We start from the raw sequence: 243,793 nt of genomic DNA on the forward strand, positions 1-243,793 counted from the left end.
GCCATTTCAGTCCAGTATGGAGGAGCTAGCATGGAACACTGGAATCAGCCTGGCCTAGTGGAGCTCAGTGGAACTCTGGGATCAGCCTGGCACAGAGGAGCTCCAGTGGAACACTGGGATTGAATTATCAAAATATGAGTATTGGTCTAATACCGATACTCAACTGTGATGGACAAAAGACTCTCTAACAATTTAAAGTTAGAAAGTGCATGTTTATTCAGTGCTGGGCAGCAGCGTCAGGTAATCCTCTAATACGCACTGCAAAATCACAGGTGATCACAAAGTCTATTTATTAGCAGAGGAATCAAACAAATACATATTCATAATAACAGCCACTCCCATTCCTCGCTTCCTATGGTAATTAGCTTGAATAGTTATTAAGCATGCGTGATTGACTTATTAAATTAAGTCCGGGGTCGTTTTTGTGGGGAGGGGTCTTAAAAGGAGGCGAGTCTTCCTCACCCTAAACTCTTGACCTTTTCTATCACTGACAATACAAATGATTTCTGGGGATAGTCCAGTTTTCCAAAGAATGAGTTTCTAGTTGCATTGTCTATGTTCCTTTGATTCTGCTCCCTAGTTTTGTCTTTTCCCATTGTAAGTGCAGCTGAGCAAATATGAAATGACAGACAATTAATTATTTAAGTTTCAGATAACTACTCCCTTCTAATTTTTTAATTGTTTTCAGCAAGGTCACTAAAATCCTAATTTTCTAAGATTAGTGTTTCAGGATCAGACTGGCACAGAGGAGCTCAGTGGAACTCCGGGATCAGACTGGCACAGAGGAGCTCCAGTGGAACACTAGGAACAGCCTGGCATACAAAAGCTCAGTGGAACACTGGGATCAGCCTGGCATAGAGGAGTCCAGAGCAACACAGGGATCAGCCTGGCACAGCGCAACTCCAGTGGAACTCTGGGATCTCATGCTTGGCAAGGCCATGTGTCCCACTCCAGTGTCCCTCATGTGAGCCTTGGGCACAGGAGGCATTTTGCAACTGTCTGGGTACAACACAGAAGTTGGGGGAAGCACAGGAGTGAGACAGCTTGGTATTTTATTTTGTCTGCAATATTTTCAACGCCTGGATTCTAACTGGCCCAGCCTCATCCACCAGCCTTCTGTAGGATGTGTATCTATATACAACAGAGAAGAAACTGTTTCAATTCTTGGAGATGCCACTTTAAGGAATATCTTAAGCTCTTCTTCCATGTAACAGGTGTCTTAAGAAACATATGCCAAAGTAATTAAAACCAAAACTAAAGTCATCTCCTTTCTTGCAGCAATTGAATAAAACAATACAAATTAATATTGTTGTCTGTGTGCTGCTGGAAGAATGATTTTTAAAGTTCATGACTGGAGACAAAACAAAACAAAAATAGTAATTTACTTTGCCACAGTTTAGATGCAATGCAACAATCATGACCCAGCTGAACCAAAAGCAGCAAGGCAATTGAAGCAACATGGACAGCACTTTCTATTATATTTGCACACTTCATGTACGGGTGTCCTTGAATCAAAATGCTACCGTGAAAACAAGGTATCAACACTACAAGAAGGTAATGCAGAAGTGTTGCTCACAGCAGCAGCTTTGCAGGAAAGTAATTTGGGATATATGGATTCAGAATACTGAGAGGAAAACCCTGCTCAGAATTGGAAAGAGAAGGTAGCCTGAATAAACATTGCTGGGTCTTGCCTCCAGCTTTCAAAGGACAAGGTATAAAGTGGAAAGTTGTTGTAAATACACTGGTATGGTTAGTGAAAGAGAGTGATGTCTTACACCAGGCCTTTCCAAAGCACCAATTCCTGTGGCCTGGGCAAAAAGAAAACTCCTTGACACAATACCCATCAAATCAGAGCACCCTGCTGGTTACCCATTACTGCTAACTCTTGGGAGAAACCTTGTGAGGACCTGGAGTGATGCTCTGCAGCACCCCTCTGCCAGGACCCTACACACACCCAGCCCTTAGGGTTTATCTTAATCCCATGCCCTGTCAGGGAATTATGGGGTGAAACTGTGCCAGAGTTGGGCACTGGAGAAGAGATTAGGCTGTCAAGCACATGCAGCAGGGACACAATTGGGCAAAACAATAGGGGAATAACAGGGAGGGCAGGTATCTGCCAATCCATCTTTCCAGGCATTGATGTGGGACATCTGAATCTTCAAACCAAAGTTCATCCCATTCCTGGCTGCTCTAACATGCTCCAGGATCCCCAGACATGTCTAAACTGAGGCAGGACAGTTAGAAAGTCCACAGCAATGAAAAGGGCACAGACAGGGTCTCTTTCTTTGAAGGAGGCCACTGAGAAGGATTTTCAGATTTTGCAAAGACAGGAATACTTAAATCTAAATAGAGAGAGCACAGCATAGGTCAAAGCTCATTTGGAAAAGCATCTGGTAGAGATGTGCAACCCAGTCCTTCAGAGAGCTCAGAGTTAGATTTTTAATTCAATTCTAGAGTTCTCCTCTGTTTGAAAAGAATGGCTTTCACAGCATGAAAAACCAGGCTGTGCTGCACAATAGCTTGACATAGTAATGTGACATTGTAGGAGGGCTGCGGGACAGCACAGGACAGGAAGCAGAGGACAGCCACTAGGTCCCAGGGGAGCATCAGAGCACAGCTCAGGCATGCCAAGAGCAATCAGTGCCATGGGAAACAGGCCAGCAGCCACCTCTGCACTGCAGCCACCCCTGCACTGCAGCCACAGGGCATCTGCACTGCAGCCATCCCTGCACTGCAGCTTGGCACAGTGCCACGATAGGGCACCTCCAAATACACAGTGTTACTTCATGTTCTGGAATTCTGCATCAGAGAACAAAAAAAAACACCACCAGCACACGTCCAGCAACTTCTCACAGCAGTCAGTTGTGGTTTCTGTATCTTGCTTGTGAAGTGCAGATCAGATGCTTAACTCCCCTTAAGTTACAGTTCAGTGAGAAGTTAAAAAAGGTTTTAAGCCTATACTTAAAAATAAGCATGAGCCTAGTCTTTTTGTGAACATGCTTGGTTTTTGGGATTGAGCCCACATGACAAAGCAAGTGAAGTTGATCAATGCCTTGCTAAACCTCATAATATACTTCACACCATCCTGAAAGCTGCCCACTGAGCAGCTTACACTGAGCTCAGACACCACGTGCAAACATTAAATAGGGATTTTAAACAGAATACTGTAACAAATTTGCTAGTTTCTTTTATGTGTTAATTAGCTAAGCATTTGAAGATACATTTTTATTATGTTATGTCTCAATTCTGCTGATCTTTAACATTTGGATCAGAAGAAATCTTAAATAACACTTTATAGCTCTACACAACTTACTCTGAAGTCACTGCCCTCAAAATCACTGTCCTATTTACATTTTTACTGAACAAAACTCAAAAGTAAACAGTTTGTCATTTCCAAAGTAGTTAAGACTTAGCAGTGCTGGGGTGCAAACCACAGGCCTGGCATGAACTACCCAGTCTGAGAACAGTTTCAGTAAAATGCTATTGCAACAGAGCATGAGAAAGCTGCAGTAGTCAGAAAGACAAATTGGTAAGGAGAGAAAATCTTTACTTCACACAACTAGAATGATACTAGGACATTAACATGTTTAACATGTTTCTCTAGCGGATTTTTAAGCAAAGCTGCTACAAGTACAAAAAAGCGTAAGAGGCTGGGTGGAGTAAAGGGAAACCTGTGTGAAGGAACATTTAAACATTATTAGCTTTCCTTTGTTACCAGATAAAACATCTTTCCTTTCAGGAAAGGGAATGAAATCTTGAAATCAGAGGACAAAGTCTAACAAACCCTCTGGAAAGGAGATACAATGAAATAAAATGAAAAAAAAAAAAAAACCCTGGAAATTTGGAAATGGGGTGACTATGATGAAATAGATTGAGATGACAAGAGGGGCAATGAAATGGACCAAAATTTGATAAAATTACTTCAAATAAAATCCTGAAGTAAGGGAAAAAAAGGCCTGTTGAGAAGATACTAAAGAAATGAAATGCTAAATAAATTAAATGGAAAATTCAGAAACCAAGTGAAAACACTAAAAGTGAATGGAATGACAAGAAGTGCAGGGAAATGGACAGAAGCTTGCTCAAATAATGCTCATTGAAAGTTCAAGATTTCATTCCCTTTCCTTGACAAGGAATGAACACTCATGTTGACTCAACACAGAAAACCAGCTTTTCAGCTGATTCTTAGACTTCCATGACAACGTTAGAAGTTCGTTTTGCTCAACTTCCACACAGTTTCCATTTCTTCTGAGAAGAAGAAATATATTCTGAAGAACTACAGCTACTTTAGTTCTTCTGCCTTAAACTAAGGAAGTTGCACATTTTGCTTCCCAAGTAGATTTTTATTGATTTTATTAATTAATTTATTAATATATTCTTATTTTTCTGAATTACTGCATATCACCTTGCAGGTTAAGGTTTAATTACTTTCAAAGCAGACTGAGATAGATACTGGTACTAACCAAAGCCAAGAGAAAAAACATTTCAGCTACCTCTTAATACTACACAATGGTTTAATTGAACTCCCTAACAAATTTTGGGTTTTTTTTTAAATTTTGTCAACCTTTTAAATGTTATCAGCCTTAAATTTAGGTGCAGAGATTCAAAAGGGAAAACACCTTTCAGAACCATGCTCAGGTCCTGGCATAGGTGTAATGTAACAAGTATTGTCATGTGATTGAACCAGAGCCATCTGTGCTGCTCACAAGCAGTGGACAGAAATGGAATCAGACTGATTGAGCCATTTAGGGGCATGTGTTCTATCAGCAGGAAAGGCCCACTGAGCTCATTTGATGCTCAAGTAGTAGACATGAACAAAGATACTGGAATAGCTGTTTTGAAAGGTGCCTTTTGGTCTCACAAAACACATTTTCTTGAGGAAAATGTGTTTGCTGCAGTCTTAGAAGACAGATTTTCACTGACTCTTCCACTAGGGTGCAGAAACAAATCGAATTCTTGTCACAGGTATTCTCTGGGTGCAGAGTCAGAAACACAGGCACAGCATGTGGGGACTGCTTGACAAATCTCCTTTAAGCTTCAGTCACCTTTCCAGAGCCCAAAGGGTTCCCTCCTTCAGGCCTTGCCCCGGGGGACTGGGAATCCCAATTCCTGTCAGTGCCATTTGGAGTGCCAAGAGTTTTGTCACTCAGGGTGTTGCCTCAGGCTACGTTTTGCAGAAGTAAGGACAGAAGGAGATGTTGCATCCACCACAGCCTCAGAAGAATGTTTATCTGCCACTTGCAGATAAATAACAACTTGCAGATAAGCAGTATCTTGTCAGTACCTTAAACAACTTGTACACTGGATATCTATTAAGAGGGAAAGAAGGTGTCTCCCTAATAGCCACCACTCAAAAAAAGAGCATCAGGCTGCTTCAGCTATGTGCAATGGATCACTTACCGGAGACACACAGAGCAGCTCCTGAACAGCTAGCAGCAACTCCCAAAATTCAGCCCTCTGATTTTTCAGCATGTTTTCTGAGAAGCTCTAATGTTCACAAAAATGCTAGCAAGGACAGGTCAGTCCTCTTCCTTGCTAAAATTCACCTGCTGGACTGATGATCTGTGTCTCCCAAATTAACACTGTTCTGCCAGAACTTTGCAAATTTCCTGCAGATCATGTAGTTTGTTAAAGATCATGTGTCCCCTTTTATATGAGCAGTAATAGCAGCAACAAAGGGAGAGACAGACACTTGAGATCACAGTAGGTCATAAATATTTTAATTAATTTCAATTACAGAAATTGCTCAAGGCTGAGGCATGCCAACTGCTAATGCAGGTTTTGTCATGAGGAGCCTGTGCCAAAAGGCATTGAAAGTCATGTCCCAAACTTGCAGGCAGCATTGCCATTTTTATCACATTCAGGTATTGTTTTGCTTTTATCTGGGTTTAAGTCAGCAGAAGAGATTTTTATTACCCTCCTTGTTAATAAGAATTTTCCAGCAGCAGATAGGTTCAGTGGTGTGACATGCTGCTTGCTCTGCCTTTAACACTGGACATAAATTACTTGCACAGGTAGTTCTAAAGACACAGGGGCTTGCTGTGGCATCCTGTGGTGAAACAGCCTCTATTTCCCCACAGGGCTTTTTGGCCCATGTAACTGTAACCTGAACTTAGCAAAAATGAAACCCATCTGAACACTCCATTAAGTTTTAAACAGAATAAATGTTCATCATCATCAACAGCAAAAAAATTCTCAGTCCCATTTCCAACAGCCTATTGATTTTCAAAACAAACAGAATGAACATCTGGAATTCTTCCAGTGATTTTTCAAATAAATAAACAGTGCTCCTTGAAATGAACAATCTGACTGAAAGTACAGTTTGGGGTGAACAGAACAAGGCAAGAAATGTGCATAAAAAGACTGTAAGAAAGAACCCACAGACTCTTGGAAACACACTCCCTTGTTCGGCAATTTAGAGAGGTGCACTAGCACATTTATCTTCATTCTGCTCCCTAGAGATTTTGTTCAGAGGCCTTTCCCTTCTAGGTATTTTTGCAGAAGATCACTGCTGCTTCTGCAGTGATGGAAACCCAACTGCCCCTGTCCCATCTGCCCAAACCATACTTTACTAAGTAGAATATATGCACTGAACTTACATTTTCTGCCTTGGCACTTGTGATGCAAAAAGCAAACATTTTATTTTCATGAAAACTGCATCAGTTTTTTGCACAGTATTTTATGCAAAGTGAAAGCTGGCAGACTTTCCTTATGAACATATGGATCTCACTGATAAGGCTGTCTCAAGCACTTAGTCTGTGCTATGATATGCAGTCTGTGCCACCATGGGTGCATCCCACCCATGTTTGGCAGGCTCTAAGAACTCTTACACTTTGATATGTGCTAATGTTCAAAACCCTTGGTGCAACTCTACGATTATTACTCAGCATATCCAACAAACTGCCTGCCCTCTGAAGTGCATTCAATCCTTACAAAAAAGACACTGAAGAGCAGGGACCTACTACACCAGGTTAAACTAAACAGCTGCAGGTTTAGTTCCCCCACCACTGAAAAAAAAATTTAAAAGTTTTTTCAAGTGCTTTCAGTATCTCATCACAGCCCTTGAATCATTCCTTACATAACAGAAAAACATTTCCATAATTATTAACGTGCCCTACATAACTCACAGAATAAAAAATGCATACCTTTTCAAGGCTCCTTTCCTTCAGTGCTGTACTGGACCATGGGAGAGTGGCTACCTCTGGAGGCAGCCCTGAACTGGCACCTGGAAGCAGGAACCATGCTCCCCCTGTGGGGAAGGCCAAACCCTAACCCAGCACAACCACCAGAGGTACTGCAGCCTCTCTCGGGCTTGCTCTCGGCACCTGGAGGCTGCTCAGAGTACAGGCAGTGAGCATCAGTCATGCCCCAATGTTAGGGGTGGTGAGACCCCTCTGTAGCCACAAAGGCACACAAGGACCAGTTTTGTATTTTAGCTCAAATGCCTCAAGCACAGCCATTGCAGACTAAATGGGCTCAGCCTTCAAAGCAAAACAAGGAGACACCCATGGGCTCTGAGCATTGAGACCCAGGAAATCATTCTGGAATGGAGCTGCTATAGCTAACTACAAAGACAACTACGGGAAAGGAAAATCAGCTTCTGCTCCAGACACCAGAGCTTTTGAAGGCCAGAAGTGGTTCAACCTCACTGTGTGCAACTCTGAGACATCTCTGTGTGCAGAAAACCCAGCTGTCCCCTCCTGTCAGCAGCACTACCCAGGTCCCCCTAGCTGCAGTCAAAAAAAATCTTTATTTACCAACTGCAAAAGCTGAGGTCCTTGCAGCTCCACTTAAATGACTATTTTTACCTCCCCATCAGAAACACCAGGATACATGTCTCAAGAAAATCACCAACTGCCTTACATGTTCTAGAAAGCCCAAAACTAGAAATCTAAACTTTACACAGTTTGCTCTGCTAACTGATCAGTCATTTCATTTACCATGGTTCCATTTACAATGGCATTATAGTGACTCTGCATTAATAATTTGGGAGATCATATATTCTCCCGTACATTGCATTTTTTCCAACATTATGCACGCCAAATGGAATAGCTCTCAGACTTTAGGATTAAAGAAAGACCCAAAACATCCAAATGTAGGTCATTATTTGCGTAACAGCACAACCTTGGGCCACAAGTCACAATTCTGTTAGCCAGCAGGGTCAAATTCTGACCCCTGGCATGACACACTGTGTTTGGTAACTGATCTGCCTCCACCAACCTGCTTTGGATCTGCTTCAACAACACAGCTGCCTCCTTTATGCCATTCCAGATGTGCTACACACTCCTGCAGAACTTCTTCCTGGCAGAATAACCAAACTCCAGGAAAGGATCTGGAATCTCTAATCTGTTGATTTGCTCATAGGAGTACAAACCCAGGCACAGACACACACTGTGCAGGGAGCACCGCACAATTAAGAGCTGACTCCCACTATCACTGCAGAGCCTATAGAGTGCTCCTGTGCCAGGCTCAAAAAAGCCTTTCTTCCAGGAGCAGCTGCAGGGACATGGAGCACTCCAGACAACAGAGCAGCATTACATATTCCCAACTTTTCATGATCATTCATTTGAGTCATTCGCATTTCAAAATCAAACTTCCCTTGTTGCAGACTTCTGAGGACTTAACTTCATAAGCTGCAGCATTTAAAAGCCCAGCATGAACTAAGGCAAGCTTAAAGGCTAAAGACCAAAACCCCATCTTTATATTGTTTTCTCTTGAATTGCATGACTAGGACTAAACCAAAGTTAGCATGCCCCATCCTTTGCTAACCGAATGAGAGCCTCTATGCTAAAAAGTGGGAAGGCTTTTCCACACTTCAAAGCAGTAAATCTAATTAAATTCAAATTCCATACCAGTACATTACAGCATATGTTATATATATAGAGAGAAAGTAAAAAGATTTAAAAGGTAACTGAATTACCTATGAGCTTTTTTTTACCAAATCATTGTTACATTAAGACAATTCAGATGCACACAAGATCCTTCAAACAATTATTTTTAACAAAACTATTGTATATAGCTCACAGGGTTCATCATTGGGAATAACATATTTTAGGAAATACTGATGTGGAACTATTTTTCTTAGGTTTTCTGTTGAGCAGATACATCCCACCCTAAAAAGTCTGTGACTGAGCACAGTTCCAAGTAGAAGAGGAAAATGTTACACCTCAGAGATGGATGCTCACAAGTTGTAGAAAACTGCTATAAAAAGCTAATGCTCAGTGACAGTCTCTTCACCTACCCCTCAAAAATAACAGCAAGCTACAGCAGCAGTGGCACTGTGAGGAGACACTCAAGCAGGCTGTGGCACAAGGATCTGCAGGCAGAGCCAGAAGGCCATGCTTAGGCTCCTGGATCACCCGTGTTTCTGATGAGGGGTACCCTGTGCACAGGGCATGGTCACAGACACACACCACACCCAGTCCATAGCCAGCTCAGCCATTCCTTCCCATCTTCTCACTCAGCCAAAGCCATCCTCCACTCCATCAGGGCTCCCTCAATGCACCCTTCCCCCAGCAAACTTACCCGCCATGACAAACACCACGACTTCTTGCCCATTTGAATCCTCCACGTCCTCAGCTCATCAGGAGCTCTGCTCAGAGTCTGTCCCTGAGCCCCAGCAGCAGTGCTGGTCACTGGAGCTGGGTTCAGGCCTGGCCGTGGCCCGCAGGTGTCCTGCCCTTTGTGCCCCAGCGGGATGAGGTGTGCAGTCATCCCCACATCAGGCTCAGGAGCGCTCGGGCTGATGGCTCCCTGCCAGCCCTGCCCTGGACCAAGGTGCATCTGACCCGCTTTAACTCCTCTCACTCAAACACATGCTGAAAACTACTTATTACCTACTGTCTGAGCACTGAATTGTTAAACTTTGAAGTTTATGTGAAGACAGAGTAGACATGTGTGCAATACTGAATGTCAGCCAGTCACAGTGACCATATAGAAAAATGAGAGAGGGAAATGTCTCCACGTTCTTTGATTCTCAACTGGACATGGTTAAATATATACCTCCTTTCGCCCGCACATACAAATTCCTTGGTTTGCATACAAATGTAATAGGAACAATATCTCTAATTAAAATGAAAAAGCAGAGAGCAGAGGTGAGGGCAGCGGCAGCAGAGCGGCTGGGGCCGGCAGGCCGGGTTTACCTCGCTGCGGGGCCCTCGCTCCTGAGGGCCCATCCAGCACTCTCAGGCTCCGCCACAGCCCCAGAGCGGCCCCTTGAGCCCCAGCAGAACAGCTGCAGGGCAGGGCCGGCACAGACCCGGGGCAGGGCCGGCACAGACCGAGCCAGAGCCAGACCCAGAGCCGGACCCAGAGCCCGGCCTGCTTCCCTGAGGCGCCGCTGTTTCCCGCCCTCGGGGCTCCACAGCCGCGGCCTCGCGGGAGGCCCTGGGAGCCTCAGGCCCGCTCCCAGCCTGGGCAAACACACAGAGACACACACACACCGTCTGGCTTTCCAATGCTTTATTAGCAAATCACAGCAACAAATGTCTCTGCTGGTCTTGACAGTTTGTGCTATTTCCAGGCACAAAACAGCAACCAAAAAAAAAAATTAAAAAATTAAAAATCAGTGTTTCTCTTAATAAAAATATATGTAGATTAAAAATCATCACCACTAAAATAACAATAAAAATAGCCAAATAACCATCCTTTAATAAAAATATTTGAGGGCTTTTCTGGGGTCTTTTATTGTGCTTTTCCTTTTTTTGCCCCAGACGCACTTCATTTCTGTCCATGTTCCCTATTGCAAAACAGAATAATACATAGAAAATTGACTCGGTAGCACAAATTCTTTTAATGTAAAGTCTTCTTCCATGTTCTCCATTGCTTTTGGCTGCTGGCTGAAAGGAAGCTGTAGGTGGTTGTTGAGAACGCGGTGTTGGTGAGCAGCAAACTGAGCCCTGCAGGTGTCCTGTCCTGTCCTGCCAGGGCTGGGAGCAGCACAGCTGCACCAAACAGAACTGCCCGGGCAGGAGCAGTTCCTTCTCAATAGTTGCTGGGATTTTACATGGGCATGGCCCATGTCTCCACCAGAGCACAATCCTGATCCAACAACCTAACACCTATTTCAACCAGGGCTTAATTTTCAGAAGTGTAATTTACATACACATCCCACAACCTCAAATTTGGAAACCAGAGTGGTTTTTTAAAGTCCAGAAATTCAGAAAAATACCACTGGCTTGGAGTCTGTTTAGTTTTCCACATCATTGGGAAAGCAGGAAGCAAAATTTGGTAGGTAAGCTGGGCAGCTTTTTATCCAAATATATCTTTTTAGCATTCTATTTATGAAAGATTCCCTCCAAATACTGCCATGGTTAAACTCCAGCTGGAAGCTAGACCCCACACAGCCCCTCCCTCACCTTCCCCTGGTGGGGAGGAGAATGGGAAAGCAAACCTCGAGTGTTACTTTGAGATATGAACAGTTTTGTAACTGAACTAAAGCAAAATGTAATAATTAATAATAAAGGCAAGGGAAAGAGAGGCATAAAACCCAGGGAAGATAAGTGATGCACAACACAATTTCTCAGCACCCCCTGCCCAATGCCCAGCCCACCCCCAGCAGTGACCTGTGGCTCCCAGCCAGTTCACATACTGAGCATGACATCCCATGGGCTGGAATATCCCTTTGAACCTTTTGGGCCAACTTCCCTGGCTTTTTGTGCACCTCTTCACCAGCAGAGGTGGGAAACCAAAAAGTCCTGACTTAGCAACAACTAAAACAGCAGCCTATCAACAACATTATTGTCAGAGTGAATCTAAATCACAGCACTGTAACAGCTACTGAGAAAATTAACTCTATTCCAGCTAAAACTAGGATACACTGAAATCTCAAGTTTGCCTGTTACTGCTCCCTCTTAATACATACCTTACTGCAACACTTCTTGAGGTTTCTGTCTCAAGAATTCCACAGAAAGTTCAGAAATACACCTTTTAATTGAATATTAAGCGAAGCCTATGCCCTGCACCTTATCCCTTGACCAGCACACGTCACAGGCTGTGGCAGCACAAGATATGAAACAGAAAGGAGTAAAATAAGTGGTATAAAAATGCAGTGTCATATTTGCAGAAACATTTACTCTCTGGCTTCCAAAATTCATATATCCACATTCTCTTTCCTTTCCTCCAACTTTCCCAGTCCAGGATCACTTCTATGTCCCTCTCATACTCATTCCTCTCCACTGCCTTTTTTCCTCCCACCCTCTCCTTCATTTTATGTTTCTTCCATCAAATCCTATGTTCTGCCTCTCTCCTGCAAAGCTTCTCAAACGTTTCCTTCCTTTCATAGAAGCAATTCCTTATCAACTGCATTTTAGTCTCCAACTAACCAAGGATACAAAGTTAGAAATTTTCATTTCCTTCCTAGAAACTGAAAGACACCAAAATTAAGTTGATACTAGTTTTCAACACATTCTGCTCTAAAACCTCAGCCTAGAGGTGACAAGTATAAAGCCAAACAAAATCAGTTTCCTCATCCATCTATAATTGTTTCTAATAGACCTGCTTTCTGATTTTTAATTCATTAATGGCAAAATAAATAGGAACTTTTAACACAAATACATTCAATGAAAAAATACCCTAGTCTATGCATATTTTTTGGTACCAATTGAACAATACTGGCTTAGAAACTAATATAGTTAAAATAATGCAACTTCTCTGTGTAAAGATGTTACATCAATATCAAAGTGCTTATTTCCTCAATTTTGGATACAGCTCCCTGAAAAAAACACAGATGTCTGCAGTCTGGGTTACATGTAAACAGCACCTATACAAATAGGTGTTAATGAGTCTCCAGTTTGCTGGCAATAAATAATATTGACAGCAATAACAAAGTCTAATAAAGATTACTTCTTCACATGCCTTAGGTTTCTAAATGCCTTTTTTTTGGTGAGGCATCCTGTCATCATTCTGTGAAAATGTTGTGTTTGGGTGCATGTCAATCACTACAGAATTTTTTTCTCTTTTTCATCCAGAAAATTGCCTTGGCCTACCTCAGTGCCACAATCAGTTGTACTCACACGGACATTGGGAGCCAGAGACAATGGCCAGAGCACAGTCTTGTTGCATTTCAGAACTACTTACTGCCAGGTTCACAAAATCAAGGTTATGATACGCAATGGCATTGTGATTTTTCTCTTTAGTGACAGTAATAACAGAGTACTGCACAAAGCTAACAAAGCCTGCCAGATACCTGCCATCAAATATTTATGCTATTAACAAATATAAAAATTGCATTTAAGAAATCCTTAAGACTCACTAGCAATTTTCCTGACTGAAATAATAATGCACACAGAATTAAACACTGTGAGGAATGTGAATTATTCTGCAGTAAAAGATTATCAGTAGAAACCCTACACCCTGAGAGCAGCTGACATCAGAAATAGACTGAAGTGTCACTGAAACACTCTAAATACAAAAGCACTCCAACTGGTGCTGTAGCATTTCCCTGGGAATGCTCAGTAAGCATTTAAGGCCATCATCTGGTTGTTGGTGTCGTTTGAGAAGCAAGAAGCATCATACCAAGGTCTCAGACAAGAAGTCCAAGTGTGCTGCCAGAGCTGCTTGCTTCAGCAAGGGTGAAAGTTTCCTGTTTCCTGCCCATAGGATTCTCATCCCATTAGGATATACTGCTTCTCCTCTGAACAGGGGCTTTTCTTTGTGAAAGATCCTCACTGTCACTTTCACAGTTTCTCTGAAATAGAAAGGTCACAAAGTCTCTGTCATGTAAATGAGATACCATGCTCATAAACAATATAATCTGTTGAGAAGAGCAGAGCTAACAGAGCTCTCACAGTTTCACTCCAGGTCACAGGCAGTGCTGGGGTCCCCCACCCTCCATCACTGGGCACAAGAGCAGGGAGCTCCCCACGACTGCTGGGATCTCAGTCACACCCCAGGGTCACTGCCTGGGATCCAGGCATCATCTTAAGACTCCTGGCTGCTCCTTTACACAATAACTGTGCTTTGCCTCTAGAAGGTCTGCCAAGGCAATCCCTGCACAGGATTCCTGTCACAGTAACACAACATTCAGCAGCAGTAAAGACACAAATGGTGCCATGGCCCCATCTGGCTTCCCACTCCAAGCATCTGCTGTCCTGTTGGGATGTGCATCCCTCTAAGGACAGCAGAAAGGACTGCACAGTAAGACAGGTTCTTCTCTTCTCCCCTTGAGAGGAATTCACGTACCGAGCTCTCATCCTGAGCCAGCACCCTCCTCACCAGTGATCGCGATAAGTGGTTGCACAGTGAAACGATCCGGTATGTCAGCTGTGCAGAGAGGAGCAAAACCAAGTGACCACATAGACCCAGTGCTGCCATACCCAAACACATTTCATTCATTCACTGTCCATCACAATCCTACATTCAAGCTCTAGCTTGCCCTCTGATCCCATCAGGCTAGGGAAGCCACATATGAGAAGGATTACAGCTCATTGTCATACCTTCCATCGCCGCCTAGCATATTGCCTTTTGAAGTTCTCCATGTTAACAACAGATGATTTCCGAACCAAAGCCTGTTGCTTGTCCATGGGCTGGAAGATAAAAGAGCAATTTTATTGTTCATCTCTGCTTTGGTGCATAAAATATGCAAGATACCTCATGTACTCTGGATGAAAGAAAGCTGGGAAAGCTGTGGATTCATACAGGTAAAAGCAGAAGAGTAAGAATTAAATCTAGCCCATTCTGGGCCTAGACAGGACCCCTTTGACCACAAATAAAATCCTAAAACTAGCAGATGCTAAAGCTATGCTTTCACGTTGTAAAGTTGCTAAAGGTGATTCTGGTGCACACCTGCCCCATCTCCCTTTTCTCTGGACGACATCACTGTAATAAAATGGGACACAGGTAGCTGACGTGGTACTGGTGACAAGGATACATGCTAGCTGAAAAAACTCCAGCTTTGTCCTGTAACCATAGCCAGAGTATGAGAGCACAAGGCATGGACACCCTGGCAATAAAATAATGGCAATGTCTGACTATGGAAAAATAGGAACAAAAAAGAATATAGATCAGAATTTTGGATGTCAACCTGGTGTTAAGGAATAGATGTTCCACAATTCCCGGCACAGTTCTTCTGAAAATTAAACACACTTCAATTCCAAAAGCACTTCAAAATTTGCATAAACCATAAAACCAGATCTGACAGATTGAGAGAAAAAATGGTTCAAACCAGATCAGGCAAGAGTGAAAAGAGAAAGGCCAGGAATCAGCCCTTCAAAGAGTACAGAGTGACAATCATTCCAGCTGTTCTGATCTGCATATGTAGGAGGTAGATAACATAGAAATATTTGTGCTGAACTGGAATGTAACCAAGCCATGTACCTGAAATACCAAGAGTGCCAAAGGAGAATGGAAAACACACCAATGAGGATTTAAACATCTTTTTCAGCAAAATAATTTAAAATGTTTGAGACAACAAATTCACTTTTCTCATCAAATGCTGCATTTAGCATTTTTGCAGGTATCTCAGCACCACTTCAAGCAGCCAAGCTATCAGCTGGCCCCCCCTTCTCATTTAGAGGTACAAATCATTTGCATTCAACAGAAGTGGGACAGTTCAGCATGAAATACAATTTCCTCATGCTGCAAACAGCCAGCATGGTGCAACAAGCAAGCAGAAATCAATTTGAAGTGGAAAAAATGTCACTGGCTAAATGTCACCTGTACAAGCATTATGAAAAATTTCCCAGTGCCCTTTCAGCAGCAGAACCATCTCTGACTCTCAATAACTCACTTGACTGCAGACTGCTAATAACCACCTTTCCATTTTAAGTTCCCTGCAGCCCAGTGACCTTATCCTTCTCTCAATCATCAGCATCTCTTCCCAAAAGCAGTGTGTGATGGGCCTCAAGGACCAAGACACAACATTACCCTCAACCAAACACGTTCAGGAACAAGGTGGCCTCATTTAATGCTCCTTCCCATCGTGCCAGTGCATCTGTTCATAAACAAAAATCGATATGAACAAAGAATATGAGATTGTGGCTGAGAGGAGGCAAACTCTCTTTCTTGAAAGTGTTTGCTGCAAATTCTAACTCTCACTAGGTTTAGTCACATTTTAGGAATCAAAGCTTTCTCCCCCAACAATAAAAGACTGTGTTCCAGTTCCCCATGGCAGTTCTTAACAAGTCTTCCAGCTCAAAGGAATCTGCAGAAGCATTCTGAAACAAAAAAATGGACACATGCAAAATCCTCAATAACGTTTGTCACAGTAGAGCTCAATTCTCCTTAGCTTGCCAGGGTCACATCCTGGCTATCTACACTACTTTGAAAACTTCACATACTGAGCCAAGAACAATGCCACAGAGAGCACATCCAGTTTTCAGCCTCCTTCACGTACAATGACAGGAGCAACAACATCCCAAGTGAACAACTGTTTTCATATCTCTGAATTTGCATCAGCCTCTGCACATCTTTGTGAGCACATGGTAGTAATGGGTCCACTGTACTCTGCACAAATTGGATGAGAGGATGCTTTTATCTTTTTATCTCGAAGTAGGAAACATTATTCTTAATCATATTAGGAACAACAACAACAACAACAATTCCGTTTATTTAGGTCATTAACTACTCTGCAAAAGGAGGAGAGAGGAGGGGCACTGAAAGAAATACTCTCATACCTGGACATGAGCTATTATCTTCCTGGCTCTTATAGTTGCACAGTCACCTTGCAGCAAATGCCCAGAGAAACTTGGCATCTTTTTCAGTCACTAATCATCAGGGAACAATTGCATCCTGCATAAATAACTATTTATTGTGTTCAAAAACAAGACTGGTGCACATGAATACAGTATAACCAAACAGCTTCTTTGAAATACAAGACAGCAGGGCATGATTCAAGGTTAGGTCAACTTTACTTTTACTTTTTAAAACCTAAGAAAAAAAAAAACCTTATAGCAAGAACACTAGTCTCAAATGCCACACCACAGATTAAGTTAATTGTAGCTTTGTAATCTTCTTCACAGTAGAAAATAAACCAGAGGACTATGCTACCACTTAGTACAAGTTGACATTTGCACTGCAGAATTGCAGTGTCATTTGATCATTACAAATTCCCAATGATGTCTTTTAAACAGCATATCCTTGGTATAGGACAGGAAACTCTGCTGTCTATTAACGCTTTAATTTAAAATTCACCTTATTTTTGATGGTAAAAGAGTTCATCCTGCACAACTGGAATAAACACTAATCCTAACATTCTTCATTGGCAGCCATTTCACAGAGAATTTTCACAGCACTAGCTAAATGTTAAATCACTGCACTCTTGCTTTATTTTACCAAACAGATTTAACCTTTGCAAATATTTTGTCTCATAAGGTGTATGGAACTACCTGCAGCAGGGCTACCCAGCTGTTGCCTTCAGCCAACCAAAATGCCATAAGGGGATTTTTAATAGTTTCCAGGCACCCAGTTTCTAGTAAGTACAGACTGACTTATTCTTTATTCCACATTAATTACCTAGTAATTATTAGGAACTGTAGTACACAATGCAGAGTAAAACATAGGCAATACCAAAGGCTTTGGTGCTGAATGTGTCCATACCACTGTGATAATCTTATTCCTGCAAGTTCAGACACTGAACACAGAAAAAGAAACAACTTCAAAACTAGAAACCACTGGGAGATTATGGCTTTGGTCAGCAGCTTGTACAATACATCAGAACTTCTACTTTAATTCTAGGTCATGTTTTTGTGTAGAAACTATGCACTGGAACCTTTTTAAACTGATGTACATTGAAACAAGCAACAAACACTGCACTTAGCCTGATCTCAGTGTTTCTGATGGGATTCTGTCACATCAAGATTCAACCCTGCAAGGAATTCTTCACAGCAAGATCTATTTAACAGCTCCATTAGTGATTCATTGATATCTTTGTTGAAAACAAAGTTCTCATTCACACAGGCCTCGTTTTCCAGCTGAAAACTGCTCATCAAGTCCTGTATCCAGGAGAGTTCCCCAGCGAGCTCCTGCCTGAGGGACTCGTAGTGGCCCTGCAGCTCAGAGTATTTCCCACCCACGCCTGCCAGGCTGGTGCCCACGGCCACGATCTCAGCATGCAGGTGCCTTTTCAGAGACTCCACCTTGCGGCACTCGTACTTCAGCTGGGACAGCTCGTGCCTCACGCTCTCGCTTTCCTCTTTATACCAAGCTTCCTTCTCATTGTAAATGGAAAGCAGCGTGTCCATGTCCTCCTGCAGGGAGCCATGGGATGCGGCCAGGGCGCCAAAGCCGCGCTCCACTTGGGAAATGTCCTCCACGACGCGGGCAAAGCGCTCAAAGTTGATGTAGGTGTTGTTGGGGGGCATGCTGGAGTGGCACTTGATGGTGTACTCCCTCAGGCGCTTGGTCTTCAGCTGCGTGCTCTCCACCTTCCTGGGTTCCTGCACTTTGCTTTCATCTTCCAGCTGGCAAGCCGTCAGACAGAGGAACCAACGTTACTGAACATTTACAGGACTGCACCAATTCAGCAGCTCTACCCAAAGGATGCAGCCTGGCTTCCATAATGCTGGGACATCCTCAGCCCACAAAGGTTTTCCTTCATGCATTTGATCAAAAGAAACAAACGCCAAATGCACAAGCCCAGAACTGAATGTGACAAGTGATGTGCATTCATTCCAATGTGAAAGGTGCAAAAACAACATGCCTGCAACTTATTCTCATGCTAATTTTTAGCAATTAACGATGTCAAAGCTATCAATATTTGTACAAGGAAAACTAACAACTGTAAAACCACTCCAATTAATGTTTTGTGCAATGCAAAGTGAAAACTGAATTTCAAAAATCCTCATTAGTCATGCTGAGACTAGCTAAATGCATTTTCAATAAGAGACTTATCCATGTAAGCAAGCAATGGTTATGATGAAAAAATACATACAGACACACAATGTAAGTAGACCAGAACATGGGGTGCAGCAGTTCTCTCTTCAGAGAAACTATATTTTCCACATTGATTGCAGTCAACTCTCAATTCAAGAAAGCACTAAAGCCAACACAATGTGTATGCCCATGTAAACAGAGAAGAATGGAAAAATGCAAAACCCAGTCCAATATGGGATACTGGAATGTGCAATAAACATCAGAGCTTTGTTACTCTCTTTGTGAAAGTTATGATAACAAAGGAAGTCATTTGCAGAAATCCAAGGATTTGGTCAGACCAAACCAATTTCCTCCCAGTACATCTGTTTGAGTCACCCAGCATCACAAAGTACTTAGGGGCAGTTTTCCATTTAACACACCAGTAAGAGTAAGAGCGTGATCTCTACTTTGCTCACAGAAAAAAAAACCAGATCTTTTTCTTTATTCAGTCTTACCGTTATCCAAGGATGAGACAGAGCTTCCTGAATCGTGAGCCGCTTCCTAAAAAACAGCAACACCAAAAAAAAAAATCCCCAATGCTTGAATGGAAAACATCTGGTACACAAGTCCATTGACCCACACACCTCCCAGACTTCCCATGAAGGACTTAGCAGAATGATTTCAGGGCATACCCCCAAATTTCAGGGTTATATTTTCTCCCTGAGGCACATCACTTGTGTGCCCTTTAGTTACTGTTCTAAACTTCAGTAGGTAACTGTCCCTACTCCACACAACTTTAATTCTTATTTCATCAAAACCTACCTGTACTTCTGTGTACCCTTCCATAATACAAGATTCCTTTGCTTTGTTTGTCCAACATGCTTAGAAAATACATTCTTGCTATACACCTTTGATACGACTTTGTCTGAATCAACAGTAATAATACAAAAGCTGTCCTTTGGAACACGGTATTACAGCTCTGCAGGAGCTGCTGTTTCCTGACAGCAACGTTCTGAGAGGAACATTGCCAACCTAATCAAAGTGGATCAAACCTAACTTTCTTGTGCATTGTAGCAGTTTGGTGAACAGCACCAAAGAGCACTCAGAATCAAAGACACAAACACAGCACTGCACATGGGACAAACACCAACAGCACTGACTTCTCCTTGGAGCTGCTAGACCTGTGCAAAACTTTCATCCAACACCTGCTCTATCCCACACTGAGGCCTAATGATTTGCAGAAATCTTCACTAAACAGCTCCTCCTTTCTCATAGCTATTTCCTCCCCTAATGAAGACATTAGAAAGAACCACAATGGTCTGACTTTCCTCCAGGAAAAAGAATGTTACAGGGATGGAGATGCTACTTCTGTGAGCCCTTTATTAAAAGCAAGAAAAACAAAAAAAACCAGACTGTGGTTCCTGTAACCTGGGAGCAAAGATCTGCATAGCTATCGCATAAACCCAAGGTGACTGCCACAGAGACTCAGAACAACTCCATAGCAGCACATGCAGTGATTTTTCTGGCATTTGCACCACTGGAGGCATATTCTGGGATGGTTTCACCTCATTGGAAGTAGTTCACAAGAGAATGAAATAGTGGAGTGTTTGTTACCCTAAACTCAAGATGATGCACACCATTTTCAGCCCTTCAGCTACACCCTCTTGTGCCACTTGACTCAAGTGAGAATTTAGCTGAGGAGATTTGGTTCCTCTCCTGGGGCTTTCTGGGTGCAGTGATTAAATGGGGGCACAGCAGCATCTTCCTGTCCTGCTCTTGACTATCAATACACACTGCAAGAAAAGCTTTTTCACTTGTCAAGCCACATTTCACCAGGTTTATTTTAGAGACAAATGGGTCCTTCTGAATATTTGCTTACCGGGTATCTTTCACCAGCAGTTTTTGAATAAAGTCTTTTGCCAGGTCACTAGTATTGCTGAAAAATTCTTCATCAAAATCATAATTCACAGCTGTGATGTTGGCAAGTGTTTCTTGTTTAGTTTCTCCAAGGAAAGGCGATGCACCACTAAGCCTAGATAAGCCAGAAAGAGGAATCAATTAGAAAAACAAACAGCAAAAGACCCCTAAGGAAATTACAGTGACTGTGGAATATACTCTTAGGACATTTGTGGCTCCTGTGTTGTAGCAGCTCTGCCATGTAGGAAAAACCAGGGCCAGCTCTGGTTCACTACAGCTGTGGTTATGAGCCAGACTTGCAGTGGAAGTCTCTAGTGCAGCCCTAATGCATGCACACAGAGAGAAATGCACAGTTTCTCCTCTCATTTAAGTCACTGCTAATCAAACTAGAAGAAGTTCCAGCTGAGGAGAGTCTCCATCCCTGTGAACCCACAAAGACTACCAGGGCTGAAGCTTCTATAACCTTCAAGCAGATAGCATAGTGTTTCTGTGTTTTTTCTTCAAGAAGGAAAAGCTCTGCCCCTACTTCTTTTCTCTCTGCAAAACTGCTGTTGAGTTCCCTGCACAGCGTGTTCAACCAGGAGACCTTTCTCACTGGAAGCAAAATCCATTGTGTGAACAGAAGTCAGCTCCACTGGACAGGCAGGGCCACGCTGCTGAGTAAAAGGAATCCACAGGCAAAACCGTTTTGGCTGCAATCAAATCCAACTGTTTCTGAACAACATAAAATTTCATTCTGTCAGCACTCTACTCCAGCTGCAAGAATGCAATGGAGAGAGCATCATAATAAAATGTCATTTAGCAATCTTAAGTAAAAGCTTTCCTCCTGCTTGCCTCTCAGCTGTGACTGTCAACCTTCATCTCTGCTGATTCTGTACCTCTGGTCAATAAAACTCCTGTCAGAACAGAGTCATCCCATACCCCTCCAGCCCTGCCTTTCCTCCAGGCTCCTCCTCCCCCAACACAAAGGGATGCTGACTTGCAAAAGTCTGGTTTACAGGAAATGTTATTTATACCAAGGAAATCGATCTCACCCTTTTTATATAATCTTCTGGGCTATTATTGTGCTTATCTATAAGCACAATTTTATAACATAGATACATCTACAATTCGATAATACCATTTCAGGGTGCAGCAGGCTCAAAACAGCACTGCAGCAAACTCCAGGAGACTAAAGTGATGTTTTGAATACTAAACCATTTGCTTACATGATCCCACTCTCAACTTTTTACCTTGTCTGTATTGCCACCACCAGGTTGGCTGGGAATAATGGGGGATAAGCAGAAAGTTACAAGGGACTGCCTGAGCCTTTTGGCCCAATCCCCAGCTGTAACATGTAGTTTTACCCACAGAATAAACACTCAAGTGCATAAATTCCCCCGTCTACAATCATACAACACCACCAAAGCATCTGACACAGTAAGAGAGCATGAGTGAGGTCCTCCAGCTGTCTTTGATGCAGTAAATTTCATCCCATAAACCACAGTCAGCCTCAACTTTTAAGAGGTTTTACATACTTCCTCTTAAGCCTTGGTTCCATTTTTGCTGGCTACAAGCAGGCACCTCTCCACAGACCATGGGCTTTGCTCCAAAACTGAAGCTTGGAAACCTGCCCTAGGGCCTTGGTTTCTTTTCCCTTTCCCCAAATTATATCATGAAGCAGCTGTAATTCCACCTTCTGGCCCTTTGTTGGACGCCAAATTCAACAGCATTCTATTCTCTGATTTTTTCTTTTTTTCTCTTGGGACTCAGTTTTCAAATTTGTGAAATGGGAGGATTCTCAAATCCTGATATCCAATGCAAATGGCTTTTGTCATATCCTGACTCAGTGCCTGTAAACATGTACCAGCAGAGCTCAGTAGTAAAGGCTTTGCCCTTACAGCCCACTGAATCACTCCTGAGTTACTGAACTGAGGACTTGGTTGCATTTTGATCTCTACATCCGATGACAGCATCCATGTGACTGCTGCCACGTTTGCTAAAGCAGGTGGTATCACAGACACACCCCACTTATTGAGAACATCTCTGAGCAAAATGCTCTACAATTAGGAGGCAATATGAGTTGAAGGCATGCAAATTTCCAGTCCATATCGTATCACACAAGCTGATCCCTCCCACCATAAAAAGCTCTTTTCTTCTCATCATTTTCAGTGAGACATTTTTCTACTTTAATGAGCATGGCAGTTATCAGTAGGCAAGCAGGTAGAACAGATCTCCTGTGCTGGGTACAGTATAGGATCTTCTCACTTGCTCTGGCCCAGCACAAACCCCTCAGTGTAACAGAAGAGCTGAGGAGCAGCTGGCTCTGTGCATCACTAATCACATGCTAAGTATTCTCATCTGCTTAACAAAGTTTAATGTCCTGGCAAGTACAGATGTGTCAGTGCAGACCAGAGTTCTGATAAAAAACATGGGTCTGGACAGTATTTAAATCCCTTTACCTGAGCTTGGGCTCAACCAATACCCCAAACTGTTCTTTGCACTGCAGAAAAGAGTGCATTTTTTGTACTGAATCTGATTCCTCAGACCCTACCTCTATTTTACAGCTTTTAGGGTCTAACCCTTGTGCATTGGCTGAGATTTCTTTTTCACATTGAGATGACAATCCCTCCCCTTTAAGCCTCTGTACTTGTCCTGACCCCTGAGCGGCATAGTGCAAATCCATCTAATGAAAGAATCCACCTTCTTCAAGTCTAGCAGCAGGTTATTGCTCTGAGGATCACAAGGAACAGCCAAACAAACATTCCCAGCAGCAGTGTCCACTCCCTGTTCCCCATGACTCACAGGATTTCAATGGAAGCACTTAGGATCAAGGATCACTGTCCACTCCTGCAATTCTCATGACAAATGAGAGGAAAAGCAAGGAGTGCTGTTCCTCTGGTGCACGTATCCACTGTCACACAAGCAGTTTCTAAAATTGCCAAGCTCCATCTTAAAACTCTCAACTGCTTGTCCCCAGATGCCCACAGAAACTCATTTGAGAGCCTGAGCATAATTCCCTCAGTTTATTTATTCATCACCAGTTGACACACTTTTCTTCTAAAGAGAGTCGGTATCTAAAAAGTGTTCTGTGATCTATTTTCCCTTTATGTTCCTGACTATAATGCTATCCCAAATCAACCTTTGCCTTACTAGCTTTAACAAACTCTTCTTTTGTAAGTTGAATTCTCAGTTGCCAGGGTCAACTTCTCTGCTCCTCTTTCAGCTTAAATTCACCTTTTTGAAATGGGTGACCTTACTTATGCATAATAATCTAGACTGCTGTCTTTACAAGCAAATAAAAGCTTCCCTGTTTCCACCTGAAATAACCCAACTTGTAAATGGGACTGTTACACCTTCTGTTTCTATGCTCTCATGTTGGTAGCTCACAGTCATTCCAGGAGCAATTAATCCTCTTGGCTTTTCCATCCTCTTCCATTTGGAACTGATGAGATCCCATAAAATGCAGAAATGCCCAGTGGTGCTGGGAACAATTGTTCTGCTCAGAATGCCCTTCATCTTTTACTCCTTATTTTGAATTGAAAAGGCTGTGGGATAATCCCTGTCCTTTAGACAAACCCCTTCCCACCTCACATGTGCAGGTCCCTAAAGGATAGAAGGGAATATCTCTCCTGTACTGGTGCTACAGAGCTTTGGGAACATTTCCACGGGGGTGAATCTCTTGTACTCACAGTATGTAGGTGATGACTCCTATGCTCCTAAAAAACAAAAGACATTAATTGCAGGGGTTCTGCATCACCAGTACTCTTCCTTATGTGCAGAATACACAAAAGTCAGTAGTAGCTGCAACAGAGGGAGGAGAGCCAACTGTGGCTTTAGGTAACTGCTAACATCTTTTACAGAATGGGGGTTCAGGGGAAAAGATGATTTTACAGATAACATCAAGTAATGTGGATATTTGAAGTCTCTGTATTCCTACTCAGTGGGTACCTACTACAGTGCACACATGAAACACAGAGGAGCAGGATGTTTGATTTGGGGTGACCTCTTTTGCCTGCCTTCCACGTAGGTGACATTAGTGTGCAGGTCTCCTCTGCATGAAGGACTCATAAATAAAGTTGTCACAAGCTCTGCAAGAACATGTTTCCTTCTCAGAGTGTTCCTTTGTGTGGACAGTGGCAAACAGTTAACTCTGGAACTGCCATCACTCCAGTTTTTTAATGGAATTTTGCAGAAACTAAATGTTTATCTTTTAATTTAAAAGAATGTCTAAAAATAGAATCACAGAACTCATTAACTGTATTTAAGTTTGTTTTGTTTTTAATTTGTTGAAGTGAAATGGATTCTATTAAGAGCAAAATAGGAAGACATAATTGTAGAGTAACCAGGAAAAAAAAGTACCAACACATTATGGAACTCACCACATGTCTGCAGCTAGTCCAAGTGGTTCATAGTTTACGATTTCTGGAGCTGTAAGAAACATTTAATCAAACAGCAGCAACTGGGTTAAGAAATTTTTACCAGGCTGGAGTGGCAGGCCAAGAATTACCAGGAGGGAGAAAGGGGGAGAGGGAAAAGTTAGTTACAGAATACATTGTTTATAATTTTACAGCCCAAACAGGAGTTCAAGTTCAGAGCTGGTCAGAAAAGATTATGTAGAGTAACTTGGAGCATAATGCAACTCAAGAATAAAACAGACATAATATAGTAATTATACTGCAAATAATAACAAATAACAAATTATTTCCTCTCCCAAGAATGCTGCTGCCCCCATGTATGAGCTTTTGTTTTGTTTTTTAACTGGTGTCATTACACCATTTACATTTGTAAATGCCAGTCAGAAAAAGCCCTTGAGCAATAGATTGAAATTACTTGCTAGACTACATTGCTATCCATGTCAAACTCTATTATCTTTAAAAGAAACATTTCCTCATTGGAAAACCTCCCCATATAAGACTGCATGCAAGAGAAAAGAGCAAGGGTGAAACAAGTTGAAAAAAAATATCTGTGACAACTGTTTTTACTGGAATATTAATTACAATTCTCTAGCCAGCCCCAAAACAAACACCAAAATAGAAACTAGTAGAAAGGAGTAGAATTAACCTAAAATCCAAGTGATATCAGAATTTTGATTAGTGAGGAACAAAAAGAGAACCACACAAAAAAAAAATGTGAGGAGATGAGGATGCTCAGCAGGTGTACAGTGTGAGGTAGTTTTATTTACAAAGCAATGACGAGACAGCCATGTAATTGTGTACTCATGTACCAAAATGTTGCCTTTACACCAGGCAACAAGTAAAAAGATTATCATTTGTATGTGCAGAGTTTCACAATCTCAATCCTGAATTTACATCTCTAAATATATATTTGGCAGCAGCCTACTCTCACAGGAGTAGTACATCTGGTTTACAGAAAGTACCTTTGCCTGTTCCAGAAAAATAATGTAAACCTCTAGATTTAAGTGGCCTTGAGAGAAATAAAATTGAAACTACTTCTATCCCTCAGTTTTTAACTTTGACAAGATGTGTTGATGTCCTCTGGAATTTGCAATAAAACACAAAGGAACATGCCACTCACCTACGAATTCTGGAGTTCCAAATATGTTCTTAAATTCTACTCCATCTTCTATTTTGTGAGCTAGGCCAAAGTCAATGAGCTTGATGTGTGGAATAGGGATATTCTTGTCTAGAAGCATTATGTTTTCAGGCTAAAATTAACAAAAGATAGATCTACGTTATTGAAATAGTAATATCTTGGAAAGTAACAGTGTTTTCAAGTGCTTTTTTATTTTTCTTTGCATATACATCAGCATAGAACACGAAACCCATACCTGTGCTTAACCATTTACAGTTCTTTTGACAGAGGCAGCAGGCAGCTGAAGCAGTCCAGTTGTTGGCAGACAAAATGCTACTGCTCAGCCCTGAGTGACAGCTATACAGCACAGTATTTTTGCTACCAGCAACTTTACTGATCTGTTCTTGGAATTTACACCTCACAATATTTGCCCACTTGACTCTATACTGTGCTGTAAGCCAATGGAAGATGTTTTGTTAAATGCTGAACCTATCTGAGGAAGGAAAAACTAACTTCTCAATGAGACTAAATTCACAGCTGCAACAAGGCCAGGAAAGATGTAGTATTTACCAGCTGAACAGTCCAGAAAATGCAAAGAGTTGGGATCAGAGGTCCTAGATCATATTGATAGCCAGCTATTAAAAGAACATGTGGTATTCCTCGCAGCACTGTAAGAAAAAGCTGAAGCTTCAGCTGTGAAATCAAAACTAACATATTTAACCACAGACTTTACTTTTCTACCAGATACAACATATTAGAAGTTCCTTCTAACCCCTACCATTCTCAGGTTTCAGAGTAAACTATGGGTTCAGTTTATCTCCCATGATGAGCTTCAATGCATTAATCTGTCACAATTTAATCATAAGTTCAAGAGCAGCAGTGAGAGAATCTGGTTCCCTGCTGGCAGCTGCCTGGACTTTCCACAGCAGAATCTGATGTAGAAACTTCTGCTAACACACACTCTCAGTCAGAGCTGCACTGGGAAACAGAGCACATGAATAATTTATTCTCACAGTCATTGGACCAAGCATGTTTTAGCCTCAGGGCAACAAGCCTGGTTTTCTTCCATGGATCTAGGGCATACATGCTCACCACAGACACAGAATGTAAGCTTCTTTAGAACAAAGAGAACAGACTGAAGTGGCAAAAAGTCACCTCTCACTACCCCTTGGAGGACTGTTTTATTCCTTAGGTGGTATAAACCACTGCAGCCAATGGACCCCTGTCAAGTGATGAGATAATGATGAACTATCCTCCATTTAATCAGATCATTGCTTAAAAATACATTTTTAATTTAACACTTGCTAAATTCCACAGCCAGGCCTTTAAAACCCAGGAGAATTATTAAGTGAATATATCATTTGATCATTTAATAGTCACTATCAGTTAAATTATTCTTTACTTATGCTTTCTGATTTCTATCTTGCAATTATTGCAACATCTTCATTGACCACCTAACATTACCAGTTTTAAATATCAAAATTAGCAGCTCCAGATCAGCAAAGCCTAAATCAAAATCTTTACCTTTAGATCAAAGTGAGCAATTTTCTTAGAGTGAAGATAATTCACACCATCCAAAATCTGTTTGATGAACCTGGTTGCTTCCTCTTCACTCAAAGACTCCTTCTGTGCCAGGAAGTCAAAAAGTTCTCCTCCAGAAACCCTGCAAAACACCAAAAACCATCCTGTTATCTCCTGCACTGTAATCCATAAAGTGAGTGTAAGCACAGAAAACTGAAGCAGCAAAGAACCTCAATACAGTCAGACAAAGTCTAGTTGAGCAGACAATCCCGAATTTTGTATTCTGGTCCCAGGTGTGCCCGAACTTCTGGATTCAGCTCTCCTCCCTGTCAGTTAAGGACTGGCTTTTTCATTGATGCTGCAAGGATCACAAGGGACCAGAACCAAAATTACATTGTTTGTTGAATCCCAAGACATGTACCTATTTCAAAAGGTCAATTTAATCACTTCAACTGCTACTTTTCAACATTTTTGTTTTGTATAAATAAGTTTTAAGAGTGAGCAACTGCTGAAGAATTGCTTTCCTTAGTGGTTGCCTTCAGAAAATGAAGTAGTAAAATGTGCCAACAGAGTCTCTTTTCTTTCCAGAGCAGTCATTACCCTCTTCTACTACAGATTCTTGCCTGACATAACTAACAGGAAAGGATTTCTTTGATGCTGAATTTTTTTAAGAAGAAAGCAGATTGTAGCAGACTGGAAGGTATCAAAACCAGTTTTCCCAAATCAAGGAAGTGCTCTTAGTTACTATGAGTTTTCACATCAAAACTGAAATCCATTCCACCCTTATTAGTATAAAAGACTTATTTTCATTTGTGTGCCTTCTACTGAGAGTTTCAGTGCTATTTTTCTGTTTATTTGAAACAAAATGACCTAAATATTGTATTTGGCATTGTTTGCTGCTATTATTCATGATCATGTTTACATTTATTGTTGCCATTTCATGCTGTCATTAAAATTGTTGTTTTATTCTCATTCAGATTCACTGCCGGGGGCACCAACAAAACAGTTGTGACTCTTGGGGGCTGGAGCACCACCACCTGCACTCAGACTACAGTGACAGATCAGCACAGAAATCTGTAAGGAAAACCTGGTAGTCCCTTGGTGAAATCTGTGTACAGTGAGCAGGTCAGCCCCATTTATTGACTGATTTCTATTCAGCGTGCACTTGAGCAAACACCTCTGGCAGACACTCCATCCGGCCATCAGGAGGCCAGCTGGGCTTTTCTGGAATGTAACCATGCAGGCACACTGCTCTCTCTTTCTCTTTCACTCGGCACAATTCCGTAGTGATGGTTCCTTAAGCTGGACTTTGATCTCCCCAAGGCCAGACTACAGCCCTGGTCCTGTAGCAGCAGCTTCCACTTCAGGAGAGCTCCCAGACTGAGCTGCTCTGCTCTGCTCAGGGTGCTCAAGGATTCTTTCCTGCTTGGAGGAGACTGGAAACTCCCTCCAGAGCAACATCCTCTGCTACACAGGCAGTGTCAGAAAGTAGTTCAGCTCTCCAGACTGCAGCTACTTAATTCTCATTCTCTCTTGCTGCCTCCAACAGTGGGCACTTAAACCAGCTGGGCCAGCAGCTCAGGACACACCAGGGAGTTTGCCCCAATGGCAACCAGCTGTGCCCCAGGCATGACTGAAGAAACTGCAGCCTGCAAGAATGAGGGTCACAGGATATTTACTTGAGAGCTCCTTGATGTGTTTTCCCATTTCTCTTTAGTTCACACTAACCTTGAATGAGGTTAGCGAGGGGACTTTCTAAGCTACAGAATACAATATAAAATATAAGATAAAAATAAAGGAAGCAAAAAAAAAAAAAAAAGATTCAGAGAGCTCAAAGTCTCTTTGCTACTTTATCAACAAAAGACTCCCTTCTACAATAAGCACATGAGCATTTCATTTTCTGAAGAGCAGAGATGGGCATACATGAAAAACACTATAATAATCTCTTCAGGTATAACCTAATGCATTAGCCTAAATCGTAGAGATCTTAAGAGTAATCTAAAGGAAAATTCATAGAAGAGATGTGATGATTTCTCATTGACAAAGACTCAGTCTTTAAAACCAGGCTTCAATAAACTCTCCCTAGAGAGTAGTAAGCAGCTTATTGCAAGGTCATTCTAGTCCAAGTTCTACACCTGAATTCAGAGAAACCCTCAAGCAGAAGAGATTTTAGCAATCCCAAAAGCCAACCATTGTGGAATCCCAGAAAAAACCCACACTTCAAGCATTAATTCCTTTGCAGCAAAACACTCATAACTGCATCAAGTTGCATTTGAACACCCAGGGAGGTTTGTTTTCTAAATCATCATGTGCAAATGCTTGTTTCTCAACTGTTACAGTATTCCTTCCTCATGGTTTACCATGCCACCTAATACCATGGTGAAGAAGCAAACAAATGATACTTTTCCTTTGAAGTCCAATAAAAGACAAACAACAATGCTGCCTTACTTCTTGGGCAGAGCTGTTTGGTGTGCACAACCCTGACACTCACCTGCAGAGAGACATCTGCCTATCAATCCAGCCTGCCTCTAGGCAGCCTCTGCTGGGCAAAGCAGGCTGCAGGCAGGGTCCAGGACACAGGAACAACAGGGAGTAAGACCCTGGACAATGTGCAGAAGGAAAGAGAAGCTGCTGCCAGGTGCTGTAACACTTACTATAATAAAAAGCAGGGAATATGAGACTGAGAGCAGGCTGTCAGAGGGAAGAGATTACCTATTTACAGAGAGAATTTAATTATCTTTATTAGCAATTATCATCATCCTCAATTTGTATACAGCAGCTGAATGCAGAGGCCTTAATCAGGTCAAAATTCTGTTGGATGCAGACGTTTACAAACTGCAATATGTTACAGCCTGCCAAAGGAACACACAAAATGTGTCAGGCCACATGATGACAGCAAAAAGCAAAAGGTAATGAAACAAGAGGTTGCTTTAGCTCAAAGTAGTCACAAGTGAGAAAGAGCAAGCTTCTTCCCCATCTTCCAGAGCCTGGCTTCGGAGACCAAGATTTGGCCATAGAAATACCCTTCAAAGTTAACAGATGCCCATCATGACTCACATGCCATCTTCCAGCAGTCACACTAATCTCCAGGAATGCTCCCTGGCCTAAATGCTGGTTCCCCTAGAGAGCTCCCTCAGGGATAAAATACATATAAAATACAAATACACAAGGTCCAGGCTGTTCTCCTAGGGAAAGTATGGTCTACCTAACTTCAACCACAGTGACTGTATTTCCTGCTCCATACACACTGAAAAACTGCATCATTTTGCATGGAGGGGTCAGGAGGTTCACTTGTCAGCAGGACCTAAATGGCAGTGGTTTGTCCCCCTCACATGTTTGCAGAAGAGTAAAGAGCTTTTCTTCATTCCCATCCTGCTGCTATTCATCCTCAGCAGTCAATGTTTAGGGATTAAAAAACCCTCTTCCCTTGCCCTCCTTCCCTTTTCACCTCTAACTGATCTAAATGAGGAAAATATGGGATTAGTGAGAAGGATTGCAAATTTTGGAAAAGGCTTGATTGCCCTCACACATACTGAGAGATGAAAGAAGGAAGAAAATGAAATGAGTATTCGGTGGCCACTTGTACTTCCTCCAGAGTTCATGTCAGGGCAGCCCTAGGCAGACATGAGGTAATCCCTCCCTTAGCAAACTGTTTTCAAATTGACAAGACTGCCTGGCTCAGTATCAAATGACCTCAGCTGATGTTCAGGTGCACCTGTATCCCCAGGATGAGGACCACCAACCTCCCTCAGTGCTCCTGCCAAGGTTTGTGAAGCCTGAGAACACAGCAGTAGCTCCATTTATCAGTGCCCTGCCACACTCTCTGGCTCCTGCTCACCCAGGCAGCCCTGCAGGGAAGGAAGGCCTTACTCACAGCTCCAGGATGAGCACCACATCAGTCTTGTTCTCGTAGATGTCGTGCAGCTGGACGATGTTGCTGTGCAGGACCTGCTGCAGGATGCTGACCTCGCGCTCGATTTCGTCACGGCTCACCCCGCGCCGGCTGGCCCTGCTCTGCCGCTTCTTGATGAACTTGGCAGCATACTCCACCCCTGTGCTCTTCTCCCGACACTTCTTCACTATAGCAAACTGGCCACTGCGAGGACAGGAAGGCAACATAAATGCTCTTCAAGCTTTTGTATGACAGCTTCCCAAATGAGCCGGCCCTGATCCTCAAGGCCTGAGCAGCACTGCTGATCACCGCTAAGCTCGTTCTTGGTACAAGAGTGAGCACTACCAGCACTCTGCACTCAAAGGCAGGACAAGGTAACCTCCTACTGTGTCTGAAATTTAGCAAAAACGAACTGACAAAACGAGTTAAAACCTCTAAAAACAGTTAATGTTCAAATGAGTAAAAATCTGCCTCAAAAGGTCCAAGTTACCACTACTTCACTTGGTAATGCTTAAGGCATTCAAGTCTGCAACACACCGCTGTTTTCTGAAAGAACACACACACACACTAAAATATTTGTCTTAAGAACAGTTCCTAGAGAAGAACTCAAAGGAATGATAACTCTTTGGAAATGCAAAACTGGCTTCCAGTAACCAATTTTCAAATTTAAAAAAAAATGTTCATCCATATTTATGCATTGACTTGATATCTTGGCTGTAAATATAACTAGAGTAAGTGCAGGTTTCTCACTGCACCTCAAGGACAAAGAATTTCCCACTGTACCAAACAGTACAGTGGTTGCATTAAGGTTAAAAGGCATGTACTTGCAATTTGCTAGCAAAATTTTCCTCACTGTGGTGCCAAATGTAGTCCAATTGCAAAATTCCTGCCTTATCTCCTAGGAATTGGCAGATCTCCAGCCCCAGAATACACACTCATTGTCAGATACTTCCTTATTCAGGACATGACATCCTTGAAAGGAAAAGACTCATCTTACAGGTAACCATAACCTTTAGCTACTGTGATTTTAGCAGACAGGATCTCTTTATAAGAATCACAAACAAACTCATTAAATTCACTCCCCATGACTACACTGTGTAAGCACTGAGCTGTTGTTGTTTTCAATATTATTATACCATTCACTGGCTTGGCAAATGAGAAATGCAAGTACAGTTGGTATTTAAATTATGCAGCACACACAGCAATTATAGTAAGCACCTCATTAGATGCCGTCTGATTGGAGCCTATCTTAAACATACAAAGGCAAAGAAATTAAAAATTAAGGCTGCCACTTTGGTGCTCAATTGCTCCCAAAGGCTCCCACCTTATGGCAGAGGCAGCCTCTCATTTCAAAGTTCAAACAAATGCCAGCCAGCCTGACATGCTTCTTTTAGGCTTTCATTTTCATACATATCTTAAAGCCTTCTCAGGAGAGAGGCAGGAACAGATGGGGCAAGTGTGCTTATCCCTTTAGGAATAAAAAAATGGAATAGAGACTGTGGCCATTTGTCACATGCTTTAAGTGATTAATATTTCTCCTGCTTTTATCATTACCTGCAAACCCTAGAGAAATCCCCACTACAAAATCCCCAAATTTGCCTTCTACTAAAAGAGTTTGTTTTGTAGTGCTGAGAGCTGCTTGTGTAAAATATCATGGGTTTCATGTTTCTCTTGTCTGTTTGGTCACATTTTGCAAGACATGCATCTTGCTTGGTTCAGACTTTCTGAAGAAACATGGTATTAATGTTCCTGTGCTTGTTTCCTTGAATCCTCTCTAGGGACAAATTTTGTCAAAGTTCAGGAGAAAATATTTTTTTTATGAGTGCTGATTATGGGAACGAACACAGTCACTTTTGCATTCAGAAATTCCAGTGATACTGTGGATTCTGTACATTCTGTTTATGCAAAAGCTTTCAAGAGTAATAATGACACAGTATAGGAATTCCTGTCTCCTCCTTTGACATAAATAGTCCCAGACCATAACAATAACAGTACCAATTCCCTTGTAATCTGCTATTGCCCCCCTTCATGTGTGGCCACCAATACACACAGTTGCTGCTCCTGTCCCAACCTTCATGCCATTTCCCATCTCCCTCGAAAACAGATTTTTGCACACAAGTCTTTATTGGGGCAGTTTGGGACTGTGGAAAAGGGGCTACAAACCCCAGGGAAGGAGACAAATGCTCCATTTCTTAGCCTGCACATTTAAGGCAGTCCTTTGCAATTACCAATGAATAGCTCCTGGAGGCCCATCCAGCTATGGAACAAGAGGATCCTCACAGGCATTTTATAATCACACTCAGACACTTTGGATTTCTTGTCAGCTAGAGACTGCAAGGTCAGGAGTAAGACAACAGTGGCTTTATGCCTTCTCATGCATCTGCAGACCATAAGAAACAAACTCTGACAGCTTCTTTTGGCCTAGGCTAGGAAAAAAGCAGAAAGAAAGAAAGCGTGACTCTCTGACACCTAAGTTGACAGCACTGAGAAATTAAACCATTTAGATAATTTCCTATGGGGCATTTGTACCTGATCTTACACCTGAAACTAAATTTCACAGCTCAGGTATCCAGATTTCAGTCAAAAGACCTTGCCAGAATTCATGGGTTTTAGTACAGCACTGAAATGACAGTGACCTGGGTCATGAACAGAAGCATTTACAACACATACAGGACAGGCTCAGAGGCTGACACTTCTGTGTGGAGCCTACCTGGCCCACAGTAAAGCCTTTGGCACTGTCCCCCACAGCATTCTCCTGGAGAAACTGCCTCTGTATTGCTTGAACTTTGGGCTTGGAAGTATTTTCCAAACTTAATGACACTACGATTCCTAATTTCTAAAATGTTTTTTTCCAAGAAGTTGCTTTTTTTTTCCCTTCCAGAAATATTTTGGACAGCTGTGCAACAGCCTTGTCACACTGAGAATTCTCAGTTGTGGAAACAGCTCACAAGTATGAACAACAGCAGCTGAATTCTGTCAGCTATAATATAACTAGGTACAACATCAAATCTGTCCATCAGTAATAATGGGTTTTATCCCAGCGATGGAGACAACCCATCATTTGCATTGCTATGTAGGAGGTTTGTCACTGAATAAGAACACAAGATAATATTACTGAGTGGTTTTGGAGTCTATTTTCAGAAGCATGCTTTAGAAGAGCACAAGTTTAGCTCATTCAATCATCGTGCTCTTCAGGAGAGGATGTGAAAAAGCTGTGGGAAGAGAGAAGCTGGACAATCCAGAATAACAGGACAACTTCTTGCTCTTTGTCCAAGTTCCCTTTTAATACTTGCTCTGGATGGTAATGCTCTGGGGCAGAATGCCACCTGAGAGCAAGAGTAGTGCAGCTGTCAGTGTGGAATGCCCCAGGGCCCAGCAGTGCTGCTGCTCCACAGCTTTAGAATAAAGACTCTCAAAACACTGAAAATATGTACTCAAAGTGCTGAGGTGACAACACAGGTTACCTGACTCCAGTCAGGCTTCCTGAGGCCCAAGGGGGGAGAAGTCAGGAAGCTGATTCGGTCATCTGAGAAGGGCAAACCCTTTCTTCCCCAAATACAAACATATGTTCCCTTTCTGCATGTTGACTCTATTTCTTCATGTCCTGCTCATATTTAACTTCATTTAATTCATTAAAGAATTCTAAAATATATGATGATTATGATTCAGTTGTTAAAAGTTGAAATTCCCATAAAATACAAGATATATATAAACATGGTGACAGATACATTTTAGACTGAAATATGTTTTCAACAAGTTCTTTGAGAACCTGGCACAGGACAGTGCTCTGGCATTCTGCCAGTCAAGAGATGACACAACTCCCCATGAGAGCCAGGACAATTTACTCAGGAACAGATTTGCAAGGGATTTTAGGCAGCCTCCCACTGGCTTTAACAGTAATTAGGTTCCTACACACTTGGTGAAAAGTAACACCTTGCTCCTTCTGTACCTAATTCCCTAAGTCTGTAAAACACAGGTAATGCTACTAGAAAATGAAATAATATTATATGGGGTAAGGATACAAATTAATTTCATGTCTCTAGAAGTGCAACTATAATAATTCATATTTTATCCACTAGGTGCTCCTGTACAAGAACACATGACCTGAAAGGAGGCTAAAATAAAACCTAAAGAGCACCAGTTTTAAACGGCTTATATTCACAGGCAGTATGGTGAATGCATGTTAGTTTAAAAATACTAAAAATATATTAGGAAATCATGGTGTGTGTATGCCTGAGTGAATAGACATAAACATAACCACAATAACAGTGTTTAGCCAACACTAGCACAGGTTCTCTACATTCCAGGTTGGTGTGTTTAGTTCAGCAGAGAGGGTAATTCATTCTCAGTTACATCCATTGTTATTATACCAACAGCTTTGTTCACAGTGCCTTTTTGCCACTATTTAATTTTGATTAGTTTTAACTGGTCATCTCAAACTTAGGAAGTCTGCATTTTACTACTTCTCCATTGCTTTCACTCCTATTTCTTTTTCTTGGAAAAAATATACTAATAATTTTATCCATTTATGGTTATATTTTTTGCTAACTTCCAAAGCAAAGCCCTGGAGAATTCTTGCTGAATTAGAGGAAAACATATTTTTCAGCCTTATTTTTTTCTTGTGATTAGAGCAATTGCTCAACCATAGATTTATTAAGCTAAATCCCCTCCTCCCTCTTTGCTTATACTTCTGAGATGATTTCTGATATTTGTAACTGTGCTGAGTGTTCTTCCCAGCAGAGAGGACAGGACTCTGCTTGGACCAACACCGAGAATCCATTTCTATGCTTTCAGCTCATTTATGAAACACAGATCAACCAAAGGCCATGCAAGGTTCACAAAATAGATGCATAAAAGCACTTTGCCAGAGGGCTTTTGCAGGAATTCTATAGTCACAGCTATAAAGATGCAAAAGCCTTCTGTAAATGACAATAACTTGCAGTACATTTTATTTTTACAGACTTTTTGTTTTAAACTAAACCAGGATTTTGGTAGAGCAGAAATTTAACCTAAGCAGTAAATAAATAGGAAGTCAAATAACACAGCATTTCTAAAGAAATTAGAGTAGGACAGTTGAAACAGCAAATCAGGAATTCTATGGCAAGGTCACTGAAGGGAAAGTATCTCACTGCTTCGGTAAGACTTTATGGAATAAAACTAAAAATACAAACCCAAAATCATCTTCTGTTAAATACTCTGATGGCACCTGTTGTAACTTTATAAAGAGTTTTAAAAATAAACTGTCACAAATGTCACTGTACTTCTGTTTAAGCTTCCGATAAAACTGAATTTTACTTGTTTGCTTTTCTTTTCCCCCCCCACAAAATGTAAAGGAAGTGGTTACCTCTCCTAAAGCACCTACACAGAATCTAAACTACCAGATGCCAGATTATAACAGAATGATCCAAAACTTTTTAAAATAGGGAATTTAACAGGAATTTTGCTTGACTACTAAAAGGTATTAGAAAGGAAAAAAAAAAAATCAGCTGCAACTTTTAAACATGCTGGCATTTTCACTCACAGCTCATACCTCACTGATCGTGCAGTGCTCTAGAGCACAGTGACTCTGAGGGATAAGTTCCAATATTCCTGAAAGGAAGTGCTGAGCACCTTTGGACATACCCTGTCTCTGATAAAGTCACTGTCTGGCACCTTTCATCCACATCTCACTAAACCCACACAAAGGTAATAACACACCCTGACCCAAAGGTGATGTCTGTGTCCAGTGCCAGAAAAGAGGCACAAGAGGAGAAGAATAATGACTAACTAAAGGATCTGGTTTACTGGAATAAGTAGAGAGCAGCTCACTTGAAATTCAAAGGAAGTTTGATAAATCTAATGTTTCTGAACACTGCTATGAATTATTACAAGCTATCAGTACAGTAACACAATTAATACCTTAAACACCTTGTGGGGTCCTTAGCCACGAGTCACAAGAAATTGTGCCACCTACTGAACCCTCAACAGCATCTCCTGGAACTGTTCAATGTGTTTGGGAACTTCCCAACCTGCTGTGGCCATCAATGTGGCCCTTATCAGCTCCTCCTGAAACCGGAGCTGCAGAGTCAGCAGTGAGAGAGCTGGAGCCCAGCAGTTCTGGCTAGTTCCCAACAGCCTGGCAAACTTTTGGTGCAAGCTGAAGCTCAAGAATAAAATGCACACGATGACAAATCTTCCCTGCTTATCAGAGCTGGCTTTCAGTATTGGGTATCAGTGCTCAGAGAGGCAGTGAGCAGAGTGCAGAGCCAGGGAAGGTCACAGCTGACTCATGCTCAGCAGGAGTGGCTGATCTGATAAGCTGTTCCTCTGCATGTGGAGCCTCAGCAGGGCAGTGTCCTGGGCATGGAGAAGGTGAGCAAAGGTGTGCAAAGGTGCAAATCCACCCAGACACAGCCTGAGAGCCACAGACCTGGGAACACACAAATTGTAAGAACGGAGCATTATTATGGTCAAATAGTTACAGGATTTTTCTCCTTCACCACATACCACATGGATGGAAACTATGCTGGCATTTCATTCAAGACTTTGGGAAATTATCTGTAAGGCCAAAACTGCAAAGAGTTGCTGAAACTCCCATTTCACTGCTCAGCTATTACAGCAGGTCTTCACTCTGGCTCAAACTGCTGATGTGGAGTGTTAAAGATTCACAGATGTCACCTGAAATAAATCAAGCTTGATCATCAGACAATTACCTGTGAGCTTTGTTCTGCATCCATGTTAACAATTTGTCCAGTGCTTTGTCATTGTTAGAATTTGAGCTGTACTACGTTCATTTCATATGTATTTTTACTTGTAAGTAGTATTTTTCAAGTATTTTTCAAGTATGGAATTAATACTATATAGAGTATATTCTCTCAGCTATTGAAATTTCCATCTGCTTTCTACTGCAATGCAAAATGGAAAAAGTAGTTTTGTTTTTACAGAAATGGCAAAACAAAGATTAGAATTAATATTCAATGTCTTTTCCCTGGAATTAATATTCTGCTTAATATTCAGTGGTTAAATACATTACGAAATTTGAGCTTTGTGAGCACTATCACAGAAGTTACTAATCTGTAATTATTCTCTCAGAGCCAGATATGGACTGAGGAGATACACAGAGATCATTCCATCATCCAGGTGGATGCTGATGATAGGAAATGTGTGATTTTGTTATGAAATGAGGCTGAAGCCAGCTCTTCTCTGTCACTGTACAGAGAGCAACTCTGTTACTAGGAAAAAGCCAAACAACAAAATCTTCCACTTTCTCTGCACTTTCTGTAACAAATACTTTATTTTCGAAAGAGCTAACATTGAAAACTTATAGGGAAACCTGTTAGAAGGACTAAAAGAAAAAATTCAAGACAGTGACTGTATCAGACAGCTGGTAACAATCACTGTGATTGTGACCAAGATGCCAAAACTTGGTCTGTACCAGATGCCAAAACTGTTTCAGCAGAAGATTCACATACATGAAACATGACTTAGATTTGTAACAAGAAACACTAGCAGAAGTGCTGGATAGTCCTCAGGAATTAAGTTAATATTTTGTATCAAACAAAAAGACCTGCTTTGTGTGTGTGTTGTAAAATAAAATAAAGTTATTCCTCAAAATTTAAAGAACTAATTCAAAGTGCAAATTAATCAAAGAACAGAGTTAAAGCTCATGTCTGAGAAAGCACAGTTAGAAAAAAATCATTCCTGGTATGAAGACACTGTGTGGTGTGAGTTAAGGGTAACTCTCTCAGCTGCAATTCCAGCTCTCTGTTTAGCAGGGAGAGTCCAAGTAGCTGAGGGCCATGACTTTTTTATCCTAGATCTCCAGGTTCCTACCATACAAAGAACACCTGGGTTATCTCCGCTTTTTGTTTTCCCTACCTAAATAAATACTTAGTTACACTGTCAGAACAGAGACTTGTGCCAGGCTCCAAGGTCCCATCATCACAGGTAAAATGCTGCATTTGCCGTTCTTTAAAGCTTCACCCAGAAAATGGGGCTTCTCTTCTCTCAGAAAGCAGAGCTGATCCTCCACACACAAGCACAGAGGGAGCAGGAGTTCCTAGCTGGAGATGGGGAACTACAGGAGGCATAACAAGTCACTGATGAAAGATGGAGCTTGGCTTTAACCAAGAAACCACAGCCCATGTCAGCAGGGGCTGAGAAATTGGAGGCTCAGTTATGCCCAAACTAACCAACAGAAATCACAGTGATTATTTTCTGCATGAAGGCATTGCCTGGCCCAGGAGTTAAGGGATGAGCACAGCTTTTAGTTACTGAGACAGACAAGAAACTGGAGTGGCAGACATGAAGGCAGAGCCCCTTCCTACAGCGAAAGGACACCAGTGAAGGAAAGGGAGACTTCCATGCCCAGGAATAGCACTCTGAGGTCTGCCTGTTGTTCTCTGTTAAGTGTGAGTCCTTGCACATTGCAGAGCTGAGACAGGAGCAGGACACTGGCCCAGAACAGTAGTGTCAGCCCACACCAACTAGCAGGAACACACTTTCTCAATGGCACTGTCACAAAATGCTTTGGGAAAAGCTCCATGACACTTCACTCCCTACCCTCAGGCCCAAGTTGACACGTAGCTGTGACACTGCCCAGAAGGCACAGATGTCAACAGCTCTCACAGCCTGGCTGGCACCACATTTAGGAACAGATTAATGGCTCTACATCCTTTTAATAAATCACATTGCACATTTCCAATTCTAGTACCTACCACCACCATCAGTGTTTGCTAGTACAGCTGGAAAGGGCTCCTGCACGTTTGCACAACATTCTTTTTTCAGCGAGCCACATCTACCCATCCAAAATACAGCAGCTGAAACATTATATTAAATGCTTTGCAGTGAGCTTTATTGCTGCCACTTTCCTGGAAACTATATCCCTAGCTCAGCAGAGCAGTTTTTCTTTCTCTGGGCCTACTCTGCCCTTGATTTAAGACTTTCCATTCTTGGTTGTCTCCAGCTGTCACATCTCTTGCCACAAGATTCAGCAGTTATTTGACCTGCTGCATATTCCCAAGAAGACAAGTTAGTCCTCACTTGTTCACATTTTTCAAGGAGTATTTCTGCTGATTTGACATGCCATTAATGTCCCTGCAGATGTCTTAGGACAGGACCCTCCTTAAAATAGGCCAAATTGTTAAAGCTGTATTACTTCTTTATAATGTTGGAATTTGCTAAATTCACTTTAGAGAATCCTCTTTTTAAGCTTCCTTTCAGCTATGGCTAGAGAATCTCAGTCCCCACGGACTTGAAAGTGAGTGATACTTTGTTGGGGGAAGTAACACAATTATATATGTGTATTTGAAATATTGCACACATTCAAGCATAGGCCATGCTAAGCTTCCCAAACAGAGCTGCTCTAATGAACAAGCCATCACCACATTGTCTCTAATGCCACATGCCTGACAGATTGTTCCCTGTGTGTATGCTGTGGAGCAGTTGAGCAACACAGGTTGGAGTAAGATTAATATTTGAATGACTGGGGGAATTTTGGAGCTGAGCAGCAGGTCAAAGCACGCAGCTGCAACCAGGGAAATCCTGCTCCCCTCTCTGCAGAATGGCTTCTCTGTGTCACAGCCCTGCCTTGGCACACTGACAGCTGCACTGGCAGCCCCAGGATGGTCTGGCTGTGCAGAGTGTGCTGCACTCTGTGTGCAGGGCTCTACTGGAGCTGGGTAGCTCTGCTGTGGTCACCCTCAATGATGCACTGGGACAGGAAGTGCCTCCTTTCATCACCAGAGCAGAGTTCAGCCTTTGCCTCTGTGGAGGGAGCATCCTTTCCTGAGAGCTGTGCAAAGACTTGCACATCAACACGTGCTGCCTCTGTCAGTGAGATCCTCTGTTTTACCTCACGGCTGAATCCCAGCTAGAGCAAACACTAGACCCATGTTAACAACTAGTTTTGCTCTCAGGAAGTGACAAACTCGGCGAGGAAGACAAGAACAGGACAGACTCTTCACAGATGTTGTTTAAAAATATCTGTTTTGTGACTTCTGCTGTGAGAATGATAATAAATTAATCCTTTAACCTACCTCTACCTGTTAGTAACAAGCAGCTTGTTGCAAACAAAACTAATAAAAGACATCCACAGATTCTAAGGGCATCAGCCAGCATTGGAAAAGATCAGTTACTGCAATCTGTCCAGCATGTCCACTTCCTTCCAGAAAAGCAAAACACCATTTGTAACTGGCCCTTAGGAGCAGTTACTGCTCAGAGATACAGAGCTATGATGACCCAGTTGACCCTGCTCATTTAACCACAAAACCTGAAAGTGAAAATACCCTGGCAAAGACAGTGTGACCCTATGCATGCAGCCTGAAGAGGAGGGCTGCTGTGGCCACACAAACCTTGAGCAGCCTCTCAGGCTGATTCAAGCAGCAGTGGCCAACCTTTGCCAAATTGTTTCAACCACACATCCCCATTCAAAATCCCCACTATCCATCAGCTTAGAGAGTGATGTTTATCATCTCAAAGGATTCCCAAAACCAATTCAGAAACCAAAGTAAAAATAAACTGCTCAGTCTCCAGTTTCTCCTTTTAGTACTTTGACTGTTTAACCTAGGGCTAAAAACCACACTTCTTACATCCTGCATACACACACACTCAATTTCTTTACTGCTCACTGTTGTCAGGTTCTCACTGTCAGGCTGAGACTCTCAGTACTAGGCAGAACTTAAAAGTAAGCAGTTATAGGAAATTTAGCAGTAATGGCCTTCCTGAGAGGGAAGGAACAACACGGAGAGGGAAGGAATAAACAACCAAATCTAATCCCTCTCCCCTTAAAAGAAGTCTTCTTAAAACTCTAAAAATTAAATAGCTAAGAGTGAAAAAATAATTCAGCAGGGAAGCAGCTCAGCTGGTGTTTTAACGGAACTCAATTACTGGCCCTTAAAAAAGGGTGATGGCACATACAGAGTCATTTATCAAAATCAGCTGCCAGACATTGGGAAAGAAACCAACCTGTGTATAGCCCTAATTTTGCTATTTGCATATTAAATGAAAAACATTAGAGGGTTGTACACAGACTGGAAACCAACCATCCTCACCCAGAGCACTGTGTGTTTTTCAGAGACTCAGGGAGCCAGTGCACAAATCCAGCAGTGTTTCAGCAGGTGCTCATGGTTAAGCATGGTAACAGTTGGTAATTACACCTAGAATCAATACCCAGATAAGCCCTTATACATTAAAAGCTATATATATATAAATTAATACCTGTGGGTAAGCCTTTATACATTAAAAGCTATTATACAAGCATTAACCAGTCCAGATGAAAGTCTAAGAGGTAAAGCCTTTTGGGAATACAGGCATATTTTTGCAGGCACATATGAACATGTGATGTCAGTCCTTGGAGCCAATTGGAAAGTGCAGTGCTGTGGAGTCCTGCTAAAACAGCACCAAGTGAAAGTTCTGTGTCTGTGGTGACAGCAGCATGGGCTCCTGGCTCCCATCAGCACACCTGAACTCCAGTCTAAAGCACGGATACAGGGGACACCTAACTACAAAATACAATACAAACATACCTTTTGTTGTCCTAGTTGCAAGAAAAGAAACAGGAAAAACAGTTAGCACATTTAATCTAAAGAAAAAAGCCCCCAAAACTACCAAAAAATCCCATCTAAAGTGCAGGGTCAGTGTCTGTGGAGGTACTGTATTGCAGTACACTGTAACTGATTTAGGCTGTCAGGCAGAAGGAAGTACCAAACAGCCCAAGTGTCATCTTTTGGAATCATGTGGTGTCACCAGTGTGACCTGACCTTACCTTCCCAGCTCCTCCCCGATCTCATAAACGTCCTCCACCTTCTGTTGCTTGAAGAAAGCCATTCTTGGTCTTTCATTGATGCTCAAGGATGATGCAACTAGAATATTAATGAGGAATGACATGCGTTATATCTTGCAAGAGGCTATGTCTCAGTAACACACATTTGTGGAATAGGCACTTTGGATCCATTGCAGCTCATTCATGGCCAGAGTTATCACTGATCAATCAAAATAACTAATTCAGCAGCCTCAGCCAAATAGCAAGGGTTCAAGTCTGGAAAGAGATGAGCACCTTGAAGTGAAGGGGATTCTTGGGCCCCACTGAGGTACCCAAGAACACACCTAACTAGGAGCACAGGACACATCAAGAAACACTAATGTGATGAAAGGAAAGTTAAATAATAATTTGACAAAGTTCTGGACAACAAAGGCTTCATACTATACTGATTAGCATTGTAGACTCCCTCAGACAGATCCTGAGCCAAGAAGGCCAAGAGGCACAGCTTCCTTTTTCTCAGGTCAGGTACTGGTCCATAAAGCACACAAGACACACGCAGAACTGCTGCTGGAAAAACATGCTGTGATTGCCTCTCCAGAGCTTCCAGCACATCTTCCATCATGCACAGTAGATGTTTCAAATGAGAACACCAGCAGCATCTGCTGCAGGTGTTACTCTGTGCAACTGTGCAGTTTGTTTTCTGAACACAATCTTTTAAGCTGATAATCTCTGGGAGCTCTGAAAAGACAAGCCTCACACTGGTGCCCTGTAGCATCTGTGCATGATGCTGGGCTGCTTCTGGGTGAGGAGGAGAACTCATATTATTCCTTGGGTTATACCTCCACAGCTGTGTTATGGTAACAGAGTAGATTTGAGCAGAATAATTGGCCAGTCAGGTCATGACCTATTCATTGTTTCCTGTGGGAACGAACACTGGCACTGTGCCCAATGGCCCAAATACCCACTGTTCAAATCAGAACAAGTATCAAAGGGCAATTGCAGTTTTCCTGTCAAACTGAAAGGCACACAGATTGAAGATTTCCCTCCCACAAAAGCAGGTATTGTAAGCAGAAAATACATTGTAAAAATCTAACAATTCCTCAATACACACCCAAGCTGCCATCATTCAGTCACCTCAGAAAAAAAAATCTGGTTGCTTTGTTTGCCCCATCCCCTTTTACAAACCACTGGCTTCTAATACATGAGTGGCATGTTGAGTATCAATTCCTTTCCAGATATGCTCCTTCTATTACTTCAAAGGAACAGAAAGTCTCCTGGTGCTTTTATAGAAATATATTTTTAGCTGATATTAGGAAAACCTACATATCAGGAGAAAAATGCTTTGATTGCTTTATGTCAAGCAGAAGGGCTAGGACATCAACACTTACAGCCCTAGCTTCAGCAGTGCCAGAGAAGGAGTGCCAGCTATGGGGCTGCTGCATTCCTACCAACAAACCTGCTCAAAACCCGGGTTCAAAGCTCTGGAACAGAGACAAATGTGCCTCCCTTGCCCTCCTGTGTGCTTCAGCAACGATGTCTCTTGTTGGGCTACCCAAGGCAAAGGACAGAAACCCCACAGCTCGTGATGCTGAAGCCCAGGCTAAACACCACACAAATAAAATACATTGTAGAAACCACCACTACCACTGTGGGTTCCTATTTTTCCACTTTGTATCCTGGCATTGTTCACATTTTCATAGGTGAAGAAAGGTGAACTGATCTGTTAACTGTTGCTCAATAATTTTCTCTTCAAAACCATGTCCATGCCTGGGACGAAAGTGTCTATTTTACTTCTCAATGAAAATAAGCAACTCAAATTTCACATTGTAAGCAAATTACAAAATGATTTATACAAAGCAAAGAACACTTAAAGTATTCTTCAAGTAACCTTTCATAATCTCACCTAAAGATCACAGACAACTATTGCTCAGAGCTTGAAACTACACTCAATAAATGCTTTAGTTATGTTTACAAGAATGAGTACATCTCTGAGCTATCTGCTCCTTACTAAGTTTATTACTGAAAGCAGAATTTTCTGAAGTGTTGGTTGTGTTCAGCCTTCACAGACTTCAAAAAGGCAAGCAAAGGATAAAGCCAAGCCTTGCTGAAAACCCCAAACCTGTCGCTCACCCTGAATTGCAAAATTACATTCTGAGCACATGCAAAAGTCAACTACAGGAAAATGCCCAAGAAATAAGAGATGCTGATGAGATTTGCCCAAATATTGTAAAGCCCTCAAGCTGACTAGTCTCTTCATCAGAATTCAAGGCACATGGTTATAAACAACATGAATGCAAACACACCTAAAAAGCCATTGTTTTAAGAAAGAGTTCACTGTCATTCAGAAAAGCAAGTTAAAAAGACTGCTCTGGGAGTGGGGAACCCAGCAGAAATGTCCCTGTGAGCACAGTGACAATGTTTGATTTTCAAGTTCATTCATTTCCCAGCAACCTCCCAAGAACACAGCTGATTCTGCACATGCACAGAATCCATGCTAAAATAACAGGAAATTCTCATCCCTTCTGCCCATCTCTTAACTTGCACCCATTTCTGCAGAGTCAAGCAGTCAGTCAGATCTCCCAGAAAGGAGCCCTTCAAGCTCAGAACCTTGCTCCTGAAGGCTGAGCTGCACAGTGCTCAGACCCAGTGGTACCTCTGGTGCCTTGGTGTTTCCCATGTCTGTCACTTCATGTTATCCTGTCCTTCCACACATCTCTCTCTCTGGCTTTCACCCAACAGTCACACCTAGCAATGCCCAAAATAGATTATATCCTTGATGACCAAAACAATTGTCACTGGCACAGCACAACAGGGGAAGCCAACAGAAGATGACCTTCACATGATTAAAATTCATCTGAAATAGAAGTGCCATTCCCAAGCACGAATGTTACCTTTCTCAGACAAGATGCCTTCACCTTAGGAAACGAAGGTGATTTCACTTTCAAAGATTTCTTACACTACAAGGTTTTTGTTGGACATCATTTACAAGTACAGAGCACAAGTACATCGAAGCAGGAATGAGAGCCTTAATCTTTTTTCCTAGTCAGGTGCTGATTTTTCTTATGGTGGCCAGTGAAGGCAGGCAGAATTAGAGATGGACAGACACTCATCCAGGACTTAGGCAAAAAAGTTGTTCAGGATCTGAGGAAAAAGCAACAACCACCTTTTTTTTCCCTGACACACACCTTATGCTAACACTTCAGGGGCATGTGCCTAAACAATACCACAGTCCAGTGAGTCAGGACCATTCCCATCACTTAGGATCTGCACCAGGACTCATTAAACCCAAGGTGATGAAGGTTCCTGCTTCAGTGAGTTCTGAATCAGGAAAAGGAAAGCTCAGCAAAGAAGATGAGCTGCTGTGTCCTTTCACAGAACATGCCATGTCCATTCCTCAACCAGGACCACCTCTCCTTAACTCTTTGCTCTGGGATTCCTCACAGTGAGCACTGTCATGTGAAGGCCAGCTTCTACTCACCATTTACACTGCTGTGTTTCTATAATGATACTCCATAGTATAGCATATGTTTAGTATAAGAACATAACATTTCACCTTTTACTGCTGTATCCAGCTCTCCTTAACACAGGCCAAATACCACAAGCCAGCAAAGCATTGCTTATCCCGTGTGAATGATTTATTGCAGACGTGGAGCAAAGCTGTAGCAAACCCAGAAATAGGATAGAGGCCCTGAGATGGCAGTTTCAGGCACCAGAAACATGTCTTGTCTCTTGACATTCCCCCTAAACTCTGCCCTACCCTAAAACAAGATCATATTTACCCTAAGAAATCACAGCTTCCCATTGTGATCTAAGGCACATATTTACACACACACACTTTACACCAATACAATCGCTGGATAAAGACATTTGTATTGCAGTACAGAAGGACCTTTTTAGTGCAGTTTGTGCTGCATGTAAAGAACATCAACCTGCAGAAACCCACTCTTCTGCAGAGAGTGACAGAATCCCTCTCAAGAGGAACAGAAGAAAGTAAGCTCTACTCCTCTCCTCTAATGAGGTTTTCCCCACACAGGTAAGTTATTAGCTTCTCATTATCAAATTATGTGACAATCAGTGGCTGGTTTATACATATCAAACCCATGATAAATGTCCACCCACCACTGAATGAGAGCAGAATAAAGAAATCAGAGGTGAGAACAAAACTGTTGGAGAACTTCCTTTGCCAACAGCCTTACTTTTTTTTTTTTCCACTTAGGGCTTCTTCTATCCTAAGGAAACCAGTTTCAAGTGACTGAGGTAACAGCTGAATGATCTGACTTTCTCAAGTACACCTGACATGAGCTGAATCATTAAACCCTTTGTCAAACTCAGAAGCATTCCCCGTGGCATGCTTTCATATTACAAAACACTAGTTACACTACAGCAAAATCCCAAACCCATTAGAACAGACCAACGCAAAAACTTCCCATATAAACTATTTTGCAATACTGAAAAATGACCAAAACAAATTTAGAATCAAACCCAGACTGTTTCAAATTAATGATCTGGAAAAAAAAACCCAAAAAACCCAAATGCATTAAACAAATTAAAGTTGTATTGTCTTCTAGTTTTGGTAAAACTAAATAGATTTTTAAAAGCATTAAAGTATTTTCATCTTTAATTTTCATTACTTTTTTTCACCTTTCTTTATTTCTCTTTTCTTTTATCACACAAGACTAAGCAATCCCAACAGAAAAAAAAAAACCCAGAAAACAAAAAACAAAAACCCAAACAAAAAAAACAACCAACCGACCAACCAAAAAAACAACAAAAAAATCCAACCAAACAAAAAAAAAAAATTCTAACAACCCAAGTGGATTTTACCCTCTGCTTTCAAATAAGGGTAGCAGAGTTAAAAGTTCTGTTAATTTCAGAAAACCCTTATTTTCACTGAAACATTTTCTTGTCACAAAACAAAAGTAGCCTATATTTTTTTTTCTGCCAGGAAATTGAGGCAACTGTTACTATCTGTTTGTGTGTCTATAAAAAACACATAACACACCCAGCATCTAAGCAATTCAGCCCCATTATAGAATCACTGCTCCTGCCACCAACTCTCCAGGGCTGCCTTCCTGACCTCCCAAACGTACCCTGCAGGAATTACATGCGTGGCGGATGACCCGACGCTGTATTTGCAAGCACGCGTAGCGAGCACATTGGCTCTGCAGCTAATCCAGCTCGCAGCCGAGGCCAGCGCTGGCAGAGCCCGGCGTGCCTGAGCGATGAGAGGTGGGAGCCCAGCCGGGGCACTCGGGGGAAGCCCGCAATGCCAGGCTCGCTGGCACGGCACGGGCAGAGCCCTGTCCCCGTCCCCGCGGCGCCTGCAGGGATTAGTGCCGCACATGGCTCACAGCTGTGCCTAGAGGCAAGGCACCGCTCGCCCCTGCGATCTGTGCTTCTTGCTGATGCTTCAGAAAAGGATCAGAGTTGAGCTCTTCCCTCACGCGTTAAGCAAGTGAGCACCGCGATTTTGGTCCTTTTGCAGATCGGCCACAGCAGGAGCAACTGCCACTCATTTTCACCCTCTAACTCACATCTTCCTTGTTAACTGTCCTCTACAAGGATGCCGGCCAGGCCAAACCAGTCCCCTCCATCGCGCCGTGCTGCTCCGGGCCCCGGCTCACCGGCCAGGGAGGAACAGGTGTAAAGAAAGCCAAGTGAAGCTGTTTGAGGGAAAAGGCAGGAAGAAACTTGCGGATAAACGATGAAGTTGCACAGCACTCGCTGAATGCTATCAGCGAGCTGAGCCTGAACCCCACACTAGCCGTCCCCGATGGCCTGGGACAGGAGCAGCGCCGGACCGAGCAGAGTGTGACAAACACCCTTCTGGGAGTGCAACAAACACCCTCAGGTGAGCGTAACACCCTCAGCGCGCTTGCGGCCCCGCGGCACTGCCCGGCCGTGTGGGAACCTGCCCGGAGATAAAGGACAGCTGCTGGCGGCGGGGCTGCTGCGGGGAGCTGCGTTCCCCCGGCTGCAGGCACACACAGAGCCACGCAGGCACCGTGAAGAGGCCGAGGGTCCGCACCCCTCCAGCCCCGGGCACAGGGGCTACACAGCCGCACCTCAGCCCCTAAGCCGCGGCACAGGCGGGACACGGAGCGGGAGCGTCGTGAGGGCGGCTCGGCATAAGAGACGGAACCGGAGGAGCACAGAGAGGGGAAGCGAGATGGGGAACCTGCTGAGGGGGTAGCGCTCACTTACCGCGTCCGCTGGGCTGTCTGAGGGCGCAGGGCTGGGCCAGGCCGGGCCGGGCGGAGGCTGAGGGGGCGGGCGGCCGCGGCGGGCGGAGGAGCCGCAGGGCCCTGCCTGACGCGGGCCCGGAGGGAGCAATGAGGGAGGGCTGAGGGAGCGCCCGGCTCCACCCCGGGAGGAGAGCTCGGGCCGGCCGCAGGGACAGTGGGATGATCGGCCCGGAAGCAGCAGCGCTGTGGGGATAAAGTGTGGGGCCGATCAGGGCACCGGCACCAGCCCGACCATGCCTGCCCTGCCCTGCTCCTGCTGGGATGCGGACACCACCAGCTGGGCCAGTCCAGAGCCTTCCAGACCAACAGCTCACACAGGCTGACTGGAGAGCATCGCAGATGTAGAATCCCCTTTCCTTGCTTTAGTAGATAGAGCACATGTGAAAGCAACACCAAGAAAATAATGCCGAGGAGGCAAATCCAATGGAGAGGCACTGAAGTGGTACAAGCCGTGTTCACGAGCCTGGATTGGGCAGTGTGTGGTCTGACCCTCACTGTCACCCAGTGACAGTGCCCCTTGTTTGCGGCACCGCTGTGACACAGAGCGGCACAGGTTCCTGCTGTACCAAACCTCTGCCATCCTGCTTCCCAATGTTGGCTTTATCTTCATCGACGACAGTCTTCATTTGTTTACTCTCCTAAAGACATCCTCAAAACTTGAAAAACTAGATTTGCTCTGGCTTTGTTTGGCACACAGTAAGTGCAGCAAACACTTAGGTCTCCTTACATTTCTTCAGGGCAAATTAATATCCATCATTTGCTAATGAGCAATGATGTGGGATTGTTCACACCTTCAAAATAAATGACAAGTGCCAGGTTGCCTTCACTTCCAATCCTCGATGCAATTAAGGTAACACAATGGTAATGACAAATTATCACACATAAATAAGCAGGACATTTTCCTTTGCAGTAAGGTGGGAAGATAGATAATTTTTAGAATGATTTTATTCTAGGCAAGTACCTAAAGGCAGTGATTTTTATTATCACAGTTAAAAAGAAACCTGGCTTGTCCTAAGCCAAAAGGACTGAACTGTGCCCCTGATTGCCTGCCCTGGGAGTGGTGCTCACAGCCCGAGAGTTCCACCCAGCTCTTCCAACTCCAAAAGGAAAGTGGCTGCAGCTGATATTACACAGCATGGAGAACAGGAAACAGGAGCAATAATAAATGTTTCAAAGGGTAGTAGAAGCATTCAAAACTCTCTCAAAGGGAAATAAAGCTATTTAATTTCTCACCTTTAGCTCTATAACGGGATATGATCACGTGGAAGCCACAGCACTCATACCACAAAATTCTCAGAGCAAAGGGCACAGGAGCAAGGCCACTGCTTTTATTTGCTCCTAGCTGCAAAGTAGGGAACAAAACACCCTGAGAGGCTGTAACTGCTTTTCAAACTAGGACAAGCTCTCTCTAGACCCAAATAACCTCATTTGGAATAAGGGTTTCCAAGAGCAGCAAAGGGAGATTGAATCCCACCCCTGCTGCCATGTCCATAGGGCTTGTAAGCCCAAATACAGGCACTGCCTATGTAGGATGTTGCTCTTTCATGGTTGTGCAGTTATTCACCCCCAAAACACTAACTCAAGACTTCTTTGTAATATCTTTGGATTTAGGTAAGAGACTTTATGTGCATACAGGGCAAGAACAGAAAACTCAAACCTAAGCAGTATTTCAGGTAGGCAGCACCAGCTAACAGTGCAGCCATGTGTTTTCAGTAATAGTCCAGAGTTTTGCTTTCTAGTCCTGTGTCCTGAAAAGGTGACACTACAGGTGGGCAGCCTTGAACTGTACACAAATACAGCTTTTACAGCAGATCATCACCCTGAAAATACCACTCTGCTAAGTTCTGACTGAACCTTTTACCTTATTTTCCAGGGGGGAAGTTTCCAAGGCAGAGCACACCCTTCCTTTGCATTATCTGAGGGAACATACTTCATGCGTGGGAATTCTTAAAGCTTCAGCACTACATGGCTTCTGCTTTCTGTTGAGGTCAAGGAGCTGCAGATAAGGAAGCTATGTTTAGCACTTGTGAAAATCCCAAAGAGGAGCACCTGATACCTTGTAATACCAGCAGATTGAGTGTGTTCTCTGCATCTGAGTCACCCAGAGCACAGAGACTCTGCATGTATTTGGTCTCTGTTCAGAGCAGTCCAGCTGTGTTTATCCTAAGTTATGCATTTCTTAGGAACCAGGTTTTTAACATACACCAGCCACACTCAAGCCCTTATTGCAGTCCCACTGAGAGCAGATGCTTCAAGCTCAGTCCTAAGGACCAAATGGGAGTCTCAGCTGTTCTTTGTAGGCCCCAGCAGCTGCTTAGGGCAACATAACCTGCTCAAGCTGAACATGTCAAGTATCCAAGTGAGGACATTACTCCCCATACACTCTCTTCCCAGAATTTTGTTTATTTCTCTGACTTAAAATTTTCAGTATACAGGACACAAGGTCCTTAGGCCATAGTTATGTTCTGCCTCAACTGCTGATCTCTATCCTGTTTTGCAACCCCTTTGAACAGATTTCCAGCTGTGCCAATACCTACTCCTGTAATAGCTTGCCATTCTGTAGCAGAGCCAGAGGACAAGAACTGTGCACTATTCACCTCTGTTATGAAAGATATGCTTAGATATGCAGTTACTGTCAGGTGCTAACTCTTATTTTTTCCTCCCTTACATTTAGTTATTAAGTTACATATCTGAAATACCTGAGGTATTCAAACCTCTTTAAGGGAATCAAGCAATTCCAAAATGCAAAATTCATATCTGAAAGACATTGAGACTTAATTTCCAAATTATTGGAGCACTTGGTTAAATTTTGAGAACAGCTGAAATTACTTATTTTACTACAAAAGACTGTGTCAGACAATTGGTACCAAGCCTCCTAAAGAAGCTTCTGGAGTGTAAGGAGATACCATACCAATGTGTTTCCCAGGAAATGTATGAACGCAGAAAACTCCTGTGAACCCTCATGCAAATTTTGTCTCCTCTCTCCTTCTCCCCAGAAATGAAGGACACCAATGATGATTTACCCAGTCAGCATCACCAGCTGACATGCAACATGCCTATGGCTTATATCTTCATGCTCCAAAGCCAAATTTACATCTGTATGTTCCTTTACAGAGATTCTCTCAGACCTCATTACCAGACAAAAATATGAGCTCTACCACTGGCTTGTTCTGATGACTCCTACAGATATTTCCATCTGTTATGGGGAAAAAAAAAAAAGAACCAGAGCAATTCATAAAGTGAATAATAAACAATTTATTTTTTCATTAAACGATCTTTAAGAAGATAACATCACTTATGTTTGTGATTCAAATTTCTTGTACCGCATATTGCTGATTTTTAACATGGCATTTGAGGGAACAGTCACTACACAATTTCATTAAATTAAACAACTTGCCATTTCTCAGTTATGTGTCTGAACATACAACTTGTCAAATTTAAGACCATTCATTCATCTGTTTTATAAGGAAGAAAAAAAAAATCTTTCCCTTTCTGCTGAAATATCTTACCATGTTTACAAACACTGAGGGGAAGAGAAGAATCTCACAGAAGACACCAAAAGGGCAGCAGAAAAATCCTTTTTATTGATTACATATCTAGTAAAAAGAACACCACCAAACAATGTGATAACACTGGATGATAACACTGCCTGTACATGTGTACAGGTCAAGCTGAAACACTGTGCAGTTCTAATAGCTAGAGGTGTAGTGCACCAATTGTTTCCCTGTTTAACAGAAGATAATAGATCCTTTTAAAGAACTAGTGAAAAGTTTCACCAGGAAGCCATGCACACATGAATAGAGATGGAGGAATATCCTGCACGATGCAACATGGTGGTCTGGGTTACATCACATCTTCTAGGAACCACACATGAGCAACTCTGCACGTTATGAGTAAGGCTTGAAGTTAGAATCATCCTGGCAGCTGTTATGTGCATGAACAGGTCAGCTGCCAGTCTGGCTGGCATGGATGGTCAACCTCAAGCACCACTGCAGCAGTTCCCACACAAACAAATTCCTGGGCTCCATGCAGGTCAGCTTTGGCAGGCCACTGGGGCACACTCTGTTTTGGTCTGGCTTCACCAGGATTGAATACTGCCTGTGCATCCTGCTTGTCCCTAAGGAGTCACTGCTCCCCAAGGGAACCAGATTTAAGCACCACTAGAAAACTAAGTCACACAAGGACATTTGCAACAGCAAGCAAGGCAAGCTCCCGACGTTACTTCCTGCTATAGGAATCTTATTTTTGTTCCACAGAGACTTCTAGTGGCCAGAGGTGAGAAGACTCTGCCATTTTTTGACCTTTTAGCTCATCACTAAATCGGTAACAAAGCTTAACAAAATGAAACCAATAGCTTGCAGAGAACTTGAGCATAACAGCATCAACTCATTGTATATCTGCAAGTTGACAAAATACCCAGAGACAGCACAGCTTGCACAGGGTTCCTAACATTCATGGGTAAACAGTCATACCATGGCAGAACAAACAGAGCTACTTAGTTTTACTGTACAACGGGCAACAACTTCATGGAAAGAAACACAGCAACACATGCACACATGAACTGAACCATCAGCACAACTCCAACAAAAACACTTGTATTTTATCTTCACAACCCAAACACTTCAATGGAATCGGTCTGAAAACATCTCCTGAAGTCACAGGATTAGTTCATGGTGAAGACTCAAAGCCAAAGAAAAATGGATTGTAGGAATAGGGTAGGTACAAGTATATGAACTCTTCACCTTACTATTCCACTCACGGTCACAAAGGAAGATCTTCACCTTAAAAAAAAATCATTTAACACTTGACAACGACATTAAAACAAACATACAAACAAAAAGCCTACATTACATATTGATTTAGAGACCAGCTCTTTCAAAACCAAGACAGCATAACTAGAAAAGTAGAAAACTTGGTCCCATTTTTTGTATTCAAATACTGATTGCAAGTAGAAAAAGAATACAGTACATGCAATAATATCAAAACCCTGCCCTCCAGTACACAACCAAAAGTAACTAGGGAATTGGAAAAAATCCCCAGCTACTGCCTACCACAGACAAGGTAGGGGACATTTTAGAAGACTAGTAACGTATAAATCAAGATGATCACATCATCAGTCCCTCATTGGCAAGGATTTGCTGGCTAGGTAAAAACTATGTGTCATACAGGAAGCCCAAATTTTATATCAAAAGTAATCCTCAAAGTTACAACTTCACCTCTGATTAAATAGTTCCCTTCCATATACACTAACTTATAACATGCTTACTCAGAGAAGGCTACAACTACATCACCTAAAATAAAATGTTTTAAAAAGTGCTGTGAAACAGAAGCAGGATTTCTCTCTGCATACACTTAAGTTGACAAAAACAGTTACATGATTATGCTCGAAGTACTACTACTTCTAGAAAACCAAAACAAAACACATAAAATACAAGCTTGATGCACTTGACTCTTCCCAATTATTAGTTTTGGTTTTTGTCAATTCACCACTTCCCCAGAGCCCAATGATTTGCTACCTAGAATTTGAATCTTGGTTTTATCATGACACAGTAGAGTCAATCCAACATTCTGAAGATCCAGCAGCTCAAGAATAAACATTACAAAAGTCCAGAGAACAGCCAGTAAGAAAGAAACCCTCCTCCTCCTCAGAACCATTTCTGATAATTGCTAGCCACCAAATGAGAGAAGATGGTCCCCAGTCCCACTTCCACAGCAGGAACACGACAGCCCAAATGTTGCTCTTACAGCTGTCCTGCAGAAAGTGCATTCAACTCTCACAGTAAAGCTGAGCACATTAGGAGAATATTACATTTTTCTGTTGGAAAAGGATCTTCAGCTCACATGTGCACGTTGTGACATTTAGCTTCCTTTGATTGATTGGCAAATATTTGTTTTATGAACCCAGTCACTACTACTATTGTACAATAGTTCTACAATGCAGTAAGAATGCTGTGTTTCTTCTTAAAGAGCAAGACTTCACCTTAGGTCCTAAAGAGGAAGAAGCATTAAAAGAAAAAAAAAAATATCCCAAAATAACCAACCCAAAATCAAAAACAAATAAAAACCCTCACAGAAACAAAAAAAAAAAAAAAAAAAAAATACAAACTTCCAACAGATACACAAGAAATTGGCTCCTAAAGCATGGCACTCCTGTGACAAGCTCTATTCTTCCATAATATCTGGAGTTTGGTTGTGGCCTTTTTGAACCATTGCAATCAAAAAAGTGAATACAAATAAAATTGATTAAAGAGAGTTTGATCTATAAACCCCTTTGCATTTATGAGACTATCAACACAGCTGCCCTGAAAAGTAGAAATGTCTGCTTATCACTGTTTCATACACACTCAACAGTCAGTGACAAAACCAGGTACTTATTTTACCTTTACTTTAGAATACATATGTTCAAGTGTTCTGTTTGGTGACCCATTGCATGACACTCCAGGAAAAGACAAAGGAATCTACATCCCATACTTTTCTGGTTAGTGACCTCAAGAACGGCTTAATTGAGCCAACCTGAATCCAAGAAATACGATGTCCTCTCACATTGGGCCTGCTCTACAAAAAACATTATTACATTACAAAACCCCTAAACTCAGAATGGCAATGATTGTAACAGAGCATGGACTTTCACTGTTGTTCCACATCCAGGCATTAATGGTGCACTTTGGGAAAACAATGGTCAATTCAGCTGACTGACTGAACTGAGACAGATATTAAGTGCTCTACAAACGATTCCATGAACATAAATGTAAACAGAAGTGTTTGGCCTCCATACAAAGTGGTATTTCTAAAAGTGCTGGGACTTGGAAATCTGTCCTGCATATTTCCAAAAGCAAGGAGTTTACATTCCATTTGACAGGATTAGGAAGGTGTTTTGGAGGTGAACTCACTTTGGTCAGGATCCCAGAGAACAGTTTCTATGAGGCAGTTTCAGCTGTCCTCCTCATCATCACTGATCAGGTCCCTTTTCTCCTGAGTCACACAGGTGTCCCTCTCGCGCAGGAAGTCCTCGCGGATGGCCTCCAGCTCCGTCAGCTCCAGTCGCACCTTCTCCAGGTGGCAGGCCCTGCGGTTCCGGATCTGCCGTAAGGGAAAAGGGTTCAGGTCTCCAAAAGCAATAGCAGTCAGTTTCCTGCAGGATTACACAATGGTAGAGAAAATCATTCATATTTGGCAGGCTTTTCAATCAGTGTTAAACTTCATCCACTTTTATCATATGTCACACATCTCTGGTCTCTTTTACACTTGATAGGTCTCAGATGTTACCAGCATTTCAAGAAATTTCTATAAAGCATTTAGGCTTAAGATTATCTCATGTGATCAGCTCAAGAGTTCCCCAAGCCACCTGCAGCCTCTGTTACAGAGATCATGGCCTTGAAAGACTGAGCACATGGCATAAGCTGGGTCATCAGAGGCTCCACTGAACACCGGGCACATTTAGCTACCCATTCCAGATGGGATAACCAGTCCCATGGAACCCCATTCCAGATGGGATAACCTCCTCCATGCTATCTCCTCCAGCTCCTTCAATCCCCAACATCCTGCTCTCCAGTTAACCATCACATTCTGACAATGAAGAGACCAGATTAAGCCAGGGATAACACATAACATGGCCAAGCCAAAGTTTCCAACACAGCTCTGGGGTTTTGCTGGCTGGAGCACAGAGATCTCTGGGCCAGTGTCAAGCCAAATTTGCCACCACAGAGCATCCAGCCCCCTTCCAGAGTCACACTGCATCATTCCAACCTGCAGACTCAGCAAATCAAGCAGCTGGTCAGTCTAACCAGGCCAAAAAGACTGCTTACAACCACATCATTATTGCTGATCTACAGCCAAAATCATCTCATTGTTTACTAAGGAAAAAAGGGAAACTGGAATATTTAATTTATTCTATTTGAATTATCAGAAATAAATATTAAGAAAACTTCTTTGGACAGTTTATTTCATGGTAGGTTTGCATTTTTGAGTGATCAAGAAATGATTTCCTGCCATTTCTACACAGGACATATTCCAGCAGCTTCTCCTCCTGTGTACAACATGCCACGGCTCTGCCCAAAAATCTAGCCATGACATCTTGTAACTAGAATATAACTATAACTATGCACCCACCTGTAGAGACCTCTCTTACTACAGTGTTTGAACTTAGATTCATATGATTTTTAACCCATTCAGAAAATCTATGAATTCTACACAAATAAATACTTCTGAATTTTTCTTCTACAACAGATTCATTTTTTGTCCATATCAAGAAAGACCTCATTCTGTGTGCTTTTGTGCTGCTCAAATGTTGATGATGTGCAAACATGGCAGAATGAGAAACCAGGCAGCTTGAAACCTGCCCTGTCAGTCCTAGCAGGCAAATCCATATTCCCTAAGTGGCACTGCACTGCTTCCATTCTTAAAACTCCAAGAGGCAGAGATTTACATATCAGCAGAGAGCATATCTGTATTGCAAAAATCTTTGATGTACTGAATTCTGTCCTCACTTGAACTCCCCATCTCCCAGTGATCCCTAATTAGTACATCTTGTTAACACCAAATTCAGTAATTTTAGAAGTCTTTAAACTAGGTTATTTCAGCACCAGAAAGATTAGACAGCACAATCAAGACATCATTTCCATAAGTGGAAAAGGAATGGAAACCCAAATCTTCACCTGTGATTAAATAACAAAATGTTGTTGGAATCAGGTAAGAAAAAAAAAAAAAATTCTCTCTCTCTGCATCAATCCCAGCAATCCCTTTCAAGCACAAGATTATTCAGCTTTAACTTCTTTCCAGTCAAAACTGAAACACAAGAAGTAAAAATAAAGCTCTTGCAGCGGAAGTCAAAGTATAAGCTTAAATTTATGTGGAGTTTATTATGCTAAAAACAAACCTCCCAGATCTCAATAAACAATTTTGCTCTAAATTGAAAATTAGCGAGCTTCAACAGATGTGCAAAACATTTTCAGACATACATGAAACTTCTTTTTCAAGATTAATCTGCTGCTCTATAGTCTTGAAATCAGGGATCTAATAACCCTAATTTCCAAATTCTAAGTGCTAGGCAAGGACTGAAGACCAGAAGAGGATCTAATTTATATTTATTCTTGTATTTATTCTCTGCTGCTAAGCAGATCTTAAAGCCAGCTGGAACGACGTGGCAGGAGCCTGTGCATTAACCATGCATAAGAATCTAAGCAGCAGGGGACATGACTCACATCTTTAATGCCTGAACCAGGATGTATTTTTATTTATCAGAAAACATTTTACTAACAATTACATCTGAAATGCAGAGGGGAACTTCACCTGTGGTTGAAGTTCTGCTGTGCTGCGACCACAATACAGCACCTATACAAGGCAATCTCCTTCACACACAAGAATTACCATTTAAGCCTTCATCACTTCTGACTTGTCTCAGCTAATTACATCTCTAGTTGCTTTACATCTGACTTAGGATCTAGATGGAAACACCATCAAAGCCACAAGACAGATGTCCCATGGCCCACTGCAAGCCCTTCAGTGGCACCCCAGTGTGGGTCACCCACCTGGCATCGAGGATGGTGCGTGTGAAATAGCGAAGGTACTTGAAAATAGACATGGAATCCTGCAGCTTTAGGATTTCCTCTTCTTTGTATTTGAACAGTGCCAGGGCAAACCGGAATATTACCTGACAAAAACACATCCAACATTTGGTACTTTGTAAATACAGAACACACTGAGCCATCATCATCCTTATAAACTCCAACAAGAGCTCCTCATGCACAGGCTGCACTTGAGCACTCTGATCACATCTCCCTCTATCTCTCTTCCCTGCCCCAGCCACTATTTTCAAAAGCTGGGAAATGTTTTCAGTGGTTATTTATGCACAGTTCCTCCCTTGTTTTTTTCCTACCAGTCATTTTAACTGACAGGAGTTTTGCAAAACACCCTTCCTTTAACCACACACTCAGTAATACCACAGTACTTTGATAAGGTAACAAATGAACAAACTCAGCCCATTCACCTCACCTTTGGTCCCTCATAGAGGAAGGAGTCCCAGATTTTGAAAAGGATGTCACTAACCACGCTGTCCACAAAAACCACAAGAAACCAGTTGAAAGTGATGAGAGTATAATCAACTTTATATTGTTCAAAATGAGCATGCAGTCGTGGAAGCTTCTCACTCATTAAATCCTTAAACACTCGCTGATCAACCTAAAGAGATGACAAACAGGGTGTTATTGTTCCAAATTTCCAGCACATCTCAGAGCAAGGCAGTTACCCATCTCTAAGCACAAGTGTTCCCAGAAGTAACCAGGAACTCTGTCTAGCTCACACTTCGAAGTGGATCCACCCAAAGCACATGGCCCTTGTCTGCTTCTGAACCCAGCCCTGGTTTCACAGTGCTCCTCACACAGGTGGAGTGTTCCTAGCACTGTTCACCAGAGCTGCCTGAGAGTAGAGAATATGCTGAGCAAACACCTGGCTGGAGCAGGCAGCCTGGAGCAGAGCACCACCTGGCAGAAGGAATGCTGCAGTGGTTACTGGCCATGCACTGCCACCCTTCCCTCACCCAGAGCCCAGCACCACCATGCCCCAAATGTGAGGAAAGAACAGTAACACAGCTCAGGGCTCTGAAACTGTCAATGAGAAGGGAGTTAAGGATTGCAGCTCCAAGCAGGAGCCTAAACACTTATCTCACTGTTAGAGTCCTTTTCCAAAGGAGGGCCCTGGTGCCTGAACCCACCCCTGCCAGCTCCACTCCCAGCCCCATCCAAAGAGGCATTGACAGGACCAAGTTTTATCCCAGCAGAGCACATACCTGGGATCCCAGCAGTGTCTTAGTATAATAGTCACGAGGCATGAAAACTTCCACTATTGCTACTAGACACCAAAAAGCATCTTCCTGTTCCAAGTATAAAAGTGCAATTGCTACCAACCTAAAAACAGGGTTTGTTTGGAGGAGAAGATTATTATAGTAACATAAACTATATTAAGAACCATTACAGTAAAGTGTTTCTGTTCAGCAGAGATAAATGAATTAACAGCAGAGCACTGAACAGCAAAACTTAATGAAGTTTAAGATGGGGCACGGCCATACCAAGTGTTTGTATTCAGCTAAATAGGAACATGGAAAAAGGTAAAAACTTGCCCTAAGAATTTTTCAAAGTGTTGGTGTTGAGATTTTAAGAGCTCTCTAAACAGAATCTAGTTTAGAAAGGAGATGTTTATTTTAAAGGTTAGGTGGGGGTTTCCACATCACCACTACTGCTGTCAGCACCATCTCACCACCTCTACTGCATCACTCACTGCTTCTATTCTACTGCTTCTGTGTGCTACTCAAATGTCAAAGCAGCTCTAAGCTCAAAAGCCTGCTCTAGTACATGAAATAGGGCACAAGTGGACATCCACAGCATTATATCACAGGGGTGAGACAGGGTGTTAGAACAACACACCTGCTTCAAGCAGCCCCTTCTTTTATTACACATCTCCAAGTAGCAAAGCTACTCTGGCAAAGGCCAACTGCAATGAATCAGAATTTTTCTCCGCATTGAAACACAATAATCCCCTTTAAATTCAGCAATTCTGACTGAAGACAGTGGAAGATACTGAAAATTGTTGCCTTAACAATACAAAAAAAGCTTTCAATAATTTTTTTCTGCTTGTTTTAAAACAAGAAAAAACCCAACAAATTCTTGCACTAAAAAGGAACACAATCCCCTAAAACTGACATGAAGTCAATGTAAAACTACATTCAAGTAGCTAATTTCTTATGAGTTAAATCCAGTTCCAGATGCCAAGTTGATTTTACAAAATGTATTATCCAGGCTTGTTTTATTGGTTTAAAAAATGTCACAGTTATTTATTATAAATTATGAGCATACAGCCCATGTTGGAAACCATGCCGTTGTACATGTGATTTGAAAGGCTCACTAAGTATTTAGTCATAATAACTGTATAGTTATTACCCAAGATTAGCAGAAATTTTACCTGTTGAGCCCTTGGCAATATCCTATATCAGGATTTCTCCAGGAAAATGCCAGCAGCACATTTCGCAGCTTCTGGATCCCTTCGGACGTTGGGGACGAGTAATGTTTGTTGTTTGGCAAAGTCCTCAAGAGATCCAGCTCGATCTGCTTGGATGCAGGATTCGGTTTTTCTAGAGCTTTCTGAAGCAAAGTTTGGAAGTAGCCAGGAACGGCACTGTCCTTGAACTTTTTCACATGGAGATTGACACACCATCTCCACACCTTGGAGCGGTGCTCATGTGGAATTCCAGAGCGAATGAGGTTCTTCAGCTCCACACAGCGCATCATCTCTCGGTTCATTGTGCTTGCAAGGTAGTTCTCCCACTTCACCCCTGTGGAGATCTCTCGATTCTCACTGAGTGAAAGTGACCTCAAGTCCAAAGCTCGCGATTTTGCTACAAGTTTCTCCTCATCATCATCCTCTGGGACGGTCTGAAAGCCATAGATATCATATTCACTGAAATGGAAAGGAAGAAAAGAAGTGTTAAAAATATGTCGAGTAGCCCTGAAACTCTCAAGTTCCCACCATAAAGTTACTTCAAAGTCACTCTCCATAACTCTCAATTTTTCCTCATTAAACATTTTTCTGAAGTATACTCTCTATTTAACAATTGCTTGTACAATTCCATACACAAAAGACTTGGTGCCCATGTTCCTGTATATTACTCCACAAATTAAGCAATTTATTTAACAATGTGGTTGAGTTGGGATGCACCCATCTCCTCAGCATCTCACCTTCAGCAGCTGTATGGCAACAGCTTGGTCTAAGTTTGATATTGTATCTCAATGAATGAATGAATTCCCCATGACCAGCCACACTCCCACCAGAGACTGTCAGGTTTCTCCTGGCAGAGTTTCAGGCTCCATAAAACATTCATTCAAGGCACAGAAACACAGACACCACCCCTCAACACAGCAATCCCGGGGCTTTTACCCCCTCTCAGGCCAAGCCTGGCAAGTCTGGCTCCTCTCCCAGTCCCTCAGCTGGCTGGTATCACCAGGCCTGGTGCCCTTTATTGTATAAACAATGGGCAGTTCACTGCCCTTATCTTCCAGATCAGACCACACAGAGCTCAAATCTGCATCTCCATCTGCATCAGATGTATTCCCCAACACAACTGTATTTATTTATACAGCCAAAGGGATTTCATGGCCATTCCCTCATTAATAAGTGAAATACAGTATGTAACCCAAACCTGCAAATATATTCCCACTGTCTGTTTTCTAGTGCTGTAACAGAGCCTGATGGCCAGGACACACACACACACATTTAATTCAATAGAACCAAACTACCTGACCAGGTGGGGTTTGAAAAATGCTTGTTCTGGTTGTTCACTGGGTTCCACTTTCAAGGCATCTTCCAGTAACTGTGTGATGACCTCACGAGCAGGACTCTGGTCCTCAGAACAAACAGGAGTTTTCATTTCTTGAAGCAAGATCAAGTATTTACTTTCAATCTGGCAGAGTTTGGCTTCTAAGCTGGTATACTGCAGAAAACAATATACAATATAAACCTTCAGAAACTTACTTTGTACCACACTTCTTTTAAAACCTGGCTAAATGCAGTTCTATTGGTTTATGCTGCTCAGAAACACCTAAGTCAAGACCAGCCATTTGTGTAACACTAGGGAACAGAAGGCAGCATAGCAGACCAGACGTTTTCTACCACGTTTATTTTCTCATACGGAAAATCTGAGCAAACTTTAATTATCACTGCATTGTATGAAATACCCTAAAAGAACAAAATGGTTGCATTGTAGTAACTTTAGTCTGTGAATGTTTGAACAAGATCAACTTAAGTGGCACATGAGCTACGTAATAGCATGGAAGAACTGTAAACACACACCACTGTGCCAAAAATACAGCTCTGAAGCCCAGCCACTGAGTGCACGGCTTCCAAAAAATCAAAAGCAAAGCCCACCAAACACAAATCCCAACCACAGCTACAGGTATCTAACCTTAGTTATAGATGAGTGCATTTCCCCTAACCCAAAGCAATGGAAATCTTTATTATTTACCTGCAAAACCTCTGCACACAAATTCACCCAGACAGAAATTACATTCTCCATACCACAGTCATTCTTCGTGCTCAGGAACAAAGCTCTACTCAGTCCTATCAAATCCTTACACATCCCTGCCACTGACCTTAAAACAAATTAACTGCAGCCTTCATTCTGAGGAAAAAATATTTGCATACATGAACATTGCTTTGTTCAGAAGTTATCAAATATTCCACCAGGTCACACAATTTTAAAAGCACTTACTTCTTTCAAGAATCCATTCAGAAAGATTGGTCTGTAAGGACTGAGAGGGCTTTTTTAAAATCATATTTAATACATTTCATATTTGATACTCTTAAATTGTTCCATTTCCTGGGTAGATTTACAGCTAAAGTATGGAAAACTGCTTTAGACATTGCCAAGTGAGAACATGCTGACCTTTGCCTGCCATTCTCTCTCTCTTGCTTCTGCATTTCTTCGTAGAGCAGAAAGTTCCAAAATCTCCTTATTTAAAAATTTATTCTGGGTCTTATAACCCTGAAGATTGTCCTATTGATAAAAAAAAAACCAAAAAAAAAAAAAAAAAAAAACAAACAAAACAAAACAAAGTGGATTATGCCTGTCAGACAAAGATCACCTTAGACCAGAGAAACAGCAGCTACTAATAGGACTTAAAATTAAAAATCTCTTTCTCAAATCAAATATCATTTTTGGACTTCATGTAAATGAAACACATATGCTAAATATGAGCACAGGGTGGTGCTGTGTCTCACCTGCATCCCTCCCATTCTTCACTGCTGAGGCCAGGAAGGGGGAACAGGCACGTCCCAGAGGCCACAGCAACACAAAAAAGGGGGGATGAATTCCCCTTGATTTTCTCCACCCTCACCAGCCATCATTAGAAGTACAAGTTTCATGTCAGCCTCCACACAGAAAGAGAAATCCCTAGCACTGAGCTGCCCTGCCTAATCCACTCAGATCCTGGCTACAAGCAGTGCCTCAAAGCTAATCCTGTGGAGGAGGCTGGGACCCTCCCAGCCCAAGGACTTACACACTCCCTACCATCTACAACCTCTGTTTTCTGCCAAGATCAGAATTCTGGTTTAAACATTGTTTGTTAAAACTTACCTAAACTCACATGTAAGAAAGAAAATTATGTGTGCTTATGCATATTTTAAGCAACTTATTTATGTTCCAAATTCTTTGGAAAGTTATCAACTTGAAATACAACATCTACCCAAAGGTGAGAAAGCCTGTTTAGAGCAAAGAGAATAACTTCAGTATCTCTATTAAGAACTTGTGACACGTTCAGAGAGGAATGTTAAAGTATAAAAATAAAGTATCAGTGGGAGCTGAAGCAGCTTTAGTAAAACAGGTTCTTATACTCCTCCCTCCTTTTGTCTCCTCAGAGCTTCCCTTTGCTTTTCCACATGCTCTTTGTTGCCTCATTTTTGATATTTAAAAAATATTAAAAAAACCAACAAAGCAAGCTTTCTATTTGTTTTCCTCCATGCTTATATTTTTGTCTCACCCCTAATCCTTCCTGTTCCTTTGATTATTTTTCACATCCCATCTGCTCCACACCAATGATTAATTAATTCACTGACAGTAGAGGACGCTGCATAGAGATGCCCCAAAGGAAGGAAGTTCTGAGTAGATTGTCACACAACAGCTCAAAGTGGAGTTCCAAGCTGAGAAAGCCTCTGCTGATGAGTGTCCTGTACAAACAGTATAGCAGACTAAAAGGTACTCTTACAAGGAGGAGAGATTCCCTGTGCACTGAGACAGTGCTCTTACTTTTAGTCTGTCCAGTTCCTGTAGCTCCTTGTTAGTACAGGTGGCTGAGGGGGAGTTCACTGCCCCACTTTGAGAGGATGTGCTGTCCTCACACTCACTGAGCTGACGGGAGAGTTTCATGATGACTTCATCTTTAGCTTGAATAGTTTCCATCAGCATTCCCAGCCGTTCATTGAGCTCTCCAACTTTACACTTTAGGTTCCTGACTTCCTGCTGGAGACTGTCTTTTTCCACATTCAGCTTTTCAAGCTGATTGTTGAGGCCCAAAATCTGGTCATCTTTTTGGTGCAACAGCTCTAGTGTGTCTTTGGGAACCCCCTCACAAAGGTGGCTTGTGAAGTATTTATCATATTGGGAAGATCGCACTGTTTGCTGCAGAAGTCGAACCAGCTCCTGAGAATTAAAAAACAACAGCAAAAAAAACCCCAATGAAACTTTTACATTTCTAAATTTTACTGCTTAGAAATCTAACATCAAGCAAAATAAAGCTTGTGGAATGGGTTGAGACCTCATGCTGCTGTTTCAAAGAAAAAAAGGCAACACTTTATGACATGATTTCTAGCAGGCTAAACTTTCAAGGACTGGCCTGTGTGGATGGCTTCAGTGTCCTTAAGGATCCTGCCTGAAATGGCTACAACAGCTTCAGAAAAGGAGTGGAACTGAGGCCCAGCTGGAAGCTGGAAACAGCCTTGCTTGCAAGCAGCCCTGCTGTAGGATGAATAGGAAGAGGCTTAAGCCCAAAAAGTTACCAGGAAAACATTACAGAATGGAAAAAGCAAAGGTAACTAAGAGCTCTCTTCTCTAACAGATACAGAGAAAATAAAATGAGGTAAAAAGCAAATGTTGATTTGCCAAAAAGGAAGTCCTTGAAAGGCTGTTTAGAAAATCCTGCCACAGAAATGACTACCTAAGACACTGTTTTTCTTTTTCTTCTTAATAAAACAAATGCAGCTGTGAGTGCAGTGGTGCACTAGACCAATGAGATTTGTCACAGCAGGCTCGGAAGCTCAGATGTACTGCTAGGAAAGATAACATCTAAAGTAAGTATAAATATGGGGCTCAGACTCCTCCTTTGGTTTCCTTTTGACCTCCTCACACAAAAGAAAATACAAACAGCAGAAGTAGCAGCTCCAAATACAACCTAAAATATTTTTCTTTTTAAAATGAGTAGAAGCTCTTTTAGATAAAACCAAGGCATTGAATAAATTTGAGCTATGAGGGCACACAAGCATGACCACCTCATGAGTGCAGTCTCGATACACACGTTATAGTCAGGCCTATCCTACAAGATCCCTTAGGAGAGGAAGAAGCCAGGTCTATTTCCAAGCCACAGCACTAGTACTGAAAGAATCAAAACACAAACAGAGACAATCTGAAAGGAGAAGCTGCTCAGATATTGTATGCACACTTGGAAAAAGAATATCTGGGTATGAGCCAGGATCCTGGCAGACACCAAACAAGTTAACTTCAGAGTTAAGGGAGATAGATAAACCAATTCAATGAACAGTGTGCAAATGGAAGCTTTATTCAGGGATCTTATCTTTCACAGATGTAAAAGATGGCCCTTCTTTTTTTCAAGGCTCTTTGTACACAGAGGTTTGTTTAGAACCATCATTTTGGAACAACCAACCAGGTCTTAACACAGTGAGGTGGCCAGAAAGGTTAAACTCATGATGTGCCAGCCCCATTTACTTCTGTGCACATTGCCTGAAGGTTTCATTACCTTTTGGCTCAAAAGGTCTTTCTTTAGCTTCTCCAGCTCTTCCTGCTGGCTTTGATACTTGAGCTGCAGCTCAGAGACCAGCCTGCTGCCACTGCCAGAGCACCACTCTGTCGGGGAGGAGTCACTGCTGGTGCGGTTCTTGCTCGATCCAATCATCTCCCTCAAGGGGCGCTTTGCTTTGTGTGGGATGCGGCCAAAATCAAATGGAAAAGCTGAACTAGTCAGTCCTGCATGAAACAATTCCTTCTGGTTCGGTTCACTTAGTCAAAAGGCATTTCAAAGCATTCACATTTTCTTAAAAAATATACTCATTAACATCAGACTGAGTTCTCAAACCACTCAATACAATAATGCTAAACATGCCTCATTTTCCACGTTGCTTCCTTTGGTGGGGAAAAAAAAAGCTCAAAGACTTGGCTCATAAATTAGCACTTTTCATATAAGACATGAAGAGAATTTTACAATTCATTACAGAAAATAAAAGGCATCCCTAACTATGGCAAAGTAAACTTTGCTTCAAATAATCAGAGCAAAACCAGCTCTATTATCACAGTCTGCTGCCTCTTTGAGAAAATTCAATGCAAGGTTTCACCTCCACGTACAGGATGTTTTATAATAGATTAAATCACCTGGATGTCATCTTAAGTGCTCTTAAAGAGATGCAAAAACATCTTGACAAGGTTATTTCAGCCACTAGTAAAATCTGAGGACCAGTTACAATACACAGATGAGCTATTGCTTCATTCCATCCCTGCTGCTTCAGTGGGTGACATTGAAGTAATTACAAGTGAGTAATCACAAACATCAGCATTTCCCTTTGCCTTTGCAACTCCTGTGCCAAAACGAACCAGCAGCATGCTCAGGAAGCCCCAAACACTGGGTAACAAGGCTTTGTCTTTATTCTCTTGTATGGAATGGCAGGAGACACCAAACACATCATAAAGAACTGATTTTTTAAAAAAATAGTTCACAGGACTGTAGATGTGGTTTGTGAAGAAAAAGAAAAGCTTCCACTTATTTCCTAGAGCACTCTGTGCTAAACAAGGCAAGGCATGTGATCCCCTTCCTTCCTCCACTTCTACCTTTATTTCCTTCTGGCAGGTGTTTCCTCTTCTCTTCCAGAGCCATTGAGTCCTCCAAGTCTTTTGGGGTTGGATCCAGCAGCTCCCACTCCTCAGTGGTATAAAACACACTCTTGCGATTTTCGTTACTTCCTTTTCTCAAGGAGGACATGGAGTTTCTGTGAAAAAGGCAGCAGGAAAAAGTGACAAATATTTCTCCATTTTGCATTCTTTCTATAAGGGGCTTTTCACAGTTCAAATAATGCAAACTAAAAATAAGTTAAAAACACACAGACAAAACCAATACCAAATAAAAGCTCAAAAAAAGTAAGGCATATGCTACCAAACAGCACTTGCAATCAACAGTGCTAAAATCCAAGAACAGAAGAATTGTTTTGCTTTAATGCCATGGTCTTTTGCAGCCCCCTGTTTTAGCATTATTTTTGCAGCAGGCAAGTACAAAACAAAGTTAGGATTCACACACAGCATTTCTTTATTTATCAGTTGTAGTTTAGAATTTTAGGGTAACTGCCAAGCATTACACAAGCATGCAGTCCAAACACATGGATGTTATAGTTCCATACTGGGGATTCATGGAAAAAATTGGGATCATCCAAGAGACCTGCTGCAGCTGAAATGCTGATGACAAGAGTCCTTTGCAGTTTTTCTTTTCTACGGTGCAACATGGCCAACTATCTGCAAAAACGTTTCAGGGGCATCCTCTGAATTCCAGCCAGATAATTTTATAGAGAACAATGCATTTCCCAGCAGGATGAGATTACCTCACCCAGCTCCCCCCAGCTGCCATGCACTCAGGAACGTCCACTCTTAAATCTGTGAGAATTAACACAGCTCAGTATTGCAAAGCCTTTGTTCAGCTACACATGGATATTCCAAATCAACTCATATGAACCAGTTTGATATTTCAGGTGCAAAACTGGAAATACACTTAGTATCTCAGCATTTTCCACAGTCTGTGCAAGCTCACAAAAATACTTCCACTCAATCATCCACATTGTCTCTTCAAAGCTTAAGCAGAAAATAACCCATATTACACTTCCAGCATAATTTGATGATCCCAGCCAGTCTTTCAGCTTCACAAGAGATTTTACATCTTCTCAACATGAACTCTAAGCCAATCATTAAGCAATGCACAACTTTTAAAATATGATGAACTGGTAAATATTTACAATTTAAAAACAATCATAATGGTTATTAATAAAACTATTTCAGCAATCAATTTACAAGTTTGTCAAAGACTTATTTATGCTACAGCATATAGCCTAATTTCTTTGTTCAGATGTTCCACACAAATTGAGTAGATCAGACAGAGATGATGGATGTATTTCCTGAGGACGGATTGGGCACCCAGCATCACTGAGTGTCTCAGGAAGTGGCACCTCTACTACATCTCTTCTCCAAAATGGGGCTGATCTCTTATTCCAAACTGCCTGTTCTGCACTCACTCAGCCTCAACATTTAAATTCCACCTTCTAAAACTGGAAAAAACCACAAAGAACAAGCCAAGGGACTTCAAGAAAAGCTTCTTGAAAAAACTACTTTTAGGCATATAAAAAAAATCACAGCTGATGCTGAGTTTTGTAAGGCTTTTGCACAGGTTTGTTCAGAGCACTCAAGCAGCACTCCTTCATTGCTTTCTATTAGATCAAGTAAGATGAAAGATTAAATAGATAAATTTGAAAACAGTATTTATTTTCCTAAGTACAATCAGACAACCTACACAAGAGCCAATCATATGATCTAATGAGTGTCTATTTTTAAATGTTTAAGTCTTACTTTATGGTTATATAACTGGAGGTTACTATTATTCAGTATGTTTCCAAATCTACATTCTGCATAAGTAAGTAGCTGACAACATGAAAATGAAAATAAAAAAATCAAGTCTAAAGACCACTTGAAGTGGTCTGTATATATCAAATAGTAATTGAATGTGTAATTTTAAAAGTAGAGAAGAATATTTCAACTCCAATTATTGCAAATATGTACACTGCTTAACTCCAAGACATATTTTTCCTTTTTCGCCCCATTATTACATCACAACTGCTGCCTAGGATGCCAATACAGCTATTACAGCAGTATCTTCTGTCAGACCAATGTAAATGTGCTCAGGAAGAAGGACAAGGCCTTCACTGTGACATCTGCACACCTTAATGCAAATTAAGGAATATAAAACAAAAACAACTCTCAGCAAGAGAGGAAACTCTCTTCAGTTTTAGACACACTTGGATCCAGCCTCTAACACTGGGGCTGTACCTAATCACAACCCAGTAAGACACTAGATAAGGCACACATATTCCAAAGGCTGTCAGATCATCCCCTGCTCCAAAACAGCATAGAACGCATGGAGAAGAGAGAAAAACAATCAACCACAACACTAGGGGAAAAACATAGCCAGAAAGAGTCAAAACCAACACATCTGGTAACCTCTCAGATCTCTGTGCTAAACCAGGAAGCTTTAAAAGGGATCTGTTGAATGTGGCACTGCTGATGAAAATGAACATTTTTCTCCTTTCCATTTTCTCAAGAAGGACGTGGTCTAGTCTGGTTAACCAAAGCCACAGCTCTGCTTTGGGAGCTGCTCTGTACTAGCACTCTAACATGCTTTGAGCAGAAGTGGAAAATCTACCTATGTGGGCAAAGCAAAGCACAAAATTTTTCAGACAGAAACCCAGCAGGAGAACTGAAAACCAATGGGACTGCTTTACTTAAAGCAATTAATACTAAAGAGTAAATTCATTATGAGTGAGAGGTTTTGATGTTGTTCAGAAGGGGTCTGCCACATTTTTGCTCAGGAACTTAAACTACATCCACTTCAATTATGTGCCCTGTGCTTTCATTTCTTTTAAGAAGGAAACAAAAAAATAAGGATTTATATTGGTATGATTTTCATCACTAAAAATAATTCCTATGCATTGAGTTCTGTGACTACTACCATACTGGGAATTGGCAGCTCCATGAAAAGCAGCAGTGGTTGAAAATACAACTCAGCCCCAACAACTCAACAGCTGCTGGGTTCTCAGAGAGCAAAGCCATCACTGGAAGGGCTGTACAAGACTGGAGTGTTCCTTCCAGTGATGCTACACAATGTTCCCTCACACCTTCAAACAGGAGCTGGAGTAAAGCAACAGTTCATTGGAAGAGATGCAACACAGCAAACAAATCCATCCCACCACCTGCTATCATTCCAAGGAGCTCCACCGACCACAGAGGGATGTAGGAGAAACTCTGGGCAGGAACTGCCAATCTCATGGTAACTCTTTATCCCAGGCTCCCAACTTACTTGATTTCAGTACTCCATTGCTTAAGGGAGAAATTGATGGCACTTGCTTGGACTGGTGCAGGCTGGGAGGCTGCTTGTTCCCCCACCAGGTCTGTAGGAGAAGTTTCCACAGCTAGAATATTTCTAGCTGTCTCTGCTGAAGCATTTTGACTTGGGATACTCAAATCTATATTAAATTAAAAAAAAAAAAAAAAAAAAAAAAAAAAGAGAAAGAGAAAAAGAAAAAGAGTATAGCCTTTAATAAATAAAATAATAGTGGCTATGTAAAGTCATATACTGCTCAGTCTGCCAGTGACATTGTTCAGGTTTGACTTTAAATTGCAACATAACATTATAAAACATTCAGTTCAAATGAACCTTAAAAATAGCAAACTTCTGAGATCTCACTGCAGTCACATACTTTTGATAACAAACAGGACCCGAGTGATGCTCCCACATACTTTTGATAACAGCCAGGATCTGTGTGATGCTCACAAGCATTATTTCAGGAGTGATTTACAAATCAGAACTAAGGCCAGAACAGGGTCACAAAAACACTGACCCAGCTCCCAGGGTGTGCCCCATCCTGTAAGTTATTCATCCTACAAGTGACACTGCTGGTCAGGTCAGTGAACGTTGCTTGATTCAACATTTATATTAGAAAGCAACATATAGGATGGGTTCTGACTTCAATAAAACCCTAGGAAATGATGATGCCCTCTTTTATCACTGGACACTCTTTCAGACCTTGCTCTGACAATTGCTTGGCACCATCTTTATGCAAACTGTACCCTGCACTTACTCAGCAGAGTGTTACTTTTATCAGGTATCAAAAATTAGATGTAGAAAGAACATCCTGTGAAAAAGAATATGAAGTATTAAAGATCACTGACACTGGGAAGCTCTCAAACCCTTGAATAAATGCTATGTGACACAGAAATGTGTCATGTCATGTTTCAAATAGGGGTACAAGTTACCCTGCCTTGATTTTTATGAACAGATGCTTCAGGTCCTTATCAGCCAAAGGGAATTCCAAGTTCTTTTGCACTGTGGCTGCTTGAACAGAGCACAGCTCAGCTAAAATAGCTTAGATAAAACTAAACACATATTTCTCATCTAATGAAGAAGAAAGATAATCAGTAGGTTTTAACTACAAAATAATAATTAAAAACAAAACCAAACCAAACTCCCTCCTCTGCCTCAGAAAACCCAAGCATCCCAGAAGAAAAAAAAAACCCCAACCCACAACACCCAGACCAAAAACTGGTAAATACTCAAAGCCAGTGTGGAACACTGACATTCTGCCTTTACACTTCCAGCTGGTTTCATCTTCCACATGTCTGACTCTGCAACATCCCTTTAAAGGATGGCCCAGGTAAAGGAATTGCACAAGAGCTGAATTCCCAACAAATGTATTTACCCTCCCAGACATGCCAGCTGTGTGGATGTGGAACCCTGAGGACGCTCACTGCCCACACCAGCCAGGAGTTTGGTTACAGACATGGGCTGCACAGCACATACAGCACAACAAGTGAGTGTGGCTGCCCATGCAACCTCCAAGAAAAGAAAAGAAAAAAAAATAAAAATCTGGTTTTGGAATATATTTCAAGACAATCTTATAAATGAATGGGATTGCATGTTTTATTAATGCAAATTAAGAACTGAAATTATGGAAAATACACTAACATTCAAGTGATTTCAATAAAAAACTAATAATCCCAAATCCTATAAAGAATAAATAATTTATTTGACTTCTATGGTACTAAGGCACCTCCAAGACAAATCCTACAGTGCAAGTTTTGTTAATATTAACTTTTCCACCTACCACTCTGAAAAATACTTTCATGTATTTCTCACTACACATTGAGTGTTCCTAAAAGCTTTTCAAGGCTGATCCACAAAGCAGTATCTAGCTCCATGTGTGCCCCAGTTAGTCCAGATTTCTGAACTGGGAGGGAAGGACAGACAAGCAAGGCTGCAGTGAGCAGTTCTGGGTTTGAACTGAAAACAGACTTCTTCCCCATTTAAGATCTTAGTGATCGCATCTGTACTCAAGCACTAGCAAAATAAGCCAATTTCTGTGCTCCACTATAAAGCACATCAATGCATGCACATTCACTTCTTCAAAAATAGGAAAAAAGCTCTCAAGACATAGCTTAGTCATCAACATGAAACCAGAGCCTTACAGAATCCCATAATTCCAGAAGAAACCCTTGGGGTACTTGATTAAAAAGAAGAAACAAGCATCAATCATTCTGGCTATTTCCATTTTCCCCAAAAGGAATCCTCACTTACATACTTCTGTTGATGGTAAGAGTCATCACTGTGATTTGTCCTAGAAAATGAGACACTGTAGATGCAGCCCCAAATCCTACATAATGCAGTTTAACTGCAGGTGTTGCTGAAAGGGATGGGCCTGCTGAGCCCATGCAAGTTATGTTGACATTCCGTGTCCTGAATACAACAACAGTAATTTAAATTTAAACCAAAATATCACATGAAGAGCTTCAGCTGGCACATCCAGAAAGCCCCCAGTGCCTTACAGAAAATACCAGATCAGTGCTGAAACAACTGGAGGTGTGAGGGAGCAGCACCTGCACAGGCTGCAGTGACCAAGGCTGTTTCACATTGTGCCCCAGCTCTGAGGGAAGCAGCACAAACAAGAGCAGATTCTGTGCCCAAGTTTCTGATTAGAGTTGATGTGATCCAACACTCTGCTGCCAAGAGGGCAGGCCTGTATGCTGCTCTGCTCTGCCTTCCTGTTTTTAGTCACTGTGCCTCACTCCCTCCTCTGCAGCTCTGCAATCACCTGACTGCACACTGAACATATTCCACTCATCAATCTAGGAGAAATGAAAAAAAGCTCTCTGGCTAGCATTTGAACTCAAACTGCTCTGCACAGTTAAATACGACAAAAAAAAAAAAAAAAAAAAAAAAAAAAAAAAAGGGAGCCTGTGCAGCACAGAACAAGAGGCTGAAGGCAGAGAGACAAAGGACTGGAAGAGCCAAAGCCTGCTCCCTTTTGCAACACTTAGATCTTTGCCCACCAGTGCACATGCCCTCGAGCACATTGTTTGACAAGCTGCTACCAAAAAAGGATTCTCAAATGATTCCCAACAATTCTCTTGGGCTAATCCTCCACTCACCTGTCCCTACAGCAAATCACTTCTGGAACCTCCACTGGCCAAAAAACTAATCTAGACAAGAGGCCAACAGCTGCTGCCTACAGACCCTGAGCCTGGCTCCAGCCAAGGCAGGAGCTGGGCTCTGCTTCCAGCAGGGGCTGCCTGCAGTGGCTGCAAGGCCCAGCTCAGCCCCCAGCAAACATGAGTGAGGCCAGCTGTGCTCAGCAGGCACATCTGCATTCTCTGAAAGGAGAGCAGCAAACTGAGTTAGAGGACAACACTGCAATAGGACCTGAACCTCAGGGGGACAAGGTGTGACAACAACAGCTCAGCACTGCTGGGTTTACAGTGGGAGCAATGCAACACTCACCAAATGTGACGTGCTGATGAAACATGTCTGACTGTGCTTAAACCCAGGAGAGCCTCACTAATGCCTAACCTGGCACAGAAGTGGATTTTACTAAGTCTTATTTATGGATAACAGAAATCAAAGAATCCATTTTTGTAGGGACTGAGGAATAAAACAATTCACAAGTACCTGTACAATGTAGTAAAAATTTCAGAATAACTATGTATAATGCACAGAGATTTTTCTAACTCTGACACTAGTGTAGAATTATGTTTTCTTTGCCTAAAGGTATTTCAGAGACTGAATTTCACTTTATGTAATATCAGTGCAGACTGTCTTCCAGTTTCAAAAGGCAGGACATTTTTATCACAGTCAGACAGATCCACCACACCACACCCTGTCAGGAACAAAGCATGGTCATTCAGAATGCAAAATATACCTGTTGCCATTAAAAACTGGAGTCTGCATCTCAGGATATTTACCATTCTAACTTTTTAAGATATTGCAACCACTAAAAAACAACTTAGCTAATCTAAGCTTAATGAAAACTAATCATAAGACTTTGCTTCATTTCTAAAAATCTGGTTTTCAAGAAACCAACAGATTTTGCAAAGGATACAAAATCACATGTAAAATTACATTTATGTTAAATAATTGTAGGATACATAAGGTTTACATAGAGTTACTTGATAAGCAGATGTGAAAAGCTCTGCTAAGACTGTTCTGTACCCAGTGCAACACCGTGAAGAGACAAACTGGCACTGAGGAGAGCTGTGCCTCCTGTTCTCACCCACATTCCCAACGTACCAGGGCTGTCTTTGGCAACAAGACCTTTGGAGAAGTCGCTGGGCGTGGGGGAGGTCCGGCTGTCCCGCTTGGCTGCATCCAGGTTGTTGCAGTACTCCCACCTCTTCTGCTGCAGCTCCTGTAGCCAGTAGGTCATGTCCTGCCGAGTAGCAGCCTGCAACACAGGGGCAGAGCAGAGGAGGGTGAGATACCTGCATGCCCAGGAACTCCCATGATCATCCCAACACACACAATCAGCACATCGCCAAGGTACCATCACCTGAAATAACCACAGCGTGCATCCGTGATTCTCATTCAGAATTTTCCAAGTAGTCTAACGCATTCTTTCTTCAGTTTTACACTCAAACTTTAGAAAATGCAGCAGCATCGTCTATTTTACACACAAAGCACTGTTTGAACATAGAGCTATAAAACTATATTATGGGAAAAAATCCCATACATGTTCAGGAAGATTCCCATTTTCTTTTAACTTGCTTTCTTACAAGCAGAAACCAACAAATGAATAATGTATTGCAATGCCTCTTGCTTTAACGACTATATCTACATAGCATATTTCCTGATGATCCCACGAGCTAACTAGCTTCTATAGAAAAATAATATTTTTAAAAAAGCAACAAATCCAACATTAATGCCTAACCCACAAGACTACAGCAAAAATGTGAATGGGCAACAAGTGAAGATGAACTCCAACATACCTTGAATCAGAGCTCTAAGTCATTTCAAAGCATGTCAGACGACAAAATACAAATACCAAGAAGAGACAAGTGAAGGTACCTGATACTGCAGGTGTTCTCATGGAAAAGTTATCTTTATTTCAACAAACATCCTCAGCTGCCAGCCTAGGACAAGCACCTGATCTGGTGATATGGACTGCTCAGGAACAAAAAATTAACACTGATCCTCCCCTAACACCTGATCTTGTTAGCACAGAGAATGCTTATCTTTTAGCCAGCCTTTCTCCTGCCTCCTCCCAAACAGTATGATGGCATTATCAGTGGAAAAGATGACTGTTTATTCTTTAAACACAACCTAATTTCAAACAGCTTTCTGTTCTGTTCCTCACAACTTAAGAGGGCACTTACAAAAGGCACAGCTGCAAAAGAAGGGAAAGCAACAAACACCATACATTTCCTTACAAAAGCATACAATAAGTGCTGCATAAAGCATAGCAATGACACAGAACTGTCTTCATTTTTCACATGAGAACACTTCTGGTCTAGCAAAACTGAAGATTCATCGGCCATTGTACTTTGGCCCCTACAGCAGCTAATGACAAGACAAAGCACAAACAGCACAGCAGACAAAAACTGATGCTTCCCCAGAGTGCTCTCTCTGGCTCAGCAACTTGCAATCTCCGTTTAGCAATGAGAGATACAGATTTTAATTTTACCTTTTGGCTCTTTATACCCCTATGAGCTTTAACACCCACAACATCCACTCCAAAGCACCATTCAAGGAGATGAAGCAGAAAACCTCAGTTATTCCTGGAGCTACTGCTCCAGCTTCTGCAAGTACATTATGTACATGGTAGGACACAAGATATATAAATAAAATAAACATTCATAAATCAAGCAGTGAAACAAACAAATGATACTTGAGGACACTGCAGAGTCAGTCAGTAAGAAAGATAAGTAATCAAGATACTTCTAATCTGAAATGGAAATCAGCTTCATATATTCTTTCTTGCTTACTCACAGGAAACCAGAGAAAACCATTTCCCTCATAAAAAAACCACATAGGGTAAAGAATAGTTTAGAAGGTTGTGCTGGTTCTACGTGGAAGGGTGGGAGGCAGAGCTGCCTGGGGAACGGAGAGGCTGTCCCCTCTCTGGAGCTTCCCCTGTGGGATGCAGGGACTGGCAGAGGGCCGGTTTGGGGGTTGGCATCCCAGGTGGCCAGTGAGAGTCGTTTCATTTTCATAAATCACATTGGTGGGGGGTGGGCTGCTTTTACAGCCTCCAGCCTCCCTGGAGGTGCGGTGGCCTCTGGCTGGGGCCCTGGCTCCAGGCCCGGCCTCGGCCCTGGCTCTGCCCTGCTCCCCTCTCCACGTGGCACGGCCGGCAAGGGATGGGGAGCCACCTAAGGCTCTCCCTTCCCCCCTGTTCTGAGAAGAGAGGCCCCAGATGATCTGCATGGCTCAGAGTCTTTCCAGCAATGGCCTGGCCCAGCTCCTTCATCCAGCTTCTTCTGTCCTGGATGAAACTTTAACTCTTTTAATGCCTGGATAAGATTCCCGATCTCCTGAGCTCCCCTGAATGAGAAGAAATAAAGCATGGAGTTTACAGAAGTCAGCAGAATGAAGATAAAGTTCCTGATGGGAAGAGATAGAAAAGATGCAACTGATGAGTAGCTGAAAACCTGTTTTGTGAGCTATGAGGGGATGGTGACTACACTAAAATTTCTTTAAACTGTGAAATATACTTGGGGAGGTTTAAGTGCTTGAAAAGAAGACCTTTTTGCTTTGAGGAAATGGGGCTCCCTGTTTTGGGACTGGAAATATGGACAGAGACATTTAATAGAAAAAGAGATGAAGAGAATTTTGTCTTTCAGCAGCTTGCCTTTAAGAGTGGTACCCCAAGTGTGTAACAGAACCCACAGCACAGCTCTGGAAGGACTGCGGAAATGGAAGGAGAGTCATAATCTACAATATTTCCCGGGCGGATTGTAGATTGTGAAAGTGAGACACCCCCTAAACCTAAACCCAAAATAAGGGACTTTTTCTGTCTAGAGTGAACTGAAATGATTATTTAAGTAGATAACTGACTGAAGTGTTTTCTGTATGTTGTTGTTAAGAAATGTGGAATGAACAGAGGGGGAGGAGGGAATAATGTAGAAATCTTATTCTGAATTCTTTGTGCTATTAATAAATTTCTTCTTATACCCTTTTAAGTTTTAAGCCTGCCTTATCTCTGCTCCTAAATCCTATCACTAAAAGAAATTAAATATATTAAAATTGGCAAAACCCAAGTCACACCGTGATAAAGGTCAAAGAACTGGACTCTGGGAAACGCCAATGCCCACAGGCACCTCTGGCAGATTGGGAATGATCACGCCACAGGAGCAGGTTTTGAAGTCTACAGTCACTTCTTGCCAGGAGTGAACACCTCCCCTTCTATTCTAGCACTGAAATATTTCCCTTGGAGCTTTAGCCATTGGCAAGTTTTGCTCCTGGTAAATTGGAGAGTTTATACTTACTTTAGAGACACTTGCATACAGCCATGTAAAGCAGTGTTTTACTGTGCTCCAGCAAAAAACTACCAAGAATTCCCAGAGTTTCCACTACACAGAATGCAGTACTTACATGGTTCTCTTTGCTACCACAACACAGCTAATGAGGCAATCCACCTGCAGCAATCTAAGTTATACTTGCAATTAACTTCTGCCCATGACTTCTTGAACTTAATGACCCACTCTCACAATTTGTCCATCACCATCTCACCAATCTCCTTTGGACAGTCGTGAACTGAGTTCTCATTTTTTACAGAGTTGCTCCTTGCTGCCTTCTAGTTCCCAGCTGCACTTTTTTCTGCTGAGCTGCACAAACTGTAACACCTTCAGCTCCCAGGCAATGTTGTTGTTACACTCAGGGCCAGCAGCAGGGCCCATCCTTCAACACAAAGTGCCAAGGCAAAGCAGCACAAGGTTCTCATGCCCCTGCTTTAAGCAATTTCCCCAAGAATCACTGTGTCATCCTGCTCCTCCCTCCTGTAACCTTGCTTTCCTTTCCTCCCATATACACGCCTCTTCGGGAGTCTTCCTCGCACTCTAAACAGTTTTGGCTGAGTTTATTACAGGCATCTCATTTATTTACAACTAAAAGAGTATCCTAAAAATCTCTGTTAAAATTAGTTTTGTTTTAAAAAAAATAATCGCTGTTTGAAACAGACTGTTTGAAAAAACCAAAACAAAATAAAACCAAGAATCACACAAAGAATATTTAAGTCCTCCTCTTCCCCTAATCATAAAGGGCACAAATTTGGAAACACATTCTTAAATTAACTTTATCTGACAAAAAAGGAACACTTTCATGCTTGCCCCATTTCTCAGGACTTTTCCAAGTACCTTGACTACTGCTTACCATGAGAGCCAAAGCATTTAATTAGGCAGAGCAGCAATCAATCTCACAAAAAATCCTTATAGCTACTAAAGCATTGCTAAGGTGCTTCCTGCTGCAGAGCCATGCAGTCAATTTTTAAGAGATGCATTTTTGTGAGAAGAAAAACGCCCATGAATGTCACCCAAACTGGTGTGAAATAAGGAATTACTTTAAGTGTACTGCTGCAAACTTACAGGCAACACTGGGAGTAAAAGACACTCTTAAGTGAGGAGCCATACAGTACTATGCAGTTTTCAACTTAAACAATAGAAAATTACTATAATTTCACTGAAAATAGTCCTCGATATTCTCCAACTAAGAATGATGTAGAACTGCTGCCTTCTGATGCAGACATGACACAAACAGAAGAATTATTTGAGAAAACCTCCATGCACTGCCATCCTCTATCTGGATCCATGGTGGAACACATATGCCAACATTAAACACTTTCAAATAAGAGTTCAAAGAAATGCAATGAGCACACCTCACATTCTGAGAAATCTCATGAAAATTCTTGCTATATTTCTGAACACAGACAAATTCTCCCTCAAGCTACTTTGCAAAAAGGGAACATCATCAGAAAGTTTCCATTTCTTAAGATTTACTACTCCTTCTATGCTCAAACAGCAAATCTGGAGCCAGATGGCTTCTTCTGGAGGGCAGCCCAATTTTTAATTAAAGCACTGCAACCACTAACCAGCAAAGTTTAGAGCAAAAAGCATCAGCCCAGATAAGAAACCTCAGTCCTGAGCTCCCTCCTGTGCTGTGTCAGGCCCTGCAGCAAAACTGTCCAAGCTCAGCATCACTGATCCTGCTGCATCCTTCAGGATTCCTGGCAATTCCAGCATCCCCTAAGCCCCTCTCAGTTCAGCAGGTTTGGTGTCCAACACTTCCAAGCATCAGGGCCCTAAAATCTGCAGTGTCTGGAATGCTTACACTTGGCCAATAGCCCAAAAGATTTTTTTTCTCTCACAACTCTGCAATTTCTGTTCCCTCCCAATTCAACACTGTTCACAGAGAAGTTCCCCACACACAAGTGATCAGACACACAGCCCAGCATCACTGGCCAGAGCTCCTCTGTTTCTGAAGCAAGCAAAATGTATCACTGCAAAACACTGCATTGAAAATAAATGAGAAATGCTGCCTTTGTTCATTTATGTATATTCATAATGTTAATTATTTCCCCCCCTAATGCAAGGCCTTGCTGTGCAAACATGGCCAAATGATCATTTGATTGTGTTAGCAGCATTCTGTGTTACAGCACATATTTGCAGGATTACTATTTGCATGCCTTACCATGAAAACATTTTCAAACATAATTCACCCATAATTCATAAAGTACACAACTTTCTGTGCTCCTTTACCTAAAGAGATGGTATCTGATAACATATTTAAATGGAAAAGATTTTTAGACACACTTAGCTTCTGCTGCTGTATTGTACCTGTTGGAAATGTACAGAAAAACCACAGTCTCACAAGTGGCAGGTTGGTTATCTACAGTTCTAAAATATGAACATTTTGCTTTGTTTGCTGTAAAGGCTGCAGATTATTTTTTCCAAAAATCTTATCTGGGAAACAAAGCTGGAGTACATCATAGAGTTCTCAGTTCCCATTATCTGACAAAAGGCTGAGCAATCCAGATGATGGAATCATTACACTAACCAGAAATTGAGGCTTTACAAGAAATTATGCATTCCTCAATAGCATCATCATTTCAATCTGGAAATTCAGTAGCAGATTTTTTATTGCTCTTCTCAGCCTATAACACCAAATGGGAAAGGCCAGATCACAAGATGTGGAAATTTTGAACAAGCAGCAATTTGAGGAAAACAAAACACGTGAGTTACAGGCTGAAAAATGCATTTGGCTTGACTTTATTCCTCGTGCTCTGTGTCTAATGTTTTTTTGATAGATTAAATCACATTTGTTTTTACCACAGCTGGATTGGAGGGGGAGGGAGAGGGATTGGGTTGTTTGGGTTTTTTTCATTTACCATCTTGAATTCATTTGCAATTCTACATGTACCTAAGTTAGCTGAAGGATGCTTTTAAACGCCTTAAAAAACTATCATGTTGGACAGACGAAAATCAATTTCAGCTGCAAAATTATTCCTTGGTGAATGACAGCCACAAAATGCCAGTTGGTGCTGCAATATCCCTTAAGGTTTTCATTAACTCCTTCCTTACTGTATAAACTCCTACAACACAACAGCACTTTCACGGACATCCCTTGACCTCTTCAGGGCATCACAAAATTACTTTTTTTCTGGTAATTGCAGAAATTAGTTTCACTTTCTTAATTGGCACCATTTCTCAATCCCCATAACACGAGGAAAGTTCCAAACTATGCAGGTTCTTTCCTAGACAGCATGGGAAAAAAAATAACACATAAAACATGGCTAGAGTAGCAACATCACAGACCAAAAGATACCAATAAAAATATGAAAAAGAAACCTCCCCACGTCCTACATCTGTGTATCAGTTGAGTATATTTGTGTCCTCATGACTGCAGAAGACACTCAAAGTACAGTCTAGCAAACTATTCATTACACTTTACTAAGTGGGAGATAGCATTTCACAAGCAATTCTAATCACAAATCCTGTAGTTCTCAATAAAAGCCCTCCTATTCAAAAAGCACCCTCAACACAAAAATTTTTGAGGATTTCAGCATAAAAATCACAAATCACTGGATGCTAATTAAAACAAAGCCCTCAAACTATTGAAAGCATGCTTAAACCAAGTCTGCAGTTTTAATGCCCACACCACAAACACTTGGGCTATAAAGGCAGATTCACTGAAAGCAGTAAAATCTTTTACAGCTATACAAAGGCAGTTTTTACATGTGACTGCATGCAACTGATTACACTGCTTTTACCTGAGCAAATATAATTAAAATTATTACTGTATTAGTTTTCTAGGTAAGTAAAATTATCTAGTAAAGCACGTTAATGAGTCTGTATTTTCATCTATATTTCATCAAAACAGAATGCTGAAGAGCTTGAAACAATCACACTCCACAGTCCCAGCTGGTATTATGACAGCTCAAATCTCCACCGTTAGGTGTGTAAGAGGTATTTAACAGTATACAATAGGAAGTTTAACTGTTTAACACTTAACGGATTATGTGCTAACACTAAGAACGTTGCTCAGAAAGTACACAGCTCACGTGAAAAGTTACATTCTGTGCAGAAGAACGCTCCTTGAAGGAAACTAATCTGCCTTAACAGAATTTTAAAAATAACAGATATTCAGAATAATTTATTTCTTCATTACTGAGTCCAAGCGGTTTCCCCGTTTGTTTTGTTTTTTTTTTTTTTCCCTAGGAATGACAGTAATGGAAAGATATGTTAAATAATCCAGTCATTTACCTCTCCTCCTAAGAAAATCGGAGTCCTTGAACAGACAATGCATGATAAGCAGCCCCTGCTACTATGAGGAAACAATTCTCCCTCCTCTTCCTTCCTCCCAAAGCAGCCTAGACGCAGAGTCCTGCCACGCATCATCTTTTCAAAATAAACACCCCAAAACTGAAACCCGACCACTCCCTCCAAACCTCCAAAACCCCAAGCCAGCAGATTTCTTCGGAAATCTCTTTTCTGCCCAGACGATTCCAGAGAATCGGCTCAGCCCATGCCCTGTAGAAGCAGTTCCTCCCCAGAGGAGCACTGGAAACACAAAATCGTCGAGGAGAGAGCCGGGGCTAGCCCGGTACTGCCGATCTCCGCTGTTTGCCAAACAGCAAAAACCTTCCTTTTTTTCTTCCTTCTTTCCTGCAGAGCCCGCGGGGCCGGGCGGCGCAGCCCGGGGCGGTATCGGGACCGAGAGCAGGAGCGGCACCGGAGACGGGGATGGGAACGGGCCCGAGCAGAAGCGGGGACGGGGATGGGGACGGGGCTGGGTGCGGGCGCCGCTCGGCCGGGCCTACCTTGAGCACGGTGACGGCGCCGCCGGGGCTGTGCACCTCGAAGGCGGCGGGCTCGTCCCCCGGGGCGGCCGCGCCGGCCTCGGGCTGGTGGTAGCTGAAGCTGGCGGAGGCGATATCCAGGTGCCCGAGGGGCAGCGGCTCCTGCGGCCCCTTAAAGTAGTAGAGGTAGCAGCGGCGGGGGTCGAACACGAACCAGCGGCTGCGGAAGCCGCGCAAGGGCCCCTTGCCCGACAGCTTCTGCAGGTACCCGCAGAGCTTTGCGGGGCCGGGGCCGGGGCCGGGGCCGGGGCCGGGACCGGGCTGCTCCCCGGTCGGACCCTCCTCCCCCTCCTCGCCCGCCGCCGACATCACCGAGCCCGCAGCTCCGGGGCCGCGCAGGCAGCGGGAATGGCTCAGCCCGCGCCCGCCGCCTCTCGGGACTTGTAGTGCGGACCCGCCCCGCCCCGCCCGGGCCCGGGCCCCGGCAGCGCCGGCACCGCCCCGCCCCGCCCCGGCCCGGACGAGCGCGGCCCCCGCCCCGATCGGGCGCTGCTGCCGGGAAGGCGGTGCCGCGCTCCCTGCCGCGCTCTCTGTGCTCCTGTTGCTCTCGGGCTCCAGCACTTTTCTGACCGAATCAAATACCGTGCTCCAAATCATGCCTTGGCCTATGGGCAGATTAAAACCCTTCTCTTGCAGTCTGCTATTCTGAACCCTATCTCTGCCCAGCGTCGCAGCAGCGGCCAAAAGAGTTGGAAATACGTAAAGGAAATGAAGGCGTGAAAAGCGCTGTATTTTACAGGGGTTAGGCTTGTGAGTGACTACAGACCAAACTCTGTTTTTCTTTCAGTGAGATGTCTAACACGTTTTGGACTCTAGGGAACTTCTGGTGTTAATAATAAGTAATTTCTAAAATAGGAGACTTGACTTTGAAGATACCAGGCTACCACAGGAATGTACTCACAACTTCATTTCTTCATGTGGAGCAATTGGAACACAGTAGATGCATGTTTCATGCCTAATGGTCTGGTACTATTACAGAAAGCAGTCTGATGTGGCATGTTCATGCAAAAACGGGAGGAGACTTTTCCCTGTTTAATGACATACAGTTTTTCATTCTCACCCTTCAATAGAGCAAAGGTTTGCTGATAACATAGTTGTTGAAGCTGATATGTGCTATGGGGTTTCTGTTAGTATAATGCTATTTATGAAACAGCATCTGACTCAATTTTGATAGTTTGGAAGTTCCAGAAATCCTAAAGTATCCAGAAATCCTAAATTCTCCAGAGTTTCTTACTCTGTCCTCATTTCTAAATGCCTTGATGAATTTCTCATTAAAAAGTAACTGTCTTATCAGCCAGAAAATATTTTAACTGTATGGTAAAGCGTATAAAGGATATAAAGCACTTGAATATTTGCTATGGTTGTCCACGGGTTCTACTTGGATGTTGGTACAAAGAACTGCAGCATTCCTCAAGCCCTCTCCTGTGGCTGTCACCTCCTGACAAGAAATGTGTCAAGTGAGAAGACAGCCAGTGTTCTGCTAGCAGGAAAATGTGAGTGATTTGTTACAGAAAATGAGGCATGGAATTTACTTCCCCAGTCAGCTCACATGACATGAGTGGGATCCACTAGAAGATTATACATTGCAAATTAAGGCTAGATATTTTTCTTTTAGAATTCTCTTAGTAAGTGTGGACAGTAAGAAGGGTTGATCCTGCTTTAATAACAGGTCGATAATGTTTCTTCCGTGAATCTTGCTCAGTCTTTTCTTCCCCAAATCCAAAGTACTTATCGCTCTCTATAGGCAAGTGTCATTTCCCAGAGCACGAGTTACACAGGAAACACTGATTCTCTTCAGAAGCCTCCACTTTCTTATCTCAGTCATTTGGACAGGCTGAAGTGCCCCAGCACTTATCCCTGAGATCTGTTACATTATCTCATCAGTGCAGTGAAGTGTGGCCTTGTTCTCTGCTCAGCACCCGAGACTCCTGCTGGCTATCAGTGATTATGTCCTGCAGCAAATCAAAGAATCACCCAAATCCTCAAAACTTTTGCTGTCAGTACTTCCCTTTTAAAATTTTCTGTTTAGCTTCCTTACTATACTCGTATCAGGAGAATCCCCTAATTTCACAGCTGATTCATGTAAGCATACAGTTCCCCTTGTTGGGAAATAAGTTCCTTATTTCATGTACGCCCTTTTTTTCACAAACAGATCCAGATGTGGATGGGCAAATAACAGCAACTTATCTCTAAGTTGTTGTGGTGAATATAAATGAAAACAATACTTTTACCTGCTTTTTCCTTTCATGTTTTCATGTCCAGGATGCCAGATGACATTCTGTTGCTAACAAATGTCTAGAAAACAAATAAAAATAACATATCACAAGACAAGATTTCCCTCCTGGCCACAGGCCAGGGTCAATGAAGCTTTTGGTATGCCTGTAATTCTTAAGCATAATGCAACAGGAAAGCCAGTGTTACAGTGGGACAGTCCCAAAAGGACCACAAAGCTTGTCAAACATGAAAATACTTGAAATTCCCTTTATTCTGGTGTGGTTTTCTCTCTGAAAGGTTAACTACTCTTCTAGTTATAGCACACAAGGCAAATAACTCTACACAAAAGATAAAAACTCATTTACTCTCAAGAAGTTGAGACTGGTCTAATTTGTTATAATTGTAGTGGCTTTATCTTATAATTAATATGAGCATTCGTGGTTCTTAAATAAGTCCACATTTATTCTGAAAAAGAAAGGTAAATAAGCAAGAAAAAGTAAGTGTATCATCAATATGGAGGTTCCAGACTCATGCTGCCATGTTTACAGAAGTGCAGTAAACATTGATACCAGATCTGCACTGTGCTTTTGATTAAAGTGAGATAATAGCTCCAAAATTAGAGTGGCTGAGAGCATACACTGCTTCTTTTCACAAAACAGATGATATAACTTAGATCAAGGTTACAAGGTGGTAATATAGCTTGAGTTATAATATACCAATATAACCTGATATATTTACATAACCTGATGTAACCTAAATCATGACTTTTTGTATATCTGTATTACTTGATCCCTATATAACCTGAATCATAACTTTTATATCTATATAAGCTGGTATAAATAACTTTCTATACAATGTAAAGACTAGTATATGGCTAACTTGTTGCTTAATGCTGAATAGACAGAAAAAGAAGTAAAAACTCATCAGGTGGATAGCTTTAGACATTGATCACTATAGTACTAATGAGAAACTGGCAAATGTAAAGCCAATTAGCCACAAAAGAAAGACTTTAGGCTATCAAGACCAGACAGACCAAGGAACACTGTAACTGCCCATGTTCTGAAGACAAAGTTGAAAAGTTCAAATGTGAAGACAACTTTCCCCAAAGACACCCGAGACCCCTGAATTAGGGAGATGCAAGCACAGAGCAGAACTGTCTGATAACCATGAGGTCATATTGTGTAAATTACTTCTGGCATGGATATGATGATGTTACAGTGACACAGCAGCACTAAGCAGTACTCACTGTACAATTGCCCTTCTCCACTTCTCCTCCACAGGGTCAGCCCAAACCTGCATACTAAGATGTGGGCTAAACTGCTACTTTTACTCCATCTTAACTAACATTTTGCATATTCCTGCAAAATGTTATCTATGACTGTCATTGGCAAGACAAGTACTGCCACCCTGCTATAGCCTATGTACAGTACTTGCATATTACATCACACACTATTTCAAAGGCTGAGTGGTTTTGGCCTACTGTTATTTAAATTATTTGGAGGTGGAGAATGAAAAAAACTTTCCTAAGCTTTTTCTTTAACCAACAAACAGGCAAAGTATTTTACAAATGACTGTTTCTGATGCAGCCTGACATGTCATTCTCCATCCCCCTGCCTCTCAGTCACCACAAGGTCCATGAAGAACATCACAATATTACATTTCCAGAATATACTCCTTTCTTCTATGCAAACAAGTCAGCCAAAGAATGACATGTGCTGTTTTAAGTGCTACCAACGTTTCATTCTCCAGCATTATTCTTTAAGCACTAGATGGTGCTCCATTCCTCTTGCACACTCACCATTTGTGTTCCCTTCTCAAACTGGAAAAGAGATAAAAGCTGTGCATAAGCAGGGAAGCTTAGCTGCAGTTTCTGATTCAGTAGAAAGATCTTATTTAACTTCAGTCTCATCTAACATCAGTTGAGAATATGGCTACATTACAACAGCTATACAATTTAATGAATGGCAGCACGGATTTCTAGCTGCACCTCTGTAATCTGATTTATGAAGATATCCAGGCAAGCTCAGAGTCATGTAGAAGAGTAAAACTAGACCATTTGTGAATAGAAAAGCAGAAATTACTTAACTGTGGTGAGGATCTGAGCAATCCATATGCACACTTGGCCTGACAGCATTCATGTGGATCCCCACTGGCTGGAGAGCTGCTACAGGGCATGGCAGGTTTGCTGAAGAGGAAAAGCAGAATTCTGAGTACTGTTGTAGGGATTAAATGATTAATGGGTAAGAGATATAAACAAAGACAATGACACAATTAACAAAACACAATTATTTCAGCTGCATACAGTGTAGCTTACGTCCACTTATATATATATATATTTATTTATTTATTACATAAATGGATATGCTTCCATGCCAGACTTCATTCCTTTGGAGAGCCAAATATATACATACAATAGGGACTTACAGAAGTGTCCAGTAAAAAGAAAGATTCTGTGATTACCTAGATTTACATCTGATTACAACTGCTAAATAGCAGTTATACAGCCCTTTAGTATCTTAAGTTGTGCTTACTTTCAAAATTTCAGAGGCCCAGCCAGTTTTCTCACCTGTCAATCACAATGTGCCCTTTTTTCTGATTAACTCAGTTCTTGGTACATTGTTTACACCTTTCCATTGTATTAACTGCAACCATGGAACTGCATTTCTTCAGTAGCTCCCAAACTTCCTTCTTCCCATGTGCAGTAGTTGTGGACCACTTCCCTCCCCTCCGTTTACACTGGAATAGAAACCTCATCAAAGACAGAACAGCTCACAGCTGAGCCTAAATGCTGATGTCAGATAATTGCAGTCATGGGAATATTGAGAAACCTTCACTGTCTTGTTGCAGTTGTTTTTCCCAGGAATTGCAGTAGGAACAAGCCCAGACAATGTGTGGCTGGTTCTGTACTTACAGCTACATTTTACACACAACCCCCAGTGCCACCATCACCCACTGCTGTAATTCTTACCCAGACATGCTCCTCTTATTTCTCACCATTTCACTTTGAGTGTCCACCTCACTGAGAGCTGGTTCCTCTCACCAGTCTCTAGATATTCAGCTGAGGCTTAAAGCTGCAGGGGCAAATTCAGTATAATCCACAGATGGGAGGTATGCTATGAGTGAGAAATCCATTCCATCCAGCTTCCATCTGGCATCAGTGGGAAATTGATAACTATGGAGAGCAAATCATTGCAGTGTTTGAACTTCAGCAGGATTAATTCCAGCCTAAATGCTTTGGACAGGAACTTTTCTTTTGGTGTAGACCATGAACTGCTTAACATACAGGTATTAGCTAAAAGTTACATCAGGAAGTCACACCAGCTCTTTGCAAATAAGCTTTCTCCAAATCTTTTTAATTTTTGAGTTCTTAACTGTATAACAGGTCTATTCATTGCTTTTCAAGAAATGAATCAAGTATTCTAGTAAAGGGTAATTGTATTTGTCAAAGATGAATGGGACCAAAAAACCCTACAGATGGTTAACTGAAAGACACTTATGTATTTTTAAAAAAAGAAAAAGCTATAACAGGTATAATCTGAACTAAAAATAGAGAGATTTAGCCAGACTGTTTGGTCTAGAATCCAGCTACATTTGTCACTTGAAAATTATTTTGCAGGAAATCTCTATTGCTATTTGTTTCCGCTCAAGACAAACATTACCAGAGCAGCTTTTCCTGTGGTTTTTCTGTTTTGGAACTGATGGTTTTGGCTTTGTAGAAAGGCAGGAAGCACATGGACAACTGAGGAAATACAGATTCAAGAGTAAGTCACAATATTTAAATCTGGAGCCAAACTAACCCCAAGTCCTGTTACCCAAGAAAAGGTGAGGAGAAAATTATCCCCTCGTATCTAGACAACTTTGTCCCTGTATCCAATGTTACCAGAATTATATATGCCACATTTGCAGTTGTACTTGTCAGAAAACACTGTCCATGTGCCAGTTAACACCACCAGCACTGCATTCTATTGCCTTTTGGGGTCCTGAGGAAGCCTTCACAAAAGAGAGGGAAGAGATGCCCTACTCAAAGCAATTAACAGCTCTAGCAATCCCTTTTGTTTGGAATTTTCTGAGAGCTTCACCGAGTTAACCTCCAGCATTTACCAGAACAGCTCTCCAGTCACAAGACTGCTCTGTACTGACATAACCCAGTTATTTCCTGCATGCAACATCTACATACAGAGGCAGGGCCTTTGGTGAGAAAAGGAGTATCTCAAGAATTGTATTCTGCAAAGGAAGCAGATAGGAGAGAGGGCTGGCAGGAGGGTGTTGGGAGAAGGCTGATGGAAGAACTGAAAGTCAGGAGTAATGGGGAAAACTAGGGTGGCTCATTGTCAGTGCACTGAGTGTTAGTCCAGACTCTTCAGTCCCAGTGAGGAAGCAACAAATTTACCTGAGGAAGGAGGGCAGGACATGGGCAGTTCTTGTGGAGAGCTCTACCACCACATGGATCAAGAGACAAGAAATATGTGTTCAGAGTAAAACTAAGGTATCCACTGAACAGTACAGCCTGACTGAAGCAGAACCAGCTCAGGCCAATGTTTTGGCAGGGTAATTGTGCACCCAAGTACAGGCTTGTGCTGCTGTGACTGCACTGAGGCTTTCTGGTAGCATTTTACACCAAGGTATGGTTTGATAGTTGTTATTTCTGTTATGTTCAGACATCCTCAAGGTACTGTTAGACATTTGCAGTTACAGCTGAATAAACAAGCTTAAGCAAAAGAAGAACAGAAATAACCCCCCAAAAAGACAATTTTTGGGACAAACTTAATTACACTTAATTGCACTTAATTACACTAATCTTAAAGCAGACAAAATGATGGTACTTAAAGTGGAATAACTTTTTAACCAAGAAAAGACCCTTTCTCCTGTGCTTTTAAGCAGACTCTTGATGAAAATTATACATCTTGTTCCCAGTTCAGTGATGGACAAAATACAACTCTTCTGAAAAAAAACCTCTGCAACCACACACCCATGAAAAAAAAAATAGTTGGTGGCAGAGCAGCTTGGACTCGTCTTTATAATCTATCTAAAATTTTGACCAAAGTATTTTGCATCTTCTTGTGAACTTTGTCACTAGTGTTCTGCACTTTTGCATTTCAACTGGATTGAAGACAGAAATACAATGAAGAGGAATTTCTATCCTCCAGATCCCAAAGTAGTGGGAATATTCCAGGAGCACATTTAGCTATTTCCATTCCTATCATTTGTTTTCACTGACCACATGCATTTGAAGAAGCATCAGTCCAAAATTCCATTCTCAGTGCTACTAGCCTCTGAATACACTTATTTTTGGTTTAAACAGATTCTTTTTAGCAGCTCATTATGCTCATAGATAAAAGATGCAAATCAGACAAATCATAAATCCCTGGCATGCACCACAGACAATTATAAATCACAGCTGACAACAAACCCCCAAACTTCTATTGTGAGCTAACAAAAAATCATTAGAGAAAGGATATAAATTGTTTCAGGAGTTCAAAAAAAGAAAAAAAAAAAGAAGATAATACAGGCAGCCAGCAACACTACTCCAGTGTCACCATTGGTAGAAACATAAAAGAAGGATGGTCTGAAATAGAAAGGAAGTCCCATTCACAAAAATAAAATCACCTATGAATCTTGATTTAAAATTATTGCTGGGATTGTCTTTTCCTCCTGCCCCTATAATGACCTTCTAAGACAAAAAAAGTTTAGAAATTGGCTGCTTCAGCAGTTATGGAGGTAATTGAAGATCCTGCTTGGGGGCACAATAAATTGTGAGATTTATTCTATTTATCAGCAACATGCCCTTGACTCTCTTTCCCTTGGCACATCCTTCAGTTCCCTCCTTTTTAGTGAAATAAAAAAGAATTAAAGGCCATGAAGAATCACATTTGTAGATTATTGGATCAGTCATTAATTAAATAATTCCACCTGCTTTATATGTTAGATAAATAGGATAAGGAAAGGTAGAAAGTTTTGTAGGGTTCCCAATTCAGGTCACTGAATCAAGCTTCCTGTGTTTCAACCGCATCCATAACCCACTCAGCCTCATTTTACCAAGTCAAGGTTTTTGCTAGGCTCTTCTCAGATAACAGTCTCAATTTTCCCTGGATTGTTATTCTCCAGAGAACAGCAGAGCAACTGCAGGAACACTGAGTGTTCTACCCTATCTCTGCTGAAGATATGAGTAAGAATGAACCTTCAAAGGACACACTAATGTTTTCAAATGGATATAACAAATCTCAGGTTTCTTCCCATGAGTTTAGTCAAAATATGAAAATACTGTGTAAAATGCGGTATTTCCTCTGGCTTTACCAGAACTTGTTCTGTCAAATGCTTACTCATAATGCCAAGGGCAGTGGCAATAGTGGGAAGTCTGCAGCCTCTCTGTGAATAAAATGTCCTCATTTCATGCAAGTAAATGAGAGGGAATGTTAGCTGAGTTCTGTACAGTCTTACAGGAAATAAAAACTCTGATGCCTCTGTTCTTTATGAGAACTCCAATGTTCTTTGTTTAGTTTAGTGAGGCATAGACTTTCAAACAAAATGTGTCAGTTACAAATGAAATTGCTAAGGAAAAACTTTTTTTTCATTTTTGAGTACTCTCAGATTAGCTATTGATGTTTTAATAAGCTCTTCAAAATCAAAGGGACATACTAGACATAATTACAATTCCTCTTCACTTATCTGTCGTACAAAGTTTTCATGTTTTCTTCCATTTTACATACTGTCTCATAAAGATTGAGACATTGAATTAGTTGCAGTAAATCTGTTTTCCATCTCTGCCTTTGTATTAGCATTTCTTCAGAAACAGAATAATTTATTATCTGCAGGTTTTGATTTTCTGTTTATGCATTCCATGCCAGAATAAAGCAAAATATTATTGTAATTATTTAATATTATTTTAATTATTTAAAATATTATACAAGGACCTGATCTGAAGCCTGCCTACTGAAGTGAGGAGTCCTGTGGAGAGCTGGACTCTGTGATCCTGAGGGATCAACTCAGCATTTTCTGTCATTCTCTGATTCTATAAGCAGATGTCTCAGTAGGAGATCATTTCCTTGCAGCTGGGATGGGGAAAAATCTGGTGAATATCAATTTATTTCTAAGTGCCATTGAAATAACCCTGAATATACTAATAAAAGGTCACTAATGATCAGCATGAACTCACTACCTGTGAAGTGCTGCCTCCAGGGTAATGTGAGAAACAGCCCATGACTATAACACTCATAACCAAGGGTATGAGAGGCTTATGAAAAAGCTGGATCAGGCTTCTGGACACATGAATACCTTCCCAGATTAAACTATAAACCATTTCCATCAAGTAAACAGAGCCACCTTGAACCTGCTTGCTCAGAGCTCTACATGAGGGACCAGAACGAAGTGTTCAATTACCACCCCTCCAACCAGCAGCTACCAATTGCCAGAACTTGCCAGTGTGCAGAGCACAGGCCAAGCTTGCTCCCTATTGAATTGCCCAAGTTGTGATTAAGCCCACAGCCAGGAGTTGCCTTGCTGCTGGCAGGCTGCCACATCCCCTCCTTTCATTGGAGAAAATTTACAGTCAGACAAGGCGGATTGGCCTGGTGCCCAATCCCTCTTGAGCAGAGTTAAAACACTCTGCCCTTCATTTGAAGGCACATCCGGCCCCAAGTTGCCTACGAGGAGCTAGAGAGCAGGACATGGAGAGCAGGGGATGGAGAGCAGGGACTGGAGAGCAGGATATGGAGAGCAGGGGATGGAGAACATGGGATGGACAGCAGGAAATGGTGAGTAGGGGGTGGAGAGCAGGGGCTGGAGAGCAGGAGATGGAGAACATGGGATGGAATGCAGGAGCTGGAGAGCAGGAGTTGGAGAGCAGGAGTTGGAGAGCAGGGGCTGGAGAGCAGGGGCTGGAGAGCTGGGGTTGGAGAGCAGGAGTTGGAGAACATGGGATGGAATGCAGGAGCTGGAGAGCAGGGGATGGAGAGCAGGGGATGGAGAGTAGGAGCTGGAGAGCAGGAGATGGAGAGCAGGAGATGGAGAGCAGGGGATGGAGAGCAGGGGATGGAGAGTAGAAGCTGGAGAGCAGGAGCTGGAAAGCACGGGATGGAGAGCAGGGGATGGAGAGTAGGAGCTGGAGAGCAGGAGATGGAGAGCAGGGGATGGAGAGCAGGGGATGGAGAGTAGGAGTTGGAGAGCAGAAGATGGAGAGCAGGAGCTGGAGAGCAGGGGATTGAGAGCAGGGGATGGAGAGCTGGCTACAGACAGTGCCTTGTGGTGCAGGACTCTGAGCACACAGCCACAGCCAGTTCTGTACCTGCAGAGTGGGAGCAGCAATGGGCACTCAAGGCTTTGTGCATGGGAATGCCTGGCTCTGAACTGCCCCTAGCTGGGAAGGAGCAGAGGGAAGGACTCAGCTGCACTGCAGCTGCAGAGCACCCAGGGCTGCCACCCCTGGGCTCTCCCTGCTCGTGCAAATGGGAGGCACTCAGAGGGAAAGGGCACTGGGGAATTTCAGACTGGAAAATGCCTTACAGACAAGAATGGCACAACTTACAGTTAAATAACAGCATTGCTATCTGAAATGCTGATGCTCTTTGAATTCTACCAAAATCAGTATCCTCTTTTTCCCCACCAAAGAGAACGTGATAGTTACTCAGCATCACTAACATCTCTACAAGACACCCAAAACTGCAAAACGATACAGACAAAAGAGAACATCTGTTCACTTGTCCTGTACTTCTGTCTCAGACACACATCTTCCTAAGGACATGAACAATTATAATTTCATTATCTTTAATGCATTCCTCATCAAATTTCACTCCATTGTCTGTCCCAGATGAGGTGTATTGGGAAATAACATTATAAACTCTTCTTAGTCCTCCTGCTATTTCAGCCCAAATTGATTTACTGGGAATTCTGAGACAAGCGTAATATTTCCCATCCACAAAAAAACCCTCTACTTTATATTTGGTTTTTTTAGAATATAGTCTTAACCTATTCAAGTGTCTAGAATATGAGTTTCTACAGTTTCACCAGAAAAATCCCTTTTTAATTTGTAACGTACATTTCAATTTTCAGGGACTTTATTAAAACATGTTTTTATTGATATGCTGTTGAGAAACACAAAACTTTATCTGTAATTATGTACAGTTTTAAAATCAGTAATTAACTACAGTTTCATATTTTTGTTTGTGGCATCACAGATTCTGTAGAGAATCCTGTGTTTCAGGGACATTTGAACTGTTAAATTAACAGTTAACATTTAACTGTTAAATGAAGTTATGGTTTGCTATGGTGATGTGGTGCCACCTTGTGAGGTTTCAACGTACATGCACGAGGAGATAAAAGCCCTGGGGAGAAAAGGAAAGGAGACCGTTCCTCTGTGACCACAAGAAATGGCAAGAGATTCCAACACTGAGCCTGTTGACAAAGAGGAGCATGTCAAAAAAGAGCATTCAGCATTTTCAGATTACATTAAAAGGGCATGAGAGGGCACAAAGAACTGCAGCAAAACCTCAAGTGCTTTCCCCAACACAGATCCAATTACAGACATGAGTTAATTCCACTGAAGTCAGCAGTTACTGGAGATTAATGTGGAAGTAATGGAAATCAGATTTTGCCTGCAGGCTGTTGCAAGTCTTGGCTTACAGTATTTCCTTAAAACAATGATCAACTAAATATAACCAAGTTATTCTTACTCTTTGATACTGTTTTATTTACTTTCACGACTCTTTTTTTGTCCCCAAGATGCTTTAACTGTATATAAATTAGAGATCATATGCACAGCTATTTTGATAGAGCTTTTAGGTAATGGTTTCCATTATTTTTTGTCCATTTTTGAAGAAATATAGTAATGTCTGTTTATATTTAACACTTTTCTTCAATTCAAAATGTACATTCTCTTGCTTTTGGGCCAAATCCAAAACTGGTTTAAATTCAAACCTCTTTTACTATTTCAGTTTCTTTCCACATGGCCTGGTAGTTCTTTTAGAGTGAAGCTGGTTGAAGAAACACTTGCTGGAGAATCTATCAGCTTGTGCCAGTAACACAAGTGCCAAAGGCCAGCAGGTTTGGTACCCTGTGACAGGTTAAATTTGCATCACACTTAGCTACTCATTCAACAGTCTTGCTCTAAGAAAACTGCCAGTCCCAAGACATCCAGCTCCAGACAACGGTGAAAGCACAAACACAAGGGATTCCCCAGCAATCCATCCCTCACCTTTGCCAGCAGGGGCTGGGAAGCCTCACTCACCACTAGGCAGTGCTGAAGGGCTGGATCAGTGCTGAGTGCAGGATCTCTCTCAAACGCCAGGGACTCACAGCATCGCTCAGGTTTTGTTACAGGCCATGAACGTAAGTCACAAAAATAAAGGCAGTTAGGCCAGCTGCACACATTTGTATCTGCAGTATTTTGCAAGAACTCATCTCTATGGACTCTTTCTCTAATTCCTTTTTCTCTTTGTTTCTCAGCTCAGGTGGATAACTCCAAGGTCAAACACCTGGCTGCAAGCTCAAGTGTGTCCTAAGGGCTTTGTGACCCAGGGAAGCAACATGCTGAGCACCACCAAGGCCACTCTCCTTTGGGAGGGGAGTGTGACATAACCCAGGAATGACACAGTGTCAGGAAAACAGGAATTTTAGCTGAGAACAACCTTAACACACAGAAGAATGTTGATGCTAAAAGGAACTGACCTATATCATCAGCACTAAATCCTTTTTGTCTGGATAAACTGATCCTGAATCTTGTCACCTGGTATTTTACAATATATATACATCCTAATCCTGGTGGTTTACAATACACCCTAATCATATCCTCCTACACACCTGACAAGGCTTCTAAGATTAAATGTCTCTCTTTAAATAAATTTTTTAAAAAATAGGCTGATACTTCAATTCATAGGAAGTAATTTTAACATACTCTCTCAATGCCAGTGCATTGCAAATAGTTTGAATCAGCTGATGCATCTAACTTAATCTGCTCAAAATGAAAAACAGGCTTGAATCTCTTTTTACTCAGTCAGAACTGAACATGAGGATTGATTTCTGTTAATTTTGAGTAAGGGAATTCAGGTTTTAATTCCTTTATCTAAACAGAAATCAGTAGAAGGAAGCATTAAAATGCTATAAATATCACTGAACATGATAGGTCTAAGATATGTATTACAAATAAATGTTATTTCTAACATAGTGTCATTTTCACTGTGCAATCTTAGACATCTCTGTCCTGTGTACCTTGAATGTTCACAATTTTCACTGAGGCTTTTAATGTACACACATACTGCTTGAGAAAGATTTCTTCTTTATTCAAGTGTGAAAATCTGAACAGCAAGCTACCCTGCAAGCTCCCCACACAGCAGAGTTTCTGAGGTAGATAAGCATCAGCATTCCTGCAGAAACAATAAACAGGTTAGATTCTCTACTTTAACAGTGTTTTATGTAACACATTTCATCCTATGAAAGACTTAACTTTGTAGTAATTGGTATAATGATCAGAAAGGAAATTACTATGTGGCCTAAAAATTCTCAAAGCATGACAGAATGCTTCAAAAGTTTTAATTGTGATGACTTTGATACAGAAGCCATGTAAGTGACAGAGCCCTTATATTGACTGTTAGAACAGTAATTAATATACATCTGATTGTCTTCAGGCCCCAGTACCTAAACAATACTGGAAGTAAAAAAAAACCAACCAAACAAAACAACAAAAATATCTAGCTGATTTCCAGCTGGAGGGGAAAGAGAAACATAGAACTGCATTCATGCATTTTATGGGAGAGATTGCATAGCTTGTTTAGAAAGAAAATATCTTTTCATGTCCTTAACAGTAGTTCTGTGCTTCTTCAACTTCTTCATGTGTTATAGATGACCATTCCTCCATTCAACATTATCAGCCCATAGAATGAGTAAAATGCAGGAGCCCCTTGGAGAATAAGGACACAGTTTTAACATTTATGTTGGGAAGAAGTGAATCACATACGCAGATGTAATATACAAAAGGCAAATACTTCAAGTTTTATGAGGACACAACAATCCATAAAATATTGGTTGAAGGTAAGCACCAAACCCAGCAGTTGCCGTTTCAGTGGCTGAAGGGCAAACCTGGGCTGTGGTTGTCTTCAACACTGGGAGCTTGATCTTGGCTGCAGTTCTTTCACCTCTGATATTTTCCATGCAAGATCCCAGCTGTACAACACAGTGATAGAGGCATCTCATTATTTAAGGCCCATGCTTTCTTTCAAATACTCTTGGAAAACACACCAAAGCTAATATTTCTCTCTTTTTTTTTTTTTTTGCATTTTTAAGAGCAGTATTAAATATTCATAAATATAAAAACTCTGTGGAAATACCTTTAATAATATTCTGATTCTGACTGTTTAAAAAAGGGGGAAAAGAAACGAAAAACCACAATCCAACAACCAACCATCTTTCAAATGTCCTGTAGATCACACAATGCTTCTGTCTCTTTGTGGACCAGAATTATTTCAGTACTTTCTGCAGAGTTTTAAGAAGCCCTCATTAGAGGACAAAAGCCCCTGGAGTGCCTGAGATTCAGAAAGGCTGGACTGGCAGAAACATCTTCAGATTCTTATGTGGAAAGTACTGCAAAAGAAAGGAAAAGATTAAGACATACAAACACATTTGTTACTATGCAAAAAAAAAAAAAAAAAATCCTCAAAGTACAAAAAGGAATGTGTGGGGGAAAAAAAAAAAAAACCACGAACAACTTACTTTCTTCTTTTATGCTTTGAGAAGATTTAAATCTCATGGGAGAAAATTCCATCTTCTGAAAATGGTAGCTCAAGGGCCAAGCTCAATATTGGTTTAAATCAAGTGTAAATTGATGAATTTGTGGGATCTAGGGCAGATCTAAGTGTTTCCAAATGGTACTTTTGCTTTGGCACAGCATTTGGGTCTTAACTGAGAGAAATCGGGCAGGTAAAGTTGTTTCTCTTGCTGGGACAAAGAGGTCCTGGCTGTTCTCCTCTATTTGCTCTTTAATACAGGCAAGCAGCAGGGTTTACAATGCCACAGGCTTCAGGAGAGCTCCTGAGCATCTCAGCAGGACAGGGAAAGATAATTTAAAGAGGGTGTGCTGAAGCCCCACTGCCTATAGGCAGCAACCTGCTCAGTGTCACGACAGCATCAACTGTTGCTTTCTTGACTGACTGAAATGAGAAGAGATTATAATGTATTTTTGTTTGTCAATTCTGTATTTTTGTTGCCTACACTGAAGGAAAACCTTTTTGGAACATTTGGGAGGCTGCAGACTTTCTGGATGCACACTCTTTGGATTTTGTTCTACCAAAAGAGTTCTCCAAGTTATTTACAGCTATTAGATTTGAATCAGAAATGCACTGAAGGAAGCTTGTGGTATGTATTTGGAGAAAAAATTTCATATTCACCATGGTCCCTAGGAACTTTGTCTCTAGGAGTTTATTCAATCTGGCTGAGAGTAAAAGATATGCTGAACAGCACCCTGGCACAGCAGCCTAAGCACTGGGAGAGGAAGCAGAGAGGGATGCAAATAGCACTAAGGTTTTCTAAATAAAATAATTATAAATATCTTGGTCACAATTAAAGAAATGTCTAGAGACTATATAAATCCAAGTTCTTAAAATTTAACTCCCGCGCAGGTAATATCCAGACACTAAAAATCCACCACATTGTATGTGAAAATGTACATGATTCCCCAAAAAAATCCACCCCAATGGAAACGTGTTTATTAGAAAAAAAGTCCTACTATTATCAGAGTGTCATTTTGGCCTTTGGAGATTCAGCTTTTTACTAAGAAGCAGCTGAAATACTCTGAAAAAAAAAAAAAACCTGACAAAAATTATTCCCTTCCATTGTTTCTTTGCTAAGCATCCCTTGCCAATTAGTCACTAGCTCTAATATTAGTCCTTAAGAATTAATTAATCTGCATGTTGGGACAGTCTTAGGAGATGCACATTCCCTACATTAAAGCTTCCTTTACTTCAGCATGTGGTGGTATTAGGGTCACAACACCAGCTGGTGGCTGGGTTTCAGAAATACTGCATTTCCAGTGTTTAATGTGCTGTTTCTCTGCCTGGTTCTGGCAGCTCCCAGGTACTACTAATGCCATATTCCTCTCAAACCCCATTACATATTGTTACAGAATGCTTCACCCTCAGACATTCAAATAAGCTGAAACCTCCAGGATGATTTATAAAACAATTTCCTGTGGAAAGTGTAACCAGTCTTGTAGAACAGAACACTTCGCTAGTGCCAGCTCAATCTGCCAATGCTTCCATTAAACTACAAGCAGCTTCTTAGTGATAATATTTTTGAGTGAAATAAAACTACTGGAATCAAATTTTCTGAACTAGTAAGTGTCATGATCATTTACAGTTTAGTTCAGCTCTGGGGTAACAACCAACTCTATAGATCTTCCCTGGTTAATGATCAACAGTGTATTCTTCTAGTCTGGAAAAAATTCTTCAACGACAGCAGTGCAAATCAAGCAACAGACTTTACTGCATCTTCATTTGCCTGACAGCAGCACAGAGCTGGCAAAGGTCTGTAGGAGATTAAACCTACAGGGTCATTAAGTAAAGGTTGGAGAAAGGAGGGATGAGATAAGGAAAATCAGACAGCGTAGAGTGGATGAACTTCAGTTCACAGTTGGATCATGGTACAAAGTTAATGCTGGCTATGTATGTTAAGTAGGTGTAATAATGTGACAGTTTAAAAAAACCCAACACGTGTAAAAAACAAGCTTCAAAACCTCAGTGCATGCTGCTGTAACAATCTGGCTCTCAAAGGTTTTCCACAGAGAAAAGAAGATATTCCTCCTCAGTAACTTCAAATCTCATGTTGATGATGATAGTACCTTACAGCTGCAGGAAGGTTGTCAATGTTTGCCACAAGTCAGGTGAACTGGTCCCACATAAGAGAGCAGAGAGAAAAAAGTGTCCTATGGCTTCCTACAGATCGCCTGCCCAAGCAATGGCAGAGCCAGAGATCAAACTTAACTGCCTGAATCCTACATTTCCTCCTTTTATTATATGAACAGGTGGCTTTGGTAGGGAGAAAAGGAAATGAACAGAGTTTAAACTCCTTTATTAGAGATAAAAATCATCTAGGGCCTTACAAGTTATTCAGCATTTTCAGAAGGTTCTCATACCAGGTGCCAGGATGGTATTCTGGGGTCAGATATTCAGAAATATTGACTGCCCATGGCTCCACAGCAAAATTCCTGCAAATTGCATTTTTCCAGCATCTCCAATTGCTCACTGGCAATCACTTTCAATGTGGCTACTGCTTTGGTTCCTGGGTGTTCCACTTTCACAGTGGCTGAGCAGCTGGAAGTGTAAATCATTAGACTCCTGGGCTCCCTTGAATTTAAATTCTGGAATGCATTCAACTGGGCACAAAAAGTGGAGATATGCAAAAACAAATGAAATTGTGACTATCTTGGAACATTGACGGGTTGGTATTTCTTCCACGTCTGTTCAAGATTTCAAATGGACAGTTTATATTAGATGAAAGCATGTTTTCTACCTTTTTGCAATAGTCAGAAGCTAGTTCAGTTCACCACTGGCATAGAGGGTTGGTGATCGGCTATTAAGACACTTCCTGTGCTTTGCACGCTCTGTATTAGATTACCCAGTGAAGCTGCACAGCCCTGCCTGCCCTTTGGCTGCACACAGCCCAAGGCTATCATTTAAGACAACCATTACAGCTGAAGCCTCAGAAGAGAAGAAAATCAAGGGCCAGGAATAGAGCAGGAGATGAATTCACAAAGATATAAGAAAGTACTATTTCAGTAGACTAATAGGTAATGTGTCCAAGACTGTAATGGCACCATTGAGCTTAATGAACAGGAACTGGGGGTTTTGTGGTGAGAGATCAGCTACAGGAATTGCATTCCTGTCCCATGTCACAGTGCTTGTTAAGGTTCAGTCCCAGTCAGGCTTTGGTGAACCTATTGTGGCATTAAACTTCAATGAATCTCATTCCAAAAGTCAAATCTCGCTTTAGAATGCACATTTACATAGTATTTTAAAAACTAGAATGAGTTCTTCAGAACAGGAAATTGAGTATTGACAAGTATGTCAGTCTGTGATGCAGTGCATACAGGAAAAATAGAACTAACAATGTCCTAAAAAACAAACCTTTACAGACAAAATGAACAGTAAACCACAGTAAGGCAGAGGTATCAAATTTTTCATGCAAAAATTGGTTTGGAAAAAAGTAACCTCATGACCCTGTCACTTTCTTTTCCTGCAGCTATTAACTCAGATTAAAACAGAAACCAAACTAGAGAACCTACACAATTCTCAACTCGGAGACTTTTTTCCATTACACTCTGATTTTCCACTATAGCTTCAAAGACACATGTTGCTGAACCATGAGAAATATCCGATTCTTCAGAGGATTCTAATATTTTCTTTGCATATATTTCCAGCCAAGAAATTGTTTTCTTTGTACTGTTATCTCCTCAGAAGCTGCTGTTATATAGAAATGCCTGGTCAGAGGCTCTAACCTGGTGTTTTGGTTAGGAGGTGGAAGAAGACCTTTCTCTGTATCATCAGGAGATCTTAGGCTGGAGGACTTCAGAGATTAATCTCATGACCCAGCCAAACTCCTGAACCTGAAAGGAGGGGAAGTCACAATTCCTTTTGAAGCCAGGGATGCCAAACATGTACCTTAAATATGCAGACTGCCATCCTAAACATGAAGGAGATACCTTGTCCCAGACAGGGATCCAAGTACCTGTGTTTAACCTGAGCCACTGGATGATGCTCAGTCTTCCAGTGCTTGCTAGCCTTGTCCTTGGATTTTACTGATGCTCTCCACTTTCTCTTACCTAATCTGTAATACACATCTCACTTCTTCCCACTTTTTATTCATCATCTTGCCCTGCTGAATAACCAGGACCTGGTGATTTTCACTCATTTCCTCATCTTCCCAAAACATCACCAAACTGGAAAAGAAAAATAACTGTGACAGTCATTCCAAGGCTACACTGGCAAACATTCTTGTCTGCATTTTTATCGGGAAATGACTGGACTGCACAGCATCCTCAGCTGGAATTCTCAGTCAGCAGTTTGCAAACCTCTACAACACAGCAGTAAAGTCAGTCATGACACAGGAAACTTCTGAAACTGCAGCTTTTGCTGAATCTTCAGATCTACCTTCAATTCTTCACATTTGATCACTGTTCTCTACCAGATTCGTAGGAGCAGCACGGCCTTTTGATTGATTAAAGGAAATTCTACCTGACCCCAGCAGCTTCTGCTGGGTAGCAGTAAAAAGAAAAAGTTTTCTTAGCTGGAAATAGCTGTAAACAAAATATTAGAATACCTACTGAGCTGAGCCTCACTGTAATGATGATATATGTCTTGTTCTAAAACGGTTTCTGTTGATACACTTGATTAGCCAAGGAATACCTGAGATGTATAAAAGGCATTCACATTGAGTGTGTTCTCTCCAGAAGCTGATGTTTCTCAGGGTTCACAGGAATCATGTGCTCCTGCTTTATTGTTGAATTGCTCTAATGTCTTTCATCAGATGTTTCATTTTTGAAAGAAATCATATTCTGTGTTTTGCAGAACAGTTTATCGTTCTTCAAAAACCCCTCACTTTCTCAGCAAAAAGATCTGTGTGTTTTTGTGTATATTAGTAACATGCATACATTATTTACACACATTCCTGCGCAGGCAGTTGGGTTCCTTGCTGTAGGCTTAAGAAAAACATGAATTTGAGCTGATAGTGGATCAAAATATTTTCCTGAACAGCACCAAGAGGGGTGGAGGGTCAGGAAGGGTGATAATTAAAAGTCATTGAGCTGTTAGTCTTAAGTTAGGAGAGAAATGGAATATGCCCCAGAAAAGCAAAGTTAGGAAAGAAGTCATCCCATACCAGTTCTCAACTAAAATACTTATGTCTGACACTTCTTGTATTAGACTGCATAGTGATATCCTAACAAAATACATGCAAGTATGCAAGAGACTCTCTTTTTCTTAAAATAATACCTGAGGAAGTCTGGTGCCTTGGAAATCATGTTTTCAAAATCTGCAAATCCTAATTTCCCATCACCATCCATGTCAGCCTCTTCTATGACTTTCTCACAAACCAGAGTTATTTCCTCTTCTGTCAGCTCTTCCCGGGTCAGCTTATTGAGGGTTTTTTCCAAGTCTGCTTTACAAATGAAGTTATCTGTGTTAAAATCTAAACAACAGAAAAACCAAAGATCACCAAGTGTCCCTCTCACGGACTCCAAACACAAGAAGCCCACCAAGCCTCCCCCAGTACCATAGATCTTAAAGGCATAGATTGCTTTGAGCTCCCGGGGAGCCATTTCACTGAGCACGGAGAACATGTCCACAAAGTCATTGAAGCTCAGGCTCCCCTCTCCATCTTCTGAGAAGGATGCCACAATCCTCTCTTTGAAGGGATTCTCCTGTGAAAGACACATATAGATTGGTATTTGGGACATGAAAAAACCTGCAGACTCCCAGATAATGAATATTTAATTGCATGCTTGGCTCTTTAAATAATTTTTTTTTCTTCCTTTTTGTTTTTAGTTTTTGTTTGGTTGTTTTTTCCCCCCCCCCCCAAAAAATGCATCCAAAAACTTATATTTAGCAGGAAGTTTCAGCAGTCCTTGCTACTGCATAATACCACTTCTGGCCTTTAAGTTTCACTGATACATGTCAATGTCCAACCTGTGATTGGACCAACTAAAAATTCCAGAGATTTAAATGAAATTTAATCTTCACAGGAAATAATTTTTAGCACTTTAGAATAGGACAATATTCCAAAAGCATAAACACATAAGCAAGCATGAGAAAACCTGCTTTATGACTATGAAATCCAAAACAAATGTTTTTGCAGTAAAAACCAATTATCTTTCTCAGAGCTGTACAAAACCCCAACACTAATTTGTAGCAGCATGGATAAAACTTGGAAAACCAATTCAATTCAGCTGAATATGAACAGAACACAAACATCACTTGAGCTGGGAGCAGCATCTCATTAAAGCTGTGCTACAGATCTTATCTGAAGCCAAGACACTGATTAACATACTTGTGGTGATGGTATATCAGATTCACTATTTTTAATATGCAGGCATCATTTTGTTTGGCTTTTAAAGAAGCAGTACTGCAAAAGCTCAGAAGTTCAATCATATAACCGTTTAATTTCTTTTTTGTTTCTGTAAATTTAATCTAATAATACCTAAAAGGTATTCATAAACTATCCGAATAGTTTAAATAAAATTTAAAAGACCAGCCATATTTGAGAGACAAGTGACCAGAAAATGTTATTTTTCAGTTTACTTGAATTCTTTTTTGATAATTCACACATAGAACAAAAGCATCCATAGAATACAACTTAGGCATAACTGGGGAGATTAAAAAAAGCAATGACCAGGAAGAAGGCTGTTTTAATGGACAGGTGAAGTAGGAACCACAGAGCCTGAGGCTCAAATGACAGCCCATTAAAGTAGCCAATACTAAATACAAACTCTTCTGCAGGGTTTGAAGACTGAAGGAATATCCAAGAGGGAACAGGCCTACAGGTTTCAAAGCATAGGAGATTAACAAGCTCACTGTTCCAATGAAGACAAAAACAGGCCAGATCAAACCAAATTACATAGAAAAGAGGGACTCCTGAAAATAAAAAGCAGCCTCAAAAAGCAGCAGGGTCACATCTCTCCAGAGTCTGAGAATGAAAAACAACACCCCAGAGCCAGCAGGTGGCTGAGAGAACCTCACTGTAAAAGGATAGGTAGTTATTACTCATGTCTTGTGAATGATGTGCAGGTACAGCAGGTGAGCATCTGTGCTACTGCTCAGGGTAAAGCACCTCACTGAAATGCCTGTAAATGAGCCTGGAAATGTTTGTTTGTGGGTTTACCTGTGGTTCTGCACATACACCTATTTGTGGGATATGCATATACAGACAGGCAGGGAAGAATAATTGATTCTATTGTTCCAAACTGCCAGTTTATAAATAAGCAAAAGTAAGATTCATTTGGGCTGAAATACATGAAAAGGCCCACTTTCTTCCTAAAAGCACACCAAAAAATGGTGTGTTACATGTTTAATGTTTGAGAATACCAAACATCAGAATGGACATCAGAACATATTAGAAATTTATTTTGCATTTCTAAAATGCTGTATAGCTTTCCCTGGAACAAACCTGATCAGAAGTGTCATGGTTACAGTAGTAAGCTGACATCTTAGAGGCAGCATTGGGTAACAAACCAGGAGCACACAGATGCAAATATCCCTATCAGCTGTGAATATCAAGCCCAGGACTTTGTGCTTTAGAAAGGCTGGGGCAGGATCTCACTGACCCAATAAACATATTGCAATTGCATAAGATGAGTTATTTATTTGGCATGTCAGAAATCTTGAAAACATGGATGAATTAAGAAAGAATTAAATGAACCTAAGGATACTTCTTAAGTAACTCTTTGCCAAATGGATCTCTAAAACCAAAATGAAAAATAAAATCTTTCCTCATATTGATTTCTTTCCTTTAACTTTCTCATATTATGTGTCTTCAGGCAGTATATCTGTGGCTTACACAATGGAAAGTATTAGCTTACCTTCACAGATACTTTTCACATCCTTTCTGTAATTTCATTACCTCTACTCTAAAGAGCAAAGATTAGGGTTCCATCATATTTAAAGGAAGAGCATGGGGGAAGGGAGCAAAGGGGAAAATGATAATGTTCTTTCCTAGATTGCTTTCCCATAAGCACTAATTGTTGAAAAAAGATTCCTTTTAAAACTAGGAACTTACATTTGTCTTAAAAAGCTTTTTCTGTACTCTCATGATAAAAATAAGAGGGGAGACAGAAACAATAAGGAATTGCTACAACTGAAAAACAATTCTGCTGTTTTGCAGATCGATGTTGCTGTAGTGGCCTGAGAGAACCCTTAATGTGGGATCCATCTTTGTAAGGAACACTTCTTTTACTCAGATTATTGTGTTTCCATGCTTTTTAAAACCTCATACAGCATCCATCTCAACCTACAGACCTATAACAGCTTACAGTAAAACACAGCCATTAGTTCTCTAACCAACAGTTAGAGGGTTCATTCCTGGCATTGCAGCCAAACCCACTGTCCTCTAGTTCCCATGCCAGACTAGGAAAGCACTCTGGTGGCCTTTTGCCTTATCTGTTTTGCAGCTGGAGAAACTAATTTCAAGCATCTAATCATATTCCCACAAGCTGACTGCATTTTGGAAATAAGGGGTTGCAAGTGAAGTTCAAAGACAGGTGAAGGTAATTAACTTGGAGATACTGGAGAGTCATTACAAAATGCTACTTAATTTCCACATCCACAGAAACACAATGATGATTTTCCCTTTTATATTTGAACATAAGTTCCCATTGACTTTAGACAATAAATATAAAAGCACAAAGCAGGCTGTTTTGCAGACTATTGCAAATCAGAATCCTTTTGGATGCTTTAATCAGGACTTTTTCAGCAAAAACTAACCTTCCTCAAATTTCAGGCATTACTAATAAAAGAATAAAACAATTGCTATTAAATAAACATTAATATAAAAGTGGCTAAATTGTTCATTACCAAAGCTCCATAGAAAAGACTGGTGCTTCAGAAGGGAAGCATAAGTGCAACAGCAAATTGTCCCTGGAGCAGAAAAAAGAGAGTTTCTTTGCATGGATTTTTTCTTAATCTTCTTCTTCCTCAAAATCAGTAACTTGGGGTTTATGTGTCCATGATTATATTAATGTCATCAAACTTCTCTGTGGTGCCTGCAGGGTACTGCTTAAGAAATTCCTGCAGAAACCAAGGCTAGATTGATAAGTTTATGTCTTAATAGAAAAGAGGATTTTGTTCTGTCAGAGAGCAGAAGCACATGTTCAACAATGGCTCTTTACTGAAGCCACATCAGCCAAAACCCCAAAGGCTCAGGCTGTATACAGAACTGTTTAAACATTCCCAGAACCTACCCACAGTGCCTAGCAGTATCTCAAGGGCAGGTAAGGCCCTGGGACAAGAACTGGTGCCCAGCTGAGCCAGGGGGCACTGACAGTGCTGCAGGTCTGGGCTCCATGCAGAGAAAACAGCACTTGGAGCACACACAGCAGACATGCTCAGATTAACAGACTTCAGAGAAGGGAGGAAAGTGCTCTGAAGGGAGGAAAACATCCCACCATAATGAGAAACAGCTAACAGAATGCAGCAAGGCTGTTGAGGTGAGCTGGAGGCAAAGATCAGTCAGAGCAGAGCTGGGGCTTGGGAAGATTACCCTGCTCTTACACCCCCACCTGCAGCTCAGGGGCAATGGCAGGGATAAAGTGACTGAAGTGAGCCTTAATTTGAAAAAATAACACACTTACTTTCTCCCTGCTCCCACACTGAGCAGTCCATATCATGGCTACACTTTTGCAATATTAATTACTGCAATCTCACAGGTGTCCAGATGCCCCAAAGTTAATTTATTAGACTGGTGCCTGTGTAACCAAGATTGTGAAAATTAGAGAACAGAGACTGCAATGAAACTGATGGAGTAAAGTAGCTCTGTTAACTTCAGTGTAATGGTAGACCTAATCAGCTTAAAGTACCTTCCCCTTCTTTACTTATTTATTTCTTGTCCCGACTTTCAACTTTTAAGAATCAGGAGTTAGTGAATAATTCATTACCAATTGAAGTGAACAACCATCACCGTTATTTTTTCCTTAAAGCACAAAAAAGCTGTCTCAGAACTTTAATGCATGAAGTAAAGATCTTTCTTTATATTAGCAGAATCTAATTTAGAAAAGTGCATTATTGATTCTATCCGTTTGTCAGAACCTGCAGTGGTATTGAGCTCAACATTGCCAGTAACTAGAAATGTAATGTGTATATGAAAAAAGCCAGGTGCTTTGAAATTAGCACTAATTTTATTAGAATTCAATAGACATTTATTTCTATTTTAAGATGTAAATGTTGCCTTTGTCTTCACCTTGCTGAAAATTCACTGAAGAAAGAAAACACCATAATGATTTGTTGGGCAGTCTGGTCAAGTTGCAAAGGTTAAAGATTTATTTTTTTTCTCAGTGTATGAGCTGAAGTTAGTACCTAGGTTGCTGCAAAAACAAACTCTTGAGGAAAGCCTCTGTCCCCCCACCCTGTCTGCACAGGTGCCCTCATGAGCAACATGGACCCCAGTTTATAACAAAGATCCCAGGTGTTTTCACATCTTTTAGCGTCAATGCTCTGAAAGAGTTATGGAATAAGACCTAGTCTCCTCTCACTGGGGTTTTACTGGAGACAAGCTCAGCAGCTTTTCTCTGTGAGCTCGTAGAATTCCTGAAATAAAACAAGTGGTTTGACACCAATACTTCTAAAGTTCTTCCACAGACTTATGAGACCTGAGAGAGAATTTGTAGAAAATTCAACACTGAGTTTGTCCTGTTCCTTTCATAAAATCAAGTTCCATGACCTGAAGACATCTTCTAAAACAGGGTCAGAGACTTGTGGTGCCAGAAAATTGATTATGATCCATTCATACATGGAAGCCTCTTAGGAAATCTATTATTACCACCTAAGTTTGCTAAGCTAGCAAGATATGCTCCTGTATCTCAATCTAAATGTGATTCTGTATAAAATTTCTGGTTTGTACCTCAGCTTCAGTACCAGGCCGCCCATATCAAAAGTTCTCATGGAATGAGCTGTTCTTTAGGGGTTCAATCTATTACTGAAGCCAAAAAGACTCAGTGTGATCACAATTTCTCACTTTCCTTTCTAAGCTTAGACTTGATTTGTTACAAAGCAACTCTCAGCTGTTTGGCAGTTAAACTCCAAGGAGTCAAAGAATTGTGCTAAAGGATTTCATGTTGTGCTATCAAGATCCCAGAGATAATAACACAAACCCTAAAGAATACTGATACCATTAGAAAAAGCATAAACAGATTTTGCTGAAGAAGCCCATGCTTACTGTAAAAAAGAATTCTAAATTATTTCTCAGCTTCTTCAGAAACCCAAGATGTCCAAAAGCTAAATCAGAGCCTGAAGAATAACTGAAGGATAAAATTTTTCAAGGTTTTCTGTTGAATTAAGTGCTTATATGTGTTTAATATTTCCATTTCCATGAAATGGTGGTGAAATACGTTTTAACACACGTACTTTAACAAAACGTACCTCTTGTTCAAGAAATTATATTATCCCAGAATCAAACTTACAGCAGGTGAGGTATTAAAGGAACAAAGAGTTCTGTGAACTTCAACTTGAAATCTAATTCAAATGTTTGTCACTTCATGTTGACTTTGCATAATCCACAACTGAATTTCTAAATCATGGCTTCTGCTTGAAAAATATCAGATATTTGAAAAAAAAAAAAAATACATCACTAAGGAAAAATTTCTAGATCATTAAAATTAAGTGGAAAGCCATCAATTACAAGGTTTTTATAACATTGTTCTTAAAAAGCTTAATAATGTTTCACATAGCTATCAGATTGAACACATAATTGTTTTCACATTATAGTAATTTACGGACATGAATTGACTAGCATACATAAAAAATAGACTGTGACAAAACACAACATAATTCAATGAACTGTTTAAAAAAGGAATGCTAAAAGTCCACATTTGTCCTGTTAAAACCATAAATTATTAAACTGTTGAACTGAGAATAAAAACAAATTGTGTCAGGTTTTTTTGCACTGATTGCCTTACACCTACTGCTTCTCTCATTTGCAGTTGCATGGACAATTTCTCCACTTCCTATTATGCAATGCCCCCATGAAAATGAAAGCTCCTGATAATTAAGAAAAATAATACTTATTGTGCTCAGGTAGCTGAGAAAAAAGGGAAAAACCTTTATTTTTTATTAGCAATATTCTGCACACAGCTGGCAAATTTCCTATGAACAGGCTGAGATAAGAACTTCAGATTTCTAACCAGCTCTTCATACAGAGATCCCTGTGGGGTATCTGCACAAAGGGCAAAGATTGTTATACTTCATTTCATTTCCTATTAATTTCCTTTGACATCTACCCCAAGTATCTCTGCAAGAAAGACATTCACCTAAATATTTTCCAGTTTCTGGGGCTGGTTTTGCCCTTGAACAATAACAGGAAGGGGAAGACCTCAGCATGCCACAGCGCTTCTGGTTATCAGTCTTGGCAAAAAAATCTGGCAGAGGAGCTACAGAATTAAGAGAGAGTTTGCAAGCAGTCAGAAGTGATACCTTTAGCTCAGGCATGTTTATTATAAGCTGCATAGGTAGTTTAACATCTGGGTCCTTTGTATAGTCCATGGGCACAACGTTTGGTGCCATTTCATGATATCGGCCGTGCAACCTGTAAACAAGCAGAAACAAATAGCCAATAACCAATTTGAAATAACCAATTACATTCAATCAGTAATCAGGTACAAATTTGTCCTGCAGCTCTAATCATTGGTTTTAGTGCACAAGTCTGAGCCCATCAAATTGCCATCTTTCTGAAAAAAGAGGGCTTTGATGCAGTATCCAGCACAACTGCTACCAGCAGCCACTTGTTTCTCAAGGTCTGTAACTGAGCTGAGGTTCACACTCTGTACATGGAACATTAAGGCACTGCCTGTGTACACAAGGCCTGAACTAAGGCATGCACTGTGAAATGCAATTCTTCTCATATGTGCAAGTTCAGTTGCACACCTGATTCATAAACTGCTTAGGAGAAAAAGTTGTCCCTTTGTCATATACTAACACTGTCTTCTGATCTCTCAGGAGGGAACATGTATTACTTGTAAAATTATAAAGCTCTATCTTGTGACTTATTTTCCTTTTAATAAAAAATCTTGCCTACTCACTAGGCATACTAACAATTACACATAGATATTGCCATGTTTTAACAGCAAGGCATAAAGCAGTAATACAGGAAGCAATGCCTCAGCAGCCACTTCATTTCCCAGCTTTAGCTGCAGCAGCCCCACACCCAAATGAACTACTGCAGACTCCTGTGTGTAAATAAACTCAAAAACTAGGGCAAAATCATCTACAGGCATCTTTTTTCTTATGATGATGATGTGCCACAAAGAACACATGAAATGAAACACAGAAACATATTTTTTCTGCATTGTAGGAAACTGATGCCTTCCTCCTGCCCAGCAATATGTTGTGCCATACCAGAAACTGGATATCCATTGATCTCAGCACATTTCAGATGCTCACCCTGACATTTTATAAATACTGTGCAATTCAAGATGCAATAGCCATTTCCCTCTCTAGCAACTGATTTCTCCGTTGTAAATAGCAGTTAAAAAGATGCTCCTAAATACAACAGAAAAAGCAGCTTAAAGCACTTAAAAAAAAAAACTTAAAAGAAAGCAAAACTTGCAAGTCAGTATCCATCTATGGGCTACCTCCTTTTTTAAAAGCTAGAATACTGAAATGGTGTTCTAGTCTTCAAGAAAATGAAGCACTCATTATTGGCAAAACTTGACCACTGTGGACAACACCAGAAAATTCAGGAGCTGACAATCCTGGCTTTTTTTAACTGCCAAGATTTCCTTCTGTACTTTATCTAATATTGGACTTGTTTCTCTATAACATGCAACATCAGTGCACTGATAAACCTGCCACTTCCTGCTGACAGAATTTCCTATCTTGCCCACAGAAATTGCAATCTATTTATACCGAAGCTCAGCCCTGCCCCTCAGCAGCTGAAAGAAGGATGTGCCTCCCAGCTCCAGACCAGACTGCCAGAACTGCCTGGAAGGCAGGTGCTGGGCACAGAAACCTGCAGGTAGCTAACTGCAGATTTGAGGGCAGCTCTCACATCCTGTTTTCCTCCCAGCTGACTCTGCTGTTAATACCCCAAATTGGTCAAAGCTCTGTGGAGGTGAGAACTTTCTGCCTGAGTGCATTTCACACAACAGCATCCAAATGAGTCTGGAGGAAGTGGCTCTGATCTAACTCCTCCAAACTAAATTACAGCAATAAAATACATCTTCCACATGCTTTTATCTGCAAGGATCCAGCAACTCTTATTTGTAATAGCTTTATCATATGGCATAATGAGCATTTATGACAATGAAAAGGCCCATAATATTTCCCTATACCCAACATATAGTATCTTGCACTTACTCCCTTATCCTTCAAAATAAAAACCAAAACCCCCAACCAACTGAACAACCACATGAGACAGTAAAACCTTTTCCTTCTGTAAGGTCTTGATGCTGGCAAGTTCTTCAGGGACACTCTGTACTGTTTTATAATACACTGGATTGCCAGTATCAAATGCTGGATTTTGTAGAAAAAAATAACAGGCCTGCTCCAGCCTCTTAACAGGGTGCCAAGAAAACCAGCTGTCACAAGGAACATAGTCCTTTTTGCAGGGGTTCCACCACAAGGAATATAGTCCTTTTTGCAGGAGTTCCACTACAACTCCCATTGATTCGAGTAACTTATGCTACAGTGGGAGAGTACTTCCTTTTTGGTAAGGAAACAATCAACACATGTTTGATCAAGCACTTTGTAACACGAGGTAAAGCTCAGCAGGCATTGGGGTTATTCACACCCATAATCCAACTGCCTGCATGCAATTCCTCACTACACCTTGTAGTGCTGTGCACTACGATAAATCCTGTGAGTCAGTCTCAGTAATCACTTCCCAAATGCTGCTCCCATTACTGACTGTTCTCTCACATCTTTCAATAACATTAATTCCCAACTGCAAATAGAGAGGAAACAAAGCTCTGATAAAGGCTCTAATATTTCCCCTTTTTTGGAGAAGCAGGAGACTCTTCAGGTAACCTGAACACATCAGAGTAGTTGGGACCTAGAGGAAAGGCTTTCTGTCCTTTTACTGAGCATGCCCTTCACAAGAAGCATGTCTGAAAACACCGTAAACCTCTTTATTTGTCCTTGACACAGGAACATTAATGCCTTGTCGGGGAGGCAATGCAGGGTTTTGCAGTGCTGTCTGAACACACAGAGATTTGGAAAAGCTGCCATTATCATACAGAGACCATGATGTATATTCAGAAACCCAAGACCACCTCACTGTCTTTGCAGCAGTAACTACTACAGCTATGTACAGCTACTACTATTGCAGCTGTATTTCCTTGAAAAGATTCTTCTGGATGCATGCAGAAGCATTTTCCTATTCCTAGATGTGCTCTCTTTGTCAGTAAATTCCTCATTTACTTTTCATGGAAGTAGGAAATGAAAAACAGGCAATCTCTTCCCTGCCACAAATTAGAGTGGAAAGGAATGTGGTGATAAATTGAATGGCAAATGTCATTAAATGATGATGTCCCCATAGGTACTGATATATGTTTAAGCTTCGTGTACAACCTTCAAGGATTAAGGCTGTGATTCTGTATCATTTTAATCCAGTCTAAACCCAGATTGCTGATCTGCCCTTACAGAAATTTGAAGCCCACCAGCTACTCATATGCCTTGTATAAGTACTAACACTTAAAAATGTGCAGTGAGATTCTGGGAACTGATATGTCTGAAAAAAAAAAAGTTTTCACAGTCAGCTCCTTCAGGTTACTGAAGCAGTTGCGACAGCAGTGGAAGAAAATGGAGGTGTAATATTTCTGTTAAATTAATCAATAAAGTAAAGGCAGAACAAGATTTACTTAGACAGCAGTTTTAAAATCAACTCAACTGCCCATCAACCAGTGAAAACCAAAAATGCTGTGTTCAGAAAAAACCCCACAACACAGTTTTGTCCTGACAGCCTACTTTTGATTGATAACTTTCATTCTACATGGCAGAAAAGTAGGTCAGAGTCTGTTCCCACTTGTCAAGGGTGAGGCATTCTAGAGTCAGTCAGGAAGGGTAATATTGTGGGTATTTGCTGGACAGTGTAGGATGTCTCCAAACTTACAACACAGCCTCCAGCTCTACCTGGATAGATCTGAAAAGAAAAAAAAAAAAAAAAAAAAAAAAAAAAAAAAAAAAAAAAAAAAACCAAAAAAGAAGAAAAAGAAAGATTTCTAAGTTTACACTCTGCAGTGACCATTTCAATTCACTATTGAGATTTGGGAGGCAGTCAGACTGTACCCAAGGTCACCAGTGGTGTGTTAAAACACAGAGCAGCTCTTCCTTGGCCTGGGGTACATTCATCTCCACCATTAAATGTAGTGACAATACATTACAGATACCTGAGCTGCCTTTTAACAGCAACTCTGCACTGAAGGAGTCTGAAAACAAAAGATAAAAGCTTGCAAGGGCTCATTGATTAGAAATAAGTAGAGGCTTTAAAGTGGCCTTTAGAAATAAATAAACACATCCCCAGTTCAGGTCCCACAGCAAGTCATTTGATTTATGCTTTAAACATTTTTATTCAGGAATATATCTCTTAATTTTTCGTAAGTAAAAGGGATGCATTCAAAGACTTGTACATTACACTCAAGACCATCTCAAAGAGTAAATTCTAGATTACTCTGCATGCATTGTTCTGCATGTTAGCAAATGGCTTAACTAGAGCACTGAAAGCAGGCAGTGAGTGCTGAGGGACAGCTCCTGCAGGGGGTCACAGGAGCTGTGCCATGACCTGATCACACATGGGCTGTACAGGATGGAACAACATGTGCCAGCAGTGGGACCAGAAGTGCACAGCTGCTGTTCAGCTCCACTTTTGCTTATTCACCACAATCAGAACCACAAGCTCCTGCCCAGATGCCAGAGCTGAACTGAACAGCTGGAGAAGGACTTTGTGTGACAACACAGAGAAAAATTCACCACTCCAGAGACCAGCAGGAGAACTGACAAATCCACAGAAAGCCCTGGAAAGAGCCAGGTCTCAGCAATCAGCCCTTCCAAGCACCCTGGTAGTAAAAGCAGCAGCACAGCACTGAAGATGGGATTGCAGAGTGCAGGACAGAATGCACTGATGGGAACTGGTTTACAGCCCTTGTACAGAGGCTGCAGCCCTGTAAATGCTGATGCAAATTGGTGAACTGCAAGTGCTCTCTTTTCCTGCAGTCCTTTAATGGACAGCTGGGGAACAGGGCCAGGCACACCAACATCTGCAAGTCTGCCACACATGGAGAAAAGGCTGTAGAGCTCAAAGAGAGGGAGGTTCTTTAATCTGGGACTAGGAAACTGAGCAAGGAGGGGCCTTCTGGGCTGTCAGCAACTGAAAAAGAAAGTACTTGCAGGGTCTCAGATTTATGTCATACTTGCACAAACTGTTTTTGCAACAATAAATGTTAAATGTTACACATGGTAAGGGAGGCATAAATCTCTATGCTGTACCAATTTCTTGCTAAATTATTGCTTCCAAGAATTTCAAGAGGTAAGAACAGTCTGTTAGAGAAGAGGGTCTACCACGTGAAGCTGAAACTAAAAGGACAGGAAACATGATACAAGGAAATTCAGCCAGAAACTGAAACCACCACTCACTAAATTGCCACAGTTGGACAAACAGATAAAGAACAAAGAACAGTGAGAAACACAAGCAGGAAGTTGAAAATTGAAGGAATTCTGTTACTGATATGCCTTGTTCCTTTAATGCTTTCCAGTTGAAACTATTTTCATTGTATCAATAAACACAAAAACTGGGCACAGAAATCAGATTTATAAAAAGGCAGCATAATAAGAAAGGTGGATAGATGACTCTTCTGCTAGTTTTTAGTTAGCATGTAAAGTATTTATTCACCTTTGCAATGCAAAATGAAGTAGCACAAATTAATTTAAGATAATATTAGATAAATATCCTCCCAAATAATCTGCAGTAAAATCAAAAAGAAATTGCAAGAAATGCTCTTGGTAGACAATTTATAATACATTTATTCTAAATCTAGTCATAGTTAAGAAAGCTCTGACTTTCAATACATGTACCCCCTGTGTTTCTGTCTGTATCAACTGCCCTTTTCCTGTCAGGGGCCTCTGTCTCCTCTGTACCCTCCAGACCTCAGCTCTCCCAGCCCTTCCTCACATCAGAGAGTCCTCAGTTCCTTGTACATCTCACAGTGCTTAGCCAGAGCCTGGAGCAGCTCCTTATCTCTCCTGGACACAGCACAGCAGCACTCCAGACTCCACACAGATCAACACTGCCAGGGATCCCCTCCTCTCACAAGCTGTAGCAAAACAGGTACAACCTGACTAAAATATAACACAGGAAAAGTTAACGGTACAGAAGTGCAGGAACTGCCTAAAACCCTTCTTTTTTATTTGTCATTCATAGAGGATACAGGAACATTTTTCACAAGAATAGTAACATAATTAATCAGAAGATCAACAGTAGCTTCAAGATGTATACTGTAGTTTCTTGCCTAAAACTCAGGAACATTCCCAAGAGTATAGAGTTCCCCTCAATTTCATCTTTTGGCTGGTATTTTTCCTCACAAAGCTGACAATAGGGCAATTCCCCTTTCTCCATACAAAGGTTCAAACTCTTTAAAAGAAAAGCAGGAGCTGTGTTCCAGCTCCTCCCTCCATTTGTGCAGCAGCTTGCTCAGCAGAGTGCTGCCTTGCCTCCCAAGCACTTTGTGCATCTGCTCCCTTATAAGGAAGCTTTCCAGAGACTTGAAGGAAATCACTGCTTAATTCTCTGGCAGATTTCAGATTTAAAATGCAACATTCAGCTGCATTGTCTAGAAGGACTCCTGTCACCTCACCTTTCACTCATCAAGAACAAGCCATGAAACAGGCAGAGAAGCAACAGCAAAATTATTTTTCTTCTACAACAAGGTTCAAATGTTTGTTGAAGTCCCAAATGGTGCCCATCTTGGTCATTTAGTGCCATATTTCCCTGCAGTTGTCTTACTAGATTAAGACAGTCTTAAGTAACATTTGAGTTTACACTCTGTGCTTTTTGGCTAGAACAGACATCCAAGAACACCTCTGAGTGCTTGTTTGGGTGCCCAGTTGTACAGTCTTCAGGGAGAAGCACAAACAGATGGGTTCATGAGCAGATAAGCATTACTGCTGGAATGAAAGCTTGTCTGTCAGAAAATCAGATTTGTAAAGTAGAGTAAGAAAAATAATGCCTTGTAAGAGACAGCTCAACCATTTGTTCCCAATCACAAGAGAGGCACATCATACAAATGGATTCATTGCTGTAACTAAAGTGGTTTTCCAACTTTTCTTCATGCATTTTTTTCTTTACATTCCCGTTTCTCTCTACAGAACATTTTCTAGGATAACAAATCTTTTTCAAATGGTGATGCCCAAAACTGGATAATCTATTCCTACTGAGCTGGCAGTATTGCTGACTGGAATTCTCCCATTTTATAAATACTGCTGAGGCTAATGCATTGTAGAAATGCACTTCTCTTTTTTGCAAGAGCATTATGGGGGTGCTGTTGTTAAAATTATGCTCAGATCATGCAGTAAGCTGTAACTCCTTCCTAGCTATTTACTGTGTTAGTCTCTAAGAAGGAGCTAGGCACTGCATAGGATAAACAAAGATTCAAAAGAGGCTCCTTGGTTTTCTCAAAGTTCGTAGTTTATTTCATGGTGGTCCCAGGGTGAAAGAGGAGGAGGATCTCAGATAATGGTCTTTTCCAGGAAAGGGTCAGGGAGGGGAATTTGGCTCTCTGCCAACAGGATAGGGACAGGAGGGAAGGGTTAAAGTATTCCTTATACCTCTGGTATTGGGTTACAACAAGATCACTAACAGCCCAGCCCATTTTTTGATACACTGCATTCTGCACTTGCAAATTTTTTCTTAGTTCTTAGGACTTGAGTGTGTGAATTTCCTTTTGCTCACTTTGATTCTAGTAATTTCTCTAGCATAAAAAGCTAATCCTGATCTTCATAGCATCTGCAGTACTCTTCACCCAATGTTTCTTACCATTCTCACCAATTTTCTATGTTCAGGGGTACTTTGACCAAGAGTTCAGTGCCCTTACACAAGTAGAAAAGGACTAACACAAACTGGAATATGTAAAACCTGGTGATAAACAGCTATCAAACACCAGTAGAGAGCCATGGTTTCTATTTTTCTCTTTCACCAAGCACATTTGCCTCTACTGCTGTCTTACTTTTTTTTTTTCCTGGATCCATTTTCAGCATTTTGTGTCAATTTTTTCTTCACTTTAAATTTATAAGATATACTATGTTCTAATAATTTGCAAATTATCCACACTCAGATTACTAATGAAAAATGTGCCTTCAACCCCTCTGACCACAGTCTGCATTAAGCCAGACTTAAGCTCATGCTGGCACCAAAGCTGTTCCCACTAAGGTCTGTGTAAGTCAATCTAACACCTTACTGGTAGGGAAATGCTCTCCTCATTTTCAGCTGCATTTGCTGCTCTGGCTCTTATGCCAGCTTTGGCACTCATCTGATCCCTCAGAGAGCTGATTCAGCTTATTAAACCAGCAGAAAATAGATTTACTGTTGTTTGGGGTTTTGATGGGCTACTTTCCCTGCAGGGACACATAAAAACACTTAGACCATTTCACCTAATTGCAATCTCATGCTGGTTTACATCATTTTACTGCAATCTAAATTGAAGCTGCCATATTAATCCCTTCATCCCCATATACACAACAATCATTAACAGCCATGCAAATGGATGGAGAGCCAGACAGGATTTGCTTTGGGGTTTTGTTTAGTTTTGTTTTTGTAAGTTTGTTCCTTGCTGGATCATCTCCCTGAAGTCAGCAACTGCACAAGAAGTTCAGTTCAGTTACTGGACCTGCACTTCCTCCATACCACCCCTGTGAGCATCCTGCAGTGTAAATGAGTGCCCAGCAGTACCTGGCTGCCCTTCACTGAGACAGGGAGATGATAAATAAGTAAGTGCTAATTAACCAGGGGGTCAGAACCCATTTCCTTCCTGCTCACTGAAACTTCACCTCAGACATGGATTCTACACTGACTGCAGGATGTGCCCTCACTGGTATCACTGAGCACAAAAGCAGCAAATCCCTTTCATGCAAGCCACTGGCTCAATCCTAAAATAGTTTGTAACATTCGCCTTAAGCTAATCACCACCTTATGACAATTATTAGTGCATAATATAGTGTGAATATAAGTCTATCTTAAATCCAATCCTAGTCTTATTAATTCCTGCAGAATAATTACCTTTATCTGGTTTCCTCACAAGTCAGATAAATAGATTTAGCCCATTCCACGTGGATCACGAAGGAGAAATTCAAAACAATTTACTTACCGAAGAATTTCCTTCCGAGTGAAGAATGTGCAATCCTGTTAAAGAAACAAAATATGTCATTGTACTATAGAAAACACTGTTGAAAACAACTGAAAAGAATTACTTCTCAACCTTTTGGAAAGAAACACAGATCTTACAGAGAAACATTACAGATGCCTTTTGGGTGCATCTACTTTTGACTCAGAAAGCAATATACACTATAAAATAAAGGAATATTCCAAGGACTGGCCTATCAGCAAAAAGAAAGGTATTAGTAATGGGATAGTTCAGGAAGGAAAAAAAACAGGTTGCTGAGATACTTGTCCAATGTGGAATGATCAGACCAGAAAAAAATTAAAACCAAAAGAGAAGGTATATGCCAAAAGTATTTAATAAATTAATATGGAAAACCATAAACAATAAACTGATGACAAAAACTGTCTTCTAACTTGAAGTATACCCCTGCTGGAGACAACTAGCTTAATAATAAAATGATGTAGTCATTTATTAGTTATTAACCCTTTTTGCTAACAATCAGTTCACATTGTGGTCACTTTGCTGAAGGCTGCAAACTCCTCTATTTTAGGAGCATGGATAAATGGATAGCCCATGCCCTGAACAGCAGCAAACCATCCAGCCCTCCCTGTGCTATCACAGAACTAGAAATAACACACTGAAATCCAAAAACAGAGCTTGCTGAATGTGAGAGAGGAGCACACAAGTATTCACTTGCACTCTAAATGGCTCTGTGATGTGACTGAGTTGACATGGGTTTTATTCACTTCATGAACACCTGTGTTATACTAGAATTCAAACACTTCAGCAAAGAACCAGAATACGATCAGTGGAAGAGTTTGGATTTCACACATTTCTACGTCAGTCACAAAAATGGTTATAATTTCAGGTGCTGTGAGGAAACAATAGTCAGTCCCATCCCATTCAAAAACAATCCCCTCATCTCCACTCTTACCTAGTATGGATTTAATGGGAATTCTGCCCTGCATCCAAGACTAGGAACACTAGTGGTAATGAAATATTTGCTAATCAGTGGAGAATTTCGTTCATCAACTGAGAATATGCACCTTGATCTTAGAGCCAGCTCCTGATTGTGCATAGACAGGGGACAACACCAACACAAAATTCTTCCTGATTACCCACTTTTCTCATAGGTGCCTGGAGCAGCAGCTCTTCCTTCAGGGGATTGTGCAGTACCAGGCCCAGGAGGAATGACCTGGGAGCTGCTGACACTGATGTGTCACTGACACTGATGTCACATTGTCTGCAACTGCACAAAGTGACATCCGAGCCAACTGCTCAAGACTTCCTTAATCCCACACAATCAACACAGGCAAACTGGTACTTAAGGATGCTTCATTTACTAAGAAAGGGCAGGTGTCATCTCACAAATAATTGCAATGCCCTCAGCAGCAATCAGCTGTGATTATACAGGCTGGGGAAAACAGCAGCCACTTAACTGCAAAGCTGACAGGGAAGTTATATACCAACAGAGACAAAGATTAAAAGGAAAAGTTACTCTTTACCTGGCAGAAAGTTCTGCAAAAATGCTACTGGAAGACAAATCAGGAGGTCAGATAAGAAACAATTTTTAATCACAGTCTACACTTTTTTATATTTTATTCTGAGTTGCTTCATGACTTTGACAACAAACACTTCTGCCTGCCTGTTTTTTAATCAATAAAATTTTTACTAATGCAATCTAAACCCCCCTAACACTGAAAACCTCTATGGCAGAAGTAGTTGCAGCTATCTGCCTGACCACTGTTACTGACAGCTCTATTTCAATTACACCTGCCAATTGTACAGAATTGTCAGGGGTGAAGAGTGTAAAAAAAAATAAATTTAAGAATGGTCTCACTCTTCAGAGAGAGCTTAAAGCTACTCAGGGTCGAAGCACCACAGACTCATTGTGACCTGGCCTATGCTTTTGATCCAGCCACATGGTACCACTTATGAAACAACTGAGCATTAAAAATCCTGTCTGGTGTCAAATGGCAAATGCAAAACCACAGCTCCACATCACCTCTGACAGGGAAGTCCAACCATCCCTCTTGCTTCTCCCACCTTATTTCTGCCTGTTCCTTTATGCAGACTTCACCTTGATGAGCAGAATAACAGATCAGAGAATTCTGAAGAAAGGAACTTGTGTTTGTAAAGAAACCTAGCAATAATGGATGCATTTCCAGCTCGGGTAACTTCCTTTTAGTGACTTAGAATACAGCATTAGCAACGCTGGTACAAGAGATGAAGGTGAAACAAGTGTCTCTTGACAGCAGGAAAGGGGTGCAGGACCGATTTCTTTTGCCTTTTTTTTTTTTTTTTTTTTTTTTTGAAAGCACAGCCTTCAGTTGGATTACAATAATGATGGAAAAAAGGTCTGAATAACATGATTGCATTTTATAGTTGCTGGAACTTCAGCAATTTAATTCCAATTTAATTGAAGACTTTTGGCCAAAGAACCACAGAGGTCAATCATCCAGTTTTCTTCTGGCTACTTTGTTCATACAGAAAAATACACAATGAAGGATAATAAATCGTAAATTAACTTGTTAAATTCATTCTCTCATAAGGAAAGGTGAAGTGGGCTCTGGAAAGCATTTGTCATTTATGCACATGATAACTTTGATTTTCCTGCAAGCCAGAGGCATAATGGAAAACATTTGCTATATTGTGGACTGTATTTGAGTTTATTAAGAGCAAAAAAAGCAACCTGTCTGTTCTGTCCGGACACTAAAATAAGTGGGAGTCCTGCTAGAAAAGCAGAAACTGAATACTGAACAAATAAACATTACCAGAGTTTTCATATTTCTTATCAGTTCAACATCACTGGCTAGAATTGATCCTGGGAATTACTGCCTTTATTTCTAATGCTATAAAATGGCCTGGAAGACTTCTGCTACCACAGGCCCTTGGGGGTTTTACCTTCTTCAGAACAGAGGCTTGGCCTTGGCAGGTCACCTACTTCAGCCCTGAGAACAAACATACACCTTTCCAGGGTCATCTCTCCCACTGTCTGTCCTTCTGCCCTTAAAAACCAAGTTAAGTAGAAGTCCAGCATGGGAACACCCACGGTTGTTCGGAGGCAAAATACCACTCAACAAAATCTGCAATCATCTACTTAATATTTTGTAACAAATTGAATATAATCAAGCAAACAGAAAATAAATTTCTCATTGATTTCCATGAGATCAAGACCTTGCCTAATGGGACTTAATTCTCAAATTTTAACACTTAGATGGCTTGACTGCTTCTTAAAATACTTTGCAGAGAGAAGAAGCAGACAGCTGGTGCATTTAGGTCCTACAGGTAGCTTGGCTCACGGCTGGTAATCAGACTTTCTGCAAGTCACTCAGCATTGCTTGTAGAGCACAGACAACCGTCCCTGCTCTTAAAGCTTATTTCTGCAGCAGAGCAGCATGCACACACTGTTAGTTTTATTCTCTTATTTCCTATGTCAGATGAATGCAGACTTAATACAGAACAGACTGAAATATGGTGGTGCAACACCCTGTGCACTCATCTGCAGGATTTGACTGCAAACTCCTTGGTTGGTCCTGCTTTGTATTGAGTTCTGGAGAGATTTGAACTAAACAAAAAAGGAGGGAGAGATGCTGTGCCATTGCTGGTACCCAGCCGTCTGTGAGTGTCCATCCAGCACAGCACATCAACACCGGAGGTGTTGCCCCAGCAGCTGCTCTGGGATGGATTGGCAGCTCCCGACGGCAGCGCAGCTTTATGAATGGCAGCCGAGCCCCGTGAATGGGAGTCACCAATCACTGCTCCCGGAGACAAGCACTGGGCAGAAAGCACAGCTCTGAAACAAAGCTAACTGCATGGCAGCATGCAACACTCCTCTGCAGAACAAAACTGCAGAAATGAACAAAATGAAAGAATAGAAATACTCACATATGCTGTGAAACAGTATTTCTGAAAGCCATTACACTCATAGATCTCTTCTAAGACAATGCATACATATTCTACTTTGTATATGTATAGTTTCATAAGGTCAAGTTTACTTTGACTCTGCAACAGCTTCATTGGAAACCTCTATAAATAAAATTATATAAATCAGTCTTACAAAATCACTACAAATTAAAAAAGAAACTCAAAACAACAGCCTCAAACAAAAGCTAGGAAACTACAGATAATGCAGATACTGTGAACCATATAGCTATCTGAGAGAGCAGCTCTTAAAAATGCTAACTATTGGGTGCTGCAGCACTTTAAAAGGTAATATTTCAAGCAAATTACTTCAGAGGCTTCATTTTTAAAATCACAAATGACATTTTGTACTGTGCTAAAGTATAAAATGTGTGTAAAAGCATTCAATCAAATACCATCAAAACAGCATCCTGCGAAGCAATCAAGAATCTGGTACCAGACAGAAACAATTGAACTTTTATATAAGATCCATTATTAACTCTGTTCTGGCAATATTTTACAAATGCAATACTTTTCTACACTCCACTCAATCTCTAGCACAGAGCTGTGCAAGACTGAGTCAGCAAGATCTTGATGTATTTTCATCATGGTTAGTGTATAAAGAGTTAACAGAGTCAATGATTTAGAAACGCTGTTTGCATCAAAATACCAATGAAAATTTTACCTCATCCTTACTTGTCATCATACATACTTTACAATTACACCCAAACAAATCAAAACAGCCACTGAGTCTCAGAAGGAAAACATCTGCATCTCTAAAAACCTGTTTATGTATTCACATGGCAACAGAGGACTAAACACAAGCCAGACCTTGGCAAGTACTGAAAAGAAGTAAACTGCCAACAAAAGTAATTTTGCTCAATCTACAAATGCACCAAATGGTAATGTGAAATCTGACCAAAGGATATTTTCACTAAAAACTTGCTTCATTATTATGCTACTTTTACTTGCACAATAACAGCAATACTGGATCAAATTGAAAGTACTTTTTAAAGAAGATCCTGGGGAGCAATGAATGCACTTTTTGCGTTCCTGCAAAGGGTTAATTTCCCAAGACCCTGGATGAAGTCAAGCATGGCTTTTTAAAAGACAGCTTGATTAACCTGTTTTACTTTACAAATAGCGTTTCTTGACAGATCGTAACATAACTTGTTTAATCTGGTTTTACATATTTCTCATGAAATAGAGTTAAATTGCACTTTGACTTTAATTTTGATAAAAGAAAAAAGTGAGCACTGTAACAGCCATTACTTTATCATACTTCATTGCATTGCAATATTGCCTGTAAGATTGCCAGGGTAAATATCAGTTTGTTTTGAGACTGCATTAAATAAAGTAGAGAAAATAGTACCACTAACGAACACATGCAAATGGCTTTCAGTAAAACCAGTAATATGCCCTATAATCTCTAGGTTCTAGAAGGGAAATATTTTTTAAAGAAAAAAAAAAAAAATCACTCGATTTGTATTGAATTCAGAACTCTTAATTCAAGTAATCCCATAAAAGGGAATGAGATTGACTGAAAAGTGCAGGAGTTTGTCTACAGCCCAAGTGCAGATTCTCTGCATTTCCTACTCAGTACAATTCCTTTATTGTTGGAAATGCTGTGCACTGAGGTGAATAAATGGCTCTGATGTTGCTTTACTGCATACCAGTATTTTCCATTGCTTCAAGCACCTGCTGTACACAGCATCACCCAAAACACCCTAAAATTTCACTTCATTTTATTTTCTCAGTATGAGACTTGACCTCCAAAATCTGTAGGCAGCTTTTAAAACCTAGATTTTAAAATGTTCTGTCATTGCAATGAAAGTCATCTTTCTTGCCTATCAATACTTACCTTTTCCTTCATCAGGCCTTGGTTAGGTTTCACATTTTCTGTAGAAAAAATCCCTCAACAAACAAAACAACCATTCACAAAAAAAAAAAAACCTAAAAAAAAAAAAAAAAAAAAAAAACCAACAACCAAAAAAAAAAAACAAAACAAAAAAAAAAAAAAAAAAAAAAAAAAAAAACAAAAAACAAAAAAAAAAAAAAAAACCCACCTAAAACAAGAAAAAAAAAAAAAAAAAAAAACCACAAAAAAACACAACCAGAACTCTAAGGGCACAGGAATCATAAATGCCCAGTGAAATTCCTTTTCTTAGGGGGCCAGTATTATAAGTTATGTGAATCTCTACAAGCCACCCAGGCTAGCAAAAGCCTCATCTGCAAAACATGTCACTGACCTTATGAAAATGTGAAGAGCTACCAACAAGAACATTATCACAATAACAGGTGATGTGATTTAACAGCAGGTGTTAGGACAAGGTGTTAGACTGAAAAACTGCAAATCTCTTTCCTTTAGTTTGCCTGTATCTACTTAAAAAAAAAAAAAAAAAGCTGAATGGTTTAGTATTATCAAGTTATATTACAGGTGTCTTGTACAAACAGTTCCAACTGGCTACCCATCACCAGTCTTAATGAAATGCATTTTAAAAACTTGTCCATTGAAAACACTGAGGTCATCCCATGGGTGACCACATTTACAATTCTTTCAATCAAAGTCAAAAGTTCTGCTCAAAATTGGCTCTTCAATATGACAACTTATATGCAAAAAGGTACATATATAGGTTTTTTTCCAAAAGTTTTAGATAAATGAAACAATTTGATTTATTTTATTTCATTAATATCACACTAATGATTTGAGATTTATGAATGCTAGCTCTTCAAGCAAGTGATTTTTCTGCAGGTAAATCTTCACTCTCTAAAGCCAAAGCCACTTGCATAGGTTTTACCATACTTTAAGTACATGATTGTCTCACTTTTTCATGTCATAGTCTTTTTTATGGAACAAGCATGTAAAACACAATGAATTTTTAAAAATTATAAAAATATTCCTCCTGAAACAATATTAGGTGCTATAAGCTCAAAGCAATTTGTACAAAAACAGAAACAATAGAAGTTACAACCAGATAATACAATGTCCAGAAATATATTTCAATAAGGAAATGATAGGTCTAACCATGAGGTGAGTGAGATTTTGAACAGTCTTCGAATAGGAACTGGGAGGAAGTAAAAAAAACACCTCAAAAACAAGACAACCAAGATACATTTTACAAAACAGATTGACTTTTGCTTCTGAACACTGATACTATGCATACTGTACCCTGGACTGCTGTTGTAAGGAGTACAGTACTAACTCACAGAAATGCACAAGAAACTGCTTTAGAAAGAAAAAAAAGGACTCAATGATGGATGTATAAAAGCAATTTATATGTAAATGCCCTCCTGGGGTACAGATGGGCACAACAGACTGCTGCAAAATGGACTGTGGTACCCAGTGTGTTACTTTGGCCCACGGTTTAGAGGCCTTGGTAACTCAGCTGCTGGCTAAAGAAATGAAAAACCTGCACTAAAAAAACTATGGAAACATTGCCCCATTCTTCTCTTTTCTATTCTGAAGAAATCCCACAAATGAGAAGCAGGAGGGCAAGACAGCAAACTCCAAGTCAAACAGCCCCACTAGTATTACACACAGTGCCTTCTCCCCCAGGATGCTGTGGAGAGGCAAGAGCTCTGTTTGTGGGTGGGACAGCAGCCCAAAGGCAGGATCTTTGTGTTTAAAGGACTCAAGAGGATGCAAAACTAATGGATAAGAAGCAAATCACCATCAAAATTACATCTTTATCTTATTCTTCACGGCACAAGGCTAATGCTCCTTCCTGACAAATTCTGCAGGTTAGTTATTGTCCTGAATCTTGTTATTTTATGGTACTTGCAAACATAAGTGCTACTAGTCAAAAACTATCCAGCTCTGCAATAATGAACTGCAAGTTTGCATGTAACAGAGAAATCCCAAAGGCAACTCAATGCACTGGGCCCAACCCTGGCAGGCTTCGAGATCAATTACCCAGCATTATGAAAGGCAGGGGCTGCAAAAGCCATTAGAGAGAGGCCATTTCTGCATGAAGAGCACTGAATTAGGGATGACATTTCAGCTCTTGCATTTGCCAGTTATGTCAAGAAGATAACATTAATTACATTTGGATTTTGTTTTGTTTCGCTGCAGTTGTGCTCTGTTCTGTGTTCACTTTTATTGTTAGTAGGAAGACAGACACTGGTGCTTTACAGATCTTTGATTTCTCTCTTGCCTATCCAGCAGGGATGTGAAAAAGCTTTTTTGGATCTCAGACTGCTAAGTCTAACATCATTAACTTAGATTGATACATTACACACAGCTGGTGAGAAGTGTGACAAAGTGGAAATTAAGAAGGTTCATTGCCACATTTCCTACAATAACAAAGAAACCCACTAGGTATTTATAAAAGCATTTCATTTATGCACTATTTCAGCATGTGATAATGGTTGAAATAATTTTAGCATATAGACCTGGCCTCACTCTGGGGCTCAATATTTACACTGTGACAAGTCCCTGTTAGCAGTGACTTAAAATTAGTAACCAAAACAATAGTTTCTACTTCAATATGTTTAATCAAAGATCACAAAGGTAAAATGCTATTAAGTTACCCAGACATTTAACAGCCTGTATCTGTCCCTTGGTTATCACAAAAACGAAATCTTGATTTCCTATGCTGCCAATTCAATGTTTGTCACTTCATGTAGGAGAACAGAGCAATGCAGCCAGCCCTGGCTGCCTCTCAATAAGCAGTCAGCTGCCTCCCTCTTTAGCACACTTCTACTCAATGCTTTGCCTCACTGTATTTTCAGCAACTTGTTCAAGATGCCCACTGTGCAGACAGCTTCCTGCCATCCATTACAGTGAGATTTGCAGTGTGCTGAAACATGACTAAAAACTGGGATTTTTCTTTTGCCCTATTTAAAAGCAGTTGATGCAATGTTAAGTAAAGAAGTACCAAGTTCTGCCTGACATAAAATGCACACTTACTTATGATAAGGTGAGAAACTGCTTTCCAGGAGTGGATGCAAGCATAATGACACCTATTCAGGAATTACATTAAGCATATTTCTCTGACTTATCCTTAGGAGAAGTGAATTTAGACAGGATCTGTTTTTTCCCTTTCTGTTCTATTGTCAGCAAAGGCATCAAGGAGAGAAAGTGCTACACTTTTGTCAAGCTAATCACAATCTTTATTCTGACACTGAGGATGTGACTCTTCTCCCTCTATACAGAGAAGGAATTAAATGAGTATATTCAACAACCCAGCCTTAGAATATTATTACAGGTGCTGGAAGGAACAGTAGAATATATAGATGCAGGTTACAAAGAAAGTTTTCAATCATATTGTAAAAAAATCTCATTCCTCAAACCAAACAAACATCCAAATCACAAACATGTAGATTAATCCCTTCCACCCCCTAATGCAAACCAAGATATCTTACCTGGTAGGCATCTAGCTGTTCATCAGTAAATATTGTTTGCTTATTACCCATCTTAAATGAGAAATTCTTCCTCTCTGCAAATGCATCCCATTAGAAGTAGCTGGATTCCTCTGTATTGTAGGCATTTAGAGCACGTATACTCCGTGAGTGTGCCGGAAAAATCCCAAAGCCCGCATCGAACTGGTTTGGATTGCACCTGCCCACTGAGGAAAGACACAGTTCGGAAAACCTTTGCAAAGGCTTCGCTGGAGTGTGCTAGGAAGGAAAGTGTTAAAATCACAGGCAGGTGTCGTGCAGAAGCAGGGATATCGATGTGCCCCTTTTCAGAAGGTTTTCTAAGAGGCAGGCGGAGTTTTTAGAACCCAAACCCGGAACAGGCGCTCCGCGCACACCTCAGCTCTCCTCGCCTCGGGGTCTCTCTCAGGGCGCTCCTCACAGCACCTGCAGCTTTAGGAGCAGCTCTGCGTCAGGCGGCGGCGCTGGGCAGCGCAGCCATATTCCAGACATCCCGCGAGCGGGGAGAGCACGGGCACCAAGCACAGAGCCCAGCCGTATTCCAGACATCCCGCGAGCGGGGAGAGCACGGGCACCAAGCACAGAGCCCAGCCGTATTCCCTACATCCCAGGCAGGCTGGAACGGGGGGAGCAGGGGCACCAAGCACAGAGCTCAGCCGTATTCCAGACATCCCGCGAGCGGGGAGAGCACGGGCACCAAGCACAGAGCCCGGCTGTATTCCAGACATCCCGCGAGCGGGGAGAGCACGGGCACCAAGCACAGAGCCCAGCCGTATTCCAGACATCCCGCGAGCGGGGAGAGCACGGGCACCAAGCACAGAGCCCAGCCGTATTCCCTACATCCCAGGCAGGCTGGAACGGGGGGAGCAGGGGCACCAAGCACAGAGCCCAGCCGTATTCCAGACATCCCGCGAGCGGGGAGAGCACGGGCACCAAGCACAGAGCCCGGCTGTATTCCAGACATCCCGCGAGCGGGGAGAGCACGGGCACCAAGCACAGAGCCCGGCTGTATTCCAGACATCCCGCGAGCGGGGAGAGCACGGGCACCAAGCGCGGAGCGCGGCCGGCTCTTGCCCCGGGCTGCCCTGCCTTGCTCTGCCCCGCACGGCCCCGCTCCAGCACCAGGAGCTCCGCGGGAATTGCTCGTTTCTCCACCGTGTCTGCACCGTGCCGAGCGAGGGTGCGAGTTCACCACCAAGCTGCCGGGTCGAGCAGTGAGCACAAGGACTCCTTCGCACATTAACCCAATTTTCAAAAGTCAGCAAGGTGAAAGCACTTTGACAGACGCTAACCTAACCTGCCTCCTTAGGCTCGAGCAAGCACAGCTGGGAATTAAAAGCCACTTCCGCAGCCCAAAGCAAAAGCACGAAGTGCCAGTAGAGGGCTCACGGGGCGCTTTGGCACACCACAGCCCTACTGACGGGAAAATAAAACGAAAGAGCATTCACGAGAAGCAGACAAACAAAATCGTATTATCCAACATTTGCAGAAGGGTCAGCTCTTACAACAACAGCAGGAAGGAGTCTGAGTGAAAAAGGATGGCAAAGGGGAAGAAGGACCCTTTATAAGCTCACTTTCCATTCAGGCACATGGCAACAGAGGAATATAAAATTCCCAACTTCCTCATTTGCAGTCTGCCAATAATCATTATTTCCTCATCAAGATAGCAAGTTTAATAAAAACACTTGGAGAATTATCTTGTGCTTTTGCCTATAGCTTCTAATGATCCTGGCCTGATAGCAGGATTGGTTAATAGGAGTTCACTTTACCTTGGCCTGCAACAACAAAGATCAAACATTTAAAATTAATAGTGAAAGCAAATATAGTGTAGACATAGTAAAAATATCCTATGAAGAGTGTTGGATATGCAGTAAAAACATTCCACAAAGTGCTGAACCACAGAGTGTTGTAAGAGATGGCTTATACAAATTATTACATTTAGACATGCAGATTTGATTAGCTGCAACTAGCACTGCCGTGAGCTACAAAAATTACAAAGTATATTCCATACACAAAATAATTGCCTTGGGATAAGAATGTAGGCAGCAAGGCTTATTAACAATAAGCAAACATCAGAATTGTAACATCAAAGAAATGCATTCTAGCAATAGAGCATATTGCAGCACAGTTTCAGAATAAGAGGGAAGAAGCTACAGTAGTAAGGAAAATACAAAAGGAATTATTTCCCATAAAACCAAGAGTGCAGCAAGCATCTTACATGTGTGCATCAAACATCATACACAAGAGTGCATCAAACATCATACAGCTGTGCTGACTGTTACATGGCCAAACCAATCTGTTTTCCCAGTCACTAGTGTTTTGGGGTTTTTTTGCTCTTTGGTGTGTAGTGGCATTGGATTCCTATTACATTCCAAAAAGTTCTTCACAGGTAAGTCAGAACATTAAAAATCATTTTAATTTTTTTTTTGTCTGCAAAATACAGTACTTAATTTTTTTTTTAAATTAAAAAACAACAACCTATAAGGGACCCTTAAGACTAAGAACTTGCACTGTTATGACAGTTCTTACCTGTCCTCAACTCTGAATGAGCTCCATCGTTGGCTTTAGTGGTTATATGTATAATTAAGCATGGTTAATATCTCTGATCTGGTGCTACTAAAATGCAAGAGACAACATCTGCTCTCAGTCAGATCAGGCCAATACTTAGGAAGGTGATTTGCATGAAATGGCATTCCATTCCCAACCACCTACTTCAAGCTGCCCATCTATGCAAATCAGATTAAATACAAATGGCCAAATTACCTCTAACATCATTATACAGAGTTAATTGACAGCAGGGGTGGATTTGGCTCCCTATCTTTTAATCTTGTGATTCTGTAAGCTTAACTGCACTCCTACAGTGAAAAGCTGACATCCCCTCTTCATTTTCCACTTGCTTTTGTACCCCTGGCTACTTGCCCTGTATCCTGGATAACACACACATCAGGAAGTCTCCATCTTTTGGATCCAAAGAACAGCAGTGAAGCAGCAGCAGAGCTCAATGGAAAGCAGTAACCAGGTAAGGTTACTTGCATTGCAGTGTAGGCCAGAGCTCTGTTAATTTGGTACAATTTAAAGTCACTATAATGCACAAAATCTTTTTCATTCCTATTTGTTCATGTCAAAGATCAGCTGATCTTCTAGTTTACCCTCCTGGACTTCTATCTGTTCATATTTATCAAAGATTAGCTTATATGCCAATTGTGTGTTAAGCAAACTTACTGCCAGCATGTTGCTGCAACAAATCAATACTTTTTAACACGCACAGCAAAACCTGACCTTAAATACTATAATTACCACCACATTTCACTGCATTTCAGTTTCTGAAAACTGTTTTCCATATCATGAATGCAAAGGTGATTTAGGTACAAACTCTCAGCCCTCACCAAAAGAGGATCAAGCCACTCTGAACACACCACTTCAACACAAGAAGATCCACACAGAGCTTCAACAAACACAGTGCACATCTGCTGCTTTGCACATCTGCTTTGGTTTGCTACAGCTTTTAGTAGGGGAAAAAAAACCTGAGAAATGTCATGCACATGACACCAAGTATTCCAACGACTTCCCTCTCACACAGATGTTTCCTTGCAAAATAACTGTTCATGAAGAGTTACTCTGTTAGCAAAAAAAACAGCTCTGTTTCAGAAGGACTGCCTGTATGTTTATACTTTTGTCACTTGCTTGAGTCCTTAGGGCCCAGTGCTACTGCAGGAGTAATTGTGATCACTGTGTGCAATGGAATTATTCTATTCTCCACTGTTGCTGGAAAAATCCCCCCTAAGATTTTGGGACTTGTTTCATTTACTGGAAAGCTATTCAAAATTCTGTTTGCATACAGATAAAGAAGAAATAATAACATCCACCTAATACAGCTACTGTGGAGCTAAAAAAAAAAAAAAAAAAAAAAAAAAAAAAAAAAGTTCCTTAAAGATGCTACAGAGCTACAAAACATTACAATTGCACAAACTATAAATAAAAATGAACTGTACACACACAGTATGAAAACCTAAAATATGTGAAAAATATCAGGATTTGCTACTTTATCACTTTAAAATGTTTTTTTCCAACACATGGTGGATAGAAGGACGCTCAAACCCCACTAAATTTGCCTGGAAGTGATATCCTGTGAGAGAAGGCTTTATGGGCCTGAGCCCCACCTGAGAGATGAATAAACAACTTGAGAAACATGCAGGACTCATGCCTGTCAAGCCAGGTAAAGCTGTCTGCTTTGATATGAGGAGCAGCAACTTTCTATGGGAGTTTTAATGCTAAAGAAAATAAACAGAAAGGAAATCCTTGTGTGGAAACGTGTTGGCTTTATGATCTTATCTCTCTAGCTTAAAAACCACACTATGTTAGAAAAGGTAGGCTCCTGAGGGCATTTTGTTAAATCAAATTTATCCATAATAAACAGAAAATACTTCTTTTTTTTTTTTTTTTTTTTTAAGGGTGTTTTGCAAAAGATAATGTCTTGCCTTAGGGACAAAATAATAATAATAATAAAAATAATAAAAATAAAAATAAAAGAGTAATGGTTGCCTTAGCAGGTTAAATGAAATATAATGAATTTCCCCATAGGGAGTCTCGATACACTGATCACTAGGGGAAAGACAGTATTGCTTTCTCCACACAGACATCATTTTCTTAGGCAAAATAACTACTCATGAGTTTATTAGTGCTTTCTACAGCCCTTTTCAGAACCGATCCAAACCAGCCACTGTTAACATCTTATAACTGAAGCATTATTATGGTAACACCCCCAAGACAAAGACAAATGGGTGTTGAAAACGTGTAAAAGTAATTCTCCACAACATCTCCCCTCCTCCCGATGTACAATCCAAGTGCGACCTAACAATGTAGATGCAGATACAGGCTCAAATACAAGCAACATAAGAAAGCAACATAAATACATCTGTTAACTATGTACATAGTTACCAGAAGAAAGTCAGTATCAAGAGTTATTCACACCCGCCATTACAGGCATCTGAATGGCAATTCTCAATTCAAAGCAACATCAAAACCAACATAAAACATCAATAGAGGAAATGTGAGGACCTCTTGTGTCCTGCCATAAAAAAACCCCAAGTGATTCTCAGAAAATGCAGACTACTAGTGCTGTATATTGTCAAATATCACTTCTAAGTGATATTTTCTCTTTCTACTCACACATTTAAGAGAAGAGGAAAATAAACACAGTCTTAGTCCTCAGCTTTCAAGCACAGACTTTGCTAAGTAACTGGAAAGGCTGCCAGTAGTCTGCTAACTCTATCACCAAAAACTGGCACGAAATTGCTCTGAGACAAAACCCAAATGTTAATGTTGCCAAGTGTAAGGAAGGCAGAAGTTTATAAAGGTAGGCATTCCCAGACCTGCCTCAATTCCAGCAGGGTTGTTTTTCTGCAGAAGAGGAGCTGTCCCGTTCCGACTTGCAAAATAATGACACGAGCACCTCAGAAATTAGGGCAAAACGAACTTTTAGATTGTCCCGATTTCAACAGTTTTGTTTTTAACACTTGAAAGCACATGGGCTTAAGAGACTTCTTACCTACCTCAACAAAAATCTGGAGTCTTTCTTAACAATTTTTTTCGCCATAAACGACCCAATTCTAGAGGCTGGTATTTTATACAGCCATCAAACGCTTCATAACTGAGGCCTCAATGAAAACTGGTTGTTTGTCTCCACAGAGATGCCGCAACAGTCCCTCCTCAGACGCTACACCTGGGGCAAAGCATCCTCCGGCGGCACCGGGCACCGCCCCACCGGCAGGGACAGCGGCAGCGCCCCGGCAGCACCTCCGCGGGCCGGGCTGAGGCCGGGGAAGGAGGCTCGGACCGCCTGAGGGAGCTGAGGGCTGGGGAAGGGGGCTCGGACCGCCTCAGAGAGCGGCGAACGGGAGCTGAGGGCCGGGGAGGGGGGCTCGGACCGCCTGAGGGAGCTGAGGGCTGGGGAAGGGGGCTCGGACCGCCTCAGGGAACAGCAGGCGGGAGCTGAGGCGCCGCGGGCGCCGCCGCAGCGGCGGTGGCGGGGCGGAGCCTCGCGGGCGGGGCGGGGCCGCCGCTCCCCGCGCGCCGGTTCCGGTTTAGCGGCGGGCGCGGAGCTCTCAGGCCTCGGCAGCCGCGGTGCCCGGGCGCGTCATGGCCGCGACCGCGTGGATGCCCACGGTAGGCAGCGGGACGGGCCGGGCCCTGCCCCGCGGCGCCCGGAACGCACCCCCGAGCGTGGTGGTACCTGAGGCGCGGCCGCCTGCCCGCAAGGTCGCGGTGCCGCCGGGCCCTGGCAGCGCTCCGAGGGGCGAAGGGCCGCGGGGCTCGGGACCGAACGGCGGCCCCGGGCGCTCGGGGTTTTTGTCCTTGCTCCTCCCCGGGACGGCGGCGGGAAGGGGCCCTGGGGACCGGCGAGGCCGGGCCGGGGGGAGGCCGCGCCATCCCTGGGAGCGGCCTGCGGAGAGGTCGCGCCGTAGAGGTCACGGCAGCGGCGGGAGCACCGCGGCCGCGGGCAGCTGCCGGTGAGGGGCGGCACACAGCACAGTCTGGGAGCATCGTGCCCGCAAAGAGCCCGCGGTGCCCGGCACTGCAGAGCTGGCTGCGGAGAGATGCAACCGGGCTCCTGCTGCTTTCTGCACCACCCCCCCCCCCACCTGTCTATAGGATTTACAGCTCTGAACCATTCCGAAATGCAGGCCTTTTCCCGAGGCTGTCACGGAGATGCTGCGTTTTGCCTTGAGTAAATGAAATTCCTTTTGTACCTTTGAATAACAGCCTGCTAGAGGCAAAGTCATTGAGGCTGCTCCATTTAACCTATCTGCTAAAATAAGGAAGAACTGTGAAGGGCTAATCAGGACACATGACTTTAAGGTCAGAATGGATCAGTTTTCCTTGGGTAGATTCTTTGTTGGTGTTTCTAAGGTTGAACTTCAGTATAATGCACTAGGTCCATGATTTCTGACAAGACAGACTGTGCCCTTTCCAGGCCTACTGTGGAATGTGAATCCTGATTCTATATGAAGGATCTGTATCATGAGAACACTTACACTGCACAGTCAACTGCACATTTTCATTTAATTGCTCTGCCTTCATCCTCAACCATGTGGCCTGCTTTGGTAAGCACTGCTTGCCTGTTGCAGTGACCTTGTACATCTCATGTGGGGCTACAAGTAAAAATAGATCTAGCTTAGATTACTTCTCCCCCAGTGTTCATTACAATATGCAAGAGAATTATATTGTTTCTGGTTGTTGCTGTTGGTGCCAACGTAGGTTGTTCCTTTTGCCATACACCATTCTGTCAGTAAAGAAATAACAAATACAAGTGGAACAGGAGTGGAATATGAATTGTCAAAGTAATTTCTAGCCTGATAGCTGCAGACAGCCTGCATATGTGAGTATGGCAGAATTAAAACAGTGTAAGTCTCTGCAGTTAGGAGTCTTCTGGCTTTTAAGTCCCAGAGGCATCAGTAGTCTTAGAGAGGAGGTTAAGACTGGGAGGCTGTGATTTTTCTGCATATTAGAGATTTTGTCCATAGTGCTCAGCTGGGCAAGAGTCCAAGCTTAGATACCATCCCAGTTTTTAAGCTTAATGTCAGTTCAGAATACTGAGAAAATGCAATTCTTTGACTGTGATGTGTAGACTTGTTGCTATGGTGAATTTTGTCTTTAATGTGCATTTCAGTTCCACTTTTTAAAAACTGTCAGGCTTGCAGAAGGCAACAGTACAACACCTACACATATAAAATTCACCACACTTTGAATGGAAGAAGTGGCACTAATGTAAAGTAGATTGGAAAACATCACCTGAAGTGTGTAAAGATACTGTCCCACCCAACTGCTACCAATGAAGTGGTTGATTTTTCACTTTGCTTTCCACATGTCTTCATCCTTGGCACATGATGTATTTCCTTAGAGTTCCTGCAGCCTTGCTTCCAGCACGGTGTGTGTGTGAGGACTGCAGGCAGTGGCCCCCAGGCAGGACGGGAGCGTGTCCTGGGCTCACCTCGTGCTAAGAATACGCACGAGGCGTGGCTGCTCCGAGGGTTAGCCTGCAGCTTGGCAAAGCACCGGCTACTCTGGTTTCATTTGGATTTTTACACCAGTTTGAGATAGGAGATTTAAAGCAATATGACTTGAAAAAGCAGATTTGGTGAAATATTGTTAAACTTGTAAAGTCCCATTTGTACAGTAAAAGAGCATCTTTTTGGTTTGGATTTTTGCAGGTTTCTCGGTTGCTAGGTGCTTTCAAAAGCCAAAAAAAGGTGACCAGAAGTTTTGGTAATGCTGTGAGTATAATAGTCCCATTCTTTTATTTTAAGAAGTTTCTCAATGAGGGGGTTTGGAAATGTATAAGATCACTTGTTATTCTTACGTTCCCAAAAAATAAGGGCCAGACAAGTGAACATGCTTGCCCTTAATGCCATCCTGGATTTACATCACTTAATCACTGTCATTGGCAATTGCTTATCAAGGTGAGACTACAAAAGGCTCTAACAAAAAAATAGAAGTGGCGTGAAAAATTTTCACAAAACACGGGCATAAGCCACTCTTCTGGAATTCATCTGGGAACGGGCAAATAAATATTGCACAAAGTAGAAAGATTGTTGAGAAGCTTCTCCTTTTCTTTCTTCTGCAGACTTCCCGCTAAGCACTAGATTTACTTTACTGCTGCTTTTAGAATTCCTTGCATCTAAATTTCTTCCTTTTCAAGGTCCTCTTTAAACCATCTTAGACATTGTATTTTTCTGTAGATATTTTACCTTCTTTATGTCCATGTGTTTGAAGTGCCCATGGGCCTTCTTTTGAATGAAGGCAGGAGCAGGGCTCAGCACCCCTAAGCAGGACTTCATCCTAAAGGGGAACTGTGGCTTTTCATGAGAAGTTTTGTAGAACAGCAGGTACAACAGTCAGAAAAGAAATGGAAGGGTCACTTATAGAGTATAAAAATCAGGAGGTGAGGCGCCGTGGTTCTATTGAAACCCAACAGTTTCAGGCTCAGGTTCAGTCAGGCCCTGCAGTGCAGTCAACAGCACAACAACACTCTCAAGGCATTTAATCAGTGGCAGCTTGCTTAGCAGCAGGTTTCTTTTATCTGAAACTCTGTTTTTTCTGTTGTACGTGGTGAATTTCTTTGGCTCAAAAGTTAAAAAATCAGTCAATATATATTGAAACTCTGACTTGAGAGTGGATTCTGTTGGGGTTTTCTCAAATAATGTACATGTGCTGCCTTTTTTGGAGGTAATAATGAGCCCATTAAAGCTGTTGGCTCTCTTTAAATAAAACAAAATGAGCTGGAGCATGTACCCTTAGAACAGTGACCATAATACATTTTTTTCTTCAACGCAGAATACATTCTTCCTCTGTTATTTGTTGACTCTGGGCTGTGCCTTTTTTTTCTTGTTTGATTATTATAAAAGAAGCAAGACTGAGGACATTATGATATAAAAGTAAGTTGGTATTGCTAAAAAAGAGTCTGAGACTTTTAGGAGGTCACTTGAGAAGTTTAGCTTGGCATGACCTTTTTTTTAAGGTGAATGTGGCTTTTCATACACATAAACATTTCTAGCACATGTCAGTATTATGCAGCATATTGGTAATATTGAAGATACATGTGGAACAGAGCCATAACTAGGTGATATAACTTGCTCTCCACATTTCCAGAGGAAAGAGTGCTACGTTCATTAATTTCAAGGAGTGCTAAGCAGGAATCTGCCTTTCACATTCAGCCTCTGTTTTGAAATAGAAATAGGTAGTATGTGAATTTTTAAACAATTCTCTCAAAACATCTGCACGCTCCCTTAGAAAGCAAGCCAGTCCTTCTCACTTCTGTCCAGAACTGCTGTTCTTCATAGTGAATATTTGGTAGGGGAAAATTTATTTTGTTTTCTAGTAGCTATTTGGTTCCTACAACACATGAAGATGTTTTCTATGTAGAAAACAAACATTCATTTGTTGTACTACTGATATTTTTTTACCTAGGTACAAACAGTAACTTTAATCCCAGGAGATGGCATTGGACCTGAGATTTCTGCTGCTGTCATGAAGATCTTTGATGCTGCCAAAGTAAGTCAACAACAAATATGAATTGGGCATATAAAAACAAACTTAAAATCCCTTTTAAGAGATTAAGTCATATTTAAGCTATTAAAACTTCTTTCCAGTATAAAGACTTTGAAGCTTCAACTAATAGAAGACAGGAATGGGATACCAAGGCATGGCTTGAAACTGTTAGCTGACAGATTGAGAGCAAATGCTGTGTTTAAGTTTTGGAAATACGAACTCAATGTCATGTGGAATCACCTTGTTGATGTAGTAATCCTGAGCAACTGACACAGGATCTTCTTTCATTTATTATGACTTCAAGTGCAGGTCAAAAGCATGTGTGAAAGGACTGGCTCATTTCAGCAATCCACCTGCCGTGCTGCCAAACACATTAACTGCAGTGATCTGAAAACTGACTGTGTCCAAGAACTGTTCTCTTACCTCTCTGAGAAACTTCACCAGAACTTGTCAAGTTCCCTTGAAAGAAAATACTGCTCTTCAGGCAAGATGCCTGTTAAATTGTTCCACATTAGTAACAGCACCCAGGCATATTCCCTTTTTGTTACAACTATCCAACATGGATTTGAAAACATGAAGTTTCTTTAATTCTGTTGTATCTTTTCCTTTGTGGAATCATCCTGATGAAATGAATGGGTGGCAGGCTGTCTCCAATTACAGTCCTGTGGTGAATGCAAATTCAGACAGCATTGTGGAGCATGTGCAGATTGTCAGAGTGCAGAGATAACAGATACACATCTATGTCACACACAGTCTTCCAGTCAGTGGGGATGACAAGTTCCCAATGAATTCAGCTTTAAAATGTTGTCTCTTGTATACAAAGAACCCAACAGCTCTAAAACCTTTAAAGAAATCGCACTTGCATGCATGACATCTAGGGCAGCATTGTGGTATTCACATGTATGATGATTTGCTGCTCCCACTATTTCAGTTGCACTTACTTAATTACGTTTTTCAAAGAGTACTGTAGTTCAAACATCTCATGCTTATCCTCACTCACCAGAGAAAATACTATTCAGAAAGGCCTGGACAAAATTCCTTACACACTTTCTTGTGAAAGCTAGAACTTGAAGCAAAGTCATGACATTAAAGTTAACACAGAGTGTGTGTGTTTAGGCACCTATTCAGTGGGAAGAGAGGAATGTTTCGGCTATCCAAGGACCAGGAGGGAAGTGGATGATACCCCCAGAAGCCAAAGAATCCATGGATAAAAACAAAATGGGATTAAAAGGTATTTTAGGGGTTAATACACAGATATTAAGTACTTGAGTTTGATGTAAAGCCGAAGTTGTTCTTCTGTGGCACAATAAAATGGGTCATTACAGGGTAGTTGTCTGTACTTGGAACAGTCCTTCATTCCCAAGACATAAGTTTGATAGTTGTTGATACCAGCCATTGGATTCTCTGCAGAAGGCATTTCTAAGATATACAATAGCATTCAATAACCACATTCCTAATGAGAAGTCTCTTTATATGTTTTAATGAACACATTTTGTAAAATCTGTTCCATGTAAGGCTTTCAATTTGGCCTTTACCCATCTGATTAATGTGCCTGTGCAGTAATTGATAGAACAGAGAATTCCCATAGCATAGCAGCATGAGGATTAGATAGGAATATGGAGATCCTCTGTAGGAGTCCCACTTGAGCTGGAGTTTGTGCTCTCAGATCCATGGAGAGGTTTATCTCCTCGTTCATCCTTGTGTATCTGGTTTTCTGCAGGGCCCCTGAAGACCCCGATTGCTGCAGGGCACCCATCCATGAATCTGCTGCTGCGTAAAACCTTTGACCTGTACGCCAACGTGCGTCCCTGCGTGTCCATTGAGGGCTACAAGACTCCCTACACAGACGTGAACATCGTCACCATCCGCGAGAACACTGAGGGCGAGTACAGCGGCATCGAGCACGTGGTGGGTGCCAGAGGGGTTCCTCTTCCCTCTGCTCTGCACTGCTCACTTGGCTGGCTTTTACCTTTGCACCCATGAGATGCTGCCCCTGCTCAGCACTGCTCACCTTGTGTCTCACTGGGGTTCAGGGGATCTTTTACCTTTGCACCCATGAAATGTGCCAGTGCTGCCCTTGCTCAGCACTGCTCACCTTGTGTCTCACTGGGGTTCAGGGGATCTTTTACCTTTGCACCCATGAAATGTTCCTCTTGTGAAATGCTTTCTGCCTCACTCACAATTCTGTTTTGGTTCCCAGTGGGAGGAATGAACTTGCCCTGCTGATGATTCCTGTCTTTCAGATTGTTGATGGGGTTGTGCAGAGCATCAAGCTGATCACAGAAGAAGCCAGCAAGCGCATTGCAGAGTTTGCTTTTGAATACGCCAGAAACAATCAGAGAAGCCACGTGACTGCAGTGCACAAGGCAAATATTATGTATGTTGACACTTATTTTGAGACAAGCAAAACAGAAAAATCCCCAAACATTTACTTACAAATAACTGCTTAAGTCTTATTCAAGTGTAAAACTTCTCTTGATGGCACTGGGAGTCAGTAAAATAGGAAAAAATGTCAAGTAAATGCCTCCTAAGTAAAATAGGCAATACCCACCCAGTATTGACAAGGCTGAGATAATTGTTCTTGTACCAATATTCTTATTAGCAAGTGTGTAGTAATCCTTCCTTCCAAAGCTCCTGTTTTAGAAACTTTTAAACAAGGAAAATAATATAAAAACTGAGGATGAAAGTGGCTGGTGTCTTTTGCAGTTTCCACACCACTTTATTCTGAACTGAGTTGTAACGTGTGATATTATGTGGCATCACCTTCATAAATTCACTAAGCCTTTCATAAATTAATAGAAGTCATTCTGAGAATTAATATGCTGATTAAACTATTGATACAGAAATATTTTATGAGGAATAAATAGTCAGAAATTAAGTTTCTGAATTCTAATTAAACACCCCTGTTGCATGCAGTTTTCATTATCTGCAGCACTGCTTCCTTACAACAACTGCAATATTCTCTTGCTTATCTAATTGCAGGAGAATGTCTGATGGACTCTTCTTGAGAAAATGCAGGGAGGCAGCAGAAAACTGTAAAGATATCAAATTCAATGAAATGTATCTGGATACTGTATGTCTGAATGTGAGTATTTATGTTTTAGTCATGGCTATTTTTTTTTTTTTTAAGTTTAAATTCTTGACCCTAATGAAAATATACTTGCTTCTAGATGGTTCAAGATCCATCTCAATTTGATGTGCTTGTTATGCCAAACTTGTACGGTGACATCCTCAGGTATGGAGATTTTCATTTCAACTCCCACCATGTAAAATGCTGATACTTTCCCCAGAGTCACTGAGGTCACATGCAAGCCTGATGGGGGATTGTCTTATGCACTCAGACTTCTTAACACACATTCACTGCTTCAATTATTCATATGCTGATGGCAGGGCTATATGATGAGAATGTACTTTTTTATTTTAAAAAATCTCATTCTGCTTATGAAGGCTATGAATATTGTTCAGATGAGATGGAGAAATTTCTCCAAATGTGTGAAGAATATAATGGCTTACCTTGTAATAGAGAATGAATGCCTGGTTAGATATTAAAGAAAAACTTTCTCATCCTCAGCACTAAAACAGGTTGTGTAGGGTGACTGTGGGACAGAGGGAGCTTATCACAGTTCAATCAGTCTGCACAGTCACTGAAGAACTACATACGGGGCCTCTTCATATTCTGCCAGCTCTTGGTTTATGTATTACTTTTCCTTACCTTCAAAGTAAATTTTTTATTTGAATAACATTAATACTAGAGATTCTTTGTGTCTTGAAGGCACAATCCATCAGCACACATTTTTCATTCTGAATAATTATTAGATAGAGTGTAAATTCCATTAAACACCTGTAAAATGAAGTGTTTTAATTTGAACTATTAAGTGTATTATATAACACAGTTTCTTCTCACACCTCTAAGGAGAGATTGAGAAAAGAGCCTGAAATGGAATTTTTACTTGCATGTCTACTCACATCTTAGAATCCATCCCCTTTTTTTGTACAGATAATAAATGTAAAGGTAGCTTATGAATAAGAAGACTTGGTTCTTAAGCTTATCACTCTGTGATGAGGCTGTGCACACAAAAAATCAGATTGGAAGTAAAGCTTCCTGCTTTAAGAATTAGTGAAGGTGTGCATAGGGCACTCATAGTAGCTCTTAGACTGTTAACTAAGAGAGATCAAATCAGAGGAGTCTTATCATCAGTACCATTTCACAGTGTTCACTATCACCCACTTTAAAGTCCTCATAGAAATTCCATAAAAAATTTCACAATACTAAAACTTTTCCATAAATTTGAGTCTGTTCTTGAAGAGGGCACTGTCATCACTGGGTGAGGTCTCACCTGCAGCTCTCAAAGTATGAACTGAATTCTAAGCAGGTTCCTTAGACTGAATAGGTCTGAACAGAATAGGCAGAATACAATCTCTTCTCTTTAAGCATTAAGTATTTAGAATGGCAAATACAGACTGTATTCAGTTTTTCCCAGGCTCTATGCAATGTAAGATAGGTGGTTTATTTTAGCTTAAAATATTGTTCTGCAAAGTCATCCAAACTTTCCTTTTTTGAGTCCTAAGCTGAGGACTAACTTAGCTTAGTATGAGCCAAGTTGTAGCCAATAATTACGTATGGATGTGAAAAGAACAGTTTCAAGACTTTGTTCATCAGTGTGTTCAGCTCGAGGGTACAGATGATGACAATAGGCACAGCTGATTTGTCCTTTCCCATGCTAATTTTGGTGGAAACCAAATGCAAATTGCTTATATTCGATGATCTGCTAATGTCAGACTTGAGACCTGCAGGCTGCTGAGTAAAGAGAGGGGGGGAAAGCTAGTCTGTTGTCACTTGGAAAATGTTCTTTAATCTGCACACAATACACTACAAAACCACCAGTAACTCACCTATCTGAGTAGAATTCTTCCAAATGTTTTAGAAGGAATTTACATATAAAAAGTAGTTCTGGGTCCCTTCAGAGGAAGTAAGATTTTTGGATAGTTACAGGGAACTGTACATACATTCTAGTACTTCTCATTGTGCCTGTGTCTTACCAGCTTTATTTTAGTATTTGGAATTTCCTTTTAATTTTTTGTTATTACATTGTCTTCTGCTAGTAGTTCTAAGAATTTTACAATGTTCTGATGGGGTACATGTGGCTTACCAGCATCTGTTCTTTCTCCACATTATTCTCAGACTGTGCAGGTGTATAAATTAAGTTATAGTTACAGTTGATTGATAAACAAAAATATTAATACCTTGCAGAGAGGCAAGTGTATATGGAAAAACTCGTGGATTGTTTAATTTGGTGGTTGGGTTTTTTTCAGTGACTTGTGTGCTGGACTCATCGGAGGTCTTGGAGTAACACCCAGTGGGAACATTGGTGCCAACGGCGTGGCCATTTTTGAATCTGTAAGTTTCCTTGCACAAGGCAGAGCAGTAATACCTTTGTCTCAGCTTGACAAGCTAAACTTTTCCATGCCATACAACGTGGCTGATACTTACCTAAGTAAGTTCTTCCTAGAACTCTTTTTTACTGTGAAGATGCTGGAGCTTTACCCTGAGAAGAAATGTACTTTACCCTGAGAGGTTAAAGTTAATATTCCATGTAGGTTTTTCACACATTCTTTTTGTGACTGATACTTTTTTTCCCACTATTTCATATGATAAATACCCCCTATGAAATAGAACTCGATGGGCACAATTTAAAGATACTAGGTGACCTAGTTTTCCCTTTCTGAACGGAATTGTTTTGGTCCTTGGCTTGTCCTTTCCACTGTCTGTATCCCAGCAGAGCAAGGAAGGCCTATGGCTCAGGCTGCTCGCACAACCACCTAGGACATTTTAATCAGCCTAATGCCATGGTAACAGATAGGTTTACTCTCAATTCTAGGTTCATGGAACAGCACCAGACATTGCAGGAAAAGACATGGCCAATCCCACTGCCCTCCTGCTGAGCGCTGTGATGATGCTGCGCCACATGGGAATGCACAAACACGCCTCCAAGATTGAGTCAGCCTGCTTCGATACCATTAAAGACGGAAAGGTAACACCAGGGTGTGCAAATTGATGCAGTCAATTAAAATCGTGTCGTGTCAAAACAAGAATTAACTTGGAACATCCATACCAGAGGCGAGGATGGCCTGCTGAGCTGGCCTGTTGCATGAGCAGTGCCACTGTCCTTCTCTGACAGGAATTGCATTATTATATATTATTGGTAATATTAAATCTGCCCAGCACAGCAACAAGGGGACAGGCTGTAGCATTTCTTTTGTCTCAGCAATGCTCATCTTACGGCTTTCTGAACTCCAGAATAGGGAACTGGATGTCTGGTGTTTAGGAAGGAAATCAGAGTTTTAAGTAGCTCTTAGCACTTCAAGTAAGAAGTTTATGAAATGTACAAAGTGTGTATATTGAAATCTGGATCCTGAAGGGATCTTTCACAGGCTTCACTGTCCACTTTGTTAATAGCATTTTAGTCCCGACTGTAATACTTGTGTTTGTTTTTTCATCTCAATTATTTTCTTCTTTCATTCTTACTGTTTTCACTCTTTTTTGACTACAAAAGAACAGTTTTTATCCAGTATTAACTTATTTTCTCTGAGGGTTATATATGTTTCTCTTTGGAAGTGAGTGTCTTCAGATTCATTACTCAAATGGGATACTGGGGGGAGAGGGGGCTTATGCTCTGAAACTCAACAAATTTGTGGTCTTACCATTGTTGGTTCACTCCTCTACATTGATGTCCATCTCTTAAAAACATAGTTGGAAAGATCTTGAAGATTGCAGTTAAAGGGGATTAGCAGCTACTCATGCTGCTTCATTTATCTTAGGCAGGACCATGAGAAGCTGTTTTGTAATCAAAAGTAACAAGAATGCTGAAACCAAAATTTGTCATCATTTTGTAAGTTTGCATCTATCTTGCTATGTGTAGGAGTCAATTAAAAAAAAAATCTAAGCTTACAACTGAATAGAGGTGCTTCTGTAAAGTTCCCATTTACTGCTCTGGAAATTAAATCCTCCATCTGCAGGTCAGTAATTCCACAGGAGATAACAGTGCAAGTTTCCTGGCATGGCCATTTGTTCACTAGTTATTTATAATGTTATGATTATATGTTACAATGGAGAGAATCTTTTAAATTGAAAAACCCCATAATGCAATTTAAATTACAAGATCCTAAAATAGTAACCATGAATGCTTCTCTGGCTTGTTATTCCTCCCTTCCCCTCAATCAGTTAATTAAGATATGTGTGTGTGCACCATGGAGGGGGAACCTAAAAATTGTAATTATCTCCTAGAGTGCTTTAATCTAGCTAGATTGGACAAGCAATATTGCCCACTTTTTTATTTTTCTGTCTTCATGATGCCAGACAGGAGTTGTACTTGATGAAAGAGGATTTTAACTATATTTCCTCTCTCAAATAAATTAAGTAAACTTTGAGAATTGTTAACATGCAGTATTAAGAGTTATATGTGCTTGTTCTGCATGGGTTTCCTTAAAAAAAAGACTCAATCTTTCTGAATCACTCTCAATTAGTTGTCTTTGTGCTGAGCCTTCATATATGAATTTTACTTCCAAAGGACTAAATTCATACTGAAGATGTAAATACTTAGCCATTAATTACACCATTAAAGGACTTTGTAGAGCTTTAACCACACACACTTTCTTCCTGTAGTGGGGATAAAATCATATTTAAATCACGTTCAAATCTGATAACATTTTAAGTACTTCGTGTATGCTCAGGTTTTCTCTCCTGCACAGTCCTTATTGATGAAGTCTCTATGGGATGCAGAACTCAAACCAGACGTGTTCCTGCTCACTTCGTTTACGATCCATAAACAACAGATCATGAGAACATCCAAAACTGTTCTGAGACATCACTGGCCCCATAATACATTTCAGTAACATTTTTCTCTTTCTTTCAGGTCTTGACAAAGGACTTGGGAGGCAATGCCAAGTGCTCGGAATTCACAGAGGAGATCTGCCGCCGAGTACGGGACAAAGACTAAACCTCCTGCTGCTGCTGCTGGTGACTGGAAGGACACATCACAGAGTACAATATATGTAACCTGATATCCACATGCATAGTTTGCTTCTCTCTTGAGGGCAGACTTTTTAGCTGAGGCCTCTCCATTAATAAACCTAGTCCAAATGGCTACAAACAGTGCTTGTGCCTGCTTTTGGTGGACTTTTCCAAGTGCTTTGTCTTATTTATTTTTTTCTATCTGGTGAACATTTTTTTGTAAGTGAATTCTTTTATTGGCAGTGTAACTGTCTAATATTTTCCATTTCAATTAGAGGGTTTCACTTTCCACATAGAAAAATTATGCAAACAAACCAGTAACAGAATTAGTGAAATATAAAAGCACCTTAATGTTTAAAACCTACTTTATTGATCTTGTTGAAATTAAAAAGATAGGTGTTCAGCCTAAGAGTAGCACAAGATGATCCTCATACGCAGAAACGGATATAAAATAACTTAAAATAGCAATTTTGTGTTATAAACAATGAGAAAACCACTTTAGTACTCTGGTGATTTGTGAAATACAGCCCTGCTCACCAAAGGCAAGAATTAAGTAATGCAAAATTCTAGAGATTTAATCTATGTCTGTATTTTAAAAAAACCTACAACCATTAACAAGGGGTGAAAATAAATGCTGAAGCAAAGTTTTTTTTGGGTTTTTTTTGGTTTTTTTAAATCTATATACCAAAATAATTCTTACAAATTTTTCTCTCTGAAATACACTTTACAATAGAGTTCTAATGTGGGCTATACAAATTTACCATACAAAATTACTTCTGCCATATATTGTGAGAGGAAAGTATTAACTTCGCAAATTTACACTCAATATTTCATTACTTCGGCTAGAATGCTGTTTGTATTGTAGTTTCTGCACAGTCTGCTCAGTGTGTCTTCCTGTGTATTGACTAGTAATTTTATTCTAGAAACTCTGAATGTAAGAGACTAGTCTAGTCCTAAATGGATTAAGACAGATCAGCGGTTTGGCTCTGGTGCCTATGTTCCAGAAATACATTTCATCCCTATTCAAGGGGATCTGAATCTATTTTTTCCTTGCTTACTAAGCTTAATGAGTGCAAAAGCAACTGGTTGCCCTCCCCATCAGGTGCAGATCATCACTTGAGTCCTTCTGATCTGGAGCTATCAAGGTATTGCTTCCATTCCCGTGCCTGACAAGGAAATAGGTATTGTCAAACTCCTTAGTGTGGCACAGGATTATCCCTCCTGCCAGAAGCAGGCTTCTTACAGCCTCCTTCTATTCCTAGAAAGTAACTAAGTGCAGTAATATCTATTGCCACTGTTTTGGTCTGGTTGTTTCAGAAGTAAAACAACTTTTGGAGTAACAACTTCTGGTATCACTCTCTAAAGTAAGCATCCAGCTTTTTTATACAGTCTAACAATGTGCTGGAGGAGCTTTAGTCCTCCCACACTCTGCTTTTCGTGAATGGGGCAACATTTATTTGTGTTTTACAAGCTGCTGCTTCTTTGTTTCCTTCAGATTAATATTGTTAAAAAATTCTGAATTACCATTGCGCACAAAATGGGGAAGAATAAACTTTTCAAAGTCCTATTGCTTGTTTTGTTTTTATAATCCTTGGCTGCTGTTTTGTCTTATGTTTTGAGCTGATTATTGGTCCTTGCAACAAATCTGAGGTCTGTAAGATGTGTGAGACTGGTGATGGAACTTTTATGGAAACCTTATCCTGTTTGCATCATTTTTTGGTCTCAATAATGGGCTGTGGCCTGTCTGCCTGTGTGAGCTGCTAGAGCTGTCTGCCTGAGATCACTTACAGCACACCCTTTAGACAACTTTTTGCCAAGCATTTCCTTCTCATAATATGATTTATTTTGCATACAGGTAAAAAGAAATGTAGCCCACATTAGTCAGAATTAGTGCAATGTGAATGTGAAATATGCAGATACATGCTGACAAGCACTGCTCAAAGAAAAGCATTGTAAGCAATTTTAAAGAAGTTTCTGTAATAGCATTTTAATGTGAAGGCTCCTGTAGTTACTCCTTTGTATCTTTCAGTCTTAGGGAGGTATTGCCCTGCTTTTTCTCATTATTTGTTTTTGTGAGAAATAGTAATGCTTATTCCAATGTGGAATTAAGAAGCAAACTGCTGTGTTCACAGAAGTCTGAATTCCAGAATTCACAGAAACAGGAGTGTCTTCAGGTTCTGAAATGTATTAGTGAACAAGAAGGTGTTCTCTGGGAGGGGAAAAAAATCCCAGCTCTTCTGATTTTTTTTTTTTTTTTTAATAATTATCACTGGAGTGGTATGACAGTTTCATTAAGGTGTACTGCTATCTAGCAAAATGTATCATAAGCTACAGGAAACATCCTGTAGAACAAAAGAAAAGGAAGAAAAATGGAAGATTGTATAAAAAACTTCTTTGTTTCAATCTAGAGGAATTAGTTATATCTGCTTTATACAACACAGAAGGATGTTTTAATCATTTAGGTCATAAAGTAAAAGCTGTATTAGAGAATGGATGCACTGTAGATGCTTCTGTAAAAAGAGGACAAATGATCAGGTGAGTATCAGGAACAACTAAATTCACAGCAGCTTTCTAGGGGTTTGGTTCAATAGACTACAAACTCAAAGCATAAATCTTTGTTAATGCTTTTGATGAGAAAATACTTCCTTTTGCTCACAGATCTTTCTTAATGCTTGGAGGAAACACTTTTTATTCTTTATAGAAGGAGTCTACTTCATTTCGATATTTCTCAAGCACAGCAAGCCGCTTCAGCTTCATTGTGGGACCTTGAAAGAGGAAGAATCAATTCCAGAAATAGGAACAGAAATTCCTACTCAGTCTCAACTTTGCCTAAGTTTTTTATTGAAGAGCCTGTTGGGAAGAACATGCCCCCCCTCTAAGCACAGTAAATGCTAAAAGTGATAAGCAAGTGTGATGTGTGAGATTGCCTCCACATAAGCTTAAGGACTTCCAAGAGAGCTGCAAGTAAGAGGGTGGTGAGTGGCTACTGCTTTTTCCATAAAACCATGTTTTTTGAAAGTTTTAAACAATTCCCAGTTTGTTCAAAAAGCCTGGTAATGTGCTTTGGGCTCCATTATCAGGCTTTCACACTCTTGATGGTTTTGTTTTCTTCTAAAGAGAAACTTTGGATGCCTTAAGTTTTAGCTTTTATATTTTCCAGATAAGTACTGCTTTCGTGCATAACACAAACTCCATTGCCTGTCAGCTACTGTTCTCCCATTTTATTCAGAAAAAACTAATTCTCTCTAGGCTGGAAACCCAAGGTCACCTTATTTTCACAAGTGTGACATCCTGCTTGGGTGTAGGCTGTGTGAGACTCCTGCTTAAGTTACACCTTATGACACCTTTCAATAAATACCTGCCCTTTCTCCTTTAACTGTCTGGCCTTTGTTCTAGGTTGCCATTCCAGGCATCACTTTCAGTATTATTACTGGAAGTTTAATAGTTTAATGCACAAGGAATTAACCAAAATTGCTTAATTACCCAAAGCAATCTGAAATTTTAGAACTCTACTTGCAAACGAGTACAGATTCATCCATGTGTAGCAACAACTCCAATTTTTGTATTTCTTACCACACACTGCATAACCATTTTTCCTTTCCCTGTACTGAATATTCTTAGATCAGCAGCCTCCTAATTTTGTGTACCTGAAGATAAATCAGTAAGTCTTACCTAGTTCCCCGCCAGCAATGGAGAAGTCCCTTGGCAGGACGATCCATTTGTGAATGCAGTGAACCCTGTTGGTAGCAGTGCTGTTGACTCTGTCGATGCCCTCCTGGATGGCCCTGTAGATCGCCTGGTCTCTCGTGGCTACAATCTCAGACACTCTAGTGGCTTTACTGCCACTCCTCTGGCAGAAGTCTCTGGCTTGCTCTGTGAGAATGTCAGTGGGATCAGATGTATCTGGGTCCAGCACACTCTAAAATACCAAATGAAGTGAATCATCAAACATTCACTCTCCGGAGGCATTAACAGCTTCTCTGACCAGGCTGTCTTTCTTGGGAAGAAGGCTCAGTGTAAACACAGAAACATGCTGTAAGCCTTAAAAAGCAGAAACACCTACAGATCATAAAGGGCTTTTCTTTCCACTTGGCCACCAAATGCAAATATTTTCAGCTTATATGCAGATGTCTTGAACAGACTTAAAATGTGTGAATAAATTAGGCCATAGATTCCATCTCTGACCTTGAATTTCTGCCATATTTTCCACATGACTCCATTGTTACAGGGAAACATTTAGCTCATCGTTCAGTGGAATTACTATGGTATAATGTAAACAGCTTGATTTAGAAGTGTTCCTAGACTTCTTAAATTAGTATTTCTATTGTACCTGAAGATAGGGAGTATCAGTCACAAAGGCACACAGCATGAGAACTCCTAAGTGGCATTCACTAGGTATGGCCACAGAACTGAAGTGCAAATGTTTTAGGAAAACAGTGATTTCTCAACTGGAGCTTATACCACAGCAAGACTGTTAATAATTTTGTTCCATGGCCATCATTCTTCTGTTATAAAAGTAACAAATTGTAGAGAAATGTTTCTGTTGGAAAGTTTCCGGGTTTACCTATAACAGAAACATTTCTTGGTTTTGCCCATCTGTAAACATAAAAGGTATAGTTGTGTTCTGTTACAGAGACTTCTCAATCTTCCAGCATTTCTTATATAAAACTTTGCATTTAAATAGAAAATAGCTCTTACTGTATATGTAGGAGAAATAGCATTAAATATTTGGATGTTTAGCAGATCAGGTAACCCTAAGCTTAAACACAGCAGGATTTGTCCGTAGTTGCTTCATCTTTTTCCCTCACTAACATCCTCCTATCTAATTTTAGGTATTTTTGCAAATAGTTCAAAATTATTCTTTTGTTAGGTGCAGATGCATAACTTCACTGAAGGCAATATTAAAACTGGTTTACCTTTAGTGTCAGGAACATTGACAAAAATTTCTTCTTATCTCCAATCACCATAGCATTGCTAACAATTGGGAGTTCCTTTTTAACAGCATCTTCAATTGGAATTGGAGGTACATTTTCACCTCCAGCTGTAATAATCAAATCTAGGCAAAAAAAGAAAGGCAATTAGTTGAATTCAAATAAATTCCAAGGATCAGGTTAATGTCTGGCTCAACCTGCTTTTCTTATTTTGACATTAAAAATAAGAGATTTTTTCCCAAGATAATATTTTCCAAATACCACAATCCCATTAATTATCTTCAAAACAAAAATGCTACTATTTTTCAAACACATGCTCGAGTTCTCAGATCTCCCTCAGTATATTTGCTCCAGATATTTTTTACATAATCCAGCAACAGTTTATTCTCAAAGGACCATTACATAACTGGAATTTTTCTGTGACAGGTCATCTCTTCCAAATTACCATAGGATTCACCCTCTATTCTATTGTTGCTATCTCACCAAAAAGCAAATTCTTGTTAACATCATGATTAAAACCGATTCTGGAATCCACCGAGAGGGGTCAGACAAAAATAAGTTACTACTGGAGGAAGGCTTGATAAAAGCAACATTTGTTCTGAAGCGTAATACATATATTCCATGAAGTTATTACAAACTTGAGCATTCTCTAAGTAAATTCCAATTCTGTGCTTTTGTTATATTGGTGACTTCTCATCGTCCTCAAAGAACTGTCTTTACAGCAGTTCAGAACATGCTTCAACAAATAACACAGTCACACTCTTCTAGGTCTAACTTTTCCTTTCATTCCACCCTCCTTTAGCAATAGTCCTGTTTTTGTCTCAGATCCTCTACCAATCTCTCTGGCCCTTAATTTTTCATTGGCCTGATTTGGACTTGAATTTAAAACTTCATTGAAACTGGACATATGGTTATTTTATCCCAGATTGTCTACCTGTCCTGTAATTTAGAGTAACTGCTATTAGTTCAGGAATCAAGACAGATATTAGAGAAACACAAATGTTACGGATTGAGACAAGGGGTTGTTACTGCTGTGCTGAAGGAAAATGAATCAGACAAGAAAACAAGTTAAAATCAAGACAGCGGCATTTGGTGCAGGCTATTAATAGTACCAACTTCAGACCTGACTGCTAGCAGGACATGATGCTACCTGTGACAAATTCACTCATCTGTGTTATCCCCTAGTGATTCATCTTATGTTCTAAGACTATACTAACTGAATTCTTCAATCTTCCTCAGTTACTTTTGCTTGTGACCAGACCCACAGCCTGAATACATCTCGTGAAGAAAATCTCCATGTCAGTCAGTGAGCAGTGTGAGTCTGGTGAGCCTTCAGCCAGTGTCTCTAATGATACCCAAGTGCTTCAGCTTTCCCTGTTGCTCTCTGCAAACACTTCACCTAAGGCACCAGAGGAACCGAACTCTGACCCAAAACAGCACCTGCAGTGTAACAGAGGGTGCCTCTCCTTCTGCCTGAACATTCTCTTTTGCAGTTAAGACACTTTGGCAAGACTCAAAGGGAGACTGGACAGCTTAATGGTATCATTCAGATCTAAGACAACACATTAAACTGTGTTAGCAGTTTATATTGCTAATTGTAATTAATACTGAGTAAAGGTCTGGGAGATGAAAAGTCTCGTTGTAGGAACTGAATAATCTCCACCTACTAGAGACTAGAGGGAAACCTTCCCTAACACAGAGCACACTGTGGTTTTCTCAAAGGAAAGTTTATTTTACCTTCCCGTTAGGGCAGTGCTGCCAGCATTAGAGGAAAGACACTTCATTAGATACACCATATCTGAGAGATGACTGAATAGTGCTGAACATTTATCAGGACAGAAAGCAAAATTTTGCCTATTACCTTTAATTCTTCCAGTGACATAGAGGAAGCCATCCTTGTCTAGCTTTCCTAAATCTCCAGAATGCAGCCACCCCTCCTCATCAAAGGTTTCTTTTGTTCTGTCTTCCATATTTAAATAACCCATGAAAACAGTCCTTCCCCAGAAACAGATTTCTCCATTGCCTTCTGCATCTTTGTCCACCAGTTTCACTCTGCATCCAGGTGGTGGTTTACCACAGCTACCAGAGAAGAGCAGAAAAACCCCACAAGCATCACAGAAATATCAAACACAATATTGATAAGCTGGCCAATGTGCCAAATCACTGAAACTGTCAAAGTATCCATGACTGCAAATCCCACCGTGCTGTAACTGTCTGGCAGCCATGGAATACTCCTTCAGTAGGGCAGATTTGTTAGGGTGGCTGAGCACTTCCTGGCAGTCTGTCTTGGCCTGTGCTTGCTGCTTTTCCCCCCTGTATCTTCAGGCATAAAATACCATGCTTGGTTTTGAGGTCTTGCATTCCTCCCCTGGGCCAGGGCTAGGGTATATGTCAGATGTAGTCACTGTGTTTGGCTATAATGCTGTAGCTCCGTTTCTGTGCTCTTGGCACAGTGTTCTATGGAGTCAGCATGTTCAAATTCTGACCTGGAAATTACTCTGACTCCCAAAGTCACAGCAGCATGGCAATGCACTCAGGGAAAATAAAATAAGGTGTAATATATTTTCTGACTTTAGTAAATACTCTTTTCATAGATAAAATGAAACAGATATTTAAAAAATAGTAATAAAAGCAAAAATACCTGTGCTGCCTGTAAACACAAGGCCCAGACAGGCAATGTGGGCCTGTGGTCTCACTCATCCCATAGGCCTCATACAGGGTGATGTTCAGACCCAAGAAGAAATCCAGTGTTTCTCTATTGAGGGGAGCAGCACCACAAAAGTGCTTCTGACAGGAAGAGAGCCCCAGAGCATTGCGGATTTTTGCCAGCACTAAGTAGTCTGCTAATCTTGTCCAGAGCTGCTGGAGTCCACTGCTGGGTACAAATACACAAGTCAGAGCAACCTACGAATTTTTCAAAACAAAATCAGGAACAGATTTTGTTTGGAGATGTATCTGTCATATGGTTTTGGGTGTTGACAGATGTTAGAACATAAGTAAGGTGACATATTCTTCCTTCTTTCATTTATTATGTCTTTAATTTCTCCTTCTCTTGCAGCTTTCCTGCCTCCAATTCTTGAGGTATCAGAGTTCAACAAATACATAAAGAATCTATAAAAATATATTGTATACAACACAGCTCTTGTATTCCTGATTTTTTTATCAGTTAAATGTGTCTCTGAGAACCTACACCATTGAAATCTGAAATTTGCAAGGTATCTGAGAAGCTGAATGATAAGACGAGCAAAGGAATATCATGGAATGATCTTTTGGAATACCATTTTGCACAAGAAATTTCACACTTCATTGTGAAATAATTGACATCAATAATAATTGATAACTACACCCTCCCTCTTGCACTATATTTGCTGTGCTGCCCAGCCAAATTTTACCCACTTTTTTATAGAGTTTCACCGAGGCTTCATGGTTTAAAAATTGCCGGTTCCAGGTTTCTAGAAATCTCACTCACAGTACTACATACATACCTGTTTGAGCCCATCAGGTGCCTCTCTAAGCTAAGTGACATAGCCCAGGACAGCATTTTCTTCTTCATAAATCCTGACTGAGCAGAAGCATCCTGCAACTTCTCCATGATTTTCTCCCATACTCGGGGAACTCCCATGTGAGATGTTGGCTGCACTTCTTTTAGTGTGTTGATCAAGCTGCCCTGTTACAATAATTAAATAATTTCAACAAAAGGCACACAGCAGAGATGAAGAGGTTGGATGAAGTAAAACCTGAATGTTTAGCTCTGTGGAACATCACTAAATATGTAGGGCATAAAGAAGGGCTGCTGAACCCACTTCAGTCAGCCATATCCACTAACATGTCAGGTCTGACACACTGGGGGAGGTTTCTACACAGGGAAGAAAAACACACAGGATTCAGTTCCTCCTGCCTCCATTTTCTCCAAAAACTGTTTGTACTTTTTTTTCCTTATAAGAACCTTAAAGATATGAATTATATATTTTAATTAGAATCTAGAGCACAAACATAATGAGCTTTATTTTTCTATAACTCTTACAATAATGGATTCTCAATCTTTATCCTCTACAACTTTTCAAACATCATATTCTCTCTTTGAGATGTTTCCTAAGAGAAAGAAGTGCAATCTTAACTAGATGTAATGCAAGACAAAATACCTTCAGAGCGTCTGGCTCAGCAAAGTAAACTTGCTCTCCCCATTTGATTCCAGTCCACAGGTCATACATCTGTGCAGCTACATGGCTGAGGGGGAGATAACTGACTATAGACTCCTGCTGGACCTCTGCAGGTTGCATACCTCCTGCTCTGCTGCAATGGGCTGATGTCCAAGTTATCTGTTTAAATAAACAGTAAAACACATTAGGTATGGTGGGGATTTTAGTTTGGTTTTTTTTCCTTTTTTCCTCTTAACACAAACTAAGGATCCTCTTGCTATGCTGATGAAACTGAAAAATCTGTGCTCACAGCAAGACATTGCAATATTGACCACACACCAGACTGTCAGCTCCCTGGGGACACTGCCAAAAGCCTGATGACCTTTGCAGCAATATAGATGAGCAGATAAGTAAATACAGCATTTGTGCTGCCTGGCTGGGCTGTGAACACTAGCAGCTCACCATGCTCTAGTGACACACTGAGCCAGGCAGCCATGGGCTGGACGGATGGAAAAAAAATAGATCTGTCCCTTCCTTTGCAATTCTCCAGATCTGCAGGCTTTCTATTAAACTGGCACCTTCCACCAGTGCTGTATCTACAAGTTAGGAAAAGAACAATAAATACTCAGTGACTAGTGAGCTCAAAGGACAATTTGGTATCAGGCTGCAGGAAAAATGGGACTTCTGGACAGTAAATCAATATGATTATACAGAAGCCAATTTATTGTTTATAATTTAACTCTAATTTTACATTTTAGAACTACTGTCCACCTGGCCACACATTTTGTGATTGGTGATTCTAGGGTATTTACTCGCCTTGTCCAAGCCCACCAAAGTCAATGATTGGTGGTCATCTGCAGCTTCACTGCCCCCCATTTTTTAATCTTGTATTTTGTATTTTTAACTTCTTCTCTCTTGATTTAGTATAGTTTATGTTCCAACGGCCTTGAGGGGTCTCAACAAGTTGTCAAAAAACACCTAAAATTGGCATATGCTGTGCACTTGTTATAAATACTGGTCTAAACTAAGAAATACACAAAATACAGCTAGCATGTGAAAGAACAGTGAAATATGCAGAAAAACAGCTAGGCAGCAAAACATACAGAAAAGCAACTAAATATAGTTTTTGGCTGGTGCATACGATACAGAACTAGGCTTAGATTTGTACAGACATGCTCACTAGGGTTTAAACTTTAGCATTACTGCATCAGGCACAAGCTCATTGCCTGGTACTGATCATCCCCTGGCTCAGCACTCAGGAGGAAGTGGTACTCTGCACCTCTGGAAGGCTCTGGTATATTCACTGCAGTGCTTCCCAAGTGACACATACACACCCACCCTTCTCATGAGAGGCAGCACACACATGAATAGTTTTGAAGCTGTGTTGCGTGACTTCTTAGTGAACCTGGATGATGTTCCCCCCTTCTTCTTCCCATTTCCCACTTTATCTCAGAAGTTGCAGTTCAAGGATGCTAAATATGTATATCTTCATCAGAACACAGCATATGGAAGACCCATAAAATATATGTGATGGTGTGAGAGACAGTGGGGAAGATCTATGTGCTCAAAAATAAAAACCAAAATGAACAACACCCCCCAAATAAACCCCAAGCAAACTAGAAAGCCCCAAGTAACAAAAAGAACCAGCTTTCTTTCTCAGAGGAGTCTGTAATCTAAACTGGGTAAGGAAGGATACAGGAATGAGAGTATTCAAGATGGCAGAGGACAGATACAAACCACAACAAAATGTATTCATTATCACAGCATGCTCCTGCCAGCTCCTTTGTAATAAATGAGAAGGTCTATGTGTAGGCTTGGCCTGAGGAAATAGAGGGCTTTACAGAGTAGAGTGCTGCTAGGCCAGGCCATCCAAGTTTAGGTGGCAGCACTAGACAAGCAGCTATGGGAGACTCATACAGTGGGAAGAACAGGATGTCTTTGAGATGTGTCTGTAGTCACTGCTTTTACTCCCAGCCTCACAGCACGCAGGCACACTCACAGCAGATCTGTGAGGGTCATGCAGGACTGATTCAGCACTGGGTTTGCACATGAACAGTGGCAAACATCTTTGACTAAAGAAGGCAGCAGCAGATCTACAGGCATGGCATGCTTTCCACTGTTTGTCAACATAAAAATAGCCTGTTTGTGATCAGCAGCCAAGAATAGTTGGCAGCTGGCACGGAAATGACACCAGACTCCTTTGAGATAGAAGAGCATAGATTTGCAACATCAAATCAGTCTTTTTGTCTACCAAGTTCATTATGTTCTGCTTCCAGGAACTACTGCACTAATTCCCCACATTTAGGTAAATTGCTGTTCCACATTGTGCATGTCTGCAATAATTTCTGCTTTATTTTAAGGGGTAAGGCCTCAGTTTAGACCATCCCTTTTCACAGATCCTCTGTGTATTCAGAAAGGCTCCATAGCATCTTCCATTCCTGCTCAGCCACCAACCACGTATCTTTCCAAGAAAACCTCTGTGGAAAACTTTTATCAAACAACTTTGCTTTTGTGTATAACTGGAAATTTCTGTTTGCAACAATGCAGGTAGGGCAACTGTCAGCACCAGCACTGAGCACTGGAGCTGTATTATCCTCCAGTGACAGACACAGAAACCTGCACACAAGTCCAGGAACAAAAACCACCGAAGTAAAAAACCCACACATTCACCCCCAGTTTTGCTAAAATCTGCAAAATCAGACCATCAGGCTGTTTTGATAGCAGCTGGCTAACGTGTATGGTTTGTTCACTTCACAGTGACCTACAACATCGCTTGAGAGGCTTTATGGCAATCTGTGAATTGTATTTATGAATTCATGCATTAGATCTCACAAGAAAGACAGTGAATAAAAATGTCATGTTCATAAAGAACTATTCAACTTTATGAAGTGCTGTTTGAATGGAGTTTCATTCTTCACTTTGCTTGTACTTTACCAGAAGCAGCTGACTGCACTTTGGACATTGCTTTGCAATACACTATCCATGCTGTAAAAGCAAAAGCATTTCAGGGCTCAGGGATGTACCAGCCATTTCAAACCACAGGAATAAATATCTTCACACTTTGCTGTTTCTCTGCTACAGGAAGAGCCCAAAGTACCTACATTGTCATGACTCAGCATGGCTCCTTTTGGCTTCCCAGTTGTCCCGGAGGTGTATATCAGAACACAGCACTGATTCGGTTTTTGGGAGTTAATAATGTCATCCAAAGTGCTGTCAGACACGTCACCTCCCAGCTCCAGAAACTCTTCCATCTACAACATGGAACAGAAAATACAGCATACCAAATGCCTTTTTACAAACTGACACAGTACTGCATCTTTCCTGTCTCAAAAATGTCAGAACACTTCAGTGCCTTGTTCTGAACAACTGTCCAATGCAAGTTTCCCCAGACATTGGCTATGGAAGAAATATGATGAGCCTATCTTTGACCTTAATGTGTGAACTGCAACCAGACTATCTAAAATTGTACTGCCCTGAGTCTTTTCAGTATCTAAGAAGGAATAGTGATACTGTTCCTCCTCCAACGTGGATGCTATGGATAAGTCACAGAGGCTAAAACTCTGTTATGCTCTCACACTGTAAGAATGATTTTGAGTATTATGGATGATTTTGAGTATTATGGATGCCTCATTTCTAAGAGTACACTTGTGACAGCTCATCTATAATTCATTGTACACTATATAAATATAAATATAAACATAAAGCAATTGAATAAAAGGTTCTTTGCAAAAGCATAATTATCTACACGTGTGAATGCCTAAATTATGTGCTCTTTTATAGGAAACAGCATATGATGCTGGTCACAACTTCCGTTCAAATTTGGTCATTCTAGAGCAAGATAAAACTTGTATTACACTGGGCTTTTGTGCCACACAAATCGGCCTAGAAGACTCCTGGTCCTGCTCCTCTGTATTATATTGCTGCCTCCTGATACTTCTGCTGCACATCCCGATGTGCTGTTTAGTGTAACACTGATCTCAAAGCTAATTGGAAACTAGAGTATCACTATTTTTAAAGAAAATGGATAACCAAACTGTTCGTTCCCCATTGCAGTCGTGATTCATTCTGTGCTACAGAAGTGTGTTCTTTAAATGCAAGGTGCAGCACCTTCCTTTTTCAGCAATTTCTTGGAGCTGTATCTAGGACCACAAAGCAGTAATGGGGATGATAAGAAAAACAGAGGTAAAGAAGGAGAGCCTCTACTTGAGGATAGCTAATTTATTCTCTCAGGTCTCTGGCATTGCCACTTGGCTACTAAGATCACAATAGTCTGCCTCTGTGGCACCTTAGCCTCCTTTTCTTGGGTGGCAAGGCTGTCCTAAGGAGTACTCATCAGTTTTGTACTTTGTTCCAACAAACCACATCTCTGAAAACAGAGGCACTGCAGGCTCTGCAGCAAGGCAGGGGTTTGTCACATTCTATCCCTACCACAAAACCTGGCTGCAGCAGCTCCACGAGCTCCTGGGAAGCCTGGTGGTATGAAGGATGTTAAGTGTTTGTATGTCACTAAGCAGCTGTTCCTGCTTTCCTGACCTTACCATATTCCCACGGTGGAATGCACTGGTCACTGAGAATCTGCTGCCCAGGCTTTGTTTACAGCACCTGCAGCAGATGGTGCTGGCATTCCAGCCAGTGTGGAAGGTACACAAAGAGTCACAGCACACTCCTGACTCTGCATTTGCCTTCTGGAAACACCAGTGCTCAGCCAGCTCTGCCCTGCCATGCTCAGCACACGACACAAATCCCTTTCATAAATGCCACGTGGGCTGCTGATTGCTCTGCATCACACCTCAGCAACAATCATTTCTGCCTTGGTGATGTAATCTCTAATTCCTCCTTTAGATGACAGGAACTATGGCAACTGTCAGACACTCAGAGACATCCTGCTCCTGAGAAAATGTCCAACATGATACCTGAACACCGATCCACTGTTTAAAAATACAGTAATTCTCACTCATTTGGAGTAAGTGCAAGTTGTTCAAGAATTAAATGCTAGCACCTAATCTTTTTTAATAGTAAGATCATCTTTGTATTAACATTTTTATTGTACAAGATGCAAGGCATGCTCTTTACAGTATGTACAGTATTGGAACAGTAGAAGTTTATTTTTTACTTATTAATTATATATTAATAGTAGTAGTCATAGTAGTAGTAGTAGTAATAATAACAATAAATTATTACTATTGATTATTAATTTCAAATTATTAATTTATATGCAAGACAAAAAAAATATGCACAGAAGGCTTTTTTCTTATCAGATTATAAAAATTGTGAGCATTTAAAACTTATTTCCATGCTGTTCACCGTTCATTTTATTTTTATATACTAAATAAATTATATTTTTCTTCAATATATTTTTTCTGCAGTTGAAGTTTTTCAACCTAAAATCTGATATGTAGTCCAGTCAAAATACTGGATTTTTAAAAACTCACAGGCACCAGGGAGCAACTTCTTTTTTAACCATTTGAGAGTATGCATTCCCACCTAAAACCTGCAGGTGTTTTAATAACCCAGTGTAGTTAAAGATTAGGATGACATGAGACAGACAGTAAAGCAAGGTAGCTCTTTTCTTAAATGTGAAGTATCAAAGATAAATTAATCAGGAACAGCTGATAAAGCTTTTGAATGTGTTTGCTGGAACACAGCAATGCATTTTAAATGGTAGATAATCACAGCAGAAATGTATCAAATAAATAATAGCTCATGTATCAACTGGCAATACATGGGTATAACCCCATGCATTATTTGGTTGTGCCCCTGTTCTAGCCTTCACTCACCGTGTACACATTTGGATGCCTCTCTGCAATGGAGTCCTTATACAGCACCACAGCCTTCAAGTGTGGCAAGCGATTCCAGATCTGTTGCATTTTGTTAAAAAAAAAAAAAAAAAAAAAAAAAAAAAAGTTATTATTTATTATTCATATCTTATGTGGACTTTTATACACTCTAATGCTGCCAAAACTGTAATGGCTTGACAGGCACTAAAACCTCCCATTTCCCTCCACCTCCAAATGGTCTTCCCTAAACTAATCCCCAACTAGCCCAACTAGAGTTGGTGGGAAGGAGGATGGAACTACACAGACTACACAGTCTGCTCCAGGAAATTTGGTTTCAGTTAAAAGGTTTAAAACACTAAAAATATACCAGAAATGGCTCCTCAGCATCCTTCTCATAATGCACAAAAGAGGACACAAAGGAACAGTGCAGGTTAAGCTAGAAGCTGACCCTGGCCTGTGATTGCCAATAGAGATAAAGTCCCTCAGCAAAAACTAACATTCAAATGCTAAAAAAAGTTCTATTTCCTTAAGGAAAAAAAGCAAAGGAAGCTGTATGCACATTGTAAGGATAAATAAAAACATAAAGCTGCAGGCTTACAGGCAAACAGTAGTGGCTGCTGCTTTCAGCAGCTTAGTGTGCTGTCAGTGGCCTGCAGGAAGCACTGACTTCACTGAATTCTGTGGGACCCCGTGACTCACAGATGCCTTTCAATTAACCACATTTTGAACTGAATTTTGCCAATACAAAAGCAGTGGCTTGATGGTAGCCAGTATGTAAACATTATTAGAAGGACAGCAATTGAGATGTTATTATTTCAGTCTTGGGTTGCAGAAAAAAAGTTTCAAAAAAGCCCCCAGCTGGATAAAGCAGTATGGCCAGAGCTCTCTTTTTCTACATAATGTGTATACACCAACCCCCTGGAGCTGTTCCATGAGGATTCTTCTCTCTATGTTCACGGCAGCATAGCCTGGTATTGTGTCAATGACTGTTGCATTATCCTTTTCACTGTTCTCCTATAGCCACAAATGCAACAAGTGACACTGCAAGAAGGCTTGTCTGAGTGTGTGTTTTTACAGAATACTTACAAGAACCTCTCTTCCTCCATACTGCATATAAAACACAACTACAAAATACAAAGCAATTAATGAACAACTTAGATGGAATACATTTGGAAAAAACCACTGCACGTCTTCTCTCTTGCAGGTATGTTTTGGTAGAAAGCTCCATCATGGAGGGACCAATTTGGCAAATGGTGCCATTTAGTGCCAGTTTGATGAGACCACAGGCCTCCCTCAGTATCTGACAGATAGACAAGCCCTTCCCAAGAGCTGCCTGTGCTCCCCTCCCAAGTCACCTTGCCATGAAATTGGTCTTACATCTGGCACTGCTGCTGAAAGGCAGGCCCAGCTGCCTTAGATTCTGTCCAAATTGAGGCTGCTCATTTCAGGAGGCTCCTTCTTTCTCATTAAGGTTTGTCTCGTGTTAACCATGGTGCTACCAAAGGGCAGTAAACTCAGGAGCCTTAATGCCTGATGTTGCAACAGGAAAAGATGATATCATGGAAAGAGGAAATTCTCAACACTCATATTTAAATGGCAGACCTTGACAAACCTGCATCAACATAATCTTCCATTCAAGTGGGCTGGGCTTTTCCAAACAGAATCAGGTGGTGACAGTAAAAACATGGGACCAAAATATGAGTTTTTTCAGGTAAGCCTGAAGTGAACCATCCAGTGAGCTCTCTGCTGGAGCCATAGACACTGCAGAGGGTCAGAACAACCCATGACCTCCAACACCAGCTATCAGATTTCTGAGTCATTTCAGTCATCATTCAGCCACCTTGTACCTGCATGATCTTGTCCAGCTGTTTCTGATTTTCCACAACCATGATATCAGTCTTGCTGTCATGAACCATGTAGTAACAGGCCTCTGGAGAATTGGTTGCATATATTCCTGTGACAATTCCTCTGCATCAAAAAATGTATATATATAAGAGCATACATTTATATTCATACACACATATATGCATGAATGTAGTATCAAAAGAGAATATTAATCAAAGATCAGATGAAACCTGAAGGGGGTGAAGATGTGGAAGCAAACAGCAGAACAGCTCTAATGTTTGTTTCACATACTCAGACATACATGAATCTCCCATTTACGCACATTGCAAAAACTAACCTCTGAACTATTCAGCAGAAGATGCTGTAGGCTAGGACTCAGTGTTTTAACCCACTTAAGGTTACACAGGAGTTAGCTCAGGAAGTGGTAAAAAAATCCCCACTTATATCCTCTTTTTGTTCAAGCTGTGAAAAAATACCAATTTGGATTTAATTGGTACAGAACAGCTTAAGAAGTAAAATCCAAATTAACAGAGTAGAAGAAATCGGAGTAGTTAATATTCATATGTTACTCCATCTGCTTCAATATATCTTACTGTAGATATTATTAATATTATATTAATATCATTAATATAAAACTGTGATTCTCCTCTGTTTCCCACATCTTCCATTGATAAGATCCCATGTGACTGTCATGGTTAAGCCCATGGCAAACAGGATCCATTTATGAGTGTCTGGACTATTTGGGATATGAGACTCCAGCAGTTTGCTGAACATGTTAATCAATAGCAATACAACTTCCAAGATATGACACAAAATACTGACTTGATACATTTCCAGACTTAGCAAAACAGAAATCCCCAAATCCCCCTTAAAACCCCCCCGAAAAATATCTTACCCAGCAAAAACAGCTCCAACAGCTGAGATGAACCATTCTGGAGAATTAAATCCAAGGATTGCTACGCTATGGAATCGTTCAAGACCAAGCTTAAAAATAATATACATAAGGTTATATAATGTAGGCCACTGGAGAGAAACATACACGCAAATATAAACCATAGAAACTTTTGATTTACTGTATTTACAGTATTGACAAGACCTGTGAAGGTACATTTTGGTATCCATAGCAAACCAGGTATTTATCAGCAATCAACAGGATGTGAATTTTCCACTACCTTCTGCTGGCTGGTTGAACTCTCCCTGCCCATAAAGGCCCAAGACCCATAATATTTCAATATGAATAAGAACATAATGAGTACTACAATTACCCTATCTTTAGAATGTTTTAAAGATTGCCTTTATTTCACCAAATTCATGACAGTAGTTTTCCCCCATTTCTTCTTTTTGATCTTAAGGCCTCATGCTGAGCCCTGCAGCCATGTCCCACAGACACAGTGCAACACAGCAGCCAAGGTTTCCTGACAGCAGTGTTACCTCTGACCAAAACTCATCTTCATCATTATAATTTCAATAAAGAATGTGACTACTGATCTCAAGTAATGCAAAAAAACTCTTATATATTATGGGGTTTGGGGTTGTGGGGGTTTTTTTTTGTTAATTTGTTTTCTTGGGCTTTTAAAGGAGACAAAAGGATTAAAGGCATTGGTTTTGTTTCCTGTACCTACCTTCAAGAAACTCTTGGCCACTTTCCTAGAGAGGCAATAATATTCTGAAAAAGTTATTTTCTCCCATTTTCCATTCCTTTTGCAGGCCAAAGCATTCAGGGATCCATATTTTTCCAGGCTCTCCTTGAACATCTGATGAACTGTTATGGGAGTCTGTGGGCATGAGTTATCTATTCTCAGTCTGACTCTGCCATCAGCAAAAGAAGTCCACAGGGACTCTGGAAGGTAAAGCACCATTGTCAAGGTAATCTGTAATTGAAAAATACCATGTGACTGTGTACCAGAAGACTAGAGGATTGAATAAAGACCACAGCACAACTCTGGCACTTCTAGCTCTTGAGAGAAGGGCTGTCCAATTTTCTTATTATGAAATATACCACGCAGAAAGAGAAATCTTTATTTCTTATGCCTTGTTCTATCTTGAATAGAAGTGTCACACAGAATTACATTGATGATCTGTGTGTTGCAGGCACATCCCCTGTTCCAGAAGGATCTGTTTGCCTGTGCTCAGCTCTGCACTCCCCCTTGTGCCAATGAATCAGAGATTCAAAAGAGATGAAACCTCTGCCCCAGTTCAATATCCAAATTCCTTTTGCATGGTATAACTCTTCCTTCCCTCCTGCCGCTCCAGCTACTCTCCCTCATCCTGTCCCTGTTCTCACAGTTTCTCCCTTAGTCATCTGCCCCATGTTCTGAAGAGTTCATTCCACTCACTCCTGTCTCACCCTCGTTCCATTTTTCATCTTCTGCTCTCATCTTCCTCACCCTGTCTTTATATCATCCACTTTTGTCTCCCTCTATTTTTTTCTCCCCTTCTTTGAAGGAAAAAGATGCAGAGCCCCAACAAATGTCACTTGGCTCTCACCAGTGGTGCCAAGGACTGGGACAGTCCCTGGCATTCACAAGGAATGTTTGCCTCAAAGACTCTCCTTGGCTCTTGCAAACCCTGCAAGAGGCAAGAGTATGAATACACTCCTTAGAGTATCTAGGGCTTGTAAGTTGGCAAAATTCAGGTGAATTCTCATAAAGAAAGCACAAACCCTCCCACAACTGCCCTGTCAAACAGTTCCCATACTTATGAACAAAGCCGTACAAGAACATTTTAAGAACATTTTTTTCCTTAGACTTACTTTCATAAATGAAGCAATATTTTTAGCAGAGGCATAAAAAATGGACATATTCTACAGTGAGCTGGCGAAAAAAATTCAGACCAAAGTGCTTGGGTTTGTCAGAACTAAGAGCAACAGAAAACAATACTTTTTGTAATTCCTAATACAAGTTAATAAGCATAATTGTATTTTACTACACTTACAGAAAGTAAAAAACTCTAAAGCAAGCTCAGTTAGTATCTATACTGTTTCTTGCCATCCTAGGGGATGAAAAAACCCAGTTTTGGAGCATTTGAAAGTACAACATGCATCACATCCCTCTCCAATGCTATTCCAGTTGGTTCAGAGGTCTGGGAACTCTGAGCACTTGTGGCAGTACAGGAACACATCAGCCATAGTTGGCTCCACACCAGTGCTGTAGAACACACCTGCAGCCTCCCTCAAGTCAGGTTTGTAGTCTGCACCAAGAGCTAGAGGCACAGCAAACTGCTGTAAGCTCACAAACATTTAATTCCACTCCTGCTCCTGGCTGGCAGATTTGAATTGCTCCCTTGACAAACACAAGGTGCTAATGACAACAATAAGTATAAATAAAGCTGCTTCATCTCCATGCACATTCATTTTCTCATGTGCAAATTGCACATAATGATTTTCAAAACATAGGTGGAGCTGCGCTTAGGTCAGTGGAGAAAGGGCACCATACCATACAGAGTTAAAATACAACATTCTAGTCTGTGCATTAAAAACAGAACAATGAATACTTTTGAACTCCTGAATAAGGAGTACCCCTCTTGAAGGAAACTGAACATATTAGCAACATTTCTACAACAACATTACAAAAGTTGCATTAATAGTGTCTTTTCACTCCAGATGTGCAGCAGATAACAGCACAGTTCCCAGAGAATGATGAGAATCAATCAAATCCCTGAAATATCTATACATAGAAACCAAAAATGTACTTGAAAGCTGGGTTTCCTTCTGTTTTCCTTATGCAGGTTTTTCTGGTGTTAAAAATGCATCTTGATTCACATCAAAGACAAAGAACAGAATTACTTTCAGAGACTCTGTGCATCACTCTAATCATACTCAAGGTAAAAAATAACAACACAAAATAACAAACAAAATAACAAACAAATATAAACCTGAATGCCCCTTAAATGTCTGCTTTTGCATTTGTATTTGCAGGTAGAATTAAATCTCAAAACAGTTCTGAAATCTCGATAAGCCAAATACCTCTAAAAACTGAATTAGGCTGTCCCGGAGTTAGTAAAAACAACAGAACATGAGCAATATATTCCTCTGTCAGTTTGCAGAGGGATTTTGAGCAGAGGGCTCACTCTTGGTAGAAAGTGCCTGAGAAGAAATGCCTGGCTAAACACTAAATGCACCAATTACAAATGCTGGGAGAAGCCAAACAGGTATTCTGCCTCAGTAGCTCTGAAAGTTAAACTGCAATATCCAGGCTGGAAATCAACTGAGCACCTCCTGAAACCAAAATGGAGATGAGAATAAAACCCCGCAATGAACTCTACTGGCATTGGTACATTATAAAAATGCAGCTCCGGAGTACAAGGAAAAAACCCAGCAGTCCAGCTCAAAGCACTTGATGCCACCCAAAGTTTTCTGTATGCAAGCAGAGTAGTTGTTCCTTTCCTCTTTCTGCCACTATCCCCTGCTACCTGCATTATACTTCACACTCAAAATGCTTTTCCATCCACCACTATGTGACCTTGGCTCATGTCCTTCATATGAATTCTGAAGGTCAGAGATGCTGCAAAAAGATTCCTGCTTAAAGAAGGTTATATTGTCAGATAAAACAAAAACAGCAGAGGTTTTATTCAGGCAATACAATCTGGACTGCCACTGTTTGAGGCTCTGGAAGGACATTTTTTTCCCTATGTCATTCTCCTCCAAGGCCAAGAATTCCATGATCAGATTAATTTTTCATGTTTCACTGCCTTTCTGTGAAGGAAGAGACAGCTTGGGGCAGTCTCATTCATAAGTTATAACAGGATATTGTACTGCAGCCTGTCCTGGGAGCTGCTCTAAGAAAAGCTGATCTAAATACCTGGGGGTTTAGGTGGGCAGTTTTCCCACTAAGATGGAAAATAAAGTGCAAATTTTCAACAAGGAACTTTACAGAAGTAAAAAAGCAGTTAAGAACCACTTAAAAGATACACTTGCAATTTTCAACTGATCTTTTACAATACAATCCTAAACTTATGAGCAGTTTACATGTGAATACTGTGTTATAAAAGTACATTTGTTACTCAAATATTTCCTACCAAGTTTGAAATTATACACAATATAGAACATATTACACATTTTGTTTTTTTAACAGCCAGTTTATTCCTTCCATCATGTACAGTGGGAAGTTCTGACATGGCACAAGCCCAGATATCAAAAATTACCTTAAACAGATAAACAAATAACAAAATCAGTGGGGTATTTTCCCTTTTACTTTCTTTTATTTTTTTATATTTTTTTTTCATGAATAATCAGCCTGGCTGAAACTGCTGGACCTCTGGGATACATGAAGGAGACTGTACATTAATTAAAAAACAAAGACAAGAGAAATATACTAATCCTGCAGCTGAAAGCTAGTATCATTAGTGAAACCTTCTCTCTGTTCACTACCTGACCTGCAAGTATTCTGGTGACTGCCAGAAAGGATTTGAGAATGTAAATTAATTCAGATGTTTATGGAAGAACAGCTCTGAGAGTCATATAAAATGCAAAAGACCCAAGGTCACCTTTCAGACAGATAAACAGACAGGCTGATTGTGGAATGGCCCTGCTGCATGATCTGAGCAACTCCAAGTGATATTCCATAGATGTGCCCTGTGAAGCAAGAACTAAACCAGTAATTTAACTTCTGCTTGAAAATTAATCAGATTTAACTCACAAAACAGGGTCTTGGTTATATGCCAGATGGTGCAAAACATCACTCTGCCCTAATGACGAGACAAGGAATTCAGCTCTGTGCTGGAGGCATTCTTGTCAGTCATCATCCAGGATTCCACAGCTATGATGCCATCACATTCTGCTGACAACAGAAATACAGCATTCTTCCTCTCACCCACTATTTCTTACTTTACTTCAAGATGTCTGTGACCCTGGAAGACTAACTTCATTTTAGTAAAAGCTGGAGTGGAGTCCACACAGTTTAGAGTCTGAGAGCCCGGTATCTGTGACAAACCTCCTTGTGCCAATAATCAGATTAAACAAAGGTACAGAAGTTTGGAATTTCAAGTGAACCTGAAAGTCTCGGCCAGCCTAAACACATAGTGATTCTTCTAATAAAACACACAAATCAGCTCCTGTGGCTTGCCTTGCCATGGCTGTGGGAGAAAAAGGGTTTTCTGCTATGTCACCAGTTTTCCACAATAAACAAATTATTTTACCTTTTCTAACAGAAAAGACAATGAATAGAGGAAATCTTTTTAAATTAGCCAAAACACACAAAAATATTTCAAGTAATGGACACTTCTACTTTTTCCACTGGAGGAAAAGGGAACAATTATTAATTACAATAAAATATACTGCTCTTCTCATCAGTAAACCCCTGCAGTGTGGATCAGAGAAATAAGATATCCTCCAAAGAATGCCTCCATGAGCTGACGGGGAGGGAGTGGTGCACCAGAACAAGTACAAAATAAGCTTCATAACAATACTGACGCTTCTAAAACTGATTACCATGCACCAAAATTAAAGCATGTGGAGGGTGTAATCAGGAGCAAACAGCACCACAGAAACATTGCCCAGGCATGCAGCAATGGAAAGTCAAAACTCAGAATTGAAATTGGTGAGTAATGTGAAAAGTGCCAAGAAGGGCTTTTACAGGCACAGTGGAAACCAAAGGGAGAAGCAGTGATATTGTGGGCAGCTCACTGACACAGGACATGCAAAGGGCTGATGCTCTCAGTGCCCTCTTCACCTCGGTATTTACTGCAAGGTCACACTTCCTGAGCTTCCATGCCTAGTGAGAGGTGAGATGTTTCACCTACAGTAGCAGAACATCAAAGTAGGGACCACTCACACAAACTGGACACAACAGAAGAGTTGATGGGACCAGATGGAATCCTTCAGAGTGGACACTGAGAAACTAGGCCAAAGCCACAGCAAGGCTGCTCTCTGTCATCTTTGAGAAAGCACAGCAATCTGGGAAGGTCCCAGTACAAGAAAAAAGGCAAATGCCACACCTGTCTTCAAAAAGCAGAAGAAAGGGGATTTGGAAAACTAAGGGCCAGTCAGCCTCACCTCAGTCCATGGAAATGCTATAGAACAAACCCTCCTAGAAATCATTTTGAGCTATAAAATGTGACTGACACCAGCCAGAGCGGCCACCTCTGACTTGGCCCTGGTAAACTAACCTACCTGCCTTCCAAGATAAGTTGACTGGCTCTGACATGTTGAGAGCAGTGGCACTCTGCTTACTCTACCTTTAATAAGGTCTTTGACAACTTCTACATAGCCCAGCATCCCTGGAAGGTTTTAACCAGCTGCAATTGGAGGAATAGGTCGATAAAAACATTGGCTGGATAAGTATTTTTTAAGAACAGTGGTCAGCAATTCTAAATCTTGTTAGCAGTCAATTCCAAGTGACATTCTTCAGGGAATGCTTGTGAGAATGAATTGTTCAATGATGGCACTGGTATCCTGGCCAATAGTGCACCCTCAGCAGCTTCAGTGGTGACAGAAACTCAAGTAGTGACCAACAGGACAAAAGGAAGGGCAGCCATCCGGATGGACCCCAGCACACTGGAAGAATAGGCTGACACAACCCGAAAGCTCAGCAGGGTGAAGCCAAGCCTTGCACTCTGGGGAAGACATGGCACAGCATGGATGGATGTCAGAGCTGGCTCACAGGAGAGCCCCTGTTTTCGGTGGACAGGATGGCTGCCAGTCAGCTGTGTGCCCAATGGAGATGAAGGCTAACTACAGCCCTGGCTGCACTGGCAAGATCACAGCCAGCACACCAAGGAAAGGGATTCTTTTCCTTGAGGCTGCCCCTCAGTGTGCAAGAGAGACATCCTGACAAGCAAACTGGCACAAGCCCAAAAGAGAGAATCCCAGGCAGTCAGGGGCCTGGAGCACACCATGTACAGCAATCCCTGGAGGAACTGTTTCTTTAGTTTGGAGAAGATAAAAAACCAATCTACCTGCAGTTTGTTAAAGATTGAAGCAGGTACTAAGAAGGAAAACGGATTCTTCTCAGAGGCACACAGCAGAAGGACAAGAGGCAATGGACATGAGCTTCAGCAAGGAAAACTCTTGCTGGATCAAGAACTTCACAATGTAGATGACTCAGCCTAAGAAGAGGGACTGAGAAGCTGTACAATTTCCACCCCTGAAGGTTTTCAAAGCTCAGCTAAACAAAGCCACAAGGCTTCCTATGAGCAGAAAGATGTCCTAGTTGCCCTCCAGTGCTCTTTTCCAACATAAATTATATTCATTCCATCAGTATAAAACCAGCATGGATGAATTCTCTTCTTACTTCACACAGTTTTTAAGTCAATATAATACCTGCTGCCAACAGTAAGGGTATTCTGGATTTACATATGCATTAGAAAACCCCAAATCTGGCCTGCTTACACAGGAATGAAGAAAGGAATGGGGAAAAATTCCAGAACAACCTGTGGTCCTCATCAGATAAATTTATTCCTGAGGTTGCAGAATGTAGCAATTATAAAGTGAAGAAGTCACTTCCAAAAAACTAGAAAATATCAGAATCTCCTCCTTTCCTCTTTACGTGCAATGCAGACCCTCTGCAACCAGACACTGAACTTCCTTGTCGTGAAATATCTTTTGGGAGGAGTTTTTGAAATTCAGCCCCCTTCATCCTCAGCATCTGCATAGCAGTGTGGTGTTTCCAAGTTAAAATCTGCTTTCCATTTAAATGGATAACAAGTAGTGCCACAGATTCCCAAAGTCAAATAGAAGACAAAGTCCCATGAATTGTAAGCTCCTGATTCATCAACTAGAAACATATCTAAACACCAATAAAGGAACTGGTTAATTAAAATGGATGAGGTGTGACTTGTGTTTGCAGGAAAATTAGGATGGAACAGCTGGAATGGTTAGCCTTAGCTGTTCACCTCACCTTTGTGGCAGAGGCTGTGGTCACCTCTGCAGGAGTGGCTAAATGACATGTGCATTCCTACCTAAGCCCTGCTTTACAGCCCAGCTGACTTCTCTAACTGCAGCCAGCAGCAGCCTCTGGGAGAGAAGCAGGTAGGGAGCTGGCAGCATTAACCACTGTCCCAGATAAATCTCAAGGAAAATAGGTCACAGCCTTCATGAGCACACAAGCAAGCACTCTGCAGAGTCACAGTGACAATGTACACAGAGAACATGTGGCTCAAACAGTTCAATAAGACACCCTGTACATTTAAAAACAGGAGTTTGCTATTGCTTTTATTCATCCACATCTATTTCCTGCTCACTGAAAGCTACAGTTGGCAGTTCAGTTCTTGGAAAGAACCCTACTGTGTATCAGAGAGCTGCCTGTTGAGAAGCAGTACATATTCATACAAATATGTGTTTATACACATGTATAAAGTCTGCATGCAGGGGTCCAACATGGATCAGATAGCTATGTGCTCACTGCTTCATTTTCCTCCTAGAACAAATACTCTGTTTCAATGAGCACATTTAGACACCAGTAGCAGCCTCACCAAGGTACCAGGGAGCTCTCTTAGGGCTGCAAACCTTAAAAGCATCTCAGAAAGTTCTGCTAGCAAAGTTGCTTTGAGCCACACAGCAGCACACTCAGGCAAGGCACTCAGCACTGCAGCTGCATTAAATGCCACCCGTGTGCACATGCTCTGATGCAGCACAGAACTGACCAAAGCACACATATTCCATTCAGCTCCAGTCATCACACTGCACACCAAATCCTCCCCAGGTGACAGCTGGTGAGTAGGCTGGCATGCCAAAGGGAACCCAACAATTTGCATGATTCTCAATGGGATCAAGCTATTTTTCATTTTTATCTAGTCATCATCTCAAATACAGACAAACACTGGCAGAAACCATTAAATCCATGCAAATTTACAGACAACTCCTGAAAATTTGCCAATTGCCCTGACTCACTTCAGTTTTATTTTAATTATGTCTTTCATTATCTGAGCCTCAAGAAATTGTCAGTCAAGACCTGCTAGAATAGACATAAAACTTACATTAAAAAAAAAAATCTGAGAAGAGCTCAAATTTCCAAGGACCATCTTTTACATTCTTACCTGTTGGCTCTATGCCTTCACTCTGGGTCTCCTCTGAATGAGGCAACAGATCCCTGCAGACAGTCTGTGCATCTGCAAAAGTTCTAAAAGCAAAATGAACTATTAAGATGTTATCCAGGAGCACTAGTGGGATCTACTGCAATGAACACACAAATATGCAATATAGGTATCAAAAGGTAAACAAAAACACAGCTTGAAAGCACTTTGAAATTCAAACAGGTGGAATTAGAAAGCTGAGAGCTACCAAATACATTTTGACCCGTTGCAAACTCTACTACAACCTAGTTGAAAGGAAATGCCTTCACCCTAAGGATGGCATTCTTTATTTCATGCTTTTGGTTTCAACATCATGAATATACTAACTTTGAAGCTCCACAAAGAGGCCATGAACCATACCAGTATGAGGAATGAGTTACCAATCTTAACCCTGATGATACTGACACTGCTAACATCACCTTGTAAATTGTCACCGTTGATACCTGTTGAAGCTCTGAAATCAGGGATTTTTTTTTTTTAGGCCAGAAAGAGAAGGCAATTTGGTTAATAATAGTAATAATAATGATGAAGTTTCTCAAAAACTTCACCAACACAACAAATCATTATTAAAACATGGATGAAATTAACTTCTAAAAGTAAACATACCAAGCTTAAAGCACAAACTCCAACCCAAAAACTCTAAGATGACATATTGCTAATTTCATTAGCAAAATACCTAAACAGTAAGCATTTAGAAATGACTGAATATAGCAATGCACTGCAGATTGTACATAAATAGCAGCATAAGTATTTTGAACTTAACTAATTTCATTTCTTAGAACAAGTGGTGGGAATCCTCACCTGTTAGAGGCTAAGAAGAAGCTAGGATTGCCTTCATTCCTTCCCCATAGGTACAACAGAAGAGTCCTGAGCAAAGCTCAGGAAGTCCTTCCCTTCCACAGTGTAATAAATTAACTCAAAATGTAGAAAAAGAAAGTTGCAACAATACCCTGTGCAGCTTTCAAATAAACAACAACCTCGAAAGCAGTTTTTACTCAGTGGGGCCAGGGAGTAAACAGCAGGACCAAACACCACACCAGTCACTACTTCCCATTTCATACTAACAACCACACTTGTAAAATACTTCTGTATGTGGGACACTCCTAGAATTTATTCTTGCTAGTCACAGTGAAATGAAACTGTAAAAAGGCCTTAACCCAGCTGTATCCCCTTTCCAAGAATACAGCAGCCTGTGTAACTCCTCACCCTCAGAAGTGACACCCACAGTTCTCTTCCTGCCGCGCTGCTCCACACAGGAGCAGGGCACAGGTCACAGAAGCAGCTGAAGGAAAACAAGTAGTCATCACTAACCCTGCCGGTGAGGATATTTCCTCTCTTGTTAACAGCATAATGGCACAAAACATGAAAGGGCTTGTCTGATAAGCTAAGTGAGGCTCTGAAAATAGTCACAGGCTTGGCAAAGGTGGATGCTGACAAGAAACTGAGTAATTTAAATACAGAAGGGGACTATCCTGCATTTTGAAAGGTAACTCTGTGTTCGATATGTGGAAGAAATGGTGACTTAATGAAATGGGATTGCAAAAACAGAATGACAGACCAGGAAGACTATTTGGGAATAAAACCAAAACAAAGCATCTGAAATAACTAAAAAACATATGTTTGTCTGCCATCTCAAAGCACTTAATATAATTCTTCATTCTTTTCCTATTTTAAAGAAAAACTATATTCGATGTTTAGCAATCCAGTGGAAACTTCTCCATTAAATATCTTGAGAATAATAAAGCTTTTTACTATTTTACAAAATAAACCAAAATCTTGGTCCAATGATAATTGAACATCCCTTTTGATAAAAACAAAGAGCAGAAAAGCCTTATGAATAAAACAAGTCTGATTAGTGATGTATCAGAAGAGCCTCATTTGAAGATACTCAAAACTTTAATAAACATCATTAATGACTTTTCACAGATTAATATCTCTGTAGTTTGCTTTATTCCTATATGTTATAGGATACTGGTTCAGTTTAAATTATATTCTCTTTATAGAAAAACAGCCAACTAACATCTGAACTTCTGGACTTTCCCTGGTCATGCTTCAATGTCCAAAAGTTCGATGAGGATCCCCACATGTTCAGTACCTTTGTGAGTAGTAGAGTTGGTAACAATCCATGCAAAACAGTTCTGACCTGTCCCCATGAATCAGGCAGTTCAGTTGGGAATGAGGCTTTTTGCCCTGAAAGTACAATTAAGATATTTTCTCTTCCAACAACAATTTCTGTGTATATTCAGAACTATGGCTTGTGAAAGAACACAGTTTTGATGATCCTACTTTCAGCTTTTATTAGGAAATATTCCTTTAAAAATTAAGTAAATATCCAAGAATGGTTATGGTATCTGGAGTAGTTCAAGACTGAACTGAGCAGAATTTGGTGGGGCTGACCATAAATTGCAGCAAGGAAAAAAGGCACTGCAGAACCATGACGTGGTGCCAAGATGCCCCAGCAAAACCAAAATGCTTTGGAGAGCTGGATTTTGGCTCTTAAATTTTTTATTAAGACTGAGGTTCCGCATAAATTATTCAGTGTTATAAATGCAGGGCCAGCATCTCCCAAAATCCAACTACCAATTTAAGGGTGGACTTTCCACATCTGATCTGCAAGTTTACAGTTCCAAAAGTAATATGCAAAAACCTCTAAAAATCACACACTGAGAGAATTTAACAGTAGAGGTAACCTGAACAAGCCAATCAGGACAAACTGAGATCAACTTCCAAAACACTGATCAGCTAGAACTAACCAAAGCATATTTTTGTAGAACTCCATTAGCATGGGTGATTTCTGAATGACAGTATTTCCTGCTGTAATTTGGGCTTTAATTTCAAGGCACCACCCTAGCAAACATAACCTCATCTGCTGCCTGAATTCAACACGCTGCCCTCACCTGCGACGAAAGCTCAGTTTAGGCTGGTTGGTTTATCCAGAAGTCTGAGGCAAAGCCCAACACTGCCCAAGCCACCCACAGCTCCCAGCACTGCTCTGGGCCCCTTGGATGCTATTCCACACTGAAGCCATTCTCACATACCAGGCCAACCTGAAAAGCAAGAATAAGCAAGAACGTTCTCTACACTGGATTAAGAAAGGGAGAGCTTCCTTTCCCTCTGTGTCCATGACTGTGACAGCTCAAGTGAGATTATCTTTGCAAGCCAGTGGAAGCAATGTATGTGTGAGGTGAAATACTCACTGATGTACCTGAGAGCCCTTCCTGCTCGGCGTGACTCACCAGAGGACAAGCAGCAATCTGGATCTGCTGGCTGAGCAATTACTGGTTTTATCTGAGTGTATTTGATAGCACCACTGAATACAGTATCACTTCTTATGGTACTGCAGAAATCAAATGCCACCAAAACTCAATCTCCCCGCTTTTATCATTACAAAATGACAGTGTTCTTTTGCTAATTGCACACTAGAAAAACTGTTTGTTCTTTACCGTAATGATGCTTAGTGATTAATGGCACTACTTATTGTGATACTAATTTCCATAATTTTTTGTTGTTGTTTTAAGGGACTTTGGAATCAGATTTTTTCCTTCCACAGGCTTTGTTTCCTGTTCTGGGAATTAGAATTTCTGCTTACACCTCATGTTCTAGGCCAAATACAGTCAGACTGTCAGATATTTGCTGTCCTCTAAATTGTTTCCTCACAGTAAAATCTGGTGAAGATACAAACAATAAAACTGAACAGAACCCATGAAGTCAGTCTTTAATATGATAATAAACCATTTTCTTCTTTGGGAAAAACATTTTATAGAAATTCTCCCTTGAATAAACCTTACAGACTACACGTAGTGTCCTGTATAATTAGGTTGTAGCTTTTCTCTCAAATTTTAAAACTATGACAATTATGTTCTAGGATGCATTTTGGCCTTGTTTCTGCAAAGTGATTTCTACTGTCACAAACTGCACCAAGAGAACATGAACACTGTTATGCAATTTATTGTTAACTTGCAATAAATTTGAAATTTAAGGGAAATTTATCCATTAAACAGTTTATGTATGAGAGCAAATAAAAAGACATCTCATTCTTTTGGTATTCCTATTCCTGTTGTTCAGCTCCTGTAACCTTGTCAATGTTAAGTTTTTATCAGTCACCTCTCCACAGGGGTTATCAAAATTTTAGAAGATCAACCTTTCTATAAAGTAGCAAAAATAAGCAGTTTAACAAATAATTACATACATAAATAAATTGTTAATATATTATTCAGGACAAGGTATTACTTTAGGCTTCAGAATATTTACTTATAACCCCCTACACACATACAGCAAGTCAAGGTACTTTTAGGTCTGGAAATCACCTTCACAACTGCTCACAAAGAAGACTCAAACACACATTTTTTTTTACCATGAAACCAGTGAGTAGTTCAGACCACACATCCACCCAGAGCCATATTCTGAGCTTCCAGAGCTACGCTGTCAGATTCACAATGAAGATACCATCTCCTCCTCCCTTTCCTGGTATTCCTGTTGCAGAGGCTTCTCCATTACACAGCTTCTCCACTCCCACCCTGCTGCTTTACCACATGTGAGATCACTGTCCAGCAAAGTATTTTTATTAATGAATCATTTTTATTCTGGTTTAATGGATGAGACATATTCACTGCTGAAGATACTGCATTCATAACACAAATGATTGGGTAAGCTGAGGAGATGTGAGTCCTAAATTTAGGGGAACAGTATGTTCCAGGTGAAAAAGCTCTGGCTGTGGTTAACCATGTTACTGCAGTTCAGGTCCATTTAACTTCCAAAGCTTTTATTATAAAACTTGCACCATTTTTCTGTTTTTGTCCTTTCAAAATAAAAGATCCTGCAGACTGTCTGCAACAGAGAACACAGCAAGCAAATAGGGACTGCTCAGTCACAGTGTCTGCACAGGGCATGCAGTTTCTCTGTCCCTTACACGATTTTTTCCAAAAAGCAATCCCATCCAGCCTCCCCTGAGAGTGCTCTCCTGGCTCTGTTCCCAGCCAGGAGCTCTCAGTTAGGCTCTCTGCTGTTCTGCCCTCACTGTGAAGATCCTAGCAGTGCAGCTCCTTCCTCTGCCCTGCTCCTACAAGCTCACCCACCACCAGAGGCTACATTCATGTGCAGTGGACATGTGACTTCATACTTCTTACAACACAGTCCCCACCTTTTAATTAAATTCCTTGCTCTGCTTGCCTTGCTCAAAGAAATATTTTGTAAGACACAGGTGTTTATCTTAGGGAGCAATATGTGCAGATCCCCATTTGCACAAGTATTTTTTTCTCAAACACTTCCTTGTTGAACTGGCTTTCCTAATTATTAAATATTGATTCTATTTAATACACACAAAAAATAGGCTGAAGTGGAAAATATGCATTTTTCCAAGATGGAATTTCTTCATAAATTTTGGTTTTATGTTTCACTGCATGCTTCTTGTGAAGACAACTTAGTGAATTCCTCCTCTAAACTCCTACAGCTTGGTGGTTTGATTATTTAAGGAATCCATTATAAAGTGGATGCTAAAACATCCTTCTTCCAATCAAGTGTCCATCTTTTGCTGTTTCAGCCTTGGTGACAAAATATTGTCCTAAAATATTGTCCTAAATATTGACCTCTGCTTCAACACTGAGAAATTCCCCCCTTCAACTTTTTGGTGCATGTTCTCCAGGCCAACCCAGCTATGTACATTCCACCAGCCTCACTCTCCATTAGAGCTGCTTTGGGGAGTGCTTTGGGTCTACATCTGCATATTCTCAGAAACTTTTCATTGGTTGTTAGACGTTTCCAACAGCTCATTGGGGTATTTGAATTCAAGATGGAATTATTAAATATTCATCTGACAACTCTTCTGGCAGCAAAAAGCAATGGCTTAAATTACCTATGGGTAACCTCTGGAAACTGTAATGATTCTGGCATTTTGCCTAGAGACTTCAGAAACTAAATATCTTCATCTGGATCCCATTCATAAGAAATCCTTTCCCAAATCCTTTCATATCCTACAAGAGCCAAATCCAGTATTTTAAGAAAGAACTCTAGGGACAGATTGTAAGAAGGAGCACAAGCCAAAAAATTTAGAATCACAGATCTGACCTAGAGTTCCAGACAGAGACAATTAAGTCACTCTGACTTAAATCAACATAGCACCACAGCTTTGGTAGCTCAGCAGCTGCAGAGAAACCTGTGACAGGCACAGAAATAGCAAAGCAAACACTGTACCTCCAGACTGTGAGGTGCTGTCAACTGTTACCTAGGATGCTCTGAAGATGTTTTCCCATTTTTTATGACATAAAGAAAAAAAATCACAGTAATGACACACCACATTAATTCTCTAAACCCTCATTTTCTGTAATGTAATATTTTTCCTTTAATGAGTAAAGAGTCACAGGTCTCCATGGCCCTTTACAGCACACTGCTGTCTATTATGACTGGTCATCTTATTTACTAATTGCTCCTCTATTCAAATGAGGGCAATACTATAATACATTCCTTATTAATTCTATTTAAAAGTTCCCCTTTGCCCTTGAAGAACAGGTTAGATTCAGCTGTTAATTGGTTTCCATGCCCTCCTGAGACTTAAAAACAGGGCCACAGATCAGCCCAGATATGTTCCTACTCTTGCAAAAAGTCTCAGCTGATTTGACAGCTGCTTTGATTTTCATAGCACACAAGAAACCAGTCTTTGTTAAATTACTCACACAACTTCTCTCACAAAGATCTACTTAAAAGCTAAACAAATGCTTAATAAAGAACAAAGTACTAGTGATAAAGTTAACAGCTGAGATCTATTTTACCATATAACACAGTTGGCACACACCTTCTCTTTACTTGCAAAAACAGAACTGAAGCTTTTTTTTCTCATGTTAAGAATAAGCATATTCCAAAATCAGGTCATTTATTTTGGTGAGCAGACCAGTTTTACATCTAGCTGAGAACTTCATGGCTGAATGGGAAGAAATGAACAATGTAACGAGCCTTTTTTATTCTCCCCCAAAAAAGGCTCTATTCAGCACTTGGGAGAGTACTACAACCCTGTCCTGACCTTGGTACAGATTTGCTGGCTCTGTTCTCCCATGCGCAGCAAAAGCCCAGACCTGAAGCAGAAACCTTCCAGTAGTTGTGTCTGGATGGCTATTTGCAGGGAATGCAGAAAGTTAGGTCACACAGAACTCATTATTTCATCTCTGCCTCATTTTTTAGGTCACATTTCAGCCTTTTATAATGTCTTTCTTTCATATTTCCATTTGAAACAATTTTATTTTCTTTGTCTAGTCCTTTCTACTTGGAATTCTAGTATACTAAAAAAGGGACAGAAGTTTGGTACCTAACTTCAAACCACACCAGGTAAACAACAGTATTTAATGTGGCAACATGCACTGGGCATCTTCAAACACAAGCAAAACACAGAAGTTTTACGCCAAAGACTTTGAATGCATGAAAAGTATTTCAAATTCTAGGGTCTGATATTCTTTCATTAGAAATTCAGAAAAAAGCCCAAATGCAAAACATCTTCCTAATACAAGCTTAAACTTCCTGTTTGCAGTGGATGCAAAGCACTGTACTATTAAACTCTCCTTTAACTTTTTTCTTTAATAAAGAAAACATGCTTTTTGGGGGGGTTTTTCCTTGTATTTTTCTTAAGCATGTCACAAATACAAGAATTTATCGACTAAAATAGAGGCATTATTTCTAACTTAGCAAAATCCTAACTTTCATGAGTCAGAGTATACATACACCTAGGCTGATCACAAGTCAAATGGTTTATGATCTTTGGACAGATTAATCAAAAAAATGACAATTCTACTACTAACTACTTTAGGATTCCAGAAGCAAAACAATGCATTCAAAAGAATCTTAAGAAAGATTTCTTAAACTTCTTCCTGTTGTGTAAACCGTAAGTCTTTGGGTTGCTTCTCATGATTCTTACCCAGGATTACAAAGCCCAGAAACCATTATGGCAGAAATTATCCCAACCAATCCTTTACCTGAAAAGATCAAACAAATCTTCCAAGAGACATAACATGCAAGTTATTCCCTAAACAAATGTGAAGTTATATTCAACTTAACAGAAGACTAAATATCATACACCAGTTCAGTCTCTGGAAATGGATATTTGTACTTAGCAATACTGACAAACCTCTAAAAATCAAAAGCTAAAATATTTCCTGTGAGATGTCCTGTTCTAATCTTAAGTACTTCCAAAAACTCTAGAGATGGGGAGATTTCTCTTTTAGAAGATACCATTCCAGTGACAGATCAACAAATAGAAGAAACAAGGTGTTCTTTTTGTGCTGCCTAGGGCAGAAAAGAGACAGGACCCAGCAGGACTATTTTACATGTGAAAGGTAACATAAACATTCAAATACACTCTTCTAAAATTCCCTTCCCCATTCCCACCTCTAGAGATGGGTTACCTGGTTAAGTTCTGTTGCCTTTGACAGGAAGAAGATGGTCTATCACAAGGATCAATAATTACCTGAGGATTAGTCCCCCAAATCCAGAAGAGAAGAGGTTAAATCACCTCCACGCTATAAATTAACATTATACAGGTGTATCCTATACGCCAATAAGATACAAGCGACATAGTCCCTTCTCAATGATGCTGTTAGGTTTAAAGTCAAAGTAGGATTTAGCATAGGAGAATAAACCTATTTATAAATTTCATTAACAATTTTCTCTCATTCTAGCCTCAAAAGATATACCTTCATTAGACAGTAGAGACACCAGACAAAATTCTTGAGGATCTGCACAGTAGTACAAGAGGAACTTAAGCTGGGAAAAATTGATAGATCAGTTTGTTAAAATAAATGCTCAAGCTACTTTACCCATTTTCACAGCTTCCTGAAACATTCCTTGCATTTTCATCCTGTAATTGTTTCCTGAGAGCCTCTCCACTGTTAGGCATACTGGCAAACCCTGCAAAGCTGGTCACAAGTATGCCAAAGCACTGTGTGGATCAGGCATAAATGAGCTGCTTGGAGAACCAAAGAAACCAACAGTAACTGGTTATTTGTTAGAAAAAACAACACGTAATACGAGAGGAGGAGACTACTGCTACAAAAGCTACTTCTTTCTGATTTTAACATGCTTGAAATGTCACAGTGCCTGTGAGCTGCTTACTGTTAAACTTTCCTTTTAATTCACTTTTCTTTAATTATCCATGAGAAGAATTTTAATGAGTTTACAATGCTTTAAGATGCAAATTTTTTCTTTTGCCAAGATTTCCACAAATTCCTTCACACAAGTTGAAGCAATTCTAATTTTACCAAGTCTAGTTTCAAAAAAGTACATTCTATTTTCTAGAAGCTATTTTCTTAAAGAAAATGCAGATTAATTACATTAGGAAATGTCTTCAATTCTACCCCTGAAACCCAGTACTGCAACAGTCAAGCACCTCCTCCAACACAACTCCAGCAGCACTTCCTGCACCTCACCAGAGCAGTCCTATGGTAGAATGTGGAAGTTTCTACACATGACTGAACAAATTACTTCCCAGGATATAAGGGAGTCCAATTCAGCTATTTAGGCTACATCTGTACTGGTAAACAAAATAAAATCCAGAGAATGGCTCAAGCTACCCACTGTGAGCACCTCTCCTGGCAGAGTTTAGAGCGGCATGAGATGGCACTTCCCTGGGACAATGCAGGGCACAGGCTGCCACTGGAAATTATATTAATGACTACCCTATCTGGAGGAGGAAGAGAGAGATGCAAGCCATGCTGTGCCATGGCCTTCAAAGCCAGAGAACATAATCTAAAATGTTTTACTTAATGGTACAAAGACAGACGAGTAGGAATATCTAAGATAGCAAATATTAACTTTATACAAAGTGTGGATTTAATTGCAGAGTGGTCTTGTATCATATCCAAACATATAATCATAGACAATGCAATTTGAAATAGAGGAAACTTTGAAGCAAGATTCTCAAAACCAGGAACTTGATTTGAAAATATCTGAACACAAAATGGGGGATATTTCAACAGTAAAAATGTGTCACCATATGCAGCAAACTCTGTATTTGTCAGGATTGATTTAGCTTCTTCATTTTGGGATAATTCTCCAAATGATTTGTTCCAACGATTCTCTGCACAAAGCTACAAGGTCTCTTCCTTGCAACCAACTTTCCCGTAACATAATAAAGAAAACTCTGCTGCAAGAAAATTCTTATTTTTCTTCTTTAGGTCATCTAAAATGTTACAGGTGCTATATGAACAAATCCAATTAGAGAACTGCTGGAGTTGCACCTTGGGTGTTTAGTGGCTGGACAACAGGCTGGTCTCATGGAAGGAAATGGCTGCTCACTCTCAAAGCCTTGTACTTCCAGTGAATAAACAGAAAATCTCAAATATATGTGTCTTCTGTACACACGGTGTTTATGAAGGGTTTTTTTGTTTTGCTTTTCCTATAATTCTCTTTAAACTTGCTGACAGTTAGTAAATTATTTTGACACAATCAAGCATTCTCCAGAGTTAAATCGCTCCCCCAGTAACAAAGGCAGCTGAAGGGAAGCCAGGCAGTGAAGCAAGGGGAATTTACCAATGGGAACTGGGGGAGAAGAGTTACTTTTGGCCTCTATTGTGTGACTGTAACAGAAAACTCAAGTGATTGTGATAAACCGTGTTTCCTGCAACTGCCAGCCACAGTCTTGTCATTTGAACAATAGGCTCAAGAGCATCAAGCTGTAATAGTTCTACACAGAACCTGCCTTTGCAGTTCTGGTACATTTCTAGATTGTCTTCAAGTTACAAGAAATAAATCCTAACAAACAAGGCGAGCAACTTATACAGAGTTCAACAGAAGAGACTTTCATCTTGAAATGGTTTTTCCATGCTGCACCTTACAAGATGCTATGATCCTTTTTTTTTTATGCCTGCATAAAAGATCTACCTGCATGCAAGTTGCACTGACTGCACCAGACAGAATTTTTCTGGTGGGATAGGCAGCTTTTTGCAGCTATTGGTTAAGATTTCTGGGTGTTGACAGACTCACTAAGCTGCAAAGGAATATAAAAGCCAAATAAAGCTCACATACGGTTCACATCCTTTGCTCAGCAATTAGGGCTGGTCTCTTTGAGAAATCTGCAACTGATACCTCAGAGCTGAAGACACTGTCACTACAAATTTGCACTGTCACATGATCCCAAACTGAAACGTCAGAGAGGCCAAACCAAAGTCATGTTGTTACTGAGGTCAGTGCCCAAGAGCACAGCAAGGCAGAGCTGCCTCGGTGTGGGTGGAGCATGTTTGGGACAGGATGTTTCAGTGAGTTTAATTCACAGTAAAACGATGGAAATGTGAAACCAGCCAGGGCTGTGTACTCCCCCATCAATTTACTTGTAAGGCAAGAAAGTGAATATTTCACCATAAAACTTACATTTACTTAAAATTAACAGAGGGCTGGACTAATTCTGGGTGCTCCTTGCTACTCATCCTAGTTAGTTTAAGCAACTGTATAACAGTGCCCCTTTTTTTTCCCCTCCTTTTTTCAGTCATGTAACTGGTAACAAACAATGTAAAACAATACTTTTTGGTGGAAACATGTTCTTAAACTGGCAGTCCCATTGTTACTCTCATCTTCCAGCACTGAATTCCAAATAAAAAAAAAAGCCTTACCTCACAACAACCACTGGCAAAACATCTAATAACCTTTATTTTTCCTGTTTCAAAAGTTTTCTTACACTTCTTTACATAAATGGCACCACTTCTAATCTTTTTTCATTACTTCAAAACAGCTTTCTTAGAGCCTGTCATGTTTTCAACTTGCTATTAATTGCAGCCTGCCATGTTCTGTTAACTACATTTGTGATTATATACAGCTCTCTCCTTTTCCCACTTTCTCATATCATGAAAAATTTCACTTGGTGGCTAAAATATTTTAGCTAAAGATAAAAAAAGTAACTGAACTCCACAGATCTACTAAATGAGAGTAGGTTACGAGGTTTATGCAAAATTCTAAATCAAATTTCAGATATTCAAAATATTCAAGTATTACTGTGGCAAAGCCTCCATTAAGTCTTACTAAACAAGTGAGTCTCAACACATACCTTAAGGATCAACCAATTTATGCTACCCTGGGCCAAGGAGATGATGCTGAGGGCAGATTCCAGAAGGAAAAGCTCCAGGCAAGCAATGACTTTTAAAACTCACCTATGCTTTTAATACTAATTCATTTCTAATGGAGGAATTCAGATTAGAGAAAGCCATGACTGCTAGTCACTCACTACATACTACCCTAAAACATCTCAAAACAAATGCCATCAATTATATTTTTCTTGCAGATACAGATATTTTATTTTCTATCCAAACCTAAAAGATTTTCCTAAGAGCATTTCGGCACAAAATATCCTTTTTATACACTAATTATGGGCCCAGGACCATAAAAGGTTAATTAAATGAAATTGCCACATTTTATTGTTTAACATATATATTTTTTTAATAAGACTAAAAATCATAGTTTAAAAATATTATTTAAAGGATATTTTCCAAAGAAGTTTGTAGAAATTGTGGTAACTTTTGAGATCTGGATGCTTGAAAGAATCCAGCTCAGCACAAAGGAAAGTCTGCTGGGATTCCAATTTCACCCTACAGAGGAAATACTGAAGCTCTTTATGCAAATTTAGTGTGACTGAAGAGAGGCACAGTCCCTCAGACTCCTGACTTGTTTTCCCAGTGTTTGTTATGAAAATTATTTTTGACACTTCTTTACAAAAATCAAGGGTGCTGCAAGAAGCTGCAGTTCAGCAGACTGTTCTCTTACCTGTGTTTCCAGAATGCTGCTTTCAACAAGAATGGGAAATAGTACTACAGCCAGATAAAAGAAATGCAAACAAGTGGATTCTAGCAGTGGTTTATATAATGGGATTAAAATATATATGCACAACACTTGTAGCATATGAAGATGCTGCAAGGTCCCAAGATTGGGGGAATCAGTTTTAACTATTTTTTTTCAGATTTGTGCTAAACTGTTACAGAACCAGAGTCCTCTTGTGGTTAAAGGAAAGAAGCTCCTCATTCCAGCCCAGTCCTGCCTTCTTGCAAAGAATAGAAATTCTCTGCTGGTTTTCCTGTTGACACTCACACACAAATTGGAAACTATGCAAGTAAAAAGGAACAAGGTGATTCATGTTACCTGTGGTAGGAGGGAAGAAAGGGAAAGAACAGTAGAAGAAATTAGCAGTTCATCTGGAAAATGGGGAAGCAACTGCTGGTTAGCAGCAACCACAGACTTAGGGAGGCAAGGTGTGCAGCACAAAGCAGAGCTGGGTGTGTACACCTTTGATCACCAGGCTGGATGAGCACAGGAATCAATACTACAACTGCTGAGAAATTACACTCATGACACTGCATGTGTAGAGGCTGTGTCACATTTATTACTAACCATGACAAAAGCAGCTGCTGAGGGTTCTAAGTCTGTTCTGTAAATACAGCACTGATAAATAGGAAATGTCTTGCTTCAGACCGCTGCAGGACTGCATGCCCCTCAGATATCAGAGTAAGTGCATCACTCACACCAGAGGGATGCAGGAGATGCACATGGTGATGCAAACAATATCCATGGAGGGGTATCTCTACTGGTTTCATCATCTCAAACACCAACCCTGAATACTTTTCTCACTAATTCTTTGAATAAATGATGATTTGATTGTACCAGCTGGAACCAAAGACGGAGGAAACAAATGCTGCATATTAAAGTAAAAATAGCATGGTAGATGCCCCTAATAAAATGAAAGTAAATGAAGCAAATGAGGCTCAATCCTCTTAAGCAAAGATCCAAACCAGCCAAGTATTTTGCTGTTATTACATGTAACAAATGTTAACAGTAAGAAACCATCCACCAATGTCAATTCTTATTATATTTACCAGTATCTACACACACCTACATGAGCATTCCTACTCACAGAAATTATACACTCTTTTTATGACATACTAAAAATGGATCTCTAAAATTCATTATGTGCTGTGAAAGCTTCTCATATATTGAAGCATTCAGCTACTACAAAGCTATAAACAGATTTATTGTTTCTTCTTAAATGGAAATATTATGTTCAGAACTACAAATTTTAGCTAATTTAGCTGTAAGGTGAAGACCATTATGAGAATAAACCTTTTTTTTTTGCCTTAAAAAGGAGATATTTAGCTTTTGGCCTACAAATTTACAGAGTAACTTACCATAAATATTTTTAGAAAATAGTTTCTTTATTTACTTGCCAATATAATTTCACAATTGCAAAACACAGGTTTACATGCTCAGCTGCTGATAATTATGCTTAGAGAAAATAAGTTACTAACACCGATTTTTTTTTTGTGGTTTTGAACTGTTCCTTTAATTGATATTTTCTGTTGATTTCCTGTAATTAGCTCCCCCTCCTTCAGTATATTTACATGCTTAATATAAGCAGATTGTAATAATTCAGTCTTTTAATAGTATTTACCTGAAATACAGTAGGAAGTTTTCATTATAATACCACCAGAGCTCTAAATGATGACAAATTTTCACTCATATTCCACATTGCTGTTTTTCCTCCCCCTCTTTCTTTTTTGCCAGACAACACAGCAGGGCCCTGTCCTTCAGAGTCATCCTGACTCTTTACCTGGGCTGCACTTGGCAGGGCAGGGAGCTGGAACCTCTGGATTATCATAACCACAGGAGATTTTCTGCTACCATAAAACTATTCCAAGGAATAAAGAACTGCTCCCTGGAATAAAAAAGCAGCTTGTAAGCATTTCTATTCAAATTTGAACAAAATCTGTTCTCAGTTCATGAAGCTTTTATGTATTTTTCACTTGAGATTTTTCAGCATTAAGTTGCCATCTTCTAGGAAAATATGCTTTTGCTCAGGTCCACCCAAGTACCAGTTATCTCCTTTCCCCTGAGCAGTAAATAATTAATTGAGGACCTTTGGTTACCTGGAGAAAGGTGAAAACTAGCCCAGCTTCCAAGTCTGCTCCAGGCAGGCTGGCTTGAGGAAAGTGCAAGTAACAAACAGATACAGAGAAGGGGTACAACGTTAGCCCATTTAATTCAAAAGACCCAAAATACTGAGGAACAAGGCATCAGAAAAGCCATCTACTAATTAACCAGAACAAGCTCTAACACACCGCGCGTTAATCGTACCACGGTGCAATTAACGGATTTCACAGAGCAGGGAGTGAAACCGACGCCAAGGGAGGCGGCGACAATGAGGGGACTCTTAGAAAGGGCCCCTCAGGCGGAACCCTCAGGAAAGACCCTCAGGAAAGACCCTCAGGTGGGGCCCTCAGGAGGGACCCTCCGGTGGCACCCAGGATCCCTCAGGAAAGACCCTCAGGAAAGACCCTCAAGTGGCACCCAGGACCCCTCAGGAAAGACCCTCAGAAAGGACCCTTCAGGAGGGACCCTCAGGAGAGATCCCCTAGGCAGCACCCCTCAGGAAGGACCCTCGCCCCTGCCGGGCCCACGGCATTCTAGATCTGTCTAAAGCTAAGCTTTCTAAGTTACACCCAAAGATACAAAATATGGGGTGGTCTTTTATCTATTTTTAACTCCAGAGAATAGTCACATCTTAATCCTAATGGAAAGCGCATCCATGTAATAAAGATATTCTTTTGGAACTTTTACTGAGAAATGGCATTACATGTAAATCGAAAAGCAATACAGAAGAGATAAGAATAGACGTGCGTTACGACATTAGCACACACAACAATTTACAGCTGCCCGGTACTCCACTGCCCAATCACTGTTTTGTGTGAGCAGCTCTCAGGAAACACCATCCCGCCGTACCGCGGGACCCGAGTCAAACACCGAGCGCCAATCCGCCCCGCCCCGAAGCTCCGCCCCGAAGCTCCGCCCCTGCGCGCACCGCCGGTGACGTCACGCGCGCGTTCTAGACCGTTCCAGCCCCGTGACGTCACTCGCGGCGTCATTCCAGAAGATTCGGCCGGGGCCCGTATAAAGGCCGCGGAAGAGGCGGGGCCGCCGGGGTCGGGCAGTGGTAGCAGTGGCTGTGTTAGTCTTGTGTGTAGCGGAGCGGCCGCGGCGGTGAGCGCGGCCCGTGGGGCCTCGGCGGGGCGCTGGGCGGGGTAGCGCGGGGCTGAGCCCAGGGTAACGCGGCGCGTCCTTCCACAGGCACCCACCATGGTGAAGGAGACAGAGTACTACGACATCCTGCAGGTGAAGCCCAATGCCTCCTCCGAGGAGATCAAGCGCGCCTACCGCAAGCTGGCGCTGAAGTACCACCCCGACAAGAACCCCAGCGAGGGCGAGCGGGTACGTGGGGCCAGGGGCCGGGGCTGGGCCGAGGCCCGTGGGCTGCGCGCCCGGCGGCGCCTGCGGCCCTGCGCGGGTCAGGCCCCGTCCGGCGGGCCGGGCCGGGCTCACCGCGGCGTGGGCGGCCCTGTAGGGAGAGCCCGAGGCTCGGGTACCGCGGCTCCTCATAGTACAGGCCGTTGCTACATCCAGTGTGCGCTCAATTAAATTCTGTAGCGTAGGGCCAGAACGTGAGGGCTCCCCTACACTAGGTCTCTGTTCGGAGCTGTGGGGATGCGGCATTTCTCGTTTTTGGATGTGGCGTGTACCACACCCGTAGTTAGGGTGGAAGATCATTCTTAAAGGAGCTGGTTAAAACCGGCAAAGCTGGAAGGATTTCTGGTGTGCCAGTGGCCAGTGTGATTTCGGATGTTGAAGAGGCTGGTAGGTGCATCCAGCTGCTAGCAATGTTGTGCTGGATGGATATGTGTTCCTGAACAGGAGGGGTTTTCTTCAGAGAAAAATGTTAATGCAGATGACCAATGTAACTATCCCCACGGAATCACTGAGCTGCACATGAGTGGGCTGCTTACAAGTGAACTCATTTACATGCTATCAGCACAGACCCGCTCAGCTGCCTGTGTTAGCTTGTGCTATAAAGGAGCATCACAACTGGAGAGCCATGGAAAACACAAATTCTGGGATTGTTTATCTAAAAACTGTCTGCTAATACCTTAGTATAGGAATAGAAGCTCCATATTTACATCTCTAGAATACTGATTTAGAGAACTCAAATAGTAGCCTAGCTAAAGGTAATATTTTCTGTATTTATTTTGGGCCTACTTTTTTTGCTTACACCACTTTACATGACCATGAGTATATTAAGTTTAAAATGAAAGTGGTCATTCTAGTAATAGCAAATTATGTTTAAAAGTTTAGATGGCAGTCTTAGTAATAGGAAATTCTTCATAACTGTTTCAGAAAATTCTTTAATTGTTTTGTTAAAGTGGGTGTTTTGATTTGTATCTAAGTCCTTGTGTTTGTGATGAGTAAGCAACAGCAGTGTCTGGTGACATAAATCTGTGTTGTAGCTGGATGTACCAGCTCAGCAGGCATGGAGGATCCCCGTGTAGCTCTAGGCTGACTGGCCCTGCTGTGGCCACGAGCAGCTGGGCACCTGCAGGATTTCAGGGCTAGTCCCATATCCCTTTCTAAATGGATCTGTTAGAGGTTGTCATGGTTGTTGCAAATGACACAATCAACAAAACGTAGTTGGCATATTCTGGTAAGGTGGTTGGGACTGAATTGAGCCCACTTGAAACACGGGAGGAGGGGGGAGAGGGAGGAAAGGGGTGGTTTTCCTGGACAGAAGTGTGCTATTATAGTCTGTTACCCAGGGAGTTTCCTTTTGGAAACATGCTCCGAGAGGGTGCTGTAGTGGCTCCATCTGTAGATGGAACTGGGTATGAGAGGGCTACTTTTCCTCTTGGTCATAGCTGTTCAGAGCTTCTTTTTTCTTTTTAGTTTAAACTTATATCCCAGGCATATGAAGTTCTGTCGGACCCAAAGAAAAGGGACCTCTATGACCAGGGTGGGGAGCAGGCTATTAAAGAAGGAGGCCTGAGTGGCGGCAGCTTCTCTTCACCCATGGACATCTTTGACATGTTCTTTGGTGGTGGAGGCCGAATGAATAGAGAGAGAAGAGGTACACAGTTCTAAACAAGTTCTAGAAACTCTAACCATGCACTTAAGCATAAAACACCTGTGCTATGGTACTGCTGTTCTGCTGAGTGCACATAGTGTGGATATTACTTGTTGCAACAATAGAATAAGTAAACTATGGTTTTTCCAGTTACTCTAGTATTAAGATTCTAATAAAGTAGTTAACATGGCTTAGCCATAGTCACCTTTCTGCTAAGTTCTGTTTATTTTTTGTTGAAGGGGGAATGGGTAGTCTGTAGGGGAGGGGGAAACATTAGTAAGTCAGCAGTTGACTTAGACCTGTTTAAGTTACCTTTTTTCTGAATCTGTGCCTCACTTCCTCATATGCTTTTGGGCAACTTGCTTCAAAGGACACCATCAACTTAAACTTGAGTAATTGTAAAACTCATGAAAATATTTGGGAGAAATTACATGAAACTGAGTACAGTATGCTGTCAAAAGCACGGTATGATTTGTCTCCTCCATGCCCAATGCATCAAAGGAGCACGTAGTAACTTGCTGTAAAATCATTGAGATTATGCTGTGAAGAGGCATGGAAATTCATAGGCAGGCATAACAGCAACTTTTAAGTTGGCAGATCTGAAGCTGGTAGTGTCCTTGCATCTTGCTGTTTCAGTTAAGCTTACAAAATTAGGAGAAGAGGGAGGGATAGGGTGGCTTTAATGATGCCTTGCTTAATTACAGCTCAACTTTTATGTTTGGACATAAATGGGTGGAGCTTAGTGGAAGCTGATGGAACTGCACATGCTTTTAAGGGGGCTGAGTTGTGTTCAAAGTGTGGACTGAACTCTGCATTTCTTCAGTGAGACTATGCATGAACATTTGTCTTCACAAGAGCTGAACAAGTATTAATATTTTCCCTTTTGTTTTTCTAAAGGCAAAAATGTGGTGCACCAGTTAGGTGTATCTCTTGAAGACCTATATAATGGTATTACAAGGAAACTGGCACTGCAAAAGAATGTTATTTGTGCAAAGTGTGAAGGTAAAAAAAAACAACAAGCAGTGGTTTCAAACCCCTCTTCAAGTTTTTTTTGTGTGTGTTTGTGTGGATTGTCTGGGGCTGAGGAAAAAAGTCTGAAGGCTTCCTTACTTTCCTCTCTCTTTTTTTTTCTTTGCCTGATCCCTGAATGTCTGCCAGGGTATTTAATTTTTACTTACAGTTAGCCAAGTCTTTCATACTAAGTGATTGTTCTAATCACAAACTAAAACTCCCTGTGAGCTGCAGTTAGGGGTAACTAAATTTAAATTATCTTGGATGTAAATGTCTATTCTGTAAAACTTCTTAAATTGCTGTGTGTGGAAGTCTAGCTTGTGTTATGCTACTAATTTTATAGTTATTAAGTACTCCCTAATGACTGGTGCTCTTTGAGGTAAATTTTAATAAGGTCTTGTATCTTTGTAGTCTGATAAATATTTAGTAAGCAGATTCTTTTCCAAGTATTAATGGAATGTTTATGTCTTGAATTTGGTATGCTTACAGTTCCTTGGACACCAGGATTTGCTGGGGGGTGGGGCAGAGGCTGATGAAGTAAGCTGTATAAGCATTGCGTTTGTAGAGGCTTCTAGCTCATGGGGCATGTTTTGTGATGGCAACTCAATTCACTTACTGAACTACTCTTAAGTTACCCAATATGCTCTTGAAGCCAGTGAGTTCCAGCCTAATTTCTGAAAATTTTTGAGACTGAGATCCAATTTAACTCTTTTGTCAAAGGTTATGGCGGAAAGAGAGGGGCAGTAGAAAAATGTCCTGTGTGTAAAGGAAGAGGGATGCAAGTTATAGTTCAGCAGATTGGACCTGGCATGGTGCAGCAAATCCAAACTGTGTGCCCAGAATGCAAAGGCCAAGGTGAAAGAATAAACCCGAAGGACAGGTGTGACAACTGCAACGGCTGTAAGGTTGTAAGAGAAAAAAAGATCATAGAAGTTCATGTTGATAAAGGTAAGAACTGTGTGTTTGTACTGGTTCCCTAATAATTGTCTGTAATAGTCTGTGGTTTTGCAGAGAATAAATGGGTTTCTTCTTCTCAGGTATGAAAGATGGTCAGAAGATAGTATTTCATGGAGAAGGTGACCAGGAGCCTGATTTGGAGCCTGGTGATGTTATAATTGTGCTTGATCAAAAGGATCACAGTGTCTTTCAGAGACGAGGGCATGACTTAATCACAAAAATGAGAATTCAACTATCGGAGGCCTTATGTGGTTTCAGAAAGACAATTGAAACTCTGGACAACAGAGTTCTTGTCATATCTACTAGGCCAGGTAGGTCTATAAGAGTTCTCATACTATGTCAACTGTCAGCTGCTTGCCTGTTTAATTGTACCTGGACTGGAGTTTTTGGAGATTGCCTCATGAACCTGTTGCATCATCTGGTTAGAAAAATAAATCCCAAATAGAACAATCACTTAATGTAGTTGGCTCTCTGTTGTTGCTCTTTCCAGAGCATGCAGAGTTATAGCTAAAGCTGTCAAATACTTCTTCATAAATCTCAGCCCCAGTTGGTGAATAGCCAGGAAAATATTAAAGAGGCAAGAATCTTAAATTCTACTAAATTTGCAGTTTGCTCAGCTTGAAGGCTATGCCAAGAAAAGCTGATTTCTCTTATAGCAGGGGAAATATGTAAGTAGCCTTAGTTCTGTACAGCTTGAGTTGAGTTCTCTGCTGTGAACTGGTTACTATCTCCCTGAGGAGCCATGAGAACATTGCTTGTGTACAGTCCTGCCTGGTGTGGCTGTGAAATGCCTGTCCCATCTCAGCAGCCCACTTACACCTCTTGCTTCATAGGTGAAGTGATAAAACATGGTGACCTAAAGTGTATCTACAACGAAGGAATGCCTGTCTACAAATCCCCAATGGACAAAGGCAGCCTGATTATACAGTTTCTGGTAAGCTGCATGCTTTTCTGTAGCCAGCATACTCGTGTTCACACAGAATATACACTCATTTTTAAATGTGTAAAATTGCAGGTCCAGTTTCCAGAGCACTACTGGCTGCCAAGGGAGAAGCTGTCTCTGCTGGAGGCTCTGCTTCCTCAGCGAGAAGATGTTATGGTTACAGATGAGATGGATCAGGTAGACCTGGAAGATTTTGATCCCAACGAGCAAACCTACCGCAACAGTGCTGGAGAAGCGTATGAGGAAGATGAGGAGGGTCCAAGAACAGGTGTACAATGTCAGGCATCTTAAAGCAAGGTGGAGTGGATGTCATCGAAGATGTAAATTTTCACAATGAAAACTGCATGGCTGTAATAGCCACTGCTTGTGGTTTTTGTGTTCAGCAAATTGAGTTGCTGCGCTGTCAGTATCACCTTTTTTTAACTAATTTATATTGTGTTCTTGTAGTCTTTCTATATAAGCCAATGTCATACAGCTGAGAACCAACTGAGTTGGTAATGCATTTTCCTTGCTGTGAAGGTTCTCAATTTATTTCACCTGTGCTGTTTCTATAAGACTTGGGCAATGTTGATAGAGGCTAAGTGGAGTGTCTTATGTAAATACTTTCATACTGGAAAATTAATTTCATAGAATAAAACATAGCAGAATAACTTCTAATAAATAGTACTTCACCTTTTCTCATGCTTCTCTTGTACTTTCTAAGCCACTCTAGAACCCCCTTTATTTAAACAAGTTCTTCTAAGCTCAGACTCCTGTCATCTTGTCTAGATTATCCTCAATATTCAACTTGGTGTTCACTGTACCACCACTCATGCCTGTCTCATTTTGTATTCAGAAGCATTTTGTGCATGCCCTCCTCTGCCTCATAGCCTTCTCTCTTCCTGTGTTCTGTGGGTTTACAGTAGCATTCCTTCCCCTGCTTCTGTGTGTGACCTAAGGTTACAAGCTCTCCTCTAATGTGTTACATACAAGCAAATACTTCCTAATAAAAGTTTGACCTTCCAGAAGCTCAAGGTTTGTATTTCAGCCTTCCTGGAAAGGGTTTTTACTTCATAGGCATTGTATACTTGTACCTTAACTAAAATGAATAAACCAAAACGAGCTGCACTGGGTATAGTGCTGCTGTTTGATAATATACATGATAGCACAGTAGAGTGATCCCATTAAGGCTTTTTTCCCTTTTATCTCTTTCCTGGTAGTGTTTGTGGTGACGGTTAGAAACAAGTGATCCCCTTAAGTGAAATTAAACCATGCTGAATGATCTGTGTCCATGTACGACACAATTATTGAAACAGGTGTTCAGCTTAAGCTGAGGCTGTCATTTCCCATGTTTGTAACACAGCCTCAGTCTTTTTCCTTCTGCTAAAATAAGCTGCTGTGACACTCAGCCCCTGCCTTCCAGCTCTGCTCTATTTCTGTTTAAAGGCAGGGGCGATTAACTGAGTACTTCACCTATGACTACATTTTTCCAAAATGAATTTTTTCCAAGAATCAGACATGAGGACTTGCAGCTGTAGCTTTTATTTTAAAAAAGTAAAGCTTTCATGCTAAACAAAATCCAAATTACATATAAACATACTTGGTTTTGCAGATCTGTATGAAATGCTTTTATCCTATATAAAATTACATAGGACAGTAGCAGTCCCTTGAAACTGCTACAGGAGCTTTACTGAAGCACCTGAGTTAAGATATTTAAACTGGGCAGTCATAAATATGAATTTCTTGGTCATCACCAACAGACACAATTTTGGACCCACTTCCATTGTATTTCACTCCCCAAACCTGTAAATAAGACATATGCAAGTTTAGCAAGAGAGGACAAAGAAAAAGTATTGTTGTGGCTCTCACATTTATTATAAGCAGTAGAGGAAGAGTTACTGAAGTCACCAGATCAGAACTGGTGCAGGACACTGCCCTGCAGGAGCCACACCTGTGGCCACGGGGTTACACCAGCCACAGCTACTCCAAAGTGCTTGCCCTAGTTTGCATCAATAGCACAAGCATTTTCACTCATGCCCATCTTGCAGCCCTTTCTGAAAACAGCATTTTACAGTTCAGGACAGCAACTGAGGAAGTATTTGTCATGGAGACTGACATGTCATGGCAGACTGAAGAATGATCTGGTTTAGCCTCGAGCTCTTCCAGAGAACCATTTCCCTACCAGTGCAAAACTTAGAAAAATGCATCTCAGTCCTCTGGTTTGAGAGTTAAACAAGCTCTCAAGTGCCCCCTCTCCATCACAATGACATCAGGAAGGGTGCTGAATGTGAAATGCAGGGTGGGTGTGCTGACCACAGGATGTTTGGGCACTCTGGTATTACTAACTCTACTTTGCATTAATACTGAGCCCAGCACTCCCAGTAACTGAGATTAACCCTGACACATCTCTGCTGGCCACAGACTGAATGAGATGATGTACAACAGCTACAGCAACAGGGTGAATCAACTCCCACTTTGTACTGCAAAACTAAAACCCCTATGGCCATAGACAACTGAAGGTTACCAGAAGTACTATGGAAGAAAATGTTGTAACAAAATCTGGGAGAATATTATTAGTTTCTTGCTCAGTGATCCATTAAAACATAATATTGTTCATTTATCACCTGACACTTGCACAGAGAAATGGGTAGAAAACTAACTCCTTCCCCCACAGGTAGCTATCACTGAGAAACAAATTTAAAACCCACGGTTTTGCAGACAGTGGAGGAGGAAAAACTCCCCAGTTTCCAAGCTGTTTCAGGCATCTGTTTAGGTAATTCCATCCTTTTAAATAAGTATTTCCACCCTTTCACAGCACATGCTGTGACAAAGGTACCAACTAAGAGTCTGATGAGACTTTGGCCACTAAAGATTGCCTTTATTTGGGCCTGAAAAATGTTAATTACTTGGGAGTACTAGTTCAATATTAAATGCTAAATAACCACAACTTGTAAAATTTCATTATAGCAAGCTGAAGTTGCATCACTGCAAGCCTGAAGCTGCAGCACCAAAGTGAAGCACAAATATGCACAACCAAACAAGCTCTGCTGGGAGCTCGGGGACTGAAGGAATAGTAGCCATACCTGATCTTGGTGGTCAAAGAAAGTATGGACACAGGTCCTCGTTCCAGCGTCCCAAACTTTTACACTTTTATCAGATGAACTGAAAGACAAATAATACTGATCAATGTTTACATTAATAGATTAACTAAAGTTTAATGCAAACATTAAAGGGTACCATTAATATGGTAGACTTAAGAAACACTCTCTCACCTATCAAATACCTATAAAGTTTGGATAAACTACCAAAGGACTGCATGTTCTGCCAGGTTCCATTACCTTTAATAAATTCACTGTTTCAACATCTGCAGTGTGAAAATGAAGACTCATTTTGGACAAAAAAATTATTTCAGGCAAGTTCTCTGGATAGGGAAATTCCTGTTACATGAACTTGGTCCCCGAGCTGCCTCAGCTGTTTTCAAAATTAATACTAAAATTCAAGTAGATTAATGTACTACTAGTTAAGGTTGCAATTCTTGATTAAACAGCAATTTTTCAGCTATTTAGAATCAAAGTGCCCTTCTCTTAGGTTACGTGTATTTTACTTGTCAGGACCTACACTGCAGTGGGTGACTTACCCTGTAAAACGCTCTCACTACAGCTGCTATCACACCACAGATTGGCTCGAGTCTTTAAATTTTATGTTCTTTCATTAGATCCCACTGCACGTTGTACAAATTTAATTTTTATGATCCATCTCCCCTTATAATTTTTTTTTTCTTTTCAGTAATCATAAACAAAAATCCTCAAATACCTGGAAACAAAATGGGTATCATCAGGACAAAATGCTACATTTAAAACCCAGGATCCGTGACCACTTAATGTGCCAGCCAGGTTTGCATGTTGCCTGTGGAAAGAACATGTTAACATTTGTTTGTGAGTTCCAGGGAAAAAGCAACAGGAATATACTCTAGCTAGTGCAATCAGGAATGGCTCAATAGAAGGTGACTTCTCGACATTTGTTCATCCAAGCTGAACTGGTGTTACAGCAGATTCTGTTTTTCTATTTCAAATAGTTATAAAAAGAACTCCCTAAGAAGATACACTGGAGGACAAATAGCTTCACCAAAGCAATGCAGGTTTAAGGGCTGAAGATCACTGAAGCAGGGTCTTTTCCTCCCCCGGGGCATTCAAAGGTATTGCATGATGCAACAGAAATAGGTCATAAATATAATTCACAGGTCACAAATATAATTTTTTGTATCCTGAACAGGTATTTAGGAAGGGTGAACAAGCTTACAGAACAGATAAACTGAAGAATTAGCATATTGCCTACAGGCAAATATAAGGAAAGTAATTTGTTTTCAAGTTCCAGCTTTCTTCTACCTCTACACTTTTAAAAACAGCATCTAAGGTTTAGTATATAATGATCGACAATTCTTTATTACATAAAAAGTCACCAAAAGTTGAAAGGAATTCTGGAGAGCTGAGGGTTTGATCTGTGTTTCACAGTATCAGCCTCACTAAGCAGTTGCAGTCCCCACTCACACATCGTAGATTTTGATGTAGCCATCGTCGGAGGCGGTGACCAGGAGCTGGGAGTCAGGGGAGAAGGTCAGCGAGCGGATGGGCATGGCATGGCCTGTGGGCACAGGGACACAGGGCAGGGCTGGCACTGCTCTCACACACAGGGCAGGGCTGGATCTGCTCACACACGCACAGGGCAGGACTGGATCTGCTCTCTCACACACAGAGCAGGGCTGGATCTGCACTCTCACACACAGGGCAGGGCTGGCACTGCTCACACACACAGGGCAGGGCTGGCACTGCTCACACACACAGGGCAGGACTGGATCTGCTCACACACACAGGGCAGGGCTGGCACTGCTCACACACACAGGGCAGGGCTGGATCTGCTCACACACACAGGGCAGGGCTGGCACTGCTCACACACACAGGGCAGGACTGGCACTGCTCACACACACAGGGCAGGGCTGGCACTGCTCACACACACAGGGCAGGGCTGGCACTGCTCTCACACACAGGGCAGGGCTGGATCTGCTCACACACGCACAGGGCAGGACTGGATCTGCTCTCTCACACACAGAGCAGGGCTGGATCTGCACTCTCACACACAGGGCAGGGCTGGCACTGCTCACACACACAGGGCAGGGCTGGCACTGCTCACACACACAGGGCAGGACTGGATCTGCTCACACACACAGGGCAGGGCTGGCACTGCTCACACACACAGGGCAGGGCTGGATCTGCTCACACACACAGGGCAGGGCTGGCACTGCTCACACACACAGGGCAGGACTGGCACTGCTCACACACACAGGGCAGGGCTGGCACTGCTCACACACACAGGGCAGGGCTGACACTGCTCACACACACAGGGCAGGGCTGACACTGCTCACACACACAGGGCAGGGCTGGATCTGCTCACACACACAGGGCAGGGCTGGCACTGCTCACACACACAGGGCAGGGTTGGCACTGCTCACACACACAGGGCAGGGCTGGATCTGCTCTCACACACAGAGCAGGGCTGGATCTGCTCTCACACACAGAGCAGGGCTGGATCTGCTGTCACACACACAGGGCAGGGCTAGATCTGCTCACACACAGAGAGCAGGGCTGGATCTGCTCTCTCACACACAGGACAGGGTTGGCACTGCTCACACACACAGGGCAGGACTGGCACTGCTCACACACACACAGAGCAGGGCTGGATCTGCTGTCACACACAGAGCAGGGCTGGATCTGCTGTCACACACACAGGGCAGGGCTAGATCTGCTCACACACACAGAGCAGGGCTGGATCTGCTCTCTCACACACAGGACAGGGTTGGCACTGCTCACACACACAGGGCAGGGCTGGCACTGCTCACACACACACAGAGCAGGGCTGGATCTGCTCTCACACACAGAGCAGGGCTGGCACTGCTCACACACACACAGGGCAGGGCTGGCACTGCTGTCACATACAAGGCAGGACTGCCACTGCTCACACACACACAGCAGGAGCCTCTCTCTCTCTCCCTAGAGGCTTTCCCCACACCAGAGAAGAGAAAGGAACAGCATTTCCTGGCTGTGAATGTTAAGGCATGTCTGCCACACAGATCATCTCGTTTCTTCCAGCTTTAGGTCTGTATTAGAAGTCATGACATATTTTATAGTATGCATATTTAAGTGCTTGGGGTTTGGGCAGAGACTGAATGAACATTAAAAGCCCCCTTATCTGTTAGAAAAAATGCATGTCTTCTATAACATAAAATTTATTTTTAAAATTTATTTTTAAGAACAGCAAAAAATTGCTTCAGAACAAATACGGTAAGGAAAAGAAAAAGCATATGCATGGCTGCATTTGCCTTGGCTTCACTCCCTTGTATTTTTCTGCAATACAAGGAGCTACAATTTAGGAATTTAGCTAAGCATAACTGACTGTACCTTTTAAAAAGGCATTTATGATGCAAGTCTGAGTTTACATTTTGCCTCTGATATTTTAAATGGCTCAGGTTAGAGCACACTAAATAACTAAGTGCTGTCTACTGGACAAAAAATGCCAACTCACTTTAGCCATGGCTGTTGATATAATTCTGACTTGCATGATATCCTTTATTTTGTCAGAAATGAGGTGAGAATTTGGGTACTGTAAATTACCAAACCATACCTTCTAGCGTATGCAGAAGTTTTCCAGTCGCAATATCAAAAATATTGATAATGCCATCTATTGCTCCACTAGCCAAGTACTTTCCATCTGGACTCTGCAATAAAACACAAAAGTGTGATTCAACACCTGTGTGCTTTTATGCTGTGTAAGCCCTGACATTCCCTTGGCAACTTTTCACAAATAATGATCTATGCAAGATATCTGAGCTTCAAAAATCCCCAATACTATAAGCAAGAACCCAAATATATTTTCCAGGTGTGCAGGGGCAAATATCACACAATTTGTATTTGGAACTATGGCTGTCACTTAGTATTATTGTAGAGATAAAGTCATAGATGGAAACAAAAATACCTATTTACAACATATTACAGCAAGAGCAATTTCCCATAAGGAATTATCAACTGTGCTTCTTACATATGCAATGCTAAGGATGAACTTCCCTCTGGTGTCCAGAGAATATTCTTTCTTTCCAGTTTCAACACCGAAAATATTTACTTTCCCCACGTGACTTCCTGTTGCAAGGTACTGGGAATCAGGTGAAAAAGCCAGGGACCAAGCATCAACTGCATTAAAAGATAAAAACCAGTCAGCTGGATCCTGTACCTGGTTCTTATTCAAGAGTGTCAGCTCTGTATGCATCTGTTTAGATGTTCAACCTTCTAAGAGTGTACAAACTCATCGAGTTGCCCCTTCTATGTAATTAATGGAACTTATCTTGAGCCTCTTACTAACGTTCAGTAAAATATGACATTTCTAGTAAAAGCCTGATCTTATGTCACCCTCGTGTAACAATAAATTTAGAATTTAAGCCTGTATCAGTTAAGTCTAAATTCTTAATTTTTTCCTGGTAGCAGAAGACAAACTACTGAAAACACTAGTACATAGCAAAGCACAGAAGATGCAGGAGAAATGCAGATACATAAACATAACACAGATGACATTCCTATGACTGAATGTCAAAACCCATCATTTTTCATAGCAGTGCAATGTATTTATCTGGCACAATGTAATTAACTTTTTTTAACCTAAAAGCTTAATATTAATTCCCTAAAACACTGCAAGACTGTTCTTAAATTCATTAGTTCCAGTGGACTCATGGAACACTTGGAATAAGACCTTAGGCCCCGAATTCCAGTTTGGAGAACATTAGCATTGTTGCCTTTGATAACTGTTGTGACTTGCTTTCTCAGGACTGGACATGCTGGATAAAAAAGGATCAAGTTCACTGCAGTGTTATGAAGGATGGCCAGAGCTCCTTTGTAAATCCATCTGAATAAGCACTTGAATTCTTTCTTCCAAATATCTCTTTACCAATGTCTAAGAGCAAGCCACCTTCCATTCTGCATTATGCATGCAACAAAAAGCCAGCTACATGTACCTGAGAAAGCACAAGTAGGGTGTAAAAATAACTGTGAAATTGTCTGATGCTGCTTTGTGTTGAGTTCATAAAACATTTAAGACTTCTGCAAATACAGAAAAGATTAAACCCCCCAGAGACCTCAATCCCCTGGTACACCCCAATGCCCCAGTGCCCAGTGTTTGCCAGAAGAGTGAAAGTGCTCTCTGCAGAGCCAGCTCAGCACTGGTGACTCACCAGGACCAGCATCTATGGATTTGATCTGTTTGCCAGTGTCCAGGTCCCAGAGGCGGATGTGGGCATCCAGGGAGCTGGATGCTGCAATGGCCCCCGTGTGGCTGATGTCCACTGACACCACCCCCAGCTGGTGACCCTCCAGAGTCCACTGCAGGTCCAGCTTCTCATCATTCCTGCAGTGCAAGGGAAAGCGAGCCAGGTTGGGAACAGCTGGAACCAGACCCCCAGCCTCACACCAGACAACCCATATTCCTCTGCTTGTCCAATACAGGGCAATCCAATCCTCCCATTAGATGTCAAGAGCTACACACAAACTCTCTGGATTTAAAGAGCTGACAGATCAATAATTTACCAAATTCCTGCAAAGCAGGTACTTCATCATAAGTCTGGAAGCCATCCCACCAAAAGATGTCCAGCACACACCAGTCTGGGGGTGCTCACAGAGCTGGTGTTCACCTGTGAGCTCAGCACAAAGTGCCATCACTGACACTTTCACAACCTAAACCTGCCACTGAAGTGAATCATCCTCACGCTGCTCCCCCTGCCTAAGAGACACAATAACTTATTTGCAAAAGCACACTTCCATAAGGATCATCAGGACCTTTTCTCAATAAGAAAGAAGGCATCCTTTCCTCTTTCTCACTATTCCCATCACTGCTTTCACAGTACTCATCTCCAAACGCACTTTCTCATCAAAAGATGAATTTCTCATTCTTTGGTTTAGAAGTACATAGGGTATCCTCTGACATGCATTTTCAAAAGGATTCTCATTCTTTAGAAATGAAAGCACACCAGCATGCCACCACTCCAAAGAAAGCACATACCAGTGGAGCCAAGCTAGCTCAAAGCAGCAGCTCTGTGTGCCAGGCTACCCCTTCCCTGGGGTAACTCTTACCATTCCTGCCATGCCTGCATGAAATTCAAGGCTGCTCCACACTGACTACTTCCAAGGCCTAGCACAGGTTAACACGGAGCACTCACCACTTCCAGACCTTCACCAGATCATCCAGAGAGCCAGAGATCACTGTTTCAGAACCATCATTTTTATTTTTTCCCCAGGCAACTGACCAAATGGCATCATCGTGAGCTAAAAGAGAATATAAGCACAGGAATTAAAAATTAAGTATTTTCTTCTGATAGAAGACCTCAACCAGTTTTGGTAATGCTGAAATTGCTGGCTGCAATGTTGGCAATAGGCCCCCCCCCTCGTTTCTGAGGTCTGTTGAGTGCTCCAAGAGCCTTGTCACTGTTTTTGTTGTTCCAAAATATGTAATGTGTTGTGTGCCCAGCGTCACTGCTGAAAAAGCAGCAAAGCTGCTTCTGAGTTACACAGATTCATGCCTAATATAAACACCACCAGGTCTCCTCACATAGACATTTGCCATTATAAACTTCATGTCATTATAAACTTTACATCATCCCAGAACACCGACATTGCTCAATCCCCGTTAGCGTTTGCTCACCTTGCTCTTGCTTGAAGAGAATACCGTACTAGAAAGAAAAAATAATTAATATTACACATGAGCAGCCTATATATATACATGCACACCTCAAGCCAGCAGTCAGCTTAGCTAACGCTGTGTTTTTAATTACCTGTGTGGTCATCTCTTTCCGAAAGCAATCCCGACAGCAGTGCTCTGCAAAGAGCCCACCCAGCTCCTGCCGCCGGCGCGCCTTGATGACGTCAAGTACCACCGAGAGCGCCGCTCCTCGGTGCCCTCCGGCTCCGCGCCCTTTGCCGCCCCCCTGTGGCCGAGAGGTCCCGGATGACATCTCCCGCTGGCGGGAACGGCGCGTGCCGCCTGCAGGGCCCTCCGGAACCGCGGGGCTGAGCCGGGACCGGGTCCTGACCCTCCGGGACAGTGGGGCTGAGCCGGGACCGCGGGGCTGACCTGATGTACTGCGGGGCTGAGCCGGGACCGGGTCCTGACCCTCAGGGACAGTGGGGCTGAGCCGGGACCGCGGGGCTGACCCTCCGGGACCGCGGGGCTGAGCCAGGACCGGGTCCTGACCCTCAGGGACAGTGGGGCTGAGCCCCGCTTGTTCCGCAGTTGTGTCCCACAGTTTACTTCTTCGTGGCTGCCTCTCCTTCCGTCCCGCTCGCCCACGGGAGCCCGTGCCGGGCCCGTCAGAAGCGCTCAGGATCTGCGGTGTGTGGTACCGTGCCAGCGGTGCCTGCGGTGCTGCCATGGCAGCGGTGCTGGGAGCTGTGGGACCCGGCACGGACAGGGTGAGGTGCGTTCCAGTCCCCAGCCGTGTGGGAAGCTCCTGAGGAAGGCTGAGCCCATGGTGTGAGCTGTGGGACACGGCACGGACAGAGTGAGGTGCGTTCCAGTCCGGCCCGGCCCGGAGGGAAGGCCGAGCTGGCCGCCCATGGTGTGAGGTGTGGAGAGGCAAGGGGCAGGCTGGGCACACCCTGACCGACCCCTCGCTCCTGGGCTGCAGCACTGCCCTTGGCTCCCACCGCAGCACGGAAGGCTTTAACTTCACAGAATCACTGAATCATTCCGGTTGGAAGGGACCTGCAAGACCATCGAGTCCAACCTAGGTTGACCAATTTTCGAACTAGACCAGAGCAAGTGTGCCACACCCGATCATTTCTTGAACACTTCAGGGATGGTGACTCCAGCACCTCCCTAGGGCAGCTCGTTCCAGCGCCTGACCGCCCTTTCCCTGATTAAATTCTTCCTGATGTCCAGCCTGAACTTCCTTTGACACAACTTGAGGCTGTTTCCTCTGGTGCCGTCACCTTTTCCTGGGAGGGGAGCCTGATCCTCATCTGGCTGCGCCCTCGTGTCAGGGAGTTACAGAGAGCAAGAAGGTCCCCCCGAGCCTCCCAAGGCTGACCCACAGAGCCCTCAGCCACTCCTGGTGCTACAGAAAGGAAGTTTCCCTGCTAATAATTTCTGTCAGACCAAAAAGAAAAGGCATGACTTTTGTTTTGGAAACTGAAGTTTTTCAGGTTGCTGCCTCTGCTTGAGTAAAAGTGGAAAAAATGTCGGAATTAAAGTTCAGGAAAATAAATCAGATTCCCTGAGGCTTAAAATTAAAGACAAAGGATCAGTACTCTTTCACAGCTCTTAATCAGTTTTTATGTGTACCCAAAGCTCTTTGAGATCAATAGAACTTGTCTGAGTAAGCAGAGTAACAACCAAAACAGGAACTCTGAATGTGTCTTAGCACAATTCTGCAGTCAAGAATGAAAATCTGGGTAAAACTCTTACACATAATTACAGACTTTTACATATAATTACAGAATCCTTAGTTCTCTGATTAGGCTGAGCTTTGAGAAGATTTTAAGGCATACGGCTTTAATGTCTTGAATTTCAGAAATCCTCATTTTCTCGTTAGTAATGACGCAATGGTAAACATTCTCCAAAAGTAAAAGAAGTTTTTCTGTTTCTTGCCAGGTTTCTTCTAAGTGTTCCTTCATTTAAACATGTACTTGAAATGTACTTTCACCTTATGTTCAAATAAGCTTGGTCCTGCAGTTCTGTGCAGAGTACTGCAGGACTGTAACATAATCTTTGGCAGACAAAGAGTTTCTAATCCCTCCAGAGGTTTCATATCATGCAAAGTTCTCTCTGTGCTCTGGTGTTTGCTCTGTACAGTGGGCACCTTAGGCCTTCATGGGAAAGGATTGTTCCTGTGAGAGGGCAGAGTGGGATTGTGGGTTGTTTCCTGCATCACTTATGACACAAATCTGTATTTGTTAGAGTGAAAGCTGATTAGATGCTACTTTGGTGCATCAAGAGGATAATCTGAAGCAAAGTGTGCCACATGTTTGATTTACAGATAAATGGCCTCTGTGGAATAAGGACTGAGAGCAGATTTCTGTATGTCTGTCCTTGTTCTGGAGCACTGTGTCAGTATGGGTATTCTAGCCCTAAGCCCAGCAATGCCTTGGCAGTGCATCTGGGTTCAAATTTTAAAGCAGTGTTACAGGGAAGAAACCTGATGCATTAAAGAGCATTATTATCACCCTCAAATTATGCTTACACATAGAAGTGACTTGGGATGCCACATGAGCATTGCAAAAGACACTGCCCAACCCAAAGTTCAGTTGCAGGGAGCACACTGAGAGCAAGAGAACTGACAACTGGAACACACGAGCTGAGCACCACTGTAGCCTGTTACTACAGTCCCTGCTCACATCAGCATTCACAGTTCCATACCAGCCTGGCACACAAGACAAATGCCAAGGAAGCCTTGATTTATTTAGGTCCTGAAGACCCATGAACTTTGATAAAACAGGAAGGCTAGATAATGAACTGGGACTCCAGCTCTGCAGGTGCATGAACACTGAGTGTTCAAATACCAGACATGTCAGCTCCTCTCCCTGCTCCACACTAAATAATTCATTTGCTAGTGGGTTTGAGGAAGATGAGAATGGTGTTTAAATTATGTGGTGGTGTTTGCCAAAGTAAATAATACAGGAATATGTATTTTTGTGGTTGCTAGTGTCAGGTCATGTCAGTTAAGAAAAGAGACTGTGTATTACAACTGTACATGCAGAGAGCTGGATTCAATTCCAGGCTCCTTTCAGGACTGATCCATCAGTTTGGGGTTTGTTTTCCCATCTTAGGGTTCAGTGTAGGATCGCTCACCCACAGGTGCTGCAGAAGCAAAGGGTGATTTGTGGCATAGATTTTATATATAAATCTGTGTGCAGATTTATATATATATGTCTATGTCTACCATCTGCCCGTTGTGGGGCAGCAGCAGCAAGAGCATCTCTGTCCTCTTTCCAGGAGGTTGGCATTCACAATGAAACATTCATCATTTCACATCCTTCTGTGTCCAGCCACTCTGAACAGTTGTGGCAGGAGCAAAGAATCCTCTGCTTCTGTGGCTTGCTGTATCTCTGGGAAATCATTAAGGGACTATGTTCCTGGGGGTGAGTTGGAATGGCACTTGCAGTGTTTGCTCGTTCATTCCAGATCTCTGTCTGCTCCCTCAAGTCACTCACAGTACATACAGCTTTTTATATGGCATATGTCAGCTCTCTAGTGCATTAGCGTTGGGGCAGCTGAGGCAAAAGACAAGAGCCACACAAAATTGAGTTCTAATACAGTCTTCAGTTCCACTTTTGAAACAAGTCCAGTTCTTTGCATGCAGATTTGATGAACTTTCAGCTTTTGCTGGTTTCCCTCTGCTCGCTTTTTTCTTTGTTATATCTTTTTGTCTACTGCTGTGCTCTTTCTTCCCTTTTCTTGCAACTTCATGTGCTTTTTCCCTGATAGGTTTCTCTTTGATGATCCCAAGCAGCTGAATGGGGATCTGGAGTCAAGTACAAACCTTCCTGAAGTTTGAAGAGTTTCAAACAAAACCTTTTCTTAAAAAAAAGCTGCTGTCTCATTTCCAAAGCCATCCATTGTAAAGGCACTGCACATTGCAAGTGGTGGCACCAAACCCAGCCATCACACCTTGCAGGATATAGAACTGGAACCACAGTCACATCTGTAGCCCAAGGGCTGGCCCAAACAGGGAAATGATAAAATGGAAAAGCTCTTCTTCAAGAATCTGAAACCAAGTCCAAATATTAATGACATTCTTGCCCTATGAGTTAAGGAAGGATCATTATCTTGTTTCACAGATGGGTGAAATCTGAAGCAAGGTGACGAATTTAGGCAGTGGTAGATCGAGGAATGGAACCTGTTTCTCAGCCTCTTGGTATGTGCTCCAGCTCAGTGTGTGCCTACAGACTGACTCTGCTTTAACTTTACATTCAAGTACTAAATTGCTTTGCTGACCAGAAAGAAAGTATTTCAATGTATTTATTCAACAAGGAAAAGTACTTGGAACAGACGAAAATGGAAAGGAAAATCAGAACTGCCGGGCCTAACAGGGATGAAAATAATTCTTAGCACTTGCAGGGAAAAAATCTTCCTCTGGCTGGCACTATGCCTCAGTTCCAGCCTGAGGTGTCCTGCTGGGCTTCTGGTCAGAGGAAAGCTTGGCCTGGAAAGGACTTTCCTTCAGAATGGATCAGATTCCTTGGAATGGATGAGGTGGCCATGAGAGTGGAGTGAATGAGCAGCTACTTTTAGAGAGAAAAGAAGAAAATAAAGCAGTTAATTAAACAAATAAATCCTAAAAACTAGACTCGCTTCCCAATGGAAGGAAGCTCATCCCTACTGTCACCTGCAGAGAAGCCACAATGATCAGATACAATTACAGACCTTTGAACCTCCTGCTTATGGCATGTACAGGTCAGAGAGAACCTTTCAGAGCACAGTTGTTTTGAAAGGAATAATAAAATAAGCAAAAAAAGAGCAAAAGACATTGTTCTTCATGGGAGACTTTATAGCAAAAATGGTCTGTGCTTGATGATAACTGAATTCATATTATATTATATTATATTATATTATATTATATTATATTATATTATATTATATTATATTATATTATATTATATTATATTATATTATATTATATTATATTATATTATATTATATTATATTATATTATATTATATTATATTATATTATATTATATTATATTATATTATAATTTTCTGCCTATCTTCTCTTTCTCTCATGAAAATACTTCAGATTTTCCTTAATTTATTTACTTAATCAGAATTATCATATTTTATTCTGTATTTTATTCTCTCTCACAGCTTTCTTTTTTTAAGGAACAAAAGGTGGATCAGAGGGAGTTTCTCAGACCTTAACATGAGCCTGAAATGTGGAATGACCATATAGAATGCAACCACGATAAAAGAAACATCTGGTGCTCATTTGTCAGGATTGAAATAAGGCCCGTTAAAACATCCTGTATGTAGTTGGGTCTGACTTACAGAGAACAAAAAGTTTCAACCTATACATCAAGCCTAGCAATAAAACTTTTCTCTCCAGGATGATGAATTTCACATGTTTTACCAAAATTAATGTATGTCCCTTGCTATTGTGGCTGACTTGATGACCTTATGCACCAAAAATGCACCACTTCAGCTCGAGGAAAACACTTTTGACTGTTAATTAATAACTGGCTATTTAGTTGTGAGCTACTATGTGTTGACCACATAATCTAAGGTGCCCTTCTAAGCCTGGTTGTATCCCTTTTACTTTGGTAATGTGGAGTGGAAGGCTCTTCTGTGCAATCCTCAGCCAAGTGCTGGCTGCCCTCACAAAGCAGGAGGAGGAAAGATGCCCTGCACTGCTCTGCCCAGAATGCTGGCTCTACCTGCCTTGTAAAGAAGACAAGAGAAAGCACCTTTTTTTTTTTTTTTTCTCTCTCCTTTTTTTGATCCATACAGACAAAGGCTTGAATAGGCTGCTGAAGTGGGAAACAGAGAGAAGGGAAGGGTTTTCCTTCACCTGCTGTGTGACATTCTCTGCCTGACCAAGCTACTAAGGATGAGATGAAGGTGCTGTGGACTCAGTCTCTGGATATGTTATCTCCACTGTAAAATGTTATCAACTTTATTCTTCTCAGAGACTCTCTTTCTGAATTGATAATACACTTAGCTGCTAAAACTGGCTTTTTTAGACAATGTTTTTGCTGGAGTGAGGATCCAAAGAGTGGCCTGGCAATGTGGCACCTTTGTAACATGAAGAGTCTTTTTTGTATGATAAATTTTTACAGGATCAAATGTAGAGGACACAACTCTGGCTTTTCAGAATAATTAGTAAGAAAAACCAGGAAGAAAACCCTTCATTCATTGACAGTAGATGCTAAGGATGTTCATAGTAATTAGCACAGACACTCTCAAAAACTTGTAGCTATGTTTACCAAGTCTTTGTTCCTATGTATTTCTGTGCCACCATTTGGAATATATTTACATAAATAGGTACTTAGATCTCTGGTGCCTGGTGTCCGTTTGCATGGCTACTGGCAGACGGGCTGTATGGATACACTTGGCTCAACCAGACAATTACTTTGCCACTTATCTTCATGTCACTGCCCTGCTTTGTTATTGCAGCCCTCAATGCCACTTCTGTCTTCATCAACACTGTCTCATTCATGCTGTTTACTTTGATGACTTTGCTGGGCAACCTCTTTGGTGTCCTTGTCTCCTTGTGAGAAAGGCTTTTTCTTCCTCAGTTTGCCTGGCTGGTTCACCAACCCCAGTGAATCAAACTGACAGTATTAACCTTACACAGAGGAGCTGTGCCAGTAAATTAAATAAATAAATAAATAAATAAATAAATAAATGCCAGTGCTCTGCAGGCTCTGGCTCCCATGGAAGGCAGAGGGTGGAGGACCAAGTATGGCACATCATAAAACATTATGTTCAGCTACTTCTGCATGAGATGCTTGACTCAAAGCATACCATCAGAAGTACTTCATTCACATTTGACATTGTATCAGTGATGGGTGTTTCGTATAATGAAAAAAAATTCAGACATGTAATGAGGTGATTGACTGCTTTGGTTCACCTATGTTTAGTGATGTGTTACTGGCATTAGAGAAACGTGGCATGAGGAAATGAGACATTTTGTATAAGGTAATTGACTTCTGGGTTTCAAGCTTTTTAAGTCAGACATAGAGCCAAAAAAAAAAAAAAAAAAAGAAAAAAGAGAGAGAGGAAAAACAATTCCTGATTTCTGTGAACTTCAGATCAATTGCTGTGGCTGGAGGATTGTTGCTGAGATCATATAATCCTATATTGGAATTTGGATGCTGTGATACCAGGAAATCTTCAGTTCTTTGTGTTTTCTGTAACAAGAAAACCATTCCTTTGACACTTTTGACATTTGAGTTAATTTATTAAGTGACACCTGGAGCCCCGTGCTTTTTGATTTTTCAGGTTTTGTGGTTTGGAAATGCTGTCTAAAATGCGAGTGTCCCTTCCAAACTGGAGTTGCAAATTCTCAAAAACCATGTTGGGAAACTGCAGAGGGAAGGTTTGCTTGCAGAGACTGACGTGTTGAAAATACAGAGAGGGCAATTTTCCCTGGGGTGTCTTGGCCCTTGAAGGTAGACTCTGAGGTACTAAGGGTGAGGAACCCCTGAATGTGTTCACCATATGATGTGTGACAAGTGCTAATGAAGTGGCTTTTTTGGTGCCCAGGAGTCAGTGCTTTTTGTGCTCATCTAAAAGAGAACAACGAACTGAAGCAGCTGCACTGAGCTCTATTCATATCTGTGACCCACTTAGCTACAGCCTTTGGTGCTGCCTGATGGAGGGAACTCATGCACATCTCTGTAATGACACCTAGCCAGAGCTGATCCTGCATGAAAACGGTTACACACTGACCCCTAAACTTCTGAGGTCAGGAGGGGAGTGATCTTTTAGGGCCTTGCAAGGCACCACCAGATTCCATTAAGTGCATTTATTAGCCTTAGTTAGTGTGTTGTTCAATGGCAGATTTAGCAGGTCATTGTTTGAAGTGCTACAGTCATCACTGAAATAAGTGGGATATTTTGAATTTGAGTGCCAGCACTGGATGTTGCTGTGATTGACATGCATGGATCACAGTAGGAGTGCATGGGACTGGTACAAGCCCCTAACAGCAGTTTGGCAGCAAACTGAATCATAGGGGTTTGAACACCAAGCAAGGTGGGAGTAAAAATATGTGAATGTTGGCCAGCACAGCACTGACAAGTGCAAACAGACAGCACAAACACTGTCTTAGACAGCAGAGAACCAGAGTGTTGACCCAGAGAAAGTACAGCAGTGGTCCTATCTGGACTGACATTATAAACAGGGGTTTTATGGGAGTGCTCAGGAAGTGGAGTGGTTTGTCTGAACTGGGTACACACACAAGTGTGCTCAAGTCCTGATCCAGCACGGTATTTAAGCATACACTAAGTGTTTTAGCATTGAAATACAAATATTTGAAATCATTACTTTAAAGCATTTTGGCAGTTATCAGTCTTAATTACAGGAGATGAAGGTAATAAAGGCCTTCTCCCATCTCCTCAGTGAAGATTGTCTCAGTGAAGATTGTTGCCCAAGTCATGAAGAATCAGTTTTAAGGAGATATTTTAGACTGATTTTTGCCTAGGTCAGATTTGTCAGTTCCTGAGATGGGATTGCTCCTAGTAGAGTCTCCATACATTTTGATAAAATATGTGTGGGCTATGGGGCCCTCTCTGAGAAGAGTCACTTTTCAATATAAAAGGTGGTCTATCAAACACCAGAAGAGAAAATGGAAAATTCAGCTTCACAGCCGGTGGTCTAAATATTGGCACATGATCCTCTGCAGCAGTTTTAGATTTTGAAAAGCAGCTTTTCCAGCACGTGTTTAGAATTGGAATAATTTACAATGTGAAGAAAAAACAAATGTCAGATTTCTAGTGTAAGTATGAAGGAGCAGTCGTCTCTTGTTTCCACATACTGCTCCTTTTGCCAGGTTTTGTCTTCTGAGAAAGCAAGCAAGGCTCAGGAAAAGGCCTCTTCTGGGAGAGGAATGCACAGCAGCTAAAGGACCCTGGGTGATGTGAGCTGGACTCTGACAGCCTTTGAAGCCCTAGTCCAGAATCTACTCATCCTCCTGAGCCTGTGTGTGGCAGGGCTAAACCTGGCTGGCTGCTTGTGCTCAGTGCCATGGCACAGTGACAGTGGTGTTGCATTGTGTGCTCACCTCTTCTGAGCAAATCACTGCAAGAACAGCCTCTTGTCCAGAGATGGGAACGTTTTGGGTTTATTGCGTGGGATAATATAAATATATTGTAGTAACTGATGCTAAGGTACTGATTGAGAGACATGCAGACTCTACATCATGGTCTCACTGGACAGTTTTACCTTAGAGAGACTGAACAAAAGGCAAAAGCATTTCTGACTGCCTTGAGCAATGATCATCTTGAATCTGAGAGCTAGATTTCTGCCAAATGCAAGCGGGCAAATCCAGTTTTTAACAGTGAGCTTGCCTTTAAGGATTTACATTATCTAGCACCTTCAAGAGAATATCAGCTTTCTAAGTAAACACAGTGTCCTCTGCTTTGCCATCTCTGTGTTGCAGTCTGCACAAATTCATTTTCTTACTGCTAGTCTATTGGGTTTTTTTTTCTTTTTGTATGAATTGGGTCACTTTCCAGTCTCCTTGCATTAGAGAATGGTAACAAAATCCGAAGTGACAGTTCCCCAAATGTTTCAATGTTTTCAAGAGGTGTGAGGCAGCAAAGGAGAGCTCTGCCCTTGAAGGAATTTAATCTCTTGGAATAAACAGTCTCAAGTCCTTCCACATGGTCATTATTGACTGACTTTCCAGCAAACTGCTGCAAACCTAGGTGGACTGTGTTTTGATTGGTAAAGATATCTGGGGGGCAGTGCATAAGCAAAAGGGAAAACGAGCAGGAAGATCTGAGATACACAGTGAGTTTCTGTGGAAAAGGCCATCCTGCCTGGCTGGTCTGAGCTTTCTCAGGCTGCTACATTGTGCAAGAAGAAAGGAAACAGCCGCTGTCTGCTGCTTCTTTCTCTCCCTGCTTCTTTGTGGTAGTACCGCAAGCCATGTTAACTCCTCTTTGCTGAGGCTGTTTGCTGAGACAAAGTGGGCAGTATGGGCAGATGCTGGGCTCCAGGGAAGCAGAACTTCACCACATTTAGTTGTGGGGAGGAAGGCTGGAGGAAAAGGCAGAGAGCAAACTGCTCTCTGCTCCCCATGGTACTGCTGCTACTTGCTGTCCATGAGCTGATGGTGCTGCATACATGGTGGCTGGGGAGCATGTTTACCCCTTTCCAGAGTTTCCTTCATCCCCCTCTATTCTTTCAAGTAATTATTACAAAAGATGAGAAATCCCAGTGTTTTCTAGAGGATCCTGCCCTAATACAATCCAGTCAAGACAAGGAAATTTTTTTATATTATGCCAAACTCCTCGTTGAACAGCTATAACTTTTCCTTTTTAGAGTAGTTATATTTCATTTTCATCTCTGATTAAACCAATTTCCACGTTCTGTGTTCTAAAACATTACCTGTGTACTGAATTCTGATCAGACAACAAAAGACAAAATATGTTTTATCCCATCATTGCAGTGTATTCAAGGCAAGCACACATACCCAGAAAAAATATTGGTGAACACACAGTACTTGCAGTTTAGGTGCATATTCTCTTGAAAAAATTGTTCTAATTGAAAACACTGATATGAGATCCAGGAATATGGAACTGATATCCCTTTGTATCCTATGTGAGGCCTGGATGTGATAACGGATTCGTGTGGAGTGTAAATAAGTCTGCACCACAAGACAATAACAGCTGCAGAAAAGAGAACTCTAAACATGTATCTGAAAAAGAGAAGGAAGAATAAACCTGAATTCAGAATGAATCCAAGGACTCCATTCTAGTAGGTGAGTGTAGATTTCTTCTGGAGATCTCTGTAAAGGTCGGTGTCCCCTTGATGTTTCTGGTTCCCCGCTATTTTAAAGGAAATACATCCTGTGTGGTAGCTCTAGTTGTTCAGTTGTGTTTTTAGGTAGAAGTGACCTTGTTAAATGAGTGTAAAATTCACAACAGCTTGTAATTATCAAAGGATATTTGTTGAAATAACTCTCATCTTCTACATATCTCTGAGTAATATGATTTTCCCCTATAATTTCAGTTGTAATCACTGTACTATTCATTATTCATTAAGGCCTCACAAGCAGCTGAAGGTCAAGCTAGCCAAGAAGAGCTCCCTATGTCTTTCCCAGTCACTGGGGAAAACACAATAATTCAGTGTATTTCTCAGGTCTGTTTCTCAGACTTGGACTTGGTTTTTGACTTGCCTCTTTCCTGTGTTTTTATCTGCCTGTCTCTCAAACCTTCAGAGATTTTCCCTGTAGCATGCCTATGATAATAACAGCCACAGGGCTAAGCTTTCATCCTAAGACTCGAGTCTCTGCTGCTGTAATATTCTTTTCTTTGTCTTGGTGATTTGGATTGTTCTATCCACAATTCTCCTATGACAATTCTGACTCATCTGAGCAGACTCACTTGTTTTTATAACTGTACCTTGCTGAGCATAAGCTACTTGTCTTCACTCTCAGGACTGTTCCTAGCCACAAACGCTGGCCCTTTTATCATCTGGCACTCAGGACAACGGGTTCTGCAATAATCCTCTAACAATGGGCTTGAGTCTGCTTCTCTTTTTCCATGCAACAGTACATTACTCCTGGAGCAGCCTCTTTGGTTTCACTGGGCACACTGGAGAGACTGCAGACAGCCCAAGCTGAGTCTGTCGAGCAGGAAGATCTGCTCTGAATTACTATTATATAATAAATAATCTCCAGATGAAATCATTGGATCCATGTCAAAATCAGTACCCTTTGAAACAGTGGAGTAACAAGAACAGATGTATCAGCATGTTAGCATGCATTAGAAATGAATAAATAGATCCCTGTGCATGAATGTTTGCCTGTGCAGCCCATGGTTTATAACAGTCAGGGTGAGAAAATTGTGAATAATTAGCGTAATTAAGTAAACTCAAATGCAATCAGAACTACAATACTGTGCCATTAGCAGGTTTAGAAAGTTTTCAGAGACACTTATAGACAGATTTAAAATGCCTTGCTCAACCAATAAGCTGATTTATTACTCTCTGATCTTTCAGTGCCCAGGGCTCCCCTCTTTAGTAGTTGTCATTCTTGGTAATGATGAAACTGTTTTAGAATAAGCATTAACAGAGACTTAATTAAACATCATTAAATAAACTAGAAATAGCTCTTGTGGCCACAGAGAGTCGTGCAGTCACAGAGATGATTGGATTTAACAGTTTCACTGAACAGAACAGTTTCTTTCAAGTCCAAGATTTATACTTTGCTAAAGCAGTTGAGATTCATTGCCATGATGAAGAATAGTACTTCTCTGTTTGGTTTTCTGCTTTGTGGTGTGTCAAGGTCTTTCTCTGTGTGTATTGTGTTCTATGAGAATGTTAGCACTTGGCTGCTTTGGAGTAGACAATAACTAAAACCTTAGATAGTAATATAGTTTATTTTTTAAATATTGTAGGGTAAAAACCAATGTTTTAGGTAGATTCTGAGGTAAAAAAAAATATATATATCTAAAATTCTGAAAGTGGCATAAATAAGTAATTTCCTGCTTTTCCTTATCTTTTCCCTGGGAGCAGATTCCCCCATTTTCAATTGCATTAGGAATGTATTCATATCAAAGTGCCTTTCTAAGCTTTTGGAAACTACTCTTTGAGTCTGAACGTGACATGCATTTAATGGAAGTGATAGCAAATAGCTGAGTTTTCTCAATGTTCCAGGTAAAATAGTGCCTTTTCGTAAAAGCTTGTGTAGCAGTGATATCATCAGATCATAGAGTAGGTGAGGTTGGATAGGACCACAGTGAGTCATGTGCTCCAAGTTCCCTGCTCAAGCAGGGTCACTCTAGAGAATATTGTACAGAATTGCATTCAGATGGCTTTCCAGTGAGATACAGCAACTAGACTCATAAATAAAGTCGTCTTATTCTGTCTTGCACTGTTCTGTGTTTCAGGGAGAAATGCTGAGGAGGTGCTGTTCACAAAAGTATATATTTGCAAGACATATATTTGGAGTTCTGTCAGATGAAGTTCTCAGGTATCAGTACAGTGACATCAATTCTGCTGTGAGTTAATCTTCATAGAACAGATCAAAGTGCTAGAGAAATAATGATTTCCTAGAGCAGCAAATCATATTAGCATCTGCAGTGAAAGCCTGTGTTTCTGCACATTCTTCATGCAGAGCTTTATGCCACAGGGGTTCTTCTACGAGTGTGAAGTTGCAGAAGTCTCATCTTTATTTTCTATTTTTGCCTGACCCAGAGGCTCATTCTGGCACTGTATTTTCATGTGAAGATGGGGATTTAACAAGGAGTTTTAAAATTCAATTTCCAATTTGTTTTCCTTACTAAATCCAACTCTGGCATCTTGCTTAAAAGTGTGAGTTTGCTTTCATGCTATTGCTGAAAATGAGCACCCTGGTGAGATATAGCTGGCAGAAAACCAAATCAATTTAAACCAATGAGTTCACAGCTGAAGTTGGTGCAGCAGGGAGTCCTCCTGCAAGGCTGTGGTTTTGTTACTGCCTCTCTTATTTTTCACATGCTTTTCTCTTTACTGTTTATTTGGTGAAGATATAAAAGAAGATGTGGAACAGCTGAGTAGCTGTGACACTGCTACTGCATGCTCATGGGCAACCATAGTGAACACACATAGTCCTGGCTAAGATTGTCCCTCCCAGGTCCAAACTGAAACTAACCCCACAGGGCAGAGCTGGCTCCAAGGAGGATTTGAGCAGAGCACCAGAATTTACTGGAGCCAACAGTTCACAGAGCAGACGGGTTGAAGAGTATCAGAATAATGCTCTCTCTCTGATTCTTTACATTTACAGGAATGTGCAAGAAAATCACAGACAGATAGGATTTGTTTTCTTAGTTTGTGGCACTCTAAATTATATCAGCTTTATGTAAGCATAATACTCAGATAGGTAGTAATAAAGCATTAGATTTCTAGAGTAGCATTCCTTTAAGTTGGAGACAAAGAGACATGATTTTTCTTCATAATCTTCTGGTAAGATTCCAAATATCAATTATTTCATTTTGTCCCACAAGTGAAACAATTAGTCTGGGGGAGATGCCAAGAACTTAAAAAACTGTTTCAATGTGTTGGCTTGGTTGCCTGATGGCTTTGTGAAGCAAATATTTCTAATAGTCCCATCATCTTTCTACACATGCACACGGTGTTCTCCTCATATTCTCATCCACTACAACAGTACATGATGTCTAGAGATCTCAAAGAGTCAGTCCAGCACAGCTACTCCAAAACAAGCAGTGGTATCATGAGTAAATGACATTCTGTTTTCTATTGTTGTCAATGCCCAAGGCCAAGGAAGTGGAAGGTTTTAATCTATTCTGAAACTAGGGTTGCTAGTGTGCTGCTGCTGGGCTGCAACAAGCAGCAGTGAACAGGTATCTGGATATAATAGTCAAGAATGTCATGCACTTAACTAGAGCTATCTGAGCTCTAGCTGGCCTTACACACTATTTACATTGATATTTCTGGTACACATTTAGAATCAGGACCATGCCATGGATCTTTTTTTCCTGTTTACTGGCTGTTTTTTTTGTGAAGAGTTAAGATTCGTGCCAAAAAAAAAAAAAAATTAAAAAAAAATCTAATTTTACAGATCCTGCAAGGTATTGAGGGCTTTTAGTTGTTGTTTTGGAAGGCATACATTGGGTACAACTTCAATTAGAGTCCCACACAGGTAGTCAGCTTCAGTTTGTCTTTTCAGGGCATCACTTACTCTTCCTGCTCCTGTCTCCCTTCCCCTTACTACTGGGAGTCTGTGTTGTATTTAACATGGTGGCCACGTCCTCTTCTTGTCAGATGTAATGAATGGCACAGCATCCACAGCAGAGAATGACATTTTGGAGCTGACTGCACAGGCTGCTTCCCTCATCAGGATCATACAATATGACTGGTCAAATACATCACCTATTTTTTGCCTGCTGTTTTCCAGAGCTGAGGACTCCATGTGAGAAGTGTGCCAGCTGAACTGGCAGAGAATTCCAGATGTGGCAGAGAATGGCTTAAGTCACTAGCACTTCACAGGTATTTGTGGGGTTTCTTCCTCCCCAGAGTGACTCGTGGTAGGGCACACTACACATAGCCAGTGTCACAACCCTCACTGCATGTGAGTGTGGTACAAGCAAGCCTTTACATCTGTCAGATAAAACAGAATTTGAAACCTTTAGCCAGCAGCAAACTATGCTGTCACAGTCATTAGTCTAAAAAACATGAGAAGCACATTAGAGATTATTGGGAAAGCATATCCTGTCTAATCACAGCTACAGGCAGTGTTTTTCCAAAGCAAGAAATAAATCATCAGAATGAAGGTCCTATTTAACAGCAGAAAGTCAGGAGTTTATATGCTGTGTACTTTCAAAGGGGTGTTAAACTTTTCTTTCATTATTATAATTGTTCTAATGAGTGAAGTGTTTCATTATTAAGTCCATGATGTTTAACCCACATCCCAAATGCATACATTGCTTCTAGAATTGGGATATCTCAAAATCATAAGCAGCAAGGTATTGTTGTTTTGCAGGGAGGTTTGTTCTGTTTGAGGAGACCTGCCAGGTGTGTAACAGTGGACAAAGGTAATGGTAGCTGGTGTCACAATGTGTCCTTGTGTGCTGTTCTGGAGAGTGAGTCCATTGGGACTGAAACAAGGTGCTGATTCCTACCCAGTTCTTAGTTCGCTCCTTTGATCAAGGCTCTGCTCCTCAGTTTCTTGCTGTGAAGGTACAGCCCCCATTTATGGCACTTGGAGCAGATGTATTTTGTGTCCCATAGGCTGCTTGGGCATTCTGCCCCCTGTGCCACACCTGTGCTACACCTGTGTCACTACTGCTACTGAAATCTGGGGTGGACAGTGAGTTCAGATTCCTGGAGCACAAGCAGCTTCTGAATGCAGTTTGATTGCCCTGATATTATTTACTTTTCCTGCTGTTTTGGATCACAGAGCTCTCCCAGTCAGCTTGTTTCTGATACTGGAACATCCCTTTGTTCACAAAAGTAGCCTCCATTACTCTTTAAGTTGGTTGGTCTGTCTTTTCATTACTGGCAGTAGATCACAAAATTTCAGAAACAAATGAAAAAAAAACATTAGAAAGACCCCATTCAAAGTCAGTAGCATTATGAGCAGAACCCCTCCTGTTCCAGAAGGGAAGATTCATTCATCCTAGTGTCTTTCTGTCATAGCTCATTAAGCAAAATCAGAATTGATCAATCTACCACCATTTCTTCATTTCCATCTGTGATAATCTGAAGTTGTGTCTCTGACATATGGGGTCCATTTCTCTTTAGAGATTCTGCTTAGGCTTGTAGCCTTCATTTTAGCAGAGATTTAACAGCTTGGGTCCCAGATATGGCCATTGATTTGTTTCTACCAAGAAAATAGCATTCACCATTTTTTATGAATGGGAAACTTGAGACAGAAGTACATCTATAGCATATGACACAATGGGGACTTTAATCTTGGGAGAGCCTCTTAAATTAGAGAACATTAGAGAACAGTGCTTAGTTGGAAAAGATGAGTGTTGTCTGTGGTCTTTTATGATTTAAGTCTGGTTGTTTACATGGAACTATTACTTTTTTTTCTGTAGTTGTAGACTATTGCTTTTAAAATGTGCATGTAATGACATTTCTGCTTTTATAAACTATCTGCTCAGCCATGAACACTCTAAATATCATAAAAATCAATGCCTTTCCTTTTCTCTTTTCCAAACGGAGAATCTCTTGTATGTCTAGAAAGCCATAGCCATCTGACAGTCTGGTGGCAGAAATTGAGTTCAGATGAGGAGAGTGCTCTTTACTCAGTGACCCACAGTAATTTATGGTAAAATGGAAGTGTTTAACTTTTGGCTCTAAAAATTTGTGGTTTGGGATTGCCATTTAGGTTTCTGGCATGGAACGATGTTGCTCCTCTTTGCAAAATGAACCAATACACATTAAAATAAAAGTTTTAATATCCCTGCAGCTTCACTGTGATCCTTTTTTCTGTCAGCTCTTCCAAAAAGTAAAGAGATTGCATCAGCACAACCAGTGTAAAGTTTAGCAATTCCCCTTTAACAGTGTACCTTTTGTAATGAACTTTCTATTTGTCAGCTTTTCTAAACATATCCTCCTGGAATTCAGCTGTAGTATTTCACCTAGCCTCGCTCTGAGAGCTGATGTCTCGAAATTGCTTGACATAACATCCTGTCCCTGTGCCGTGTTTTTCCTGTTGCCATTATTGCTGGGAGATGCTCGTAGGGCACTGCTGGGGGCTGGCTGTGTCTCTGGCTGTGTCTGGGATGCAGATGGAGCTGGGAGGGACACGGAGCTCTGCACTAGGTGGTGCTGCTGGGAGCAGCTGCAGCCTCCTCGGGGATCGGAGTCAGAGGGGTTCCGAGAGGTTTTAAAATCTGAGAGAACGGATTCCCTAGATTCTTAGCTTTTTTATGGCCTCTTGTGAGGAAGGGGCTCTGGGAAAAGCAAGACAAAGGCTGTGAAAAGTGACTTCTTTTTGCTAATGGGTTATGTGAACATGGGCTGCTGCTGCTGAGGGACAAAGCCCATAGTAGAATGCTTCTGTATCTTGGCCAGAATTTCTGCTTTTCCAGATTGTGTTGCACGAGGATCTCGTGGATCCTAAACTCTAAACTTAGAAGCCTAATTACAGCATCTTCTTTTGAGAACTGTATTCACACTTTCCAAATTTGATTGTTTTTGGCTGTTCAAATAAGTGTATAATGAGGGACATAAGTAAAAATATTGTAATTCATAGGGGTGCTGAGTACCCTCTCTTTTGATTGATATTAATTCTGAAGACTGAGGTTCTTTTTTTTATATGCCTCATGATATACTTTGCTACAAATTTCATCATCCAAGTGTGGCCGTAATCACTTAAGTCCCTAGAGATGACCCCTCTAATCTTAATTGGTGAGGAAGTGGCTTGAGTTATCTTGATGCTTTCCAGATAATGTTTAGACAAAGAATGTCTGCATTATTCCTTTTTAGTCTGAAATCTGCAGATCTAGTACTAGGGAGGAAGCCTGGGAAACAATGACCTCCTTGTCAGGGACTCTGGTTTCTGTTGGGAACGGTCACTTGGCCTGCTCAGTTAATAAGCCCCAGAAACCTTCTGAATTAGAAAGAGCAAAGGATGTTAGTTTAGAAGGTCAGGGGGTTAACAATAGAAGGAGCAGTTGTACTCAAGGTCATTTTCTGAGCAAAGCTTAGCAGGACAAAACAAGGCTGGCAGAATTGATAGGAGTTAGAACACCTATGGCTTACGTATTTGTAGACCTCATCTTCTCCTGGTGTAAATTGTCGTGTCTTCCTTGGAACTAGCACAGTTATAGCTGTTTGTGTTGGTAAGAACTAGCTCAAGCGCTTAGACTGATTATTGCATTGAAATAGGCTGATGAAAAACCTTTCAAAGACATTTAGAATTTAAAATTGAATTAATGGATAAGATCCCTATTTCCTGGTTCTAATTTATGTGGAATGCTAAATACTCTGTTTTGTTAGGAAAGGGAAAATGAAGTTCCTTCATCTACTTTTTGTCTGCCAGATGTAGTGGAAAACTTTGAATTTAGCACATACACAAAGGTCAGGGCACCAGAGTAAAACCTGCGGTTGTACAAATGGCACGCCTCTATAGCTGCAAGACATGGCCCTGTTGGGAGTTCAGTCCAGACTTAAATGAGAATATATTCCTTTGAATTCACTCATTCTTCTTCTGGACATTTGGAAAAAAATGCCATGGTCCTCTGTCCCTGGAGACGAAGGTCCTTTAAGAATCTCTAATGACCACACATCAGCTCAGTCCATCTGCCTGCCTAAGTCACCCTTAATAGACCTGCATTGTCTTCAGAGAGCTGACACAGTTTGATTGCTTTTCTATTGACAGCTAGGGCTTTATTAATGCCTTTTGTTCAAGAAAAGGAGAATTGCTGGGTTCCTGAAAGCTTCTATGAAAATCCCTGGTTTCAAATGTCGTGGTAACCCCTTAATGAAAAAGAAAGAACCCTTCTGCGTTAGTAATTATAGGGAGGTTTCCAATTTAACAACCAAACTTCACCAGTGTCACAGCCTGAAACAGCAAAGCAAGGCTGTGACACCCAGAGCACTGCTCTCACTTTTCTATCATTCTTCAGATTTGTGGTGACCACATGGGGAAGCTTCCAGACATAGCTCAAAGGAAAGGCTGGGTTTTAAGAGCTGCTTTATCAACACCACTCTCCTTTGCCTGACTGAAGTGCACATTTGGAGACATCTAGTAAACACATCCTGTGAGCTAGCTCCTTAAAAGTCTCTGATAGGGGAACATCAGCTTTTTTCCTGACTGTTGGACATGCCTGTGAAGGACTCTGGCTTGGAGCTGGCTACATTTTGTCTCCTAGAGATTTCTGTAGACCAGTGTATCCCAGCCTCAGGAGCCTAGGAAATTCCTGCCTCAGACCCTCTACACTCTTGGCTTAGTCCTAGTCTTAGGCTGCCTGTGAGCAAGTGCTTAAAGAGATGTTATCTTGTCTGAAGTGAAGGTATTGTGCTAAAGGGAAGCACTCCCAAAATTAGTCAAATCAGTTAGAACAGCTTCCTTCAGCTAAAGGGAAGGAAAGTTGGGGAAAGAGAAAAGGACGCTAATGTCTTATGTGCTAGTTTGTCAAAAACCTATTGGGACTTCCCAGGACCTTCTTCATTCAGAGCACCATCCTTGACTAAGAATTCCACAAAAAAATCCATTAAAACATGTGTAATGCTCTTCACAGAGGATGACTTTCACCCCAGGCCATGGATTCTGAAATCAATAAATCCTTGGTTTAGTTTTTTCTTTCTGAAGTGCATTGTTTTGCCCAATAAGACAGAAAGCTCCATTTAATCATGTGAATAGATTTTTTTCTCATCCTGTTCACACAATACTGTATTTTAAAATTGTCAGATTGTTAATGTTGCTTCTGAGCTATCGCTTTCTGCTGTGTTGCTTTGTCTGAACCCGAGGGGTTTGGGGATTGATGCTCCCCTTCAGCTGCCAAGCCAGAATCTGACTTTCAGGAGGCAGGAACTGCTAAAGGCAGCTGGTGGTAGCTGGGCAGTTTGGACAGAAGGTGATGTCACTTATATTCCTCACACTCTCAGTCAATGCTCACATTTGTTACGTTACAGATTCTCAAATGAATGTGAAAAGGTCCAGCTACTGAAAATCTAGATTGGGTGTTGGTTATTCAGCATGGCCCTTCTACAGAGTTATTTAACAGTTTGTAAGTAGTTTTCCAAAACAGTGTTCTAAACTCATTTATATTACAGGCAGAACATTAGTCTGAGACAGAGTGATCTTGATTTTCCTCTTTCCTGATATTTGTGGCTTCATTCTGGTACTGGCCCAGGAAAACACACCCATGAGCATCCCTAAAGCACAGTTCATGGTGATTGTGTTACTACATTGCTACTACACATTGCTGGATCAGGATCAAATTGCTCAGCAGTCTGAAGAATTAATGCCCAAGTGAAACAACAATCAAACTCCCTTTGTTTTCAGAGTCTGAGAAGCAAATTTTACTTTGGTTAAGGAAACAATTCTCAGTTTTATTGTATCGTTGTAGCACATCAGAAGATAGAGCAGGTTGCCAGCTGAAAGCCTGATTGTGAGAAAGAACACAGATCTATTAGTTCCCCATGAGAGGGAATATTGCAGGGAAGGAATTAAGATTATCATATCTGTTTTTCCTAATGAACATAAAACTGGCAAACACTTTACTGTATGCCCCTAATGATGCAAGAATTCATTTACTTTCCCATTAGTTAGATCTCAAAAACCAAAAGGATAACTTGGCATTGGAAATTCCTCTAACATTTCAGCTTGGGAATGGTCAGATTTTTTTCAGATTAATAAGAATGCAGTAGAATACACGGTGCAACACTGCAGAAATGCTGGTAATGTTGCACACATTGGTGTTGCATTTCACCTATTGTCATGCTAGAGGCCTATTGTAAATTAATTTGGCAGATAAATTTACGATGGCAATTTGCCTTCCAGTTATATAATTTATTCATGTCAGAAATAATTTATTATACTGTCCTTTAAACCTTTCTTTTTTTCTTCCTAGGGTACCACCTTAGTAAATAAAATCTATTGTTTACACTGAGCCTTGTGTGACTTCACAGTGGTCAGTCAATAACCTCTAGGGGATAGTTTTGGTCACATTACTGGTCACTTATTTGTATAGATGATGGAGTGCCCTGGTCCCATCTGTACATATATTACTTTCTTTTGTCTTAGGGGCACTGTTGGAAAGATTAATTAGGTCCATCTGTAGGAAAGGATAAGCCTTTCAGGTAAATAAAATAAATGCCAAGGGGAAAAAGTGCTGAGGGGCATGTTTTGAAAATCAAACTCTTTTTCATAACATTAATGGGGAAATTACATACAGAAGGAGATTGGAAGAAAGGTAAAACTGTCATTTAGTCTGGGTTATTTCAGCATGGCCTGATAAACATCTTCTACTGCTACTGTGCTAGGAAAAAGGATCTATGAAGTGGACTAAAGTAAAGTCCATGGGCAATTCTCAGCTAATACAAATCAGTATAAGTTTCTGATCTGCACTTTGTAACAGCAGAGACTTGAGTCCTGTCTGCCAGTGATGTCATTTCTGTCCTTCATTTGAGTGATCCAACATGCAGTAAACTGATCCTAATTCACATTCTGTCTTATTTTTTTTAATTATAATGCTGCTATCTTTCTTATAGCTCTTACATCATACCTCTGTTTTCCTTTCCTTTAAGCTTCTTTCCATATTTTCTTCCTTATCTTCCCTTCCCTTTCCTTCAAATAATTCAGCATGCAAATGGGTCGCAGCATTGAGCTAAGTGATATGAGCACAGATTGTAAAATAGAAACTCAGCTCTTACTGACTTTTATATCATTTATCAATTTATGCATAATCAATTGGTGTAACTAATGCATAAACCATGTGAAATTTGTTGCCATTTAAGTTACCTCTCACTTTGTTGCCTTATCAGCCTGAGTGGGGATTTGTGTTCCACCATGCAAGAGGATTATAGTCCACAATGTTTTCATGAAACACCAAATGGAAAACCAAAACCATTTTCCTTACTGAGCTTTGGCTGCAGTAAGGGACATAAATTCTAGAGATGTTTTGCTTTTAGACTTTTGTTGGAATGAAATTAGGTTCCTTTTGAATTTGGAGTTTAACTCATGATGACTTCTAAATTAATTAGTAAAGCCAGAGAAATGCAAAGGCTTATTTTTGAGAGTAAGAGGAAAACCATCAATTGTTTAAATAAAAAGAGAAGCAGCATGCAGAAAGGATACAAAAAAGAAGTGTAGTTCAGAGGGTAATGACTGTTGGTGATCAGTTCAGCTCCGTGGGTACATGAGGAACTGCGGGTGAGAGGGAAGCCACTGACTCTGGAAATGCAGGTGCCTGTCTCCCCCAGTGCTGGCAACAGGGGATCCTCCCTCTCAGAGGGGAGCAGCCCCTTCTGGGGTTCTGAATAGCTGCTAAGCCTGCATTATTGCAGTGCTGAAAGGAAACTGCCTCTGCATCAATAAGGTGTGAATCTGTACCCATTGGGACACTCCAGAGTGTAACTGGGTTTTTTAGAACAGTGCCTCATGGCATTTAGATAAGATTATAACATAAATCAAAATGTAATTTAATATCTCTGTATTTAGGATAAAAACTCAAGGTGCTACGATTGTGGAATAGAGCCTTTATTGACTGAAGGCACTTCTTCCTTCCAGCCTGATGCACTTTCTAGATGAGGAGTGTTTGTAGCTCCCTCTTGGTCCTCATGGAACAGGTCAATGGCCACGGTGTACACCTAGAACATGTCCTACACCTTGGAGACACTCTCAGGTGACATCTGCTGGAATAGTGTTTGTGTCAGAGGATCAGCAAACAAAAGAACTTTGATGGTCCTTTAGAGGATGAATTGTCCTTCCTTGAAATCTTCTGAGCCAGTTTATTTTCTCATGCAGAGACAGAAGTTCCCATTTAGTTTATGCTGCTCATATTCATTGTCACAGGTAGTAAGGACTTTGTGCTGCAGAGAGTGAGCCATAACACCTCCACTGGGCTCCAGGTTTGCACATTCTGCAGCATCCTGGAAACAAAGCTGGACCATGTCAGCATGTTTTCAGCTGTGCAGTTGGGAGATTGACACTGAGGCTCTGAGCAGGGTTTTTCTTCAGCCTTTCATACAGTATACAGACTTGGTGTGTGTTTGCTGGCCCTGCAGCCTGACATCTGAAAATCTTAAATCTACTTGCAATAGGAAATTATCTGTGTGTCTGTCTTTTTTTTCCACAAGTGTTTTTCTTTGAGGGGATTTGAAATTTTAAACAAAGCATTTCTGATGGAGACTAATTTATTGTCATTTACTAAAACAACTGGAGGATGCTTCGTGCTCTGGTTTTTGTTTTTGGTTTGTGTTGTTCTGTTTCTCTTTTTAAAGAAATCCTGTTATTGAAAACAGATATTCCTCTCTGAAATGTTCATTTCCTGATTTTTCATCAAAATATTTTGGTTAAAGAACTGGTCTCCAGGGTGTTCTTCTGAAAAGGCAGAAACAAAAATCAGTAGAAAAGGAGTGACAATTAACAGACAAGCACTTGGTTCTGCTCTGTGGTTCTTATTTAAGTGAAGTTCTATCTGGAATAAAAAATGAGAGCAAATTTCAGCATATGTAGAATCCTGCCTAACATACTAAAGCAACTCCCAGAACTATTCATTTTCCAGGAGTAAACACATTTTATGCATAATTCAAGTAACCTATATGTTTGTTTTACAGAATCTAACAAGTGAAGAATGGTTGTGAAGGTACCATGAAATTGGCCCATCAAAGGTTTTCCTATAATTAAAATACATCTGGCTCTGCTCTGAGTGGGAAATCACAGGCCTCTGAATGTTTTGAGTATTTTCTTATGCTCAACAGCAGCAGAAAGACTCCATATGCCTTAAGCTGTCAAATTCTGTTCCACTTTATTGTGTGGATAAATCAGCTGCAATAAGGAACTTTAATCTAGCATCTTTGACCTGAAACTGAGGGATTCAAGGCAAAGACAATGGAAATGGTCATGGAAAGTATGAGAGGCTCAGAACAGCACTCAAAATCTTTAGCAACTGGTGGTAATTTCAGTAAGTGTGAAATAGCTCGCTGTGATTCTCCATTAAAGCTTGTGTTCTTCCTGAGGCCAGTCCTGCACCTCCATCCTCCTGCTGCCAAGGGTGCCAGAGAGCCCTGAGGGAATGCATGGCTGTGGCCAGGGAATGCTTTAGGCTTTGTGTGTCTGTCCTGAACCCTTCTCCAAGGGGACACTCGGCTTAGGGCAGTGTCAGCTTCCTTACTTCAGTTCCCCATCCTGGGAAGGGCTGTGCTCCTGGACAGACTGTGCGGGCTTGAATTGCCCACTGTCTTCCCTGCCAGCCTCTGGGGCTCTTCATCCAGTCCTCACTGTCTGCCTCATTTGTGGCACAAGTGACAGTCGGGATCTGGTTCTTGGGCAGTCCCAGGAGGGCTGTGGAGCCCCAAGGCAGGCGGCAGCCAATGATGGATGGATGGATGGATGGATGGATGGATGGATGGATGGATGGATGGATGGATGGATGGATGGATGGATGGATGACCGTGACTGGGAGGGGGCCGGCTGTCTGGCGGCGTGCCTCTGGCCCGGTGGAAGGGGTGGGGGCCGGGTGGGTGTGCCCGGCTCTCCGTGCCGCTGCCGCCGAGGTCCGCCCCACTCACAAGGTGCCTGAGCCGGAGAGCAGCAGCAGCGCCGCGTCCTCGCCGCCCTCCGCAGCGCCCGCCCCGCCATGCCCAACTTCGCCGGCACTTGGAAGATGAGGAGCAGCGAGAATTTCGACGAGCTGCTCAAGGCGCTGGGTGAGGCCGGGGAAGCCGGGCAGCGGGCTGTGTCCCGCGGGAGGGGACACGGGGTGGCAGCTGGCACACGGGGTGGCACCGCAGCCGCGCTCCGCTGCCCGCCGGCTCCCGGAGAGCTCCGTGCGTCGGCCGCGGGCAGGGCTGGAGAGGCTCTCCGTGCCTGTGCGGGGCACGGCTCAGAGCCATACCCGGAGAGGGGTGGTGAGGCACGGCACGGTCCCTGTCTCACCTACGAGCGCCGGCGGTCCAGCCCGGGGAGCCTCTGCCGCGGAGAACTCTGCGAGAGCCCGCGGGTACCGGCCGTGCGGACCCTGCCCGGTGTGTGCCGGCCGTACCGAGCCCGCCCGGTGTGTGCCGGCCGTGCGGATCCTGCCCGGTGTGTGCCGGCCGTGCGGAGCTTCCCTGAGTGTGCTGGCAGCTCGGAGCCTGCCCGAACGCCGCAGATGTGCCGCGGGGCTACACGCGGTGCCCCGGCCTCTCGCTCTGCTCCCCCGGCCCCTCGCCCCGCTCCCCGGTCTGCGTGATGCTGGGCGAAGTCAGCCCAGGGCACGGCTGGCGACTTCAAGCTCTGCTTCCTCCCCGCTTTGCCCAGGTGTTAATGCCATGCTCAGGAAGGTGGCGGTGGCAGCCGCCTCCAAACCCCATGTGGAGATCCGCCAGGACGGAGACCAGTTCTACATCAAAACTTCCACTACTGTCCGCACCACTGAGATCAACTTCAAAATCGGGGAGAGCTTTGAGGAGGAGACGGTGGATGGACGAAAGTGCAGGGTAGGAGGAGAGCTGGGGCATGTGCATGTCGGGGGTGGGGGGGGGCGGTGTGTGTTACCAAGTTCTTTTTAGACGGGACAAATGCTTGTGTTGCCCATGTCCCCAGACAGTGGTATTGCTGCCCTCCACCCTTCTTACCAGAAGCACTCTTGGAGGTTCTTGATGGTCACCACTTCTCTTGTCCCTCTTTTGGGATAAAAGTGAAATCTGAAGGTGATAGGACATGACAGGTCCCGAAAGCTATCTGTTTTCCAGCTTGGCAGGGTTTAATTCTTCTCTTTTTACTTACCTCTCCCCTGAAGACTCAGCTGCAGTGAAAGCTCTTCCCAGCTTCTGTCCCTGACAGAAACATGGGAAATGGTGGAGCAAGAGAGACCTCAAGAGTCAGGGTTTAGTGCACAAATCTGACAACTTTCGTCATAGATTGAATCAGATGAGTTCTCTGATGAGCAGAACCACAGACTGTTGGTAGTTTAGGGCTGAAATGCTCTTTCCCACCCTTGCCAAGTGCATGTGTCCAGTTTACTGACAGATAGCTCTTTTACCAGTGTGAGACAGGCTTTCAGCTGGTGTTATACCAGCCACAGTTACACCATCTCCTTCAGCTGAATGCATTTGAGGGCATTCCCTAGAGTGTTCTGGGCTTGGTTCTGCATGTGAGACCCTGCTCCTCTGCCTTTGTAACCACTCCTGTGGCCATGGAGGGGGATTTAATTCAGCAGCATCTGACACCAGGCTCTTGCTGGTGTAGAAATGTAGGGTCTGAGGTTTGGGGAACTAGGCTGTGGCCATAGCTGCCTTTTGAAAACTATTACTGAAAGCATGGGTTAGTTATGCTTTCTTTGGGCAGTTTACTCTCATAATTATAAAGAAGTATGTGAAAGTATATATAAACCTCTTATAAAAGAAGTACAAATAAAGATTATCAGAATGTAGTCTCAAATGAGGATCCAGTTTTGAAAATATCCAGTGTTGGTGAAATAATCGACTTTACAAAATATGATGTCTCCTAATTCTTAGGATGGTTTTTGAGACCATTTTTATCACTAAAAATTCAGAACTTACTGTCTTCAGTGCAATTGCTGTCAACATAAATTTATGAAAAAGGAAGCAGGTTCTGGGAATCAGTGAATATTTAGAACATCCACTTTCTCTCTAGGATGAGTTATCGTATATTTAACAGTTTGTCCAGGAAATGTTGCTGGCTTTGTTAATTTATCTTGTTCAGCAAAAGTGTCTTCATACATAATGCATGTGCAATAAATGTGACCTGCTTTCTAGAGAAGGATTTAGTGCTGCAGATGGAAAAACAATAATTATGGCTGTAAGCTATGAAAGTTGGAAAAACCTGAAAGAAATGGGCTTTGTGAAGTAGTAAATTTTTTCCATGTGTTGTGAAATTATTTATAGTCCACTCTCAGGAATAAGTTGTACTGCAGTGTGTATATAACCAAGATGTGGCCACAGAGCAGAACCTGACAGATAATAAAATAATACTCCAGAATGTAGTTTGCAGTATCTGGCAAAACTGCTGACTGGTGATAGATTTTGATATACTTTATGGGATGGAGGGTTTTGTACTGCCAACTAACTTGATCCATTGTTTGTGCAGACAAAGAGGGAATCATATGTGGTCGTACTTCAAGGCACATCGTCTATAACTGCCATTCGAGATGGCTTGTTGGCTTATAAAATCTATTGTTTTGAAAATATTTAAAAAGTAAACAGCTGATTTTAAATCAAAGTAAAGGGGTTTTTCCCTTGGAAAGTCTGGGAAGTGTTAACTTGTATTTAGGCATACATACACACGTGTATATATGTGCATATGTACATGTATATATATGCATATATATACATATGTACATGCATATAATCACAGACTAATAAATGTATCCACTGTGCAGTTGTAAAGTGATTACTTGAACATTCATTACAGGACACTCATCTGCACAGCTGTTCCATTGCACTGAGGAGTAATAGTTCAGTGCTTGTGTGAAAAGCAAGAGTCAGGGCTTGCCTGTTCAACAAAATCCTGGAGTTTCAGGTTCTTTTCTTTTTCAGTGGTTTCATAGTCATTATTCAAATGCTTTGAAAAATGCCCAAGGGCATTTCAATCTCTAGACTCACGACCTTAAAAAAGTAATGTCGCAAACACTCAAATTCTAATGTTTCTTTTATTTAGCTGTGATTTATTCTAGTTTATTAGCTCAATACGTTTAATACACAGTTAACTTGGCACAATGCCATAAAGCAGGAAAGATGGTAAGTGACAAATACTGCATTATTTATGACCACAACATGATATATACAATTGTTTATGCTTTTAATCTTAGGGGACCCTGTAGTGATAAATAACATGTCAGATCAAATCATGTGTGTACAAATATGCTTGGGAATACAGACACCACACTAGTGTGTTCCTAAATTACACTTTTCAACATCAAGCATTTGATGGAAACCGAGTGAACACTGAAAAAAGACACGTTTGCAATTACTTTGTTACTAATATATACCTCTTTCCTAAATATCCCAGTGCACCTTAATGTTTCTTTCACCATTTTCCCTTTGCCTTTATTGGTCTATGTGTTGCTCCTTTAGTGGAGCAATTATTCTCACTTCTGCTCATTGTTGTCCCTGTCTCATGCTGCTGGGGAATATAATTAATGTATTTCTTAATGGTTTTCTTGCCTGCAGAGTTTGGCCACTTGGGAGAATGAAAACAAGATCTATTGCAAACAAACTCTTATTGAGGGAGATGGTCCCAAAACATACTGGACTCGAGAATTAGCTAATGACGAGCTGATTTTGGTAAGAACCTTGCACTAGCTCAATACATGCACCATATTAACAGGTTTCCTTGTTACCACGTAATGTGTGTTACTGTTTTTCCTCACTTAAATCCATCTGGAAGACTACCATTTTCATATCCTACCTTATAATTAATACATTGATTTTTTCCCCTTTCTTTTTTTTTTTTTTTTTTTTAAACAAATGGAGATATATGCATGTTCTGACTTGCATTTGATTGTTAAAATTTTCGCCATACGTACTGCTAGAATAATCACAAGTCGGTCACTTCTGCTCTGTAGATTCACAACATCATCAAGGAATTTGCTTCATTTATTGCAGATTTTCTCTGGTGAAAGTGAGATCAAGGCATTTGACCTCATTTCTGGAGAATCTTCATTCATGTGCATGATGTTGCTTCTTATCCATGGTCACATGGTATATAGCAGGAAAGATCTGCTTATTGTTAGCATGCTCTAGTCTCTCCTGTTGATGAAAAAGATGTCATTTCCTCCATACCTCTGCCACCTTCCCCAGTTCCCTGATCCCCTCTGAGTCACATTCAGAGCTGCCTTCACGAGTTTCTTAGGAGTGCAGAGATTAGCACATTTGCTGCCAGTCCCCGTGCCCACAGTGGTGTGTGAGCTGCCATTGGCAGCACGCTTTGTTATTCGGGCTCTGCTTCCATCATTAGAGTTCTCTTCACTGCTTCTTTCCCTGGCATCACTCCACATTCATTCACCAGTATCCATACCTGAGGAGAGACACAGAAGCACAGGTCAGCTCAAGTTCAGAATCACTTCACTGCACTTCTTTCTGGTGAATTCTGCATAAATAGTTGATCAGACTGTTACGCCTCATCAGTTTGGACACAGCAGACAGGCTCTTGGAGTGGTGGGTAAGAAAACATCAAAGCGGGGACGTTTGAGTTTGAACTATCACACTAAATGAACCTCTGCACTTTTAAAAACAAACAGCCTCCCCAGTGCTTCTCTAAAGCAGATGGAGCTCTGGTTTTGAGATTGCATCTGAAATGAAAACAGGACCCAAACCTAGCCAAGTATAAACAAAAAACTTCTCAGGTGTTAATATTATTCCAGACATCTTGGAACTGTTCATCCACCCCTTATGAGGACATGTGCTGTTAGTGAACTCACACTGGTTTCTAATGAATGAATACTCCAATGCTGCATCATTTCTTTTGACTCAACCACTGGAATTCTTTATACTGTCACAAAACTTTAGGAGGCAAAGTACTTTGATCTCTGCTTTGCATCTTTGGATGAAATGCAGTGGACAAAATATATCCTCAACTATAACTTTTCCAGCTTTCTAACAATACATTTCTCTAATTTACTATTTAAGCAGCAAGCTGGTGAGGCAGCTATTAAATAAAGTGCACTGCTCCAAGAAAGCTGCTCATAATACAATTGCCTCCTGCAAGCAGCAATGTGAACTTACCCTGCTGGGGAAGAATAATGAAGCTGGATAAGAAACCAGAAGGATTCCAAGATTTAAAGCCATCTAACCCTTTTTCTTGTTTAATACAGTCTGCTGAACTTTTTTGAATTAATTATTTTTCCAGTTAAGATATAAATTAGAACACCTAGCTTCTTATTAAAACATTTCAATTTATGGGAACTCAGAACTTTCGATAACTTGGTTTACTGGTTAATTTCCTTGTCATTAAAATATATACATTTATTTTAATCTCTGTACGTGGAGATTCAACTTCCAGTCATTACATATTGTGTATAAAAAGCCTAAATAGTATGCCTAAAATTTGTTATTGCGAATACTTCTCTTAACACCACTGATTAAGCCACCTCTTAGAATTACTTCTGGTTTTGAAGCTAAACCACTGGAAGACCTTGAGTCTTTCAATGTAAAGAAAGCTTTGAATCATTATTTGAGTGCTTTTTAAACCCTGTCTAATTATCAATTTCCCTCCTGAACTAAGAAAACCAGAATTGCATTTACTGTTTTGGTAGCGATCTAGCATCTGATGTTATGGTGATTTCATCTCCCTACTCTTTTCTAAAATGATGCAGATTTATATGCAAAGGCATTGTTAGCTCTTTTTCATTTTTCCATTTCCCCCAATCTCCTTCCTGTCACTGACAAGCTGAAGTATGTTCATTGGTTGCACTGTGCAATTTTCCTGTGGCCATTATGAAAATTTGGTATTTCTTTCCAAGTGATCCAGATAATTTTCTCTGGTTTTTTTGCTTTTCAATATGATACACAGTTTCATTCTCCTACCTCTTTGAGCATAGCAAGCTCTTTTGCTTTATTATTATGACAATAATTGGTGCTCAGGGGAAGCATTTCCAAGCCCTCTGTAGTAGTTGTGGGGTGGACGGTCATCAGGACAGACTCAGGAGCTCTCTGTATTCTGGTCATGAAGTTTGAAGTTTATTATTAGGGCGTGGGTATAAGGGTCCTGCTAAGAGTTGCCAGCCACTACTCATAGCAGGACAGAGAGAGAAGCATGAGAGGGAGATAGTGTAAGAGAGAATAAGAGAGCAAGAGAGGATAAGAGAGAATAGAGCATAGAGAGTAAAGAGGATAAGAGAGTGATTTCCCATTTACAATACAATAAATCTTCTATGTTGAATATTCTACTAACCAATCTAATACAAGATACAAATCCTATAGCATTTACATACAGCCTATAAAAATCATTACATTACCATTATGTGTTATACTTTAAACCTTAAAAACTACTCTTTGGACCCTAGCAGGGTCTTCTCTGGCCTTTGGACCTGCTCTCCAACAGAAGGCATTGTTCTGTCAAGAGGGGATTACTTTCAGCTGGCCATCCTATTGTCTTCTAGTTATTTACTAACTAAGGCTTGGTATCTTAAAGATGGCTTTCATTTCAATATTGCTTATGGTTTCTATATTCTCAAAATCTTTTGCTAAGCACTCATATTTATAAGGTTTTCCTGAATCATCCTTTCCCACACCCTCATGACATTTGATGGGGCTGAATGTACAGATCTTTTAAATACATGGGTTGATGTTTGAGATCTGACACTGGAAGCTCAGCTGAGGGGTTTGTTTCTGGGAGTAATGGGGGTGGGAGACCTCTGGTCCTTTGCTGAAATGGCCAAAATTAACCCTTCTGGGAGGCAACAAAAGGTTCTACTGTTTGGAGAGAGACAGAAGAGGATAAGCTGCATTTTCTTGTCTGTGGTCCCCAATTTTAAAGCCCAGAACATTCCTTCAGAGAATTGAAGCTAAACTATTTGAAGGGATTGGCTGAGGTGTCTTCAGCAGCTATGAAAGGGAACAAGGTAGGAATGGGAGCCCTTAGTGAGAAGACTCCTTTGATCTCTTGCCTCTCCACTGTGTTTGGGTTTTTCATCGCTCCAGTGAACAAAGATTTAGTATTAGATTATTTTATTTTATACTTGGCAAATTTCCTTGGGTCTGAGTCTGCTAACTCCCATCTTACTTCTTCGAAACCAAGATCACAATGAGAAGAAGAGATCTCTGTCTTCTCCGTTCTTTGTTCTTCCACCCTCAGAGCTTCCTTAGGGATCTTTAGGACTTGAAATTCATTCCCATTCAGTTTTGCTGCCCACAGTGCTTCAAATATTTGATAATTCCTATTTTCACACTTCTCAAATCTCCCTGCTTACCTAAGAAATGTTTTCTGTTCCTTTACTCTCTCTGATGTGCTTCTGTAAGACTCTGTTTCTGTTTCTCCATCCAAATAAATCTTTCAAGAAGTCTTGAGACTCCTTATTTGCTGTTAGATACATTTGCAGAAGAAATCAAGAAAAGTCATACCCTGTTTGAAAGAAGTTGCAAGAAAGAATGTAAACTGTGTTAGACTGAGACATGAATTGGGGAAAGGCTTGGGGTAACAGGCAAGGGGTAAGGAATTAGTTTTACTCTGTTAGTATTGGCTGCATAAATGTTGGAACTTTGCCACATAATTGTGATCTAAAATTCTGCATTGCTTAGGGGATCCATTGGATTGTGGTATTTTCCTAGTGTAAGGATATATTTTTCTCTCCAACACAGCATATTAATAAAACGTATTTATTATCCCATATAATTAAAAAAAAAAATCAGTGTTTAATTGCCATGACTACCACAGAGCCAAAATATAAACCATATTACTCAATAATTCTCAATCTTTCTTGCATCCTGGCAGAAGAATTCCTTATGTTCTTCAAAGATATTTCCTTGGAGTAAATGATGGTTTTTCAAGTCACATCATGTCCTCTGGTGCACAGATGCTGAGCACACATTATTAAGTTAGCAAAGGTTTTCTTTACCTTCAGTTGCCTTCAGTTCTCCTTAGCTCCTTCTCTGCAGCACAGAGAATAAAATTGCTCTTATTAATAGATAAACAATATTTGGCTGATACAATGACAGAAGTCCTGAAGTCCTGTTAGAAAAAGAATTCTTTCAGCTGAGGAAGGGAAGGAGGATCAATTTCTGCTTTACAAAAAAGCTGGTCTCTAAAACTAGAACATTGCAAGTTCTTTTATCAGAGCTGGTTTTTCTAATCTCATCTGATGCCCTTGCTGGGATTTCAACGCTGCATGTTTGGAATTACTGAACAATGTAGATAAAAATTACATGGAATTTGCAAGCAAGGGAGGGTGGAAAGGGTAGTTGCCCACATTTATTTGTCTGGACTGTATCTTTATACTGTAGTATACTTCAAGATTGTAATGCATATTCAGAGTCAGATATCTGTATTTACAACTCTACATTCATAAGCTATACTTGGATTAACATTTGAGCACTCAAGATGAGAATATAACACAAAAATATATATTTATTTTATTTGTTTGAAAATTATGGTCTGGAATTACTTGCCTTTTCTTCCCTTTATTACACTCAATGTTTTTGTTGTTGCTGTGTATTTTTGTCAGAGACATTAATGAGCTATCAATCACTGTGTAAGTCAGAAGAACAAAAGGTCTGCTCTCTCCAAAGTTAAAGGATGCTGCTTACAAATATTGCCTATTCAAATGAGACACATTTATATTCACACTTGAGGTGCATTGCTGCTTTCATGGCTGCTCAGGTCTCTATAGATTTAAGTTTAATCTGTAACACACAAACATTTTAAAGTGGGTGATTACTGAAGAGGGGCTTTAAAAACAGCCTCTGACCACATTTGACACAGTTCACCTATCACACAGGGGTTCTCAGAATCAATTGTAGCAAGGGTCAAAGATCAGAACATTGGTGGGAGTTCAAGCATGGTTTCTGTGCTACATTCCCTCCTCAGGAAAATCATGCCATAGTTGATTAAAACTTGTGAACTGTGGAGCCTAGATGAGCGAGTGAACATTTTTTAAATTATTTTGCCGACTTCTGAAATGAAACGTCGTAGGTGAGAAGGGTCAGTGCAGATTTGGAAAGAGATTTTGCAGCAGGATGCCGAAATGCATGATGTGCCTCAGCCTTGTATCAAACAGTGTCAAACCACCTCAGTGTTTAACTTTTCTACAACTTTTGGAGAGTGATCTTTTATAAAACCAGTTGTCAAAAGAAGGGTCTAGTCATATCAAGCTCAGAATGAGGGGGTTGCTCCTGTCCTCATTAGAGCAGCCTTGACAGAAGTTCAGAAGCCTGTAATAATGCACACGTGTGTGTTGCATGGGCCTAATGCTTTAATTTACTCTTTGCCATGAGCAGATTTACAAGGGGGCTTAGGGATCTACAGCCCCTGCTCACTGCTACAGCCCTGTCTGGATCACATCCCAAACAAAGAAGCCAAAGCCATTTGCATTTTGGCTGCAGCTGATCCTGAATGCAGCCTTTTGTAACATTACTTGTAGCTTAGATGTGCACTGCCTTTCAACTGTAACTATAACTATCTCCAAAATAATGGAGATACCATGGTCTCAGATCTCTGTCATCCATTTGCTGCATGACTTTGGGGGAATTGTATAATATAGCAGTGCTCAAACACAAATCCTGACATTTAGGCTCCTTGGGAAATCACCTAATTTTGCATGGTGCTGTCAACTGATATCTTGAGGAACATGAGGTTGTCTGTTGGGTGATTTGCTATCAAAGGCCCAGTTTGAAAGTGGGGGCTGCACAGTCAGTGACTATGGCCTTGTAAGGATCAAGTTCTTCCTTAAAATATTATGGCAGTCGGGAGGAGAATGGAAATAGGCACCATGCCTTTGGTGTGAAGTCTTATGTCTTTGTTCTAGATAACATGGAAGTTTGCACTTGGACAAAGCCTTTTCTAAGGATTCATTTAAGTAATACCTTCTTTTCTCCATCACTTTGCTGATGGATTCTGTCTTTTGTAAGTTGCCTCTGCATTTTGATCAGTCATGAGCAGGTAAAGGCTCACCAGCAAATGTTTATAAAGAAGGCCTTCAAAAAGCAGATTTGCTCCTACAGAAATATATTACTGCCCTGTAATTCTCTTTTAATCTCTCATGATGTCAGTGGTCATCAGATTTTGAGTGAACTGAGAGAGGTCAATTTATTGGATTATCCCCCTGCGCAGGGCTTTGTTTGCAGTGTGCTTTTGGACTCTTAGCTACAGATTATGACAAGCTAAGTGAAGAAAACAATTCTGTAATTTGCAGTCGTTGCACATTTTAAATCCTATTTTAGATTTAGATAGAAGCCTTGCCTTGCAGCATTTTATGAGATAAGTGAGACCTTTCCAAGCCGATGAAAAGGTGGCGTTTGAAAATCCTGCATCCTCTCGTTACATCTGAATTACAGTTTGGTAGCCTTGCACTTTTTTTTTAGTTGCTCTGATAGAAATTCAGCATCAAATAGCCAGGATTGCTCATTCTCTTTTCATTAGGAAGTTCTAGTGCTTTGGGTCGTGGAAATCTTTAAAGTCTGCTTGTTGGAACAGGAACTATCACTTCTTTTGAGTCTAGAATTAGAACCAGAGACACTAAACTGCTTTATTCTACCACTGAATACAAGGATTTAAGTGTGAAGAATAGAGGAATTACACCCTTTGGATTTGGATCCTCCCCTGACCTTGGGCCCAGCTGTACATTAGACATTTCTGTGAGTTATCACAAGAAAAGGAATGCAGCAAGTTTAAACATCTTCCTTCTTGCTTTCTTTAGTAGCACCGAGTGGAGTTTTATCAACAAATGGTAGTAAGTCACAATAAGATAGGAAAACAGCTTTTGTGTAAGTCCACATTTAAATCTGTATATAACATGACAATAAAGCCCTTTATGTGTTTCAATTCCATTGTTAATCCTCTGAATGTGTATAAGGTATGAAATCTAAGTGCTAAAAAATGCAGCTTATTCCTGAAACAGGTCAGAGACCACATAACCTAAGCTGAGTCTTCAAGGAAAGATTGTCTTGGGTGTTTGAGAAGTGGCCAGTGGTTACATAGTACTCCAGAATAATTGTAATTGTGCTTTGTATGATTTCTATCTCTTTGCAATTTCGATTTAAAAACATCATTGTGTTAAATTATAGTGGTTTTCCAGACTGCGAGACTGGTGTGTTGTGGAGTCCTCATATGTAGCAACTGATTTTTTAAAATTTAGGTTCCCAAATGTGTCCACATTTTCTGCACTTGATTTTTGTTCAGAATAATTTGAATGTAGTGCTTTGCCTGAAATTTTCAGAAGTCCAGAAGTCTTGCTGGAGCTGGATGATGGAAGTACAAAATGAGGATCCTGTATCACAAACATGCTGAGCTGTGACTGTGAGTGCTCAGCACTGCTGAGCTACTGATCCATACCACTGAGATTTCCCAGAAACTCTTATGTCTGTTTCTTCCTCCACAAATTGTAATCTTTATTTCCACACTCCCTCCTGTGCATCTTCCAAGGAAGCCAGACTGCCCTGTCTTAGGAGCAGGCTCTGCCCAGGAGCACAGTTTCAGAACTGGACACTGCAATTTCAGATTCTCAGATCTGCAGTGGCTCCCTGGCAGTATGGATCACATGTATTTCAGTCTGCTCTTCTCTGCTCTTCTCTCCTCAACAGAACTGCTGATCTGTTCTGAGAATAACTGCTGTTGCACAGCTTTAGGGGAAGGAGTTTCTCTCTTAACCTTCCTGAAAGAGCAGACATTAATTTGTCAGGGAGGTTTCACGTGTTTTGGCAAACATCTGCTGCAGCCTTTCCCTTTAGAACTGGCTGAGTGGCACCACTCCCATCTCAGGTGTGGCTGCATGGCTGTGCAGCCCAGCTGCCAGTCTGGGGCTGTGCCAGCTCTGGGAGAACACTTCACAGGAACTGATTTACTGCTGTTTGTGATTTGTGTAGAGGTAGCAGCAGGACACAAACCTCCCTGTGCTTAGCAGTGCCTTAATGTAAAGGACAATCACTGTTGCAGGGATCTTACAGGCTCCTAAGAAAACCTCGAGCCCTGGATGGTCTTGACTCTTGCTTCCTCTCTCTGTCAGATCTCCTGCTGAAATAATTTTGCCTTTGTGTATAATTTGGAAATATTGAAGGAAGCCATAATAAGGGAACTTGCAGCTGGTGCTGTGGACAGGAGAGAACTATCTGCATCCTTTAATGCTCATTTTCAGATGTGTTCATGTATAATCTAAAAATATATATTAAGCATTGATATGATATTGATATGCATAAAAACAAAGTCTGTATCTCCAAAATACTAACAGGCTTGTGTCCCCAACAAAGTGAACAAAATATAAGCCAATTTTAAAGCCAACGCTTTTCAAAGTATTGGCCAAAACAGGTGTAGAAAGCATTAAAACAAATAGCCAAGCTGAATTTTCATAACACACTGGGGTAGTTCTTACTGCATGCATTTCAGTGAGACCTTGGCAGTGACCACAGCCAGACATCTCACCTCAGAGCTTGTTATGCTGAACTCAAAACCTTCTGTCAGCACAGCTGAATGGGAAGGTTCCTGCAGTCTCTGTTTCCTCACTCTTGCCTCTAGTATTTCCTTCATGCTTAATCGCTAAATTTTAGCCTGCCAGACCTGAAATGACATACAAAGACTTTGGGATTCAGGTGACTTTCTCAGACAGCCCCACAATCACTGTCCTGCCTGCATGTCCTGATTATCTGTAGGGCATTCCAGACCCTTATCACAGCTAACAAACTCACTGGTAAGGGCACAATGTCCTGAAGGAAGATTGTCATTGGCACTGCCCACACACAGCCTGGAAGGGAGGGTTTGGGATCCAGCATGGGCTGTCAGTCACTTGCAGCAGAATTATGTTTACAGGTGTACATTCTCCTGGTCTTCATCTTCCCTCCACTGCCTTCATTTGCCTGCTTGGATTTCTATCTGCAAATATCAAGGAATACCTTTGGAATATGCCATCTGAATTCCACCCTCAGCATTTCTAGTTCAAAGTGCTGCAGCTGTTTCTAAATATAACAACAGTACATTCCAAATTCACTTTATTTTCTCATGTTTATTTATCAATTCATGCCAAGAAACTACAGAAAAAGAGATTTTATGTATCATTTATCATTCTGACAAAATCCATCCTGCCTTGGAAAACAGGTCATTTACATTGCATTCCTCTTTCAAAATTATTTCTTTCTTTACTCTCATCTGTCAAAAGACATAAGAAGAAGTATTTCTACTGCAGAACTTCTTACTTTAGTAAAAATAACACTTTGAAATGGTGTTAAATGTTTGCCGGTTCTATCTCTTCTGATTGATTTTTATTTCTTTTCCAGACCTTTGGTGCTGACGATGTTGTGTGCACAAGAATTTACGTAAGAGAGTAAAAACATCCATTTACTTGTCATCTGGGATGAAGTGGAGAACTGTGAAAAGCCCCAGTATAAGGATTATCTGTGTGTGCTGTTACCAATGCGGTGTTATATGTGACCGTGTGTGTTATAGCTGAACCCAGATTCTCTGTTAAGTGTATTTTGCTTTCCATTTTCATTTCAGACACCATTCCTTCCCACTTTTATGCCATCAGTTCTCTTGTCTGCTTTGTATTTTGTAGTTGTCACTTGCTATGGTTTCCTTGGCTATTAAACTTATTGGGCATAACTCACAGCTGTTTGGGAGTGTTTTTAATTGAAAACCCAGCAGTGCTTTGGTTGGGACTGAAACTCTTTTTACCCTCTGCTGCAGTCAGTGTGGAGTTCCCCTGCTGCTGGCAGGTCCTGTGCTGTAAGAGAACACCTCCTAGGGAAGCACAAAGGGATGGAGAGCAAGTGGATGGCAAAGCCGTCCACAGAGCTACAGGCTGCTCTTGAACCAAGAACTCTGCTTCTTTCCTTCCTTATGTCCTCTCTCCTTCTTTCTCCTCTCTCCCTCTTCTCCTTATTTCCTCCCTGCAGAGGAATAATTTGTGTATGCTGTGGTTGCTGGGACTGTGATTCAGCTGAACCAGACCAGACAAGGTGAGATCTTTCCCCTGAAAGATGCCCAGAGCTCCCTGCTGAGAGATGCAGTATCCAAGTAAAAAACCCAGCTGTATCTACAGGACAAATACCTTCATGGTCATGACTAATACTTATTGTCGTCACACCCAAGCACCTCAGGCCTGAGCACAGAGCCAGAAGAATCTGACAGACTTTACTTGTTTTGGCCATAAAAAATTAAAGCTGAGGAATGCTGATTTTCTCCTATCTTCTCAACTGTGACGAAGAGAATTTCCAGTGGCTTTACTCCCCCTCCATGTTACAACTCTTACTTATGGTGATTCAACCTTTCATTCTTGGAGCAACTAAGTGTTTCACAAACCAGGGCCATAGTTCAAGAATGAAAAAACCCCAAATTTAATGTATTTATTTTGGCTCTGAGTTCTGGCTGCAGCACTGTCAAGTATTAGATTCAAG

The 243,793-nt window shown here is 41.2% G+C and overlaps 7 protein-coding genes and 1 long non-coding RNA gene across 12 annotated transcripts; 3 read left to right on the forward strand and 5 right to left on the reverse strand.

The window, feature by feature from the left end:
• Positions 1-11,909: 11,909 nt before the first annotated feature.
• DAPK2 (death associated protein kinase 2) lies at positions 11,910-43,466 on the reverse strand. 2 transcript variants are annotated; one of them, XM_079317771.1, is made up of 11 exons: positions 43,374-43,466; positions 31,613-31,834; positions 27,742-27,880; positions 26,221-26,350; positions 25,065-25,113; positions 24,375-24,401; positions 20,666-20,818; positions 19,302-19,347; positions 14,433-14,522; positions 14,179-14,259; positions 11,910-13,684 (listed from the first exon to the last, which is right to left on the reverse strand). In XM_079317771.1, exons 1-11 carry the CDS (start codon positions 43,433-43,435, stop codon positions 13,610-13,612), a joined length of 1,074 nt encoding a protein of 357 aa, XP_079173897.1. In that variant the 5' UTR covers positions 43,436-43,466; the 3' UTR covers positions 11,910-13,609. The 2 variants fall into 2 exon arrangements, with proteins under 2 accessions (XP_079173897.1, XP_079173896.1); XM_079317770.1 differs by lacking the exons at positions 11,910-13,684; positions 14,179-14,259; positions 14,433-14,522 and adding an exon at positions 16,724-18,395.
• A 9,711-nt stretch (positions 43,467-53,177) lies between these two features.
• On the reverse strand, positions 53,178-84,212 carry TBC1D2B (TBC1 domain family member 2B). Of its 3 annotated transcripts, XR_013775825.1 has the most exons (14): positions 83,768-84,212; positions 75,748-75,901; positions 71,488-71,653; positions 68,208-68,365; positions 67,126-67,352; positions 65,403-65,795; positions 64,044-64,154; positions 62,899-63,092; positions 61,568-62,062; positions 60,399-60,516; positions 59,606-59,791; positions 59,143-59,264; positions 55,327-56,747; positions 53,178-55,272 (listed from the first exon to the last, which is right to left on the reverse strand). XR_013775825.1 is itself a non-coding variant. In XM_079317761.1 (13 exons), exons 1-13 carry the CDS (start codon positions 84,113-84,115, stop codon positions 56,647-56,649), a joined length of 2,721 nt encoding a protein of 906 aa, XP_079173887.1. In that variant the 5' UTR covers positions 84,116-84,166; the 3' UTR covers positions 53,178-56,646. The 3 variants fall into 3 exon arrangements, 2 of the variants coding, with proteins under 2 accessions (XP_079173887.1, XP_079173886.1); XM_079317761.1 differs by having other exon boundaries at positions 53,178-56,695; positions 83,768-84,166; XM_079317760.1 differs by having other exon boundaries at positions 53,178-56,747; positions 83,768-84,165.
• A 3,926-nt stretch (positions 84,213-88,138) lies between these two features.
• LOC306807736 lies at positions 88,139-93,453 on the reverse strand. The gene is made up of 4 exons (XR_013775799.1): positions 92,932-93,453; positions 89,680-89,759; positions 89,015-89,192; positions 88,139-88,205 (listed from the first exon to the last, which is right to left on the reverse strand). It is a non-coding gene; the product is annotated as an uncharacterized lncRNA (long non-coding RNA).
• A 4,965-nt stretch (positions 93,454-98,418) lies between these two features.
• On the reverse strand, positions 98,419-183,001 carry ACSBG1 (acyl-CoA synthetase bubblegum family member 1). Its single transcript, XM_079318050.1, has 23 exons — positions 182,895-183,001; positions 174,064-174,146; positions 165,714-165,931; positions 164,987-165,075; positions 164,094-164,214; positions 162,247-162,327; positions 159,571-159,720; positions 156,473-156,649; positions 155,816-155,997; positions 154,972-155,205; positions 154,192-154,409; positions 152,316-152,455; positions 151,072-151,318; positions 150,100-150,164; positions 135,506-135,927; positions 135,064-135,280; positions 131,111-131,116; positions 129,327-129,377; positions 120,045-120,079; positions 111,169-111,280; positions 104,267-104,414; positions 103,987-104,182; positions 98,419-98,587 (listed from the first exon to the last, which is right to left on the reverse strand). The coding sequence occupies exons 1-23, from the start codon at positions 182,972-182,974 to the stop codon at positions 98,566-98,568; spliced, it is 3,294 nt and encodes a 1,097-aa protein (XP_079174176.1). The 5' UTR covers positions 182,975-183,001; the 3' UTR covers positions 98,419-98,565.
• On the forward strand, positions 135,353-148,966 carry IDH3A (isocitrate dehydrogenase (NAD(+)) 3 catalytic subunit alpha). Its single transcript, XM_079317886.1, has 11 exons — positions 135,353-135,506; positions 137,552-137,614; positions 139,308-139,391; positions 140,505-140,619; positions 141,109-141,296; positions 141,632-141,765; positions 142,371-142,473; positions 142,559-142,623; positions 144,702-144,786; positions 145,268-145,420; positions 147,302-148,966. The coding sequence occupies exons 1-11, from the start codon at positions 135,480-135,482 to the stop codon at positions 147,383-147,385; spliced, it is 1,101 nt and encodes a 366-aa protein (XP_079174012.1). The 5' UTR covers positions 135,353-135,479; the 3' UTR covers positions 147,386-148,966.
• Positions 183,002-190,030: 7,029 nt separating the features above from the next.
• DNAJA4 (DnaJ heat shock protein family (Hsp40) member A4) lies at positions 190,031-195,582 on the forward strand. The gene is made up of 7 exons (XM_079317880.1): positions 190,031-190,314; positions 191,818-191,998; positions 192,893-192,997; positions 193,727-193,954; positions 194,044-194,274; positions 194,797-194,897; positions 194,979-195,582. The coding sequence occupies exons 1-7, from the start codon at positions 190,183-190,185 to the stop codon at positions 195,195-195,197; spliced, it is 1,197 nt and encodes a 398-aa protein (XP_079174006.1). The 5' UTR covers positions 190,031-190,182; the 3' UTR covers positions 195,198-195,582.
• An 829-nt stretch (positions 195,583-196,411) lies between these two features.
• SKIC8 (SKI8 subunit of superkiller complex) lies at positions 196,412-204,833 on the reverse strand. Its single transcript, XM_079317887.1, has 10 exons — positions 204,748-204,833; positions 204,618-204,645; positions 204,136-204,241; positions 203,155-203,327; positions 201,975-202,123; positions 201,561-201,654; positions 199,433-199,526; positions 198,699-198,791; positions 197,969-198,047; positions 196,412-196,688 (listed from the first exon to the last, which is right to left on the reverse strand). Exons 1-10 carry the CDS (start codon positions 204,757-204,759, stop codon positions 196,599-196,601), a joined length of 918 nt encoding a protein of 305 aa, XP_079174013.1. The 5' UTR covers positions 204,760-204,833; the 3' UTR covers positions 196,412-196,598.
• Positions 204,834-215,337: 10,504 nt separating this feature from the next.
• On the forward strand, positions 215,338-243,003 carry CRABP1 (cellular retinoic acid binding protein 1). Of its 2 annotated transcripts, none has more exons than XM_079317891.1 (4): positions 215,338-215,428; positions 230,055-230,233; positions 232,928-233,041; positions 242,675-243,003. In XM_079317891.1, exons 2-4 carry the CDS (start codon positions 230,066-230,068, stop codon positions 242,723-242,725), a joined length of 333 nt encoding a protein of 110 aa, XP_079174017.1. In that variant the 5' UTR covers positions 215,338-215,428; positions 230,055-230,065; the 3' UTR covers positions 242,726-243,003. The 2 variants fall into 2 exon arrangements, with proteins under 2 accessions (XP_079174017.1, XP_079174016.1); XM_079317890.1 differs by lacking the exon at positions 215,338-215,428 and adding an exon at positions 229,251-229,462.
• Positions 243,004-243,793: the final 790 nt, after the last annotated feature.

This window comes from Erithacus rubecula, assembly GCF_903797595.1.
Source record: "Erithacus rubecula genome assembly, chromosome: 14".
Taxonomy (NCBI): Eukaryota; Metazoa; Chordata; class Aves; order Passeriformes; family Muscicapidae; genus Erithacus; species Erithacus rubecula.

What these genes read in the sequence shown, in the direction of transcription:
- DAPK2 (XM_079317770.1), bottom strand. Translation starts at nt 43,435, where the DNA reads ATGGCTTTCTTCAAGCAACAGAAGGTGGAGGACGTTTATGAGATCGGG. An exon ending in GTGGTGCTCATCCTGGAGCT is followed by an intron (nt 27,881 to 31,612) that starts GTGAGTAAGGCC and finishes GGTGTTTTGCAG; the next exon opens with GGTTTCTGGAGGAGAACTTT. An exon ending in TGGAACTCCAGAATTCGTAG is followed by an intron (nt 25,114 to 26,220) that starts GTGAGTGGCATG and finishes TGTTTCTTACAG; the next exon opens with CTCCAGAAATCGTAAACTAT.
- TBC1D2B (XM_079317760.1), bottom strand. Translation starts at nt 84,115, where the DNA reads ATGTCGGCGGCGGGCGAGGAGGGGGAGGAGGGTCCGACCGGGGAGCAG. An exon ending in AGGAACTGGACAGACTAAAA is followed by an intron (nt 64,155 to 65,402) that starts GTAAGAGCACTG and finishes TTTTATCAATAG; the next exon opens with GACAATCTTCAGGGTTATAA. An exon ending in AGACACTGCTGGGATCCCAG is followed by an intron (nt 59,792 to 60,398) that starts GTATGTGCTCTG and finishes TCATCTCTTTAG; the next exon opens with GTTGATCAGCGAGTGTTTAA.
- IDH3A (XM_079317886.1), top strand. Translation starts at nt 135,480, where the DNA reads ATGGCCGCGACCGCGTGGATGCCCACG. An exon ending in CCAGAAGTTTTGGTAATGCT is followed by an intron (nt 137,615 to 139,307) that starts GTGAGTATAATA and finishes TTTTTTACCTAG; the next exon opens with GTACAAACAGTAACTTTAAT. An exon ending in TGGATACTGTATGTCTGAAT is followed by an intron (nt 142,474 to 142,558) that starts GTGAGTATTTAT and finishes ACTTGCTTCTAG; the next exon opens with ATGGTTCAAGATCCATCTCA.
- ACSBG1 (XM_079318050.1), bottom strand. Translation starts at nt 182,974, where the DNA reads ATGCCTAACAGTGGAGAGGCTCTCAGGAAACAATTACAGGATGAAAAT. An exon ending in CACCTGATGGGCTCAAACAG is followed by an intron (nt 155,206 to 155,815) that starts GTATGTATGTAG and finishes ATTTGTACCCAG; the next exon opens with CAGTGGACTCCAGCAGCTCT. An exon ending in GGCCCGTCCCGCTGCCTACC is followed by an intron (nt 135,281 to 135,505) that starts GTGGGCATCCAC and finishes CCCAGCCCTCAG; the next exon opens with CTCCCTCAGGCGGTCCGAGC.
- DNAJA4 (XM_079317880.1), top strand. Translation starts at nt 190,183, where the DNA reads ATGGTGAAGGAGACAGAGTACTACGACATCCTGCAGGTGAAGCCCAAT. An exon ending in ACCCCAGCGAGGGCGAGCGG is followed by an intron (nt 190,315 to 191,817) that starts GTACGTGGGGCC and finishes TTTTCTTTTTAG; the next exon opens with TTTAAACTTATATCCCAGGC. An exon ending in GCCTGATTATACAGTTTCTG is followed by an intron (nt 194,898 to 194,978) that starts GTAAGCTGCATG and finishes GTAAAATTGCAG; the next exon opens with GTCCAGTTTCCAGAGCACTA.
- SKIC8 (XM_079317887.1), bottom strand. An exon ending in ATCCATAGATGCTGGTCCTG is followed by an intron (nt 202,124 to 203,154) that starts GTGAGTCACCAG and finishes CTTTTAATGCAG; the next exon opens with TTGATGCTTGGTCCCTGGCT. An exon ending in ACTTCTGCATACGCTAGAAG is followed by an intron (nt 199,527 to 201,560) that starts GTATGGTTTGGT and finishes CTGTGCCCACAG; the next exon opens with GCCATGCCATGCCCATCCGC.
- CRABP1 (XM_079317890.1), top strand. Translation starts at nt 229,393, where the DNA reads ATGCCCAACTTCGCCGGCACTTGGAAGATGAGGAGCAGCGAGAATTTC. An exon ending in TGGATGGACGAAAGTGCAGG is followed by an intron (nt 230,234 to 232,927) that starts GTAGGAGGAGAG and finishes TCTTGCCTGCAG; the next exon opens with AGTTTGGCCACTTGGGAGAA. An exon ending in CTAATGACGAGCTGATTTTG is followed by an intron (nt 233,042 to 242,674) that starts GTAAGAACCTTG and finishes TTTCTTTTCCAG; the next exon opens with ACCTTTGGTGCTGACGATGT.